The sequence below is a fragment of the Hevea brasiliensis genome, chromosome 13, assembly GCF_030052815.1.
Source record: "Hevea brasiliensis isolate MT/VB/25A 57/8 chromosome 13, ASM3005281v1, whole genome shotgun sequence".
In the NCBI taxonomy this organism is placed as follows: Eukaryota; Viridiplantae; Streptophyta; class Magnoliopsida; order Malpighiales; family Euphorbiaceae; genus Hevea; species Hevea brasiliensis.
The window spans coordinates 10978498-11265027 of NC_079505.1; the positions used below are offsets into that span (position 1 = coordinate 10978498).

Genomic DNA, 286530 nt, shown 5'->3' on the forward strand with positions numbered 1-286530 from the left:
AAAACTTTTAGTCTTTTATGACACAAAATGGCATTCTCCATCAATCCTCTTGTGTCGATACACCATCCCAAAATAGTGTCACTGAAAGAAAAAATCGACATCTTCTTGAGGCAATTAAAGATCTCTTTTTCTAAATGAAGGTCCCTAAATACTTTTGGGCTAATGCTATCTTTATAACATGTTTCCTAATCAATCATACGCTATCTTCTATTCTTGATTAGGATATTCCTTATACTATTTTGTTTTCGTCTAAATCTGTTTCTTATTGAATCTTATATTTTTGTTATACTGGTTTTGTGCGTGATGTCCTTACACAAGTTACCAAATTAGATCTAAAATCTCTAAAGTGTGTCTTTCTTAGATATTTTTAGCTCCAAAAACGATACAGGTGTTTTTATATAACTCTTAATCATTATATAGTGTTTGCAAATGTTACTTTTTTTTTCGTCTATTTCATTCTTTCCATAAATTTCAGCGTATGAAAATCAAAGAAATGAGGAAAATCTCTTAATATACATTATCCAACCAATGTCTCCCCAGTCTTCAACTCCTTCTGCTCCAACAATTGTTCGACCTTCTGTTATTCATGTTTACTTCAGGAGATTGGAGACCCCTGACTCAAATCGCCCACCAGCTTCTTAATCAACAAATCCCATTCCCACCACTGATCATGAGTCTGACTTAGATCTTCCCTTTGCTCTTTGCAAAGGTAACCATACATGCATTTACCCTATTTCCTCTTTGTTTCTTGTGATCATTTATCTTCTTCTTAGTAATTTGTTAGCCCTTTAGATTCTATTTCTATACCTAGAACTGTTATAAATGCATTAACACATCTTGATTGGTGTGCTGCTATGAAAAAAGAAATAGAAGCTTTAAATAATAATGGTATATGGGAACTAGTGCCTTTGCCCTCTGGAAAAAAAGGTTATTTGTTGCAAATGGGTGTATACAGTGAAGGTGAATCTTGATGGCTCTGTTGCTAGATTAAAAGCTCGTTTTGTAGTTAAAGGATATGCTCAGGCATATGGGGTTGATTATTCTAATACTTTTTCTCCTATAGCTAAACTTGCTTCTGTTGGGATGTTTATTTCTTTAGCAGCTACATATGATTGGCCCTCGCACTAGTTAGACAACAAGAATGATTCTCTTCATGGTGATCTTCAGGAAGAAGTGTATATAAAGCAACCTCCAGGATTTGTTGCTCAAGGGGAGTTAAGTAAAGTTTGTAGGCTTCAAAGTCTCTTTATGGCCTAAAACAAAATCCTTAGGCTTGGTTTGGAAAATTCAGTGAAGTGATATAGGATCATTCAATTTTCTATAAATACTCGAAAGCTAGTTTAATTTTGCTAATAGTTTATGTGGATGATAATGTTATCACAAGAAGTGATTTTGCAGGTATTTTATCTTTTAAATCCTTCCTTCAAACCAAATTTCAAACAAAAGACCTGGGCTTATTAAGGTACTTCTTAAGTATTAAAGTTATGAGAAGTAAGAAAGATAATCTCTTGACTCAAAGAAAGTATGTTCTTTATTATCTATTAGCAAAGATAAAAAAGTTAGGTGCTAAGCCTTGCAGTGCACCAATAATTCCAAATTTGCAACTCACTGCAAAGGGATGAATTATTTGAAGATACAGGAAAATACAAGAGACTAGAGGGCAAATTAAACCATCTTAGAGTAACTTATCCTAATATTACATACTCATCAGTGTGGTAAATCAATTTATGTCTTCATTTGCTGTTGCTCATTGGAAAGCTTTGGGACAAATCTTTTGTTATTTAAAGGGAACTCCAGGACGAGGCTTGTTATATAGTAATCATGCCCATTTGAATATTAAATGTTTTTCAGACGTAGACTGGGTAGAATCTAAGACTGATAGGAGGTTAACTTTATGTCTTTATAGAAGGTAATTTGCTATCTTAGTGGAGTGAAGCAGAGTGTAGCCTCTCAATCTAATGCTAAATCAGAATATAGAGCTATGACACAATCAATGTGAGAAATAATATGGATGCTTCAATTATTAGATGAAGTGGGTCTTGAGGTCTCCCTGCCTACATAATTATGGTGTTATAATCAAATGGCTCTCCATATTACTTCTAATCCTGTGTTTCATGAACAAACCAAACATATTGAGATTGATTGTCATTTTGTTCATAAAAAGATTCAATAGAAGATTATCTCAACAGGAAATGTCAAAACTAGAAATCAGTTAAGAGATATATTTATAAAAACTTGGAATGGAGCTTGAGTTAACTACAAGTTGGGCATGATTAACATCTATACTCTAACTTGAGGGGGAGTGTTAGAGAATGTTGATACCTTGTAAATTCCTGTATAGGAGGTTTCCTAGTTAAATAAGGATTAGGATTCGTACTTAGTCAAGAGTCCTAATTAGCATAGTAGAAGTTGTATATATACATATCAATGTATAGTTTCTTGTAGATTAATGAAACCAATTCATTCAAGATTTCTGCAGTTAAGTTCTGAAGTAAAACAATATAGCAAATCATAGTTTGATAGTATCAATATTTTTTACCCATTTAAATGTTAACAAACCAACCATTATATCATATGTTCCACTAGCAAATTTGAAATTTTAATAACAATGGTAGAAGGAGCCAATTTAAATGCATATCCCAAAACATGTATATCATTTTCTTAAAATATTTTACTTGTCATGATACACAGTTATGGTAAGATGGCCAACAATTTCAACAAACTAGGTGATGCCAAATTATATGGAAAAGTAGTTTTTTTCTTTATAAGAAAAAAGATTTTTATAAAAAGCCAGAGAACTAGCAAAAGAAAAACAACAAGGAAACAATAGAACAAAAACAAACAGAAGAAGAACAGAGATTCTACTAAAAAAAAAATAACAAAGATACTAACTAGGAGCTAAAAGTGAAAGTCGAAAGAAATAACACTTCTTGAGAACTAAGAAACCAAGCTCTGCCCAGCCTAAAAAAGAGAAGGAAAATAAGAGACTACTTTAAGAGAGATAGAAACTACCATAAGCAATCAAGAACCAAAAAAACGAAGCCAAAACTTGATCCCGAAAGAGCCTCTACTGGTTAATGCCTTGTGTTATGGAAAGTCAATCACTATATTATTTCTCTGTATATTATGTATTCTGTATTCCTATTTAGGATTTCTTCCTAATTAGTAGAACACAATTATAGGAATCAATTGTATATATATACCCATGTACAGATTAATTAAAATTAAGGAGAATAATCTCTTTCTATATGGTATCAGAGCAGGTCATCTATCTAGGGTGACTATTTGTTCTCACCACCCAGCTCAAGAGAGACCTTGGCCGCCGACCGGCCGTTTCAACTCCGATCAACATCGCCGGCGTCACCTCAACCCCCTCGTTCCACCACTGTGTGCTGTTGCCAGATCCAGTACACTATTAAAGGACTTCAGAGGTTTGGCTCCCAGATCCTATTTCGATATTTATTTGATTTGTGATTTTGAGTTATTTTGCTGCTGTAAGCTCTTTGGATTAGCGTTTCTGTTAGTTTTCTTTGTCTCAACAAATAACAGACAATAAGAATGTTATTTCTGATGTGATTCTGGTGATGACTAAGATCACGGAACACAAACTTAATGGTTTGAATTACCTAGAGTGGAGTAAGACTGTTAGGGTCTATTTGCGTAGCATTGATAAGGATGATCACCTTACTAAAGATCCACCTACTGATGATACACGACAAACTTGGCTAAGGGGAGGATGCTCGGTTGTTTTTGCAGCTTCGGAACTCGATTCACATTGAGGTAATTAGTTTAATTAATCACTGTGAATTTGTTAAAGAATTGATGGATTACTTAGATTTTCTGTATTTTGGTAAAGGGAATATCTCCCGTATTTATGATGTTTGTAAGGCATTCTACCATGCTGAGAAAGAGGATAAGTCTTTCACGGCTTATTTTATAGATTTTAAACGAGTATATGAGGAACTTAATGTATTGTTGCTTTTTAGTCATGATATGAAAGTTCAGCAGGCCCAACAGGAGCAACTGGCTGTTATGAGTTTTCTTGCAGGCCTTCCTTCAGAGTATGAGACTGCTAAATATCAGATTTTCTCCAGTTCTGAGATTTCCTCTTTGCATGAAACGTTCACACGGGTCCTTCGTACAGAGAGTACCCAATCTTCACAGCTTGCTAGTAGTGCTCTTATTAGCCGTAATCTAAATGGACAACAGGGTAATAGAAGATGAAGTAGAGGAGGAATTATAGGCAACAGAAGTAATCAGCGTAATGGAGAAGCTAGTTCTAATCAAGACTCAAGAGGAGTCATTTGTTATTATTGCCATGAGCCTGGCTATACAAAATATAATTGTCCGCAACTTTAGAGGAAAAATCAGCGATCACAGATGACAAATATGGCAGCAGAGGATTCTACAATATCTTCCTCTGAGAAAACTGTTTTGGTATCTGCAGAGGATTTTGCACAGTTTTTCGAAGATCGTGCATCTCTAAAGCCTACAGGTTCCCCTCACATGCGATCGAGTCGTAAATCCACTGCATGCCTTGTGTCTTCCTCATCCAAATGGGTTATTGATTCTGGTGCGGCAGATCACATAACAGGTAATTCTAGTCTTCTATCTGCTTTTCAGTCTAATCTCACTTCCTCTACTGTTACTTTAGCTGATGGTTCTACTTCTTGTGTCATGGGTTCTGGAACTGCGAACCCGACTTCGTTAATTTCTTTGTCATCTGTTTTGTGTTTACCAAAATTTTCTTTTAATTTACTTTCTGTTAGTAAACTTACTCGTACCTTAAATTGTTCTGTTTCATTTTTTCCTGACCAGTGTTTGTTTCAGGATCTAACGACGAAGCAGATTATTGGTAGAGGACGTGAGTCAGGTGGTCTCTACATTCTGGAAAATCATGTATCGCGGTCGCTTGTTTGCTCCAGTACCTTAACACCTCTTGAAGCTCATTGTAGATTGGGCCATCCTTCTTTGTCTACCATGAAGAAGCTGTGTCCTCGATTTGATCTTTATCGATCTTAGAATGTGAGTCGTGTTAGTTTGCAAAACATCATCGTTTGCCTTCTGTATCTAGAGTCAATAAACGGGCTTCATCCCCTTTTGAGTTAGTTCATTCTGATGTTTGGGGTCCTTGTTCTATTACTTCTAAAACTGGATTTCATTATTTTGTTACTTTTGTTGATGATTACTCTCGTGTTACCTGATTATATTTAATGAAGAATCGTTCTGAGTTGTTTTCTATCTTTTATACCTTTTGTAATGAAATCAAAACCCAATTTAATATTTCTGTGCGCATATTAAGAAGTGACAATGCCAAAAAATACTTTTCAGCACAATTTCAGTCTTATATGACACAAAATGGCATTCTTCATCAGTCTTCCTATGTGGATACCCCATCCCAAAATGGCGTGGTCGAAAGAAAAAATCGGCATCTTCTTGAGTTAACTCGTGCTCTTCTTTTTCAGATGAAAGTTCCTAAACACTCTTGGGTGGATGCAATTTCTACGGCATGTTTTTTTATCAATCATATGCCGTCTTCTGTCCTTAATGGAGACATTTTTTATACTGTTTTGTTTCCTACAAAATCTTTGTTCCCTGTTGAACCCCGTATTTTTTGTTGCACCTGTTTTGTGCGTGATGTTCGTCCACAGGTTACTAAATTGAATCCAAAGTCTCTTAAATGTGTCTTTCTTGGATACTCCCGGCTCCAAAAAGGGTACCGATGTTTCTCTCCTACTCTCAATCATTATCTTATTTCTGCAGATGTCACATTTTTTGAGTCCACTCTAATTTTTTCCTCAATCATCTGTGCATGAGAGTCAAGGGGAGGAGGATGATCTCTTAATATATATTGTCCAACCAATGTCTAGTCCTCTCCCACAGCCTGTTCCTTCTATCTCTAGACCTACTTAACCTCTCGTTGTTCATGTTTATTCCAGGATATTGGAGATTCCTGACTTAGATCCTTCACCAGCTACTTCGTTGGGAGATCCTGTACCTCATACTGATCATGATTCTGATCTAGACTTACCTATTGCTCTTCGTAAAGATAAACGTTCATGTACTTACCCTATCTCTTCTTTTATTTCTTATAATCAATTGTCTTCTTGTTCTCGGTGTTTTGTTACTTCTTTAGACTCTGCTCCTATCCCTAATATTGTTGGTGAGGCACTGTCTCATCCTGGCTGGTGTGCTGCTATGAAAGAGGAAATAGAGGCTTCAGATGCTAATGGTACATAGGAACTGTTGCCTTTGCCCACTGGTAAGAAAGCTATTGGTTGCAAATGGATATTTACAGTAAAGGTAAATTCTGATAGTTCTGTGGCTAGGTTAAAAGCACGCCTTGTAGTAAAAGGATATGCTCAGACATATGGGGTTGATTACTCTGACACTTTTTCTCCTGTAGCTAAACTCACTTCTGTTCGCTTGTTTATCTCTTTAGCAGCTACATATGATTGGCCCCTGCACCAATTGGATATCAAGAATGCTTTCCTTCATGGTGATCTTCAGGAGAAGGTGTATATGGAGCAACCACCTGGGTTTGTTGCTTAGGGGGAGTTGGGTAAAGTTTGTAGACTTCGGAAGTCTCTTTATGGCTTGAAACAAAGTCCTAGGGCCTGGTTTGGGAGATTCAGTGAAGCAGTACAGGAATTTGGTATGCAAAAGAATAAGTGTGATCACTCAGTATTTTATAAGCAATTTGAGGCTGGTCTAATTCTCCTGGTAGTCTATGTGGATGACATTGTCATCACTGAGAGTGACTCTGCAGGTATTTCATCTCTTAAAACCTTCCTCCAAACCCAGTTTCAGACCAAAGACTTGGGATTGTTAAAGTATTTCTTGGGTATTGAAGTTATGAGAAGTAAGAAGGATATTTTCTTATCTCAAAGAAAATATGTCCTCGATCTATTGACAGAGACAGGAAAATTAGGTGCTAAGCCTTGTAATACACCAATAACTCCAAATTTACAACTGTTAGCAGGGGATAGTGAGTTGTTTGAAGATCCAGAGAGATACAGTCACTCGTCCTGACATTGCTTATGCTGTTAGTATGGTAAGTCAGTTTATGTCTTCCCCAACTGTTGCTCATTGGGAAGCCTTGGGACAAATCTTGTGTTATCTGAAGGGCGCTCCAGGAAGAGGTTTGTTATATGGTAATCATGGGCATTTGAATGTTGAATGATTTTCAGATGCCGATTGGGCTGGATCTAAGGTTGACAGGATGTCAATTACTGGATATTGCGTTTTTGTTGAAGGAAATTTGGCGTCTTGGAGAAGCAAGAAGCAGAGTGTAGTTTCTCAATCTAGTACTAAATCCGAATACAGAGCCATGGCACAATCAGTATGTGAGGTAATGTGGATACTTCAATTACTAGATGAGACAGGTTTTTAGACCTCCCTGCCTGCGAAATTGTGATGTGATAATCAAGCTGCTCTCTATATTGCTTCTAATCCGGTGTTTCATGAGCGGACCAAACATATTGAGATTGATTGTCACTTTCTTCATGAAAAGATTCAACAACAGATCATCTCAACAGGACACATCAAAACTGGAGAGCAGTTAGGAGATATTTTCACAAAAGCTCTGAATGAAGCTAGGATAGACTACATTTGTAACAAGTTGGGCATGATTAACATCTATGCTCCAACTTGAGGGGGAGTGTTATGGAAAGTCAATCACTATATTATTTCTCTGTATATTCTGTATTCTGTATTCCTATTTAGGATTTCTTCCTAATTAGTAGAACACAATTATAGGAATCAGTTGTATATATATACCCATGTACATATTAATTGAAATTAAGAAGAATCAACTCTTTCTACACCTTGAAATAGATTCATGTCATCCTTAATTTGATTTAAGAAGTATAGCGCCACCACCTCATCAAGTTTGGAGAAAACCAGGCCTAATTTCTTGCCAACAATGACTATTTACCATGCTTCCTACTCTGGGTCAAGGCAAATATCCAATGAATTTTGCAAGTAAAGCTAGTTTTTGTGGAACTTATTCATCCTTTCAATTCGCTATAAGATGGTCTCAGGATTTTTTTGTACCTTTTTTCTTCCCACCTCAAAAGAGCTTAGGGAAAAAAATTGAATAAATCCAAAAGAAGTAAGCTCCCACGTCTTTACTTAAGAAGGCGAGACAGCTTCAACTTGTTGCTAAGGTTAACAGGAGACTTGCTTAGAGGAATAGAAAAGGATAATAGCTAAATGATTATGGGTCGAATGACAAAATGGGTTGTTGCCTGAGGGTTATGGATCAACTTCTAGAGCAACGCCCACTTTTAGCTCAAGCCAAGGAGTGATGCATGCCTCCTTTTCTAGTTCAAACAACGCTGGATTCAAAGGAGGGCAAAGCCCAAAAAAAGCAATTGTTTAATCATGAAGAACCAAAAAAAATATCTCCTATATATTTACATTGATAAGAGAAATTATAAGAGCTACAAGTGAACAAAACACCTCATTAACATTGACTAGGGTATCGAGCTTCACCATAAGCTGGTAATGTCATCAAGCAAAGGGGAAGTGAAGGTTGTGCTCCCGTTAAGGCTCAATTGAAGCTAAAGCCAAGCTTGTACATTTTTCTTATTAATGTCATATTTAGTTAGAAACGATACATTTTGTCTTGACAGGTGTCCATGTTGGCCCGAGGGTGGATTATTGGTGTAAACTCTAAACCTGGAGAGAAATTGCCCATGTCCAAATGTCCAAGCAAATCCCTAGTATGATGCTGAGCATATACCTTCCCGATGACTTCCTTTTTAACTTGATAGTTGGCAGCTTCTAGAAACACTTTTCCAAATAATGTACCTATAAACTACAACAAAATCAAACTAGCTTAGGGACACAAAGAAACGACTCAAGGATGAAATAAACTAACATTAAGAAGTCCATCTCTTACCAATTGATAAAATCCTAACTATGCAAACATTCCACCACCCTACGAAGAGAAAGGAGAAAAAGAAGAGAAACTAAAGGGGGAATCCATATCATTTTTAAGGATTAAAAAGAAAATCTAGTAATTAAGTTGGTATATATGAATACCTTCAAAATCATTGACTGAACCTCTGTTGGCCTAAGTTTTAGAGTAGCAAGGGCTAGTCCCTTCCACTGCCTGCCTAGGCATAATTTCCATCCTACCTTGATCATTACATCCCTTAGAATTAGATAAATCCCAGAGGCCTGGAAAAGTACTTGATTCTTCACTATATGAAGGAAGTAGCAATTTTGGTCACTATAAATCATTACAAATAAAGAAATGTAATTTCTTTATCAACATGTAAATTATATTTCTTAGAAATTATGACCCTTTAAATCTTAAAATATTATATCAAATGGCCACCAATAGCGACGGCTAATACCTAAGCATCCATGTAAGAAGGGAAATATAAAAGATCAACTAAATCACCTTTGGAATTCTAACAAGAAGCTAGAACTCCAAAAAAGTCTTATGGCCTTGTTTAATTATGGGAAACATGCTCTATTTTATGCAAATAAATACTTCCACAGTAGCTGACAATGACAAAAACCATATCTTAATTTCTTATGCAAATAAGAACTTATCTTCATGTTTTTTCTAACATTCATTTTTTTTCCTAATTATTGCCCTCGTGCATTATTTTTCAATAATCAATTTTAAATTTTTTTTATGGATCTCACTTCATCTCCCACCCAATGGTTATTATAATACAATGTCATAAAATTTACATATGCTTCAACAATTCTCATGCAAGAATTTAGTGAAGTGATAAGCAATAATAAGTAAAAGTACCTTGAATAATCTTGAACTAGATGAAGGAAAATTTCAGCTTCTAGGTCTTCAGTTGACAATTTTCTAAAACAAGAAATGTTTAACTTTTTCCTAACAGCAAGCAACACATTTCTATATGAAGGCTATTATGAATCAAGTGGCATTACCAGATAAGGACAACAGTCCAGAAGAACTCAATGTCTACTATAGAAGAAAAAGAAAGGATGGGACAGATAACTCCAACAAAAAGATCAGATAAGGATAACTTCAAGGAAGGAGCAATCTGCTGATTAAAGAGGATTAACTTCAGTTTGTTAGGGATAATGTTAGTTGGGTTATAAATGTAACAGGGGATAAGGGAAATGGGTGTGTTTTGTATTCTGAAATTCTGTCATGTTGCCTGGGAAAGCAGAAGCATTAGTTTGCTGCATTGGGATATTTTCTTATTCTGTTCTTGATTGCTTCATTTGTTAGTTCCTTTATCGTTCTTGAGCGAATTTGATTGTCATTTGTTCTCATTTAAGAAGTGAATAATAAAAGTCCATATTTCCTTTCTTTCTCATTTGTGTGCTTAATAAATTCCTAACTCTATCAAAGGCCAAAGGCCTACCCCTACCATAAGACATAGAAACACAGTTTAAATGTAATACTCTATTTGTAGTCAGGATGCAATATAAATTTTGGTGCAACTATAAATATGCCCTTTTGTGACTTGAGATCATGGGTTTAGAAGCTACCTGTGAACTATTTGAACTCGACTTGCAAGATAATCAAACTAAAGTCCATTGTAATCAAGTCAAGCTTAAGCTCTAGTAGCTAAAACAAACTTGAGCTTAGTTGATTATTTCAATTACTCAACTGAAAGAGGCTCAAGAGCCTACCCAAGTACCTAAATTTTTATATGTGAAATTTAAATGATATAACCCAAGCCGACTCAAGTTTGTTCAAGCTTCAACCCAAGATCAATCAAAAACTTACTTAAGCCTGTTATTACTGACTAAGTGAAGCTTAAGCACCCTGAGTACACATCAAATTCAGTTTAAATATGAAAAATAAAAATCAATCTAGTTCACTATAAGTTTTGAGATACAAATTGAGTTAATATAGTGCACCATATCATTGGCTTGACTTGAGTAAAAGTCCCTACCGTTCAATCACAAATATAGCCTCCTTGTAATAAAAGGAAAAGGTCATATGTCAAACCAACCCAAAGTTACCAATGCATAAGTGACACACACTCTTTTTATACTAGCACATAAATTCATTAATTGGGAATTTCCATTCAATTGTTTTTCAATCAGCAATCTAAATGGTGGTGTATGACTTATTGAATCAAAGAAGTTGGCTAACTCATAGAACTAATAGTAGATGAATATTTGGAACTCATGATATTATCTATCAATGCCCATGAAAATTCAAGTTCAAATACCTTATCGTCGACCTGGCATCAGCAGCAAGGAATAGGAATCGGGACTCCAGAGCTTCTATAAAAGCTTCCTGCTCTGCCCCGTCTTCTTCGATTATGGCATAATAAATGCCCACTCCCCTCCCCGCAATGGATTTTAGCAAAGGACTAAAGTAACTCAACATCTTCAAAACCAGGGAAAGAAAAGTTTCATTTCTTAAATTGTTCATGGAAAATTTTCAAGAAAGACAAAATAAAATCCGAGTATGAGCTCCAAATCAAGGCCTGGGACCAAATAGAATTCGCTCGAGCTCACACAATTAGGAGTCAGCAGCGAGTTCAAGCACTGGCCGGAGATCAGGATCAAATGTACCTGCAACTCCAGATTATAAAACGGATTTATAGATTATAAAACGGATTTATAGGTTCGTGTATCAGTGAAAAGCCAAACACTGAGGGCGAGAGGGGAGAGGGGTTTCCCCCTGCCCTTTTCCTAACATACAGCCGTGATAACAGCTGATAAGCCCTATACTCCTATCCCCAAGGTAGCTAAGAATCTGCAAGACATCAACATGTATGCAAAATCTCCAAATGATTCAGCAACTCATCCCCAAAACCAGGTACAATCAGTCTGAGCTTCGCCAATCATCTGTTTGTTGATAGGTTTGAATGAGCTTTTGCTGGTATTTTATTAATTATTTTCTAAAATTCTTATTAATTTCCCTAAATATTTATTAAAAAAATTAAATAAATGATGTAAATTTTTATTCTTTTATTAATTAATAACTCCTCAAATTTTTTTTTATATATCGATCTTTAATCATTTATAATTTATATATTATTATTTAAATTTAAATATTAAAATTATTTAATTACCATTAAATATGTATATAAATTTAATTAAAAATTAATTATTTAAATTTTTTATATTTACAAAATAAAATTATTCAGTTTCTAAAAAATTTAAAATTATTTTCTATTTTTATTTTATTCTTTCTCTCTTTATATAGGTAAATATTTTTTTTTTGTTTCATTTTGATTTCTCTCCTTTATTTTATTTAAAATAAAAATATATTTTATCATAGATAAAATTTATGATCTTAATTATTATATAAATTTTTTATTGATCAATTTAAATATATATTTATATATTTTATATTTATTTTATTAATCTTTTATTTTTTATTTATGTTTAATTATAGTAATTACTTTTTTAATTTTATATTGGGGTTTATATTTATATTTATTTTTTAACTTTGTATCAATGAACTTTATATAAGAATTTAACAAAATATTTAGATTCTGTTTTTTTTTTATTTTTCAAATGTATAATTTTACAATAATTATATTTATTTATAACAATTTTGTTATAATTTTTTGAATTATATTATTTTTATTTATTTTATATTTTATACACTTTATATGTATATGTATGTAAATAATTTTATTTATATATTATGATTATTCAGGCCTTTCAATAGAAATTTTTCGGCTCCGTTCGGGGGCTTTTGATCCAATGGTCATCCAGCCGAGCAGCCTACTTGACATTACCATTGCATAGGCTATTATGAAAAATATTTTAAAATTAATATTAAATATTTTAATTATAAAATTATTACAATAATAAAATAATTTTTTTAACTTTTTTAATAATAATTAAAATCATATTTTTTTTAATAATATAATTTTTAATTAAATCCAAATACCAAGTATTATCATTTATTTGACTTAAAAGACAATATTTTCAAATATTTAAGAACCTTTATTCAAATTACCCGACAATTAAACCCTTTCAATCTCTTTTTCTTAAATGCCTATATTTTATAAATGAAAAGAGAAATTATAAAAAAAAATTTGAATTTTTAAAATTTTTACAACTCTAACTTAAATTAATTGTTTTTCTCCATTGTTGTAAAGCGTTCAATTGTTGGAGTTTGATGGGTGTTCATAAATGAGTAATTGGATGTCTTTCTATGATTTTCCATGTCATGTTAAAGATGCAAGATTCACCCACAGTGGCTCGGGTTGGGATTATTCCTTCGAGCATTTGGTCTTCGCACAATTACTTGTTATGGCAGCAAAAGTTTTAGGTCCTCAGGAGATTGTTTCCTTTGCTCTCAATTATCTAAAGGAATGAGATAGAATTAAACAGGTCAGTGATCCATTCTCTATAGCTTTATCTAAATTGAGCTCTCCTATAAAATGGTCTAAACCGATCGAGGGAAGGTTCAAATGCTATGTGGATGTGGCTCTCTTTTTGACACAATTTAAAGCAAGTTTCGATGCTATTCTTTGTGATAGTCATGGGATGTTTATTGTTACTATTAGTGGGCATAGACTTTTTTGTGTTTCTCCTCATTTGGCTGTGGTCATTAGCCTTCGAGAAGCTCTTTCCTGTAGGGGTGAGCAGATTTCGATTCAAATTAAAAAATTGAATCGAACCGAATCAATTCAGTTTAATTAGTTTTGTTGGATTTTATGTTATAAAAATTTCAGTTTGGTTCGATTTTAAAGAGAAAAAATCAATTAAATCGAATCAAATAATAATTTTATATATTCAAATCGAACCAAATCGAATCGAATCGATTTTTGAATTAATTTATTTTTATGGAGAATATATGAATTATATTTAATTATGTATATATAAATTGTTTAATTTCATTGATTAGTGGTTATTAGGTTCAAACCAATGTCAAAATTAGACCAAATAACTTAAAAAGTAAGTATAAATTAAAAAAATAATAAAAAATCAAACCGATCGATTTGAACCGAATCGAACTGAAATATAGCGATTTCGGTTCGATTTGATTTTTTTTATCAATTTTGGTTCGTTTCAGTTTCTAAAATATATAATTCAATTTTCATAATTTAATTTGATTCAGTTCGATTCGATTTGAACCGAATGCTCACTCCTACTTTCCTGGTTGCTAGATCATAATATGACTTAAGTTGATGATGAGGTTAACTCGAAATTGATGCTATTTACTATGGTTTTAGAGGAAGTGGAATTTGAAAGCATCAGTCTGGACTGCAAAAGTTCTTTTATAACAAGGAGTGTCCTTTTCTCTTAGTTGAATTAGCAGGCGTGTCAATAAAGCGGCTCATGCTATTGCTCGAAATGCTTTGTTGTTTAATCGCCATCTTCTTTTTAATCGACTCTTGTATTTGTTTCATCTAAAAGGATTCTTCTGAATAAATTTCTTCTGTCTTAAAAAAAAACGTTAAATCTGTTTCTTGAATTTGATAATCAATGATAATTAAATTTAAAATAGAAAAATTAAAATAATTTTATTCAAAATTCAACAAAATTATATCAATGTAGTTCACATTCGAGTACGCGACTAACTAAAGACTAATTGAAAAATTTTTCTCCCAAATTTGTCAAAAAAAGCTAAATTTTGGCCTCTTTATTTGTCTATTATTTATCATTTGCCATTTGCAACAGGGGTGAGCATTCGGTTCAAACTGAATCGAACCAAATCAAATCGAATTAAATTATAAAAAATCAAATCGTAAATTTTAGAAACCGAACCGAACCGAAATGGATAAAAAATCGAATCGAGTCATCGAACCGTTCTATTTCGGTTCGATTCAATTTAAACCGATCGGTTTGATTTTTGATTAGTTTTTTAATTTATACTTGATTTTCAAGTTATTTGGTCTAATTTTAACTTTGGTTTGAACATAATAACCATTAATCAATGAAATTAAACAATTAATATATATATAATTAAATATAATTCATAAATTTTTCATAAAAATAAATTAATTCAAAAATTGATTCGGTTCGATTTAATTCGATTTGATTATATAAATTACTATTTGGTTCAGTTCGGTTTAATCGATTTTTTTCTCTTCAAAACTGAACCAAACCGAAATAACTGGAATTTTTATAATATAAAACCGAACCGAATCCATTGAATTTTAAAACCGAACCGATTGAATCAAATTGACTCGATTCAGTTTGGTTCAGTTTTTCGATTTAAACCGAATTCTGCTTAGCCCTAATTTGCAATCCCTTCTTAAAAAAAAAAAAATCATAACAATGACATGAAATGAATTCAATTAAAAATTAAAATAAAAATTCATAGTCAATTATTTTTCTCTTAAAGTCTTATCTGAAAATTAAAAATCAAGATCAACAAGTTTAATAATATTCGATCATTCCAATAATAAAATATTTAAAAAGAAATTTTTTTTTGAAAAATATTTTAATTTTTCAAATATAAGAACTTATTACTCTTGTAAAATTTCAAGAACTGAATAATAATTACTTGAAGATAATAATACAATTTAATATTAATAATTTAGATTTCTCACTTATTTTTCATGTGTTGGATGTAATTTGGACTAAGTTGACCTATTTTACTAAAAAGAGGGGGTAAATTTATCAAAGTATTCTTTTTTATTTATTTTTTTCTTCTCAATTTATAAATAAAGAATAAATTATAATTAAGTATTTAAGCTTTAATAAAATCCGCATGTTAATTTTTAATGTAAATTTAGTAATGATTTAATTTTTAAATTTTATTTTCATTAATAATTTGATTCTCACATTTTTATTTCTACTGATAAATTGGCATTAAAAAATTCACTGACCACAAAGATTAATTTATTAATAAAAATAAAATATAAAGACAAAATTATTAATAAAATAAAATTTAAAAGATAAAATTATTATTAACCTTACATCGATGTTTAATTTGTGAGCATGTCTAAAAATTAGTAAAATTATAGGCCTTCTGAACTTATATAGAACGTGCTCAACATAAATTGAAATTATAGTAAAAATTAGTAAAAATTTTATTAAAATTATTTTTATAGAACGTCTTAAAAAAAAACCGGCCTAAGATAAATTATTTACCGGTTCAAAGTCATCGTCCCCTTACCTTGACAAAAAGGCTATGCACCGTTGGATTAAACTAAAACTAAGATTACACAAATATCGAGGCAATTCTTGTGCACATTCAACGTACAATATCATAGCTTAGTTGTTATTATTATTATTATTATTATTATTATTATTATTATTATTATTACAAAGCTCTTAGCTCCCGTGTGCCATGCCGGGCATGAGAGAAACTGCAGGCCGAAATTGATTTAAAAAATAGAAAAGAAGGGAAACCGAAATGCAAATTCGAAGTATTTTGTTGGTATTATACTTTATGTTACTGATGATTTCCTTTTGATATGGCTATGGAATCTACACTCTTACGAAACTCTCTTCTTCTTCTTCCTTCCCACACTCAGAATCTCTTCAGTTTTGCTCCATTTTCGATCTGTAAGTATCTCTTTTGATGCAATGCATGTCCTTTTTTTTATTCAATCAGCAGATTACAGGTGTGCGATTCATTCAGTGTTTGGTGTTGCTTTCTTTAGTTTTTATTTTATTGGTGCTAAATTATTTAGGGTTTTTGCGTTACGGTTGTGGATCTTCACATCTTTTTGGATTTGATTAGTGTTTGGAAGCGTCTCTAGGGTTTTTCTTTTTGGTGGTGGGAAAATGTTGCAAATGTGATTAACTGTGATTTTGAATTTTGGGTATTATAACGTATCAATGCTTCTCTCTCTATGTATCTGTGGGGGAGAGAAAGGAATGAGGATGTGGCTTTCAATTTTTTTTTTTTTTTTATTCTCTTGCCTTCTGCTCTTTTTTCTGTTTTTATCTCCTTAGGTTTTGGGGTATGCTTTTTTATCATAGCTAATGTTCGTTTTGTGAAGAGAGAATTTGAAGTTGGTAGTTTATTTGGGTTTGCCCTTTTCTATTAATGGGTGAATTGAACGAGGATTTTTGTTGTTAAGTATTTGCTTTGATCCTGTTTGTCAGACAATAAAGAAATGCTGTATTTGGCATATGGCGGAATGTGAAAGTTGGATATTAACTTTCAAACTTTGATAATTCCCATTATTCAGGACCCTAGAAAATACAAAATTTTGGTGGCTAAAGCACAACTTATCTAGAAAAACAAGCCTATGTGGTTGTTGCATAACCTTGCTCATAGCTGCATTTCTTAGAAAAGGAGTTTATCATTATCAGTCCAAATCTCTCGTTCTCACAATTATCCAAAAAAAGAAAAACAAAAAGGAGATAAGAAAATTCAATTACAGCATTTGCTTGAGCCTACTATTTCCTTTTCTTAATAATTATTATTCTTTTTGTTGTTTTTTTGAGCTTTATTAACTAAACTTTCCTTTCATTGCTTTTCCTTATTCTTTCAGGCTTGGTTAATTATTCTTCCTAGCATTTGCTAGTAGATCTGTAGCAGTTGATTATGGCAGACACAAGTTCAGTAGATGTGATTCTGGACTTTCTGCGAAGAAATGGCTTCACCAGAGCTGAGGCAGCATTATGCAGTGAGCTTAGTAAGCGCCCTGATTTGAATGGATTTCTTAAAAAACTTACCCTTGAAGACAAGGAATTGGGAAAGGTGTTGGATGAGGAGAATGGGAGCAAACATGTAACTGATAATCAGGTGCTTGGTTCTCAAAATAGCTTTGAAGTTTCTAATGAACTTATTATTAAAGAAATAGAGTGTGGAACAAGTGGAAATGGTTCTGAAAGCAAATGGAGAAAATCTGCTTTGGTTGGAGAGTGGAGTGGTAAGCCTAATGAAGCAATTGGCACAATTGATTCTGAGGATGGTGTCCTTGATTTATATTCGTGGAACCTTAATGCTCGCATTGGTCATTCTTCTGAACCTTACCAAAATGATGGTGGTCCCACTGATAACTGCTCTAGTAGAGCAATTGCAAAATCTGGAGAAGAGGTTGTCTTCTCTGGTGAAAAGAGGGGTTTGTGGCCTGGAAGCACAAGTACTATTAATGCTAAAGCAGAATCCAAGTATGAAAGAATTCTGACTAGTGAATCAAAGGAACCTGATCAGCAACTTAAGACTCCTGTTGCATACTCTGTAGAAAACACGTGGTGTAGAAGTGAGGACACTAGCACTGCAACAACATGGAAAGATTGTCCTGTCAAGACTGTTTTTCCTTTTCCCAAGGGGAATGTATCAACCAGTTATGATGTCAATGCTAGTTTGGACAAAAGAGAAGAAAAGAAGAAAACAGACATAGGTGATGTTAGGGTGGCAATCAAAGAGCAGGTGGATGAGGTTGGAAGAGCTTTATACTTTGGGAAGTCTCAGGGGAGTACAGAGCAAAAGAATTTAAGTGGCTTAAGTTTTTCTCTTGCATCTGATAATCCAAAGGAAGAATTCCCAAGGCTTCCACCTGTTAAACTCAAGTCAGAAGACAAACCATTGAACATTAATTGGCAGGAACAGTTTGAGCGTGATGGGCCAGTTGTGAAGCACAGCAGTACTGATAATACTTTCCTTATTGGGTCATATCTCGATGTTCCTGTTGGACAAGAAATCAACTCTTCAGGTTAGCTCTTAAGATGAATATTTTTTATGCGACACCTAAGCTCATATAATTTTTGGTTTTCTAATGGGATGACAATGTTTGTTACATTTATATTTTCATCCTCTGACTGTAATATTTAATTAATTTGTTTTTATTAAGATTTAATATAACTGTAGATCATAATCATTGATTCAGAAGTAGAAAAGGGAAAAATGTAGAAGAAATAATTAGTCAACCATCTTGATTCAAATTCTATTTATCATAAAACTATTAGCTAATTCCAGCTTTTTAAGATGTTGATTCATGTTAGTTTCAGGGGATTATTACCTGGTTTAGTTTGTTTCTTCATCAGTGAGGTATGCTATTCTAGTTTCAGAGGATAGCTACCTGGTTGACTATTGAGATTAAGACCGTAGTGTTTATGGTAGTCTTGTGTTTATATCCTGTCTTGAAATGTAGAAACTGGCATTTGACTTTGAGACATTAGATAAAGAGGAAATAATTTCTTTTACAGCCAAAGAAGTTTTAGAGGTTCATATTCTATCATACAATGACAAACTTTTTCCTGGTTGTTTCCTTCATGCTTATTCTAAAAAGCATAGTTTGAACTTTGAGCAATTGGAAAAACGTGTCCTTCTCCTTCACTACAATTTACTCTTCCCATGACAGAGAAGAAGGGGATATATGTTTATTTTCCCCCAATAGAATGCTAATAGTTGCATTATCATTTTGTTGCTCATAAGCATATGGATGCAATATGGCTTTCATGTTGTAAATTAAAATTTTTTGTCTTTTCTATAGAAATTAAGATTGCATTGGAGTTGCATGACCACTTCCCTTGCTTATTTTTTAGGCTAATGAGCAGAAAATTCACAACCCTAGGTCTAATGTTCAATTATGGCTAATATCTTTATTAATTGTATGTGTGTACTTAAAATTTGTGCCAATTACATGGCCTAGGGACTAGGGAGGGTCTGCTAATGCTTTTAGATTTGTTGATGTGAGTCATGTGACACATATTTTGATCCTAAAAAAAGTAGTCTTTTGATGTGGCATTTGAATGACAAGAAATTCCAATGGCCAACTTTTGTTGTCTGTTGAGTGTTCATTGGAGTAAAATGAATTTTAAATGTTGTTTAAGTAGTATTGAAGTTGTTGATGTTACATGGAGGTCTTAGCTCTACCTTGCCTTTTGTTTTTCTTCTAGAATAATCATAAGCATTTTCAAAATTCAGAAAAACTATGCAAGAGGGTGCTAGTGAACAATTGGAAAAAGCTCTATCCCTCTTATGGAAAGTGGAAATAGAAGCAAATTAGTTTCAATGGATTTTTCCTTGCGATCTATTTTACTGACATGATTTATCACTAGATGTAAGTGGGGTTTAGTTTAAGGTTGAACTTTGAGAAGGTTTATGATTAGTTGTGCTAAGGTTTTATGGTAAAAAGATATGGATAAAATGGAGTGCACTTATCTCCAAATTTTGAACTTAGCCAGTATGAAGCTACATAATAGGACCTAGTTTTTCCCATTTAGCAATTCAATGACACATGAGGTGTAGCAGCTAGTTTAGGGTTATTAATGCTTAACCATCCATGCATTTTGTTATTATTAGAGCCTAAAACTTGGTTTGATGACTTGAGTTGGGTAAAGTGATCCTTCATCTCCTTGTTGTTGATATTCTTGATCGAGTGATTGATAGGGATGTTTTGATTGCATGATTCAAGATACAAGAGTGGGGTCTGATGAAACTATTGCTGTCTCACCTACAATTTATTAGGGACTTCATTTTCTTCTTTCCTTATAGTGTGGCTAGTTTTGTCAATGTCGTATATAACTTGCATATTGTTGAGGAAGTGTCTAGTTTAAGAATTATTCAATCATCGTAAAAGTAGCTTTGTATTTGCATTTAGATGTTGTTCAAGGTTGACATCCTTAGTAGGTCGTAGTTTAGGTTTGAATTCTTTCTTTGTTTTTTTTTTTTTTAAGTTGAAAATATCATAGGTAGGAGAGTAGTACAACATGACCTAGAAGCATTACACATTTCTGAGGATTTAACCCAAAATCGTTTAGAGTGGAGAAAGCGAATCTATATAACCGACCCCAAATTTTTGGGATGAAGGCTTAGTTGAGTTGAGTTTAGTTGAATTGAAAATATCATAGGTGAACCTCAGGCACAAGGCACGCTAGCCCAATGGTCTATGTCTCGGAGCCTCAAAGGTGGGTGATATCACTGAGGCTTGCGCCTACTAGCAAAGTTGCAAGGCCCAAAAATGGCACGCCTCATAAACCATCACTTCCTGCGAGCCTTCTCATGCCTAAAGACCACCACCACTAGACTCGGAATGCCCCCATCTATCTGAATTCGATATCGATGCGCTAGGACGTCTTTGGAATTTACATTTTTGTCACTTGAATCTTGTTGAAACACCACTATCGAGGTCGCCTGCTAGCAGTCTTTTTTATGAAATTCGAAGAGAGTGTTGGGCATATTATACCTTTATTCATTTTTAATATAGGCTTGTATAAGTGATTATGTTGCTTTATTCATCAAAATGATTATCTAATTCAATGTTGCAACCCAACTATATGTATTTTGCCCTTTCATTTCATACATTTCCCATGTGGGATTCCAAATACTTTCCATTTTCAAGGTTCACACAGCTTAAGTATCTCTCTGCTCCTACCCTTGGCTGCTACTGCTGCTGCGTTTTGCTCTCTCTCTCTCTCTCTCTCTCTCTCTTTTTATTTTTGGGAATTTTTGACCTTGTTTTAGTCTTGGCTGCCGTTGCTTTTTTGAATTTTGATCCCATTCTAGTCTTGAATTTCTACACTGTCATGATTTGAAAAAGGAGATTAAAGACTTTGGTTGGGTATACTTGTCATGATTTGTCATATTGGTTTGGAAAAAAAATGTTAGGGTTCTTGACCGACTGGGTTTTTCTGTGTTTGTGGGGCTTTGGTTGTGCCAGTCAGATTGCACGGCTTTATTGTGTTATTTTCTTTCTTTCTTGTATTTATTTATTTATTGCTTGGGCAGGCAGGAAATTCCTCGTTCACCTAATTAGATGATTCAGCAAGGAATTCAAGAAAATTCACATTCAAATACTCAAGAGACTTAGGATTATGTTTCAGTTTTAATTTAGAACTTATTGTGGAAATTATAGAGTACTTTTTAATACTTTTAGAGTTTTACTTATGTGTCTTTTTTAATATATCAGCTACTGGTTCTTTATTTAAGTCACATGGATATTTTTGTAATTTTAGAATTGTTGGAAAGTTATCAAGATTTCTGTAGGAGTTTTTACTTAGTGTCCTTGTTGGTTAAGGGTACTTTTTGGAAGTCCAGATCCTTAGATGTTCAGGATTACTTTTTGAGTTTATAAATGCATATGTTTGTAATGTTGTTTCTAAGTTTTTGATCAATACAATTTCCAGCAGTCGTACTTCAAGTTGTGTGATGCAATTCAATCCCGGGCATGATGCCTACGAAACCTTGGGTGGTGCCTTAGGAAGTTTAGGTGTGAAGTCTAAACCTTTTATTTTACTGTCTATAGGCGACAGTTCTCCTTTTCTTGTTTAATCTCGCTTTTAAAGTCCATCATTTCACAAACTCTAATTGTTCCAACTAAATTCTGACTCATCCTAGCCTTCAAGTAAGTCCGAAATTTAGCTCTAATCTTCCAATTTCTGGTGTTCAGAATTATGACTATAAAAATCTGATACAATGTCTCAAAAACCAAGAGCAGATCTAAGAATTACGTGCATGGATTTCTGGACATCATGGAATGGATGTGATACAATTAGATGAGCCTCATCATCAACAAAAGAGTTAGCAACCATAAGAGCCTGTGCAACAAGATGATGAGCTAGAAAAAGAGCTGAACAAGCTGGAATTGCCGTCTCAACATCAAAACTTTCATCCCAGATTTGTATGAAAAGGAGATTGAGCATCAATGCAAAGAATTCTTTGTCAAGAATGCCATTGAATGAAAAATAGAAGGGACAAGGAGTTTGGCTTCGTACTTCAAGTTGCTGATATTGAATAAGAAGAGAAGAATAGAAAAAAGAAGACAATTGGAGAATTTTAGAGCTTGATTATTCCCTTCAAGCTGATTGGGGTATAGATAATTGTGTACAAGAAACTAAAAAGGAAGAAATAAATGTTGTTTGAGTTGGGAAATTCCATCATGATCATTTCTTGTGATGACAATATCGTCAACATAGACCATCAAATAAATGCATTTGCCATGACCATCATGTCGGAAAAATACTAAATGATCGGTTTCACTCCGAGTTATTCCACAACACTAAACTGACCAAACCATGCTCTCAGAGACTGCTTAAGACCATATAGAGACCTTTTAAGATGACATACCAAGTTAGACTCCCCTTGAGCAACAAATCCTGGTGGTTGATTCATGTATACTTTTTCAACTAGTTTGCCATGCAAGAAAGCATTCTTAACCAGTGTTGGATGGTAGCTAAGGAAATGAGTAGACGAACAGATGCAATCTTGGCTACTGTAGAGAAGGTATCATTGTAATCTAGCCCATATATTTGTGTGCCCTTCAGTAACTAACCGAGCTTTAAGCTTGTCAATTTTCCCATCAGGTCTCCCCTTAACTGTATAAACCCATCTACATCCAATGGTAGATTATCCCTATGGTAGTGGCACAAAATCCCAAGTTTCATCATTATAAAGAGCAGTCATCTCCTCAACCATTGTAGCAAACCACTCTGGATGGTCCCATGCTTCTCTAATAGTCTTTGGGATAAGTAAATTAGACACATTGGAGATAAAAGCATAGTAATAGGGAGACAAACGGTGATAACTAAAAAAATTATAAATTGGATGAGGATTACGAGATGATCTAATGCCTTTTCAAATGGCAATAGGAGGAGTGGCTGTTTCTATTGGTGGCATGACCGGTGTTGGTATGGTGGCACGGGAGATGAATCACCAGGAACTGCTTCTATACCTGTATCATATGGAGGAATATTAGGGATATTAGCAGGAGGATAAGGACGATGAGAGTAGACTTGGAGAGGAGGTGGGTTGACTCGAGGTGGTGGAATGGTAGGAACTGGCAAGACATTAGGACTGAAATTTCTGTTTGCTGTGTTGGATGAAAAGTAAGGAGACGTTTCAAAGAAGGTTACATCTGCTGAGACAAAATATCTGTTTGTAGTTGGATCACAGCATTTATATCCTTTTTGAAGACGAGAATATCTTAAAAAGACACACTTTACTGATTTAGGTTGGAGTTTGTCTTTACCAAGAGTGTGATCATGAATAAAACATACACATCCAAGCACACGCAGAGTCAATTGATGGGAATTCTGGTCTAGAAATAAGACTGAATGAGGACTTTGATGCTGCAAAATGGGCATTCTGTTAATCAAATAACAAGCAGTAAGAATAACATCCCTCCAAAAACGTAGGGGAACATTATGGTGTATGAGTAAGGTTCAGATAGTTTCAATGGGATGCCTATTTTTCTGTTTGGCGACCCATTTTGTTGAGGGATATAAGCATAGGAAGTTTGATGAGAAATGCCCTGAGAAGACAAGAAATGAGTAAAGGGAGAAGAGAGATATTCTCTTGCATTGTCACTGTGTAAAACTTTTATTGAAACACCAAATTGATTACGAATTTCAGCACAAAAATTTTGAAAGATAGAGAATAATTAAGAGTGATTTTTTAATAAAAATAACCAAGTGGAACAAGAATAATCATCAATAAAAATGACAAAATAATGAAATCGCAGTTGAACTAACACAACTTAGACCTCAAATGTCTGAATGAATAATGTCAAATATAGAGGTAGCCCTACTATTGACTCGCTTGGGAAAGGAAGCACGAGGTTGTTTCTCAAGTTGACATGACTCACATTCTAAAGAAGACAAAGTAGAAAAACTAAGAACTATTTTTTGTAACTTGCCAAGACTTGGATGACCCAAATGATTGAATAAGATTAGGATAAGTAGTGGAAGCAAAAGCAGCTAGAGGATTTTGAGTAGAGAGATGGTACAGTCCTTGTGACTTATGTTCTGCTCTAATCATTTTCCCTGAACCCCGGTCCTACACAACAACAGAGTTAACAGTAAAGGTGATAGAATAATTAAGGTTTTTAGTTAACTTACTAATGGAAATTAAGTTATATGGATATTCAGGGGCGAATAAAATCATAGTTAAGGGAATAGAAGGAAGAAGATTTACTTCTCCTATTCCTTTAACTACTGTTTGTGAGCCATCAACTAAGGTGACTTTGGGTAGTATGGAAGTAGAAATAAGAGTGGGGAAAAGATTGTTATTATCAGATATATGATCAGAGGCACCGGAGTTTAGGATCCATGAACCAGTGGATGAAGACTTAGTTAGATAAGCAAAGGAATTACCAGAGTGAGACATGTTGGCTGAAGGAGACTGTTGCCTAGCTGTTTGATACTGTAGATATTCCTCATAGTCTGCTCTAGTTAAGGTGACTGCATTAGCTGCACTATCCTTTGCATCAGGTAATGAAAGCAAACCATTACCACTAGATTGGACTATATGTGCAGTTGATTGAACACCATTGTTAGACTGATTAGCATGTGGTGGTCGACCATGGAGTGCCAACAGGTATCACGAGTGTGACCACCTTTATCAAAGTAGGTGCAATGAGGTCTCCTTCCTTTGCCTTTTCGATAGCCTCCCTGTCCTTGTTGATTTCCATGATGCACTGCCAATATTGACGACTCAGTTTCTGTTGGGTTATTCTTACTCAAAGAGATGCGAAGAAGTCTAAGCAGATACATTCTTCAAAGTAAGAATAACTAACCTAGTCAATATTTGGTCTCTCATAGAACCAAGATCAGAACGAAGTCTAATCAATGTCAAAACTATAAAAAAATTTGTCCCGCTGTTGTTCAGTAACGCTATCAGTAAAGGGCATGAGAGAATTACATTCATCTTTTAGTGTTTAAACTTGTCCCAAATAACTGGCCATATCCTGATGATTTTGTTGTAAATGGACTATGTTTGATACAACCTTATAGATACGTTGCACATCATTAGTATATAATGTTTTGGCCTTAGTCCAGACATTGCAACAGGTTTTATAGGAGTAAAAAGGAGTGAGTAATTTGGGGTCTAATGAGTGCCATAAGAGACTACATTCTTTGAGCATCAATTTTAGTCCAACTTGTACATTCTGTTAGAGGAATATTAGTGACATTTTTACTTAGATGGTCATCATATCCCTTCCCCATGAACCATAACTTTAGTGAAACAGCCCAAGACACATAATTGTTACTTCCTTTTAACTTAACAGTTGTTATAGTTGAAGAGCCAGAAATAGAAGAGAAAAAAGGTTTGAATGCACCTGTGCCTGATGAATCTGCTTTGTCAGACATGTTGAATAGACCACAAAGATAAAAATAACTATTGAAAAAAAATCACAGGCCAGTGAACAAGGAAAACCAAATTACTGCTTCCCCTTTAGAAGTGAGAAGACGAAGGACCCAGAAGAGGTGCTAGTACAGGGATGAGTCGCCGGCTTCTAGCGAGGTGGCTAGAGTTGTTTTCGGCGAGAAATGTGGTCAGAGCTGTCGTCACGCGCCGGTGCGTGTAGCGAGCTTGAAGAACCTTTGAGGCACGTGGGAGTCACTGGCCGATCGGGGGGCGGCAAGGCCTTCTAGAGGGGTGGTGAGGTTCACTGCTTCCAAGAACTTGTCACACTTGAATAACAGTTCCCGTTTCCTACAAGGACTGAGCACGAGAAAGAAGAGCAGGCCTTTTTCCTTTTTAAAGGCTCTAATACCATATTAAATAAGAAGAGAAGAATAGAAAAAAGAAGACAATTGGAGAATTGTAGAACTTGATTATTCCCTTCAAGCTGATTGGGGTATATATACTTGTGTACAAGAAACTAAAAAGGAAGAAATAAATATTATAGCTCTTAATTACAGCCATAATTACTATACAATATTCTAACCCTGATTATGCACATAATCACTACAAATCTGGTCTGTAATCACTACAAATCTGGTCTATAATCATTACAAATCTAGCAAGTATCTCAACAGCCGAAAATGATAGATTTGGGTTCCTTGTAGTTGATGTTCTAGGACTTTATTATTCCAACTAAGTTCGTTAACAAATCCACAGGCAGCTTTCAAGAAATTGTCATTTTTGTTATTCATGCTTTTCAAAACTGGAGGTTGAGTTTTCGCCAACCAGGGAGAATGATGCAGCAAAGGAATTTAAGAAAATTTATATTCAAATATTTGAGAGGCTTAAGAATAGTTTTAACGTGGAGTTAATTGGGCAAATTATAGGGTACTTTCTAGTTCTCTAGAGTTTTACTTGTATATATATATATATATTACCTGCTGGTCCTTTATTTAAGTCACAGGGATGTTTTTGTAACTTTTGAATTGTCAGAATTTGAGATTTCTGTGGGAGTCTTTGTTATGCGTGGGTTACTTTTTGGGAGTCCGAAATTCTAGATGTTTGCTACTTCTAATTTCAACCTGTTGAAAATTTTCAGAATTATTGGTCAAATTTATAACACACTGAATGAGCAGCTATTATTTCAATGAACATAAAATACTCCATAATGTTATAGACCAACTATCTGAACTCTTTGGGTACTCCTTTTCTTGAGTTATTTGTTTCTCTGCATTAGGTAGCTTCTTTGCCTTTAATTTCTTGTTTTGTTTGTGAGCCATTTGCTGTTACTCTCTTTTTATTTGATATTCCTTTTAAGTTTTGGCTGATGTTTTATCTTCGGATTGACGAGTTAGGAGGAAAAAGGATTGCTGGAGGCAGCTGGCTCTCTGTGAGTCAAGGAATTGCTGAGGATACATCAGATTTAGTTTCTGGTTTTGCAACTGTTGGTGATGGACTAAGTGAATCAATTGACTATCCAAATGAATATTGGGATTCTGATGAATATGATGATGATGATGATGTTGGATACATGAGACAACCGATTGAGGACGAGGCCTGGTTTCTGGCCCATGAGATTGATTACCCAAGTGACAATGAAAAGGGAGCAGGACATGGGAGTGTCCCAGACCCGCAGGAAAGAGGTCCGAACAAAGATGAAGATGATGATCAATCTTTTGCTGAGGAGGATTCTTACTTTTCTGGTGAGCAGTATTTTCAATCAAAAACTGTTGAACCAATTACAGCTTCAGATGATCCTATAGGGTTGTCAACTGAAATGTATAGGACTCATGAGAATGATTTGATAGCTCAATATGATGGACAGTTAATGGATGAAGAAGAGCTAAATTTAATGCGTGCAGAACCTGTCTGGCAGGGATTTGTCACTCAGACGAATGAGCTTATCATGCTTGGGGATGGGAAAGCCCTGAATGACTGTGGAAGACCACGGCTAGATGATACTTGTGTGGATGATGATCAACATGGTTCAGTTAGATCAATTGGTGTGGGTATCAACAGTGATGCGGCTGATTTTGGCAGTGAAGTACGGGAAAGTTTGGTTGGAGGCAGTAGTGAAGGGGATATAGAGTACTTTCATGAGCATGATGCTGGAATTGGTGGATCGAGACCCTCTCATCATGAATCAGACAAGAAATATGTAGATAGACATAACAAGGATAAAAAGAGAATCAGTAAACAAGATTCCAATACATATGTGGCTGGGAATGACAAAGTTGCATCTTCCCAAGTGAAAGATCATAGAGATGGGGGATTTTCATTTCTCCCACCATTGAGGGATGGGCAATTAGGGCAGGGACGACCTGGTAAATCTTTATGGTCGAACGACAGTAAAACGATTATTGGTGCTGAAACTGATGACCGCATGAATGCTTCAACCGGGACAGATGATATGCTTGCTGCATGGAGGCAGAAAAGCAGTGATTCTTCAACTGTCAAAAGTTCTAGGGATGAGAATAATGTCAATGCTGTCAGATCTGCAGCTTCTTCTCCCTCATCACTTTCAAATTATGGTTATGCAGAACAAGAGCATGCCAAAAAAGAAGAGGATGAGGAAATTGGCTTTGCAAGAGAAGAGGATCCTGGGGCATCACTTGAGGATGAAGAGGCTGCTGCTGTGCAAGAGCAAGTAAGGCAAATTAAGGCTCAGGAGGAGGAATTTGAGACTTTTAACCTCAAGATTGTGCATAGAAAAAACAGGCATGTTCTCCTTTGATGAATATTTTAATTATAAAATTAATCTCTGTGGTTGTTTACTGGTCGATTGCACATCATGGCCTGAGGTTCTGCCAGTTATGTCACTGCGAATTTTGATTAGATAATTCTGCATGGAAAACTATGGCTTTTATTTTTTCATAGTCCTGTGAAATATTCAGCCCACCCTTGCCTTCCATCTTCCTTTGGTTTTAGTCACATGCACCAGGCATATCTTTAAAATCTTAAGCCATTAATGTGCATGCAATGGGTGCTGGACCTGTTCATCCTAGTTTCTATAATTATATAATTGGAACTCTTTGATTATCTAGGTTGTGTTTGTATAGGCAATTTGAAATCCAAGGATTTGAATGTGAGTTTTTTGTTCAAATTGTGTAAAAAATATCGGAACCTGTAAAGGAGGGAAAAAACACTTTTCAACCAAATTGCTTAGTGAAATTAAAGTGATACCTCTTTCCTATGCTTTTCAAATTCATCCTCAAATAAGTATGCATTCACATTCTTAAAGCTAAATTTCATTTAATCTTTTCACCAAAGAAATCCCATGTCTTTAGAAATCATTTAGGTTGTGTTTTGAATTTGGATAGATATGCATTTGAAATGAAAGGATTTGAAGTTTTGAACTTGATATGTTGTTTTTCTTCATTTGTTTTTATGTCCATTCATTTGTTAAACAAGCTTAAAATTTATGTTCAAACTTGTTCAATTAATTTCATAAATGAACACAAATGAGCTTTTACTGAACTCCTTTACAAGTTCACCATGTGCAGTAGTTTTCTTACAACTCTATCTTGTTTTCTTTATTACAATTAAGGATTGGGGATATGGGGAAAGTGTTAACCTTGGGAGGATTTCTTGAACCAGTGAGCATAACCTTCCTTTTAATGTGCATACATTCAAATAGTATATATTATATGTATGTAGTTTGTATTTATGTAACTTGTCTGTAAGGCAGCATTTGTTGTCCTTTTTGTTTAAAATGTAGCAGTCAACCACTGAAAAAAGTTTAAAATGAAATTCCTCTACCTTTAATGTAGTGTAACATTGTCCAAATCACTGAGGGGAGCACAATGAAGTAGGCCAACTTTCTTTAGTAATTCATACAAAGTGGAATGTGAGGTCAGTAGAAACATTGGACTGAAAATTTGTCAAGGAAAACTGAAAGAATGGACAAAGGATCCAAGGAAATATGGAGGAAGAAAAAATAAATAGGACTTCTGATTCAGTCTTTTTTATTTTGCAATGAATTCCTTCCATTGGATGGATCAAACATTACTATGCCTACGAAGTTTCAATTTGTAAATTTGAGGTTACTTCTTTCTTCAACATCTTTAAAAGATTACAAATCTAAGGGCAACATAAGAAATTAGTTTAGTTGATGAAGAAGTTCTCTTGGAAAAACTATTTAAGTAGGATGCTGCTCCTTGTTTTGTTTACTCTACTTTTGGTAGCAAATAATGGATGTATTTTGGATATAATTTAATTGGGTAGTAGTTTTCATGCCTTGCCTTTATCCTTAATTATTGGAATTTGGAATTACTCACTGTGAAATCAAGTATAATGAAGCACGAAAAAAGTTTTAAGGACAAGAATCATGGGACTCTAAGTCACAATACTTTTGAGATCCCTTGATTCCTTAATTTCCCTTATCAAGAAATTCTTGCATGATATAATTTATTGGAAAGAGGGAAAAGAAAACCTAAGCTGTAATTTCCTCTGTGAGTTTGTGGAGTTGTGGTTCTCTGCACAGACTGATCTTCTATGAATCTGTTGTTATGGTAACATTCTATTTGTTAGAAATCTGAACTGTAGTGTAACTTTAGCCTTGTTTGATAGGCTGGATGAATTGATGATAGGACAAGTTTTATTATCACTAATGTCCCCTGAAACTGGATATATACACATTGATTCTATTCATCTTTACCAGATTTATTCTCAAGAGAACTAATAAATTCTCTTAAAAAATAAACAATCTTTCTTCCTATTACAACTCTATCTACCACTCTATCTGCCTTGTGAGCTCTTTTCAGTGGCATTATGCTGATCCTTTGGCCCCGCAGATTGGTATAGTCCTGCTTCATTTATTTTATGAAATTGGCTTGCTGAAAATGTGACCTCTGGTTCTTACACCCAAAATATTCTAGTTCAATTGTGAACCAAATGCTCATGTAGAGGCTATCTCGTTATATAGAGAAATAAAACTAAATTTGCCAAATAACGCAAGTAACATATAAAATTACTTTCAACTTTTGTATTCCTTGAATGCCTAAAAGAGGATAGAAGCTATTAATAATTCCTTTTCTTCAAGAAAGGTTGGGTGCATTGAGTGGTTAAAAAATATATTTGTAAGGTTGATGTAGACGTATTCTATAAGTGGCTTGTAGACAAATGTGATGAAAAGCCCCTATAATTCCTTCTAATCAGTGTTGTCCTTCCATTGTGTCTGGAATATGCTGAAAAATTTGCATACCCATTTATTTTCTTCGGTCAATTTGTCATACCAAATGTCAAGCAAGCTGCTCATTTCAAACTCTTCATTTCATTGATTTTATCATTTCTTCCGTGATTCTACCAGACTTCACCTGAACTCTTCCTTCTGTTGCTCAGAACTGGCTTTGAAGAGGACAAGAACTTCCATGTTGTTTTGAATTCTGTAATAGCTGGGCGTTATCATGTTACTGAGTATCTTGGATCAGCTGCTTTCAGTAAGGCTGTACAAGCACATGACCTCCATACAGGCATTGATGTCTGTATTAAAATTATAAAAAACAACAAGGACTTCTTTGATCAGAGTCTTGACGAGATAAAGCTTCTAAAGTATGTCAACAAGCATGATCCTGCTGACAAGTACCACATTCTCAGATTGTATGATTACTTCTATTACCGAGTAAGTGGATGCACGCATTCTTTCTGATTTGCTTAAAATGTTTTGATATTTTGCCATAATAGACACAGTGTTCTAGCTAAGCTGGATCAGCTTTGGTTTTTATGTGACCTTCATAGGTAATAGGTTTCATAATAGACTTTATTGGATCTTATACTATTAATTACGATAGGTCACAGGTTTCACACGTGATAAATGATCAATTATAGCTATAGAAACTTCAAATTCTTGCTAGTTTCAACTTAGTCTTCTCTATCTCTAATGTTGTTATTTGATCACTTCATCTTTTATTTCTTGTGTGGCCCTTTTTCCCTTGGCAGCAGGGGGGTTGCATTTGGTATAATGTAGAGATTATCATAATTTATAAGTCACCTACTTTCATCATCATCACATCATCATTATTTTATTTTCACTTTATGCATGGTACTTGATTGTGTAAGCCTTGGAAGCCACTAGTTTTTGGCACCTAATAACATAATCACTAAAATAGTTTAAACAATTTCCATTCACCAATATATAGGACACGTATACTCTGGCATAATTGGAAAAGTAAATACTGAAATGCTGTGGCTTATGTTAGGTGGTGAAGGAGTCAGCACTTGTATTTTAGCAGTTTTACAAGATGTCCATGCTGTGGATGTCATCACTTCCATCAAAACATTATGTATCGTACTAGTGAGGAGAGTCATATGGGAAGTGTATTTCACTTTTTTCTTTTCAACTGAAATTTAGTAAAGGTAAATGCAAAGATTGCAAATTATCTTTAAAGATCAAATGTGTAATTTTAATAATTCAAACATTAGGCATTTAAGAGAATCACTTTTAAGGTAGGGTTTTATGAAGGAATTCTTCAAGGTGATGATAGTGTAGTGCATTATGTCGTTTAATAAGTTTGGCCATAGTTACCTGGAAAGTAGTATGGATGCAGAAGGACAAGATATGCCTCTTAGCTTATTATATGGTCATGGGACTAGGCTTATTTGATTTGCTATTCTGAATCATGGAGGTTTTTTCTTTTTATTTTTCAATGCATGCTACATTTTTACCTAGTAACAATTCTTTATTTGCAGGAGCATTTGTTAATTGTATGTGAACTTCTCAAGGCAAACTTGTACGAGTTCCATAAGTTCAATAGAGAATCAGGAGGAGAGGTTTACTTTACAATGCCAAGATTGCAGGTTTATAGTGTGCCATTTTCTTCATAAGAGTGCTCATTTTTTTTTTCACTTTCTTTAGTATAGTCATCTTTTACATTCTTCTTTGCAGTCTATTACCATTCAGTGTTTGGAGGCACTTCAGTTTGTGCATGGGCTTGGCCTTATACACTGTGATTTAAAGCCTGAGAATATATTGGTGAAAAGCTATAGTAGATGTGAGGTGAAAGTAATTGATCTTGGGAGTAGCTGTTTTGAGACAGATCATCTGTGCTCCTATGTTCAATCCAGATCCTATCGTGCACCAGAAGTCATCTTGGGGCTTCCATATGATAAAAAGATAGATATCTGGTCACTTGGCTGCATCTTGGCCGAACTTTGCACTGGAAATGTAAGTTTTATCAATTAGGCTTTTAAATGGTTAGCTTATCTTAATTTTGTCTTATTGAGTGAAAGGAAGATCATAGATGCCAGCGGGATGCGGTATTATTTGTTTGTTCTCCATTCATGTGCTTTATCCATTTTATTATTCGTTTCCTTTATTCTTTTTATTTTTTATTTTAAATTTTTTTTTCATACATTTGGTTTGCTTCTTGGAAGATAGGGGTGGTCAGCATATACGGGGGAGAGATATGTAGTTTTGTTTACTTTTTGGGTAGATTTAGAAATGCAAAAATTAGATTTCAATAAAATGATATTTTTCTAGTCATTGAGATTGCATTGTACTTATAAATCGGGTAAATTACATAGATGGTACATCAACTTAGGAGTATGTAACAGCAAGTACTTAAACTTCAATTTGTAACATAAAACCCTCTAATATTTAATTTAAGTAATATAAAACCCCTTGTGATATTCAGTAGCCAGTTTCTAAGTTATTTTTACTGAAATGACACTCGTTATATACTTATATTAAAATTTATATTATATTTTCTCTGTTAGTTTGGCACTTATCGGAAAAATAAAAAATTAATTCCGTTCTCTATTTAGCAACAATTCTAATGATTCAAGTTGCACAAATCAATGCTTCAATAACTCAGATCTGTTTTTCTAAAACTATCAATCCATGAAGATATAATTTTTCAATTTGATAAATATAATATCAGCATAAATAACCTAGATCCAACTATTGAAAGTCACCAGGGGAGTTTATGTTACTAAAATTAAAGATCAGGGAGTTTATGTTAAAAATTGAAGTTTAGGTACTTTACTGTTACATACCCTTAAGTTAAGGTACCATTTATATAATTTGTAACATAAATTATCGGGGCAATAGTTTGTAAGAAATAAAATTGTTTGCAATCTCTTCGTTTCTTTCTTTTGCTAAAATAGTAAATGTTATAACTAAATTATCCTTATTGTTATAACCCCCTTGTGATCTTTTTCTTTTTTTTTTTTCAATGGAATCTTTTTATTGGCAACTGTGATTGCGGTCCTCTACTTCCTTTTGGTTTTATTTCTTCTCCAAGCATCCTCCCTCATTACCTCAAATCATGTGTTTAGGGTTTCCTGATTAGTCAATATCAAAAGCTTCTTCTTCGTTCAATGTTGCTGATTTTATTTGAAAATTTGATGTGGAAAATACAATAAAACTGTCCAAGATTAAAGAATTTAAAACAAAAGAATAGGAAAGTTGAAAGATGATCAAAACATAAGGGAAGAAGGGGACAATGGTAGTCAGAAAGATGGTTGGTAGAAACCTGACTATGAGAGCTCAGATCTGTAAAACTCTCATGCACTTTTTTCAAATATGCCACATCCGGAGGTTTAACAAGGTCTCTGTCAACACAAGTAAACTCTGTTCACACTCATTGCTATTGGTGGAGAAAGAAGAATGCCTCTTGGCTGGTGATGGCATCGTAGATTAGGAGTGTGCAATGGATCGGTTTGGTTCTGAACCGAATTGAATTGGATTAACTGAAAAACTAAAATCTAAAATTATGGGAACTGAATGCAGATGAATCAAACTAAACAAAAAATTTTCGGCTCAGTTCATCGGTTTTGGCTAGTATCTCCCTCAACAAACAAACACAAGGTGGAAAACGAAATATAAAAATTAAATGGCTTCTTAGCCATCAACCCAAACACATCAAACCACTTCAATATTTGAATCATTCAAATAGACATCCAATAACCAAATTCTACATTAAAAAACAACAATCAACAATAGAAAATTTTCAATAAAACTAGAATTTCAATGGAAAACGACAAACACAAATCTTCAAATTCAATACCTAGATTTCAGTCAACAACAACAGATTTCAAATAACGAATTTCAATATGCTCACCCCTTTTCAACACTCAACACCCAGCAAAATCCCAAAGAATCCCAAAGCAAAATGATAGAGGGCACTATGGCAGAGTAAAAAATAGGGCTTTTATACCTAGGTGGAAAAACGAGGTATTATTTGTATAAAATTTAGGTCAGTTTGGTTATTTTTTTAATATTTTTACCAATTAACAAAACCAAAAACGAATTTTTTTTTTAATGAAAACTGAAACTGAAATGATAAACGGAACTGAAAAATCGTATTAGATTGGTTCGATTTGGTATTTTGGTTAAAACCAAAATCTGCTCACCCTTACCTTAGATAGGTTATTGTTTTATTGATGCATGTCGCTTTGCTGTAGTGTTGCTGGTTTGGTGTTGTGTTCATTTTTCTTGGTTGTTTTGTAATGGCAATTAGTACCTTTTGATTTAATAGTTATTAATGAACATAACTTATAATGGAATTATAATTTCTGAATGCCTGACATGTAAATATGGACAAACTTCAAAGACTGGAATGTTTTATGAATGACATCTGATTTTATTCTGTAAATTGCTAGGACTCATCATACAGAATTTTAATATTGTAAGATGTAAGGAACTGTGGAAATGAAAGTGGTTTATGTGTAATTGGAACTCAATTGTTAGAGAACTACACCTTGCTTTTCACAGAGTTTGGAGTAAGAGCGTTATAGTGCTTTTATGCAACAAAATCAGGGTTTTTAGATTCTTGGTACTTTGAATATGTTAAGGCTCTTTGCATGCAAGATTACACGGTCATATTTTCTTCTAATTTCAGTTTATAGACAAGAGAGACAAGTTTGTAAGTTTAGAACACCATTGAAATTCACTGATTGTTTTGTTTAGGTTTACTACTTTCTTTAATCATTTTAATTTTTGGCGAGGTCTGGTGATGGAATTGATGATTTGTGGAATCTTCCACTTCATCTTGTATTCTTAAGATTCTCAGTATCCAATCCATACCTAATATTTGGCACTTAACTTTTAGCTAGTGATTCATGAAACAATGGGTCTAGGGATTAAGAAAAGTTAGAGGAATAAAAGATAATATTAGGTACACACTCATAATTAAGGACAATTTACACATACATTATAATCTTAATTACATATAAACATGTATAATTTTATTGAAATTAGATAATACATCTTAAAAATCATAAAACAACGCATGTATAAAATAGGTTCTGTGATTCAAATTTGGATTAGTACGTTTCAGTAGGCTTCTGGATGAAGAATCAGAACTGAACCAAAATAGTAAATATAATTTCGGTTTGGTTCCTATATTAATGGTTTGTTTTCAGTTCTGAATTGGTTCAGTACAGTTGTTTGGTTTGGTTCGAGCACCTGTGAACTGTGCACACTGCATACCCCTATTACCAACAACAAATGGTTGATGGTGAGAGCATCTAGTATTTGTAAAAAACTTAAGAAGAAAAAAAAAATTAATGAGAGGTTAAAAGTTACGAAGGTAATAATTACTCCTTGTTAATCTCGTATCAAACACCCTTTAAAATGAAAATCAAAATGTTAGAGAATGCCCCTTAAATCGCCAAAAGATAAAATTTAGATTAAAACAGATCTTATATTTCTTTTTTGTTTGCTGCTTCATCAAGCCTCTTACATTGAAACGGTGATGCTTTTTTCTAAATTTGTGTTGTCTCTATGGAATTATCTTCTTAACTGTGGAAAATGGATTTTGCTAAATATATTAGAGAATTTTTCTTTTACCTGAATAATTTTGCATATCACTTGAAGTACATGATACGGAACATTCTGCAGTTAGGTTACGTTTATGTGACCCCTGTGTAGATTGACTTAAATAAAACTTCTGTTTTAGGTACTCTTCCAAAATGATTCACCAGCAACGTTACTGGCACGAGTTATTGGAATCATGGGTCCTATTAATCAAGTTATGCTGGCTAAAGGACGAGACACCTACAAGTATTTTACCAAAAATCACATGCTTTATGAGAGGAATCAGGTAACAGTTTTATAATCTAATTTTTTTAATTTTACTTTTCAACTGTTTATATTTTTTTCCCATATCTTGTTCAATATTAGCAAACTAGTATCTGTTATGCTGCTGTTAGTTATGCTTCCCTCTCTCTCTTGTCCTAAGTTGTTATGGACGTGTTACTCATGAGTCATGACCAAAACACAAGTTTGGATGCTGGTGTCTGATACAGAGACTTAAAATTTAACAATGGACTGTCCTTTTTGTGGTTTCCTTCAAATGTTTTTTTAATTTGTTGAGATGGAAGAAACCATTTTGGATGTTCGTGCAAATACATGTTATTTGCTCATTAATATTTATATTTGCGGGGCAGCTTAAAATTACACCAGGTATAAAACTTGTTTGTTTGATGCTATTCATAATTTTGTTGAATAATTCAGGTTTACCCAATTGCCATTAGGGTTGTTCATATTTTGGGTTTAAATGAAATAACAAAATTGAATCAACCCGATTTGGTTATTTGGTTTGGTTTACAGTTTTAGGAAATTTGGTCTATTCAGTTCTTTTTTTCTCGTGGCAAAAAAAAAAAAATGTTAAACCTGAAGCCAAATAATTTATTTCTGATAAAAACTTTAAAATATAATTAACATTTGCAAGAGAGGCTTTGGGAGGTTTTAACCTTGGCTTATTGGGCTTGTTGGGTTTTGATTAAAATATATTTTTATTAATATTTTTTTAATATTAGTTATAATAAATGAACATTTTAAAATTTTTTTAGGTGAAAGTACAGTTCTTTTTTTTTTTTTGAGATGATGAGACAAAGAATGATACTAGCTACAAGGACAAGAAAAAAATAAATATTAAAAGTTATAATTTATTTTTATAAATATAATTTTGAGTTTGAGGAGATTTAAAAAAAAAATAAAAATAAAAAAGGGACTGAAAACTGAACCAGTTTGGTTTGGTTCTTAGTTTGTTCAGTTTGGTTCTTGTATTTCTTTTTATTCAGACTAAACACCTCTCATCACCATTAAAGTAGTATGGTGCTCTATGCTTGGAATTTTGAATCTGGAATTGAGTGGCAGTGGCAGTTGTAATGCATTGGATGCATGATCATACCATATATGTGGCTGTATTTAAACAAAATTAAATTTTATTATTTTGCTATGACATACTGAGTGTGCTGAAAGAAGTGGCATGCTCAATGATTGTGATTTGTGAGTGAAAGGAAGCCTTGTGCTTTTCTATACATGTTATTTAATACTCTTTTTTTTTTTGGGTCCATATATGTTGAGGTGTACAAGTTTTTCTTCAAATTCTGGTTGATAATGTGATTAATTCATGTTTGTTTTTTATTGCCTCTATTCTTCAGGACACCAATAGACTGGAATACTTGATACCAAAAAAGACATCTTTAAGGCACCGATTGCCAATGGGGGATCAAGGTTTCATCGATTTTGTAGCCTATTTGCTTGAAGTAAATCCAAAGAAGCGCCCTTCTGCATCAGAGGCTCTAAAGCATCCATGGCTGTCATACCCTTATGAACCAATATCGGCTTGAACTGATAGAGGATTCTCTTGGGGGAGACGGCTTGCTGCAGGTGCCTTTGTGCTTAGTTTGGGTGGTCTTGTTGAAGGAAGGAGCAACTGATACAGGTCTATTTAAAGTGATCTTTGAAGTCTTTTGGCTCCTTGATGGACCTGCATGCATTCAAAGGTGTGTTTGGTGTTGGTGAATCACTTTTTTCCATCTGTTTAACCAAGTTGTATCTTAAACTGCCATAATTAATTAAGCATGTAATTTTGCACGTACTCTATTCTTAGGGTTTTGTTTCTCCGCTTTGTTTTATCCGGTGGAAGGAAAAATCTTGAATGATATCTTGTTGTACATGAATGTGTGACAATTCTTTTAGGTTATTTAATTAGTAATAGCATATGGAAATAGTTGCTGATTCGATACCCTTATTTGTGAGCCTGGAAGAGAGACATTACTGGGTTTATTTCATCTTTATACATTGATTTTTGAGGGGTTTAAGATGTTTGAGAGTATTTGAAAACATTATCAATTTGACGTTAATATTTTCTGCAATGGGCTTCAAACCAATTGAAGTGTATTCCAACTCTCGTTGTTCTCTTTTAAAATTGCCAAATGGATGGTTAAATTGAAATCATGAAATTTCATAAATGTATTAATGCTCAGAGTTGCACTTAGCGTTTAGTCAGTTTGATTTCGAATCAACATGAATTGTGTTATTTTTTTTTTTTTATTATTATTTTTTTGATATAACTGACTTTGATAAGAATCTAATCTCAAGATTTAGAAAAAAAAACTTTAATATTATTGAGCTAAAGGTTATTAGTAAGAATAAAAAAGAGCTCATTAATTATAAAAATTATGTTAAACTGTAATTAAAGATAAAATTAAATTGAAAATTTTTTATTCGTTTGATTTTCAATTGAAACTATTTTAAGTATGGTTCATATTTGTGGAACTGCAATGGTTTCTTTTAGAAAAGAAAAGAGCTTTTGGATTTGATTCTTTGACTTTTGGACTTTCACAGGCAAACTTCTCTTTTTGGATTTAAAGATAAGTTTCCCCACTCACATGGTTTGTTTCTTCATCTATCACTATTCCACTTTGAGAGACACAAATTTCAATTTCTATCTAAGCCTTGTGGGTGTCAAGATTCCTAAATTAAAGAGGACCCCATCTTCTGAATTTATGATTAGGGTTTGTTGGCCCCCAACTTTTCTCATTAATTATATATATATATATATATATGTATAGCTTCTATCTTTGAGTTCCACAAAATAAGAAGAACATAAAAATGATAGCATGCAAATCCCTACTCTTTAGATCATTCTTTGCAAAGCATTTGTGTTTGTTTTTATTTACTTTAGTAAATTGCAGCTTTGTTATCTTTTATTCTTTTTGGAGTGCTACATTTTTACCATTTCTTTTTGGTCATTTTTTTTTTGTTTGTTTTACTTTCCAATTCACATCCCTTGAGATCACAAAAGCTCTATGTTTTTGCTCCACTAAGTAACACAAACTAAAACCTTCTATCTTTACCCAATATTTTCATTTAATTCACCTCATCATCATAAGATTGAGATCATTTACAAATGATTATTAAATGCAATTTTCTTTTTTTTTTTCTATAAAAAGGCATAGTGCTTATGATTTATTTTATTATTATTATTTTCATAATATATTATTACCATAGGAGGGATAGGACTCCACTTCTAGAAACCAAACATAGAAAATGAAGCTCTGACTAAAGTGTGAACAACCATAAAATTTGACAATACAATTCACAATTGACTCAATTAACCTAAAATTATCCTTTCAAAAAAAACCCTATAATTATTTTTAAAAAATTAATATTTTGACTCAAAATATTCAATCACCCAACTAATCTGAATTTCATTTTATTTTTTTTATAATGATTTGATAAATAAATTAAATCAATTATCAATACAAAATAATTTAAATTCACTCAATTTGACTCAATTTCTATATCATCTCTATATATTCACATGATAATTGAATAAATTCTCCAATAAAGTCTACATAAAATATTTAAAAAAGGGTCATTGAAACTTCACATTGATAAATATTTGTAGGTAATAAAATTTTAATTTATTAAAATCCAATAAGTATTTGAATAATTTTACAGAATTTTCAAGCTTTATAACACTTAGAGTGAAGGTGCATGAAGTGTTGGATTAGCATATCAAAATAATTCTTTAGAGATGTTTGTCTTTCATATGAGATGATCCACTACCTTAGTTGAAGGTGATGGGGGGGCACATGGAAACTAAAAAGGCCATCTTCCCAGAAAAGTTTAGAACATTACAGCCACAAAGCTCAAGAGAAAAGGGATAAAAAGAAGTGAGAAAAGTAAAGCAGAAACAACCCACGCTCCTTGTCTGACTAGATATATAATTGCACTTTTATTTCTATATATTTTCTTTCTTTTTTTTTTTTATTTTTTGTTTAATTTTCCCCATCTTCAATAATATTCATCTCCAGCCATTGAGTTTCTAAATTAATTGTAAGCTCTTTCAACAAAACAACAAAATCAAACATGACCCCAAACAGAAGCTTCTGTTAGATACTATATGTGTCTATGCACCACCTCATGTATATGGACCTTTATTTCATTCACAAAACCTGATACCTTATTTATATATATATATTGAGAGAAGAGGCTAAACTGTTATTTTGATTAAAAAAATTAATATTCATCTAAAATTAACTAAAATTAAATCAATAAGCTTTAGTAAATTGATATTTGATTCATCTTAATTTGAATAAGCTAGATTTTAAGTTTGCGTTCTAATAAAATTAAATAAATGAAATAAAATCGAAGCTTTATTGAACAGAAATGTCAAACATTTTTACTAATTAGTAATTATATCCAAATGTTCTAATTTTGGATCATATATTCTAAACTTTAAGAATGGAACAATTATAGCTAAAATCTCAAAATCAATGGGGGAGATTTTGAATTTTGTCCACCTAAAGTAATAGTTGATAAAAAAAAAAAAAAAAAAGAAGAACCATAAAACATTTTATAGTAAATGCATTTTATTGTAGCGATTAACAAAATGAATTCTAAGATTGAAAGATTTGAATACAATTATTCCAATTTTAAAGATTGAAAAGATGTATGGTCTAAAATTAGAATATTTGAATATAATTGTCAATTAACAAATTCAATTGGGAAATCAAAATCATTAATGAAGATTGAAGGTTGAATTGATAGGATTTTTTTTTTAATGAAAGAATTGATAGAACTTAATTTAAGAATTGATTAATTAGTGTGTTTATTGAGATTGATATGTTATAATTAGTCGATATATAGAAAAGTTTAAAATGTATATATGGCCACAAACATAGGGACATCCAACACCCCACACCTTTGTGAATTGGAGTACTTGAATCCCATCCCATGCATATATATATATATATGGTAAACAAGATGTGGTTGTCTTGTGCATAGAGATCTCTTATATTTGTCTATGCGTTTGATAATTAGATGACAACAACAAAGAAAAAGATTTTACCATCTTCATCTCATCATAGCCACCACCTTTACACATTTGGCTTCAATCACTAAATCCATACAAAACATATCATTCTCTCTCACCCACAATTAATCATTAAGCTCTTGGAGGGCCCTTTTCGACAAGACAAATTAACCTATCAATGTTATGCAATTCCTTAATTTGTTTTTCAAGTCTTAAATAACGTCAAATTATTATATATATATATATATATATATATATATATATATATATATATATATATATATATATATATATATATATATGTATGTATGTATTCCTTTTCCATCTATCTCTTCTTTATACTTTCAACCTCATTCCTTATTTGTACATGGTGGATACCTCCTCCTTTTCATCATTTATCACCATCAAAGATCCATATGAACACTAACCAATCTAACACCCCTACTTTTATCTAAGACAATTAAAAAAAAAAAAAAATTTGGAGTGGATGATTTTAGAAGCATTCAAAACTTACCTAGTTTAACTAGAAGATGATTAGATGTAGCTACTATTACACTTCTACATAATGAATAATGAATATAAAACAGTCGTCATATATGTTTAAACTGTAGTTATAAGTTAGTGAGAACGATTTGAGAATTGCTACATTTGTTTCTGTTGTGGTATTATAAAGTAGTAGTTTGATTACGTTTTCACAATGAACAAAAATCACTACCTTAAATAGGTATAAATTATTATTATTGTAATAATTTTATTAACATTTTTTTTTAATTTTTGACATAATTATTATAAAATCTTGAAAGGGTAATTGGAAAAAAGGAACTTTTTAATTAAAAAAAGTGTTAGTCTAAAATGTTGTTTTAAAAACAAAAGTTTAGTTATAAATTTTTAATTTCAAACATTTTAAATATATTTGATTTTATATTAATTTTATTATTTTTTATTAATATATTTAAAAAGATATTTTTTTAATAATAACTCTAACAGTAATATCAATTTTTTTTTTTCATCTCACTTGAAAATTAGAAAAAAAAAAACACCATTTTGGGTTGGAATTTTTTTTGAGTTGGGCTCTTGCCTTCAAACTTTTAAAAATGGACTTTGGGCCTTGAGAGACTCTTCAGAGCTAATGAAACAAAAAATTCCGGGAAATTACATAATTCCCTACAGTCTCATATATTTTCACTTAAATGGATGGAAAATTAAAAATTATTCTTTTAAAAATAAAAAATAATAATAATTTTTAAATAATGAAATATATTTATATATTTATCTTGTAAAATTTATATTTGTATATTTTTTAAAAATAAATTGTACAGTTCTAATTTTTAAAATTACAGATCACTTGAAAAATAGACTTAATTTCAATATATAAAAATTAGTCCGAAAATAATCTTTAGAAAATTTCAGAAATATAAAAGAAAAACCACAATTTAATGAGAGGTCTTCTTTCTTAATTATTTACACTCTGTTGAGAGCACTCTAAACTCATTTATTTTGAATATATTAGACTGATGTAAATAATATATCTTTAAAATTTCTCAAAAAAAATGATTTAATCTCAATACATGAAAGTTAGTCTAAAATACTCTTCATCATATTTACCAATATATATATATATATATATATATATATATATATATATATATATATATATATATATATATATATATATATATATATATATATATATATATATATATGCATTTCATACAAGAATCATATCCTAAGTTGAATGTGAACTCAAGTAATTAAATGAGTGCATGATAAGATTTTTATTATTGAATATGCAAGTAGAACATATTTTATATAAGATTTTTACAGCAAAAATGTGCCGCGTAATTTAGAAATTGATGGTTTTCTGTTTCAAATGTCGGTTTCAAAATTGTTGCTAATCGGTTTCTGATACATTTAACTCGTTCTGCTCAGTTTCTATTTCAAAAGCCATTTTAAATTACAAACCGACTTAAATCCGTTTCTAAATTTGGTTTCTGTACTGATATTTTCTTGTACTGTTTTATATAAATGTTAGTTGTATACCTAAACTTAATGCAGCCAGGCAAGCATTTTTGAAGTTAATGTCTTAGCATATAATCACAATAAGTTGTCTTACATTGATTTGAGATTAAGTATTTGAGTTATATATAAGATTTAGGCAAACTTCCTCCCTTTGAGCTAACTTTTGAGGTAAAGTTAAGTCCAGTCAATTTTCTCTACAATAAGAGTAAAATAAATCGCTTCTCTAAATCCAATCTATACTATTTATCCACCAATATTATATTTCTTTTTTCAATCTCTAGGTTAATTGTTTAATTGAATTAATGAGTTCAATGGAATTGAAAATTTTCTTGCAATGGAATTGACAATTCTAGAAGTTTTGAAAGGTGAAGTTAGCTTACATATGCATGAACATAAGCGTTATTATACAAATAGGTTAAGTAAGAGAAAGAGAGGATGGAAATTATGACAAAGAAAAGGCAAAGCTGCTAATCATCAACTTTTGTATATATATTTTATTGTGTTGAGGAATGGGGAGATGATGGGAGTTGGATTCTCAAACACATGCAGCATCTCAAGTGAATGTCCTTTGCAATTATCTTCTCCAAATGTTTTCCATCATCCACAATATCTAATCTTACTTTACATTCAACATCAAACTACTATTCTATTCCATATTTTATAACAAAAATTAAATTAATTATTAAATTAGTTTATTCTATTTCATATTATTAAATTAATCGTACTCTTAGGGTCTAATATGTGAAAGAGCCCTCCACACATAGTCTGCAGTCAAATAGTCTTATGGGCTAATTCTTTAGAATCCCACATCAAATATGGAAGATGTATGTGTGTGACTTATGTGAAATTTCGTGTTTTAGTAAAATTATCATAATTCTGCTAAGCAGTATATTCTGTCTCTAAATTGAGTGTGTGCGTCTTTTTATATCAAAAATAAAAAATTTTAAAAGCGTACTCTCTTATTCGTTTATATTAATTTAATATATTTAATATAAATAATTTTAAATTATAATTAATTAATGGATCTAGCTATAAAACTTATAAAGGAAGATCTTTCTTTTGATTTTTTGTGGGTGTGGTTGTGATATTGCTTACTTGGAATTAGGTTTCTTTATAATTAATCCACATATTATATACATAAAGCCTAAAAGGAAGGAAGGGAGAGGTGAATGAAATTATGGGATTGGTAGGTCCTTTTTGTGATGGGTCCCACTCTTTTTCAGACCGGCAGCCACCAAACAAGAGTAGGCCGGCCTTACTCCTGGTCTCGTTAGATTCTTTTGTCACTTTGAGAAATAATACCCTGCTTTTCTGTTCGTTCATCTTACTGTGCACCGCATGATCTCTCCGTCAACGTTTAGGAATTTCCTACTGTTGATTTTGAATCAATTGTGAGTAAATAATGCTGGCCGTAATAGATCCTTACTATGGGCCAAGAGCAGAAGTACAAAAGGCCCAGACCAGACCAGGTATATCCTCCACACGGCCACGTGTCATGCAATAATTCCTCCACGCTGCTTCCATATTTTTATTATTTTTATAATTTTTATTTTTTTTATTATAAATCACCTGAAATAGTAGAAGGATTGGAATTTACAGAAAGTATCTGCAATATTAGCAACACACTAATCACTTCGATTCTGCATTGGTTATGGATGAGATGTGTGATTATGATAAAATTATCATTATTTTATTAAAAAATATATTTCTTTTCTAAATTTTTGTGTGCATGTTTATCTTTAATAAAAAAAATAATAATTTATATTATTTTAAAATATATTAATTAAAGGTATTTTATGTTTTTAATATCAAATAAAATTAAAAATTCTATTACTTTTTATATAATTTAATTTATTTCAAAATAATAATAATAATAATAATAATAATAATAATAATAATAATATCACTGCTCTTTTTTATCTATCGCACTTAGATTTTAAATGGTGATTAAAAAAATAATTAGATAATTTTATTTTTATAAAAATACTTATTATATTATTTAGTAGAAATAAATGATAAAATTAAAAAAAAATTAACACTCTTTAATTTTTTAGATTGATAGATAATTTTGAAAAAAAAAAATCAAATGTGACAGATGGAAGTAATAATTACTGAGAGATTTTAACCCTAAATTAGAATATATATAAATACATGTTATTAGTTAATTACATTAACTATTAATTTTGATATATAAAAAATTTAATGAAAATAACTATAAATAAAATCTTATAAAATTTTTTACAAGAATTAAGCAAATAATTTGATAGCATCACTCTTATAAAAAAATATTAATAATCGATTAAAGTGTTCTTACAATATCATTAGAATGTAGAAAGATATTAACAAGAAAGAAAAGCATAGGGAATAATAATAAATAAAAATAAAATTTTAAAAAAATAATATTTTCTTAATTTTTAAAATAATAAATTAAAAAATTTTTCAAAATCATTTATTATCATAAAAACTATATTTTTTTTAGTAGGATAACAAAATCTATATTTGTTTCCCTTTGATGGGAAATTAAAATCTTTGTTTCAATTTGACTAATGTACCATGAGGATATGACTTGTCATCCAGAACATGACCTTTATAAAAAGCTGCTTCAGAGGCTATAATTAATAAAATTTACTGTGCAGTCATGAGATAAAAGAAAAAAGGGGACAGTTTGGTCCATTGAAACCATTGATGAATCCTTTCCTTTTTTTCAGCCTAGAATATATAAATTGCTTTTATATTGACCATTTAATTAATAATTAACACATTATTTATAATTATGATAATTATTGTTTACAAATATAATAAATTTTATTTAAAATAGTAATTTGTTAATTTTTATTAAATAAATATATAAATTAAATTATACATTAGTAGCATAGAAGCCATGGAAATGGTGATAAAAATGGGAAGCATACGTGTATTTGGAGAGCAGGGCTGTATTCATTCATGCAAAAGAGAAGAAAAGAAAAGAAAATTACAGTGAGAGCCATGAATTATGGATGTTTTGTTTCTTTCTGGGTTTTTTTTTTAATTTTTTTTTTTATTTTCATTCTGGCCCATATATTTCTGGTTGTGGGATCAAGTTTCGATCAATGTGATTGGGTCTCTCTCTTTCTCTCTCTGTGTCTCATCATCCTTTCCTATGAAGAAGTTTATTAAGGAGCCTCTACAAACAATACCTGATGAAGATGAGTATCGCAACTAAGAAAGATGGAAAGCTGATGAAAAGGCTGCTCAAAGTTTAAAGTCTATAATAAAGCTGTTAACCGAAAGAAAGAAAGAAAGAAAGAAAATAGCTTTTTTCCTTCTACTTCTTTATCTTCTCTCTTATTTATCCCCACACATATCTTTAATTTCCCTCACTAGTTTTTATACTGCTACATCCAAGATCAGCTGTTGCACGAACAAAGATTCGCTTTGCTTTGCTTCTCTTCTCTTCTCTCTTCTTGGGCTTGTATTATTATAGAGAAATAGAGGAATAGAGGATCATATATCTTGCAAGATACACATCCCATATACGAATTACCCATGCTAGCCAGTAACCCTTCCTCATCACTTCCTTTTTCTTCTTCTGATCCTTTTTCTTGCTTAGAAACTTCAACTAACAATAATAAGAGGAAAAGAAGACCAGCAGGAACTCCAGGTTTGTTTTCTTGCTTTCTTTATATTAATTCTTGTTTTTTCTTATTTTCTGTTTGTAATTCTTGATTCCATGTAGATCCAGATGCTGAGGTGGTCTCTCTATCTCCCAAAACATTATTGGAATCTGATCGTTATGTGTGTGAGATCTGCAACCAGGGTTTTCAGAGAGATCAAAACCTGCAGATGCATAGGCGGAGGCATAAGGTCCCTTGGAAGTTACTCAAGAGAGAGACTCCGGTGGTGAAGAAGAGAGTTTTCGTTTGCCCTGAGCCTAGTTGCTTGCACCATGATCCATGCCATGCCCTTGGCGATCTTGTTGGGATAAAGAAACATTTCAGAAGAAAACACAGCAACCACAAACAATGGGTCTGTGAAAAATGTTCTAAAGGTTATGCTGTTCAATCTGATTATAAAGCTCATCTCAAAACCTGTGGCACCAGGGGCCATTCTTGCGATTGCGGCCGCGTTTTCTCAAGGTTTGTTCTTCATCCATCACATCTTCACCAACAATATTAATTTACAATAGATCTCATCATAACCCTACTCTTTTTCTTAATGATCCTTGGTTTTTTACTGATTGATCCTTAATCCAGTTTTTAATTAACTACTGTTCATTGACAGTTGCTGAACACGGTTCCCAAAAATCAGTTGCAGTCGTTTCTTTTTTCCCTCTTTGTTTCAAATTCTTTCCACTGTCCAAAGCCCAAAACAGTTCCTCATTTATGATTTCTTTTATATAATTATAAAAAAAAATAAGACAATCTCATCTCATTGTTTTTTCTCTAAATGATTGGCTTCAATTTGTTAATTAATATTATATACATATATGTACATGTATCTTCTACTATTTCAATCCCATTCAGTCGCATTCATGAATGATTATAATTATTTATGTATATTTGTGCTTTTCTTTTTTTATTAAATGTGTTTATGGCTTGATCCACCTTATTACTTTGCTTCTAAACCATCTATTCATCAAGGACACCCAGATAATATAGCTATTTTAAGTAAATACTTGCTCAGGTATAAAGGCATTAATTGGATCATTTTCAGTTATTCTTCTAATAATGTAATTGAATTGATTCATTGGTTTGTGTTTTGCTCTCTTTATGATGTTGCAGAGTTGAGAGTTTTATAGAGCATCAAGACACTTGCAATATGGAACGTTTACGACCTGAATCGCAGTCACTACAGCCTGCATGCTTGTCTAGAACAGCTTCAAGCCCAAGCCCCTCTACAGATACCAATTTCAGCACAGCTCCTTGGCCTCCTTTAGTAATACCAAGGAAAACAAGTGATGCCATGTTCTTGAGCCCTACTGCAGATAAAAAAGATTACAATTTGGAACTCCAGCTTTCAAGCACATCAAATCCCATTGAAGTCTCAGTTTCTCCTAAGAGAGATGATAATCATTCCACCCAGTTGCAGCTCTCAATTGGGTCAAGTGATTTCAGTGAGAAAAACGATTCAAATATCACTTGTACAACTAAAGATGCAAGTAAACTTTCCCCACGAGAAAGCAATAATAATAGCGAAAAAGCTGAATTGCCAGCCTCGAGGGTTAAAGAAGAAGCATGGGAGCAGCTAAGGTTGGCCATGGCAGAGAAAGCTTATGCTGAAGAGGCAAGACAACGAGCGAAAAGGCAGATTGAAATGGCGGAACAAGAATTTGCCAATGCCAAGAGAATTAGGCAACAAGCTCAAGCTGAGTTAGACAAGGCACAAGCTCTAAGAGTGCATGCAACGAAGCAAATCAATTCAACCATTCTCCAAATCACTTGCCATGCTTGTAAACAGCAATTTCAAACGAGAACACCTCCAGATGAGAACTCTTGGGTTTTGAGTTACATGTCCTCAGCAATAACAGAAGGTGAAGTAGAGAATGATAATGGAATTAATCTAGCAAAGACTGCAGCTTATAACCTACCCATAAATTAATCCTTCTACCTATATAGCTACTTCTGTTTTGATTATATACATATATATATATATATATATATATATATATATATATATATATATATATATATATATATGATATTAAGATCATTATTTTGTTTATGATCTATCTCTTGCTATACCACGTATAAGTAGGTGTTGATTGGCAGGATTTGGTATGGAAGCTTTGAGCAAGTGTTATTTTTTGGTTAATTTGGTTAATGAAAGTTGTTCTGGCACTTATTAATCTATGAAAAAAATAATGTATGAATGAATGTTGTATTTTTAGTAGAAGAATGGGAGAGTGGGATTCAAAGCTGGGTCTACCAAGTAACTAATCTGCCATCAGCCATTGACTAGCTAAGCTCTATTTAATAAAAAAAAAATTAACACTAATTTTAAATAATATATTAATTATAAATTAAATTGGTGTATACCGTGGGAGACGTAGATAGGTAAATATTTTCATGTTGGTTAGGTTTTAGTACATTGTGAAACTATTTCATTGAATAAGGTCAGAAACAATGATAACTCTTATCCCTAAACTTTTGGTAGTTTTGGATTTTCTGCTTGGAGTATATGCATATGAATAAGCCGAGGTCAGAAAATGAAGGTGACCCCTCTCTACAGCATTAAACAACACTGCTGACCAATATTTAAATTATCAATAGGATGCAAAAGAATACCACCAGAGTCCTTTTTATCTCTATTATATATATATAAATTTAAATCTGTGAAAAGGCCATGTTTTTCAGTGCCATAGTTGCAAGGGTTAATGCCGGACTCACTGGTCCCTTTCAGTCTCCAAAAACAAACTACATTCACCAATTTTTCCTTTCATTTTCTTTTGTGTTTTCTTCATAGTAATCTTTCTCTCTCTGCATAAGAATCAGAGCCATAGATGGGGAAAGGGCGGGGGGTGGAGATGGGACCAGTGGGGTGCAGAGGAAGCAGCATCTTTCCATTTATGCAGACACCATTCAAAGCTTTCTTTTTTGAATTTATTTTCTTGAGCTGGAAATGAAATTTGTTGAGTGTGGTTTCTGTGGTCTGTCTTTCTTTCTTGACTTAAAACCCAAACCAAAAGGTAAAGGTGATTCCTATGTGAACTTTTCAAACCAAGGGGGTCCTTTCTTTTTCTCTCTTTTTCCCCCCTCTTGAAGCAAGTGCTTCTCTTCCTCATCAATGATACAGGTAACTGTTAATTAACCTCTTCTCTCTATTGAATCTAAGTGTTGAAGAGGCATGGTATGTATTATCATTTTCATGCAAAGATTGCACCATCAGTGATGTTTATTGCCATTTTAATACAATAACTGCATTCCCCGTGCGTGGATGATTGTGGGTGATGACCTTTTCCTTCACTCTTGGCATTCCCAACTCCACAACTTGAATCCTGTTGAGGGACGATGGTCATTAGGGTATATATTTGTAGGGACATACACACTATTTCATCATGATTCATGAATTGTAGCGCATTTAGCATCAACCTTGCAATCTAAATATCATTAAAGTGGGAATCCATTTTCACCCCAAAAAGAAAAGAAAAAGAAAGCCTCATTTTTTTGTCATCTTGTGTGTCCTTCAATCCAATGTGGAGAACAATGTTTTGGTTTTTGGTATGAGAATCTTATCTCCATTCACACTAACCAACAAAATCATGCTAATTGGCATTTTCTTAACTTATGTATTACTCTTTAAATAAAAGAATTAAGCTATAACAAAATCGTTATACATATAATCATAATATTTACGACGATATAACGATTTTATTATAATAATTAATTATAATGGATTTAATATGAATTTCATGGTTAAAATTTATTTATTATACATACAATAATTGTATTAAATAATTTAGAGATTTTGGCATTTTAACTTGTAAGGAAGTTGGTTTAGTTTGAGGTGTTTTGCTATGAGATTTATATTTGTTCTTAATTGGGTATTGGTTGGGAAACCATTAATCACCAACTCTAAATGGGCTTGAAACAGACCCAAAGTAGACAAGTCTTTAAGCCCCAAGATTTCAGATATAACACCTGAAAGTAATGGCCATTTTGCTCCAACCCACAACCCAATAATAATTCAAGACAAGTAACCCCAAAAGCCTGTAGAGATGGCAATTCTCGAACTCAATCCACATGTTCTGCACCTGATGAATTTTGTTTTCGTTTTGATTATAATTTTAATTCAATTTTGATAATTTTAATTTGATTTAATTTTAATTAAATTTAATGTTAATTTTTAAATTTTTTTAACATTAATTAATTATTCTCAACTCATAATTACTATTTATCGTACTTCATTTGGATTTTTATTTATAGTAGGGAAAATCTAAAAAATAGTTCATATATAGTCAGCTAAGGTTTAACTTAGTGATCAAGAAATCGCTCACTCTGGGCAATGCCAGATACGAGCTCCCCCCACCCCCAAGTAGGGGTGAGTATTCGGTTCAAACCGAACAGAACCGAATCGAATCGAATTAAATTATAAAAATCGAACTGTAAATTTTAAAAATCGAACCGAACTGAAATGGGTGAAAAATTGAATCGATCAGAACCGTTCTATTTTGGTTCTGTTCGGTTTAAATAGATCGGTTTGATTTTTGATTATTTTTTAATTTAGACTTGATTTTCAAGTTATTTGGTTTAATTTTAACTTTAGTTTGAACCTAATAACCATTAATCAATGAAATTAAACAATTAATATATATAATTAAATATAATTCATAAATTTTCTATAAAAATAAATTAATTCAAAAATTGATTTTGTTTGATTTAGTTCGATTTACCTATATAAATTATTATTCGGATTGGTTCGGTTTAACTGATTTTTTCTCTTCAAAACCGAACCGAACTGAAATAACAGAAATTTTTATAATGTAAAACCGAACCGAACCGATTGAATTTTAAAATCAAATCGATTGAACCGAATTAACTTGATTTGATTTAATTTTTCAATTTGAACCGAATTCTGCTCAGCCTTACCCTCAAATGTACATCTAACAAAAAAAAACCTAACACTAGTCCTTCGCTACAATTTTAGGTCTTACAGTACGTACACAATAGAATATTAATGTGCATGAACCAGTGGCAGAGCTGCAGAAAGCCATAATATAATTATCAATTAAGTAGAAAATACTTTAAAATATATAAAAATATTGGATGAAAGTCAATTAAACTTTTTCTTATAAATATAATTATTTTATTAATAAAATTTAAAAAATTATGAATAATCTAAATAAAATTATATTAAATAAAATATTTAATTTAACGATTATTAAATACATCAGATTATAAGAGGAATCAATGCCTTAATTAGCAGGAATTAATGGTGGGCTGTAGAATCTATGATGTCTGATTGTGCAAGCAGGTACATTGACTAGAATTGATTTTCCAACCAAGCTTTGTCTATAAGAGCATTCATTTTTATCTATTTACATGTGTTTGGATAAAAAAATCTTACTCTGTCTGTTGGTTTCCTGTTGAAGAGAAGCATGCATATCCAGATCATCACATTTAACAATTAATTAACACCCACCATGCATTAATTCCCATGATTCATCATGTTAAGATAGAATAATTAATTATAATATTATGTAATTCTTACCATCAAGATGAGGTTTAGATGCATGAAACTACTGCATGCCCTAGATATATTTATTTCAAGAGACCTTAATATGTACTCATGTTGATATGTACATGCACACACAATGGCTCTATTTAAGAGGCCTATTAAATTGGAAAGTATTTCATAAAAATATTGATTTGGTCTCTTACTTTTTAATTTTAAAAAATATATTATTTAGTTTCTTTATTTTTAATTTATTATATTGTTTAGTTTTTTTTATCAATTTTTCTTTTAGTTAATAATTTTAATGCTAGTAAACTACTATTTAATCACTATATTTAATTAGTTAATCTCCGTATTTTGAAAAACACATTTATTAATTTTTATAATTTGATTTTATTAACTTTTTAGTCTCTTTAATTATTTTTTATACCCAAATTATTCTAACTATTTTCCTCTTATTTCACCCGCAACTTTCTCCCCCTTATTCTCTCTTTATTGTTCATCTTTTGATAAAAAAAATGGTATATACACACAAAAATGGTTCAATTTAATATGTTTATTAAATTAGGAAATATTTCATAAAAATAATTATTTGGTCCCTTACTCCCTTTACCTTAAAAAGTACATTATTTAATTCCTTTATTTTTAATTTATTGTATTGTTTAATTTTTTTCACCAATTTTTATTATAGTTAATGATTTTAGTGTCCGTTAAATTAATATTTAGTTTCTCTATTTAATTAGTTAATCCCATATTTTGAAAAACATATTATTTTATTAACCTTTTTAGTATCTCCCGTAACATTTTATACCCAAATTACCCTAACCCTATTTCTTTTATTTCTTTCTTTTCATATATTTTTTCTCTCTATACGCACAACATTCTTTCTGTTTTTCATCTTTTGATAGAAAATGGTATAGGTTGTCTATGTAATAAGTTCTCTTGGATCTCCAAATAATCAAAATAATAATCCAGAAAAAAAATTTTTTTCTAATAGGAAAACACAAAAATAATGCTTAGGAAATTGAATGAAAATATTTAAACAATTTATAAAAAAAAATTACAAATTCATATTTAGTCTCTACACAACAAAAATTTTCATTTTTATTTGAGAATATATTTTCAGAATATTGTGTTTTTCATAATACAATAACCTACTAATTAGTTTCACTAAAGTATAGGACTAAATAGTTTTTCGAAATAGAGACTAACTAATTAGTTTCACTAAAATAAATGGATTAAATACTAATTTGACTAGCATTAAAATTCATTGACTAACATAAAATTTAATGAAGAGATTAAAGAGTTTATAGGATGCAAAATATAAAGATTAAATAATATATTTTTTAATTAAATTTAATAATTAATTTTTATTTATTTATTTCAAGATATTAATATGTACTTGTGTTGATAGATATATATACACATTGACTCTATTTAATGTGTCTATTAAATTAGAAAGTATTTCATAAAAATAGTTATTTGGTCTCTTACTCTTTTTATTTTAAAAAATATATTATTTAGTTTTTTTATTTTTAATTTATTATATTGTTTAGTTTTTTTAATCAATTTTTCTTTTAGTCAATAATTTTAATGCTAGCAAACTACTACTTAATTACTCTATTTAATTAGTTGATCTCCGTATTTTGAAAAACACATTAATTAGTCTTTATAATTTCATTTTATTAACTTTTTAATCTCTCTAATTATTTTTCATACCCAAATTATTCTAACTATTTAGCTCTTATTTTTCTCTTCTTATGTTTTTTTCTCTCTGCATCCGCAACTTTCTCCCCCTTATTCTCTCTTTATTTTTCATCTTTTGATAGAAAATGGTATATACACACACAATGGCTCAATTTAATATGTCTATTAAATTAGGAAGTATTTCATAAAAATATATTATTTTATTAACCTTTTAGTCTCTTCCATAACTTTTCATACCCAAACTACCTTAACCCTATTCCTCTTATTTCTCTCTTTTCATTTTTCTTTCTCTCTATACACACAACATTCTCCCCTTATTCACTTTGTTTTTCATCTTTTGATAGAAAATAGTATAGGTTGTCTGCGCATAGATGTTAATAAGTTCTCCTAGATTTCCAAATAATCAAGATAATAATTTAGAAAAATTTTGTTTCTAATAGAAAAACACAAAAATAATGCTTAGGAAATTGAATGAAAATACTTAAATAATTTATTAAAAAAAATTACAAATTCATATTAATTTAGTCTCCATGCAACAAAAATTTCATTATCATCCAGAAATATATTTTCAGAATATTGTGTTTTTCACAGTATTGAAACCTACTAATTAATTTGACTAAAGTATATGACTAAATAGTTTTTCGAAATAAAGACTAACTAATTAGTTTCACTAAAATAAAGGGATTAAAATTTGACTAGCATTAAAATCTATTGACTAATAGAAAATTTAATGAAGAGATTAAAGAGTTTATAGGAAGAAAAATACAAAGACTAAATAATCTATTTTTTAAAATATGGAGATGAAATAGTAAATTTCATTAAAATGTAAAGACTAAATAGTAAACTCTATTAAGTTTATGTATTATGGATATGAATAAGTAGAAAAAATTTTTATATATTATGTCATGAAATCATTTCATTTTAATATTTCTAATATGAATTAGGAGGATAGTTAAAAAACCATAAAACTCAAATATTAATTTGAAACTGAACATTCATCTAATAAAGAAAAATAATGAATTGGTTTAATTAATGATTTCATTGTATAAAATTTTAAAATTTAAGTTTCAACACGTTTGATCATTAAATTATTAATTTATCTTAAAACTACATATGAAATACATTAAAAAAATTAAAAAAATGTGTATAACTAGAAATGATATGAACATAGTCACATGCATGAGCAATAAGGAAAGGTTAATGTGAGTCATAATAGAAAGGCAAAGGAGGTTAGGTTCATGAATTGAGAGTTGGATGTATGAGTTGACTAAAGAAATTGATGGAAGAATGGGAGACAAACATATATATTAACAACTGTCTTTAACAGAAATCTGTTTATCATGTTCATCATCGCTACACCTTCAAACTTCTAGCTATTTCAATTCATTCTTCCTTGTCTGAACCTTTGCTAAGCTACCTGTCATACTCTCCCTATCATCATATAATTATGCTTATTGAATTCGAGATCTCACATTCTATAGAAGACTCCAACGTAATTTTTTAATGTCAAGTATGTTACAATAAGTTTCATAGGTTAAATACATATACAGTCACTGGACTATATTCACCGCTGCAATTATGAAAACTTATCTTAATTAAACAATTAGGGAGAATATTAAATTGATTTATGGAAATGGAAGTCAATTTGGTTCTCTTAATAAGTTGAGAGGCTATCAAAAGCTTGATCATCAGGACCAATGAAGGAATTAAGAAGAAAATAAAGAACTCAAAGAAGAAAAGATGGAAAGAAATATGAGACAAGAAAGAAAACGTGTATTTTATCAGTAAATGAAACATTCATATCTTTTTTAAAAAAATGTGCAGAAGAATTAAAATGTCTGGACTAAAATTGTAGCAAAAGGCTATATGATCTCTTCAGATAAACAAGTTAGTAAGTATCATCTTGTGGGAAAATGACAGAACAACTTTTGGAGGAACAGATCGCTGAATTCAAGGAGACTGAAAGCAATGAGATTGCTTGGACAGAATCCCACTGAATCTGAATTGCAAGATCGATTTCACAGAGTTCTTGAATTTGATGGATAAGAAAATGAAGGTCTCTTTCTGCTTTTCTTTTTCTTGGTTCTTGTGCTCTTTGAGTTTTTAATTTTCATGGTGATAGATATCATATTTTTTTAGTGTTTCTGTTGATGGGTATTACTCCTAATGATAATGCCTCTGCTTACTTTTGATTTTCTGCCTTGCAACTCTCACTCTTGTATGCTGTGGTTATCTTTGTTCTGTCATTCAACAAACAACACTGATATATGATACATATGATAGATATGGAGTTGCATTGAATGGCTTTATTTCTGCTGCAGAGATATTTAAAAACCACATCATTTTTCAAGTCACAAAACCTATTGGAAAGCTAATAATTGAAATACAATTCCCTCCTGTTGTTGATATTTTACTGCCCATTGTTTAAGATTTATGCCTGGATTCTGCAGCTTTGGCATGTAATGACAAATCTTGGAGAGACGTTGTCAGATGAAGAAGTGGATGAGATGGTCCGAGAAGCAGATATTGATGGTGAAGGTGATGGACAGGTAAATTAGGAGGAGTTTTTTAGGATGATGCTGGCTAAGTAAATTGCTTCTTAATTCCTTAGCTGGAATGTAATTAGCTGATGAGTTATCAGTGGAAGCAGCTAGTGGTTAAACTCTGCCTACAGGATACCTAATAACAGAAGGGCCGCGCGTTGGGAAGCTAATCATATTCTTCTCTCACCATGAAAATGAAAATGAATAATTTTAAAATAGGCAGATGGAGAAACTCAGTGAAACCCTCCACTCCTTCTACCTTAAAGACCTTAAAGCAAAATCTAATCAGACAACTCAATCATGTTTGGTTTTATGCGCATATTTTCTTTTTATTTCTTTTCAATCTTTATAATCTGAGACATTGGATGTCAGTTTCAGGCTGGTACTTATGCTTTTCTGGTGGTTTATCAATGATGATGGGAATCACCTCTCTAATCTGTCCAAATAAAAAAGAGAGATATTGGGGTGCAATCGAGCCTAGTCGAATCAATACTATATACCGCTGGGAACGCAATTTTGATTAGAAAATTGAAGGTCTGAAACTTGATCTGAAGTCTGAACTCAAAGTGGATCAAATTTTATTTTCTTATACTCAAGCTTCCTTTGATAGAATATTAAAAATACTCAAATTTAACCTAATTTTCATTAAAAATAAATACTCTATCACTGAGTTTGACGTAGAGCAACTCACTACTTGGGTTGCTCAAGTTTGAGCTAAAATCAATCAAAATTGCGTCAAATTTAATATTCATAATTAAGTTGATTGATTAGCTAATCATCATGAATTTGATATTTGACAGAAGAAGATTTTAGCTATGAAAATAACTTAGAAAATTTAATACTAAAAGTTAGCATTTGATCACACCATACATTAGCTTCTCATCACTACGTTTTCAACTATCTAAAGTCTTATTTCATACACAAATAGCAACTAAGCAACCCAGTAGAGTATTTCTTTTGCTGATATTAAGCTAATAATTCAATGTTCTAATGTAAAATGTTTAGTCAGTTGCAGGTGGAATTTTGGAGACTGAAACAATATCAACACTCTAATGCCTAATGCTTAAAATTTGCTTTCATTGACAATGTATTTGAATGAAGTGAAGAAATATTTTATAAAGTAAGTTAATAAAAGGTAAAGTAGGAAAACCTTCCTAAATCACTAATTTGGTAAATTAAAAAAGTAAAGATTAAAACTTTACCTCTTTTAAAAAATCTTGTATTATTGTTGAAATTATTGTTAAAAACAATAGTTTATTAAATATATTAATAAGAGGATATTAAAAATTAAATAACATTTAAAACTAATTTCAAACCCATGAAATAACATTAATTATTAGATATTTCATATATATAGTTTATATTAATCATGCAAATTTCGTACCATTATGCAATAAATTCATTCCTTATCAAGATAAAGAGAATATTTATAGTGATATTTATTGAAAAAATTGAATTTTGCAATTTTTTTAATTTTATCATTTTTTATTTTATCAATTTAGTTCATAAGTTAATGATTTAGTTTTTAATTCTATATCTAATATAAGATCAGACGTATATCTCTGAAAATTTTAAATTGAAATCAGTAACCCATAAATTAGATTAAAGAAACTAAAAATATAGAATAAAATTATAAAAAAAAATACATTAATAAGAGAGAGAATAAAGAAAAAGAAGCAAAAATGGAAAAAGAAATCCTATCTCTTACTGAGTGGTAAGGGAAGAAGCATTCCCAGTAGAAGCAGCAGAAGAAGAAGATGAAGAATTCTTATGATTATGCATCCATACTTTGAAAACCTGTCTACTAATTCCAACTCCTCTACAGAATCTCTCTACCTCATCTTCTTCATCTTTCCTCTGCAACTTCCAACCTAACTTCTCTGCAAATCCCAACATCTTCTCTTTCTGTTCTGCAGTAAACTTTGTCCTGAATCTCTTTGTCTTTCCGCTACTTCTCTCTCCCGGCAGCCTCCTACCCACATCCACGTATTCCATCATTTCCATAACGGTGGAGTCAGGGCGGCTGCTGCTGCTGCTGTATGTTACTTTGCGGTGAAAATTCCGGTGACAGCCGCACGCAGCGCATTGGAGGGTGGAAGGAGAGGCTTGGTCAAGTGTGAACTCTCCACATCCATCTGTGGCATAGCTTCCCAGGCTTGCTGCATGATTTCTCAGGCATTCTTTGTATACTTCATTTGTGTTCTGATCACCACCTTCCATCTCTCTCTCTCTCTCTCTCTCTCTCTCTCTCTGCTACTATTATACTGTTTAATATATAATGATAGTTTTGTTACAGACAGCACTAAGATATATAATGAACATATTGAAATTATGTAATTAAAAAATTAAAATTATATGAAGGGTAGGGTAGATGGCAGTAAAATGTTGGGAAAATAAAGGGTATGACAGGAAAGATACTTAGATTGTCTTGGTTCATGAATGCAAACACCAAAGTACAGAGTTATGAGTAATAACAGGAATAGATTTAATTTATATATATATATATATATATATATATATTTCTTAAATCTAATTTATTATAAATTAAAATATAAGATATGCATAAAAATTTATTTATTAAATATAAAAATTAAGATATAATCAATTGGATTTAAATAAAAATTATATATATATGAGTTGAATAATTTTGTATTAGTCATGAAAAAAATTTTTCGATTAAAATTGGATTAAATTGATTTTAATCGATTCAGTTTAATTTAAATTTAAATTAATTTTTTATAAAAATTTTAATTAAAATGAAATAAATTAAATCAGATGAGAACTGATTTAAAATTAAATTGAAATTAAAATCAAAATTAAAATTGAAAGGAATCCTTCGATCCGGCTCAAATCTGAACTCTTCGGACCAAAATCACGGGTTCAAATCCGGTTTCAGTGTAGAACCAAACCGTGCTAATATTTAATTGATATTAACGTGTCTACAAAGTGTGTTTTGATAAAATAGCATTTTAAATATGATAGGAATTTTTTTAAAAAATTTTTTATAAAAATATTAAATTTAATTTAAATTCATTTTTAATGTTTTTTATTAAAATATTTATAAATATAAAATTTAAAAAAATTGAAGAAGATAATGAACAAAATTTATTTAATATTAAAATTATTATTTTAATGTTTTATTATTAAAAAATAGAAAAAAATAATATTTTATTAGTAATAAATTATATTTTATTAAAATTTCATTTGTTTTACTGTTTTGAAAAGAAAAAAAATATTTTTTTAAAAAAATTGCTTAATTTTTAAATTATTTTTTAAAAAAATTTATTTTTTTATTAATAAATATTTTCTATTAATTTATTTTTCTAAATACTGTAAACACAAAAAATACAAAACATTTTCACGAAACAAATAATCTACGTGAATATTTATTTAATTTTAATTAAAAAATATAAAAATTTATTTATTTAATTTTTTTTTTAAATACAGGAACTTATTTGAATTTTTTTTTCCAATGATAGTAACGTCATGGCAAACATGATGGGCTTCAACTTGATTGTATTATTATATTTATAAACCAAATATAAGATTTAAAAATAAATAAATAAATAAATAAAGTGTAAGCTTGATGATGGGCCCCCTAACCAGTAAGGGGTTCTTCCAATAATTCACCTCGGGAATTTCATAATATTGCCACCACTCCCATTTTCTACTTTTGTTTTTTTTTTTTTTTATAAATAATAATTTAATATCTAAAATTTAGTTAAATTTATCATTTTGTCTTTATAATTATAAAATTAAATAATTTAATTTTAAACATTTTAATAATTTATAAATTTATCCCATATCATTAAAATTTTAATTAAATTACTATTAATTTTAATAAAAATATCAAAATATTTTTAATTTTATTTTTAATAGAAAAAAATTTAGTCCCTAAAATTTTATTTTTTTAATACTATAATTCTAGAGATTTGATTAAATTTATAACTTAGGCTATATTTATTTCACGAAAAATATTTTTTTGAAAAATATTTTTTATATTTTTTGATATTTGGAGACACTTAGAAAAATTAGTTAACGAAAAATATTTTCTCAATAAAAAAAATTAAGTCATTTTTAAGAAAAATGACTTTTATTTTTTTTAAAAATAAGTTATTTTTTATTTTTAAAACTTTGAAAATCTTATTAAAATATAGACACACTTATACATATATAAAATAAATAAATATTATTAATTTAATATTACAACTAAATAACAAAAAATATTTTTTCAAAAAATATTTTATACAAATTATTTTTCATGAAACAAATGAAATCTTAATTCCTATAATTTTAAAATTAAATAATTTAATCATTAAAATTTTAATAAAATTTATCATTAAATCGAGTCTTAATTTCAACATGATAAAAAGTTGTTCCCATTAGATATCATTCAAACCAAAAATTATATAGTTAGGTAATATATGGACTAATATTACTAAATTTGTGAAAAAAAAAATAGAAGGGATTATTAGAATCCGAATTTTTACATAACTACTAATCTATTAATGTTGTAACTATTTAAGTTATTTATGCATGAATTTGGGTTAAGTATAGATTAGTTGAAAAGAAAAAGGGTAAAATATAATTTAGTTATGAGATTTAGTTAAATTTATAATTTGTTTCTGTAGTTTTAAAATTAAGTAATTTAATCATTATATTTTAATAAATTTATAAGTTAATTTTGGCTTAGAATTACCGTTAATTCTGTATTAAATTTAGTAAAAAATATCAAAATATCTTTAACTTTATTTTTAATTTAAAAATAATTTACTCTTTAAAATTTAATTTTATTAAAAATTTGCCTCTAGATTTATATTTTATTTATTTTTTCTTTTTTATATATAACAATATAATATATGAAAATATTAAAAAATTGATATATATATATATATATATATTAAAATAATAATAATATAAATAAAATTTTACAAAATTATAAGAGTTTATTTGTAAATAGTTATGACATTTAAAGATTAATTTGTAAAATATTTGAATATCTTTTAATTTGTCAAAATTTTCAAAGACCTTAAAATAATCAATCCATATTTTTAATAATTATAATTTAAATTTAAAATTTTTAATTCAATAGAAGCCACATTTTAAAAATATAAGAATTAAATTATTAATAAAACAAAATCTTAGGGAATTAAATTATTAATAAAAAAATCTTAAGGACTTAATTATTAATAAAATAAAATCTCATGCACTAAATTATTTTCAAATTAAAAATAAATTTAAAGCATTTTAATTAATTTTGCTAAAATTAACTATAATTTAACTGAAATTCTAATTATAGATTTTTTAAGAGATTAGTAGTCTAATCATCTACAAATTAGGATTCTAATAATTAATCTCTATTTATTTACATATATATTTAGTAATTTTAGCCCATATATCACCTCCATTACCAATAAAAATTTAGGTGTTCCATATATTGCTTAACTATATTTGTTGGCTTGAATCATATCTAATAATGTTGATAACTTTAAAATTAATGAATAGAAAGATTCAAATTAATGATAAATATAAATCATTTTTTATGTTAATTTTGCCCTTGAAAAATCAAATATAAATCATTTTCTATATGGAAAAGCAGAGGTGGTGATGACAAACACAAATATGGACAAAGGAAGGAAGATAGGAAGGAATGAGGAGAGGGGGTAGGGAAAAGGGAGGCGTATTTATTATGTGTGTCGGGATATTGTCCTTTTGGCTTTTGTTTCCTTTAGTGGATTTAGTCTTTCCGTTCTGACACTCCCACTATAATATCACTCACATGCTCACTAGTTGCTACCACACTACAAGCCTCACCCCCTCAAATATCTAACACCACTAGCCCCTAGCCTCTACCAGTCAGACATATGCTAACTTCCATCTGACACTCTCTTTGAATAAAGATGATTAATGGAAGAGAAAGGATGTGAACGATTATAATTGTGTTGAAAAAGAGTCAATTAATTAGGTAAATAAGATAATGTCTGAGAAGAGTTGCAGGAATTATTACATGTACAAAAATAACCTTTCTTACACCCTAAATTAAGATATATTAAAAAAAAAAGTTAAAATTTGAAAAGTACAAAAAAGTTAACTTGACATCTAAAATGACATTTTTTTTATTTAAAATAATTTTAACTTTTCATTTATAAATAAATATTATCTTTATATTTATTTTATCTATCATATCTAATTTAATATTTTAAATATATTAATAATAAAAAATCATACAATATAATATAATATTATACGAATCCAAACAGGGGATAAAAGTCAGAAGAGTAGTTTCAAAGGACAGCACACAGAAAGAGTACCTCACACTTCGTAGTTTTAAGTACTACACATTTTTGCTAGATTGAAGGTGATAATAAAATAAATTAACCAAAAAAAATGGGTAATAATATATTTATAAAATTAGAATAAGGAAATTAAATATCTTTTAATTGAACAAAAAGTAATTTTGTCAAAATTTTTTTGTTCTTTCTCTAGCATGATCACAACCCTAAATTTATTGTGATTAATTTATAATTATAATATGATTATAAATAATGGATAGATTTTCAACATAAACCCATTGCAACACACAGACTAGGCTGTGAAAAGGCACACACAAAAACTCTAGGTGACAGTTTTTTAACCCCAACAACAACTGAAGCTTGGCCTAACAAGTTCTTAAATCCATTGAGATCCATCAGAGACCAACCGAAGCCAGTATTACAACCAAGATTTTGAAACACGAAATTTGAAGATTTCATTGTTCTTTGAAATTTACATTTTCCATAGAAATTTCAAAAATGAAACTTGCTCTCTCAACTTTGCACAAAATTTGCATATGCGGGAAGCCCAAGCTAGACAAACAGATTCCAATCATCACAAAAAAATTAGCTTCGTTATACCTGCAGCAGCCAAATCGAACCGTGAATTGCGAAGAGAATTAGATGCATCAGCTTATGAAGGCTCGACTTTGTTCTTGATGGCTAAAGCTGCTGCTCTGTACCATGAAGCTGCAGCCATAGCTCCAGGATCTGGAACTGAAGCAAGGATCTCTGTAGAGACATAGGTAGAGCGACCAGCCTGCATACACTATTTCATCAGATCCCCTAATATATGCAATACAATACACAAATGTGGAAGTTACATAGCAACAAGATAGCAAAATCACAGAGCAGCTGAAATATATGCTAAATCTGAGCACCAAGCACGCATAGAAGGCTAGGTAGAACAAAACACTTGGAAAAGGGAGACTTAAGGAGTGGATATAGGGTTTGGCTAAGCCAAAGCAGGGTTAAAATGTTTTCATTTTACTGTTACTACTATTTTTATTGCATATCAGTTAAATCTTTGCGGAGAGATTATGTTTTACTATCAACCCAATTCATCCCCCTCTTGCATTAATTGGTGAACCAACAGACTAGTCAAGAAAGATTTCGTAATGCTGGACTTTGCAAAAGTTGTAGCACTGAAACTGAATAAAATTCAGTAAATCATCCATGTAGCCACAACTAGATTAGGCTTAACACTCAACCAAATGGAGCATCTAATTCATACAATTATGAATTAAATAATTATAAATATATAGAGAAAAGTTCAAAAGGCACCGCATGGCTTAACGCTTAAAAGCTCAAGGGACATGAAATTTTTGCGTCATTTTAGTACCATGATGTTTCATCTATTGTCATTTTAAAACCATTTTGATTAACTCCATTAATTTTATGTTTATGTAATATTATCATATAAAATAAAATGAGAAATTGATAAATTTGTAATATTTCTAATAAGAAGTACTATTTTCTGTATGTTCTATAATTCTAAATGGTGTTTAATCTTAAAAAAAACTGTTAATGTGGCAATAATATGATGTGATGTGGCCATTCATGATACATATGTATAATGCACAAATATATTTACTATTTTATGACACATGCGCATCATAAAAGAAAAAAAAAAAACCTAATGAATCACTCAAATCTTGTTTACCCATCAACCTTAAACTTTCAACTCTTTCATTTGTTAGATAAATTAGACTCTGTGAACAAAATGTTTTCTTTACTTTAGTGAATGACCCTTTATTTGTCCTCCCTCCTTTGCAATCAATTTTTCCTCCAGGAGAAAAAAAAATAACAAAAATCAATTTTCGTAGTGGAGAAGGATGGAGGGAAAGGGGATGAGTTTCACCTTCACACCCCCCTACATCATTTTAACGCTTATAAGAATTATCACATTTGTTTTCTTAATTGCATAAGGGCTCAGAGAATTCAAGAATATTATTTCCGACTTCATTTTATGCCATGAAAACCAGAGGTGCAATTAACTAAACCCATTGTTGCTCAGTATCAACTTTGGATTGTGTCCTTTTGCATCCAAAATGGGTAGTGGAGGATACATAAAGGTAAAATATCCATGTAAATACCATCATCAGCCAGAAGCTACCTTGCATTATTCTTTTTGCATCCAGAAATGATAAGGGAAGTGCATGTCATTTGAATATCAAAATAAAATAAAAAAGAATATCACCTGTGCCTGCATGTGCCTGGTTGATTCAGCTCCAGCCAACGCTGCTTCAGATGAGAGAATAAAAGCAGTGATAGGATCATCCCCAGCAGTTAACCTCTGCTTTTTAAAGTAGATAAATTAGTATCAGAGTATAAAGCCACAAATGTGGAAACAAAAGACAATCACTCTTGCTACCAACCTCCTGAAGAACTGATGACGCTGGAATAAGTGCATCTAACAAAGTGCGATAGCCAGCACTAGCCCCACCGTACTTACTGACTGCAGCAATCGAAGCTTCAAGAACATCAGCCCCTGGTTCAAGAGAGTGCTTAAGGTCAAAGGCACATTTACTGGAAAATCATCACGTTTGGAACAAAATATTACATTGTTTTGATGTCACAACTGATTGTGAGTTTGCTTTCAACTGTGCATGAGCTGCCTTGCAAAATATATTGTATCTGTTCCAAAGAGTAAAATAAAGAGATTGATTAACTACAACTAACTGATAAAAGCAATTAAAAAAAAGAGTAACGACAAATCTCAGTCAAGTGTAGAGACAAAGCAAGTAAAATACATAATCCCACTCGTTCCTCCCATAACTCTTCTAATAGATGATCCAATTTCATTTACTGTTTCCGCAGCATCATTCAGGGGATAACTAGGAACAGAAGAAAGTGACTCAGGTGAGACAATGGAAATAGAAAACTAGACTTCAGAAAATTTAGAGAAAAAAAATAGAAGAAAAGATTTATTTAATTTTTGTGAGACACTACAGACACTGTATTATTGAAATATTCATCCTTGGTTTGGAAAGTAATTTATGAAGCATCTTTTCTTCTGCAATCATGTGCAGGAGAATCAATCGAGTATATTAGTTTGAACAATCAAGTAAAAACAAATGACAGAATAAGAATCACATGATGTTGCCCAAAATGAATAAAAAATAGTATTGTTTAATTTATCCTATATTTTCTAACAAATTTAAACCTTGGTAAAGCAATCTACCCTGATAAAGCAACAAAAATCCTCTGAATATAGAGAACTTACTACTTTTTCATGTCCTCTAGAATTGCTGTTGCACCTCTATCCATCTGCAAAAGTAGGTAAATCAGCAGTAGATCACAGGCAAGTGATTATCATAGAATCAAGAATGAATTCAAGGACAGACACACCGTTGAACCACAGTCACCATCGCCTACTTTGCTATCCCATTCATTTAAACTGTCTCTAAGATCAATAATCGCATTTGCTGCTGCCTCAATAGCCAGCTCAAGAATTTGTCCCTGTTCACTTAACTGTAGCGGCCGACCCATTGACTAATAAAAAACAAAAACGGAGAGTCAGGTTTGTCAATGCAGTCTTGCAATAATTGCTAAAACCCCCTTGAGGTTTGACCTAATATACGATTTCATCCAATTATTTGAAGAACTATTATAAACCAAAAACAAAAGATTTTTGAGGGACTAAGTCAGGATTAAAATGCAATCAAACTTTAAAATTTCAGGAACTAAATTGGAATCAAACCTTAAATAGTAAGGACAAAATATAGAAAAACTCAAAAGTATTGTAACTCAAAGACTAAGGTGTTGCATCATTAACAAACTAAAGGACCAAAGAGCCCAATTTTGAGACAATAGAGACAAAAAATAGATTAGGTCAACCTCAAGAAGTGTTAGTAAATTTTCCTAATTTTAACTAGCATAGTTTTACATTATGCAAAAGATGATGAGTATCTATTTTTAAATGTCATTACTATTCATTGTCTCATCATAAGTAGGGCCATTCTGCGGCAAAATTTTGCATAAGAAAGATCATCCAGCATAAGATCTTGTCTCCAGGAATCTATCAAACAGCCACTGACATCTACTTTGGAGGAAAAACTTCTTGCTGCCCTCTTTTAACCGTATAATAGCGTATTTAATACAACTCTGCCACAGAATAATTATATATGTAGCGTGAGCAACAACATATGTGGTGCCCCTTGATAATAAAAAAGGAATCCAAATGATCACTTTGTTAGTGTCGGGGAAGGGTCATCCACCCACACAGCATCCCCCTGCTTTTTGGAGAGACATTGTTTTCGTGACTCAAACCCATGAGCTCCCAATCACAAATCAACAACCTTGCGATTTTGCCAAGCCTTGCTTGTAAATACAATTCATTTTTTAGACGTGAAATGTAAGATAATTACTTATATGTCATTGTCACGTTGAAACGTTCAGGTTACATTCCTTTGGAGATGTGTGGCCCATGTTCATTCTCATGATCTCATCCAGCATTCTGCTTATTCTTTTTTGCTCTTAATAGTTATCCCTCAAAATTACTCTTTCATCCAAAAGTCATCAAATGATTTGTGTATTGATATAACATATACAAGATGTCAAACCCACCTATATTGAGACATCCATAAATAATACATTTTCAGAAAAGCTGTAATCTTCAACTCCTATCAAATTCCATCAGCTAAAAGTTATCAGTGGGCATAACAACCCTCATCATCAACTTATTTCCCACTTCCCATGGATCAAAGCAATATATTATTGCTTGAAACTAGATGATGATGGTGATGATGATAATGACTAAAGAATTTGAAAAACATATTTCCATTTGAAATTGAAAAATATCAATAATATAATCCTTCAATTCCTCTTTGTTCCTACATAAATTTAAGGGGAACTCTGCTGAAATAACTTAATTGGGAGGGTATCTCAATTCAAAATTAGCCTAAAATGGATGGATCCAAGAGTAAGTTCTTGCGCTTTCAGACATACAACTATATTCATGTTGGGTTATTTTAACCAACCTTGTATTCCTGTGTTACAAATTACTTTTACCATCCTCAATGGATTCTCCTATCAAATTAAGCTTGAAATCTACCCTAACACAAACTCTATCAAAATTTTATGGCATAATAATGCAGTGTAACAAATGAGTCATCAGCAATTCATCTGATACACTGATAGGGGAATGCATAAATTTCCAATTTTTCAATTTCACAACTTCAATATAATATATTACCTTTCCCAGTGTTTTTCATTAAAACTAGCATTGGATATACTTAAAAAGGCCTATCACATTGTATTTTGCAATTGGCACTCTTCTACATTCATAATTTGAGATAAAAAAGACACCTTTCACACATTCATGATGCCATTGTTACTCAAAGCAAAACTCAGAATGGTCCGGACATGCAGAAGGACCTGGATATTTAAAGCTAAACAATAAAGTATATAGCAATTTTTATTTTTAACCAGCAGGCAAGCACATCAAGTATTCTTAACTTCTAACAAATATTAACATTAAAAAAAAAAAAAAAAAAAAAAAAAAACTGTTCTGCATACATGAACAGATAGCAACACTATAAAATTGATGTACCACTGAGCTTCAGCTCCAGATGTACCAAGATTTGAGGTTTCAATTTCCCATTCAAAAATATCTTAATAGCACATCAAACCATGAAATTAGTTTTGTATACAACTAACAATAGAATAACCACAAAATCAGGGACATTAGTAGGTAATTTCTCTTGGCATATGAAAAATACCAAATCACAGATCAAGATAAGCAATAATGTATATGAAAAATACCTCATCACTCTTCGTTAAATGATTCAAGGGCAGTGGAATGGGTATCTTGGCAGGTGGTCGATTACCTGCAAATAAAGATAACTCTGAAATCAACAGCAATCACATAGCTTCTAAGGACTTCTTTGTTTGGCATTCTAAAAACTAATATATTATATTGAAAGGGTGATTTCTTTTTTCACTAGAAGAAAATAGATCAACATGGCTTACAGCATTGACAGATGATCATAGAAATCAATCTTAAGACCATAAACAAAATTTAGTATATTGCATAGAACCAATGTTCTGACACATCACAGACCGTCAACTCCAGCAGGCCAGAATGGAGCCTTAGTTGCAGCATCCAAACGATGCAAAATTGCTTCATCTGCCTTCATTATGGAAATTGAAAATCCTGAGAATAAAAGAACCCAAAGAGGTTAACAACTGCACTGTTCAGAAATAGAATGATATTTACACTAACATCAGACCTGCCATATCAAGAGAAGTCATAAATGACCCAGTATACACTCTATCAACAGCCAGTCCATGCTCCAGCTGCAACTGAGGGACTGCTTTTCCAGCTGCAATCATCAGCTCCATTACAGGAGTGGCACCAAGTCTGCAGTTAAAAGGAAAACAAAAGGGTCAACAATCAACCATTTACTCAGAACAACACCCAGATCATACACACAATTGGTTTAGAAACTGATAACAAAAATATCAGTGATTAATGACTAACAAGTTAAGAGTTTCGAATACTTAAAACATCCTCAAAAGAAAAAACCAAACCAAAATTAGGATGATTGATTCCATACATTATTTCAGTCCCCATAACCAAACAAGGTAGATTCCAATATGAAGCACAAAAGGAAAATACTTGAACATACCCATTGACCATGAGCACCACTCGATTACCACGTGTTATTGGAACATAGTTAGTTTCCTGCAACATTAAATGAAACAGAAAACAGACTATCAAATTATATTGTCAGCTGAATATTTTAGTATCTGAAGTTTGTATTCTATATGGGAGTAAGGAAGCTGATTACTGAAAAACCTTTCATAAGAGAAAGCATCATTCCACATAAAATAATACACACAAAGTTAATGATCAAGAAGACCTTTGCAAGAAAACACATATTTGTGCATACATGGAAATAGCGGTTTTGAAAAAAATATCTCAGAAATGTTGCAAAGACCTTTAGCATGCGTGGGATCAACTCAGATAGTGGCACATATTATCATTGACATTATAGTTATTAAAGGCACAAGAGACAAGATGCACTAAGGCACAAAGGGATCCTCAAGCCTTCAGTGCAAGCACAAACCTAATAGAGCTCAAGCATACAAAAATAAAATTTACAAGAAAAATTTCAAAATTAAGATTAAAAATTCATAACAACATTAAGATATTAGCACTGTTTAACCAAACTGATCAAAGTTAGCAATATTCAATTCTTCATAGCATCAATCTAAAAAAAAAAAAAATCTAACCATTAGGGGAAAAATAAAAAACAAATATAGACTTGAACAAAAATATTAACTTTTTTTAATCACTGCTTGAGATAACACTTTGAGAACTCTTATTTGTTTAATTCACTTCCCAATCCCACCTTTTTACAAACCCAAATCATTCACCTAAATTTCTACTTATTCTACTTTAAATAACCCAAAAACCAGCCTCTTATTCAGTCCTGCAAGCTGTCTGACGTCAATATGCCACTCCCACAAATTTATAGCTAAAAAGCATATCTATAAAAGGACTGCATTTCACAAAGATAACACCAATTAGCTATTATATTTCTCCTTATGGAAGATTGTCAATGGTTAAGATCCTACCATGTTGCTTCCAAGCAAAGAAAGATGCCTTTATTAGAACATCTAAATTGCATGGAAATTCCCTACATCACTCATCCCTCTTTTCAATACCATATGCCTTCTTTGAGTCATCATTATAATAGCTTGTGCGTCTCTCTCACATGAGATAAAAATCTAGATGAGGTTTTCATTCTAGTGAAAGAACCATGAGGAGACAAAATAATATAAAGAGAAACCATCATTGATAAAAATCTATAATCTATGATCATTGATAAAAATCTATAATCATTTACTTTAGCATTTTATCTTTATGACAATTTCAATATGATAAAATCATTGTTTAGAAATAAAAGAAGGATTCTCCAGTTGTCATGTATGAATTAAATACAATAAATTTTTGCTTTTCATTTTTCCCCCCTTCAGTTAATAACATGAACCTTATAGATAAATTTTAGAGGCTCAACTTTCAAGACATACCGGTGACAAGATCTGCTTAAGAACATGTGAAACAACAACCTCAACAGGCTGAAGGTCAGCCACAACAGCACCAGGTTCACCATGCTAGGAGGGCAGGACAAAACAAACAAATATTCAGATTTCGTTCATAAATGTCTATGTAGAAATTGAAATATCAGAACTGAATAGAAGCATTAAGCAGCCAAAAACAATAGTTAGCTACTAAATGAACTACATAACAATAAAAAGACTCAATTTAAAATACTCAACATATAATTTCTCTTTAATTTCTTTTCCATTTTATGACAAGATTGATAAAAAGAGTTCGACAGATAAATTTATATTTACCTCACTGAAAATTACAACAATTCAATGATATAAAGTGCACTTTGATTTTAGGAAATAGTGTCTCACTGAAAATTACTCACAATTCCAAGACCAAGTTCCATCTTTCCTGGACCCAAACGATCTGACGTAACCTGACCAGGCAGGGTGCAAACTGACAATGCAACACCCATTGTTCCAACCATTTCAGATGCACGTTTTGCTTCTGCAGCAACCTCATCAAGAGAAAGTCCAGCAGCAGCAGCAGCTCCAGCAACCTGTCTTTCACAAAGAGGAAAGAAGTTACGGGTAAGCATTTATTGTAATTAAACATTAATCAAAATTTAATTGTATAAAAAAAAGGTCTTTGTCAAACTCATCAAGTTCCTGAAGAATTAAATTGGTCATCCTAGAGCATAGCAAGCAAATAAGTAACCTAGAATTAAAAATAAAAAAAGCCTTTGCTAACAACTACATAATATGACTTGTAATTAGTTCACTTCTGTGAGTGCTGCCTGATTAACAATTTGGTTTTCCAAAATAAAGCCTAACTGCAAGGTTAAAGAAGCTTATATCCTTAATGCATAAGATGTTACAAGTTTATCACATAATTCATTCCTTTAAGCATACATGAATACAAGACAGTAAACTGGTAACCAAATGAACGCAATATTGAAGGACAATTTGACAGTAAAAGTTGTGATCATGTTAATACCTGCTGAAAATGGTAAGATAAGTAATCTAAAAACAATATTTTCAGAATAGAAACAGAAAAAACATAGGAAAGAGAATATGAAAAACTGTATCTTGTGTGAGTAAAATAAATTCCATGCCACCAATCTCTTAGTTGAGCCTGTGTGTGGGGACAGAGATTACCTTATGAACTAGAATGGTCCCTGCCAGACCTCGCCGGCCAGCTACGCCGTGAGATGGAGGTAAAGCACAATCATCTCCAACAATTACAGTCTGCAAAAGCAAAAGGTGACTTTACTTTGATTCTAATTCCACTAGCAATGAGTCCATTCAATGAAAGAAAATAAAGTTTGAACAATAATGCACCTCTACTTTATAACCTTCAGATTTTGCTTGCTCTGCAGCCAAACCAAAATTTAAGCGATCACCAGTATAATTCTGTCAACGCCCAGATTACAACACCATGAATCCAAAAAAAACTGCATGAACTAGCTTTAATTAAAGTATTAAGCAGTTCACAGAAAGGCAAAATCGTTGTTCTACACTTTATTTTCCTAGTCAAGTTTTGTTTGTTTCCTTTCTCCAAAAAGGAGCCACCATTTTCACGCCCAATATCTTTTAAATTTAATAAGAAAGCTGAGTCAGAAAAAGAATACCGTGACAATCAATAGACATCCCTTGGGACCAGTCACAGCTCGAATACCCTAAAGTTGAATTAAGTTAGAGCAAAGTCACCAAGACAAGAAAGATATACATACTTGATAGAACCATGCACATATCTTGTGAAACGAAAAATAAAATAAGGAAATTATACCGCAAGAATTGAATCAACTTGTGGAGAAGCAAAAACTTCTCCACAAATAGCAGCTGTGAGCATCCCTTCTCCAACAAATCCAGCCTGTGCAGGTTCATGTCCACTACCTCCACCTGTAGCACAAAACAGATCAATATGACGAGGACTATGCAAAACCAAATCTAATTTCAGAAATGAACCAGATTGTTTTATTCACATTATGTTAAGACCAAACAATCTGCACTTATCAAATACCCATGAATTTTGAGTCAATTAATACACAATCAGGTCTGAATGCCGGTTCCTTCTATAATGGAATAAGGGGAGGGGATAACAAAACACTAGTCCATCATCAGAAAACAGGTTCACATCTATAACAAAAACATTTTCTTTTTTTAATTTCACCCATACCTCCAGATTGTTCACCTCAAGTTTATCACCAGGAAAAAAAAAAATCTATTTGTAGTACTGTTTCCATTCTGTACTTCTCTCATTTTTTTCTTTTTTTTTTAATTTTAACTGTGTTTTTCTTTTTACATATTCTGCTTGTAATTGACAGAGTTCATTTCCCAAGCCATATATCAAATTTTATATACCCAAATGCATACACATGCATATATGTATGTGTGCAAATATATGGATAGGGATAATAACAGTGAGAGCCCAAACTTTTTGGTGGTTTTCTATTGAAGTCCCTTTTTTTTTTTTTTTTTCTTTATGTGGGGGTGTGTGTGTGCGCACGTACCTGAACAGAAAAAAAAAAATACAATCAAGTGGCCTTGTACTTTTCCAAAAATTAGAAGTGCCAACATAGAATAAAATAATATAAAATGTCTTTACTTGCCAAATTTCTGGACATATGGATTATTTTATTACAAAAAAATTTTTTGAAAAATAGGTGCCCTCATATGCCAAATCCACCTCTTCCCTTCTATTCTCCCCAACATTTCCTCTTTCTCTTGCTCTCCCTCTATCTTTCTATTTGGAGCCAAACATTATGTTTGGGAGTTTTAGTTGGATAGGAAAAGAAAGGATAGTCTCCAATTCATGGAATAGGCAAAGATATAAGGAATTAAACAATTATTCATGTAAGGATGTTTCAAGGGGTAGGTAATATTTTTAAATATTAAGGGTAAAATAGTCTTATTTAATTTCTTTTTTTTAATACTGAGGGGGAAATAACTCTTATTCCCTCAAATTTTATGAAAAGCAAAGTGGAGTTTGACAATCAAAATTTCATTATCACTATAAATAAAGATCAATAAAAGAAACTAAAAAAAAATTGAATAACCAAGGCTCAAATGAAAGCTAGATTTAAATATACACTTAAAAGAGAGTATATATTTTGAGAAGAATATACACTAAGATTTTCAATGTTTCTGAAATACCTTGATTCTTAATAAGCTACATAGTTTGAGTGAGTTGCGTGCCTTCATGTTTGTAACAAATATCACACAACCTTTTCTTTATTTTCAAAAAATTAGAATACAAAAGGCCCCTCAACACAACATACACACCAACTTCATGGACTAACACTCCAACCCAATAATGTAAACCTTCCAATCCATTACTATTTCTGGAACAATGAAAAACACCATTATGATCGATGTACATAACTAAAATTAGCACCCTTCATTTGACAGAAATTACAACATTATGTAACTGCAACTTATCAAATAAAATTTTCTCATAATCCAAAAATTATGACAATTTTCACCATTGCATATTTAAATCACAAGTCAGAGCATCAGGAAAAGGAAAAAGGATTCAAACGTTGAGTTTTGTGGCAAGCCATATAGGTTCAAAATTCCAATGCTGGAAAAGAAATGGTGTTCAAATGTTTTGCAGCGTCATAAACCTGATATAATTGCAACCTTGTCATATGTATCACTCGAAACATCAGCACGTAAAACAACCTTGACCTGTATCTCTCCATCAAAAAAAAAAAAGTCATTAACTTATTTAGATCTTGTGCACAAAAGACCCTTACTGTTAAATAAATTATTTAGCAGCAGTCAATCACCTCAGGAAAACCATCCAAGTACTGCAGGCCAGGATATGTTTCAGCTAGACCTTCAATGTACTCAGTTACCACATCTGCAATCAGGAGTTATGACAACAAAACAAAATGCTTCAACAATGTTTTATCCTCGCTACAAAAGATAAACGATAAAAGATAAAAGTACACCCTGGTTATTACCATTTCTACACTAGGGATATAACCTATTCCTATTTTGCTATAACTTACCATGGCAGCTATGCAGTACTATTTACTGATAAAAGGAGATGTGCTTACACTGGAAACCAGAACAACGCCCTAGCTGTCAGTATAGAGCATAGAATATTATCACAAAGGAATTTCATTCATTGCTATATTCCCCTCTTCCAAAGAAAAAAAAGCCAGAAAATAACCATGAAAAGTATGATTGGAGGACACTAAGACCCACTCCAGTCTCGCACATATTCAGGAAGTGATAATACCCCCAATTTTTTTTTTGGTCAAAAAATTTCCTGGATTTTTCATTTAATGAACCCTATAATACCAAGGAAGAATGCTGAAATAGTCAAAACCTTTGATTGAATTCATGCAATTTCTCTTTGTTTTCAGAATATCTGTGATGAAAAATTGCATGCAGTCACAGGAGATTATAAAAGCATCCATGCGCATTAGGACATAAAATCTCAAGCACCAATGGCAATCTTTGATCAATATAGGCTAGAAGGTACATAAATTAATAATCAACCAGACACCAAAATGGTACAAGCTTTATTAACATGCTTATTATAAGATACTTAAATGAGCCGTATTAGATACTTTACATCAAATATGGCACCGACTCGATTGGAGAAGAAATGTTAGGCAAATGAATAATCAACTGAATCAGAGCTTTCAATTAACATCAAATATGGCACCGAAGACATAAGTAAAAAGGAGAAATTCTACTTTCCAGGAAACCAAACAAACTGACGAATATAACCATAAAAACCAAAGTAAAGGAAAAAAAAAATGTGTAAGAAAATGCGAACCATTTGGGTTATTGATCAGTTTCTTCTCTTGAAAAGCCATGAAAACAACGTAGCTTCAGCGATCGAAGAGGGCGAAGAAGGAGCAGAAACTTCTGCAGTTGCGAATTTTCATGAAACCCAGATTTGGTTGATTCTGGTAATTTGAATTGCAGAGAAACACTGGAGTAAGAGAGCTCTTTGTCTCTCTCCTCTGTCGATAGAGAAATATTTCCTTGTTAGCGACTTTGCAAGTTTGCGTTAACTGCTACTTTGTTTTGTCCGGACAAGAAATGTTTTACAAAATGACGAGAAATTCCTCGCTTTTTTCACTAATTTACTTCTCATGTGGATCACTTTAGAGCCCAATCCAGGCCCAAACATTGATTTCCTAGACTTTTATTTTTAATATCAATTTTGAATAAATGCCTCTTTCCTCATCTCCTATTAGAGGAAAATTACAAAAAAAAAGTGCTTTGATTTTCCCAATGTTTGGGTGGAGTAATTGATAAATATAACTATTAATAGCATTTAGTATGAGATTAATAATAAATATTTATTATTTTTATTAATATTATTTAAATATTTAAGATATATTCGATAATATTAATTCTTTTAATAATTATTAATTATTTTAATAGCCGTCAATTATTTTATTAACTATTAGTTATTAGATATTAGCCGTTAGTAATTAATAGTTTATATAACTATTAAAATAGAAGTGTTTGATAAAAATAGCGGTTAAATATAAAAATAGTGATAAAATCTTATTGACCTCAGTTAAAACGTTCTCTCAATCTCTAAAATTAGGAGAGATAGCTTTTCATGAACCACTCTCTCAATCTGTAAAAGTTAGTACAAATAATATATCATCAAATAGTATAAATAAAAGAAGCAGTGCTTTAACTCTAGTCAAAGTACTAAATGCTACCTTAAAAATTATTATCGACTATAGTCTTAAAAAATAATAAATTAACTTTCCACCTCATTAATATTTATACTTTTTTATAATTAAATGTTAACTTGAGTTTAGATTAATAATTACGCTTTCTTAAAATTTAAAACTTATAAGAATAATATTTAACCCTTAATTTTTTAACTTTCTATCAAGCACATCCTTAAATTTTTTTAAAAGTTGTTTAAAGCTATAACTGAAGATTGAAATTTTCAATTGTCAGTTTTTAGTTTAATGACAATTGCTAATTGTCAATATTTAATCACTTATTGTCAATAACTGATTGCAACCTTTATATATATATATTTTATAGTTATGCTATCTTCAAATATTGACTTCATTTTAATTGACTTATACAGAGTGGTAAATTTTAATCCAACTCTTTAATTTGATTTAAATTTATTCAATCTAAAGTGACTTGTAATCCATTTTAGAGCTATGCATGGTTTTTTAGGAAATCAAATCGAATTAAAAAATCAAATCGAATTGACTGGAATCGTATTAAATCGTTATTTTTTTAATACTTTGATTCAGTTCTTATTTTTCATTAAAAATCAAACCGAAATCATACCATATACATATTTTTTCTATTTTTGTTAGATATATTATATACTTCCAATATAATTATATATGTATATATAATTATAAACTAAATACAGCTTAATATTATATTTTATTTCTCTCTATATATTTTTAATAATTTTAATTATAAATATATTAAATTATCTTATAATTCTTAATTATAAATGTACTATTATATCATATGTATGTTAATTCTTAATTATATTTGTGTCTTATATCTAAATATTATATAATTAATAAATAGTTAAATTATATATTATATGATATACTTATACTATTATATTATATTATATATTTAGTCATAAATTATATATGCACCTTATAGTTAAATATTATATAATTTAGAATATGCTAATAATCTAAAACTTAAATATTAATTAAGTATGACTTTTTAAGGAAATAATTACATAAAATTATTTTAAGAACTGAGAATCAAACGGCAATGGTGCCAAACCGAATCAGAACCGAAAATCGCACCGAACTGGAACCAAAACAATGAAGAATCGAACTAAAATTATACCAAAATTTTGATTCAATTCTGATTCCGAGGCAGACCCTGAAATGAACTGAAACCATACAACCCGAATTCATTTTAATCAATACAAAATTTAAAATCATATAAATTCAATTAAACTGTAAAATTAGGGATCAACTCAATGATTTGTGTGATTTGATTTAAAGTCCGATCAATTTGAATTATATTTCGAAAATTAAGTAAAAATATAATTATTTTTTAAAGAAAATTTATTTTAATCCAAAATGATTGGCAACTTAAAATTCAAATTTCTTTAAAAACCAATGAAATAACTTATAATTTAGAAAAAAATAATTCTAATCTAAATCCACTCAATCTAATCATTTGACACCTCTCTAACTTTAACATTTACCTCAATAATTTTAACTTAAATTTTCTCCCATTGAAAAAAAAAAAATATATATATATATATATATATATATATATATATATATATATATATATATATATATATATATATATTTTGCAATACTAATTGAAACATGCATCACTCTACTTGGCAATTTAATCAAACATTGTTTCCCTAAAAAAAATTAATAGTGAAAATCAAATACCTCTCTCCTTATCTCCTACTAGATAGTTTTTTTTTAGTTTAAAAAATATATTTTATAATTTAAAACATTCTTAATAGACAAAATTTTCTTTTTTCCTTAAAAAAAAATTCATTTTTGTAATTTTTTTGTTAGTTATAAAACATACACACACAGATTAATGATGGAAATAAATCACTATTAAAATTATGGCAATTTTAATAGAGTCATTATTCCTATATAACCTACACTCGCACATAGTCCACAACCGATGTGAAATCTCAAAGGACCAGTCCTCTAGCAGATGAGTTTGTTTCAGTTTTTTCGCTATAGACTCATGTACATTGACTCTCTCCTTGACTTTTTATCTTTTTTTTTTTTTGTCAAAGATAGAATACACATATATATGGATTAGTAACGAGAGTAGACCACCGTTAAAATCATGACAATTTTAACAGAGTTTTTGTTCCTATTAGAGGTGGATGGTTCCGATTCAGTTCGAGGTTTGCCTAGGAACAAGAACCAAACTGAAATTTTGATAAGTTCCTATTCGGTTCTTCATTATTTCAATTATAAATTGATACAATTCTTAGTTCTTCAATTCTGATTCAATTTGATACAATTTCAGTTCAGTTTTCGATTCTTAAAATAATTTTATATAATATGTCATATAATATATTTTTTAGCTATTTTTAAATTATGTAATCTTTAATTATGGTGTATAGATAATTTAAAATTAAATACATTATATAATATAATAGTATAAATATAGTATATAATATATATTTTAATTATTTATTAATTATGTAATATTTAATTATAAGATATAAATATAATTAAGAATTAACATATATATATATAAAATATAATAGTACATTTATAATTGAAAATTATAAGGTAATTAATATATTTATAACTAAAATTATTAAAAAATATAGAGAAATGAAATATAATATTAGATTGTATTTAGTTCATAATTATATATACAAATGTAAATATATATAATTATATTGAAAGTATATTATATATCTAAAAAATATTAAAAAATATATGCATTAATTTAGTTTTTGGCTCGATTCCTATTTATTACTGTTTTGGTTCGATTCTTAATGAAGAACTAGAACTGAATTAAAATATTAAAAAATTTTCATTTTGATACTGCCATTACAAGAAATTAAAAAAATAGCTACTAAATTTACCGACTAAATATAATAATATTTAGTCGATAATTTTAGTTACCGACTAATTACCAACTAACTTTGAAATGAACAATAATTAATTATCGCTATCAATTACCGACTAATTTATTTTTTGTCAGTAATTATCTACTAAATATATAGTCGATAATATGAAAAATATAGTCAGTAATTTTATCGCCGAACCTTAACGTAGGAAGGGAGTTAGCTACTTTTTGCCAATTAAAATTAAGTCAATAATTACCTACTAAAATAATAGTCGGTAATATGCAAATGTTAGTCTGTAATTTTATCGTCGAACCTTATTTTAGAAAGGGAGTTAGCTAATTTTTATCGACAGATATTTAGTTGATAATTACCTACTGAGGATATAGTCGGTAATATATAAAATTTAATCAGTAATTTTGTCATCAAACTTTATAGTGAAATGAAAGTTAACTATTAATTACCTACTAGATGTTAGTCGGTAATTACCTACTAAAACTATAGTTGCTAATGTGTAAATTTTAGTCGGCAATTACCTAGGTATTATATAGTCGATACTATGTAAAAATTTAATCAGTAAAGAAAGGAATTACCTATTATTTACTAACTTAAATTTAGTCAATAATTTTTAACTAAATATTTAATATTACTAATTATAATTTATTTAATCAATTTGAGTTCAGTATCCTATTTATTATATAACCTACATTTATACACGCTTTACATGAGAAATTCAAAGGACCCATTTTTATCAATTTAGTATTCTATAATGGCACTATCATATAATCATTTAATCCTTTAGTGAAATGCTGTCGTGACAATATAGGGTTTATACGTAAAATATTGTCACATCAACATTCCGTTAACAAATTAAAAATAGTGCAGTGCAATGGTCTAAATCATATATCGTACCAATTTAATAAAAATAAAAATTTTATCCTTTAAATGATAATACCTTAAACAAAATGATACATTTTTTAATTTTTTTAATACAATAACTTATTTTTGTAATACATAATATCTTACATCTATACTTTTATCCTTATTTAAAAATTAAAATTTTATAAAAATTTAATTCAATTAATTTTCATATTTAAAAAATCTAACATGCGAAATAATTTAATTTTTGTAACTTAAAAAATATATTTTAAAAGAAATATAAATCATACCAAAAATAACATGATTGTACGAGAATTGAACTAAATTTTTATTCTTGTAATATATATTTTTTTCAAATGAAACCTTATAAAAAATTTCAATATACTAAATAAAGAAAACAAATCAAGAAACGACACAACACTCCCCTTCCTGTAGGATGAGAATTGGGAAGGTTTTTCAATTAATGAACAAATTTTGTTGAAACCAAAAAGGATGGAGCTCAAGAATACTCAATTATTAACAAAATGGGCACATTATAAATGTAAAAAGAGAACATTTATACTATTATACTACCTCTAATGAATGTGTTAAAGAAGAGAATAGGATGCATTATTGAGATATAAAGAGTAATTAGGTGCTAATGCCCTATATATAATCCTAATCAATATTGTATTTTTTTTTAGTTATTGATAGGAGAGAGTTGTGGATATGACATAAACGTACTAAATGGACAAAAGTTGTTGGAGGATTGGAAGGGAATATTTGACTTGAGAGGTCCAATTTTTACAAGTGCTTGTGGATTGGAGGTTTGCTATGCCCACCCTATCACTATGAAAGCAAACAAAACCCCCTTACATTCATTTCTCTGGGTCCCTCTTATTAATCAACATGGCATTCAGTTATATATATATATATATATATATATATATATATATATATATATATATATATATATATATATCTTTGTGTGTGAACGAGCGAGCATTTATTTATTTTTATTGTAGTTTGAATTTGAGACCTAGTAATCTTAGAGATGATACAATATCATTGAACTCAATGATAAATGTAGCTTTATAATAAAGAGTCAATTGACTTTTTTTTTTTTGTTAAAAAATTTTTTTATATATGTGTATATTTATCTAAGTTAATTAGTTATAAATTCAATTATTAAATTTTTTTTATGAAATCCAAAATAAAAAAATATAATAACATTTTTCAACTGACGTAATGTAATTTTATCAAGGGTTAATATCAATTGATAAATGACTTTAGCTAGAGAGATGTATTTGACAGCATTAATTCTTGATAATTTTCAAGATATTAGATCTTATTGACTACCATAGTAAGATATTAATATTATATTTTTAACAATATTTTATTATTTAATTTTTATATATTAACCCTAAATATACTTTTTTTAATTTGTCTCTGGCTGAACTATAATTCATTGACATATTAAGGGTTTATTTAATAATATTGTAAAATACACCTCTATAAATATATTTATTGAAAATATAAAAAATTAAATTAATGTTAAATTTAATATATTTTAATCATAAAATTTTAAAGCAGCTATAAAAGATTTTTTTAACGGTATCTAAAATTAAATAATAATTTAAAAAAGCTACTTTTTTAATTTTTAAACCTCAAAAGTCTTTTTTTTATGATTTTTTTGTTATGTCCTATATAATATTAATTATAATTTCTTCTATTTATTGATAAATTTTTTTATTATATCACAATCAATACAAGTATAAGTCAAATAAATTTTACAATATTACATAATTTTTTTAAGATTCATATTTTTTCAAACAAATAATTGAATTTACTATAATGCTCATAATAATGATGCATGCCAAATTTCAAATAATTCAGATATATAATATTGGATTATCTATATTCTTAAGTATAATTGAGAGTAATTAAGTTATTATATCACATAAGATAAATTTATTTAATTTATATTTGATTAATTTAAATTTAATAATTATTTTATTTTAATAATATAATTTGCTATATATTTTATTTTATTTTATATTTTCATAATTATATTATAAAATTTTAATAGCAATATAATTATAATTTTATTTCAAATTTAATAAATAAATAAGTTGATTAACATTTTTTTTATTATTCTTTAAATTATATGACATATATCAATAAAAGGATAAACAAAATAACAAAAACACACATGCCACTTAGCGATTTTTGAAATGTCACTATTAAAATTCTTGTATTTTACCAATAAGAAATGTTTTTAAAAATATATATATTTAAACTTTCTAAATAATTTTTTAGTGAATAATTGTATATATAATTTTCTAAAAAATAATCATTCTTTTTTCTAATGTAATTAAAATTTTAATTAAAATATAATTGATTTTAGGGATATACAATATAAAGTTTGAATTTGTAAACAAAAGAAAATTTTAAAATTATTAAAAAATTGTTATGTGACACCTCTTTTAATCTTTATTTCCAAAAATTTATATATAAAAATTAGCTTATCAGATTAAATATATTAATTTTTATCTAAATATTTTTAAATTTCAACTATTAAAATCTTATCTCAATTATTAAAATATAAAATTATCCTATGTGGCACACTCTTATTAAACTTCATATATATATATATATGTATGTGTGTGTGTTTGTGTGCCTTTTATTTTGATGTTATTTGAACAATTTTGCTTATGATATGCTAAACTGATTGAAATTCTTCTAACAAAAGTTCATTAAAATTGATATCTTATTAATGAAACTTATAAAATTGAATGCATATGATAATGATATAGTTAAAGAACATAAAATTTAAGACAAGACCATGCTTAGAGCATATTTGAATATTTAATGAATATTTAGTTTCTTAGGAAGTATATTCATAAGATAATTAAAATACATAAAATTTGATATCTCTCTTTAATCTCTGAATAATTTATGACCCTATTGATACAAGACAATACATATGGTGTGTGATATTCTTGATTGTTCTTGCATTATTGTTGTAATCTCTTTTTGTCTATGTTATATATGGCATAAAATATACTCATTTCACATTGATTTGATGCATTCAAAATTTTTAAATAATTTTAAAATATTGTTTAATGAAATTAAACTCTAATTGACAAAGAAAATAATTTTTATTCTTATTTTGGATTACCTTCATAAATATATACACTCATTTGAATGACATATGTCTTAACAAATTCCATTGGAAAATACTTGTCTAGACATAATTTATCATTACCTAATATATAAACATGTGGATCTCATCTATTTTATATGTGAGTTTCACTATACATATTGTATTTTAAATATATGATGATCGAGTTTATGCAAGAATTTCACTTCAAATTTCTTATGACATGGTAATTTTTAACTGAATATATGAATCAGATCATACTTATGAGTTGATGCGCTAGGATTATATAATAATTTCCCTCTATATACATACATTGGTGTAAATGTTAATCTATAAACTCACTCTGACTTTGTAAAATTTGTGCTATGTTTGGAAAAGGGTGAAAATGGAAGGAGGATATGTCATTTTCTCTTAATTAAAAGAGAGGATAAATTAGAGGGAGAGAAAATATGAGAAGAAAAATGTTGAATTCATGTGGGGCTCAGCAAACTCTTTCTTTCTAATTTAAAGTGAAAATAGGTGAAAGTGATTAAGATGATTAACTTACTGTTATTATTAATTATTATTATTGAGAAAAGTGAAAATTTCATCTCTTTTCATTTCATTCTCTCCTCGTCTCTTCCCAAACAGGAGGAGAGAAAATCACTTTCTATCAACTCACTTTCTTTCCCCTCTTAGGTTATTATTATTTTTTTCAAACAAAATCGCAAGGGAATTAAAAAGAAGGTGAAAAGAAAAGAAAAAAGAAAAAAAATTCCAAAACGTTTGCAGTTTTGCTTGTATATGAATATAGAGAAAAGGAAAACAGAGATAAAAGAGAGAGAGAAGCTTTGTTGAAGTGTCGTTTTCTTATATATACTCTCGAGGTATAGTAGGAAACACAGACCATCCCTAAAATTTTTCACTTTCTTTCTCTCCCCATTCCCTTCCCAATTCATTCTTCTTGCACTACCACACATCTTCTCTCTCTCTCTCTCTCTCTCCCCCTTCTCTTTCACACAGTTTCTTTTCTTTTCTTTTCTTTCTTTTTTTGTGGTTTTCTTTTCCAAATCATATCTGTACTTGAAGAGAAATAAATTTAGTTGTGGATTCTCTATATTGAGAAAAAAACGATCGCAGCTGCTTCAACCCCATTTCTTTGGGAATAAAAATGTCCCATAAAGGAGGAATTTTTCATAACCAATCTTTGAATCAGATTCCAGACCTCTCACTGCACATAAGCCTTCCAAATAGAACTCCTTCTTCAATATGCACTGGTACAAATGATGCTGATGATTCAACTTTTGATGTTTGGCGCAAAGATGATGCCCTGAAATCACACAAAGACAGTTCAATGAAAGTTGGGTCTGAACCAGATGAAACCATCTGCCTTTCTTTAGCGGCAAATCCTGCGCCTACTATAGCTTTAGAAGTAGAAAGCCCTTGGAGAAGAATAAGCTACGCTGGAGGTGGCGGCGGCAGCCAAGCCGATCAAGCAAGGCAAAGAAATTTTCTTCTTCAAAGTGCTAACGGTGGCTCTATGAGTCAAATAAATCATGGGATCTCAGGCTTCAAACCCTTAAAAGGGATTCCAGTTTACAATAGCTGGAACATCAATTCTGGAGAGATGGATCCCAGATTTTGCTTTAACCAAATACCTTATTCATCATCTTGCACTCCTTACCCATGTTCTTCTCCAGGTGATACCTGCAGTTCTTTTCCGGATTATAGAATGGGGACATCATCAGTTCGACCACAGTATCAATATGGGGGTGGAGTTGGAGGTGCGGAGGTTTATGGAAGTGGGATGATTAGATCAAGATTTATACCAAAGCAACAAAACAAGAGGAACATGAGAGCACCAAGAATGCGATGGACGAGCTCTCTCCATGCTCGTTTTGTTCATGCTGTGGAGCTCCTTGGGGGCCATGAAAGTACTGGATTAAATCTCTCTTCAATCACTGCTACACATGTTAATTAGTTTTTTTCAGAAGCTAGTTTCTATTGGGTTGGGGGTTTAAAAAATCCTTCTTTTAATCAGAGATTGTAACGTTTACTTTATAGGAGCTACACCCAAGTCAGTTTTAGAGCTGATGGATGTCAAGGATCTAACACTAGCGCATGTCAAAAGCCATTTACAGGTCTGGCCTGAGCTCTGAACATATTATAAAATTTTCAGCCTTTTTAATTAAACACAGCACAACCCTTTGTTTCTTTATCTCTCTCTTCTGTGCTGCGGTGGAGACTTTGGGCATGAAAACGGGCACGAAAGCCGATGAGTGCAGTGAATGAATGAACAGTTGAGTGTTCTGTTTGTGATACAGGACAAGTTCTACTTTTTTAGGGAGAGAAAGAGAAAGAAAAGAGAAAAAGTAGCCATCATTTCTCAATAATAGAAGCAATTACTAACCTTACCAAACATCAACCTCGTGGTTAATAAACAAACCAAGAAAAATCCGGAAAGAGAAGCATCTGATTTGATTTCTTGACTGTTTCTTAATTTCTCTATTTTTTAATTTAAAAATTAAATAAATACTATGCATATTATTTTAATTAGCCATGGGTCTCCTTGTTTTCTATTCATTTTCTTTGTCTCTTTTGCCTTGCAGATGTATAGAACTGTTAAAAGCACTGACAAACCTGCAGCTTCCTCAGGTAATATGTCTTTTTTTTTTCATTTTCACCTAATTAATTCCCTGTTTTCTGCTGCCCATTTGAAAATTTGAAGATTCTCTCGTCCTGTGTTACCCTAATTAATAGAGTTCAATGCATCTATCATAACCCATTAATCAATTAATTAATTATTAATATATGCAATATTTTTATGTTCATGGATCATATACAATATATACATATATATGCTCCATTGATCATCAGATGGATCCGGTGATGAAGATTTCTTGTCTGTAACAACTCCCGTTAATCTAAATGCTAACCACAAAGCATCTTCATGTGTGTCTCTACAACATGATAATGGGTACACTACTTCCTCAACTCCATGGAGCAACTCTTCCAGGTAAATTGACTCTCTCTCACTCAAATACTGTACATTAATTGATTCTGTTTGTAGTTTTTCCATTTTTAATTCTGGGAGCAACATATATATCAATGGAACCAAAAGACAAATGATCACGTATATTAATTTAGTTTGTGTATAGAATAACTGAATGTATGGTAATGGGTGTGAATATTGCATTGCTTTTCTGCGTATGAAGATTTGAGGGTTTTTGGTACAAGAGGCATTAGTTTCTTTCTCCCATGCATGGCTGACTTTAACTAGCCTAGGAAATCTATATATCACGTCCTCCTTTCCCATTTCTTTTCTTAAAAACTAAAAAGAGCTTTCTTTGTCACAGCTTTTACTTTTCATTTGCTTTCTTTCTTTCTTTCTTTCTTTTTCTTGCTTTTTCTTCTGCTTTCATTCAGATTACCTACATGCTTATGCATCATTTAGCTTTCCTTAGCTTTGCATCAGAAATCTACCAACTCATCATGTAATACTATATATACATTCAACTAAAGCAAACACGATACACTTTTTAACTCTTTTTTCCCTTTATTTTCTTAACCATATGCATTTTCTTGGCCATATCTTTAATTAATATAATCTGCATAAATTTAATTGCACACATTGGTCTTCTCATGTTTTTGCTTTTGATTATGCAATGGTGGCATCACATTGGCTGGTTCTAGGGTTATGAACTCATTATTTAGCTCCAGCTATAACCCTATATCTTCAGGCCAATCTTCTTTCTTTCTTTCTTATGAGATCTTCCCAACTCTATTATTCACCAAATATTAGGTAAATTTAGCATACAAAGTGCTTGTTTGGTATTGCCACTAGACTGTTGTTGAAAAAAAAAATTTAATTAAATAATATTAAAAAATTAGTTTAAAATTAAATTTAAGTATTTTAATTATAAAAATTCTAAAACAACTAAACATGTTAAAGTTAATTTCTTCTAACCATCTGTGCAAAAAGAAAAAGAAAAAGAAAATAAGTTAAACCCATTATTTAGTTCTTGAGCTTTTCCTTTTTTTTTTGTTGAACCCTTAAATCGATGTACATTTTGTACTGAATTCCTAACCTTATATATTTCATCCTGCGATGCCCTTATTTTAAAGGACATACAATGAAAAACATTAATATTCATCCTACAATGTCAGAGAGAGAGTGAGGAGACAAATGGATTCACCCTAGAAATTAGAAATACTAGTGAACATTATTGAGTAGTGTAGAGTTTGAGTAAGTATATATATGGGCTACCCTTCATTGGGTATCCCTAATACAATAGGTCTAAAACTTTAAAATGTTCATACAAAATGCTAGTATGCATACCAAAATTTCTCTCATTCCTTGAAAAAAATTCCCACGAAAATATTAAATCTGACTCCAATACTGCTTCATTATGAAGATGCAAATGCTGCTGCTAATGAGTCGGTCATTCAAATTCCCTCAAGAAACCCACAAAGCTTGTTGAAGAATTTGGTTTCCTTTTCAACTTTTATATGTTTTTTCATGTGTTCTCCCAGATGATGGAGATTATTTGACCTTTTTTTTTCATTTACAAAGCTTTTAGTTTCTAGGATAAATTATTTAATTTTAGTTGAATTATATGCAAAAATTAGTGTAGATTATAACTTTCTTTTGTTAAGGATAAATAGAAATGGACGTTGAGAATGCTAAGTGGAAAATAAATCTCCTTTTTGGAAACATATATGGAGAAATTGAGGAGGAAGAAATTTTAGAAAATCAAAATTCCATTGTTAGCATTGATATAAATGAGACAAGATTTATTAAAAAATGCAAGACGTCTTATCTAAAATATGATATGTTGATTTTATTAATTGAGTGTATAAGCACCGAGTATAGATAAAATTTTTTCTGATATAAAATATATTTTCTTTTTTCCATTTATCTGATTAAATTATTATGAGTTGAAGGTTTGACACAATTAAAATTAGGTTAAATTGTAAAATTTATTAGTCATTTTAAAAACATAAAATAAAAATTGAAAACAACAATGCTAAACTAAAATGCATGCAGCATGATATGCATAAGACAATTAATAAAATATATTTTTACTTTTTTTAAAAAAAATTTTAAAGAAAAATTTATTAATATTTCAAATTTTGACTTGATTTATTATGAGATAAACATGTAATGATATTTCTAATTAAATTGGTTTTTAAAATTAAATAGTCTTTTTTTTTTAATTTCACTAAATTTTAGCCCTTTTATTAAAATATCATACTTAAATTTTTAAAGTTTTATTTTGAATAATATTTTAGTTCTTAAATTTTTAAGTAAAACTATTTTTTCATTCCTAAACAGTTAAAAGATAAGAAACCAAGTTTTAGTCTAAAAAAAAAATTATCAAGATATATTCCTAATTAATTTCTCAATATATATTGGGAAAAATTTGAGCACTCTATGTAGACCTTTTACCATATATACTTCTACCAAAAAACAAAGTTTAATGAAAATATGAACATAAAATATTTTGTTTCATTTAAATTATACTTTTGTACTACATTAGATTGAAGTGAAAATTAAATAGTAAAAACTAGGTATCATATTTAAGGTTATATTCATAATAATCTTGTTAATTAAATAATTAAATAATTTCCATATTAAAAAAAATTATAATAAAGTTATATTAATCTTATTAGAAAATTTTCATTTGTGAACTAAGCATAACAATTTTTCATTATTTATATTTTTTCACCAAATACTTAATATTTTCTCTATTAATACCCAGATTATATATGAAAAAAGAATTTCAACTTTCATATATAATCTTTAGATGAGTTAATTATAACTGTTGATTATAGTGAATACTACCTTAATAAATGGTCATGATAAATTTATTGTATATGCACCAAATTTTTTTACCATATTATTATTCTTTCTTATTATCTTTTCTTTTCTTTTTCCTTGCAAAATCCTCAAATCCTAGGTAGCAATTCAAAGTGAATCTATGATTCAATGTGCATCCTTTTGCTTTTTTGGTTTCATTATTCTACGTATTTGTCTCTTGTTCCTGGGAGAGGTTTATTATTAAAAAATTAGTTTAAAAATTTATTTAATTATTTTCAATTTTTTATAATTAAAATATATTAAATTTAATTATAAATTAATTTTAAATATCCCCTAATTAATATATTTAAACATTTTTTTTTCTCAATGACAACAATAATATTATACAAACCCTAAAAAAGTCTCCAACTCATGTAATACAATTCAAGAAATGGTTGGGTTAATAATTTAACAATCAAATATTTGTCTCATAACTTGGAAAAACAGAAATTCATAGCCTAAAATTGTTTTCTTCCTTTAAAAGATTTGTATAGTAGCAAAAAGCCAAAAAAAAAAAAAAGTGAAGTGATGAATCAACTAAAATTCCCACTTTTTGAAAAGCAAAAAGCAAAAAAATTTAATCAATGTTAACCTAAATTGATTGAAATATCAAATCTTAACCATATGATCTTTTGCTTTAAAATAAATCTTAGTGCATCATTGAGTACAGTAGTAAAACTTATTGTTTTCTCAAGGGGAGAACTCAGGTTTGATCCTCGGAGAATATATTGTTGGAAGTGACGACCATAAACTCGAAAGGATTAATTTTTTGTGAACGGTAAAACTGAACATAGAGGAAACCCTGATGTACCAAAAAAAAATCTAAATGAATTTAATACCAAGCTTTTATGATACAATCTATTCACTAAATGAGTTATCTTATTGGTATTTCTAGGAACATACACAAATGAATAAGAGCTCAGAAAAACTCAAGACGATAGATATTTTCATCTTCAACAAATAATGAATTACTCCACAAATGTTTATATAAAAGAGTATATAATTTTAGAAGAAAATTTTGAAACTTTTGGATTTACTTTCCACCTGAGAATCTAGAACATCCTTCTGCTTAAAAACTCTATCACTGCGTGCTTTCCATATTGCCTAGCTGGAAATCATAGCAAAATTTTCTTGGAAATCAACACCTTCTTGGCAAGAAATACGAAGCCACCACATTCAGTGACTGAAGTAGAGCACTAGGGCATGTAACAGGCAGGTGGAAATATTTTCCTCTTTTATCAAAATGGAAGCAAAACATAGAACTATCTTCTTCTTCTCTTCTAACCTCTGGTGTTTTACAGGTTTCTGCGATCACTTGTGAACCAAGAAAAAAAGAATCATATTTCAATAATTGCATTAGTCCAACATATCAAACTTGTAAAACCATCAAGTTACTATATTTTTGTAATATTCTAATTAAACCCCACATATAACTCTTTAAGTACATAATTTCTGAAACAAAGCATCATATCCCAATGCTGGCTTTAACTAGAACCCTTCAAAAGCAAGCTCTAGCATGCTGTTTCCTACCATTAAATCATTATATAGTAAGTAGGATCTGTAGAAATGCCAGTGCAAAAGGATGATATGATCTTTTTTGCTATCTTAAGCTTTTCAAACTTAACTTATTTTGATATACAACTTACTTTTTAAGATTCGTTTGGCGTTGCTGTTGAGTTGTTATTGAAAAAAAACACTACCTTACACATATTATTATTTGGTGCAACAGAAAGTTGATAAGAAATTGAAGAAGAGATAGTAACTGATTATTATTTGGGATTTTTTGCAGCAGAGAAAGATGGCTGCATAGCGGTTCAAGGAATCTGGAAGGGCTTAGACGACCAGAAAACCTATCATCTCAACAAGCATCCGAAAACCAATTCGAGGTGAGTAAAACCAATCAACCATATATTTCACTAATTCATCTTAATTAATTACCTGTATGCATTTGCTCCTAGCCTACAGTAGATACCGTAAGTAAACTAATCCCATCCAGCCAAAACATAACTAGTTACATAATTATCTTAATTTTAGGTTTAGTTTTTTTTTTCTTTTTTTTGCATTAATGGATTAAATACTTATATCGAGATTTGCGTAGAATCAATTAAAATGTATATAATAAATGTATAAATATAAAATAATATAATTATTTGATCTAATAATTATTAAATTCATTCTTATATTAAGTCGAGCCTATAATAATAGACTTTTATTTTATATATTTTTATGTTGCTTTTGATGTCTAAGGGAAAGATTAGTATTACACATGAGATTAACAAAATCTGTTACATTTTATGTGCAGGAAAGTGATTTAGCTCAATCAAGAACCTTTAGATTACTCTGTAATCAATTACTTGAGACTCCAAGTTTGGAGTTTTCCTTAGGAAGACCAGATTGGCAAAGCAAAAGCTAGCTTTTCCACCTATGATGCATCCTATTTTACTTTTACTTTTTACTTTTTTTTTATTTTCTTTGTTTAGCAAGAAAATATATATAGATGAAACATACAAGTATTTTAAGGGCGTAGAAAGCTGTAATGTTGTAATGATAAGAAGAAGGGAAAAAAAAGAGAGCTTATGTTGTATCAGTTCCATCTGCACCAATGAAAGAAAAAAGGGTTATGTTCTATCACTTCAATGAATGTGTGTGTGTGTATATATATATATGTATGTTTGTTTGTCATTTAGATATATAATGTAATGATGAAGCAAAAAGTAGAACAAAAGAAAGAATCACTTTAAATGGTGGATTATATATACGGGCTAAACTATTATCTTTTATCTTTTTCTTTTTATAACTGTTCTGTTGTTTCTTTCTTTGCTTGTTCAGTTGCAGCACTTGGGAATCCTTTTTTATTTTATTATTTATGAAAATATTTGATAAAATTTTAAAAATAAACTAAACTATTAACAATTTAAAATTATAACTACAAAATTAAAAATTTAATTAAAATTTTTTTACCATTAATTAATTTTTTTTCTCTTTGATTAATAGTTTATAGTTACTCGCTAAAAATTAACTAGAACTATTCGGCAAATAAATCCATCCTAAGTGATTGTTATCTCACATCAGTTTGAAATAAGGACTTTGTACTAAATATAAGACTTGGCAAACTGACTCAGTTGAGTTAGTTTTTGGTGTAGATTTAGGCCCACCTATTTTTTCTACATATGTATTTGCGTGCAAATATTAGCTCTAGATATTCATATCTGGATGTGAGGCTTGAGCTAACTTTTAAAGTGGAGTTAGGTCTAGTCAATTTTCTTTACATGATTCAGGCCTTATTCAACAATAGTTTAACTTAAAACACTGCCTCTCTTATTGAGGCAGCGTTTTAACTAAAATCAATAATATTATATTACTATTTTTATATTTAACAGCTAATCTAACAGTTATTTTTATTAAACACTTCTGCTTTTAATAAGGAAGTGATTGAAAGTTGGTTTAGTGTTATTATTGAAATTGTTGTCAAAAAAATTAACTCTTTAAATAATTAATAGCTACTAAAACAGCTGACAGCTACTAGAATAACTAATATTGCCAAACAAGATTTTAATATTTATCTCCCAATATATTCTTTTTAATAAGGAAGTGATTGAAAGTTAGTTTAGCGTTATTATTAAAATTGTTGTTAAAAAAATTAACTCTTTAAATATGTTAAGTAAAGATATTAAAAATTAATTTAAAGTTAAATTTAATATATTTTAGTTATAAAAACTCAAACAATTAAGTGGATTCTTGATTGCTTTTAAAATTTCAAATATTATTTTTAATATTGGATAATAAAAATTACAATTGATGCCAAATTGTTAAAAAAAAAAAATCTCTTTTTGGGTATTAGAGTGTGAAAGCTTGACTTTAAGAGTTGTTTTGAGTGAATAATTAGTTGATGGGAATTGTTGATATGCAATTGAGATAAAGCAAAGCAAATAGCTTTAAAGACATGGAGAATATTTGGGTTTTAAACTTTCACCTTGGAAATCACAAATCTCTTGAAGAATAAAGTTGGTAATTGCATGTAATTGGCCAATTCCACATCATTTCATAGCTTTTCTTTTAGTGCTTGATTGATTATTCCAGATTTGCTTAATTATATATTTATATATATTGATGTGACTTCAATGGTGTGTTGTGTTTATGGGGTGCATATTATGTCCCACTCACTAATCCTTCGAGTTCAAATTCAAAAGAGTCTGCAACTCTTTCTAATCTTTTTCATATCTTTATATTTAACTTTTACCTTCTTTGGAACCCTAAAGTCTTCAGTCAAGACTCTTTCATACTTCAATCATTCTGTAATAGTTTCATCCACTAAGCGATATGTTCCTCTGTTAATATCCACCATGCATTATTTTACTCAATTAATAATTCATTTTTTTAATATTAATTAAAAAAATTATTAATTGAGCAATGGACAATGAACAATCTGAAATCGGACACAATAAAAAAGTTACTCACCTAACTATATTAGCGATACTCATATCACTTTTGAGAAATAAGGATTCTGAATTATATGTTAGGATTAGAATCTCATTCGTATGAGAACTCAACCAACAAAGTAGATTCCTAATTTTATTCAATTACAGACTCCTAATTCTACTTAATTGCATACTCCTAATTCTAATAGGAATCTATATCAAAACCCTATATAAAGACCATTAGGTATACACATTATTCAGTTTTATCCTATTTATTGCACAATCCAATTCTCATCACTAATTTAAGTGTTAGAGTGGGACCGAGCAACATCAATTATTTAATAATTCAATATTATCTTATCTCGTATGTAATCTAAGCTAAGCATCTGCTACTAAAACTAAGACTACTTATCCACATATATATATATATATACACACACACCATATGAGAAGAGTCACTACCATGAAAGATCAAGCCTCTGCATAACACTTTCCCTCTATTAGAAGTGAGCAAACGATTGATTTAGTTCTAAAAAAATAAATAAATAAATAAATAAAATTTTTAAAATATAAAAATCAAACAAAGTGAAAATATTAAAATTTGTAAATTCTAAATCGAACATATCGAATTATTCATAGTTATTAAATTCAGATCAAATTGGTCGATTGAACTGATAAATTAGACCCCAAATTACACAAACGGTTTCAAATTATATGAATCGGTTAACTCAATGGTTGGACCGAATCAGTGTGACCCATACAATTCAACAAATGAATGGAAGAAAAAGTTTTTTTTTCCTCTTTATCCTTAGCAAGCAGAATTGGATTCAAAATCTCATAAAAGGTCTTTAAAGTAAAAAATAATGGAACTAATTTGAAAGTTATATATTTATTATTCAAAATATATCTCTTATTTTATAATAATATACTCCTTCTGTCTCACAAAAATAAGCTTACTTTCTTTTTTTTTTTTATCATTCCAAATTCCAGGTCACTTATAGTAGTTTACACATTAACTCACTAATATGTCTCTATTTAATATGCATTAAAAAAGTAAAATTTATTAATTTCAAGAATAATTTAGTAATACGAAAAATTTAATTTTTACTACATCAATACGAGCGAAAGGTGTATTAAGGAAAAACTAAATAAAATTTATTGGTTTAACTATATTAATTATATTTTCTTAATTTATGTGAAAATAGAAATAAGCATATTTTTACAGGACTGGGGAGTAATAAATTTTATAAATAGGATGTTTTTTTTAATATATATTTAAAGTTTTATAAAAAAAGATAATTGCACATTTATACAAATTTGTTTATGCATTATATGACTTGAATGTTTTTATATTAGATTTAACAAAATTATAAAATTAAACTTATGTAAATTAACTTAATAAATGTTAAATTTAAATTTAATCAATTGTATATATTTATTTATATAATTATATTAACAAGTGTTATAATTAATTTTAATTAATTTATATATATTTAATTAATTTTTAATGATCCATTGATAGAATCATTTACTCACTAATTGAATCATTAACCCACTAACCAAATCCTTTATCAAGTTAACCTCCAAATCGGATTTAATGACACCAGAATTACCCAACAAATCAAAGCAAATTTCCGAAGTAATCGGTTTAATATTCTGGTTCAAATCAAAATTCTCACCCCAACTTTCACAGAAAGATTTCACCTTTAACAATAGACCCCAATCAAAGGGGGAGCCAATCCCAAAAATCAAGGAAAGCTAAGAAGATGTTGACTCAGATATATTTATGCATTCATTGAACATTATGCTAAAAGAAAAATTATTGCCTAGATCAAGACCTCGTCCACCATGGACCCAAAATACAAATACATAGATTCATATATTTAATAGGTAGATTCACTATACATCGTGTGTTTTGAGTCAATGATGAATCAGATTTAGACAAAAAAATCCATACTATTGAAACCCACGTCCTCTTCTGCACTTCAATGAAAAATAAATTTATATCACAACCATACAAATACATTAGGACCATAATGTCTACAGCAATCTTGAGAAAACTACTAACCCCAAACTTAATAATATTTAGACACACAACTCTCATGTTTCAGCTATTGATTGGGGCCCAAAAGGGCAAGAAGGAAAGCTCGATAATGGCCTGATGTTTCTGAATGAACTGCATCATTCAATGTCTTTTTGTACTTCTTCAGGTATTCAGCTTTTATATATTGCATATCAATCTCAGTTCTTGTCACAACCACCGTTATCAATGTGGTGTCATCAGTACCTAGACCTTTCATTGCCTTGCGCAGCACCTGCAAAATTTCATGAATTTATATACACAATGCAGCAATCTTATTGAAAAATATTATGATGTCGACAATGAAACTCCATTGGAAATCTTCTTCTCTGTGTATTTGAAGCATCTGATTTTTGAGTCGACTATTTTCAAACGTTACACCTAAAGTTTTCTCTGCTACAGTTGCTCGAAATGAAGAGGGACAAATGTTATATAAGTGAAAATCCTGTTGTCTTGCACATCATTCTTGTCTACCACATTAAACCAAGTCTTGAATATGTTGGTATTACTTAATATTACTTAATATTCCTTCTAACCTCACATGTTGTACAAAAGTATGCTTTTAATGGTCAGCAAATGCAGATGATAGAACAGAAAGTTGAGGTTGAACTTAGAAATGTAAGAATAAATACCTTTGCAAAGTACTTTGCAGGATTCTCTGAGCATTGCAAAATTGTCAATAGAGCATGTTTGAAATGTCCCGAGGTTTCACCCTTTACAGCCTAATAAAAATTCCATTTAACTTTTGCATCACAAAAAAAATTTCAAGAATGAAAAGAGACAGGAGGATGTGAAGAGAGCATACCTTTTTCAGAGAGTTACCATACATGTTATGATAAGCAGAATTTACAGCAGCCAAATGTGCAGCACTTCGTTCACTAAATATGCGGATGAAAGTCTTTTCATCAGTTCCCAATTTCTTCTCTCCTGCTTTATAAAGAGCCTTTGCATCATTCTGAGCCATCTGATTATCAAATTCCCGGCCTTCATAGCGAGGTACACTCACATATGCAAGCAAGAGCTGAATCAAGTATTTTTACAAAAATATACAGCAAAATTCAATGTCTTTCCATGAACAAGAGCAAACAAAAAAGAAACATGCAAAAAAATTAGACGGCTAGAGAAAGAGTAAATTTAAAATAGGAAAATCAGTTTCATAAGAACATGAGATAAAAGGCATTATCTTACAAGGATTAGTATAAAATCACTAAGAAGATCTGCACTTCGAGGAATGAATATCCTCAATCACAAAAATAGAAAATATAGAGTAGATTGCCTGTCCAATTATTCTTTCCATGGTGCAACCAATGGACATTTCATATCTTGCCTTCTGCTATAAATAAAAGTTACTGAAATTCCAAATTAATTATTTTGTCTCCGATAACCATTGCAACAAACACTTTTCATAGATGAAACATCATACCAAACACGGAATAGGAAGCAAAAAAAAGCATTCACAAGCAAAATGAAGCTGGTACTAGCAAATAACCCTAAGTCAAACAGCTGTTATTACAATTATAAAGTTATACCAATATCAAATAAAGAACTAGAAGGTCAAATTGGGACAACAGAATATATGATTAATTCCCAAAAGTTTACCATAAGATATGTATTACAAACCATTGCTTTAGAGCAACAAAAGAAAACAAAACTATCATTTGAAAATACAAGCTAAATATGGCGAATTAAAATGTTGCCCAAAACAGAGCAACTAAAAAGGCTAAGCTCAAAAGCTTTGGAGGCAAAACTGACTAATATGAAAATAGAGAAAGAATTTACCTGTTTATGATCCCCAGAGGCATGTGATTCAATATCATGCTCAAGGTGCACCCCAAATTTTGCATGGTAATGTTGTTTAAATGTCTGTATCTGAGATGGGGTGCGCGAACAAATTACTTCAGTGGCAGCTTCAAGATTTAATGTGTCCGAACTTAATCCCTGCTTCACGATTATTGCATCACGCCCAGGTGGATCATGCATCCAAAGCAGAACTGCTGTCTGAAATACAACAAAATAAATATTGTTATGAAAAGTCAATCACTATATTATTTCTCTGTATATTTTGTATTCTGTATTCCTGTTTAGGATTTCTTATTTAGGATTTATTCCTAATTAGTAGAACACAATTATAGGAATCAATTGTATATATATACCCATGTACAAATTAATTAAAATTAAGGAGAATCATCTCTTTCTACATGGTATCAGAGCAGGTCATATATCTAGGGTGACTATTTGTTCTCACCACAACTCAGGAGAGACCTTGGCCGCCGACCGGCCGTTTCGACTCCGATCAACATCGCCAGCGTCGCCTCAACCCCCTCATTCCACCACTGTGTGCTGTTGCCTGATCCAGTATATCATTAAAGGACTTCTGAGGTTTGGCTCTCAGATCCTATTTCGGTATTTGCTTGATTTGTGATTTTGGGTTATTTTGTTGCTGTAAGCACTTTGGATTAGTGTTTCGGTTAGTTTTCTTTGTCTCAACAAATGGCAGACAATAAGAATGTTATTTTTGATGTGATTCCGGTGATGACTAAGATCACGGAACACAAACTTAATGGTTCGAATTACCTGGAGTGGAGTAAGACTGTTAGTGTCTATTTGCGTGGCATTGATAAGGATGATCACCTTACTAAAGATCCACCTACAGATGATACACGACAAACTTGGCTAAGGGAGGATGCTCGGTTGTTTTTGCAGTTTTAGAACTCGATTCACAGTGAGGTAATTAGTTTAATTAATCACTGTGAAATTGTTAAGGAATTGATGGATTACTTAGATTTTCTGTATTCTGGTAAAGGGAATATCTCCCATATTTATGATGTTTGCAAGGCATTCTACAGTGCTGAGAAAGAGGATAAGTCTCTCACGGCTTATTTTATGGATTTTAAACGGGTATATGAGGAACTTAATGTATTGTTGCCTTTTAATCCTGCCCAACGGGAGCAACTGGCTGTTATGAGTTTTCTTGCAGGCCTTTCTTCAAAGTATGAGACTGCTAATTTTCATATTCTCTCCAATTCTGAGATTTCCTCTTTGCATGAAACGTTCACGCGGGTCCTTCGTACAAAGAGTACCCAATCTGCGTAGTCTGCCAGTAGTGCTCTTATTAGCCGTAATCCAAATGGACAACAAGGTAATAGAAGAGGAAGTAGAGGAGGAATTACAGACAACAGAAATAATCAGCGTAATGGAGAGGCTAGTTCTAATCAGGACTCAAGATGAGTCATTTGTTATTATTGCCATGAGCCTGGCCATACAAAATATAATTATCCGCAACTTCCAAGGAAAAATTAGCGATCACAGATGGCAAAAATGGCAGCAGAGGATTCTACAGTATCTTCCTCTGAGAAAACTATTTTGGTATCTGCAAAGGATTTTGCACAGTTTTCCCAGTATCAAGTATCTCTAAAGCCTACCAGTTGCCCTGTCACTGCGATCGCTGAGTCAGGTAAATCTACTATATGCCTTGTGTCTTCTTCATCCAAATGGGTTATTGATTCTAGTGCGACAGATCACATAACAGGTAATTCTAATCTTCTATCTGTTTTTCAGTCTAATCTCACTTCCTCCTCTACTATTACTTTAGCTGATGATTCTACTTCTTGTGTCATAGGTTCTGCAACTGCGAACCCGACTTCGTCAATTTCTTTGTCATCTATTTTGTGTCTATCAAAATTCTCTTTTAATCTACTTTCTGTTAGTAAACTTACTCGTATCTTAAATTATTCTGTTTCCTTTTTTTCTGATCAGTGTTTATTTCAAGATCTTACGAAGAAGTAGATTATTGGTAGAGGACGTGAGTCAAGTGGTCTTTACATTTTGGAAAATCATGTACCACGGTCGCTTGTTTGCTCCAGTACCTTAACACCTCTTGAAGCTCATTGTAGATTGGGCCATCCTTCTTTGACTACCATGAAGAAGCTATGTCCTCAGTTTCAGTCTTTATCAATACTAGAATGTGAGTCGTGTCAGTTTGCAAAACATCATCATTTGCCTTCTGTGTCTAGAGTCAATAAACGGGTTTCATCCCCTTTTGAGTTAGTTCATTCTGATGTTTGGGGTCCTTGTTCAGTTACTTCTAAAACTGGATTTCGTTATTTTGTTACTTTTATTGATGATCACTCTCGTGTTACCTGATTATATTTAATGAAGAATCGTTCTGAGTTGTTTTCTATCTTTTGTGCCTTTTGTAATGAAATCAAAACTCAATTTAATATTTATGTGCGCATATTAAGAAGTAACAATGCCAAAGAATACTTTTCAGCATAATTTCACTCTTATATGACACAAAATGGCATTCTTCATCAATCTTCCTGTGTGGATACCCCATCCCAAAATGGCGTGGCCGAAAGAAAAAATCCGCATCTTCTTGAGGTAACTCGTGCTCTTCTTTTCAGATGAAAGTTCCTAAACACTTTTGGGTGGATGCAGTTTCTACGGCATGTTTCTTGATCAATCGTATGCCGTCTTCTGTCCTTAATGGGGATATTCCTTATACTGCTTTGTTTTCTACAAAATCTTTATTCCCTGTTAAACCTCGTATTTTTTGTTGTACCTATTTTGTGTATGATATTCGTCCATAGGTTACTAAATTGAATCTAAAGTCTCTCAAATGTGTCTTCCTTGGGTACTTCCGGCTGCAAAAAGGGTACCGCTGTTTCTCTTCTACTCTTAATCGTTATTTTGTTTCTGCAGATGTCACATTTTTTGAGTCCACTCCATTTTTTTCTCAATCATCTGTGTATGAGAGTCAGGGGGAGGAGGATGATCTCTTAATATATACTGTCTAACCAATGTCTAGTCCTCTTCCACAGCCTGTTCCTTCTGTCTCCAGATCTACTCGACCTCCCGTTGTTCATGTTTATTCCAGGAGATTGGAGATTCCTGACTCAGATCCTCCACTAGCTACTTCATTGGGAGATTCTATACCTCATACTGATCATGATTCTGATCTAGACTTACCCATTGCTCTTCGTAAAGGTAAACGTTCATGTACTTACCCTATCTCTTCTTTTGTTTCTTATAATCAATTGTCTTCTTGTTCTCGGTGTTTTATTACTTTTTTAGACTCTGTTCCTATCCCTAATACTATTGGTGAGGTACTGTCTCATCCTGGCTGGTGTGCTGCTATGAAAGAGGAAATGGAGGCTTTAGATGCTAATGGTACATGGGAACTGTTGCCTTTGCCCACTGGTAAGAAAGCTATTGATTGCAAATGGGTATTTACAGTAAAGGTAAATCCTGATGATTCTGTGACTAGGTTAAAAGCACGCCTTGTAACAAAAGGATATTCTCAGACATATAGGATTGATTACTCTGACACTTTTTCTCTTGTAGCTAAATTTACTTCTATTCACTTGTTTATCTCTTTAGCAGCTACATATGATTGGCCCCTGCACCAATTGGATATCAAGAATGCTTTCCTTCATGGTGATCTTCAGGAGGAGGTGTATATGGAGCAACCACCTGGGTTTATTGCTCAGGGGGAGTTGGGTAAATTTTATAGGCTTCTGAAGTCTCTTTACGGCTTGAAACAAAGTCCTAGGACCTGGTTTGGGAGATTCAGTGAAGCAATACAGGAATTTGGTATGCAAAAGAGTAAGTGTGATCACTCAGTATTTTATAGGCAATCTGAGACGGGTCTAATTTAATTCTCCTGGTAGTCTATGTGGATGACATTGTCATCACTGGGAATGACACTGCAGGTATTTTATCTCTTAAAACCTTACTCCAAACCTAGTTTCAGACCAAAGACTTGGGATTGTTAAAGTATTTCTTGGGTATTGAAGTTATGAGAAGTAAGAAGGGTATTTTCTTGTCTCAAAGAAAATATGTCCTCAATTTATTAACAGAGACAGGAAAATTAGGTACTAAGCCTTGTAGTGCACCAATGACTCTAAATTTACAATTGTTAGCTGGGGATAGTGAGTTGTTTGAAGATCCAGAGAGATATAGGAGATTGGTAGGAAAATTGAACTACCTTACAGTCATTCGTCCTGACATTGCTTATGCCGTTAGTGTGGTAAGTCAATTTATGTCTTTCCCAACTGTTGCTCATTAGAAAGCCTTGGGACAAATCTTGTGTTATCTGAAGGGCACTCCAGGAAGAGGTTTGTTATATGGTAATCATGAGCATTTGAATGTTGAATGTTTTTCATATGTTGACTGGGCTGGATCTAAGGTTGACAAGAGGTCAACTACTGGATATTGCATTTTTGTTGGAGGAAATTTGGTGTCTTAGAGAAACAAGAAGCAGAGTATAGTTTCTCGATCTAGTGCTGAATCCGAATACAGAGCCATGGCAATATCAGTATGTAAGGTAATGTGGATACTTCAATTACTAGATGAGACAGGTTTTAAGACCTCCTTGCCTGCGAAATTGTGGTGTGATAATCAAGCTGCTCTCCATATTGCTTCTAATCCGGTGTTTCATGAGCGGACCAAACATATTGAGATTGATTGTCACTTTGTTCGTGAAAAGATTCAACAACAGATCATCTCAACATGACACATCAAAACTGGAGAGCAGTTAGGAGATATTTTCACAAAGGCTCTGAATGGAGCTAGGATTAACTACATTTGTAACAAGTTGGGCATGATTAATATCTATACTCCAACTTGAGGGGGAGTGTTATGGAAAGTCAATCACTATATTATTTCTCTATATATTCTGTATTCTGTATTCCTATTTAGGATTTCTTATTTAGGATTTCTTCCTAATTAGTAGAACACAATTATAGGAATCAATTGTATATATATACCCATGTACAGATTAATTGAAATTAAGGAGAATCATCTCTTTCTACAAATATGAAATGAAAATAAGAAGTGAAAAAAATAAAACCACTATTTTGATAATTTTGAACAAGATGCTGACCTTGATTCTCCATTGCTTGAAATAGAAACTACAAGGTCATGTTATAGTAACTTAAAATATTTGAAGGGTGAAAACTACATAATACCAAAATTATTGAAAACCATTCCTAAGGATGCAGAATATTGGTACCTCCAATTTGCCACTAAGCTCTGAAGACAAACGCTTAAGAAGGTCCCCAGAGTACATAGTCTTGTACTCCTGTTGAATGAGCATACGTTGTGTTGAATCTCGATGAGCCAATATATTAATCACTGCAGAAGTGTCGCATCCAAATCCTGGGTAAAAGAAGATGTTTTAAGGAAAGAATAATTCTGCAACTGGAAATTTTCCATCAAATATAAGGGGCTATAAAACTTGATTTATCATTATGATCAACAAATTCTACGAGAAAAATAGATGGTGCACTGCCCTGTGATCACATGAAAAGAAGGTTCAACATAGTGGCTGCAATAATATATATTCTTTCAAGCATAGTGACCTTGCAATAAAATATGTTTCTGCTAAAGACTCTTAACCTATTAAACTTGAAAGGAAAGCTGCCTCTTTTCTTGGCAAAGCACATTGAGCATGGAGATGGCATTCTTGAACAAGCATCTAGAACATTTAACTCGACAAACCTGGTTTCCTTTTTGGAGGGAGATAATTAATATGAAAGGAAATATGATTAATACACAAATTTGCCTCTATACTTTATCACCTGACCCTCATTTCCTTTACCAGAAACTATTATGCCCCCAACCTTCTAGTTTTGTAAACAATACATCCTTAAGCAGTCATAAATTGGTGCTGTACATCAGCATGCTAACGTTACAATAAAGTATGATAGGTAAAGCATTTTTAATTTGGCATTGCAGGAACTTTACATATCTCTCTCTCTCTCTCCCCAAAATTTAGTACAAATTAAGGGAGCAATAAATGAAACCAAAACATTATCATTGCCATAAGAAATCTGTAAGCAAAATCTCCAGCCTAAATAACCAAATGAGAAAAATTAGGAGTTCATTGCTTACAAGAATCAAAGGTGAGGTGAATAATAGGTCCAAAAAACAGTATAAGGGGCAATAGGCTTTTCATGTAATTTCAAGAACAAATTCATGTATTAAGCCAAAGGAAATACCCAATTTGGAACGTAATATGAAAGCCATAAATCTAAAACAAGAAAAGGGACATATTGGCCAAGGGGAAAGTGTCCTTGGTAGTCAGGGATTTCCTTTCTATATAGTAAATATGTTACTTAATATGAAATATTTTTATTTAGGGATTTAGAGTTTATTAGTTATATATAATTTAAAATCTTTTAGTCTCTATGCTTGCTTATGTAACCTTGTTATTTTCTTTGCCTTTTTGAGTGGTTAATTTATGAGAATTTGAGGTAACTTTGTGAGAACATTGTTGGGGATGTGTGTGTGTGTGGGCTCAAAACTTCGTCCTACAGGTACAGAGCCTGAGGCACTGTTCACAGCCAAAAACCTCTATTTTTTCTTCGTGTAATCTAGCCATAAACTCATCCCTCCACTACATCAACACAATCCCAAACTTCTACATATCCTCCCTACTTTTCACTCACTAATTTAGCCTCTCCAAACCATCCTACATCTCAGTTTCCATTTTCCAGTGACTGCTGAAAATTTTTCAGCAACCTTGTCTTATAACTCCAACTCATGGAATCGCCAACTTTTGCACTTACAAAATCATTCAGTCCAATTCCAACTTAATTTATAATGCAATGGAATCTTAATTTTCTAGTTCTCAACACTAAATCCTCAATTTTCAGAAAAAATAAACCACAACAAAACTAATTTTCAAAAACCTGAAAGGTTTTCAACTGGAAAATCCTACACATACAACAACAGACTGCAATATTACAAATAAGTAATTAAAGAGATGGGGTTTCCCTGTTTGATTGTTTAGCTCAGAATCGTAAAACAATAAATATCAGAAGTATAAAAATAGAAACAACATCTTCTTGCGTTAATTGCCATATCCAAAAATAAAGAAAGGAAATTTATTAAAAATCGAAAAGGGTTACCCTTGAAAGCTCGGTAGAGTTGAATGGCATCATCTCTAGGTGAAGTAAGCGCCGGAGGAACGTTTAAAGTAGCCATTTTTAAGTTTTCCGGAGTTCCAAATCTGCCTTTCAGTTTTAGAAGATTTGGATCTGTTTACATATAATCATTGTCTATCTAACTTTCAGGCTTTTATTTAATAAGAGCAGTTGGCCAACCACCATGATTGGATAAGTCAATTACAATTTAGTCCCTCTAACGGTCAAGTCCGACAACTGTCGAGGCTCGGTCCGTCGCCGTTTAATGGGGGGAACTGGGACGAAAATCTCTCTTTGGTCCCGACGAGGGGGTTTGGTCTGCACCAAACGTTACACTATTTAAAATTTTAAACTGAAAGAAGATGCTGATTTTTTTTGTCCACGTGTGATGCATTGGAATTAGCTGTGAAACGATAAGGGTGAGGTGTTGGTCTCTGCTTTTAATACGAAGCTTCATTTGTTTGAACTTTGCACTTGTTTGGATGCCGGGAAACAGGGAGAAAATAAAATAGAAAAAAAAAAAAAAGATTAGTATTTTAATTTTTTTATTTGAAAATAAAAAAAAATAAAAAGAGGGAGGAAAATAATTTTTATTTTTTTATTTTTTTTTTTAATTTAAAAAAATTAATAAAATATGTAATTATATATAAAATTATGATATTATTCTTTTTTAAAGTTTTTTTTAAATATATAAGATAAAATTATAAATTTATCATATTTTTTTTATTTTTTTTCTCTTTCTATTTAAATAAAAACAAAAAAATAATAAAAATAAAATATTTTTTATTTTTCACTCCTTATTTTCCTTTCCCTAAAAGATTTCTCAACAGAGTATTGAAGTCAAGATTGCTGAGAGTTTAGCTGCATTTTAGGGTAATTATTATACTTTATTACTTAATTTTATGAGTATTCTTATGAAAGTTATTAAATTTTAATTTTTTTTATAAAATTTATTAAATTTTAATTTAATTTCATAAAAATCACTATAATTGAAAATTAAAAGTTTTTAGCTTAACCCATTGACTTATCGACTATTTTATAAATAAAATTACCTAATTAGTAGTTGTTAGTGCAGAAAAAACAAAGAAAGATAATGAATTTAACGGTAAAAGAGATAGCTAGATGTGTTTTATACATCTTATTTTCTTTTAAAAAAATTAATAAAATAAAATAATTTTATTTATAAAATAGTTGACAGGTCAACAAGTTAACTCGAAAACCAATAATTTTTTATCACAATAACTTTTATGAAATCAAATAAAGTTTAATAGATTTTATGAAAGAAATTAAAGTTCAGTAACTTTTATGAAATACTTATAAAATTAAGTAATCACGTGTGATATTTATCTTGTATTTTATTATCTGAGTGTTGGATTAGATTATGGCTTCCACCATATTTATTATAATGGAATCGAATTTCCATTTGCTGATTAAAGCACTTAACTGAAAATTTTAGTCCCTGAATCCTTGTTAGGGTTGTTTTCGACTAAATTTTATTGGAATATATTGTAATATATATTAAATTAAATTTAAAAAATAATATTTATATAGAATTCAAGTTTTTGAACTCCTTGAATTTTTAATAAATATAACACTCAATTATCATAATTACATTACAATAATTCTCTTTTATTTTTTTTTTGAAATCTTTGCATTATAGTTTTATTGTCAATCTTTCTAATGTAATTCACCAAATAATCATTTAAAAGCTAATCTCTCATTTAGCCATGCACGAAGTGAAATCTTTATGATATTCATTACAGAAAAATTCCTTTCCATGTCGATATAGCAATTGATAAGATCAATGATAACTTGCCAACCAAATATGCTAAGGAAGAAAATAATATACTTTCTTTGCACCAACCATTCTTAACAAGACCTTCGATTCATAAAATTCTAGAAAATTTTTTTGTCCACACACATTAATGACAAATTTCTCAAAATGAAATTTAAGTTTAACTAAATCAATAAATAAAATCAAATTAAATTGATTTTATTTTTTTTTAATTATTTTAATTCAATTCAATTTAATTTATATCAAGAGAACAGATTATATCTAATTTTATCTCAAAAGCTAGTTTAACAGTAAAAGATTTGCTCAGATCTTATATATAGCATAAGATTCTTATCTCAAACCAATGTAACGCAACACATCTCCCTTACGCCCAAGCACAAATATTTCGAGCATAAGCAAATATATTTATGGGTGACCTAATAATTGAAATAGAGTAACTCAACCTCTAAAATTAACTCAAATGGAGCAGATCTATATATAGTGTAAGTCTTTATCCTAAACTAATGTGAAAAATGATTCATTTCCTAATATGATTAGATGAATCAAGAGCCGGTATATTGTCTTATCCCACCTCGGTTTAGCTCTCTATACCAGTATGATAATTAAATATTATCTTTGCTTAGGAATGCAATGAAAGGAGGCGGTGGGTTATCTAATAATTCGTCTCGCTAAGTGCCACCTAGGGTTAGATGGTAAATTCCTTCCTATGGGTTTGGATTAAGTCGATGACGTCAACCGGTATCTCTAAATCTTGAACCTCAGAAGACTATGATCATCGTACTCAGATAATCCTATTTTTTATAATTAAGAAAAAAGCTGGTGCATGTTTCTTCATCTAGCATAAGGTTTTGAAAAAACAAAGGTGGTCATTGATTTCAAACCGTTTAGATCTCAAATCCAAGACTCAGTATCATCTTGAAGCCTCTGGATAAAATTTTTGCTCCAACAACTATGAAGATATTAAAGAAGCTTGTGAGGAACATGAACATGAACATATTTAATTAGTAGAGCTCTTAATTTACACTCTATTTAAAAGGAGATTTTATAAAAATAATAGAAAATTTTTAAAATTATGAATTTGTATTTAAAAGAATAATTAATTTTTAAAAGTAGGATTTTTAAACATTTTTGAAAATCTCCATTTTTAATCCTTAAAAAAAATTATCTCTTTAAAATATCTAAATATATTTCAAAATCATCACTTCAATTTCTCGCACAAATATAGATTCACTTATATTTTATCTAATTAAAAAAACTTAATAAATATAATTAAATTGTAAATTTTATTTAATATTTTGTTTAGGCACTCGAAAACGAAAAATATTTTTCTAATTAAAAGAAAATAAAATTATTTTTTTTAAATAATTTTTTAATTTTTTAAATTTTAATAATTTTACTAAAATATAAAAATACTTATATATATATATATATATATATGTATCATTAACAAAATAATTATTATTTAAATAATGAAAAATATTATATATATATATAAATTATTTTATTTAATATAAATAGAATTTTTAAATTATTATATTTTTTAAAATATATATAAACAAGGGTATATTAATAAATTAATATTTTTAAAATATATATATATATATATATATTTATGGAGAGTATAAAATAAAATAAAATTAAAAAAACATGGGAGAATACAATCAACTTTCAAGTGGCAAGATTCTATGGGTTAAAGAACCTAAGATGGACACGTGTTAGGAGGAGGTTGATTGAAGCGAAGCAAGTCGCCGCATATATAGAAAAACCTTTTTTTTTAAATTAAAATATAAACGGGTGGACACGTGTCACTTTGTGAGTGATAGAGTGATTGCAAAAGATGACGACAACGTTCGCGAATCTTATAGACTAGACGTGCAATTCTATGAGTTTCTTTCTCTATTATTTCGTCACTGCTTATCTTTTTTTTTTCTCTTGGTTACATCATTAATTATTCTGAATTTTTTTTTATTTTTTAAAAATTAAAGATTGCTTAATTTGTTGTAGAAAAAAATATGTTTACTAACACGTGGAGGAAATAAATAAAATAAAATAATTAAATTTTTTTTATGAAAATAAAAGAAATAAAGGGAAATAATTATATTTTTATTTAGAAAGAGAAAAGAAAATATTATATAAACATAATTCTCTACATTTTCGTATGAAAATTAAAAATATAAAAGATAAATAAGTAATTTTCAATTTAATAATAAATTTTCATTTATTCTTAAAAAAGACACTATAAGAGTGTATTTTTATTTTTGTATTTTTTATATAAAAATTATTTTATCATATTAAATATTTTTAAATTTTTATTATTAAAATATTATCTTAGAGATAGAATTAATTATCTAAAATTCTATTTACTACAATTTTTAAAAATTTTTAAAATTTTAAATTTACAATTTCAGATATTATAGAATTTCACTTATATTATATTATATATATATATATATATATATATTAATTTTAAATATTTATTAGTTAATAGCATTAATCTCATTTGTTTCCTCTCTAAAATAAAGAGAATTGTTATAAAAAGAAAATTGATTTTATTTCCTTTTCTCTTATAATTTTTTTTATTTAAATAAGAAAAAATTCGATCAATACTTTATTTCTGTACCAGTTGACGCTGATTATGTTTTTTCTAATATTTCAACCTTTTCATTTTAATTTTAATGTAATTTAAAAATTCTCTTTTAATTATGGTTATAAAAAATATTTAATTTTTAAAAATTTAATAATAAAATTTATTAATTTTAATTTTAAATTAATTTTAATTATATTTTAAATAATATATTTAATAATAATATCGACTAAATTACAAATATTTCAAATGGAAAGTATTTAAATTAAAAAAATGAAATTATTAAATAAATAAGAACTAATTAATACTTATATCAGAAGTTTATAGAATGAGTTTATATTTATCCTAAAAAATTTAATTTTAACAAAAAATAACTAAAAATAATTTTATCATAAAAAAAAGCTAAAAATAATATTAAGATTTTTGTGTTATTGATTTTTTTTATTTTTGGAGAACATAGTTATTGAAATTTGAAAGAATGAAAAAATATAAAACTATATAAAAAAAAATACAAAAGTCCAAATCCAATTGCTAAATTCAATAATGCATTTGTTGAAGGAATAAACTCAATAATATTAATTAATTAATTAATTAATTATTATGAAGGAAAGGAAAAAAAAAAATTGAAAATCCAGATATAGATTTGCCTATATTAGCAGAATTTCTCTTCGTTTCTCCTTCCAAGTAAAAATAGCAGAAACTCCGTAACCATATCTTCTGGTAGGACAAGCAATTTTCAGTTTGGGAGAGAAGACGCCTAAAGAAAACGATAACAAATCAATTTTTTTTTTTTGCTTTTCTGGGTTGTGGGTTCTATCATTTGAAGTTTCTCTGTTTATGATTTGTTCTACAGGAAGAACGATTGTAACACCAAGGGAAACTATCACTCCAATCTATAAGAACCCATCTCATTTCTCTCATTTTAATCCAATTCTCACCCCAAAACCATACCCTTTTCTTCTTCTCACAAGAATTTCACTCTTACACCTCAAAACTTCATTGATTCTTGCTAGAAAACCACCACCAGCACTACCGCCATCTTCATTCCTGGCAATGGAACAGTCTGGAGCTTCCTCGTCCGTGATGCTAACGTCCGGTGCCAGCGGGAGGATTAATGCGTTGTTTTCGGTACGAGCGTTAAAGAGTTTTTTAATACTGATAAACGCCGTCGTTCTGTTTCTGCTGCTCCCTTTCCGTGGCCGGAGACGGACAGTGCCCATTAATTTATCGACGGAGAAGCCTAAAGATTTTGAGAAGCTTCAGGAGTGTGGGACCCAGCGGAAGATGGTGCGGGTCCCAGCGACGATCGTGCCTTGGAAGAGTAGCGCATCATCTGGTGGTGGTGGTGGAGTGGCGGTGGATCAGGAGGTCGCGGCCAGGAGAGCCCTAGCAATCCGCCGGGTGTTACAGGATGATGACCCCAATTCGTTGAGGGAGTTTTCGCTGTTTGTTACCCCCAGAGGAGACACCATTTTTACCCAGTTGTGGACACCTGTTTCTGTCAGAATCAGGTAATTCTTGCCTAATATTTTAATTTTATTTTTTGATATAATATATGTTCATCAATTCTTCTTATAGATTTTCTTTATTTTGTGTGCTAATTATTATCACTAATCAGCCTTTAATATTTGATGACTTGATTTTTTTGTGTTTGATTATCTCCCAAAAGTTTATTTAATAGGGAAAATGGGTTAAATGAAATTTTAATATTGGAAAATGGAAATTTTTAAAATATTAATTCTTTGTTAGCTAGTTTTCAGAAACAAAATCAGGGTTCTTGAATCCTGCAATAGTCTTACTTCTCACTTGTCACTTTTACTATATGGATAAAAGGGTTTCTGTGGCTATTCTCTCATTAAAATGAACACATATACCTTTTTCTTGTTTACTTGAAGTGGTTTGGCTATGCATGGCATCATTTGGACATGGCATTTTCTTTCACTCTGGTTCAAGGATGGTTCAGATAGTTTATCTGCTTATTCTTCTTGTTCATACTGCTTGTTAATTTGAATATTACAATTCTTGGTGGTTCATTCTTAAAATCTGAAGTAGTTTGTCTTCACTTTGAATGTTGAAGCAACTACGCTAATAGATGCCTTTCCTACGGCCCTAATTGCTTAGAAGACATATTCTTTCATGTACAGCATCATTTACTATGGCCTGTTGTTTGAAACTGTGTACTCTCATATCCCTAAGGAATAATATCTTCTTTGAACAAATGGAATAATATCTTCTTTGCTAATTGGTGTAATAATTCCCTGTGCTCGGATCATATCCAATCCAATGGATTGTGAAACCAAAATAAAACTATTGCTATCTTTCCATGGCTGTTTCTCAATATCTATTTCACCTGGTCCCCTCCCTTATCTCATGTGCATAATGGTGCAGTGGTTTGTGAAATACTAGACAGACTGTTTTGTCATACTCTGCTATTGTATGTATATGTCCAAGACTGTCTTGTGTTATTTCTGACATACTAATCAGTTGGCACACAATTCTAAAATGTGATTAGCAGATACTTCAAGTAACACTCTATTGGCATGAATAAAAATTTTAAAAATAACTCTGATAAATAGATCCGCTCATATCAGTCTTGTTCAATAAGGAGGGCAAACGAGATTGTCATGGGCAGAGTGTCGGGTTTCATTTCATTATTGCTGTCTGCAATTCGGCTGATTTGAGACCATGATGAATTAAATTTCAACTTTGTTGGAAAAAAGATTTGAGGACTTCTGAATATTTAGATTATATTGACCTAACTTTTGAAAGGCTAACATTAAAGATTTGGATCAATAATTTAATCATTCACCTTTTAAAGAGGAACATGAACGTAAAAAGTGAAATGAGATGAATTTTTATCTTATGAAAATACATTCTCAATTATTTTCTTTTTAATTTCACAGTGATTATCAATTACTAGGAGGCCTGTTATCTGATGTCTAATTATTTTCAAATTAGTATACTTCTAATTTCTATAATGTATCCCTCAAATTTTAGTCCTTTCGAATTGATAGATATCCATCTTTCTCCCTTCCTTCATGTTTTGACTTTATGACGTTCTTTTGACTTGTATTGTCAGTGATTCTAATGTTACTATGCATCTTTGCAGGGGACTGGTGGTTCTTATGCATGGCCTAAATGAACACAGGTTCGTGATTTGCAACTAATTGTGCTCAGTAGTTATGTTCAAATGATCTGTAGTTTGATGATTTGCTCACAGTTCCATTATTTACAACAGTAGCAGATACAGTAATTTTGCAAAGCAGCTGAATGCTGAGGGGTTTAAGGTTTATGCAATGGATTGGATTGGTAAGGTTAACGCTATTTGAAATCTATCATGATTCTTTTTCATAATGAGCCAAACTAATCTCTCTGCACTTACTTGAAAATGTTGTCTTGAACTTTCACAATCATTGTTCCAGTCATTATGTTGTTTCAAATTTCCATGACTTTTCTATTTAGTCACATTTATTAGTTCTATAACCGGGATTAGAAGTGAATGCAGATGATACTGCATTCCTATTCTGCTCTTAATAATCCTATAGGTGTCCTTATCTGTTTGATTGACAATTTAACCAGAAAATGATAGAAGTGGGCTGCAGTTGTGACCAGATGCCTGGAAACATATCCTACAGTGATCTTGTTAGTGGGAATACTAACGTAGTAAGTATTTATTGATGGGCGTTCTTCCAATAAAAAAAAAAATATCAGTGCCATTGTTAAATGTAAGGAAAGCAATGGCCTTATCATTCCCTTTTATTTGTCCTCATGCTACTACCATAATCTCAAACTTAAGATAAGTTCCTCAGATGGCAGGAATGGTGATTCTGCTTCTGTTAAGGTTCAGGAGTCATATTCATTTGTTGGGTAAAGAGGAAAAAACAAAAACAAACAATAGACAAAGGGGAGGAGGTGCGGGAAGAGAAAAGTTGACTTATTTAATCCTAACATTCTCTGACATATCCATGCAAAGACAAACACATGTATGGACACAATTTGAAATAAATATTTCTCACTAAGGTGAGTTGTAACCAATGCAGCTCTGAAATCTTTGATGGTAACATCTTTGAAACGATGGGGTTTATGTTCCTGAATTGCGAAGTGCATCCTATTCATATTTAAGGTTGAATTTTTTTTGATGAATATTAATTTGAGTTCACAAACTTGTTATGTGGTAAAACAGCAAGAACAAGCTCCTCAGATGTAGAAAATCTCAGGAACAATTTCAAATTTCAATGCTTTTTCAGTGGCCAGCACAAATATGCTAACATGAGCATTACACTTGCTTTGTGTTTTCACATGCATTATCATGATAGTTTGTCAAGGCTAGTATTTCTTAATTTTAAGTAACATAGAGCAAAGGACTGAAAAGGACTGAATACACTTTATTTTTTTTTTCCTTTTAAAAAATTTCATCTAAACCATATTCAATGGTTAGGATAGAATCTAAGCTCTAAGAATAAGCTGATGATGATGATAATAGTTATTAAAAAATGTTGCTGTAAACGTTATGTAATCCATGCATTCATGCTTTTGGCTTTTTAAGTGTTTTGTGATCTAGAGATCACTGTTCTTCAACGATGCATCTATATTTGGATGTTGCAGGTTGAGATGTACATTGGTGCGAAAAAAGTAACTTGTGAAGCTTCTCTTGATAAGTAAGCATGTTATTTGCATGTATTGTGTCTGACCTTCCTTATCTAAAATTGCAAAGGGAGGATGCATGATTTGAAAATAAGAGAAGGCCTCCTTGAATGTTTTCCCATTTTATGAGCTAGAAAGAGAAGATTTAGGTGTGACAGATTGTATATGTTTCCCCCTCATTGATAGATTTCTATTTGGTAATTTTAGTTTCTCTTGCCCCATTCTCTCTCTGGAGTCATTATTTTAAGAATAGACCTGAAAACTGAACCTTCTCTAGGTGCATCCTTACATGGGCTTTCAGTTTGGAGACCATCTAGCGTTTCTTATACCAGTGAAGTTATATTTTTACAACTGATTAGCTTCTGATCCTGAAAATAGCTTATGGAATATTACATTTCTCCAGTAGTCTTAAGTTCTATGCTTTCATTTTCTTTATGTTCACATGTTATGTTCTACTTTCCTTCTTCCAACAAAACGAGATTCCTTTGGTCATTTTTATGCTTTCCTCCCTCTTTCTCTGTCGTATTTGCTTGAGCTACTTATTTGACATCTTCCAGTTATGTAGTTCCAATTTCTGATTATCTTATGTACACATTTTCTTCTGTTGTTTCTTCTTTCATAACAGGACACGGTGGGAGTGATGGCCTTCATGCATATGTTCCTTCTCTCGATTATGCTGTCAGTGATTTGGTATGTTTTTGAGTTCATTTATAAGCTAAAGATAAGATTTTTTTTTGTTTAATGAGCCTAAGTGTATTCATCTTTTCTGTTCAACTTTGGATAGAAATCTTTTCTCGATAAAGTTTTAGGAGACAATCCTGGGCTTCCATGTTTTTGCTTTGGACACTCAACAGGAGCAGCCATTGTTCTGAAGGTAAGGCTGGAAGATAGTTATAAGTTCCTCTGCAATAATTTGAGTTTCTATTCTCGTTATGTTACATAGAATCAAATTGTTATCTTCACTTCTATTACATGAGCAATTGCAGGCGGTGCTGGATCCAAAAGTAGAAGCCCGTGTAGCTGGTGTAGTACTGACTTCCCCTGCAGTAGGAGTTCAGCCATCCCATCCTATTTTTGTGGTAAGAATCCTCTGCCTTTGTAAATCCCTTCATATCTTGCCTTTAAAACCATAAGGTTATAAAGGAATGAGATGTGCTTCTTTTTTTTTTTTTTGCTTTCTTTCTTTTTTAAAGTGCCAAAATATGTATGCTGATTAAGATGCAATTGGTGAGCAGGATCTTCTGTAAATTTATTATTTCCTTATTTTGTCCACCCCAGGTACTGGCCCCAATTTTCTCAGTTTTATTGCCAAGGTTGCAACTTAGTGCTGCAAACAAGAAGGGCACGCTAGTTTCTCGTGATCCAGAGGCGCTAATAGCCAAGTATTCAGACCCATTAGTGTACACTGGATCCATTAGGGTAAGAACTGGGTATGAAATTCTGCGAATTACAACTTACTTGCAGCAAAATCTGAGCAGAATGAGAGTACCCTTTCTAGTTCTGCATGGTACTGCTGACACCGTAACTGACCCAGAAGCTTCACAAAAACTTTATGATGAAGCATCCTCAACTGACAAAACCATAAAATTATTTGAAGGATTCTTACATGATCTCCTATTTGAACCAGAAGGACAAGATATCATGAATGACATAATTGAATGGTTGAGTTGTAGGTTATAAGGTTTGGTAGTGCAACAAAAGAAGTTATTGGATATTTAGCCAAGAACTAGAAGATCCTAAAAGCCATCAGCATCTTTAGGGATTTGCTGCTTGAATGAAGCTTTCCTATTAAGTAGACCAGAACTTGTGCTGCTGAATAAGATTCATCATTTTTATGTTGAAACCTGAACCATGTTGCTTTTTGATTGATTGTAATGCTATTTGAGTATCAAGCATTCAAGTCAACTGCCTTTGCTTTTGCTCTCTCTGAACTCTGATTGTAGTAAACTAAGAAGCAGAAATATGAGAAACTAGCTAAATGTCCGTGCTTTGCACCTTGCTATTGATCATATATATATATGGATTAAACTTTTTTACTTTGCTTTCTAGCTGAGTCAGAGATGATGAACTAGAACAACAAATTCTTCTTTACTTAAAAAGCGTGAATCAAACATAAATCTTCATCATCAAATCCAGTTGCTTCTAAGATCAACATCATTATCCATTTCTTGAGGTTCCTTCTGGCTGATTGGGATGCATAGCACATAAAAGCTTCACCTCCACCTCCACCTCCACAACAAGAGACTTATTGGAGGCTAGACCCACTCACTCCCAATAGTTTCTTGAACCAATAATTATTGGGTCCTGCACACCTAATAATTTTTTTGAACAAAGGTGACGAAAGTAAGTCTTATAAATATAAAAGTGGATCTAAAAATAAATAAAAGTTATCAAACACATATAATACCAATTAAAAAGTTCTAAATATAGATTTTAATAAAAAGGATTCAAGATGTATAAATAATAATAAATTGAGAGTTTAGTAAAAAAAAAATTTTTAAAAATTGAAAGGGTTTTTTTTTTTTTTTTTTTTTTTGGTGTGGGGGGGCGGGGGGGGGGGTGGAGGGACTTGAAGAATAGAAAATTCTAAAATAAGCACATATTTGTTTACATTGAGAATATTAGATCAAATTAATACAGTGTTAGTGTTATTAATGTTTTGCCTAGCTTGATTTGATCCATTGATTAAAAATATATCACTTATTTAATAAGTATTAAGAGAGTATATAGCTTAATTTATGAAAATCAACTCATAAACATTTAGTCCTTATAAATTAATTTGAGTTTTTATAAACATTTAAAATTTTAAGCAGATACATATTCGATAAAGCATTTATAAATAACTGATAAACAGTTTATGTGTTTAGTAAAAAAATAGTTTAGAAGTAAATTTATTATTAAATAAATAAATAAATATTAAATGAGATTTATGAAGAAATTTTAAAATTAAATAAACATAATATATTTGAGTCAAAAAAAGAGCTTTTAATGAAAGTATTATTTTAAATATTGTTAAAAAAATTATTTTATTATTTCAGAATTTTTACAATTAAAACATATAAATTTAATTTTAAATTAATTTTAACTAACATATTTCAAACAGATTGAAAATATGGATAAGAATTTTTGGTAAAATGGAGAGGATAATATTAAAAGAGTGAAGGGATTTAATTACTTGATCTAAAGTGAAGGACAATATTAAAAGAGATGATGTTAAAATAACCGAATATCCTGTAGAATCGCATCTCAAACATTCGTGTGACAGGCATATTCGCATATCCCTTCCTCCCACTGTGGGGAATGTGTCCCCATTCTTTCACTTGCTCTGTCTGTCTGTCTGTCATTTGATTTCTCATTCCCATGCATTCTCTTCTCTTCTTTCAAAGCTTTTCTTTCTTATCATTACATTATATAAACACATGTCTAGTTAGTCTCTTCATGCCACAGCAGCCATGGCAGCCCTCTTTATCAGCAACTCATTTGTGCTCACATGCTGCCTTGTAATTTTAACCTCTATGCTCTTCTCCTCATATGCTGAGCTTCTACGATTTCAACACCCTCCAAAATCTCCTCATGGGTCTCTTAGCTTTTTGGTCCTTGGTGATTGGGGTAGACGAGGTGCTTTCAACCAGTCTCTTGTTGCTCTTCAGGTTCTTCCTTCTTTTATATATGTCTCTGCTTGAAACAAGAATTCAAGAACTTACAGATCATAATTTCGATACCATTTTGATTTATAATGATTTTTTTGTTTTGGTTAATAGATGGGAAGGATTGGAGAGAAGCTGGACATAGATTTTGTAGTATCAACAGGGGATAATTTCTATGAAAATGGATTGAAAAGTGAACAAGACCATGCATTTCAAGAATCTTTTACTAAAATCTACACTGCTAAAAGCCTCCAGAAGCAGTGGTACAGCGGCAAGTTCCAAAACTAAAGCTACTTATTATTTATTGAATATATATTTTAATTATCTTTTCTTAAAGAATGTATATATTTGTATTGATTATTGCAGTTCTGGGTAACCATGATTATAGAGGCAATGCAGAAGCACAATTGAGTCCTCACCTTAGAAACCTTGATAGCAGATGGCTTTGTTTAAGATCTTTCATTGTAGATGCTGGTTGGTTTCTTCTTCAATTTAAATTCATATGCATTTTCTCTTCTTTTAATCTTTATTTAAAAAATAATCTTGCAGATGATGTATTAAACCTTAGCATTCAATTATTAGTTCAATGATCAACTTTTGAAGTATTATCTTAAACTCGGTCGATCATGCATCCAAAAGGGACATCGAATTTCTGTAAATACTAACTAAAATTATTCTTGGGTTGAATAGAATTGGCTGAAATATTCTTTGTGGACACCACTCCTTTTGTCGATGTCTACTTCAGTGATGGAGAGGGCCATAGTTACGACTGGAAGGGCATCCCCTCTCGCAAGTCTTACATTGCAAATCTAATAAAGGTATTTATTTTTTTTGTTTATTTATTTTTACTAATCTGAATTCTTCATGATCTCAATTGCTCTGAACTTCTGAACAAATGAAATTTTATGTAATTTTTTTTTTTCTGAATGATAAAGGATCTAGAATTGGCATTGAGGGAATCATATGCCAAATGGAAGATCGTTATTGGTCATCATGCAATCAGAAGCATTGGACATCATGGGGACACCCAAGAACTCGTAGATAAGCTTCTTCCAGTACTCATGGCCAACAATGTTGATTTTTACATGAATGGACATGACCATTGCCTTGAACATATCAGTGACACAAAGAGGTACCTTATTTAAAAACAAATTCATCCCAATTGCATAATTATAAACAAGAGCAAAAGTTCTTATTTTTAATTCTAAGATGATTTTGATACCATGGCAGTCCAATACAATTTCTGACAAGTGGAGCGGGGTCTAAAGCTTGGAGGGGAGACCTTAAAGAATTGAACAGAGAAGGTCTAAAATTTTTCTACGATGGCCAAGGTTTTATGTCAGTGCAGTTGACTCAAACTGAAGCAGAGATTGCATTCTATGATGTTTTTGGTAATATTTTGCATAGATGGACCACAACCAAGTTGCTTTACCAATCGCTATAAGAATTTAGAGCTAGAAGACATTGTAACCCAATTTGTGTTAATGGGGGATTAGATATTAGACAAAATACAAGACATCATTTTCTCATACATTTTTAAAGCATGATTACCCCCCCAAAAAAAATTGTAGATTTTATTAGGAAAAGTAGTTTGAAGGTTGTATTTTATTTTGTAGAATTAGGGTATTTATTATAATTATTATCATTAATTAAGGAATGTTAATCTTTTATAATTTTATCATTATCTAATTATTTTTAAATGGATCCATTTAATGATTGTGCCATTTATAATAATAATGATTGATAAATGAAAACAAATAAAAAAATTCAATTGAACTTCTTACTCATAAGAAAATTTAATCTCATGTTTAAAATGTGGCTTACAAATATCTCTAATCATAATTAAATAGGAAAAATGCACATGCAATTGCTAAAAGAAACTAGCTAATACAATTAATTATGATAATGAGCAATAATCATAAATCATAAAAAAATAATGATGTGGATCAACGAGGTTGGCATGAGTGGTAAAGGATAATGTATCTTTTAAGCAAAATCGAGTGCTTGATTATTATGAATGGAGAAAATTCTCGTTATGAGTGTTTTATCCCCATAATTGGTCTCCGATGGGAGTAAAACTAGGCCTAATCCAATGAGTTAGGAGATATCAGTGGTTTAATAAAAAAAAAAAAAAAAAAAACAATGATGTGGATGATACAGAATAGCATTTATTATAGCAAGAAACATCTAAGAAAAATTCTGAAAAAACAAGTCTTGTTCCACCAATAATCCAAGTGACAATAACAATATATGACAAGGGAAAATTCTGTTAATTGGGCTAATGCATAAGATGGCTATACCTTCACTAGAGCTCTTTTGATCTCTTAGCTTGTGGTTCTTTGTCCAAGCAGCCTCTTCCACTGGAATAATTAGAGCCATCTTCACGGCTTCGCTTAATGAAGGCACCACCACTCACTCCTGAATTCTCATCTTCAGGACTGATAATTATTTGGCTGGAGTCTAGCACCTCTTCCTCGTATACTACATGGAGCCCAAATTTCTTCACATACAAGGCTGTACCATGTATACTGAACCTAACCTCAATGTGACTAGCTGTCCTGATTGTATCCTGGGAAACTGTATCAAATAACTTATTGCGAGACAAATAGAAAAGCCAAGTGTGATCTGATTCAAGATAGTGCACCATTGATAAACAACGACTATCAAGTTCATGCTTCCAAGTATTGTTCATGATTTTAATAAAACATGCAAGATCTAGATCATAGAAGCAAGATGAATCTCGATCTTTAATTAAAAAGACGGCAAAAACAGCAAATCCCATCCACTTGCAATCAACCCACCCTGGTGGCAGTTGTATAGTTGCAGAAGAGCAGTAATCATTAGAAAGCCACAAGCTTTGATGGCTGAACCACTCTGGAATTTCATTTCCAGGAACAACAACATCAAATCCAGGTTTTAAATTATATTCCCGGGGTACCATAGCAGAACTTTGATCTTCTCTATGAGAGAAAGAGAGACACCCCTTCTGGTATTTTCTTAGCATTGTAAACACAAAGCTGTTGTGGGTTTGATTCCCACCCAACTTAAAGCAATTAGAAAGATTTAATCGCAAAGATTGCAAACTGCATAGGTCTAAAATTTCCAATGAAGTGCATGCTTGTGCTGTTACGAAATTCAAGTTTGATGGAAGTTTTTGCAATGATTGAAGCATCTTGCAATCATCCAAATGGAGTTGTTCGAGCTTAGGAAATGCATTGATACTTGCAGGTAAGGTGTGGAAATTGTTTCCATCCAGATTTAATGACAATAATGAGGGTAAGGAGCTGAAATTGTTAGGGACTATTTGTTCCTGCAGACCACAATAACTAAGATCTAACCATATTAGAGAGCTAAAACCCATCAAATTTGAGCCTTTAACTGGCAAGAAAGATAAGAGGGACCTCTCAGTTTCAGGCAGTTGTCTTTGACATCCTCTGAGCGATAGCATCTTAAGATTCTTGAAGAGTGAGAGAGAAGCAGATGGCTGCTTTATTGCAGTTCCACTTAAATCAAGCTCCTCCAAACTTTCCAAACGTTCCAATTCCTCCATCATGTAGTCAAGTCTCAAACAACCAGAGAGATTTAAAATTTTAAGGGTTTTTAAGCCATATAGACTGCTCGGAACACTTTCAAGCATTTTACAGTCTTTCAAGTTCAATAAAACTAGTCCATCAAGAATCCCAATGGATTGGTCAATCTCATGCAGTTCTGTACAACCTTCAAGAATAAGCTCCTCAAGATTTGGAGCCCCTCTAAAGTCTGGTGTCTTGACAAGACTTTGGGAGTGACTGAGTTGCAGGATTTTCAACTTGTTAAATTGCTGCACGTTAAAGATGATAACAGATACTATAGGTTTAGCCATTGTGAACTAAAACTCTTCTTCAAAATAAATAAATTATAACTTTTATACCTTTACACCCTTCCAAAGTTGTTTAGCCTTGCTGTAGCACATATTAATTTCAACAAGTTCCTTGGATTGGAAGGTTTTTGGGAATTTTTTGAAAGGATATCCATGCCATTCTAGAAATCGCAAGTCATTAGAAAGATATTCAAGACCCTCTGAGAAGTTCACATTATGAAATATCAGCAATCTGAGTTTGTTCAGCTTCACGAAAGCTTTAGAACTCAAAGATGCCCGTTTTGGTCGTTGCAAGTCTAGGACAATGCCTTCAACATCTTCTGTTCCCTAAACAATTAGGCAGACAAGCTTAAAGTGATACAGCAAGCGATTTAATCCACTAAATCCAATATATTTTTTTTTTAAAATAGAAAAATAAAGGGGAAAGTACCGAATTTCTTGTGCAGACATGAAAGATGTCCTGATAAAGCCACAGCCTACTACGTTTTCCAGGTTCTTTTGGGGACTCTTGTCGAACAATTTTCCAACCCATTTCTTGTAGCAAATCATGCATCAATAACCTTCGACCAACAATTCTTATAAGAGATTTATCAATTAGAACTCTTATTCCAATATCGGGGTAAAAATGACAACCATCCATTATCTTTATTACAAGATCTTTGTTCTTTCCTTTGAAGAAACATGCTATATCTAGGAATATTTGTTTTTCTGTATCCTCTAATCCATCAAAACTTATTTTAAGTGTATCCAAAATTTTTTTTTCGGGATTTTCTTTCATCTTGTCTAATGCAGCTCTCCATTCATCCAAAGTTTTACCAAACAAGAAGGAACCCAAAACTTCAAGGGCTAATGGAAGGCCACTGGCATAATGCACCACATTAGATGATAACTTCTCATATTCTTCTGGAGGCTGGTAATTTTGGAAGGCTCTTAAACTTAGAAGTTGAAGAGCTTCAGTATTATCTAGTCCTTTAGCCTTGTATATTTTATCCACTCCATGACTAATAAGCAAATGCTCATCTCTAGTAGTAACAAGAATTCTACTCCCTGAACCAAACCAATCAATTTTTCCAGCTAGTTTTTGCAATTGGTTTAGTTGATCCAAATCATCCATAACAATCAACACCCTTTTGAACCGTAGCTTGCTTCTTATCATGTCCATTCCATTATACACATTCCATAATTTAACCTTTTTCTCCTTAAGAATTTCAGAAAGAAGCTGTTCTTGTAAAGAAACCAGGCCAACTTTCGATGAAACTTCCCTAACATTGGCAAGAAAGGCCGAGCCCTCAAACTGATAAGACAGAGAATTGTAAAAAGTTCTTGCAATGGTTGTCTTTCCTATTCCTCCCATTCCACAAATTCCTACCATGCGAACATCCTGTACTCCTATATCCATATATGAGCTCAACTCCTCCAAACGAGAATCCATTCCCACTAAGATGGATTTTGGGTTTGATGGACAAGAAGGAAAAGATGACATGGCTTCTTAACAAGAAACAGGAAAAATATATACTTTTGAAAATTTTCTATCTTGTGTTTCTTGTCAACCAAACAGATCGAGAAGAGCTAATTCAGTAAAAGGGAAGAAGCCCATGAAAGTATTGCCAAAAGGTTATCTACAAGTCGAATTACATACACAAAAAGAAATCTGAGAAGGTGAAGAAACAATTGACACAAGAACAAAACAAGGTTTAACAAAACTAAAAAGAAACTGAAACTTCTTGATTTGAGTCACTCAATTGTGCATTAGATGGAATTAAATATAATTAACAGTAATCAATACCTGAAGAAAAGAATCTGGAAAACACCTCAAAAAAATGGAGTCCTAAGAAAAGAATCTCTTGTTTGGTCTTCCCCGGAGAGTAGAGTAGTTCTGAGTTCATCATCTGTTTTTTAATTGACAAGTGGATTCTCTTTCCGCATGATCAGCCAATCATGAACTGCCACTGTTACCATATGCATTTTCCTATCATTTTAATTTTGACATTAATTTTCCCTAACTTGTTTTGTTCAGGTGATAGTCAATATTTTTTTTTAATTTTTTAAAGAAAACTCTTGATCGCAAATCGATTTGGAATAAATTTGAAATTAGTTTGAGTTAATGATTTAAGAGCTTATATTTGAGTCGGGTCAACTACAGGGATCGATTTCGGCCTCCTATTTCTAAGTCCTAAACTGAATAGATCAAAATCTGCGATTTAATTTGTTAATTTTGATTCAATTCATTTTTTTTAAATAGTGGCTCTTCAAGGGGTCACATAGACTAAATTATTTTTAAACTGAAAATGGAACCATTAAAAATTAAAATCCGAGCCAGAATTATCGAAAAAAAAAATTGAAAATCAAAATCAATTGAAACCGAATTGGTCCGATCTAATTTTAATTCATTCTTTTTCCAGGACCTGAAGCGGCGGATTTCCGTAGCGGTCAGCTTAGTTTCATCAATAAAGAAGAACTAAAATTAATTAAACTTACAATCATTGAGATTTTATGCGTATGTAAAGAATAGTAATGAAAGATAGTAAAACGAATTTCATATAGCCATCTCCGTTTCACCATGCAAACTAAAACAAGAAATTACATTAACAAAACTATGAACAAAAATATCAGTACAATTACTAGGATGTTATCACCGAATTTAGTAATTTACTCTCACTTATGACATTTAAATTCCGTTAGTTGTACCTCTTGACACAAATTTGCTTTAACAGGAATCCAGGCAAGAATTCCTCAGTTCATAACAAAATGGTACCTTGAATCCACATAGCTCTCAACATCCCAGAGGAATGAACCAAAAGTCACAGCCTCCAAAACAAGTCTCCTCAAACCACCAAAGCTGATCTTCACAAGTTCATCCTTGGAAGAGTCAATGGTCCCTTGAGGAGTTATCACAATTTCTGGTCTTCCAAACAAGGCCTCTGTGTGCTTCTCAATGATGCTAATTGCCTCTTTGGATCTTATTGTTGCATGTCTCTGAAGTGTCTCTCCATCAAAGGACATCACATAACTTCGCAGTCGAGAGGACTTTATGCTATGACCAAATCCCCCTGGACTGATACTACCGGCCCAGGCTTCTGGGTGGGAAGACACAGCTTGAAAGGCATCCTCTCCGCGACTAGATTTCATATCTTGTTGAACATTACTACCTCCCTCATCCACTACGTTAGGAAGGATTTTCATTGTCTTCTCAAGCTGAAACCTCTGATCAACACGCTTGAGGAAGTATCCATACATCACAGATGCTGCATACACCTGTCCAGCCCTTAGTTTGCTTATCTGTGCTACTGTAGTTGAATCTGCTGCCCTGTTTCCCAAAATGAGAGCTAGATGGTTCTGAATCATCTCATATGCTTCAGGAGAGTGAAGTTGCTTGAGCTTCTCGTCTTGGCTTGGCCACTTATCCACACGGTCAGATGGGTCAGCAGAAGAGGGGGCTATTGTGGGTATCAAAGAAACATTAGCATCCATAAATTTCTGCACAACCAACGCATACAAAATCTCTTCTAAAGCTTTTCTCCTTTCATTGGCCTTCACCTCGGCAATTCTCCTAAAAGTATCAAAAACCCATCATTAGATTCTCAGCATGAAACCTATCAAAAACTTCTTTATCTCTGCAAACTGCAATTTATGCAACTTACCTGTACAATACTAAATCAGTGCCAGGCTCTTCCTTCTCTTTATCTGCATCACGGTCAGTTTGGAACTGCTCTAGCTGTTTCTCAACTGCTGCTGGTACAAGATGTGGATGAGTAATCAAGATTTGAGATAAGAACTGCCCTATAGGGGACTCGAACTGAAGCGGTGCTATTGGAGCTAGTGACCCAGAAGAATCTGAAGGCGGTGACGATGATGACGCTCTTACTATTGCAGATATCCCCCTTCCAAAACCCACTCTTCTATGCCCCGATTTTCCATATGAAACTAAGGAACAATGCTGAAATCCATCGAAAAATCAAAAGAAAATAGGTATCAAGCACCTTCTGAGCATAAAACATCTACCTTTTCCAAAATCTACAACTACGGTAATTGATATGAAATTCCAACTTCCCCACATAAGTATAGAGTCAAAATTTTCACAAAAGATAAAGGCTTTATAACTGAAAAGCATAAACATAAGAGACAGCATTCAAAGGGGCAAAATCAAATTTACTCAGAAAATTGGAAGACCCTAAACCCAATTAGGAAAAAAAAAAAAACATAGTGGTACCTTATTAGTTGGGAAGTCATATTTGATAGAAAAACGCACAAAATGGGGGCCATTGGCAGCGAGAAACACCGATCCCCCAACAGAAGTTGCAGGTCTATGAATCCTAAACGAAGATCCAACAACAGCCGCGGCTGCTGCAGCTGCTTCCATCTTCAGTTCTCTGCAAACACCAGCGCCCAAACAAGAAAAAGAAAGGATTTTTCGATTTTTAATAGACAAATCAATAAAATGAACCAGAAATTAAGATGAAACGGTTAGGGATGGAGAGAGACTTTTGAGAAGAGAGATGAAATACGCCCCTCTTTCTGATTAGCTTTGCACTTGTGTGGTATGAGATCAACAGCCCCTCCAATTTCAGTTAACTACGCTTTTGCCACTGCTGTTTGCCGTCCAAACCTTTTTTTTTTTTGAGAAATCCAAAGCTTAATCTCATTGCTCGTAGAGTGTAGAATTTTAGCTTATCCTTTTTTTTTTTTTTTTTTGCATACCCAAGAAAGTATCCTAAGCCTTTACACATTTTGCTCATGCTCAGATTTAAGATATAAATAAATAAATATATATATATATATATATTAAATTAAAAAATTATATTTATCATACGTTTATTATAAAAATATTAAAATAATAAAATATTTATAATTTATTTTTAATAAAAACGTATTTTTTTTCATCCCTCTCTGATAATTGTCCCTCATTTGTAAGGCAATAATTAGAAAAACTATTAAGAAATAGATTTTTAAAAAAAAAAAAAATCTACTATGAAATAAAAACAAAATTTTGCTTAAAATCTGACAATTTCTTTTATACTTAGGATATTTCCTTTCTTAGAAGGCAAACTCAATAAATAATAAAAAATGCAAAATCCTCATAAGAAATTATTAAATATATTTAGCCCATATATATTATTTTTTATAATAACGTGAAACTCATTTTTATATTTTAAGAAAATTTATTTTTTTATGAAAAAGAAAATATTATTTTTATTTATCCAAAATATTCTAGAGGTAAATAATATATAAATTCAATGCTTATCGGAAGTTTATGAAATCTCAATCTTATCTTTTATATTCTTTTCGATTTAATTATGTAATTTTTCAGATTTGAATTAAGAATGATATTCAAATAAAATTCTTTCAATAATGATAACTATAAGATTTAAACTCTTGATTTTATAAGTAAAATAAAATTTTAATCTAACCATTTGTTGATCTCAGCTTAGATAACCAATTAATTCTATTATTGTTTTCAATGTCAAGCAAGGTTTTTTTTTTCTTAGATAAATGGAAATTAATTCAAAAGAAGCTGAGGCTAACATTAGAAATTATGATTAAGGTTAATTACCAAAGCAAAATCTCGATTGCCTGATTCTGGAAATGTGCAAGGTTGATGCCAATTGAAAACTGGGAATGTGATGATCACGAATAAGGTCTCAAATGAAGGAGTTGAGTGTCATTGACCTTGCTTTCACCCATTTACAGAATGATTGGAATGGTCAATTGTAATTTTACTGCGCCTTTGTCTTTCTCTTTCGTTTTCCTCAGCTACTACTCGCCGTTTTGCCGTGGTTTGGGGCTCACCGTTGTCACTTGAATGTGCTGGTGTTGGTTGGTGCTGGTGTGGTCATGGTGGCGCTGGTAGATGAAGGAAGGGGGAGGATTTTGCTTCCCCTCCCCCTCCCCTGTTTTTTGTTTTTTTTTTTTTTCTTTGATGTCAATTCCTAAATTTCTTCAAAATAACATTATGCATATTTTCTTGAGATTAAGAGTATATTTGGTTTAATTTATAATAATTAGCTTATAGTTCTTATAAACATTTAAAATTTTAAGTAATTATGTGTTTTGATTAAAATGCTTATGAGTGACTGATAAATAATTAATAAATTTCGTTAAAAATAGCTTATGACTATATTTATTTTTAAAATAATTAAAATGGATATTAAACAATATCTATAGTAAAATTTTAAAAATTAAACAAAAATAATATAGTAAAACACTTAATTGAATTAGCTTACAAGCACATAAAAGAACAGGTCTCTTGAATTTATTTATTTTTTTAATTTATAAATTCAAAAATTATTATAAGTAAATAAATTAGCTCATTTGTAGAGTTTATAAATTGGTATAATCAATTTATAAGTTAAGACAAATACCCTCTAAGTAAAGAAAAATTGAGATTAAGTTTCGGTACTAAGTAAATCAAATGGTTTTGAATTTTGATGAATTTATAAGACCATAATAAAATATAAAAATCTCTATTTGTGATTTAAATTTGTCAACATATACAATTGAAAAATTCATCAATTTTATGCATAAAAGATTGTTAAATTAAACAAACAAAATTATGAATACAAATTATTATTCTGATGAGACTTTATGCAAGATCTATTAACAATTAAAAAAAAACAAAAAGAAAAAAAAAGAATCAATACAAATTGTCAAGAGCTTTGATTTTAGGAGTTAATGAAAATTGAAGAAACATAAATTTCTCACCATCATTGAATTTATCCAATTGGCTTGAAAATGTGTAAAGAAAGACTGATAATTCTTATTGCCTTGCTCAATATTCTCTTGCAGTTTGGCAAGATTTATGAAGTCCTGTATGTAAATGGAGAAGAAAGAATAATATTAGAAACAATAACATGAAATCCTGTATTTAATTGTTTTAGAGTTTTTTTTTTTTAACAAAAGCAAGAGAGGGGAAGTCGAATATGAATATCTTATGTTCAACATGTATGCAACTATCACTGGAATGAAATTGCCATCTCTCTATGTATATATTGTGTAGCAAATATATTGGAATACCTGCATTTTTGTGGAGCTCTCCAAGAAAATGAAGAAAATGGTATTAAATTGGGAGGGGTCAACATGTATCTTCTCCAATCTTCAAGCACCATCTTAAGATCATGAACTTTAGTTTCCAAACCAAAACAACAATTTGCATGCATTGTGCAAACCAAGTTGAAATCTTTGCTTGGTTCACAAAACCCACCAAAATAAGCTGTATCCAGAAACCTCATTTGCATTCCAAGTTTGTCAATTAATGGATCATATTTGATCTTGTTCAACACATCTTGATCATGAAGTCCTGGAAACTTTTGTCTTGATGAGTACCAAAACTTGTAAAATTCAATCGTTCCTCCATTAGATTTCACATAGTTGAATCCACCATTTGGACTATTATTTCTATCAGATGGGTTTCCATAATAATTGTCACAAGCTATCTGGAAATCTGCATCTTCATAGAAGTGTGGAAATGGATCTCGAAGCCACATTATATCAGCATCCTAGTGAACGAAATACACTTCTTGATCAAAAAATTTCATGAGTTTGCAAACTGGGATTTACAAGAGAACAAGAGTTTACCGTGAAAACAAAGTTGTAACCCATCTGCAGAACAGTACCTAAGAAATGAATTCTTCTCCACATCATCTCCAGGTAATTTGGGGTCATGAAGTAAGCCTCACTTGAAAAATTGAGTCCTTTAGTTTCAAGTGCAAAACAGTGTGGATGAATTGCTAAGCAACGAGTATGTGCCTTCTGATCAAGTGATACTATTATCAAATGCTTCAGAAGCTTCTCTGTGCTGTTTCCAATTTTAAAACTCTCCAAGAATAGATCAATTATAGATCCTGGCTCTGCCCATGCTTCATTTAGAGTTGTTATTATCACTGTTTTATTTGCCATTGATGCTGCTTTTACAACTCTCTCCAATTCTGAACCATAATTCCCCTGCAAATCATTGTCAAATCAACACAACAAATTATATTATTTAATCCTTATATTTTAATAAAATTATCTATTTAATCCTTTTATTTTTATCTGTTAGCTGTTTAGTCCTTTTCATGAACGTTACTGTCATTTACTTGTGATTATGATATTATCTCATGACAATTACAGGGCAAACAATAATTCACTCTAGCAATTAATTGTATTCATTGGAAAAAAAATAGCCATAATTAATGGTGTGACATTGTTATGACATTTCTAATTCAAGGATAGGATTGGACCACAAAAAAAGAATCGCCTTTAATTTTTTTTTTTGACTCTAGTCGCCCCACGAGGCCCGCTCTGGCGACTTGACTAAATGTTGGATGGGATGGACACCTCTAGCCTAGAGACTTAATGAGAAGTAGATCCCTAATCCCCAAGAGATAGATCAGATCAAAAAAAGAAAACTAAAATAAGAAAATTTTTCAAGATCAATAAAGATGCTAACAATAGATCTTTTTATATTGACATTTCTAAGTCTATCTTATTCTCTCTACTTTCATCTTTCAATTTTTTATATTGACTTAAGCATTAAAAACTAATTACTCGGTGTTCTTCATTGTTTAACAAATCTACATTCGTGGAGATTCTTGAGGCATCATTAATTTTAAGTGAAAATTAAATAATTAAAATATATAAATATATATATGTTAATAATTGGCCTATGAGCATCAACAATCTTTAATAATATTGAATTAGACATTGATTATAAGTTGCACCAATGTATCTATTATATTACATGTTTTGCAAAAATAATTGGTATCCTTCTCTCATTTCTTTAATTGAAATATTGGGAGAATTGTGGTTTAATTATAGATATTGTTTTAAAAAAAAATCAGTTTTAAAAAGATATTTAATTATTTTATATAATTTAATTTAAAATTCAATTTTAATAGTTTTAATTAATAATTTTAAGGAAATATTTTTTTAATAGCAATTCAAATAGTAATATTTTTTTTCTTATAATTGTAAAATTTATTTTCTGAAAATTTAAATTGATATATTTTGAATTATTTTCCTTTTATTAGAAATTAAGTTTTCAATAACTTCTCCTAATAAAGGCCGGCCAAAGCTATGGACTTCACTCTTTAATTTCTTTTGAGATAAATATGAAAAATAAATTTTAAATATAGCATAATAAATTCCCCAGATGGAACTCATTTTATAATATTTTAGAGAAATTTCCAGGTAATTTTCTAATTATTTTATTTATTTTATTTATTTAAATTAAAGAATAAGACATCTCTTGTTAGCCTATTATAAATAAATGTGACTAATCATTCACTAATGACATGGTAAAACGCCATTGCTGCCGGCGTCAAACCAGCTCAGTGAATTTAATTAAACTTATTTGCTCCTTTTACTTGTATTTTAATTAAATGACTAATTAATAAGTTTAATAAGTAAAATTAAAAGTCAATAACCTTTAATTAATTACTTTATTAAAAAAATTAAGGAGTTTTATATATATATATATATATATATATATATATATATATATATATTCATAATGTCATGATTTTATACCTAACACATAGAAAAGAAAATAAAAAATGTTTCAAAGGAAATTAATCTAGAAGAAAAGGAAGACTAAATGTTATTAAATCAGAAAATAAAATTATGGTATTTTAATTAATAAAAATAATTATATTATAAAATTAATATATTTAATTTACAAAAGAGAGAAAGAAACGTGAAGGATTCATATACGTATACGTAGACTAGATGAACCAATTAATAAGAGAGAAATAATGGATATGGCAGAGGAAGGTCTCACCTGGGGAGAGATGGCGTGATTAGACATGGCAAGTGAAGAAGAAGAAGAGAAGGAATTGGTGAGAAGGAGTGGAAGATGAAAGAATGAAGATTGCTTGTACAAAACCAGGCATGAAACTGAAACTCCAACTAAAAACAGAAATACGATTCTGTGAATGAGATGGTTGCCTGCGATTGATGAACTTGGCGGCTTATTATTATTATTGTTATCGTCACCAGAGCAGACGACGACGTTGATGCTGCCCATGTCTCCTCCTCCTCCTCCTCCTGCGCTGCTGATATCTCCTCTGTCTCTTTGTTTCTCCAAAACCCTTCTCTTTATAAAACGAAACTTCTCATCAAGTCAACTGTTCCTCTCTCTCTCTCTCTCTCTCTCTCTCTCTCTCTATTGATTATATTGCCATTGATTATGACGATAATCAGAGAAGATCAGTCGAAGACTACACCAGGACTTTATGATCTATATATATATATATATATATATATATATATATATATATATATGTGGTGAAGATTGATTTCATCTAACTTGCCATTCATTATTTCTAATATTTATAATTATATTTTTTATTATTTAATTTAATTTTAAAATTTATATATATCTAAAATTTTTAAGACTTACAATTTAATTATTTATATAATGTGAGAGTTTATATAAATTTAAAATTCTTAATTTTATTTGTATTTAAATTCTAAATAATTAAATTTTTATTATAATATAATTTAAAATAAAATTTTTTAAAAATACTTTTATAATTTATATTATTTATAAAAATATAAATGTAATTTATTTATATAAATCATTTTTTTAATGAATCTTAATAGATTTCTAACCCTATCTTCTAATTATTTATTTAAAAAATATTTTAATATAATTATATTTGAATTTATGTAAAATAATAAAAATAAATTAATTTATCAGCTATACATATAATTATTTTATTAATGTTTTTAAAGTTTTCCTTTACCCTTTGTTTGGGAAGGAGTTTTATAAAGTAATTGAAGGGTTTTTCAATATTTAAAAACCTTAAATTTTTATTTGATACGATAAAAGGTTTTTTAAAGTATAATTTTTTGAGATTTTTAAAAGTCTGTAAAAATTTTCATTTTTTAACTCACCAAATTGATAGGTTAACAAAATTTTCTCTTTAAAACCTTCAAATACTTTAAAAAATCTTTTTTTTTTCTCTCAAATACTAAAAAATTATGAATCTTTAAAAATCATAAAAAAAATCTTACTTTGAAAAATTTACTTTATAGAACATTGTTTTACTATACCCTTCCCAAAGGGAGGGTTAATTTAATTTTTTATAAATTTATGAAAAAAATATTTCATATAAAATAAATTTATATTTTATTAATTATAGATATATTTTTAAAATTTTTAATTATTGTAATAATATATAAGTTAGTTTTAATTAAAATTAAATTTATAAATCCTATGTAAATATTGCTACATTTATCGATAAGCTTTTTATATATTTATATACATAAATGTGTGTGATATATATATATATTTATTTGTTTATTTTTTATTAATTATAGATATATTTCTAAAATTCTTAATTATTGTAATAATATATAAGTTAGTTTTAATTAAAATTGAATTTATAAATCCTATGTAAATATTGCTACATTTATCGATAAGCTTTTTATATATTTATATACATACATGTGTGTGATATATATATATATATATATATATATATATATGCAACAACAGAAAAATATTATAAAAAGTTCATATTTGTTGATTTATAAAAATTTTAATTAGTATGTGATATATAATAAATTATATGAATAAAATTTTTTTAAATAATATATAATTATGTATAAAGCATATAAAATAAATTATATATATGAAAAAAAATATTTAAAGATATATACATTTATATATATTATTTAAAAAATTAATAATTAACGTAATATGTAAGCCTTGATTTCAATTGTAAAATTAATATAATTAATATGATGATTAAAATTTATAATACTAATTTTTTTTATTTTAAAATGATATATTATTAAAAGTTTAAAAATGTTAATATTTGTACATATAAGAAAATAAAATTATTTTTTTTATTTTAAATATTATAATTTTATTCTAACTTGGCAAATAATAAATATGTGTAAAAATAATTACAAATCATACTTTAAATATAGAATTATTATTTAAATTTAATAAATTTATATTTAAATATAAACACAAATTAATAATTTGATTTAAAAAGAGTCCATTTTTTATATGAATATAATTATTACATTATTATTTATTTGGATTAACAACTTTCTTTATTGATATTTTATATTTACTTTTAAAAAGATAATTATAAAAAATTAATGTAAAATATGTTATAAAGTAGTTTGAAAAAGTATTTTACTGTAAATCGAATAATTATTTATATATTTTTAATTATAATCATTCTATTAAAAATAATATTATACTATGTCAGTATTTTTTATTCTATTAGTATTGATTTTTTATTTTTAATATAATATGAAAATTTTAATTATTAATTTATTATGTATAAATAATTTATTAGTATTAATATAAATGTCAATCTTATTTTAAAATATTTTCTACATATCATAAGAAAATATATAATTATGTAAAATATTATATATCAAATAAAAATTAATAATATTGAAATTTATTGATATAAGTATGTATAATTAATTTTATTAAATAAAATTAAAAAATTGAATAAAAAATAACTATAAATAAAAAAATAAAACTATATCAAATTAAATTTATTTTATTATTATATGTATATACTCTTAAATAGTATTAAAAAAAATTAAATTTTTCATATTAATTATATATATTCTATAAAATTTATATAATGCTATAATCTAATCAATCTTTATAAATTCAATACCTCAAAATATATAAAAAAACAAATATTTAAATTTATATATTTATAAAACACTTATAATTATAAAATTATATTATAATAATAAATTTTTTATAATAAATTTTATTTTTTTAATTTTTTATTTTTATTGATATATATTTTTTTATTAACTTAATCGATAAATACAAAAGATGAGCAATGCATATTTAAATAAATACAGAGAATAAGGCTATTTTAATGTTGGTTCTTTTTCTAAAAAGGTTATTCGATCACATCGCACATCAAGGACAGTTTTGTCTTTAGAAAATTATCATGGGCACAGTTTAGTCGGCAAAATCTATTATTTGGTTTTGTGTTTTTAAGATTAAATAATTTAATTTATGAGATTTGAAAAAATTTATAATTTAATTTATTTATATATTTTTTTATCTAATTTATTATTAATTATAATTAATAATTAACATATTATTAACTCTAAATATTTTATAATTTTAAAAATTTAACCCTAAAATTTTGTGCTATAAACAAAATAATTTAAATTAATAGACTATTTTGCTTATAACATTTTGCCAAACCCAAGGAATATAGGTATTAAATTCAAATTGAACCAATTAGTTGAATTAGTGAATTAGTGAATCAACTCTCAAATTGATTCGGGATTATAATTGAATAAAATAAGAAAGTGATTTGATGTGATACGGTTTACTCGGTGGTTGAACCAATGTACCAGTGTGATCTGATTGACCAGATCGATTCAATTATTTAAATAATTTTTTTTTATTTTTGGTACAAAAAAATAAATTGAAAGTCTCGTAAAAATCTTTAAAATCAAAATTAATTAAGCTAACTTGGTATTTATGTGTTTTTTATTTCAATATATTTCACTTTTAATATATACTTAATATTTCATAAATATTAAAAAGAGTTATATAAAATTTTAAAAAATAATATTAAAATTTATTAAATATAACTTAATAAATGTTAAATTTTATTTTAAATAGTAAAAATTTAATCAATTATATTTATTTATATTAATAGGTGTTATATTTAATTAATTTTAATTAATTTCTATATTTAACTAATTTTTAGTCTCACTGGTTGAATCATTGACCTACTAATTAAATCACTGATCCATTCACCGGATCAACTTTCGAGCCAGGTTTAATAACACTGCTCTGAAAACAAATAGCTTGATTTTGAAAATAAATGGAATAAGTTATAAATTTTATCAAATTTTATGTGCTAAATTGTAATTTATTCAATTATTATTTTTAGAAAACAAACTAGCTGATTTATTTTTAAAAATATGTTATTTTAGCCATGTATTTCTATTTTATTTATTATTTAATTCCTCTAAAGTTTATATTAGTCATAGCATTCAAAAGAGAAAGAAATTATCATTATAGAGACTAAATATTTCAAAGTATAAAAAATAAATAAAATATATAATTATATTTTTCAAATTATAGAATCGAATAAAATTGAAATTAATACTTAAAATAATCGAATGAACCAATTCAAGAGTAAATAAAAAAAATATAAATTAACTAATTTATTTTTTATAATGGAAGATCAAATGATTAATTTTTTTTTTCTTTTAATTTTTACTAATATTTTTTGTCGTGTTCAAATTAATTTCATTTATTTTAGCTTTGTAACTATAATTAAATTTTTTTTTAATTTCTTTTAACACTAGGAGTGTGCGAATGGTCATTTCGGTTTTGAACCGAATCGATAAAACTGAAAACTAAAAATAAAAAATTTTAAAAACCGAATCAAACCGATAAATATCTATTCGATTCGGTTTAAACTGATCAAATCGATAAATATCTGTTCGATTTTAAATTTTGTAAAATTTCAAAATATTAAATCTCAATAATAAAAATATTAAAAAAACTTAGAAATCAAAAATAAAAAATCTTAGAGTTTCCTTGATATATATATATATTAGTAATTTCGGTTCGGCTCGAATTTTTTTATTTTTTATAAAAATAATCGAACCGAATCGATTAACCGAAATTATCAAATTTATAAACTGAATCAAATCGATTGAATTTAAAAACTGAATTAATTAAATTAAATTAACTCAATTCGATTTAATTTTTCGATTTAAATCAAAACGCGCTCTCCCCTATTTAATACGATAAATTATATATGTAAGTTCTCAATCACTAAAGCCACCATTGAAAGTTATTTTGGTAAGTGCCGTTTGGTTTAAGGAAACTTTTGTCTGTATCTAGATAATTACTTGATTTATCTAATTAATTAATAAAAAATTATTATATTATAATTATATTTGTAAAGTTTCAAATTTAAATTTTAATTTTTATTAAATAAATTTTTTATAAAGAAATCTTTTCTTTCCTTCCTTTTAATTTATTTTATTTTTAATTTTTTAAAATTTGTATATATAAATTTATATATATATATATATATAGTACTGTCACGTAGCATTCTTTTTCATATTATTGTCATATGGTATTGTCTATTGTATTATCACATAGCATTCTCCATTTAATTTTCTTTTACCCTTCTTTTAATTACATAACAAAATTTTGATATTTAAAATGATAAAAACAATAATATGCAATATTTCTATTATATTACCATATATTTATTATTTTTATTTTGAAATCTTCATTAAAGGATAAAAAATTAATAAAAAATATAAAATAATATTTAATTAATAAAAAATAAATATATAAAAAAGTATATTTTAAGCAATGTTCCTATTATATTACTATATTTTTATTATAAAATATTCATTAAAAAATTTGAGAGACAAAATATTAATAAAATATATTAAATAATATTTAATTAATAAAAATAAATAAAATATAAAATATAAAATAATTAATAAAAAATTAAAATATTATTTATTTTTCATATATTAAAATTAAAAAAATATAAATTAAAATTATTTATATATTAAAATTATTAATAATCATGTGCATTAATGAAAAATCATTAGTGCAACATGCTTTACAAATATGTAATTTATTTTGTCATACTTAGAAAGTGAAAAGCATTTTTATTATATAAAGTAAGAGTAATAAATTTAATTAAAATTTCAGATTTAAGTAAATAACAAAATCTTTAATATATTAAAAATATACTTTTATAATAAAAATATAGATTGCATTATGTGAATAGAAGTTAGAAAATGATAAATGACTATAAATTTATATAAATTATGCATTAAGCTAAGATAAAAAAAAAATGTAATTCAATTATGCTTGAATTTTATAAAATGTAAATGACAAAGAATTGAATTGCTTTTATGGTGAGATCTCTCATTCCCACATTAATCTGATTCTATTTTAGCCAATTAGTTAAGGTAGAGATAGGTTATGGTTTGATTTGAAATTAAATTAATTTAATTTGATGATAAAATTAGCTGAAATCACTTCAATTGATTGAAATTATAACTAAATTAGTCATTTTTCCTGTGCAATGCATGAATTATTTATTTATTTTAATAATATATATATATATTTTTTATACTTTTCATTTTCATAATTAAATTATAAAATTTTATTAATGATAAAATTTTTGTTTTAGTATAATTTTATCTTAAATGTTAACAAAATAAATAAATAAGTTTATTTATAAATTATTTAGCCCTTTTATTTTAAAAAAACTAACTAATTGATCTATTCATTTTGAAAAATATATTATTTTAGTAATGTATTTCTATTCCGTTTATTTTTTAATCCCTCCATCTAATTTAAATAAAGTTTATGTTAGTCAATGTATTCAAACGAGAAAGAAATTACCATCCGCTAAATATTTCAAAGTTTGGAAAATTAAATAAATTATATAATTATGTTTTTCAAATTACAAAATTAAATGAAATTTAAGTTAACACCTAAAATAACCAGAGGAATTAATTAAAGAGTATATATATATATATATATATATATAAACTAACTAATCTAATTTTTTTATAGTAGAAATTAAATAATTAATTTTATTAGAATAAAGAGATTAAATAATAATTTTTTTTAAACTTTTTTACTAATATTGTGTGTTGTGTTGAAATTAATTTCTTATGTTTTACCTTTCCTAATTATAATTTATTTTATTTTATTTCTTCTAATACAACAAATTATATACGTTCTCAATCACTATTTGATGATTTTGATAAAAGCTTTGTTTAATATTATAGCTAGAAATACACAAATAAAGTAATCACTAATCAAAATCCAAAGCCAACATTGAAAGTTATTCACAACATATATATAAATTTTATTAGAAAATATCATTATTTTGCTAATTGCCATTTGGTTTAAAGAAACTTTAGTCAGAAAAAAGTTTCTAACAGGAAAGTTTTATTAATGAAGAATTGAAATTAAAAAAAGGACATACGATTTTAAACATAAGAGTTTGATATGAAACCATGACTTTAGCCGGAATCGCGATTCTGTAACAGAGAGATTTTAGTGCATGTACCTATGATCAAAGGTTCATAAATTGGAGAATTAATTCAGAACTAATTGGGTAATCATAGCACATAAAACTAGATGTCAACTATGATTTATGAGAACTTGGATGAAAAAGAAATTTCATTTGAGTTTGGAATGATTTCAATAATATTAAAGAGTTAATATTATTCTAATTATCAATTAATAATAAACCTAGTAAGTTATACACATAATAACTAATTGATCAAAGTAATAGTTAATTTAATTAATTAATTAAATGATATAATTAATTAATTGAATTAATAAATTTAGTTTGCAATAAGATTACAGAGTCCTTAATATGACTTGAAATTAAATTTATTTATAAAAGTATTCAAGTTAATATTTAAAGTGTTAAATATAAACTTAACCAAATATGGCATAAAGGACGGAATCAAATTTTGACAATTTTGACTTTTTAAAATTTGACTTTTTGACTTGGTCAAAATATGCTTACATGGCATAAAGTATTCTTGCATGGCATGAGTTTGACTTGGTAAAAAATGCAGGCTTATGGCTAATTAATTAGTATTAAGAATATTAATTAATTAAGTTTAGTTTTATTAATCAAGATTAAGGAATGACATGTGAACTAATGAAATATTGAAAGCTCATTTAAAAGGTTGAATGAGGTTTGGACATGTGTCATCTTGATTTTTGATTAAAAGAAATTAAATTAAATATAAAAGAAGGAAGAAGACAAATTTGGTTGTTTCCTCCATGAAAAGAGAACATATTTCTCTCTTCTTCCTTTCTTAATTCAAGATGTTTAAATATTAAACACTTGAATTAGAAGCTTGAGAAAAAGTTTCTCATTACTTCCATCTAAGAAAACTCTAAGAAAATTTTTATCCTATCTTGGCCGCCCCACTTAGAAAAAAAAAGTGAGGAGTTCTGGCTTGGACATGGTGCTTTAATTGTGAGGCTTGTGTGGACAAGTTAGAGAGTTAATAACTAGTGGCCTAACTCTATGAATTTGATGTATAAATTTAATTCTGTGCTTTTAAGATGAGTTAATCTCCAAAACCCTAACTTGGTAGTTTTGGAAATTTTGTTTCTTTTTAACAACTAGAGATTGTTAGCAGTTAATTTGGACCTATTCTAAGTGTTTTGCAATAATATAGAAGGTTTATATGATTTGCATGAAACTTTGGGTTTGAAAAAATTTTCAAATTGCTAAATTAGCACCTATGAGTGAATTGTTTCGACTTTGGTGCATTTTTCTTTCAACTTTTATTTTTATCTACACTATAACTTGATTTATATAATTAATTAACAAAAAATTATCACATTATATTCAAATTTGTGAGATTTTAATTTAAATTTCAATTAAATTAAATATTTTTTTATAAAAGTTTTGACAAATTTCTTTAGTAATTACTCAACTTTATTAATTATTTCATTTCAATCATTATAGTTTAATTTGTTTAATAAAATCACTCATTTTTATTTTTTTATTTACTGGCAGTCTCTCAAACTAAATTTTAATAGAATCTGTGATGAAACTCCTTTATAGCATGTCTTACTTGGCTTTACATCATAAAAAGTTTTACCTCATTGCCATATCAGATTAAAAAATAAAAAGAAAGAAGTAATTTTTTTTCCTTATCAATGCTACTTATTACATTTACTAATTTTTATTTTTAGATTAAAAAATAAAATAAGAAATATTGTAATTTGACCCGGTAAAGATATATATATTTTGTAATAATTTAAAGCCGCGTAAAACATATCATATAGAAGTTTTATTGAAAATTTATTAAATTATAATTTCAGTAATTGCTAATGAATTAAAAATAAAAGATGAGTAATTTTATTAAAATAGAGTAAAATATAATAATTAAATGAAACAATTAGCAAAATTGAGAGACTACGGTTAAAATTTATCCTAAAAAAATTTGTATGCAAGATTGTAGAGAAATCTTTTCTTTCCTTCAATGTATTAATTACCTTTTAATTTATTTTATTTTTAGTTTTTTAAAATTTATTCTTCATTTTTATCATAGAGCAAAATCATTAATACCACATGCTTTACAAATATGCAATTATTTTGCCATACCTAGAAAGTGAAAAATATTTTTATTATATACAGTAATAAGTAATAAATTTAATTAAAATTTCAGATTTTAGTAAATAATAAAATCTTTCATATATTAAAAATAAACTTTTATAAATAAAAATAAAAATAAAAATAAATAGATTGCATTATGTGAACAAAATTTAGAAAATGATAAATTAATATAAATTTATATAAATTATGCAATAAGCTAAGATACAAAATGTGGAATTCAATTATGCTTGAATTTTATAAAATGTGCATGACAAAGAATTGAATTGCTTTTATGGTGAGGTCTCTCATTCCCATATTAATCTAATTCTATTTTAGCTAATGAGTTAAGAGCGCTGTTTTAGTAATTTTCAGCTGTTTTATTAATTATTAGCAATTAAATATTAATTATTAGTAGTTATTTCTTTATATAATAATTCAAAATAAAAGTATTTAGTACAAATAGCTGTTAGATTTACTATTAAATATTATTTTATTGATTATAATTAAAATATTAAATATTATTTTAAAAATTATTATCGAATATAGTCAAAATAAAGATAATTATGATTTGATTTGAAATTAGATTAATTTAATTTGAAAATAAAATTAAGGTGAAATTATTTAAATTGATTGAACTTATAATTAAACTAGTATTTTTTTTTCACAATGTACGAATTATTTATTTATTTTAATAATATATATATATATATATATATTTTATATTTTCATAATGAAATTATAAAATTTTATTAATGATAAATTTTTTATTTAATTCTAATTTTATTTTAAGTGTTAATAAAATAAATAATAAGTTGATTAATAAATTATTTTTTTTAAATTAATTGATATATACAAATAAAATGATAAATAAAGGTAAAAAAATACATGATAGTTTTTGAAATATTATTTTTAAAAATGTTTAAACTTTAAATATAATAAATTTGTTTAAAAACAAAATTTTAAATTTTTAAATAATATTTTACTGCATAAATATTTATATTAATATAATTTTTTTAAAAATACTCATCTTTTTATAAAATATCAAAAATTTTAATACAAAAAATGATTTTAGAAATATATGATATGATGAGAATAATTTAATAACGTCTGAAATTATAAAGTTAAAGATTTTAATGATTAAAATTTAAAATTATTTAAATAAAAAATTCTTTAATATAATAAGTTAGTTTTTATATATTTAAAAATATAAAAATAAATATTATAAAAAAAATTATGTTACATGAAAATTTTTACACGCTCTTTTAAATTATATGACACATTCTCTTTAAGCCTTTATATATATATTTATATATATATATATATATATATATATATATATATATATATATATTAATTTTTTCTGTTTTTGAAATTGGCAGTGAAATTAAACGACAATCATAATTGGAGAGCCCTTAGTCCGGCCCGGTCACCGCCAAACATTGCCGGCCCAAAGTTAAAAACGTCAACTCTTGGGGAATTACAATTCATTGCTATTTCTGATATTAAAAAATTTCACTCTTTCTGCTGATTTTGTCGCTCATTTTTTCCCGAGAAAGTTACATCTTCTTCTCCAGCCAGGTAAATATGTAATATCTGGGTCTGGGTTTTCCTTTTTCCTTCCTGGGTTTACTCTTTTCAGTATCCCCAGGAAGATTTCTTTGTTAAAATGTTGGCTCTGAGGCAAATACGGAGAGCTTGTGCTGTATAGGAAGTTATTCTATCAATTGGGTTTTCTTTTCTTTGGTTTTGTCGTCTTTTTTTGGACTGTGGAGTGCTTCAAGGAGATCAATTACTTGTGAGTTGCAATATTGCATTAACATATTTGAGCTTTCACACAGCCCTTGTAAAGCTCCATTCTCTCTTTTTGTGCTGAAGGATGAAATTCCGCTATGCCATGGTGTGTTCGTCGAATCAGAATCGAAGCATGGAGGCTCACTCCCTGCTCAAGAGGCAAGGCTTTGATGCGTCCTCCTATGGAACAGGGGCTCATGTTAAGCTCCCGGGACCCTCCCTCAGAGAGCCAAATGTCTATGACTTTGGAACCCCTTACAAACAAATGTTCGATGATCTCAGGCGGAAAGACCCTGACCTGTATGCTCTTTTTATTTTTTGCCAAGAAAATTTGGGAAAGGAAAAGTATCAGAAAAGAAAATTTGTTCTTTTTTCTTGGCAAAGAAAACTAGAATTTGTTTGCATGTGCTTTTTCGTAAATAAGTTGCAAGGAACATTTCCTTAGGAAATTGGATTTATAGAATAATTCCTAAAATAAATTTATGTAATAAAAGTTTAAGTAGTTTGAATTTTTTATTCTCTGTTTAGTTGGGGGATTGAAAAAAAGAAGAAGAAGAAGACAATGATGATGAAACCAGAGAAGAAATTTTCAGTTTTATTACTGCTTTGATTTCTTAAAACTAAAGAAATTAAGTCAAATTAGCTATTGTTATGTTATCAAAATGGAAGAACTCATATTATGATATCAATCATTCTTTTTTATTACAAAAAGTGCAGTTACAAGCGTAATGGCATATTGCCGATGCTTAAAAGGAATTCATCTGTCAAATTGGCACCTCAACGTTGGCAAGAGAATGCTTCTGATGGTTCATTTGATGTGGTGTTCACTTTTGAAGAAAAGGTTTTCGATATGGTTGTTGAGGGTAATGACTTCGACCCTTTCCATTTCATTGCTTTTGTCATCTTCATTCTGTTTTGATTCCAATGGGCTATGCACATATTAAGATGACTTATTTTAGCTTGTATGCAATTGCTGTTGGACGGGTCATGGAAGTCCTTTGTGTAATTAAGTATAGCAGTGGAATGGTTTTCAGTGGTCTTGGAGATAGAGTCCCTAGGGTACAAGATAAGAAAATCATGATAATAAGAAAGATGGGATTGATTTGCAAGCTTGCCACGGTGGGCTGCTGGAGGATTGGCTGAGTCTAAAGGAGCTTCTTGTGAGCTGACAGCTGAGGAACTCTAGTCAGCTTTCTATCACTTTATCCAACCTCTGATGATCCTCCTGTTGGCAAATCATTGAATTATAGGACTGATGGTCTCTACTTTAATTGAATAAGGTCTCATTTTTCTGGCTTCGCCAATGAAATAAGGTAGTTGAATAGAGTGAGATATCTAGATGGTGTCCCATGGGTGAATGTAAGTGTGAGTGTGTGACTCCTACTACTTTAAATGTGAACCCTTCAAAAGCCTCTAAGCTTGCATTCAGTCCTCTCTCAGTTGATGGTGGAAAAAAAAGGTAACTGGCACACCCCTTGATGAGGTAATTCACTTAATGTCCAAGTCTTCCAGTGGATACATCTATGTCCGTATGTTCTTGAAAGTTTAGGACCCTTGCCCTATTGCTTTTTTGCTAGTCTATGTTGAGCTTTGCCAAATCATCTCATTTGCCCTTTTTACAACTTACCTAAAACTGAAACTTGACAAGTGGAATCCCGAAACTGTCACAATTCAAGATTGCATATGTGGAATATTTTGAGAGTTATAAGTATTTTCATTTTTATCGGAATTGGTTGCATTTGAATTTCCTTTCATAGCATGTAAGCTACATCTTTCAGTTGGAAAGTTATCGCATAGAAATTGTTTATGTCAACCTGGTTTGTTGACTTGTGGGAACTGGGAAGAATTTGGTTTGGTTCTTATGCACTGTAATTGCATAAAGACTCATGCATTTTGTTTGTTAAGTCTGAACATTTAGTTCAACATGCAATGTAAAGTTTGATGATTGGTAGGGGGGTAAACATTTGGTTTGAATCTCAATTACTAAATTGACTGGATAAATTTCAGTTAATATGGTTAGGCTTGGTTTTTCCACCTTTAAAAACTGAAAGAGCAGAAATATAGCTAGATATACTTTTAACTTTTAGTTTGGTTAAATTGGTTTTGGTTCAGTTTGGTTATTAAGCTATTTTAGCTTTAGAATTTTGAACAAATCAAACAAATTATCATAACTGAATTAAATCAAACCAATTGGACCTGGATCTTTTGTCACTTGCCTATAAAAGTACATGAAAAAAAAAAAAAGACTTGAGGAGATCTTTTGATATTATAGAGGGTGTGTTTGACCCTTTTAGCAGTTCTACAGATGATCATTTAATCATTGTTGTAAAAATGTGCAGATCTCCATAGTAGGGATCAAGCTTTTATGAGAAGCGTGCTGGTGATTAACTTGGAAGTAAAAGATAACCATGAGGAGGCAGCCATTGGCGCTCAACTTGCTTTAGATCTGTGCCAAATGGTAAGATTACTTCAGCCTTGTAATATCTTTTGCCACCTTTTTTATTATTTTATGGATTTTGGATTTATAATTTGTATTTACAGATCGAAGCTTCTGACTCATGGGAGGATTCAATTGATGAGATTATAGCTGCATTTGAGACAAAACACAGACGGAAGCTTTTGTATAGCATCTCATTCTATTGAAGATAACACTTGCATATCTATGATTGACAAACTTTATATTAGGGTGGCTTCTTTTTTTTTTTTTTTTCCCTTTAGATGTAAAAAGTTATACAACGTTGTTCTAAAATAATTTAAAGAATTTTGCTTCATTCTTTTTGTTGGGTTTATTGAGGTGAAATACAGAAATCAATATCTGGGAATTTGGATATTGTACAGTGCTATGATTCTCCACTGTGGATGTTCCTTGACAACTTTAAATACATAGGATGAAGGTTCTAAAAGTGGCTTAATATGATGTTCCTGGGCGTCATTTCCTTGCCAACCCCAACCTCAATTGTCTTCAAAAACGCAAGAATCAAAGATAGGACCTTTTGGCTCTCTCTCTTCGATTCTTCAGTTTTTCTACGATGGTAGAAGTCGGGGTTGGTTATAAAATGACCATGTTAGGCTGGTTAGAAAATGACCTTACCGTTCTGGAACACCAGAATCTGGCTGGAGGAGTAGAGAGAGAGAAATATATATATATTACTCCTACTATTTTTATGTAAGATGATTATGAGTTTTATAAAAAAATTAATTAACAGTTTTTTTAATAAATAATTAAAATTATATATGTCTGTTAATTATTAATTTATTATTTCATATCAAATGTTAATATGAAAAAAAAAAAGAAATCACTGGTGAAATTAAACTCTCATTTGAGAGAGCCTATTCGTCTGCAATGCATTGTTAACTTCATTGTATGCTAACTTGCAAAGACAAACACAATCTATTGTATGCTTACTTCCAAAGACAAATCCAATCTACCAATTTTTCATATTTATCCTTTTGCAATTGGTTGCTATGCTAAATTATGTGTTTGTTGTAAAACAATTTGATTGACAAATAATTTGAATATGGGCGTGTAAGATATTAAGTATATTAATTATAAGATTGAATTTTCTAACTTCTAAATCAAATGATTATGAGAATCAGTTATATTGAATGTAGTTTTACTGTAACGTGAGTGTGAAAGATAACTGAAATTGAAAAATAAGACTGTATTAATTACTGAAAAAATTACAAGACTTTAAAAAAAAAGTAAAATGTAACTATTTGAAAATTAAAAATTATTTGAAATTGACAACAAATATAAATAATAAATTGACCACTGGAGTCTTAGATTGAATGAACTGCTGGAGTTATTGATTATTTATAACTCTTCTTACATGTAGCACTTATGAAAGTTACTTTCATAACTGCTTTTACCCATTATCTAATAACCATTGTTATATTTATCTTTTAACCACCCATAATTATCTATAAATTTATATTCAAATCTTCAATTAATTAAATCAATCAAATAAAATTAATTAAATTAATTTAAAAAAATAATTTAATTAATCTTAAATTAAAAAAAAAATAATTATTTTAATGCAAACACTATCAAAAACAGGCGAATCATTACTAGGGCATGGAAAATAATACTTTACAAAATCTCTAGAATTGAAATTAATTGGATTGTAATTAGGGTTAATAATTACAAAATTATTAAATTATAATTATAAGTTTTGCTTAATAATTTACTTGAAAGCCTGGCCTACTGAGGGAGGTTGCAACTTGTAAGTCTTCTCTTCCTCCTCCCTGAGTTATAACTTTTTCAAAATTTATTTTTCTTGTCCATTATATATTTAAAGTTTTAAATATATTTTATTATATATTAAAAAATAATCAAGTAAAATTTTAAAAATTAGTTTTAAAATAATAAACATAACTTAACATATATATTTTTTAATTTTAGAAAAAATTATCATTTAATATCTCTATTTTAATAAAACTAATTATTTAATTCTTTTATTTTAAAAAAATATTCTTTATTCCTTATATTTTTATTCTATTTACTCTTTAATCCCTTTTATCATTTTCAACATTAATTTAAATTTCATTCTATACTTATAATTTAAAAAATATAATATATAATCTTTCTATTTTTTAAATTTTAAATTATTTAATCTAAAAAAAAAATCTATCTCACCTTTAAATATATAGATTAATGTAAACTTAACTTAAATAGGTAGAGAAATTAAAAAATAGATAAAATAAAAAATATATGAATTAAGTAATATATTTTTTTAAATAAATAAATTTGAGAAAATCATTCAACTTAAATTGATAGCTAAATAATATTCTAAATATCCAAACTTGATTAAAATTTATCTTCGACTACTAATGCTTTATGAGATGAAATTCAAATTTTTTGATTCTATTTTTTATTGCTATAATTTTTTTTATAGATTGTATAGTAGTATTTTTCAGAGTTTAATAGTAATCGGTAATCCTCTTCATCAATGTAGGGTAATGATTATTCTGATCACTCTAAATTGTAGATGAGTGTATCATTTTCTTTTTCATTGGGAAATAAAAAAAATATTCAAATCTTATTATTATTATTCAAAAAATACTTAAATTTGTTTAATTTTATATATTTTAATTAATATATATAAATATTTTTATTAATAATTTATATTTTAAAAATTTATTAATTTTATAAAATATTTAAATTTTATTTATTCAAAATATAATATATATAATAATTTATAAATATTAAATATAAAATATATATTTAATTTATTAAGTAATAATATTCAAAATCTATACTTCAATATTATCCTTCAAACTTAAATCGTTCTCAAATGTCGTAATACGTTACTTAAATTCATCTTATTAAAATCCAATTGAATTTAATATTCGTGGTCCGTTGCCATCCACTCCCACTGATCTTAAAAAGCAACCTATCAGGTCAAGTCTAACGGAATTCTGCGTTCTAACGGAATCATCTGCTCCTCAATCGTCATCCCCGTTAATAACTGACGTCTTCCGTTACGAAAACATAAACACCGTCGAGCTCCTGCCAACTCTCCTTGTTGACAATATTATTTTATTAACATTATATTTTTTTTCCCATTCAATTTTCCCTGATTTTCTCACTAACCAAACGACTGCTTGGAAACTGGAAATGGCAACTGCTGCTGAGGCAGAAGAAGATAACACATGGGAGGAAGCATTGAGAAAGATGTTACCTGCAGGTGCACCATTACCAGATGAAGACCACCTCGATTACTCCATCGCCGTCGAATATGAAGGCCCTCCGGTTTCTTACCAAGTCCCTCGTGTTGATCCACTGAATCTCGATTCCCTTTCCATTCGCTCTTCTTCTCTAGCTTCTGTCGCTGACGACAAGGATCTTTCTAATTCTGTTCCCGTTGCTGCTCCGATCACTGGTGCTAAGATTGCCAAATTCAGTCGTTTTAGGAATGGAGCTGCAAATGTTTTGATTAAAGAATCAACTAGTTCGAGACCGCAGATTGAAAGAGATGTAAATGGAGAAAACGAGGAACAAGGAGAATTGGAGCGAGTTGGTAATGGAAGAGAGGGAGAGGAAGACGAAGCGTTGTTTGTTAGAAATGAGGGAAAGCGTGTGAATGTAGTGAAATTTAATACTCCTAGAGATTCGGAAACGGAGGATGATGGATATTCATCGGCGCAATCCAGTGCTGCTGCTGATGCTTTGGGTCCAACTTCGGTGGTTCGAAAAGAGTCTAGGAAGAGAGGAGTTTGCAGTAGATGTGGGAAAAGGAATAGGTTGAAGGAGAGAGAGGCATGCTTGGTGTGTGATGCGAGGTACTGTAGCAATTGCTTGCTTAAGGCCATGGGATCGATGCCTGAAGGGAGGAAGTGTGTTAGTTGCATTGGGCATCCCATAGATGAAGTAAAAAGGTCTAGTTTGGGTAAGTGTTCAAGGATTTTGTCCAAAGTGTGCAGTCCATTGGAGGTTATGCAGATTATGAAGGCGGAGAAGGAGTGCGGAGCCAATCAGTTGAGACCTGAGCAGTTAATTGTGAATGGGAGGCCACTCAGGCAAGAGGAGTTGGCTGAGGCTTTAGGGTGTCCTATCCCACCACTGAATTTGAAACCTGGAAAGTATTGGTATGATAAGGATTCAGGGCTATGGGGAAAGGTGAAAAGAAGAGTTTTTTTTTTTTTTTTTTTTTTTTTTTTTTTTTTTTTTATAAAAGAAAGAAAGAAAGAAAGATTTCCTTGTTCAGAAATTATTTTGTTGTATATATGTTAATAATTTATGTGTTCGATTTCAGGAGGGAGAGAAACCTGATAGGATAATTAGTTCCAAGCTTAATGTTGGTGGTAAGCTTCCGCTGGATGCTAGCAATGGAAACACAAAGGTTTACATAAATGGCCGTGAAATTACCAAGATTGAACTCAAAGTGTTGAAGGTATTTTGGTTTCTTTTTCCATGCATATCATTCAGTGATGATTATCCTTCAATTAATGTTGTATGACAGTAATTTTTCCTAATGGATAATTGGACACCTCAATTCTCTTTATTTGGAGAAAGTATTAAAGCGAGGCTGTTGTTTGGGGGGGGGGGGTGGGTTGTATGGGGGTGGGGTGGGGTGTGGGCTGTACGGATTTGGCAAGATCCCCAATCCCACATTTGTTCCTGTCCTCTTTCTTTATTGAAGCATTATTCAAGGGTTTTGGTGCTTTATTTGTGATCTATTTCACTTGCTTACGTGATGCAAATAGATTTTTTTAGGATGTTCTAGTTTTCATTTATTTTCAAAGAAATTGATTGTTTAACGTTTTTAAATTCAATATCCTTGCACTTCTTCTTTGAATGATAGCTCTGTATTTTGTTGGTCATTTGTTACTTTGTTTGTTTGTTATAGTTTGGTTGAGATCAGGGCCTCAGGATTATTAATTTTTTTCAATTTCGCAACCATTTCAGCTGGCCAAGGTACAATGCCCTCGAGATACACATTTTTGGGTGTATGATGATGGATCTTATGAAGAAGAAGGCCAAAATAAGATAAAAGGAAAAATATGGGGAAAGGTTCTCCCGTAATCTTTAGATAATATCTTTCTTTATTATATTTAAGTATGAAATGAAATTTATACAGTTGGCATTTGATTTCTGGTAGGCAGGCATCGACTCGTTTCCTTTGCTCGTTGTTTTCGCTGCCCGTGCCACCTGGGAATCTTTTTGTGCCAAAAGATCCAAGATCCTTTTCAGGTAGGTTGGTGCCCGAGTATTTGGAACAGGGAAGGGTCCAGAAACTTCTGTTGTTGGGGTTGGAAGGATCTGGAACCAGTACCATCTTCAAGCAGGTGTGCTCAGTTCTCAGCTTTTTTTTACTTACATTTCACAGATGTCACAAGCATTTATTCAATTTTATTTTTTTTTATTTGCTGTCATTATATGGTAAATATGGTAATTTTTTATGTCTGAAATTTTCCCTGATTGCTTTATGATGCTGAGAATCTGTTTCTTTTGCCTGCTTGAGGTTTCAGGCCAGTTCCATTGTAATTTGCATTAGCTCCTAAATGTATTGATGGAGGATGGCTATTGATAAACTTTTAACCCGGGTTTTAAATATATGTATCGGCCGATTTGTATTAAGAATTTAGGGAAATAATCTGATTTTTGTTGATACACTATCTGTGAGGCGGAAGTAAAAATGCTTTGGTACTAATGCGGAACTGGGTAAAACAGCCTCTTCAAATGTGATGTTAATTTCATATCAGTGAAAATAGCCATTTCAAAAAGGCAAAAACTTTACCAGTTGCAGGCTACCACTGACAGGTCTTCTACTTTTCTCACTTACCCAACTTTAAACAACTCCCGTCTTCTTCCTCTTCTTCAAACTCCTTCAAATTTTTTCTGGTCTTCTTGGGAATATTAGATGTTGAATAAGATTAACAATTCAACATTGAATCTTCCATTTGTTTTTCCTGATCCTCAAGATTTCAAGCTTGTGTGGTGGTTTTGAAGTTATCCGGCCAGTTGATTGCTCTCCTTCCATTGCTTCTCTTGTTGTGTACATGGTCACCTTCTACCCATGACTATATATGGGAAGAGAAATGTGGCTTTTTTTGGCTTAAGAAAACTTTGTTCTCTCCTTTAACATCAACCATAATTATTATTTAATATATGGCTTTATTTTTTTTTTCTTGTAATTTTCTTTAAAGTTAATGTGCTTGTGTTATTTTTTATGCTATCAGTGGTTATACAAGTAAAATTTTCTCTCATATTGTTTTGATTGAAATGTTTAAATCTTAATCATCTTGGTGTTACCATCAGCTCTTTTATGCAAGTCATGTTATATTATGAAATAAAATGTTCCTTTAGGTGTTATGGACCTAATATCTGCCTTATTTATTTAATTCTTGGTTTACTGTTAATTTAAGGCATTTTGTATCGGTTTGAAAAGATTCACAGTTGTGTTGGCCAATCAAATCTAATTCTACAACACTGTTTCCAATTACGATACTGATTCTGATTTCGTTGTTTAAAACCCTGCTTTGAACAATTTGCGCGGTATTGATGCTACAATTGCTTGGGTTAATTGTATTAACTGACATGTCCTTCAATTAACAGTTGGAAATTGGAATGTGTTTTCCCATTGATGGTCTGTCTTATGTATGTACTTGCTTCGTTAGTAAATCAGCTTAATTGAATAATCTTTATTTCGGGAAAAAATGGTGGATTAATAGCATTATTATTATTTTGCATGACAAAAATCATTTTACTTCTTTTATTGTCTATCCATGTTGCTGTAATGACTAGTGTATATTTCTTCATCCTAATTGACAGGCAAAGTTTTTATATGGGAACAAGTTCACCCCAGAAGAGTTGCAGAACATCAAGCTTATGATTCAAAGTAACATGTATAAATATCTTAGCATATTACTTGAAGGACGGGAGAGGTTTGAAGAGGAAGCTTTGATGGAAAAGATAACTACTGCACTGAATGCTGAAGAATCTGCTTCAGGTTTCAACACTATTTCTTTCACCCTATTCCAAAGTAACATGTATAAATATCTTAGCGTATTTTTTTTTCTCTCATTTTAAATATAACTAAAGATTTATTATCTCTTTTCTATTTCCATTAAAGAGTTCTTATGCATTAAGCTTCCTCTCCCTTTTCTCCACATGGACTCAACAAAGACAAAGACCAAGGGTCGTTAGTTGCCAAATCATTTTGCAAAGAAACCATCAAACTTACTAAGCATTTCTCTCTTTTCATCTATCCTTTTTTTTTTAGTGCTAATCAAAATTCAACATAGCACAAAGAAACTTTCTCATTGCAACTCTAAGTTGAAGAATATGCTAAAAAAAGAGGCAACATCACCTGCTATTTGTGGTCATCTTGATAAGCATCCTCTAAACTAAGTTTCACCGTCTCTTCCTAAGTATGCATGTTCATTTCATAGTAACACTGGTTCACTTTAGTTGTGAACAATCCTCTTTAGATATGCCTACCTGGCATTTGGTTGATGTTTGCTATATTTCTTTGAAATGATTTGGTATAGCTGGAATTGCTTAGTGGATTTGTTTCATTTCTAATTCTTTGACTCTTTGTGACAATAATTCAAAGAAACTTCTCTAGCTTGCTCCTTAATCTTGTTGCCTGACTTATTTTTCACTTTGAGCATTATTCAGCTAAACTTTTCCCTTTGAAGGGTGTGATATTTAACCTTAATTTCCTGTTTAACATGGGACTAGTTGGATTGCAACTGTTTCCTTTTCGTTTTTGTTTTAGTCCTGCATTTTAGGGAGAGCCATAATTTCCACAAAGATATAAAAATGTGCTTAACATGTAAGTAGAAGCAGTTTTGCCTGTGGGCTTGAGCCTTGAGTAAGCCTTAATAATTTTTTGCATGCAATGATTTCAGGTGAAACAGAAGTTGAAGCAAATCAACACTGTATCTACTCAATCAACCAAAGGTCCAAGCATTTTTCTGACTGGTTACTGGATATTATGGCTACGGGAGACTTGGATGCCTTTTTTCCTGCTGCAACAAGAGAGTATGCTCCTATTGTTGATGAGGTCTGGAAAGATCCTGCCATTCAGGAGACATACAAGAGAAGGGAGGAATTGCATCTTCCTGATGTTGCCAAATATTTTCTAGATCAGGTACGCCTTGTACGGTTTTATTTTTAGCATGTCCTACCACTAAGTGCTTATAATTCCATCAATATGGTTCTTCTCATTTTTCATTAATTAATTATCTGCTTAGCTTGACATACAGATTTCATTTTCTGGGCTATTTTGTCATATTCCTGGAATTTTGAAATGTAGATATACTAATTATGGTTAGATGATGGGACATTTGCTATATCGTTTAAGGCTCACAATCATAGCTCTTTAAATCATTTCTGATGAGATCTATTTTTCCCCATCCTGTATGTGATATCCCTAAATGTGAACCTCAAGTGAGCAACAGAGCATTTATTTTCATCAAATGATTTCTTTTAACCTTTTCTTCATTTATGCCATCAATGATACTTATAGAGATGCTTTGTAAAGAAATTAGTACAGTTAAAGTCCCTCTGTTCGTATAGATATGTATAACTGAACATCTATACTAGAAACTTTAAGCATATGCCTATTGTCCATTCCCATTGCTTTAGGACTTTAATGCTGTGATTTACACTAACTCTTAGTGCAGTACTTTAAAGTGGTGAGGCATCACAACACCCAGCATGAGAAAGCTACTGGACCTGCAGATCTGTAACAAGATTAAAGAAATCTGCAGGAATAGCATATCATTGGAGTAGGCCTCCAGAATTTAATGTCTGGTTATTTGTGGTAGTTTCATGAGCTTGAATTCAGCTTGGAGATTGTATCGCGAGCTAACAAGTCAATCTAGCACAAGCCATGTAATGTAGAATGGGAAGATGAAGAAACTAATACAACTTAGGAATTATATTCTATGTAAAATTAGGAAATTAGCATTTCATTTATTTAGAAAGTCTATTACTACTACTGCTACTATTATTATTATTATTATTATTATTATTATAACTGAATTTCTATACTAGAAACTTTAAGCATAATTGTACTTTCCCATTGCTTTAGGACTTTAATGCTGTGATTTACACTGACTCTTAGTGCAGTGCATTAAAGTGGTGAGGCATCACAATATCCAGCATGAGAAAGCTACTGGACCTGCAGATCTGTAATGAGATTAAAGGAATCTGCAGGAATAACATATCATTGAAATAGGCCTCCAGAATTTAATTTGTCTAGTTATTTGTGGTAGTTTCATGAGGTTGAATTCAGCTTGGAGACTGTATGACAAGCTAACAAGTCAATCCTGCACAAGCCATGTAATGTAGAATAGGAAGATGAAGAAACTAATACAATTTATGAATTATATTCCTTATAAAATTAGGAAATTAGAATTGATTTATGTAGAACGTCTATTACTATTATTATTAAATTAAGAATTATTTTAATTAGGAAGTTTAATTAATTTTGTATTTCTAATTAGAGTTGAATTGGGATTTCTATTCCTAATTTGATTACCCTTTGTTTGGAAGGAATTTTTTAAAGTAATGTGAGGTTTTTTAAGGTTTGAAAACCTTGAGCTTGTGTTTGGGAGGGTAGAATGTTTTTTAAAGTATGGTTTTTGGAGGTTTTTCAAAAACCTCCATTTTCCAACCCACCAAATTGGTGGATTGATAATATTTTCTTTTTAAAACCACCAAAAGTCCAAATAGTTTAAAAAAATTTCCTTTCCTCCCAAATCTAAAAAATTATGAAGGTTTGAAAGTCATGAAAAACCTTACTTTAAAAAAACTTACTTTGTAAAACCTTATTTTACTCTACCTGCTCTCAAACAGAGGCTTAGGTTTGTAAACTTTATAAATAGAGCTAGTTTTCTATTATATAGTAGTTTTGAGTATGATTATTAATTGAGAATAATACAATTGAAAATTAGTTCTCTTTTTCCCAAGGATTTGTTCCTTGTTCTTCCTTGTTCTATATCAATTTGGTATCAGAGCCTAACTCAACTAAACTCAACTAAGCCTTTATCCCAAAAATTTGGGGCCAGCTATATGGATTCGCTTTCTCCACTCTAAGCGATTTTGGGTTAAATTCTCAGAAATGTGTAATGCTTCTAGGTCATGTTGTACTACTCTCCTCCAAGTCAATTTAGGTCTATCCTTTTTTTTCTTTCTATCTAACCTAATGTGCTCTATTTGTCTAACTGGAGCCTCCGTATGTCTACGCTTCACATGACCAAACCACGTCAATCTCCCTTCTCTCAACTTATCCTCAATTGGCACTACTCCTACCTTTTCTCTAATACTCTCATTACGGACTTTATCTGGTTTAGTATGGTCACTCATCCACCTTAACATTCTCATCTTTGCAACTCTTATCTTAGACGCATATGACTCCTTCAGTGCCCAACACTCACTACTATATAACATGGCTGGTCGTATGGCTGTATGGTAAAATTTTCCTTTCAACTTATTGGGAATCTTGAGATCACATAAAACTCCCGTGGCACGTCTCCACTTCAACCATCCGGCTTTAATCCTATGACTAACATCCTCCTCACATCCCCCATCTACTTGAAGGACTGAGCCGAGATATTTAAAGTGATTACTTTGGGACAGTATCACTCCGTCCAAACTAACTCCTTCCCTATCACCAGTTTGGCCTTCACTGCACTTGCAATGCATGTATTTTGTTTTCGTTCTACTTAACTTAAAGTCCTTTGACTCTAGAGTACTTCTCTAAAGCTCTAGCTTTCTATTGACTCCTTCTTGCGTCTCATCTATCAGAACAATATCATCCACAAACATCATGCACCAAGGAATACTCTCTTATATGTGTTTTGTCAATTCATCCAAAACTAATGTAAAAGGGTGAGGCCTTATAGCTGATTCTTGGTGTAATCCAACTGAGATCTGAAAATCTCTTGTGTCCCCTCCCACTGTGTGCACAATAGTAGTTGCTCCTTCATACATATCTTTCAACACTTGTATGTACCTAATAGATACTTTCTTTTGTTCTAACACTTTCCATAAGACATCTCTTGAAACACTATCATAAGCCTTCTCCAAATCAATAAAAACCATGTGTAGATCTTTCTTCACGTCTCTATATTTCTCCATCAAGCTTTTAATGAGAAAGATCGCTTTCATAGTTGAACGACCGGGCATGAAGCCAAATTAATTGAGAGAGATAGAAGTATCATGACGTAGTCGATGCTCCACAACTCTCTCCCACAATTTCATAGTGTGGCTCATGAGTTTAATTCCCCTATAGTTTGAGCAACTCTGTGTGTCTCCCTTATTTTTAAAAATAGTTACTAAAATACTCCTCCTCTATTCATCAGGCATTTTTTTTTTAGTTTAGAATCTTATTATATAATTTAGTTAATCATGCCACTCCCATATCTCCCAAACACTTCCACACTTCAATTGGTATTCCATCGGGTCCACAGGCTTTACCCACTTTCATTTTCTTAAGTACTTCCTTTACTTCTAAAGATCTCATCCTTCTAGTATAATTCACATTCTTTTTTATTGTTCTATAGTCTATATTCACGCTATTACCATTTTGACTATTATTAAAGAGATTATTAAAATAATTTCTCCATCTTTCTTTAAGATCCTCATTTTTCACCAACACTTTTCCTTCTTTATCCTTGTAAAACCCCACCTCCCTTGTGCCATTAAAATTTTCCTTTATTTTTTGACCCAATTTTTCTACCATAGCTTACTGTTTATTGTTAAAAAAAAAGTAGACTTGTCACCAGTAGACTCACCGGCTTGTGGTGAATCCGGAGATACCAGTCCGGTCGCCTGAGGTGGTTCGACGGCGGCAGACCCCCAACCTAAGATTCCGGAAACCAGAATCTTCTCGGAGAAGGAGATTTGTTCAGGTCAAATCCAAACCGACTCAAGATCCAATCGTAAACCCACAGAATTCAATGTTTGTCACTTCTTAGCACCTTGCCTTCTTCCGATCACTTGGTGGCCGTTGTCAGATTGGTCATCCAATGCTCCTGAAGCCCAAAACTTCCGGGTCAGATCCTATTGGACCAAGCTTCTCCTGCTTGCACCAGATTTCTGCCATGTCAACAAAAGTTGACAGTGAAGTTTGAATTTTTTATGGAGGTATGTTTCCTTAATTTGAAATCATGTTGAAGACTTGTATCGAAAGACTGCAAGATGAGGTTGATTATTATCTGACTGTCCTTGAAGAAAAATATTATGATATTGGATTTTATAAGGGTCAGTTACTATCTATATGTCATTGGATAGATAATTATAGTTGTAGACATGATCGTGATATGTGTTCTTATTTTCATGGTAAATATCGAGAAGTTAAAACAAATTTTGCCAGATAAGGAAAGGGACTGTGAAAGTTTTACAACAATTCTTATTAGTCAAGGAAAGAGAATTGGAAGAATGCAGGGAAGAATTTGTGAGTTCAACCTTAGTAGACATGAACGCAATGCTTGATAAGATGTCAGCAACCATGTAGAAACTTAAAATTGTAAAGCAAGTAAAGAAGCTTGAGGTTGAAGATGAACAAGAAGAATTCAAAGAGTAGTTTGAAGATGAAGACGAGGAACAAAAAGAGCAAGTTGAAGATTCTAAGCTTGGAGACTCTGAGATTGAAGGATCCCAAGATTTGAGCCTTGAAATTGTTGAAGAGCTGAATTTAGCAAGAAGTTACTCAAGCCATTGAGACTTCAATGGAGATTGAAGAAAATCCAAACACAGAGATTTTGATGGAAATTGATAAAATTCAAGTTAATCAAGTTTTGGAGACTTTGATAGAAATCGAAAACAATCAAGACATGGAGTCAACGAAAATCGAAGATCCTATAGAGTTAAAAGCCTTTCAACTATTGTCCTAATTAATTTTATCTTTCCTAATGTCTCTAGGAATACAAAAGAAAGCACAAACTTCTTCAAGTTGATTTTGTTGCTATCGTCTAAGAAGGTGATATTGTATGTTCTCCTCACTTGGTTTCTGATTCTCCCGCGCTTCAAGACTCGAGTACAAGTTTTTCGCAACTAGGGGAGAATAATGCAGAATGGGAAAATGAAGATACTAATGCAATTTAAGAATTATATTTCATGTAAAATTAGGAAATTAGCATTTCATTTATTTACGAAGTCTATTACTATTATTGTTATATTTAAGAATTATTTTGTTTAGGAAGATTAATTAATTTGGTATTCCCAATTAGAGTTGAATTAGGATTTCTATTCCTAATTTGATTAGGGCTGTAAGCTCTATAATGGAGCTAGTTTTCTATTATTTTAGTCATTTTAAGTATGATTATTAATTGAGAATGATACAATTGAAAAATAGTTTTCTTTTTCTTCAAGATTTGTTCGTTGTTCTTCTTTGTTCTACATCATCATGTGACTAAGATTACTTGATATCCTGTGGATAACCTGGCTGTTTGCTCCTTTAAGCTGCAAAATGAAAAAACTATTCCAGACTTGACATTGGATTTCTGGTAGGCCTATAAATCTGCCCGTAGCAAATGCAGCCTATGAAATCTTTCACTCTTTAATTGCTATGATTTTGTTATGGGATTCTAAGAGGCCAGTTGATGAGGTATACAACTAAAAGCTTTTTGGTGCATAGGACATATATTAAAGGCATGCAAAAACATGTAACATATTAGGGATTACAACACCATTGATGTGGCTGTATACTGTTATTCCCAGACAATGATGTACTTGAGGCATGTTAAGTAGTTCAATTTCTGTTTCTTGATAGTAAACAATATAATTCCCATGTATTATGTGGCATGGTGTGGCAAACAGTGTGTCTCTTACCATCTGGCCTGGATTTTTGCTGTAACTGCTTTGAAAACTCAGTAATTTACTTTTGGCTGATCTGCTTTTACTTATTGTTATTCTAATAATATATGTTAGCATGAAATGCATTCTCTATCACAAACAGATTGGGCAAATTTTGGTAAAGGGAAAGTAGCATTTTGACTTGTTTTTGTTCAAGTGATGAGTTATTCATCCAATTCAAACTCCCATATATTGATGGATATTGGCTATCATTTCATGCAGGCTGTTGAAATATCAAGCAATGAATATGAACCTTCAGAAAAGGACATTTTATTTGCTGAAGGAGTCACCAAGAGTAATGGCCTTGCCTTCATGGAATTCTCATTTGATGATCGAAGCCCCATGTCTGAGATATATAACGAGGAATCTGAATGTCTGCCTCCCATGGCCAAGTAAGGTCTTCGTTTTGTTTAAAATCTAGTTTTTACCTAATAATTGCTGTTGGTAGTAGATTTCCAAGTGTTTATTGTGGAATTTCCTATTGCCTCAGGTACCAATTAATTCGAATAAATTCCAAAGGATTGCATGATGGTTGCAAATGGCTGGAAATGTTTGAAGATGTGAGAGCAGTTATCTTCTGTGTTGCATTGAGTGACTATGATCAAATTTGGGCTCATGGTTCGGGTCCTCATTGTAATAAAATGTTGGCTAGTAGAGACATGTTTGAGAGTTTGGTGAGGCACCCTTGTTTTAGAGACACCCCTTTCGTGCTTTTTCTGAACAAATATGATGTATTTGAGGACAAGATCAACCAGGTTCCTTTGTCCACCTGTGAGTGGTTTGCAGACTTTAGCCCTTTGAAGGCCCATAACAATAGTCAGACTCTGGCTCACCAAGCATACTACTATGTGGCTGTGAAATTCAAGGAGCTATATTCTTTAATCAGCGGATGTAAGTTGTTTGTGTGGCAGACCAGAGCCCGGGAGCGTACCTCAGTTGATGAGGCATTCAAGTACGCAAGGGAAGTCCTCAAGTGGGATGAAGAGAAGGATGATAACATGTATGGAATCACTGGGGATGATTCATTTTACAGTACAGAAATGAGCTCCAATCCTTATATAAGGCAAGAGTAACCAGGTAAATCCTTTCTGCACTGGCAAGCCAACATTATGATGAAGTGGGAGACTGATTGGAAATTTGATGGATTGTGGTAATATGAAAGAGAGAAATTGAGATGATTTATAGCTTTGTCAGGGGTCATGCTGCTGTGTGCTGTGTGGTCTTGTTGGTTAGAATAGGGATTGATTTATAAATAAACTGAATCTAATTTGAGGGTTTCTTTGTTTTCTCATTTTATTTTTGGGGGTTGAGGGAATTTATCCATCTGTATAGCTTTAGCTTACTCTGTTCACCATAATAAAACCAGCTTTTGTAATCATTTTATTGTTTAGATTTCCTGTAGATTTTCGGGAGATTACCTTCATTGTTAGACACTGCTCTTTGTTAGCTTGCCAACTCTTCAGAAATACAACAATTTCGCTTTTATTTTTGTTATTTTGAATTGATTTTTTTTCCCTAGTGTCTGAAGTTCTATTATTGTCCTTGGAGATATTAATTCAATGCCATGCTCAGACAGCAAAGTTGGGATTCATTCCATATGGAGGGATTTATGGGATAGCAAATGAGCTTTAGCTTAGTAATATTGGAGTTACTTTCACGAATCAGGACTGCGAGATCTGAGTTTGATGCTCGGAGCCAGTAAAAAGGGGAAAAACACCATATCTACATATGAACACGGTCTGGTTTTGGGTTGAAATGGAAGTCAAATCATTAATAGTTGGGATTTAGGCCGTGAAGAAAGTGGTTAATGAAGGCAACAGTATTTGAGCAATTGGTGGCCGAAAATGCTGATTTCCATTTGTTTACTTTGATTAATATTTAATTTCTATTATTTCCAAGTTCTAAGATATGCCAATCTAAACCCATATTTTAATTCAATGTGGATGGAGTAGGTTAGGCATATGCCATTTTCGCCTTCAATTTTTATTTTATTTTTTTAATATTATGACTTTGAATTACTTTTAAAAATTAATTTATTACATTTTAAAATAATAACTTTACTAAAATAATATTATTAATAAGTTTTACTTACTTAGTACTAATAAAGTATTGACGTAGTCAACGCCCCAAAACTATTAAACACTTTTCTTTTCTTTTTTTTAAGGTAAATAGATGGTGGATCTATTTAATAATATTATAATAATTATTAAAAAAATATTATTTAAAAATTTTAAAATTTAATATATTTTAATCATAGCAATTTTAAAACTAATTTTTAAGTTTCTGTTTAAAGTTTAAGGAGTAATTTTTTAGATGTATTTAGTATATATGTATTATTTTTTATAATCACGTATGAACTCACACTTTATATTATAAGGAAAACTCACTTTTCTACGAAAAAGAGTACTACTTTTAAAATTTTATTTGATACAATCGTTGTATATATAATAATTTAATTATAATTATTAATTATAGTGAAATTTACGTTAGATTTATCACAATCAATAATTATAATAAAATTATTATACATATATTAATTTTATTGTATAATTTTTTTTATTTTTATATGCATTGGGAATATCTCTATTTAATATTGATATTACAATCACACACATATATATATATATATATTAAAAGTATCATTATTTTAAATATAATTGAAAAAAATAATTTAAAAGTTTTATGATTAAATTATATTAAATTTAAATAAATATATAAAGAGTTTGAAATGGGTGGTTTAGTCTCCCAACCATAATTAATTTTCAAAACCATTAATGGGTTGAAAAGTAGAGGCAAAAAACTAAAGGAGGGCCATCAGTATCACTTGGCTTTAATATAACACAGAAGCAAAGCAGAGGACAAAATTCAATTTGAACATTTCCTAGACACTCTTTTGAACATTTTTTGTTTTCTTAAACACTCTTTTGACGCTGTACTATCTATCCGTAACCTTTCAAACGTTCAAACATTCAATTTTTCTATGTGAACGTTTCTCATTCAAATTTCTTTTTCGTTCTTTCTTTCTGTGTCATCTGCTGTGCTCCTTGCTTGTAAATTTGAATGCCGAGTCACATGGGAGAACCCCTCAAAGCCGTCACCATCTCTCTCTTTCTTTCTTTCTTTCTAGCATATATAAGCAGATATATCATTCCCTCTCCAATCCTTACAAATCAACCCCGTCTCTTTTTCTTTTCTGAAATTCAATCGCTAGCTGCTTTTCTTTCTTGTACATGATGGTTTTTGGCTATTGGAGAAGAAAACGTAACTCTTCCAATGATGCTTGCAAGAAGAAGAAGCTACCCACTTCCAAGATGGAGGAGCTGCTCATTCCCAACCATTTTCTTTGCCCCATTTCTCTTGATCTTATGAAAGATCCTGTCACTTTGTCTTCTGGTTTCACTTATGATCGATCAAACATTGAGGCCTGGCTTCAGGCAGGGAATTTCACTTGCCCTGTTACTAATCAGATACTCACTAGTTTTGATCTCATCCCCAATCATAATATCAGGAAAATGATTCAAGATTGGTGCGTCGAGAATCGCAACTTTGGTATCCAACGTATCCCAACACCTAAAGTTCCTGTCTCCCCTACTCAGGTGTCTGAAGTTCTTTCAAATCTTGCTGCTTCAACTAGGAGTTTGGATCTATACGAATGCCTGGATTTGGCGCATAAAATCAAGAAATGGGGCAATGAGAGTGAGCGTAATAGGCGTTGCATTGTGGATAATGGAGCAACCGCAGTGTTAGCTTCAACATTTGATGCATTTGCTACAAATTCTTTCGAAAGAAATGCTAATGTTTTGGAGGAAATATTGTCTATCCTGAATTGGATGTTTCCATTCGATGTGGAATCGCAAATACATTTAGGCTCGCACAATTCTTTACGTTGCATGTTGTGGTTCTTGGAATGCAGAGATCTTTCATCCAAGCAGAACTCCATTACTGCGTTGATAGAGCTTCTTTCTTCAGATCAAAAGCATGCAGAAGCACTGGCAACCATTGAAGGCGTCAATGAAATTCTATTTAGGTTCATTAAAGACCCAATTTGCCCTAAAATCACCAAAGCTTCTTTAATGGTTATATTTTATCTACTTTCACATCCTTCTTCAAGTGAGAATATCAAATCAGCATTGGTGGAGATGGGTATGGTTTCTTTACTGATAGAAATCATTATCGACTCAGAAAACAGCACATGTGAGAGAGCTTTAGGTGTTTTTGATAAGCTTTGTGATTGTGAAGAAGGGAGAGAAGAGGCATACAGTAATGCCCTAACATGGCCAGTGCTGGTGAAGAAAATCCTGAGGGCATCAGAAGCGGCAACAGACTATTCGGTTTCATCCATTTGGAAGCTTAACAAATATGGAAGAAAAGAGAGAGTTTTGGTTGAGGTTCTTCAAGTTGGTGCTTTTCAAAAACTAGTGTTATTGTTGCAGCTTGGCTGCGTTGATGAGACGAAGGAGAAAGCAACTGAGCTTTTGAAACAAATGAATCCTTATAGGAATGGCTTGGAATGCACTGAGTCCGTTGATTTCAAGAACCTTAAACGATCATTTTGAAGAGCTTCAAAGATTTTGCAATTTTTTAATATTTACTTTTCTCCTTGTAATTAAGGATTCTTGAGAAATTATTCTATGTATATGACAACCTTTTTCATTGTAATAATCATTGATCTACATTCACGTGGATTCTATCATAATTCTATTAATCAACTTATTAACTTATTTTAAAATTTAAAGTTAAATAATATATATATATATATATATATATATATATATATATATATATATATATATATATATATATATATATAGCCTGTATGAAACGAAGAAGTGGTCCATATGAAAGCTGGACGGATGAATTTCATGGGAATTATAAAAAATATAAATATGATTATTGACTGACTGACTGACTGAATGCATGCTTTGCCTCGTTCAAAATCGCATTAAAGAGGTCAAAAGTCTTTGTTTTGAATTCTTTGCCCATACACGTCAGCTCATTTCCATCCAATCAATGTTTAGGTGAAGTCAACTGCTTTTATTCTATTCTGTTCTTTTAAAAATTAAGGTTGTCTTTTTTTTTTTTTAATTTTATAAATTACTATCAGGCATCTGTATTTTATTAAAATTAATTATTTATTCTCTATTTTTTTTAAATTTAATTAAAATATCTCTGTATTTTGTAAAATTAAATTTTTTAGTCTTTTTATTAAATTTATCTCTAAAAAAGTTAATCGACTTGTTTGAGCAATAGGAGTGTATAGTTTTAATTTAATTTAAAGTTTATTTAAAATTCAGAATTAAATTAAAATTTTAATACGATTTCAATACATTTCTTTAATATTTTAGTTTTGATTTAATATAATTATCAATTTTTACAATAATTTTATATAATTATTTTTAAAAAAAAATTATATTTAAATTAATATTTAAATTTTAAAGTGGACACCCTCTTGCCAAGGTCTTTTATCATTGCCACAATGGGACTGGCAACTGCTAGGTGGAGTCACCTTGGCTTGAATCAGCTCTGTAGCACAACTGTCATCATCTCCACTAATTAAGGAATTTTTTTATATATATATAATTGGTCTCAAATTCAAAATCTTAAAATCTTAATATTATTTTAATATTAAAATTTAATTGAAGGTCAAATTTAATATATTTTAATTAATAATTAAATTATTTATTAAATAAATATAATTTATAATTTAATATATATATTAAATATGAAAATTGTTGTTCCATACTCCATAGCTTGAATTCATGGCATAAATCTGGAGACAGTTGGAGCCAATTTTATGGGGTCCACAAGAAGTCATGATTATTTGGGCAAAAGAAATTAGGGGGCAGGGTAGGCCATGTTATTAATTATGTGCCAATTTGCATTGCAGCTGCCTCTATTCTTTCCCATTAGCATACTCACATGTCTTTTTCTTTTTTTTTTTTCTGAAATTAATTTCAAGAAAATACGTACGCACATGATATTGAGAAGATTTACTATACACACTTATACTTTCAGGCAATTGTTAATTAAAAGACAATTATGTAAACGCTTATATACCACACAAACATGTTACTTGAGCGATGTGAGATCCAAGACCAAAAGCAAGAATACCACGAAAGCAGTCACCTATCCACATAACAATTGTGTTTCCCTTTTTTTTGAAATTAATTCCAAAAAAATGCACACACACAGTATATAAAAGATTTATGTGCATATTTATACCTCCAGATAATTACTAACTAGAAGACAGTTATACATGCGTTTATATACCAAACACTTACACCTCCATGTCTTTTTCCTTTTGTTTAGTGAATTCTTCATTCACGTTTACACCTTGCTTGCTTTGCATACGCAAATTTCAATTTTATAGTATATTTAAATAATTTTATTTTATATTTGTTTATTAAAATGCCTTTCATACTTTTTTATTGGTCAGCACAAAAAGGTTTAATTTTAGTAGAGTTAATATATTATTTATCTTAATACTTTTTATTAAATATTAAATTTATATTATGTAATTAATTTTTTTTTATAAATTAATACTAACAAACTAACATTAAATTAAATATAAATATAGTTTTACTATATTATAGAAGCATTACACATTTTATGGGGATTTAACCCAAAATTATTTATTTAGAGTGGAAAAAGCGAATCCATATAACCGACCCTAAATTTTTGAGATAAAAACTTAGTTGAGTTGAATTGAATTGTATAATTTTACTCTATTAGCTAATATATTAAAAATATGTTCTTTTAATATTTTGATCCAGTTATGATATTTTACTAAAAATAAAACTAAAATTGTATTAAAATCAAACTGAAATCATATTGAATCAAAATCAAACTGAGAATTAAGTTTATACATATATTGTTCTATATTTTTTTAGATGTATTATATATTTTTAATATAATTATATATATTTATATATGTATATATAATTATGAATTAAATACAATATAATATTATATTTTATTTTTCTATAATTTCTTAATAATTTTAGTTATAAATATATTAAATTATCTTATAATTCATAATTATATTTGTATCTTATAGCTAAATATTATATAATTAATAAATAATTAAAATATATATTATATATTTATATTATTATATTATATAATATGTTTAATCCTAAATATATCTTATATTTAAAAATTATACAATTTAAAAATAGCTAAAAGATATATTATATGATATATTATGTATTAATAATCCAATTCAAAACTTAAATGCTAATTCAAATATGACATCTTAAGAAAATAATTATATAAAATTGTTTTAAAATAAGGGAACTGAATCAAAACCAATCAAACTGACCAAGAATTGAAAATGTCAAGAATCGAACCGAATTAAAGTTGAAATAATAAAAAATCAAACCAAAATCATATTGAAATTTTAATTTGGTTGGTTCAGTCTTGATTCCCAGAAAGACCCTAAACTGAACCAAAACACAACTGCATACCCATAATATGAAACGATGTTATTCAAGTAATTTTTTTCTTTTTCTTTTTAATTGACTTTTATTGTAATTCAAACTCTATACATCACAATCCTAAAAATAACTCTAATATTGCTGAACTAAAGTTCATTGATTAAGATTTCTTTATGCTATTTGATGAAAGGAAACAACATTGATAAAATTTCAATTTGGTTGTATATTTTTTATAATCAAAATTGAATTGAATTAAAATAAAAAAAAAATTATACAAAATGAAAACAGAATTAAAATGATAAAAAATTATAAAAATAAAAAACCAAACCAAATTAATTTTCTTAATAAACATAATTGAATTTTCAAATTAAAGTAGTTCAATCTGATATTTTAATTTAAACTGAATAGTGCTCACTCCTAATTGCATTGCACCAAAACATTAATGATACAATTTCACCTGCATTACAATCACTCCATGGCCAACATCCCACCTGCAGGGTCCTGTCTTAGAGCTTAATATGATTCAAATGATGAGGTAATCATAATGCCAAAAAAACACAGGTGGATTTTGTGTAAGTTATTGCGAAGTTAACAATGAAAACCACTCCTAAATAGAAAGGGCCGGGTTCCTAACCGGCTACACTCATCCTGTATTTTCATATATAACAGAAAGCAGAAGCTCAAGTCTAAGAGCTAAAGAAAACCATGCAACAAGCACAAGAGATGCACTTGCAAATGCATGAAATTCACAAATCATAACAACAAAGTCTCTGGAAGTGAAACAAGTTTCCCACATAAGGTAAAGCACTACTTTTTCGTGCACCTAATTATGAGGTGGGGACAAACAAGAATAAACTACTGTTTCTTGTACCTCTTCTCCACCTCCTCCAAACTTTGAATTTCTTTGTAATATTTGCAAATGCGATAGATACACCTGCATCCATGTACAATTGCTCATTATACATGAGATAAAGCAAGTTTAGAAACTTATATATGTAAGGCTGGTGGCCAGATACCAGTAGAGCAAGCAAGCTGAAGCACATAAAATCACATTCCTTTGAGCTTTGTAGATCTGCACAGAAGCCCAATTAATCAAGACAACAATATAATTTAGTACCTTGCAAATAAATTTAATTAAAAAGATGCATTCTCCAATATCATGTAATCTCACGAGATGGAGCTTAAATCGCCGAAATTCAGTATCCCATGATATTACCCACAAATATGCATTCTCCATCAACACAGACCCTAATGCAATGGAACTCAAATGGCTGACAATTGGACTCTTCCATCAAAACTTAAAACAAAAATTATGAAACATGCTATTTAATAAACTTACCACTGCATGGTTTAAAAATATAAATTGATCTATGAGAAAGTTCCACAAAGGGATTGCCAGGTGCGGGCACAAAGAATTAAGGGAGAAGATGAATAAAACAAAACCAAAATCCATTGTGTATCCAGCTTCAAATTATAAATGTTACAGCTTCAATTTTCCATTCAAGGATTTCCACTCATAACAAAGAGAACCATCACACAACCGCTAATTCAAAAATGCTAATTTTATTAAGCACATGTATCATATCTGATAAAAATTACGAAAACAGCTAAATATTCTTTCAAGAAAAATTAGGAATCACTTGCATTACCAAGAAAATGTTTATCCGGCTCAGTATTCAGTCAGAAAACTTAATTAAACTCCATGTAATATGCATTTGATTTAAACACATGCTTTTGTCCAAGTATTTATGTGAAAGCGTGTGTGCGTGTGTGCACGTGTGCGTGCCTGGGAATTTATGCATTTAAATAAAGCCAATGCTCTCTAAAAGTGTGTGTGTTGTTCTTCACTATGCCTATGTAGCACTTTAAAACTTGAAAACATCTTCAGACATTATCTTATTAAGAGAGACGACAAATTTACAAGACATAATGTACTAGACATCGAAAGAAACTTCATAAAGTTAAAATGGGCTAATTGATACAGGCAATGAAGAATTCACAAATTCATTTCTTCTAAAACCAGTAGAAACATCAACAACAAGAGTATTTTAAATAAGCTTTACATGATAGTTACCATTACATAATTACAATCATTAAGACCAAGAAAGCCCTTGAATACTGAAGTTCCATAGTGTTATATAGGTAAATGAATATAAAACTTCACAAAAATGAGGATCCACACATGCACTATATTTTCTCTCTCTGAGTAGCAACTACTTGATTAGAGGATTTCTTAGATTGGTTTTATCATCCAAGAATGTAGACCATCCACTTCCATATCCCAAGGTCCATAGTGAACCCATGGCTTTAAATCGCAGTTGCAAGTAACAGAAATACGCCTGTAACGGCCGTAACGTAATAGTAACGGCCTGTCACTACGCAAATTTTTTTGAAAAAATTGCAAAGTTCATGAAATCCATACACATTCAAAGATATAATTAAAACTAAAATATACAACTACATAATAAGTATAAATATATCAAATAAAGATTAAATTCATTATTTTTATACATCATTAATATTAATGAATTTAAAAAAAAAACCAAGTAGATGGTAAATAATCTAACCTTATTACCACCAATACGAGTGTCTAGGAGGTACTAATTTACACATAATTTAATGCAATTATGCATTACCCAAAAATGATTTGTGCAGTTTGTATTAATTTACACATAAATATATCCATTAAATTTTTTTATATTATTTTCTAATTATTTATGTATTTACCTAAAAATGATTAAAAAGGTTCTTAGAATTAGAAAAAAATAAACAATAACTCACTTTTGATGCTTTTGAACTCAAAACTTTGTAGAGGATTGAAGTTAAAGGCCTTCACTTCAGTAGATTTGATTGTGGATGTGGAGGAAAAAAAAAAGAGAGAGAATGTTGAGTTTGAGAATTAAGAGAAAATGGCTGAGACTTAAGACTTGAGAGAAAGTTGAGACTTAGAGTATTTGAGTGACAGCAAATGGCTAGTGAAAACTTACAAAAAAAAAGAGAGAAAAAGAAGGAATATATGCCATTTGACATAATAATTGAATAAGCCAAAGAAGAAAGAATCCCTCTACAGCAGATCAGTTTTACTTTCATGTGAATGGAGCTAGCCATGGAAGTGAAGTAGATGTGAAATAAAACTGGAAATGCAGAGTTGGTCAGGTAACAATGTTATGTAATGGTGGATAACGATTGTAATGGCTGTGGCAACTATAATTTTAAAAACTTGTTATTTAACGGTATAATGGTCACGACAGCCCAAAAAAACCTGTAAACAACGGTTTTTTGAAACCACGAGCAAACCTCATTTTTAGCAATCATAGTTTCTTTTACATTCATCTTTATCCTAGTTTTCCAACTCCTCAAAGACAAAATATTTAGATATTTATGATGCTAAATAAATTTTTATATTAACATTGTTTTGTAATATAAATGAAAATAGAAAAGATCCTTAAATTTGTCATGAATTTCTTATGATAATAAGTTAAAAGCCAATGTAGAAAAGAAAGTGGAGGTAAAACAAAATAAAGGCACAACTACACAAGTGAGGGAGTAATAAATTGAAAGGCAAAAAATGAACATAAAATTGAGTTGGAAAAATGGGTGGATATGCTAAGTAGCATCAAAATGAGTTAGGCTAATCTTAAGTTCTTAACACAATTAATAATTTACTAGCCAATGGATAACTATCTGAAAATAATGGAAATTGAGATGGTTTCAACATGTGCACTGTAGGGTAGCAAACATACAGGTACAAAAGTTAGAGCACTCTGGAGACAAGAAATTGCAAAATAGGGCTAGGATGACATGGGTAAGTAATGAGAGATTTAGTTGCCTAAATCTTTTAAAAGAGGTAATCTTAAACTGGGTGGAAGGAGAAAAAGGGTCTATAAATCTAACTGACTAATATGACGTCAAGGCTTAATTGAGCTGTATTACTTCAAATTAGGCAAAAACGCACATGCCATTTTTATTAATAGGTTTAAATGGACAGCCACATATAGCCCCACCCAATACATTCAAGAATAAGTTAAATTATATTAATTCATTTATGAACAATTAAATTATCTATATTATTTTTCAAAAAAAAAATCTATATTATCTGAATGATTCATAAACATTTATAATGAATGGATTTGGGTGGGTCATTTGGTATGTCATTTTTGCTCATTCAAAGATATAATTATGGAGGCAATAATCAATCTTTACCCTTCATCGGCAAACCATCTGACAGACAGTAACATAATGAACCTGGAATAGTTTGTTGCCAAGCATCCTTCAACCTTTGCAATTATGTCCACGTCATAATGCAATAAAAACTCAAAGCACTCTACGCTTTCACTATCCCATTTAAAACTATGAGAATGAAAAAAACCATAATCACTCATTAATAATATTTCAAGCATCCTAAAACACATAAATGAACCCCCAAAAGTTTCATCCCCAGAATTATACACACAAATGTACAAATCTTGGCCCTTTGTCTATGGTTAATGCAAAGAATAAACAAAATGCTGCTAATAGGTTCTTCCCTGGGATTAAGAATAACATTCCTAGAAAGTATTGCAGTTGGTGCCACAAAACACTAGAGAAAAAAAAGGGTCAAAAGCATAAAACATAGAATTCAAAATTTAGATCATTTTCCTCTTCCATACAGTATCTAACTCTGCTAGAACCCTCCTTTCTGTAATATTGTCATTTGTCAAAGAAACTTGAGATCCAAAATTCAAAATTACATCGCACATTCACTTTGCACTTCTTTCTTGGTATACGTCTCTTCCTTAATGATACAATCTCTGAACTTTAAGAAAACATTAGAACACTATTTTATTATCTTTGCTAGGATCCAGCAGCATTAAGCTTGAAGTAGAAGACATTTTCCTATCATCTCAATTAGTTAGTCTAGTCATGCGAAAGTATCATTGCTATTGAACTGAAAATCAAAGAACAGGGACCTTACCACCAAACAATCACACAATTTAAGCTTAATCGAAAGCAAAATTCGACCTTCACATTCCTCATCAAAATCTTCTATAAATTAAAGTAAGAAGCGAAAAAAATTACCGATTTCTCGTAACGATCCCTCTCAGCAGCAGTGCAGATCTCAGAAGTGCACATCAAGCGATGCTCATTCTTCCAATAGATATCTGTACACAATAACAAAACCAAAACCCCAAATTATGACAACTCCATTTCTATATCCCACAACCAAAAATTCCAAATCCCATTTTACAAGTCACTAATGCTCATCGTGATCATCAGCCAAAAACTCAAATGAAGCAAAACCCATATTTTTCTAAAAAACATATAAAAAGAAGAGAATAGAATCCAGAAGTAGGAAAGAGGAAAACCGAGGAGCTGGAAGCCAGCGAAAGGAACGATGAAGAGAGCAGGTTGGAGAAGGAGAGAGACGAGAGAGACTAATCGATACTTCAAAAGCTTCGGCGATGGAATAGTTAAGACCGCCGCAAGAACCGCCTCCACTGCGACGACGTAAGTGAGTATCATCCACTGCAACGCCATTTGAGACTCTTTTTTAATTCTGTTTTCTCTTCCCTTTTCTCTGTGGCTTTGTATGTGAATGGAATTTGACTATTTTCTGTTATTCTTTCCTTTCCAACGAAGGCTTTTACTCTTTTCTTTTTATATATACAAACATTGTTATTTAATCCGTGAAATTAATTATTTAATTTTTATATTTTAAAAAATATATTATTTACTCACTATATATTTTCCTTGTATTAAATTAATCCTTTCATTAATTTTTTTATTAATAATAGTTATTAAATTATTATTTATCTCTTTTATTTTAATAAAAATAATTAATTAGTCCTTGTAATCACTATAATTTAACTCTATTAATTATTTTATCACATAATTATTTTTTATATTTAAATTATCATAATTATCTCATCTTTATTTCTTTTATTAACCTTTATTTTTCTCGTCAATTAATTAGTTTCACTGAAATATAAAAATTAAATAATAATATTTTTTAAAATATAGAAATCAACTAAAAGAGATTAAATAACAATTTAAATAGCTAATTCAACTCAACTCAACTCAACTAAGCCTTTATCCCAAAAATTTGGGGTCGGCTATATGGATTCACTTTTTTCACTCTGAACGATTTTGGGTTAAATCCTCAGAAATGTGTAATACTTCTAAGTCATGTTGTACTACTCTCCTCCAAGTCAATTTAGGTCTACCCCTTTTTTTTCTTTCTATCCTCTAACCTAATGTGTTCTACTTGTCTAACTGGAGCCTCCGTATGTTTACGCTTTACATGACCAAACCACCTTAATCTCCCTTCTCTCAACTTATCTTCAATTGGCACCACTCCTACCTTTTCTCTAATACTTTCATTACGGACTTTATCTAGTCTAGTATGGCCACTCATCCACCTTAACATTCTCATCTCTGCAACTCTTAACTTAGATGCATACGACTCTTTCAGTGCCCAACACTCACTACCATATAACATAGCCGGTCGTATGGCTGTACGGTAAAATTTTCCTTTTAATTTATTGGGAATCTTACGATCACATAAAACTCCCATGGCACGTCTCCACTTCAACCATCCGGCTTTAATCCTATGACTAACATCCTCCTCACATCCCCCATCTACTTGAAGGACTGAGCATAGATATTTAAAGTAATTACTTTGAAACAGTACCACTCCATTCAAACTAACTCCTTCCCTATCACCAGTTTGGCCTTCACTGAACTTGCAATGCATGTATTCTGTCTTCGTTCTACTTAACTTAAAACCCTTTGACTCTAGAGTACTTCTCCAAAGTTCTAGCTTCCTATTGACTCCTTCTCGTATCTCATCTATCAGAACAATATCATCCGTAAACATCATGCACCAAGGAATACTCTCTTGTATATGTTTCGTCAGTTCATCTAAAACTAATGTAAAAAGGTAAGGGCTTATGGCTGATCCTTGGTGTAATTCAATTGAGATCGGAAAATCTCTTGTGTCTCCTCCCACTGTGTGCACAATAGTAGTTGCTCCTTTATACATATCTTTCAATACTTGTATGTACCTAATAGATACCCTCTTTTGTTCTAACACATTCCATAAGACCTCTCTTGGAACACTATCATAAGCCTTCTCCAAATCAATAAAAACTATGTGTAGATCTTTCTTCACATCTCTATATTTCTCCATCAAGCTTCTAATGAGAAAGATCGCTTCCATAGTTGAACGACCGAGCATGAAACCAAATTGATTGAGAGAGATAGAAGTATCATGACATAGTCGATGCTCCACAACTCTCTCCCACAACTTCATAGTATGGCTCATGAGTTTAATTCCTCTATAGTTTGAGCAACTCTGTATGTCTCCCTTATTTTTAAAAATAGGTACTAAAATACTCTTCCTCCATTCATCAGGCATTTTCTTTGAGTTTAGAATCTTATTAAATAATTTAGTTAACCATGCCACTCCCATATCTCCCAAATACTTCCACACTTCAATTGGTATTTCATCGGGTCCACAGGCTTTACCCACTTTCATTCTCTTAAGTGCTTTCTTTACTTCTAAAGATTTAATCATTCTAGTATAATTTACATTCTTTTCTATTGTTCTATAATCTATATTCACGCTATTTCCATTTTGACTATTATTAAAAAGATCATTAAAATAATTTCTCCATCTTTCTTTAATGTCCTCATCTTTCACCAACACTTTTCCTTCTTTATCCTTAATGCACCTAACTTGATTGAGATCTTGACATTTCCTTTCTCTACTCCTTGCTAATCTATAAATATCTTTCTCCCCTTCTTTAGTTCCAAGTTTCTCATATAACTTTTCAAAGGCCTGTGCCCTTGCTTGACTAACTGTCTTTTTCGCCTCTTTTTTTGCTATCTTGTACTGTTCATATGCCTCATTATTATCACATTTAGGTAATTTCTTATACCATTCCCTTTTTCTCTTCACTGCCTTTTGTACTTTCTCATTCCACCACCATCTCTCTTTTGAGGGTGGTCCATGTCCTTTAGACTCTCCAAGTACTTTTCTAGCTACTTCTCTAATCTTTGATGCCATCTGTATCCACATATCATTGGCCTCCATATCTAGCTTCCATACTTTGGACTCGAGAAGCTCATTTTTGAACTTCACTTGCTTTACTCTTTTGAACTCCCACCACTTTGTTCGAGCTACACTATTTCTTCTGACCTTACTTGAATTGTTCCTAAACTTGAAATCCAAGACCACCAACCTATGTTGACTTGTTAAAGCCTCTCCTGGAATGACCTTGCAATCCTTGCATAGAGCTCTATTTGTCTTCCTGGTTAAGAGGAAGTTGATTTGGCTTCTATGTTGCCCACTTTTGAAAGTCACTAAATGTGACTCTTTTTATAAAGTAGGTATTTGCTAGTATTAGGTCGTATGCCATAGCAAAATCCAGGATGCTTTTTCCCTCCTCATTTCGACTGCCAAAACCAAAACCTCCATGAACATTCTCATAACCTTGCCTATCAGTTCCTACATGTCCATTCAAATCTCCACCAATGAAAATATTCTCTTCATTCGGTATGCTTTGCATTAAATCATCCATATCTTCCCAAAACCTTTGTTTACTCTCACTGTCTAGTCCTATTTGTGGGGCATAAGCACTAACTATATTTATTGTTTCTCCTTCTAGTACTAGCTTTATTAGTATAATTCTATCTCCTACTCTTTTCACAGCTACTACTGCGTCTTTTAATATTCTGTCTATGATTATACCCACTCCGTTCTTGTTTCTCTCCTTTTCGGTAAACCACAGTTTGTACCCTGAATTACCCACTTCCTTACTTTTCTCTCCTACCCATTTAGTCTCCTGAATGCAAGCAATATTCACCCTTCTCCTTTCCAAGGTATCCACAAGCTCCATTAATTTTCCTGTAAGTGATCCAACATTCCAAGTACCAACCCTAATCCTCCTCCTATCCTGCTCCTTCCTAATTGGTCTCCTTCTATGATATCTTCTATTGTTTTCTATGTCTATCTTGTGTTCTGTTCCACTATTTGTTCTACTATCTGTCCTATGGAGTAACTTCTTTACCCACACCCGTCCATGATGTGGGAACCCTTGCTTACTTAACACCACACTCGGGCGTCGGCATGGCGCGTCGCTTTCAGTGAACGCCCTACACCCTTGCATATTTATCACTACACCCGGGCTCCGATGTAGCGCGTCGTTAGTAGAGGACGCCCCAACGTTTATATCTTTTGAATCCATATCATAGGGTGTGACGAAATTTTTACGCTGGTTGTCATCTACCACAACCCTCCTCCTTCATCCGGGCTTGGGACCGGCTAAGTGCAAACTACTTAGGCGGAGTTAACAATTTAAATAGTATAATAACAAAAAAAATTTAATGAGTAAATATTTAACAAAAATAAAATAAATAAACTAAATAATTTATTTTCAAAATATATAAATTATCCTATTTTTGCCACTTGTATTAAGCTAAAATAATTAATATTTAAATTTTATATTTTAATAAATAAATTAAAACGTCCTCTAAACTTTAATTTTGTCATATATTATCATCATTCCTTTCCTTTTTCAACTTTTACTATTAATAAAAAAATAAAATTATCTTAATAATCCGTAAATTAATTATTATTTCATTTTAATTTTTCTATTATTTCACTTTTGTTCCTCATTTAATTACCTTTAGACCATTAACAAATTACTCAATTAAAAAAAAATAAATAAAGATACTAGAATATAAACACAATTAAACCTTACATATGTTTAAATCTATTTTCCAAAAAAAAGTATTAATGATAATATAATACAAAAACTAAAAAAAAAGTAATTTATTGTTATATTTATATCATACATTTTTTTATTTTCTAAATTTAATTTATGAAGTTTTTGTTTAATTAAATCTAATATAGTTAAAGCATGTATAATTATTGAAATAACACACCCATATCTATAAATATTTTTTAGGTTAATACATAATTTATATTTCAATTTTTAAGTGTGTGGAGTTATAATGAGTAAATTGACTGTGAATATGGTTTCATTCAAAAATTTAAAAAAAAAAATGTTTATATTATAACCTCATCAAAGGCTTATCCAATAATCAAAACAAAGTTGTAATGCAATACATTGGACATACTTGTCAGCCTCCACTGGATTTTAATGGAGGATTATCAATTATGCTATGATTCACTGACCAAAAATAGCTTCTGGTCATCATTAATCATGTTCACGTCAACAATTTTACCACCATTTTCAGACAAAATGCAACTACTCGTGCAATTCAGTTGCTCCATTGCAGCCTTAATGAGCTCTTCCATGGTTTCAGGAACCCACAAAACCACTCCCTGTCTTCTCTTCTCTATTGGATCCCAAGGGTGGAATGGATACACTGTGCATCTCCTTCGTTGCCTTTTAGCTGCTGCTAGAAAATAAGATGTTTTGAGGTATTAGTAGAGAAACCATTTCAAGCATAAAAATCAGACCACCTTTTAGCAAATATATGTTTATAACTGGAATAACGTTTTGTATTTTTGACATTAGGCATGGCCGGCCACTGTCTGGTTTTGGCCTGAAACCGGACTGGTCTAATCCGGGACCGAAACCGGACTGGTCTAATCCGCTTGACAGAAACCATTTTTGAACCAGAACAAAACCAGCCAAAATTTAAATTTAAAAAAATAAATAGAATGTTAGATTTGATCAAAACTAGACCGAACCTGAACCGATCCAGACTGAACCAGAACAACAATACTTGTATATAATCAGGTATAGTCAGGATGATATCATCGGTGATTATTGAAGAACCATTGACTGAGAATTGTTTCTCATTCCTACACTAAATTAGGGGTTTTCTGTTTAAACAATTCCATTTCTTGATAAACTATATGTTGCTATTTTCTTCTTAAGCTTTTATTATGCTTCATAAACTAAATATTGAACTGATTAATGAATAGTCTGGCACCTTTTGGGTGCAACAAACTGTATCGTAGATGTATTCCAGCAATAATTAGGATCAAATGAAAGACAATACATGAAATTACAATAGTACCTTGTTTCTGTCCATGACAATCAGAGAACTCAGAGATCTGAGAAGTTCTTGCAATCTCAAACAACCTAATGAAGTTCTTATTGCCACCTAGACGGGCTTCATCAAGCGGCGTATTCCCCCATCTGTGAACAATGGACAAATTGGTTACAAGAGAAGGAAACCCATACGGTTGAAAAACAGAGAAGTGCAAGTGCATGACTCTGTGCTGATAATATAATATTGCTTTCTTAACTTTATTACAAAGCCATTGCATGCACCTACACTACAATATTGTTTCCTTTGCGATTTTCATTTTTTCTTACAGGCCTTTACTTTAGAAGAATTGTCATAATATTGTGAGTGTCCAAGGAAGCTTAAAAAACAGGGGGGAAAAATTCCTACAAGTGGATAAACTTTGTCAATCCAAAATTCGGATAGATTGCATAATTGATAAGTAAACTTTCAATATGTAATCTGATACAAGAATTTTAGACAGCTCAAATAAACATTTCTATAACCTCTAAAAAATAGAATAAAAAAAATTCACTTATGCAGGTCTGACGAGCAAATTCAAATGCAGTAAGGGCAGAATACACCTCGACCTCCCAATAAAAGGTTCTGCTATCTACTCGTATCTGGATTTTTCTTCCAGTCCACCACAGACCGAGACACAAGCATGTGAGACTCACATGCAAGATAAGTGGGTCCCACAATGCATTTACTCTCTTGGTCCATGGTGGACCATCTACGCAAAAATTGCCACATATCTTACCTTCCATCTATCTTTGATCAGTAAGTTCATTTTCTACTTCATCCTCACAGAAAAATCTTAAAAATGAAAAATGTGGAAAAAATACAGACAAATTAGAATAACGATCATATTGAAAAGAAAAGAAAAACACATGGGAAGTTTTACGTGCTTCTTTGATATGCCTACATCCAAAGAGAGCCACCTGCATTTATCACTATCATTTATCACCATGAAGGATAAATTATAGTGATAAATGCAGGTGGCTCTCTTTGGATGTAGGCATATCAAAGAAGCAAGTAAAACTTCCCATGTGTTTTTCTTTTCTTTTCAATATGATCGTTATTCTATTTATACAGTTGCCCAAGTTCTTCTAAAAGTAGGAATAGGAGAAACTCGATATTACAAAAATATCCCCCATAATCTGCCTTAGGCTACCTCTACTGTACAGTACCCCAGAGGGCAACGATCCTTTCCGTGATTAACATAACCAGAGAAAGATGTTTTACGTGTTTACCCATTTCTTGGAATACCTATTTTTGAATATAAGGTGGTCAATGCAACAATGACCTTGCCAAATTCTTATCCCAGGAAATTGAAAAGGTAATAATGATGATGAAGCATGTACATATATATATATATAGAGAGAGAGAGAGAGAGAGAAAGAGAGAGAGAGAGAGAGAGAGAGAGAGAGATGTGAGTCCTGCCACGTAATAATAATGCTGATCTTCAGGTCCCTAACCACCTCTACATCAATGGTCATAGATTTTTATCATAAGAAACGTTCTGCTAGCAAGGGCAAAATGCTTCCTTTTGAATCAAAAGCCAAATTTAATTTAGATTGTACCTATCCTTTGAGAAAACACTAGCTCCTGCTTCTAGAAGTAACTTTGCCATTGGATACAACCCTTCTGAAGCAGCTATGTGAAGTGGTGTTCTGCTATCAAAATTTTTGGCATTTGGATTCATTCCATTGGCCAAAGCTCTTTTCAAGAGACCCAAATCCCTTCTTGCAACTGTCATACAGAGAAAATCAGCAGCGTCGTCAATTTCCAGTGTTGCCCCGGCTCTAACTAGTGCAGATCCTACTTCATCATGCCCACCCTTGACAGCTTCAAGCAAGGGAGTGTTTCCAAACTTATCTGACAAGCAGAAATTAAATAAAATTTGTCAATAGCTTTGTTTATGAGAAAAGATTTCAACAGAGAGCATGTGGATAATCCAAGAAGATCCAAGCAGTAACAAATCATATATGAAGATTACCTGAAATGTTGACATCCACTCCTTGCTCAATAAGGAAAAGTGTTATATCTTCATATCCTTTAGTAGCAGCAATGTGCTGTAGAAAGTGAAATGATTTTAGGCATGCTATACAAGAATTAATTTTATATCTTGTAGGGGGGAAATTCTAAAGCAGCTAAACCCAATCTGGGGAAACTGCAATGACATTGAGCTTTAGATTAATTACTTAGTGTTCTAACAATTTATTGCCATGATGTTATTTTATCCACACATCAATATTCTTTGCATCACAACACATAAGAGCTCTCAGCTCCACCTGAAAATAAAGATCAGATCTAACAAAATTCGTCTCTGGCAAACTTCAAAGGTTAAACTTGCTAATTTACAATTACAAATGATCGTTGAGCTCTATATCATATCATTATAATTCAAGAAAGTCAAAAGAAAGGATTCTGTTGGATTTTTTCTGGCTCCACAGACGGTCACAAATTGGCTTACAAAGAAGTAGAAATAAAAAGGATAAAAAAGGTATGGGGACAATTAGAAAAGCAAGTACATAAAAGAGACGCCGTTATGAAGAGCACGAGAAGAAAACGAAGAATTTCCTCTGTTGCTATTCAATATATATATATATATATATATATATATATATATATATATATAGTTTTGTTTTGTTTTGTTTTGAATCTGGAGTTTTTTTTTTTTTTTTTTTTTAAATATGGAGTTCATGTAAAGTGAAACTTTTCAACATTACAAGACTTAGAACTCCTATTCTACAGTAAGATTATTTTTTCATAGGCTGCAATTTATTAGCTACCATAAATATATAAAAATAGTATTTTATACACATTTCAGTTGTCTTTAGTATGGAACATATGCATCTAACTTAGATGAAGCATGCAAGTATTCTATACTCGTTAACATGGGCTTATGGATGTAGAAATTTGAGAAAGATTATCGAGTAGAAATTTCTACATTAATTCTCCAAGGCAGTATATTCAGACCTGTCAGAAAAGGAATACTCATGCTATCCTGCCGGTTGACTTAGTTGACTGTTTAATTTCCCTGGATTACTTCATAGGCCATTTACATTTTCACTTAAATTGTATATGCTGTAATTGTTCTCTTATCATTAAACACTGAAGATGAATATGATTATGATGTGAAATTCCTTTTAGACAGGAAGTTTAGATGTGCTGGTTATGCATTGACAGTGGGGCTCTTTTGGCCATAGAGAATCATTAAATGGGTATTCATATCTTTATACAAGACTTCAATACTTTACCAGTTATAGTCCCTCTCTTCTTTAAGTATTCTTTCCTTAAATTTAGTTGAGCTTGGTTTTGTAGGACACTAATGATTAGCTTAGCTAAAAATCATACCAGAGGTGATCTTCCATCATAATCTGTCTTATTAGGATCTGCTCCAGCTCCAATCAAACGTTTCAACCGATAAAAATCTCCATCATATGCAGCCCAGTTCAACCTTGTAGCAAGAACTGATTCAGACTTTTCAATGTAAAGGGTGATATCCGACTCCAATAAGTCATTCCGTAGATTGGAGTCCTTTCCCTGTCAGTTGAAAGGTTGGCAAAATGAAGACTTATCCAGTCCATAATTTATAGCCAGAGAGTATGATTACTAAGTGTTTATTTAACTCTGCGCCCCCCACCCTACCTCCTTTTCCCCCTTTCTCTCTCTTCCAATAAAGAGAGATGGTGGTCCATCAGCTAAAAGACAAAAAGTAGGCATGCTCACTAATTATAAACAACCATTTTTACGTACTGATTGCCAAAAGGATGCAGGAGATAATGCTATCAAGAGAAAGTTACCTCAAGGAGGTTGTTCAAGATAATTCGTCCATCAAAGAAGTATATCTCAAGGATCTCTGTAAATGATTGCTTATCAAGTCGCAAGACCCTGCAAAGTTCCCTAGCTCGAACTGTATATGGCTGAGGAGTGTTGCAAAGAAAAGAAATTTCACCAAATGAACTATATGTTTGCAGACACATGGGAACAGTTTCATCATTTCCTCCTTTTCCCACTTCCTCCTGGACAAACAATCAAGCATATGTGGATGCCAAATACACGCACATACGCATACATGATCAGTGCAAACATATAAAGCATAATAAACATAAAAGCATATTATGAAAAATATTAAAGATGCAAAAGCCTTCCAAAATAAGTCAAGATGTAGCAAACAAATCTATGAAATATGTATAGTTCTTTACTCCTCAAATAATTTTGCAGCAGTTTGATTATCATTAAATCATTCAGAAAAATCTGTTTGATTATATTTTCTCAATCCTTATGATTATTTCCAATGGCCTATATTATCAAAGAATTTGGTACAACATATTTGCTAGTATGAAGCATGGAAGGTCAAATGCATTCGAAAAAAAAAAAGGTCATATTAACTCACACAGACACTAAGAAATTAAATGCCAATATGCCATACATTCAACAGCTTACTAATTATAATTTATTCAGGTTAGAATTTAATTACTTATTGTAGGCATAATTAAATTATAAGCTGAATACCATGGAGTATGGACAGTCAAATGAGATTACAAAATTCATTTTTAAGAAAATATAGTAACAGAAAAGATGAATGCCATTCAATCCAAATTAAAGGCACACTTTATATCTACATTAAAATGAATTAGTTAAGGAAAGTAGAATACATTGATTATGCTTTGAAACATACCACTGCAGCATAAATATAAGGCTAGAAGATGAACTATTACCATGACCAATTCACCATGACAGACAAAATAAAGTTGATCCACCACATGGCCCTGTTCTATAATCACTTCTCCTGGGAGAAAAAATTCCTCATGCACCTTTATTGCCTGGTAAACCAGAAGAATAGTCAATAGACGAAAAACTTTTTCCAACACTTGCACAGAGGGCACTCTTTTAACATCATGTCATCAATTCCCAATATAAATTGAAGATGATGAATTAAAGTGTCAAAGATAATGGTAGCAATGAACTTGAAGAAAGGAGATGTTATAGATGCATATTTGTGGGCAAGACTTGATCCACAAGAGAATCCAATCAATGGTGAGAAGAATGGCAATAAATAAATTAGCATCAAAAGTGGCTTCAGCAGCAACAACTAATTAGCAGAAATAAATATCCTAATTAAGATATTACTCTAATTGTCATTATCTTATATTATGACCTTAAATGTTGATTTCCAATAATAGAGAATTCCATATGAAATCACGTAATAATCTCTTTATAAGAAAATTAGATTATGAATAAAATATCAAGCAAAATTATCTCAATTGTTCTATGAGGTTTGAGACTCTTTCTTAATGAGTCTTAAGGTTTTGGGCTCTCTCTGAAAAGTCCTACTTTTATGTCACCATAGGTCCATCAAGAAACTCCGCCTAAGCAGTTTGCGCTTAGCCGGTCCCAAGCCCGGATAAAGGAGGAGGGTTGCGGTAGGTGACAACCAGCGTAAAAATTTCGTCACACCCTATGATATGGATTCAAATGATATAAACGTTGGGGCGTCTTCTACTAACGATGCTCTACATCGGAGCCCGGGTGTAGTGAGAAATGTGGAAGGGTGTAGGGCGTTCACCGAAAGCGACGCGCCATGCCGGCGCCCGGGTGTGGTGTTAAGTGAGCAAGGGTTCCCACATCATGGACGGGTGTGGGTAAAGAAGTTAGTCCATAGGACAGATAGTAGAATAAATAGTAGAACAGAACACAAGATAGACATAGAAAAAATTAGAAGATATCATAGAAGGAGATCAATTGGGAAAGAGCAGGATAGGAGGAGGATCAGGGTTAGTACTTGGAATGTTGGATCACTTACAGGAAAATTAATGGAGCTTGTGGATACCTTAGAAAGGAGAAGGGTGAATATTGCTTGCATTCAGGAGACTAAATGGGTAGGAGAGAAAAGTAAGGAAGTGGGTAATTCAGGGTACAAACTGTGGTTTACCGGAAATGAGAGAAACAAGAACGGAGTGGGCATAATCATAGACAGGACATTGAAAGACGCAGTAATAGCTGTGAAAAGAGTAGGAGACAGAATTATATTAGTAAAGCTAGTACTAGAAGGAGAAACAATAAATATAGTTAGTGCTTATGCCCCACAAATAGGACTAGACAATAAGAGTAAACAAAGGTTTTGGGAAGATATGGATGATTTAATGCAAAGCATACCGAATGAAGAGAATATTTTCATTGGTGGAGATTTGAATGGGCATGTAGGAAGTGATAGACAAGGTTATGAGAATGTTCACGGAGGTTTTGGTTTTGGCAGTCGAAATGAGGAGGGAAAAAGCATCATGAATTTTGCTATAGCATACGACCTAATACTAGCAAATACCTACTTTATAAAAAGAAAGTCACATTTAGTGACTTTCAAAAGTGGGCAACATAGAAGCCAAATCGACTTCCTCTTAACTAGGAAGACAAATAGAGCTCTATGCAAGGATTGCAAGGTCATTCCAGGAGAGGCTTTAACAAGTCAACATCGGTTGGTGGTCTTAGATGTCAAGTTTAGGAACAATTCAAGTAAGGTCAGAAGAAATAGTGTAGCTCGAACAAAGTGGTGGGAGTTCAAAGGAGTAAAGCAAGGGAAGTTCAAAAATGAGCTTCTCGAGTCCGAAGTATGGAAGCTGGATATGGAGGCTAATGATATGTGGATACAGATGGCATCAAAGATTAGACAAGTAGCTAGAAAAGTACTTGGAGAGTCTAAAGGACAGGGACCACCCTCAAAAGAGAGATGGTGGTGGAATGAGGAAGTACAAAAGGCAGTGAAGAGAAAAAGGGAATGGTATAAGAAATTACCTAAATGTTATAATAATGAGGCATATGAACAATACAAGATAGCAAAGAAAGAGGCAAAAAAGGCAGTTAGTCAAGCAAGAGCACAGGCCTTTGAAAAGTTATATGAGAAACTTGGAACTAAAGAAGGGGAGAAAGATATTTATAGATTAGCAAGGAGGAGAGAAAGGAAATGTCAAGATCTCAATCAAGTTAGGTGCATTAAGGATAAAGAAGGAAAAGTGTTGGTGAAAGATGAGGACATTAAAGAAAGATGGAGAAATTATTTTAATGATCTCTTTAATAATAGTCAAAATGGTCATAGCGTGAATATAGATTATAGAACAACAGAAAAGAATGCGAATTATACTAGAAGGATTATATCTTTAGAAGTAAAGGAAGCACTTAAGAGAATGAAAGTGGGTAAAGCCTATGGACCCGATGAAATACCAATTGAAGTGTGGAAGTATTTGGGAGATATGGGAGTGGCATGGTTAACTACATTATTTAATAAGATTCTAAACTCAAAGAAAATGCCTGATGAATGGAGGAAGAGTATTTTAATACCTATTTTTAAAAATAAGAGAGACATACAAAGTTGCTCAAACTATAGGGGAATTAAACTCATGAGCCATACTATGAAGTTGTGGGAGAGAGTTGTGGAGCATCGACTACGTCATGATACTTCTATCTCTCTCAATCAATTTGGTTTCATGCCCGGTTGTTCAACTATGGAAGCGATCTTTCTCATTAGAAGCTTGATGGAGAAATATAGAGATGTAAAGAAAGATCTACACATGGTTTTTATTGATTTGGAGAAGGCTTATGATAGTGTTCCAAGAGAGGTATTATGGAATGTGTTAGAACAAAAGAGGGTATCTATTAGGTACATACAAGTATTGAAAGATATGTATGAAGGAGCAACTACTATTGTGCGCACAGTGGGAGGGGACACAAGAGATTTTCCGATCTCAATTGGATTACATCAAGGATCAGCCATAAGCCCTTACCTTTTTACATTAGTTTTAGATGAACTGAAGAAACATATACAAGAGAGTATTCCTTGGTGCATGATGTTTGCAGATGATATTGTTCTGATAGATGAGACACAAGAATGAGTCAATAGAAAGCTAGAACTTTGGAGAAGTAGTCTAGAGTCAAAGGGTTTTAAGTTAAGTAGAACGAAGACAGAATACATGCATTGCAAGTTCAGTGAAGGCCAAACTAGTGATAGGGAAGGAGTTAGTTTGAATGGAGTGATGCTGCCCCAAAATAATCACTTTAAATATCTAGGCTCAGTCCTTCAAGTAGATGGGGGATGTGAGGAGGATGTTAGTCATAGGATTAAAGCCGGATGGTTGAAGTGGAGAAGTGCCACGGGAGTTTTATCTGATCGTAAGATTCCCAATAAATTGAAAGGAAAATTTTACCGTACAGCCATACGACCGGCTATGTTATATGGTAGTGAGTGTTGGGCACTGAAAGAGTCGTATGCATCTAAGATAAGAGTTGCAGAGATGAGAATGTTAAAGTGGATGAGTGGCCATACTAGACTAGATAAAGTCCGTAATGAGAGTATTAGAGAAAAGGTAGAAGTGGTGCCAATTGAAGATAAGTTGAGAGAAGGGAGATTGAGGTGGTTTGGTCATGTAAAGCGTAGACATACGGAGGCTCCAGTTAGACAAGTAGAGCACATTAGGTTAGAGGATAGAAAGAAAAAAAGGGGTAGACCTAAATTGACTTGGAGTAGAGTAGTACAACATGACCTAGAAGCATTACACATTTCTGAGGATTTAACCCAAAATCGTTCAGAGTGGAGAAAGCGAATCCATATAGCCGACCCCAAATTTTTGGGATAAAGGCTTAGTTGAGTTGAGTTGAGTATAGGTCCATCAAGAGGGAGAAACCACAAAAATGGAAAGGCTGCAGGTTCTGAAGAAGACTTCGTAGTTCATCGCCGCGTGACTCAATCCTTGACTCGTGAATATAATTGGAGATTGTTAAGAAGGCATGTTTTTGTAGTATTAAGATAATGAAAGGAATTGTAACAGGAGAAAGATACTTAAAACATTAGTTCTTCATGTCAAAAATATGAAATGTTTACCGAAAGAAATGTTTTTGTAGTATTAAGATAATGAAAGGAATTGTAACAGGAGAAAGATACTTAAAACAGTAGTTAAAGATAGTTAAAACAGTAGTTCTTCATGTGAAAAATATGAAATATGTACCAAAAGAATCAAGTTCACCTGTACATGTGCAAATATCTGTAAGTGTCATACTGTGCTGTAACCACAAATGTGTTTGGACTTCAGAGAAATTAAACAAGTGAAACTGAAGTCGCTTAGAAGCAATAATGTTGTTAAAGAAAAGTTCTGCCATATGACATAAACTAGAGGTGGTCAAAAACATTGTTAATTGGTGAAGTGGAAGATGGATTGAAGCCTTCAAGTTCACAAAAAAAGTATTGATGAACCAATAGGTTATTGCATAATGCCCGTAATCAATACCACATTTTAGATTTGCCAATACTCTAAGCTTTATCAAGAACACATTTTTCCACAAATATTTAAAAACCACATCACAATTATATAATGCACATTACAAATTTATAATACCCTTAATGTCTTCAATTGGATGTTTCTGGAATTTAAAGTAGAGGATAAAAACTCCCCCGATTGTTTTCTAGAAGGCAGAGGTTTTCATGCACCCTATGCTATGATCTTTTAATAAAATCAATCTAGATAAGTATTTATTCAAAGTTAAATATGAACTAAATACATTTTAGTTAAATATTAGGAGAGAAACCATTTAGTTAGTACCATGATGATGGATGAAGTATAAAAATAAAATTTTCCAACCAACATGGATACTAAATCTGATGACCATTCAGACCTTTAAAATAAATACTCACAATTGATAGCTGATCAAGTCTCATATGCAAATTTTCCTCTAGAAACCAAGCAACACAAAGAGCAAAGCTTAAACATTTGAAATTAAAAATCTTTTTGCACATCTAATGAAATGGCTTACAATCTGTGTAATGAAACCCAAAGAGCACCCGTTGAAAAGAGGAACTTCTTTAATATATGGTTCATACAACTTCTGTGAGATCTGCAAAGAAAATTTAAGTTTTATTAGACGGCAACCAAATATTATCTCCATAATGAAGTAGGAAACGTCAACTAATCGAAAGAATAAAACAGGATGTACCAATTAAAGAGGAAAGAAATTACTGCAGGCTGATGAATACAGTACACCAATCCAACCATCTAAAAAGTCACTGTATGAATTATTTATTTTTGCATCGATTGAATTATGGCTATATCATGGATCATCTTCCTATAAAGTACCTCATCAGTTCAATACTAATAAAACTGAGGAATTTCTAAGTGTTTTGTGGTGGATCACTGCTTGACAAAAAAAAAGTAAGAAAGGTCACAGTACAATTGATACAAAATGCAGCAAAGAATTAAGAAGAATAAGTTGACAACAAAGCAGAGGAAACAGAGTAAGTAAATGACATTCATGCCTTCATCCTAAAAGTAAATAGTCAAATTTTAAGAGTAAAAATCCCAGATAATAAGTTTATGCTGGTATTTATAGACTACTGGAACTATTCCTAGTTCAACAAAAATATTTACCACTCCACTTTTCCTAAATGCTTAAAACCCTATTTTACCACATCATTCTCCTCTAGTTAGAGAAAACTTGACCTCATGCTTTATAATACCTTAAAGCACACACAAACATGAAATATTGGAAGTTGGAACAAACTTGACTTTGTCTTCAGGAGAAGAGGATAATACCACACAACTTCCAATTTAGATGGAGATATATTGGGGTTCATGAAATCAATAACTGGAATAAATCACACATCATTCTCATAATTAACTTCGACTAATTCATATTGAATGCTATACTTGACTTGCTCTTTGTTCCTTTCTCCTGTACATACTCAAAGATTTTTCTTTTTTTTTTCTTTTTGAGAATGGCTTCCTCAAGTTTACCGAGCTCATTATTGCATCTCTACAATTTAAAGCCACACTTACAAAATTTAGATGTCAAGATGACCAATTCTTTAGAAAAAAAATTGACATTAAGGAATGGAGATAAGAGAGTTTGCACAGATAGAGGAAAGCATCAAGGCAAAACAGGGACCAGATTAGAAGTCCTGGGCTCTTGAAAAATGGCTAATTCAACATGTTATTACTAAAGACAGTGACCAATAACTTCCACAATGTCCCTTTCGCTCCCTCAAATATAGATAAGTTTGTCTGGCAAAACATTAAAGGATTTGCTAACATAAAATACAGAGCAACTCAATGCAGAAAAGAACAAGAAACAATAATGCAGTCTCAAGTTCTACACAACAATTTCTCTCTGCTTGGAAACTGAGGTACATTAGGCATTATCAATACCTTTGCGCGTATAGAAGCTGGAATATCCTGAAGAACAGCAGCTTCAGTATAGCTGCGATCAAATTGCAATCTCAGATGGCCCTTGATCTCATTGCTTATGCCCTTTCCAAGATTGTTTCTATTCATATATTTGATGAGTTCAGCCATTTTATCTCTAAACTTTTCAGTCTTTGATCCTTTTACAATTAATGCAGTCATGTTACCAAGCAGATAAGCACCAAGAATCATGTCAAAAGATACATAAATCATGACAAATATCATTTCCCTGACATTGACTGCATGTATTTCTCCATAGCCTGCAGCAGAAAGCACACAATTATTACACCTAGGATCATTGACAATAGCCCAGTCTCATATTACAATGGAACAGTCATAATCACCATTTCATAAATAGCATTCAATAATAATGTCAGTGAAAAACATTAGATGCCACAGAACACAATAAAGCAGAAATTATTTGTAAATCGCAACAAAAAACACAAGAAAATACATTGGTTTTTGCACAGTGGACAGATTATAAATCAGACTAAACCTGAAGTTGTTTATAAGTTAGAGGGAAAAAAAAAAGGAAAAAAGAAAAAAAGGGACAAATAAACCTCTAAACCTAAGAAAACGTGTGCTTGACACCAAAATTATAAAAGAGTATTGTGCAACAAAGGAAGTTTGGTCAAATGAAAATTGAACCATTTATTTTAGTAAGATGGATTTGCAAACTTGAGAATCTTAAATTCAATGTGTGTTTCCAATAATACTGTTTGTAGTAAGCAGCGCAATCTAATAAACAATAAACTAATTTGCTTATCATTTTCGGTAAGTCAATGAAATTCATTGACCTTTGTTTACAACTTTTGAGCTTTCAATAGGCACCATCTTATATTGAACAATCCAAAGAAAACATGAAGAAAATACTTGAAAATGAATGTTAGAAATTCAATGCATATTGCTATTTGTTAATTACTTGTCTCTATGTGAAAAATCAACAAAATAAGATTCATGGTTCAGAATGCATGACCGTATATATTATAAGACATCATAAAAAGGGTGACCCAGTGCACGAAGTATCGCACACTTGTGGGCTCTGGGGAGGGTTGATGTACACAGCCTTACCTCTGCTGTGCAAAGAGATTGTTTTTGTGTCTCAAACCCATGACCTCCAGGTCACAAGCGGAATAACTTTACCATTACACCATAACCACCCTCATATTATAAGATACCATAGTGTTGGATAATTTCATTCAAGAGATAAATAAAAATGAAAGTCAAGAAATGAAAGTGATCATTGTTTGACCATTCATTGTGAGTTCTACTAGACAGCAACAAATGAAACTGAACCAGTAAAATTTACCAACAGTTGCCATGGTAACAATGGCAAAATAGAGCGATGTTATATAAAGCTTCCAAAGATCAACGTCTCTGAAGTGTGAATAGTGATAGTCACCCATCTGTAGACTTCCTATCCATGTGTAACCTTCCTCAGAGGGAGGCAAGGTAGTAGCAAGATAGTAAAATATGCAGGCAGCTGTATGTGTGCAATATAGTTCAACAACAAGAAGTTTCACAATTCTCGTAAAAAGGTAATTGATCCTGATATCTTTCTCCAACCTCCCAAAAAACTCTGTCACTCTGCGGGCCCGGCTTAGCCTAATCCATAACATGTACCTAGCTGCCTCTTTTTTCCCACAAGCCTGATTAATGCAGATAGCTTCAGATCCACAGAAAAGTGCTAAGCTTGCAGATTATACTCAATAAAAATTAACTGTCATAAAAGAAGTAAAGGTGAAATTTAAAGTAATTCATAACATATAAACATTGAATTGAGATGCCTTCCAACTTGTTATTTAGCAAATGATCACAAAACCCATTCAAAGGGAAAACAATGCAGGCTATCTAGTTAAAAATTAGAAGATAATAACAGACTATTTAAATGTTTAGATTTCCTATGCATCTTCTTGTAAAAAGTGATAATCAAATAAATGTTTTTTAATAAAAAAAAATGCATCATAGGACTAGGGCTGAGCAAAATTCGGTTCAAACCAAAAAATCGAACCAAACCAAGTCAATTCGGTTCAATCGGTTCGGTTTTAAAATTCAATCGGTTCGGTTCGGTTTTACATTATAAAAATTTTGGTTATTTATGTTCGGTTCGGTTTTGAAAAGAAAAAAATCGGTTAAACCGAACCGAATAGTAATTTATATATTCAAATCGAACCAAATCGAACCGAATCGATTTTTGAATTGATTTATTTTTATGAGAAATTTATGAATTATATTTAATTTTATATATATTAATTGTTTAATTTTATTGATTAATGGTTATTAAGTTCAAACCAAAGTCAAAATTAGACCAAATAACTTAAAAATCAAGTATAAATTAAAAAATAATCAAAAATCAAAACCAATCAGTTTAAACAGAACCGAACCGAACCGAAATAGAGCGGTTAGGTTCGATTCGGTTTTCACCCATTTCGGTTCGATTTAATTTCTAAAATTTAAAATTTGGTTTTTATAATTTAATTCGGTTCGTTCGGTTCGAACCGAATGCTCGCCCCTACATAGGACTCATCAATCACGATCACGTAGCATGTATTGTCCCCAAAGAACTATTTCTTTTAAATCTTTCTTTGATAGTCTAACTGGTTAGTTAGGAGTGCAATAATTCAAATTCTCATTTCCTGTTGTCTGCATGTTCAAAAACATTTTCATATGTATGTCCCTATTTCAAGGTCCCATAGTGCAAAGCTATAAATCGACATGAGTGCTTCAGTGGGCAGGTAATCGCCAATTAAAAATTTGATGCTGAAGGACTACCAATAGTCCCAAAACCACAAGTTTGTGAATAGTTAATAATTTGATTCATTCAATAAATTCTCTACTCTCTAGCACTTCCCTCAGGTGTAGGCCCAAGCATTCCTTCTTAAGTTTTATGACCACAAGAAAATTTTGGGAAAGATAGAAGACCATGGCTGCAATTTCCCCTTTATATTTCTAATGATTTATCCCCTACCTTTCCCTTATCTGGCCTTTACCTTCTAACCAATAAGGAGAAAGCATTTTATTCTCCCTCCCCTTGTTTTTCCTTTTATGCTTTATCCAAACAACTACAGAGGAGGATAACCTTCTTGAAGTCACTTCCCTTTGCCACTCATCCTCTCTACCTCCCCTCTTTTGCTTCCTCCCTTCATCTTTCCTTCAAAATAACGAATTAGGAGAAAAAAAATTTAAATTCAACTTTATTCTATTTGATCCCATTTTCATGCATGGAAATCTATTAAGTGCTAGAACCCATTTCTTGTGGAGATACAAAAGAAGGATTCTGCAAGAATTAGAAAATAAAACCAAAATCAGCAAGAACTAATTCATTTATCATAAAATAATGGGGTACAGTTGAAATGTCAAAAACTTATATTTACAACAATTATCTCCCATCATATAGGGTAATATAGTCAACCATGCACTTCCAATTCAGTTTTCATTTAATATAGTCAACCATGCACTTCCATTTCAGCTTTCATTTATTCCAAATAATACACTTCAATTGAATTCCATCATTTTAAAACTTATTAGGAAAATGTAAATTGGATTAAACTTTATTAATAGAACTTCTAACCCATTACTTATATTCCAAATTGGTTAATAAAAGATCAACTAAACTTGAAAATTGATTTAAAATCATGGATGAGAATGCAACTTGCAATCATTTGCTTTATTCTCCAACAACAAAATACTAAGAAGAGGAAGGGGGAGGTAAAATTATAAAATCACCTTGTAGATAGCATCCCAGGGAAGACAACCCAAAAGATCAATCAAAAACCGAGATTTCAAATACCTGAAATACAGAAAATAGCGATAATTCTGCTTCAGAAGAGACCTAGAACAAAACAATTAAAAAGGAAAAAAGAAAATAGCGAACCTAATGGCAATGAGATTTCGATTGTAGACCAAGCGACGGGACTGAGTGTCGCGATAGGCAACAAAGAAACGAACGACAATGTCAATGAGAAAAGCTATCTGACCAGCAATGTCGAGAAGGAAAAGGTTCTCTGGGAGACCTCTGAAGAATCCAAACTCCAAAGGAGTGAAGAAAGATGAATAAATCGCCCATATGAGTATGAAATGCGTCCATACCGTGTACCACCTGCAAATGCAACATCATTAACCCAGTTCCCTTTATATACCCAAAACCCACCTACTGTAATTTTCTCAATCTCTTCTCTTCGCGCCATAACCATCACCCGTCCCTTGGCAGGTACAGGCTAATTTACACAGTAATAATAAATTATAACTTTTTTTTTTTCTCAATTTGAGCAATTTAATCTTAAAATTTTATTTTATTAATAAAATAATCTCTATAACATAATTTTATTTTTTAATATAAGAATTTGAAAATATAGATTTTATATTGTTAAAATATAAACCTTAATATTCCTAAATTAATTTCCTTAGCATTTGCTATGCTTAAATATTTAAATTTTGATTTAATTAAATAATAAAATAAACATTTTTAACTTGTATTCTTTTAGTTAAAATTAAATTAAAAAATATCTTTTTAATAACAATTCAAATATATATATATATATATATATATATATATATAATTTTTAATTATTGTAAAGATATTTTCAGATTAATTTTTGGCACATCAAGATTAATGACCTTTTCAGATAATAGTACTGAAAAATAGTATTGAATTGAAGTGATGGAGAGGATGATAAGAAACCCAGAAATGAATGATGTTAATAAGGCCAAAAGCAGGTTACCAGTGATCAGGGCGAATGATAAAGCCATGGTGAGAAGCTGAAGGTGCTGTGGTGCTGCTTCCAACAATATCTCCTCCATTTCCTCTAAGCGGCTCGTTTATCATAAGCAATCCAAGAAGCCTTTTCCATTGCGGCTTATTGTTGCTTTTCTCCTCCACAAACTCTTCCTCTTCCGATTCACTGTCTTTTCTCTCTCGCTGCCTCTGCATCATCATCATCATCTCTCTCAAGTCTCAACCAACAGTAGATTTGCACAGTGAACAATAATGCAAGTTTGAGAGTAGTATTAAGAAAGAAACTGAAGCATTAGAGTCTTTTTGACAATGGATTTGATGGGAAAGGGTGATTTTCATCTTTTGGTTCATATTCCCTTTCTTTTTTTTTCTTGACAACTAAGTTTTGGAATTTTTCTACTGTATCAAATATTTTGGCTGGCAAGGAGAATCTCTCTGTCTGCCTGTCCATGTAACAGTGTTATGGCAACCATGAGAAGCTGAAAAGGCACTAATAAGTAGACCAGCCATGGTCCGAGCCGGCCTGATTCCTAGAAATGAGGACTCAGGAGGCGAGCCGAACACTCTTTGGAGAAGACATTGTTAAAAACAAACAATTCTGTCATTGCCAAGCCACATTAGTCCGTTTGTAAAGAAATGGTTCTTTTTATAAAAAAATAGAATATGATCCAAATCTCTCTCAAGATATAATAGAATATGAGAAAAATTTCCACCCAGAAACAGTGTTTTCATCATGATTTGATGGAAAGATAAGCTTTGGATGCAAATGTCAATTTCAAATGAATTAGGAACTATCAAAATAATTGCTCATGTGAATATTATTATCACAAGGGAGAAAGGGGAGGATGGTTAATATCTTATTCTCTTTTCTTCAAATGATAAAAATTATCATTGGACAAGGTAAATGGATCAGAGAGAGGAGCTCTGCCTTCTCTATAAAAACCTCTTATTTTCCCCCGTTTTTTCTCATTTTTTTTTCCTCTTTTGATCTTTTATTTGTATTTTTATGGTGGTAATATTTTTCTTCTTTTTTTTGTTATCTTTTTTTTTTTTTATAAATTCCATATACATGTTACTCAACAAGGTGCAAATCTTTTCGTTCAATACAATATTTATATCTAGAAGTTATCTAGTGGATCTTGTAAAAAAAACTATAGAATAAAACAGTGAACAGTGCAGTCCACTGTTTGGCCAATTTAAATACTCTGTTGACACTATTAAGAGGGTATTTGATTTATCTGTTGGGTGCAGCTGATAAATACACAAACAAGTAAATTATAATGTTTGGCAAGCTTAAAAAAATAGAGCTGACAGCTGATGGGCAACTGATATGATACCCATCAGCTGCAGTTTGTATCAGCTCTATTTTTAGAGCTATTTCTCATTAGCTGATAGCTGATTTGATTTTATTTTTTATTTTGATTATATTATCCTTTTTTATTTAACTTGAAAACTAATATTATTAATATTTTTATTTTTTTATTTATAATTTTAATATTTTAATTAACGTATTTCAACTTTGTTAAAATATTTTTTATTAATAACATAAAATATAAAATATATATTTATATCTAAAAACTTAAAATTAATTATAAATTTTTCTATTAACAATAATAATTATTTTATTATTTTATCTATATTTTAAAATTATTTAATTATCTTAAAAAATAATTATTTTCTTATTTCAATAATAAAATAAATGATATAATATAAAAGGTTAATAATTATATATTTATTTAAATAATATAATATATTAATTTAATAATTATATATTTAATTTAATAATAAAATAAATAATATAATGTAATAAATTTATAATTTTATATTTATTTAAATAATAAAATAAATTATATGATATATACCCTTATTAGTCATTTCACGTATCAACAGCAATAACTAAATATAATTTTACCAAATACTTAACATAAAACAGCTATCAGTTATCAGCTATCAACTAACTGTAACAGCTATCAGCTAACAGCTATCAGTTGTATTCAACGGTTAAACCAAACAGGTCCTAAATCTTTTAAATTCTTTATATTATTTTTAATATAAATAATTAATTAGTTTATTTACTCAAAAATATAATATGTTGATTTGTATTTCTTCTTTATACTCGATTTCTAATCGATGAAATAATTTTTTTCATTTATATTAAAAAAAAAAAGGTGAAGATGGTTAAGGATGTAAATGAATACATCAAATTATTTGTTAGCAACTTAAATTTGATTTGTGAAAAATGGAGTTGAGGAGTTTTAATAATGACTCAAGCTACAATACTCGATTCGATTAACTTGCAAGCTTTTAATTTGTTATGAAATTATTTTTTTTATATTTTTTTTTCTTGGGCTGCTGGTGAGTTCTTCACTGGTGGCAACCCTTAAATCGATTTTCTTTTTTTTATTGTTTTTTATTTTTATTAATAAACTCTGTGTCATTTTGGAATAAATTTGAATTTCTCTTCTTAGATTTATGTATTTTAAAAACAAATCTGAAATTTTATTCCTTGGGATTCTGTTTCTCTCCATTATTGAGAATTTGTTTTTTCTTTTCTCTAGGGTTTTTTTTTTTAATTTTTTTAAATATTTGAATGAATTATTTTACAATTTAAAATATAGCATGAATCATTGATTTTTTTTTGTTGGAAACTCGAGCATGGGTGATATTCTTCTATCAATTGAGTCTGATAGTATAAGTTCCAAAAAAAGCAATACTACAAAATATTTTTTTGATCGTCCAAAATAAAAAAAGACTAGTTATTAGCTACAAGATTATTTTACTATATTCAAATTATCTTTGAACAGACTATTTTAATTATTTATATTTATATTTCTCTTAAAAAAATATTATGTTATACTCATCTTATTATTTTTATTAATGAATTACCAAATTTTATCTAAAAAAAATTTATTATGTAATTTAAAAAAAAAATGTTATATCTATATTATATTTAAGGAAAAATGGTGTAAAAAAAAACTTTGCACTTTTTATAAATACATTCCAAATTAAATATTTTTATAATTATATCCTATATTTTGACTCACACATCAATTACTAATGTCAACCATTAGTCACTAACAAAAATCACCACATAAAGTTATCATATTAGACTAAGTGCCTATTAGGCATTGTTATTGAAACTGTTATTAAAAAATAATATAAAATTAAATTTAATAAATTTTAATTATAAAAATATTAAAATAATAAAATAATTTTTTAAATATTTTTTTAATAATATATAAAATAATATTTTTATTCAGAAAAATAATTTTAATCCTCTTAATACAACATCAAACAGGCACAAATACTTGAGACTAAAGGTAAGGTGCAATTGGTTTGTGAGTCAAAATATAAGGCATAATTATAAAAACTTTTAATTCATTTTAAAGTTATTATTTTATATATTTCTTAGCCCACGAAAGCCTAAGATATTTTTTAATTTATCAAAATTAAATAAATTTTAAATTAAATTAAAAATCTAAATATCTTGATATTTAATTTTAAAAACTCATAAAAATTAACAAAAAAAAAAAATCAACTTAAAAGATATTTTTTCTCTCTCCTTACACATTGGCTACACAACCACTACCAGAGAGGTGGATGGCATAGCCGCCACCAGTGACAATACCTTGCTGTCGGGGAGCTTGGAAGTAGCCTCAGTGTGATTATAATAATTGATATGGTAAGATTGACGTGAAATTTATTATAATTAATTATTATAAAAAATTTTATATATACTAATTTAATTGAATAATAAAATATATTACAGCTAATCCGAAATGGTTACCATTTGCTCTCTTTAAACAACTCTTAATTTTTTCTCTAATAATAATAATAATAATAATAATAATAATAATGAAACTATTAATAAATTGTAATGGAAATAAATCAATTGCCATAAAACTATGGAAAAATATTTTTTTTTTAAAAAGAAAAATTGAACTTTGCACTTTACCATTATACCCCAAATTTTACAATAACACACCGTTAATGGCAACTTTAGTTGGTGTCTAACGGCCGACACTAATAGTAAGGTACAATTAATCCGTGAGTCAAAATATAAAATGTAATTATGAAAATTTTTACTTTAAGTGTAATTGTAAAAAAAAAAATAGTAAAGTTTATGAATTTTTTTACCATTCATCTTATATTTAAAAAATAAAATTATAATATTTAACTTTCTAATCTAAATATATATGATAAAATATCCCCTCGACGTTAAATTTAAATTTATTGAAATTTTAATTTAATAATAATAATAATAATAATAATAATAATAATAATAATAGAACAGTTCAGACAAGTCAAGCTCGACTATTTTGAATATCTAATAAGTCGATCTCAAGTATGAAAAATAAAGCTTAATTTAAAACTCTATTTATTTTTTAAAAAATATTTTTTCACGTTTTTTTAGATTTGAACCATTCAAAAAAATTAGTAAATTAAAAATATTTTCTTGATTAAATAAAAAATTAAATTATTTAAAAAATAATTTTATTTTTTTAATAGAGAAAATTATTTTTTATTTTTTAAAATTTGATAATTTTATTAAAATATAAAAATACTTATATATTATATATATATATATAATAATAAATATATACTATTAATTTAATATTATAATCAAGTAATAAAAAATATTTTTATGAAAAATATTTTTCATAAAAAATATTTTTTATATATAAGTTATTTTTTATAAAACAAGCAGAGCTTAATTGAGTTAAATTTTTCAAATTATGAATTTTTTATTTGAATTGAATTCAAACTTGACACTCCTTTGAATAGTCATTGGTTTTCCTTTTCATTACTTCAAAAATTAAAAAAAAAATTGAAATAAACAAAATTCAACATTTGATCTTTCAACTATTATGTATGATCTCTAATCTTAATATAAATTTAATTTTTTTATGAATTTAAAATATAAATATATAATTTTTATTTATTTAATATATAAATTTTATTATATATAATGTGTCTCGAGTCTATAGTAAACTGTATTTGAGTAAGAATTTTCATGATAGTAGTATTTATATTAAATGAAATTGTAAGGGATGAGATTTTGCAAGACTTGAATGCATGACAACTACAAAGGAGACTTGGGCTTCTGTTTGAAGGAATTAGATTTTGTTGGTCTTCTATTGTTTCATGGGCTTGTGTTGTCAAACCATGTTGGACTTGTGCTATGGCACTACCTTGAAAGTACCAGCCATGGCTGACATCTTTTAAACAATAATAATAATAATAATAATAATAATTTTATTTTCAATTTAATTTTTAAAATTTTATTTTATTTAATTGATATTTAAATTCAAAATTTTACATTTAGAGATTAAATAAAAAAATAATAATTAATTAATTAATTAATCAAATAACATAAAATATAATAATTTAGTAATAATAAAATAATAAATTTGAGATTTTTAATCAGATTTTATTGGCAACAAAACAAGGGATTGAGTTGTTCCCTTCCCATATTCATGCATCAACCATGTAGAAATGATGTGTGATTGGCAATTTTTTGATGACATAATTGCTAGAGTCATCAATGGTTATCAATTCATATAGTGCTTTGAATGAATTGAAGCTGTCAAGAAACATCTCACCTGATAGTGATCTAACCATTAACTGTGTTTCATATTTTATCAAATCCATTCACTATTGTTTGTCAATTTGATTCTCCCACCCTTTTTTCTTCTTCCCACTTGTGATTTGCCCAACCCAGATTTGGACCCATCTCCACATGGTACATTGAATCTTCTTGTCACCTTTTTTTTTTCCAAAAAAACAAAAATCATAATTTTTTAAAAAATATTTTTTCAAGTTTAAAAATTTAAAAATTATAGCATAATTTGATCATAATTATTATATATTTTTGGAAATTTAAAATTTATAGCATAATTTTAGTTATAAAAAAGTAATAATTTTGTATTTAAAAAATACTTACATAATATTTGTTATAAAAAAAATGAAAACAACTATTTTTTTTTTAATTTTAGTTAAATTTAAAAAAAAAAAATTTAATATTTTTTATTTAAAAAAAATATCTCACAATATTATTATTATATTAAGGATCAATAATGCAAATATTTAATTAAAATGAGGTGTGAGGTAATTAAGTGATTGGCAAGGAAAGGGTCCACTTTTGAAGAATTCAAGTTGCACATATATTACCTTGTTCATATGATCATAAAAGACAGAGAAAAGAAAGTGACATCTCATATCAATTATCAAAGTTTGCAAGTTGGATGTGGAAGCTGCCAAGAACCAACTAACCATTCATAAATTATAATAATCAAATAATTTTTTTTTTTTTTACAATAATCAAATCATTTGATTTCATATAGTACACAACACATGCTTGAAACCTATCCTATTATGCTTTTCTAAAATCACATTAAAGCCAAAATTGTTTATAACAATTTTATTGAAAAAAACTCTAAAATGATTATAATTGTTGAAAATTTATTAAGCTATATGCATGCTTTTATCTACAATTATTTCCTTATAGATATGTTCAGTTCAAATCGAATTAATTTATTAAAACTGAAGTAATCGAATTATTATATTTTAGAAATTAAAATTTAATCGAAATGTATAAAAATCTAATTGAATTGAATCATCTTAATTTAATTTGATTTGAATTGATCAATTTTTGGGTTTGAATTAGTTTTTTTATTTAGGCTATATTTGTTTTACGAAAAATATTTTATTGTAAAATATTTTTTGTATTTTTTGGCGTTTGAGACAAATAAAAAAATTAATCAACGAAAAATATTTTCCTAGTTAAAGGAAAAATTAATTCATTTTTATAAAAAATGAGGAAGTTATTTTCCGTTTTATAAATTTTGATAATCTTATTAAAATGTGAATACACTTGTATAAAAATGAAATAAATAAATATTATTAATTTAACATTAAAATCAAACAATATAAAATATTTTCCATGAAAATTTTTTTTTTTGAAAATATTTTCATATATAAGTTATTTTTCATAAAACAAACGGAGTCTTAGACTTGATTTTTAAGTTATCTGGTTTAGTTTGTACCTTAATTTGAACTTAATAATCATTAATTAATAAAATTAAATAATTTGTATATATAAAAATATATATAATACATAAATTTTCTAAAAAATAAAGTAATTTAAAATTAAGAAAGTAATTCGGTTCAATTAAATTTAATCAATTTTATTTTCTAAAATTGAATCAAACTAAAATAATTAAATTCTTAAAATTTAAAATCAAATCAAACCAAATCAAACTGAATCACCTCAAAAGTTAAACTAAATTATTAAATTATGACGATTTAATTTATTTAATTTAAATCGAGTAGTTTTTATTTCTACTAATATTTAATAATTAATAATTATTAAAATAATTTTTAATTATTAAAATAATTAATATTATTAAATAACGCTTTAAATACCTTTGAAAATAAATAAATTTAAATGATGAGAAATCAATTAAACTTTAATTTGATTTAAATATTATTAAGTTTAAGCTTAAATTTATTTTAAATTAGATTATATTATTTAAATTTATTATATAAATCAGATAATACCTCAACATAATCTAATTTAGTGAATTTAGTAAAAAATCGAAGAAAGGGAAATTTGATTATCTCTTCTTATCAGCAGATTCAGGGCTACAAAGAGATCCAGAAGAATAAGAGAATATACAAAATAAGAAAAAAAAATTAATTAACAAAAAAAAGGAAAAATCCGAATCCGGCAGATTATATACAAAACTCAACCGCGAATACAATCGGGTTTTGGACTCCGATGACCGGTTCATTTATCGGATGTCGGATCTTTACAAAGAAATGGGTGTGACAGTAGCTGCTCTACCGTCCACCTCTTACTAGATTCCTTCTGTAAGCAACACTCGACAAAGTTCCGAAACTTCTCCGACGCATCCTCCGGCAAGGTAGGCGGGTCGCCAAAGCAGATAGCGCACATCAGAGTCGCCCAATCCGGTCTCTGACCTGGTGTGAGAAGTGGGAAATGACCCAAATAAAGCTCCAACAAGGTGAGACCCAAACTCCAAATATCAGCTGCATAGCCATTATAATTTCCTCCATAAGTGTCAGGATCGAAGCGCTCAGGGCTCATATAAGCACAAGTACCCACATAGGAATTGCAAGCATCTAGAGTTCGGTACATGATTTTGCTTACACCAAAATCTGCAATCTTCACTTCCATCCCATCTTTCACCAACAAATTTGATGGTTTAATGTCTCTATGGATGATTTTATGGCTGTGCAAGTAGTTTAGCCCATTAAGAACCTGACGAGCTACATGAGCAAGTTTAGCTTCCGAGAAAGTACCATGTTTTTGTAGAAGCGTATCAAGCGTACCCAAATCCATATACTCCATTAAAATCGCTATATCACCATTGGGTTTCTCATAGATTCCATGGCAGTGAACGATATAAGGAGAATCAGTACGCCGGAGGATTTCCATTTCACGGAAGACTTGACGGCGGACGAGGGAATCATCGGTGTCAGCATGGACAACTTTAAGGGCATAAACTTGGGAAGTCTTCTTATGACGTACTTTATAGACAGTACCACCATTACCGTGGCCTAAAACTTGGAGCTTTTCGAGATCATTACAAGAGATCATAGAGAAGGCGGTGGTGTTGGTAGAAGTGGTGATACTTGGAGGGAGTGGCAACGGAAAGCGAGGGCGGCGCTCGGAGAGTTCGGGAAGAGGGAGGCGGAGGTTGAGTTGGCGGCGCTCGCGGACTACGGCCATAGGCAGGTGGAGGAGGAGGAGAGGAAGAGAGGAGTGAGCTTCTTGAAAGGAGGAGGAGGGAGATTATTTATAGAAGGTGGAAAGGAAAAAGCACGTGGTGGAGCGGATAGGAAGAAGCATGCTAGAAGGTTAGTCTATTGGATCTTTTGAGATTTAAAAAAAAAATCAATTTTTTTATTAATTAATAATTATCTCAAGCATTTTTAAATAAGTCTGAGAGTGCTCATTAAGTAAGTCTGAGAGTGCCCAAAAGACTTTCTTAATTAATTTATGAGCAAATTTTTAATTAATTTATGAATAAATTTTCATATTTCAAGTGAAAAACCAATAGTTCCCTTATAATTGAGTTCCAAACTTGAATTTAAGTCAATAGCACGTGACTTACATATCAATGTCAAGCTAACCGAAAATTAAAATTAATATTAATTAATGGGCTCAACGGCCATGAGTTTAGGCTAATATTGTCACGACTCAATCTATGGGCCGGACCGACACTAGGACCTGGGCTAGCTTAAAGCCCCCGAGGCCCGTAGTAAGCTTAACTATTCCTCAAATCCATAACTAGGCCTACAATTTAAGTCCAATATACACATAAAATAATTTAAATTACACTGTTAAAATTATATTTCGGGCCAACTTAGCCCATAAATTATCAGAAACAAAAATTAGGGGAGTCCAGCTCAACCCTGTTACCTCATTTGTAACCATTTAAAACTCATAAATTTTTTTCTTTTCATTTATTAATATAAAAACTTGAATTCATACAGTCCCTGACAAGCTTAATGCTACTACTAGCACATGCGGAGTCCTAAATTACAAATTTAGAGAATAATAATACAATTAAATAATCGACGTTTAACCTGCAAGGAAGAAAACAGGTTGCTCTGTAAAATAACTCCTCCTGTGGCCTGAAAAAATATTGAACAGGAGTGAGCGTTCGACTCAGAGAGTAAAATATCAATTTTAACCATAATCTCTATAACTATCTAAAACTAATGCACCCTGTAGAGTGAAATGCAACATCAACAACATTTTCACATCATAACATCAAAAAGGTAATTTGGAGCACTCACGCACCCTGTAATATCAATCATAATATATGGGAGCTGATCCCCTATACAACTCTCTTAAATCCAACCTGGTGCCAGCGAAGAACTCAAACCGGACTTTCGCTTAATAAACCAAATCGGGGGTCCCAGCGAAGAACTCAAGCCGTGACTACCCGTCCTATCCATAGTCCACACCACATCACACGCACGCCAACGCACGCACACTGCTCCAAATTACCACAACAACATCCATGGCACTTTAACAGTTATGAATGCAACATAAATCGTGCCTAGAGTTTAACTACATAAATATATGCATATAAGTGATGCATGGGCATGCTTGAACATATAATAATATCGAAATTACAATTAAAATTAATATTTTACTCACAGTACACCGATGACTATTGTGGCTGCTGGATGCAAAAAAATAGCTGCCTTCGATCACCTAATAATTAAATTATAAATTTATTAGTACTAAGTTAAGACAAAACTCTAAAGAGACAATAGATAGCCTAATTCATGCCGGAAATTCGGCAGAGTTTTTCCTATACCTGGAACCTACCCAACCTACAAAAATGCTCAAATAACACTTCTAAATTCTCAATTTCCACAACCACATCTCATCAATATCTCATGGACCCTCCTGGGCCCTCCAAATCAGACAATACTCAAAATCTCAAAAATTACGTTTTAGTCCCTATAATTGACATTTTTCAAAAATCCATTTAAACAAGCTCTAAAAATTCTAAAATTTTGCCCCGCGGTCCTTAATAATATTATAAGGCTATTGCAAAAGGAATTATAATTTTTTGATCATCTACGAATATTTTATGAATTTTATTCTAAGTCGATATTAGCCGAAAATGAGCGACTTGGAGTTCAGGTTTACCTGTGCCAATTCTGACACCTGAAACGCGTCTAGAACGTCTGAAAATGCTAGGATTGACTGTAATATTGACCACGTTCTGAGACGGACTGCCGGGCAGTCGGATCTGACTGAAAATGCGGTCCTGGCGCCGGTGAGCCATTCTCGATCCGATCGCACCTAAATAAAGTCCAAATTTTGTTAATAATTATCCTAAAATTATTTTTAAATTTTCGGAATCGAAAAAGTTCGAAAATCTCACCAACCGATCTGGACCGTCCGATTATTGCCCTTTTCAAACGGTGTCCGATCGGAGCGGGACCAGTCCTATCTCGAAGATCTCGTCATCCTGAGTCCATCGGTGGCCTCGGATTTCCGATCCAACGGTCGGATCGCCGGAAAAGTGATCGGAAACCGAGAAACCCATATGATTTTCTTCCAACTTTCCCTCGCCGGTTCTCTTTCCTCCGGCCACCAAACGGGGTGCCACTGGTCTCATCTGAAAGTTCATCATCTTGGGAGTCCGTGACACTTGGAATCACCGGAAATGGCCGCCGGAGTCGGCCGGGGCGACGCCGCAAAGTCGGGCCCCTGCTGCGCGCTCTCCCTCTCTCCTCTCTTTCCTCTCTCCTTCTCTCTTCTCACGCTTCCTCGCTCTGCCGCCGTCTGGTGGTTGCTCCGACACAGGGGGAGGCCGACGATACCTCGCCGGCACTAATGCTGGCCGGCCGGACGAAAAAAGGGAGGGAGAAAGTGAGGGGGAGAGTGGAGTCGGGGAGAGAGAAATGGGGTGGGGGAGTGCTGCATTTTTTTTTTAAGTTTCTGCAGTTTTTTTTTTTTTTTTTTTTTTATATATATATATATGGGTTGTTACATTCTTCCCCCCTTAAGAAAAATTCGTCCTCGAATTTTCGAAGAAACAAGAGATATGGAAAAGAAGATTATCGGAACAAGTGCAATCATTACTCCTCCAGCTATGCAGAGATTGGTAAAACATTTATTCTTCAAACTCTTCGTATATTATATATGATATTTTACCGCTCTCTAATTCTACTATAGTATCCTATTTGTCATCATCTCTTTCTAGAGATGCTCTTATCTCTTGGCTATTCACTGACCATTCTTCTGACATCTCAGGTATTCATTATAACTCTATTACTCTCGACTTGATCTCTGATAACTTTAATTAACTTTGGCGCTTACCTCACTTTTATTACGCCCTAACGTGTCTCTTAGTGACTTCAGTCCTCATCCCTTTGTTTCAATAATCTCTGTTTTCCCAAAACATGACTTATGTTCCTTATCTTAAGGCATCCTATGAGTAGCTTTCCTGTAACACCTAATCTAGGCATCTTGTTCGAGATCTTTACTCTTCTTATGACCTCAGTGGTCAATACCTATAAATCTTCTCACTCCCATGATACTTCAAAATTTTTAATCTCTTTTTTGTCATTACTAAGGTACTTAGACTAACCTCTATCCATCTTATGTAACTAGTCAGGTGGAGTCTCCTCCAAGGGCCAAGTGTATCATTTATCAATATTGAAAAGTGAACTGGGTCTCTCCTTCTAGGTAACAAAAGTGTTTATATTCCCTGACAACTCAATCCATGCGACTTTATCAATTCTCACTCCTCCTCTAGAATGAGAATATCTAGTCTTTTTCCTAAAGCTTCTTAGTACGTGGCCTACTTCTGACACATTGGCACTCAGATCGAGGCTCTACTAATCCTTTAATCTATCATCTCATAATAACTTGTTTTAAACATCTCTTAGTGTGTTCCTAGCATACCTATTCCTACTTATCCTCCTCATTATAACTAGCTATACTGTGCTTTCTTCCTATCCTTTGGATCTCATCCACTTCCTTTTCCTATTTCTGCTATTGTTGATATCCTTTCAACCTACTGTACTTATTCCTCAATCTTAATCCTATTTCACCCTTACACCTTTTTCCTTCAAGGATGTTCCTCCCATCATCAACTTTAACTTTCATCTTATTTCTGAGTCTTATCTTGATTATTACTCCAGGAATTCTAACCTTACGATTTACTCCTACCAGCACATTCTTCACCTTATGTAACACTTGTAGTTAACCATAGAAATTTCTTTTTGTATCCCCTTTTTTCAACTTAACTATCAGAACATTATCATTCCCTACCAGCCTTAGTAGGAAATTGCTTATCCTGGATGGATATGAGCCTCAGAAACTATAAGTTCCATCCGAACTAACACAACTATGGAAAATGTGTGCCATGCCTTATTTCTAAACAAGATACTTCACATGTTCATTCTCCTTAATATAATCACATATACTGCCCATAGCTTTCCAAACTTTAGCCTCATCTTTTCCTATTAGCAACAATCTCATTCGGTGTAACTCATTCACAATTAGTATTCTCTCTAGCTCATAATTTAAAATAGTCACAAGCCTTAGTAGCTAACTCAATTTGACTCCTGTTATTACTCTGATCGTCCTTTCATACTTAACACTGGGTATGCACTTACAGTCATTCTCATATCACGAAATTGTATATGAATTGGTGCCTACCAAACTCTCAAATAACTAGGTTTCCTTGACTCAGTCTCTGTTTCTTATATAACCTTCTAGAACCAAAAGCACAAGCTAAACTTGAAAAGAAAGAAAAATATCCTCTTATATTCAACTACGCCCGATTGTCCATATAATAACATTTAACCTATGTTTCTTAGTCTTTCTCTTCAAATTTCATCATCTCCCAGCACAATTGTGCTCTACCCATAATGCATCATCTGCATGAACCCTTTACCGTACCATTGTCCTTCCTAATATAATATTTTATAATTTATTAACTTTACTTATACTCGACCTATGATTCATATCTATCATCATTTATATTGTGCCCTTAATTTTTGTTGATTCCTAAAAGAATTCTCTCACTAATAAATTCTTCCAACACTAATTCCACCCTTATCTATGGTCATTAATTTGATCTTTGAACTTTCTAGTGATTTATAACCACCTAGACTTGTCACTTCTCGTTCTACCCCTACTGTTGTTCTGTCATTATTGCTTCACTGCAAAGTGATTCTGTTGGTCACACTAAAAATGCTTGCCTGACATTCATAATGAACCTCTAACTACCTTCTCACTATCTCAAAAGTCTAACCTAAAGCCTCTGTGTCATTGTCTATCATTCTTTTCCTCTCATCATACCTTTTTGATCCCTTAGATTAACTTTTATTCAACTTACTACTTAATAACTTCTTTGTCTCTGCCTAATTAGATAGTCCGCAATACCCTCGCACACTTCTAGCTTTTACTCATTATTATTGTATTCCTCGCTTAATCTTCTTGATACTGTTAACAAGTTCAAAGAATCTTGTCCCATTGCTATTCACTTCACCTTAGGAATAGGGAATAGATAAAATATGATCCAATCATGTAACTCCAAGCTCTATATTTTAGCCCCTGTCACAATCTCAACTACATCATGCTATGAGTATCACATTACTAGATTCTATACCTCCATCACTATTCTCACTAATATGGTCCCATTTCGGTTTCTTCATCCTTGTCATTCACTTTGCCAATAATAACACTTAGCCTACCCTATATCTTAACTTTGTTCCTTTTGTTACGCGCCCTTCAGGTTGTCCTTTTATTTATTTCCTTTGTCTTGCCCAACATAGAACTTGACTATTATATCCCTGGTTCCATTCTTCTTCCTAACATGACAACTGTACTTGCTAACTATATCTTTCAGAGTCTTTATCGCGTTATCATATGTCTGTGCTACACAGATTTGGTCTTTTGACCACTCTAGCTAGTATTTCCACTGGCATTTAGATTATATTGCATCTGCAATCAATTGTCCAAACTTTCATTCTGCACTTTCTCTATCCATTGGCCTTCTATGATTTATCTTTGCTAATTTATTACTCTTAATACTATTATAATTAGATTATACTATTGTTTTAAACAATATGAAGTTAGAAAGGAACTCAGGAAATTACAGTCATACCTTCATTGTATGATCTCTATTCTTATCCTTTAGCTTACATGATATCCTTACTACCTCGAAAACTGATTCTGCAGTAATTTTATTTATTTGCTATTATTATTATTATTTTTATTATTATTATTTTCCATGTTTACTCAATTAGCCAAAACTTAAGATTCCGGGCACCCAAACCCATCATCCAATTCAAAGGATTTACATCCATCGTAATCTAATTATATATGATTCCTATAATGGAACTTGCATCATCTGCAAGATACTCGAGCCAACTACTTTCTACCACACTTTACAGTCCCATCTGGTGCACTATTTTGTTCGTCACCATTATTAATAATAACCTTCGATCCCTTCTAAAAAGATAGGACTATACCCTAACTTACTGCAACAAAGGTACTACATTTACCACCTTGCCCAAACCATGTTTAATTAATGACTCTCCTATCATATCATAACTCTGCGAATTATCAATTTATAGTTTTGACTTTCCCTAGGTAGTAGGGTTGTACTTTACACCTTGCTGATACACAAAGGGTATACTATTCTCACGAAGTTCTAAGCAAAATGTTTATCGTACTACAAAAATGATCCAAAATTCCATACTGAAGACTAGATGATCTCACTCTATAAGTGTCACGTTTACTTTGCAACTAATCCGAAACCTCTGGTCTAATGGCAACTCTTAATGCAGCTCTAGCTCATGCTAGGGTAACTGAGTCACTAACTCTAGTTATCACCCAACTGTGACCTTTCAATATTCTAACTCTAGACCCCTAACTAGGAGTTTCCAACTCCTCTGCAGATATAAAACTCTGTTCTGGCATAACTGTACCAAAACAGAAGCCATCCGCAAACACCCTCATTATGGAGCACCACGGGGATGCACGCAACTCTACACAATAATCTCATGTTTGCATCAGAATCTGCAGCTTACAGAGCAGACATCGAGAACATTGTATAGTTACTACGATACGTCCCGACAGACTAGGTCTCCCAATTTCTTATCTCTCTTGAATCTTCTATTATCAAAAACTTATTCTGACTGGGTCATCCACTGATGACTGCCAGCAATGGTATCCTCATCTTTATCTAGGGCAACTGTATTTTCAAGACTCACCTTTATGTACTCGTGCCTTGCACGAAATGGGCACACCATTTAAACCCATACTGATAAAAATATAGTATTTATTGGAGTACGTGTTTCCATGGTAGACCTCAATAAGTTTGCTAAATCTATTTCATGTTTCTATGTACTCCACGAAAATCAAGACACTAACTGAGGTACTCTTATATTTCCTGAGGTATAACGCAGAATCTAGAAACAAGGAATCACAGAAAAAGACGAAACAGAATCCTATACTCCGCATGTAACATCCTAACAAGACTCCTTTTACACTCCCAATTATATTATTTCCCATGAATCTAGAGCCTAAGCTCTGATACCACATTTGTCAGGATCCAACCTATGGGCCGGACCAAGACTAGGACTGGCCTTAAAGCCCCCGAGGCCCGTAGTAAGCCTAACTATTCCTCAAATCCATAACCAGGCCCACAATTTAAGCCCAATATGCACATAAAATAATTTAAATTACACTGTTAAAATTATATTTCGGGCCAACTTAGCCCAGAAATTATCAGAAACAAAAATTCGGGGAGCCCAGCTCAACTCTGTTACCTCATTTATAACCATTTAAAACTCATAAATTTTTTTCTTTTCATTTATTAATACAAAAACTTGAATTCATACAGTCCCTGACAGGCTTAATGCTACTACTAGCACATGCGGAGTCCTAAATTACAAATTTAGAGAATAATAATACAATTAAATAATCGACGTTAAACCTGCGAGGAAGAAAATAGGTTGCTTTGTAAAATAACTCCTCCTGTGGCCTGGAAAAATATTGAACAGGAGTGAGCGTTCGACTCAGAGAGTAAAATATCAATTTTAACCATAATCTCTATAACTATCTAAAACTAATGCACCCTGTAGAGTGAAATGCAACATCAACAACATTTTCACATCATAACATCAAAAAGGTAATTTGGAGCACTCACGCACCCTATAATATCAATCATAATATATGGAGCCGATCCTATACGACTCTCTTAAATCCAACTCGTGCCGTGAAGAACTCAAGCCGGACTTTCGCTTAATAAACCAAATCGGGGGTCCCAGCGAAGAACTCAAGCCGTGACTACCCCCCGAAGGATCGGGTCCCAGCGAAGAACTCAAGCCGTGACTACCCGTCCTATCCATAGTCCACACCGCATCACACGCACGCCAACGCACGCACACTGCTCCAAATTACCACAACAACATCCATGGCACTTTAACAGTTATGAATGCAACATAAATCGTGCCTAGAGTTTAACTACATAAATATATGCATATAAGTGATGCATGGGCATGCTTGAACATATAATAATATCGAAATTACAATTAAAATTAATATTTTACTCACAGTACACCGATGACTATTGTGGCTGCTGGATGCAGAAAAATAGCTGCCTTCGATCACCTAATAATTAAATTATAAATTTATTAGTACTAAGTTAAGACAAAACTCTAAAGAGGCAATAGATAGCCTAATTCATGCTGGAAATTCGACAGAGTTTCCCCTATACCTGGGACCTACCCAACCTGCAAAAAGGCTCAAATAACACTTCTAAATTCTCAATTTTCACAACCACATCTCATCAATATCTCATGGCCCCTCCTGGGCCCTCCAAATCAGACAATACTCAAAATCTCAAAAATTACGTTTTAGTCCCTATAATTGACATTTTTCAAAAATCCATTTAAACAAGCTCTAAAAATTCTAAAATTTTGCCCCGCGGTCCTTAATAATATTATAAGGCTATTGCAAAAGGAATTATAATTTTTCGATCATCCACGAATATTTTATGAATTTTATTCTAAGTCGATATTAGCCGAAAATGAGCGACTTGGAGTTCGGGTTTACCTGTATCAATTCTGACACCTGGAACGCGTCAAGAACGTCTGAAAATGCTAGGATTGACTGTAATATTGACCACGTTCTGAGACGGGCTGCCGGGCAGCCGGATCTGACTGAAAATGCAGTCCTGGCGTCGGTGAGCCATCCTCGATCCGATCGCACCTAAATAAAGTCTAAATTTTGTTAATAATTATCCTAAAATTATTTTTAAATTTTGGGAATCGAAAAAGTTCGAAAATCTCACCAACCGACCGACTGGCCCGACATCGCCCTTTTCAAACGGTGTCCGATCGGAGCGGGACCAGTCCTATCTCGAAGATCTCGTCATCCTGAGTCCATCGGTGGCCTCGGATTTCCGATCCGACGGTCGGATCGCTGGAAAAGTGATCGGAAACCGAGAAACCCATATGATTTTCTTCCAACTTTCCCTCGCCGGTTCTCTTTCCTCCGGCCACCAAACGGGGTGCCACTGGTCTCATCTGAAAGTTCATCATCTTGGGAGTCCGTGACACTTGGAATCATCGAAAATGGCCGCCGGAGTCGGCCGGGGCGACGCCGCGAAGTGGGGCCCCTACTACGCGCTCTCCCTCTCTCCTCTCTTTCCTCTCTCCTTCTCTCTCTTCTGCCGCTCGCTCGGTCTTTGCCGCTGTCAGTGGTTGCTCCGACACAGGGGGAGGCCGACGGTACCTCGCCGACACTAATGCTGGCCGGCCGGACGAGAAAAGGGAGGGAGAAAGTGAGGGGGAGAGTGGAGTCGGGGAGAGAGAAATGGGGTGGGGGAGTGCTGCATTTTTTTTTTTAAGTTTCTGCAGTTTTTTTTTTTATATATATGGGTTGTTACAAATATAAAAATGAATTTAATAATTTTTAAATTAAATATTTATATTTGTATACTTGTGTGTACTCTCGAAAGAAAAAAGTAAATTTTAAAGGGTGAGACTTGATTTCTGGTGTGATCTAATGATTTAATGAGGTCTGCGAGTTAGTAGACGTGCCCATTAATGCTGAGCCTTTGGACTTCCACATCGTTTGTAGATATGTGTGTGTGTGGGTTCATAAGCGTTAACAAAGCTCCTCCTAGTCTGTAATTACCTAGGTGTAAGTATTAGGACAATAAGTCTTATGTTCCTGTGAGTGCGTGTGTTCTCGAAATAAAAAAATTAAATATTCATATTAACATTTACATGTAATTAATTAAAATAGACATTTAATTAAAATAATAATAGTATTAATTTTATACTAATTATTGTTTCATATTAATTTAAAATAAGGTATTAAAATATTTATATTATATATAAAAATTAAATAAATCTTATCCTTTAAGTTAATTTTTGGAGTGATTTATTTTCTCAACATAGTATTATAATCTATCTTACTTCAATATATCATTCTCGAATTATTTATGTCTGAGTGTGAAAAAATGTGTTATCCTACATTAATTTAGCAGAAAGTGCTTATATTATATATAAGATTAAAGTAAATTTTCTCCTCTTAAGCTAATTTTTAAGGTAAAATTATACATAATTCATTTTATTTAACACAAATGTCAATATAAATATTTAATAAAACATTACTAATTTTTTCTTATAAAAATTTAAATTTATAATAGTTGCACCCTATTTTAAATTGTAAGCATATTGAACTATGTGCAGCATCACAAGACTAAGTTGCTCATGAGCACAGCTCCTACGTCACATGATAAGTATCATTTGTATAAAGTGTAGAAGATAAGATGAATCTTAACCAAATCCAAAGCAAGACAAAAGCAATGCTTTATCTCTATATTTAAAATGGTTTGGTGAGTGGACAAAGAATCCACTGTACAAAAGAAGCAGCCATCAACATACAGGACAAGCAACACGTGGAATTTTATTTTATTTTATTTTTTCTTAAAAATAGACATACATAATTTAAAGATAGGACACATCTTTAATAAAATCATGATAATTTTATTAAGATATGTTAATCTATATAAATTACGTGCACACACATATCAATTATCGATGTGGGATCTCAAAGACTCAGCTTTACCAGGAGACTTATGCTAGTTGAACCACACTCATACAGATCAATTCACCCTTCTTGATTTTAAGATTTTTTTTTTAAAGTAGATACATACACATATACATACACATATATAAAATTGAGAGGATTTTATATTATATTTTAAAATTAAAATATTATAATATTATAACTATATAAGTTTAAAAGTAATTGATAAAATTTATCTATATATTTAAGTAATTATTTCTACACAACAATTTTAATAATATTATTAAAAAACTGTTAAAATATTTTTTTAAAAAATATAAATTAAATAGTCATTTATTTTGGATATTTTAGCATATGCTTCCAATCCTAAGCCATCCAACATAAAATAGTCATTTATATTGCCACCCATACCAATTTTTTTTAATGATTATCTCTAAATTTTATTAAAAAAAAATTCTCATAACACTCTAAATTTTTAAAATATTTCATAATACACTTTAATTTCTATAAACATTTAATGATACACTTTAATTTCTATAAAAATAAAATTAAAATATTTTTTTAATCTTAGTCAACATATTATGTTAATGCGATTAAAATTTATATTCAATTTTAAAAATATTTTAATTTCACTTTATAAAATATGATATATCATAAAATATTTTAAAAATTTAAGATATTATAATTTTTTTTCAATAAAATTTAAATGTGTAATATGAAATAGTATATTTAATTTTTTTAATCCTAAAAATATAAAATAAAAATAAAATTATTTGTCCCTATATTATTGTTATTTTGGGTACCAAAGGGGTTGGCTTTTCTTTCATGTGTTGAGTCAAATTGACTCTTTGGGTGAAGTTTCTTTGCCGTTTCACGTTTGCAGGAATTCAAAACCGACGGAATTTTAAATTCTATTAAGCTCTGTAATTAATTTAATAGTATTATAGAGAGTGGGTGCCAAACGGCGGCTATTCGTGCGGACGACGTAATAAATTACGTGAATCTGGTCGCTTCCTATAACATAATTACGTACACATCAACTCCTTTATAAAATTAAATAATAGCACGTTGCATTCACAATTTTATTTTTTCCAATATGGGGTCTACCATAACTTGTTCTTTAGTATGAAAAGTACACAAATTTTGCTTCTTTGCCTTTTAACTTGTTTATGAGGACTTTTGACAAACAATTGGAAATTTAAATCGTATCAGATATTGAGTAGGGATGGTAATTTTAGATATGATTCGTGAATTTGATATGAACATAATATAAAATTATAAGATTTGAGTTAAATTTATTTATGTTTATGTTTAATTTGTATCGATTCACTTATGACATAAGTATAATAGTATTGTATTACAGGTTAATCAGTTAATTTAAATTGATGTATTTATGACATAGTTTAATATTCGTGTAATGTATTGATTTATGATTCATTAATTTATTTGACCTATTATATCCCATAAACTCACTTATATAGCGTGTTAAATGGGTTAAGTCATGTCAAACCATGTTAAATGAGTCGTGTCATTTTGAATACACTTAATATAATTTAATATTAATCGTATTGTATCATATAACTCATATAATAGAAGAGTCATCTTCGTGTTTAAATTTTTAACGCTATTTATTAATCGTGTCGTATTCGTGTCGATCTTAATTATATTTATGTCGCGTATTGATACAACATGAATATGACCGTCAACATGAATTGTCACCCCTAATATTGAATATATTAATTAAAATGTGATTCTAATTATATTATTTGATTGAAAGTAAATATAATAATTATAAATTAAAATTATAATAGAAATTGGAATAGATAATACTTCTTGAAGATAACTGCTGGAGCCTCAGATTAATTGGAGTATTAGAAATTGGAGCCTTTGGATTGTTCAGGACTAGCCACAATCCATGTTTCTCTTCTGGCGTTTGCTGCATATCCTCACTTCCTCTAGGTTTGAAAGTGTTGAGCAGGGAAGTCTTTTGTTTTGAGTGGGGCGCTTATGCACTCCCTTTTGTTGTTGATGATTTTCTCTCCTGCATGTTGTCAGTTTCAAGCTGCCTTGCAGATTTCTGCAACAATGAAGCAAAGGAGGATTCCGCGTCGACTACTGCTGAAGGTGGATGAAGGCCAATGAAGTATAAGAAATACCAATTCTTTGCTCAAAGACAACATAACTGGAGCTCCCAAATCGTAAAGCCAATTGATCCAAAAATTAAACTGCTAAAACCCACAAATCATAGAACTTTCAAATGAAAATCCAGAGAAGCACTTTAAGTCCACAATAACGTTAAATGATTAGAGCTAGGTTGCTTGAACTTTTCCTAATAAGTCTGGTATCCAGAACAACTTAAATCCAGCCTTGGTGCTCAAACATTTTGAGTTGTCACTTAAGAGGGCAATTCTTGGGCTTGTATTGTAGCCCATATGAACTTCACTAGCAAGAAAACCTTCATTATCCAGTCCACTATACCACCAGTTAAAGCTGATTTTATTTAAAAAATAAAAAATATTTAGAATTTAAATAGTATAAAATATTTAAAATTTTATTTTAGCTAACTTCTTATTTTATTTTAATTATTAGCTATAAAAAAATATTTAAAATTTTAAAAAATATATTTATTTAAAAACTTAGATAAGGCCTAATTAAGTTAAAATTTCATTTTAATGTATTATTGAATAAAAAATTTAATTATTAGTATTAGATAATGTTTGATTTAATAGTTTTATTTTATTAATTATTAATATTAAATTAGAAAACAATAAAAGTTTCAAGAGAATGTCCATTTTCATTCATATTTTTTATCATCCATTCAATGATGGGCAAATGATATTAATGTTCAAAATTTAATATAATTTAATTTGTATTTAACATAATTAAATGAAAATTAACAAAGTTTTAGTATGATTTTAAAAATTAAAATATAGAAAAATAAATATTAAACTATATTATTAAAATAAATAAAAAATATGGTGTAATGCAAAGGTAATAGGACTAGTTTTTGTATTAAATCAAAACCTTACATCTTGAGTTTCAGTTAAATATGTCCAAATTTTAACATTATTAAAATATTATAAAATAACTTTTGTGGGTTCAATTTAATTTTTTTTAATAGTGTCAAAAAAATTAAAATTTTTAACTATTTAGGCAAGTCCTTGCTTAGGAGGAAAGAAATAGAAAATTTTTCACTTTATTTAGGCCGGTCCTTGCAGGAAATAGGGAATCCCCATCCTATTACTATCATAATCCGTATATGATTACGCTTGCCCAAGGGTTCGGTTCAAACTGATTTCAAATCGGAATCAGCAATTTAGGAATTGGTTAGGAGGTGAATTAGAATCAGATCGGTTGGTAAGGTTCTGGTCTATTCTAATTTTTAGCTAGTTTTGATTTGGTTTAGGTTTTGATTTTTTACATTTTTTAATTTCGGTTTGAAAATGATTTGGTTTATGTGGTGCCTTTTATAATTGCTATTTTTTTTTTCTTTTTAAATCTAAAGTGATAAGTAAAAAAATAGTTATAATAATAAATCTAAATTTTATATCTAAAACATTTAATTTTATATAATTTAATTATAATTTTTAAAATTAAATAATTTTTTCTAAAATTTAAAAATTAATTTGAGAATTTTGACTTTTACATATTTGGATAGACGTGTAGCATGTCACGTCACATTTTTTTTTTATTTTTCTTATTTAATTCATCTCTCCCCCTCAAAAGAGTAGGATTCCTATCAAGTGAGTTTGATTGCAAGAGAGAGAAAGAATGAGAGAGAGAGAGAGTGGTGAGAGAGGGAGGGAGGGAGAAAATATAACATGACATGTTACATTGCAATTCAGTTGTAAAACATCAAAATCTCTAAATTAATTTTTAAATTTTGATTTAAAAATTTTTAATTTTGAAAATTATAATTAAATTATTCAAAATTAAAAGTTTTAAATATAGTAAAAAAAATTAATTTTTATGAAATATGTTAATATTTATATGTTATTTTATAATTAATTTATATTTTTTTGACATTTATAATTATTTTATCATTATATATACAAATTTACATAAAATTACAAATGATAGCTAATAATTTATGCCCTTGAAATGTGATGTTGCCATGATCTTTGAAATCCAATTTTGGTGCCACGTAAGCCTGCAAAACAAGGGGATGTGAGGTTGATGGCCTTCTGGCCAGCTATTTCGACGTTCAAGTTAGAATTTGTAGATAGAGAATGTAGATGAAAATTAGAAAGGAATTGAATAGTAAATTTAATAGAATTTTCGTGCTTGATTAATGACAGTTTCTAATATTTATAAGTTTAAGCAAAATAGCCGTTATAGCTATCTGCTATAATCTTGGAAGTTGGGTTGATATCCCGCAATTATCTCCTATAAATCAGGACTTAATCTTAACTTGATAATGTTGTTATTCGGTATATGTAATACTCGGCTTGACGAGTGAGCATTAACACCTTTTCTTTTATTGACTTGTTATTGTTCGGTCCAAGGGTAGACTGACCTGTCCTTCGCTCGGCTCAATCCTATTCGGTTTAGATGGTTGAGCAGTCTCTTGCATAGTTTCACCCTTTGGTCGAGCGTTGACACATTGATTGCCACGTTAGATCTTTTGATCCAAGCATTGACTATTTGACTTGGATTTAGGCGAGTAATATCATTAGCCCCTCTTCCAATGATTAGGAATCTTTAGGTTAGCGTGCTACTGTCTGTCCTGTTGTCTTCGTGTAGAGCGTCCTTGTCACGCATGATCTTTCCATGATTCGTGAATAACTATTGGGTGCGCCTTTCATGCTATGTCGCTTCGATAAGGACTGCTATCATTATTTTTTACTCGAAATAGTGGAAAGACATTTTGGCGGCGGTTTGAATTTCAAAATGTCATTTATTGCCCTCTTTTCCTCCTATATAAACCACCTTACCTTCTTGTCACTTACTTCCGTTTGCGTTTCTTTTTGTAATACTCCATTGTCTTTTTGCATTTTCAGCAATCTCCACTATTTTGAAGGTAGTCTTTGATTCTTTCTTGTTTTTCTTTCTTTATCTCCCATATTTCTTGAAAATGAGCTAGGATAGAGGTTTTAGCATGACACTTTAGTCCTCGGTGTTGATAGCCAAGCCAAGACTCAAGTACCCGACAACTGTTTTCTAACATCGGTAGCAAAAATGGCTAGGGCAATCCCCCAGAGGTCCCTAGACCAACAGTAGTGGCTACCACTAGAACCAAAAAGGCAACAGTTAAAGTGATAAGGGCCTTAAATGGGGGAACAACCACTACTGCACTGAGCAATACTGTTTGGGCCATTGAGACCATATCTTGCCTTAACATCTGGGACCTCTATCGCCTCAGCAAAACTTATGGAATTAACAAGGATAGGTTTCGCATATTCCTAGCTGGAAGAAGAGGGCGGGCGGACATAACTTTCTTTCGCCCGGTTAAGGTAGCAGTCTATGAGGAGCAACTAAAGGCAGGCTTAAGGCTTCTGCTCAATCATCTCAACATTGAAGTCTTACGATACTTTCAATTGTCAATCCCTTAAATGCATCCGAACTCATGGAAAATTGCTTTTAGCCTTTAGAGCTTTATGTCACACTAAAAGGATACACGCTTCTGCTCGGGTCTTTACAACGTTCTTCCAAATGAATACAAGGGAAACTAAAGAACATTGGCACTTCCATGCCCAAAAGGGGATGGGTTTGTTCGCCTATCTACCTTCGTCCTTAAATAAGTGAAAAGACAGGTTCTTCCTCATCGAAAACACAGTCAACGAACACTGGGGTGGTATCCAGGCAAGCTAGAACTATTTTGTTGATAAGAGGGCAGGCAAACTAAGGCTTGATTCGGAGAAAAAATGCATGGTGAAGGGGATCAAAGCCCTTATGTGTCATGATAAAATTTCAATCGGGGCTTTGATCTAGGTCGAAGTTAAGTGGTGGGAGGCAACACATATCACTAGGGATCCTGTTGCTACCGATCCTTATAATAACTTCTCAATCAAGGGTAAAAACTTGAAACTTTATCCTTTTGATTAATTCATTTACTGAGATTGTTTTGCTTTTGTAGATATGACGAGTTGAGCCAAAAACATTAAATAACTCATTCGGATGAAAAAGAGGCTAGGAGAACTCCACCTGCTGATGATGACACTCCACTAACACTAAAAATGATCAAAATTGTAACACCCCTGACTTCCCTAAACTCCTACGAATAGCATCAAGAGGCTTTAGAGCCTCGCATCAAGCATGAGGCCCCAACTACTGAGACAATTCCTTATCCTCCTCCCCAATAGCTTCAATAAACGGAAGAGCAACTGCTATCAAGTGAGTCGGTTGTGGACAACTTAAAGCTTGCAAACTGGTTTGCTAAATGATACACATTTTTGCTCTACCATGCTTGGCTAGAGGGCAAGCATGATGATGACCTAGCCCTGCACTCAATGACCCTCCAAATGGAGCAGTTGGCTTGTACTCAAATCTTGAGAGAAAGGAATTGAGCATTGCATGGACATGTTGGCACTCAAGAGATCGAGCTGACATTGCTAGTAGAGGTTGTGGCTGCTTTAGATAAGAGGGCTCAAGATCTCAAGCGTGAGCTTTAGCAATTGAAAGAAAAATTTACTGCCCATGAGGGTGATCTTGCTACTGCTCAAGCCATAAGATTGTGTAGGCTAAACTGAACAAGAAGACGATAATGTAGGTCAAGCTTAACAAAAATGTAGAGGAGCTAGAGAAGGACCTTGCCACCACCAATGATCAGTTGAGCCAAAAGCGTTACCCAGGGGATGACTTCTCCTAGGTTGAGGATTTAGGTGGTGGTGAGGGTGAGGCTGTAGGAGAAAATGTTGACGATGTCAACTCACCTAAGCAGAGGGGTACAGATAATGTGTAGGCCCCTTTGCTCGATAATCTTTGTATCTTCTTTCATTATTAATGAACAGTACTTTCCTTTCTTTATGTTTTGAAAGTTACAATGTACCATAGCTCGGAATAACTGAATACAGAATTGAAACTTGTTAGTAATAAGAGCTTAGACCCACAAGCTGAGTAAAAATGTAATGATAATAACAATAAATTCTTGGACCCACAGACCGAGTAGAGAATGTAACAATAATAATGAATTAACTTCTGCAAGTGATAAATGATTAGACCCACAGAATGACGCGCCACTAAAGAAAACACCAGTAATTGCTTGGTGTTTCTGCATCAACAAGCGTTAAAAGCTATGTATAAAAGTAATTTTTACTCGAAACCATAATCAGTGATGAATCTTGGGTGATGTATATGAGTTGTAATGTAATATTCGCCATTTTTCAATGTAGGAATATCTGTCTTTGACGAAATATTCTGATAAAAATTAAAACTTCACTGACAAGAGAGTGGTGGTAAGATGTAAAAATATGTTCATGTATGTGTATTTGAGATGTTTAAAATGTATTTAAAAATGAAAAAAATGTTTTAAATGTTTTATCTTCTAAAAGTTTTTAAGTGTTTGTTTTGGGTAGAACGAATTTTGGCAGCCGAAGGATAGACTTTTAGTAGCTAAAGTCTTCTTTGTAGTTTAAATGCCCATTTGGATAGAGTGGACTCTGACATGCTTTCGGCGGCTAAAAGTCTCTCGACTATCAAGGGTATAAAAGACCAAAACTCGTTTTTTCTGCCCAAAACACTTAGATTTTTCTTCTTCTTCTTCCTCTTTCTCTCTCTCTCTCTCTCTCTCTCATAATACAAAGAGCTCTTTGAAGAGATTTCCTTGAGTTTTTAAAGATTTGGAGGTAGATTCTTCCATTTAAAAGTTTGGAAGAGTAGATTCAAGTTATGAGATTTTAATTCTCTCACCTCCAAGCTCCATAAAAAGAGGTAACTTCTTTTTTTTCTTGATCTAATGGGTAGATCTAAGAAAGTTGAGGAGCGATTAGGTTTCTATAACTTTAATTTCATGAAAAGTTACTTTTAAGATGAGTTTTGGGAAATTTATGTATGTTAGGGTTAGAGTTTTATGATTTATGTTGATATTGTATGTCCTTATTGTTAGTTTAGCCATGTTTAAGTGTTTTGGGCCTTAAATGGCCAGTTTCCCTTGATGGATTTACAGAAATCCTTACATATTTTATGTTAGGTTTGAGGAAAACCTAGGATTTGAGTTTTTGATTAATGTATATTGGTATCAAGTATATGTGTTTGGTTTGAGTTTTGAAACTTTAGAGTGAGTTTGGGTATTGATGGGAGAAGGATTTTGCAAGTTTTCAACTTGAAATTTTAGAAATTCCCAGGTTCGGCTGCTAAAAACTGAAGATTCAGCAATTAAAGTATGCAATTTTTTGGAAAATATGAAAAATTTTTAGGTTCGACAGTCGAAGTCCAAGACTTCGGTAGCTGCAGTCAGCACTAGACAAAAAGGTGCCATCCGAAGTTTGAGACTTCGACAGCCGAAGTAGATTTTGCCTGACTTTTTTCTCCCTTCTTTTCTAAGTTTTCAAAATATGATTTCATGGTTTTTAAGGGCCTAGAATAAAATGTTTATTATGTGTATAGGGTTTAAAGTTTTGTATAACTTTCTAGGATTCGATTTTATAAGATCAAACTTGAGGAACTTGAAAAGTTCAGGATTTGAGGATAGCCACCATTCGAGATAGGAGATTGATAGCTACAAGAGGTGAGTAACTCTAACCTTAATAAAATGTAAACTTTTTAAATTTAATTTATGATCAACCTCATGCATTATATCATATATATTTGGGATATATGTATCTAGAACACGAAGATGTTGCATAATTGTATAATTATTGTTAGTGCATTGATGGATGATGGATGACCCACTGACTCATTTCATGTTTATGACTATATTATTATGTATATTATGGATCCATAAGTAAATCCCATAGGGAGATCTTTATGATGCCCCATCAGAGGAGATCAATAAGTTACCCCGAATACAAGACACATGCCATGTTTTAAGCGAAAGTCCTAAGGAGCCTTTGTATGAGTCGGACACATTGGATTTGGGGAGTTACTGGTGACACGCCCATACTACGTGAAATATTTATGATATAAAAACTCATATGAATGATGCATTGCATATGTATGAATTAAATGACATGATTAATGTTAGTTAATTTACCCACTGAGCTTATGTAAGCTTACCACTTTTCCCCAACACTTTTTCCCAACACTTTTCCCCAACCCTCAGATGCAGGGTTGCAGGATTATAAGAGTTATTTGAAGAGAGAGCATCAGGGTAGCTTTAGCTTTTTTCTTTATGTATGGTGTATGGGTAAATAGACATATAAAATGTGAATGAATAGTATTGTGTTGGTAATTAAAGAAAATTTGAGTCATGTAATATTTTTAAGTATGATGATGTATATATTATGTTAATCCTTTTTGGAGTACATATATTGAACTGTAACACTTTAGAACTTATGTATATTAAGATTTAAATTATGAATCATTTTAATATTAAAAATATTTATGTATGAATGAAAAGATTAAAGTGTAATGATTTGAAATATGCTTTGATGGCAAGATATAGGAATATGTGTATATTTTACTAATTTTAATCTTACTACAAAATTCAATTCTAGTAGTCTTAAACTAATTCGATCCGTAACGTTAATAATGAGACCTAACTTGATTCGTTAAACGTAATGTTAATATGAAATTTCACTCGGTATAGAATGTGACAAATCAATGACAAACCGTTTCTAAATATGACGCGTTTCTCAGATATTTACCGTGATTTCCTTTCATTTGTTCAAGCAATTAGATCATAACCCAAGTAGTTTGTTTGTCATAATTTTCAGTAATCTTACTGTCGGGCGGGCAGACTTTTTAGTTTATTTTAACCTGGCGAGCTATGTGATTCGATTATTTGGCATGGGACTGTGGCCGGGCTAAGCAATAATAAAAAAATGGGTTTATAAAATGAATCCATGCTGGATACATGCAATACCAATAATGCTAAATAGAATATTCAAAGCCTATAAATCTTGTCAAATCAGCCAAACACCTCAAGACGCAATCGATTCCTCTGAATCCACGTTCTCTCATTTTTTTACCATTTTCAACTCAGATTCATCTTCCATTCCCTTCTCCTTCTCTATCCAGCTTGAGATTTTCAGATTCAATCACTGATCTTTTGATCCATATTCACATGGCTTCTCTCAGTTTCCCTCATGTCAGAGGCTCCAACTCCTTTTCTCCCATCAAGACTCTCCCCACTTCTTTAACAACTCAACGTCTCAGAACCAGAGTTGGGTTCTTGAGGGTCGTGGCTGATGCTGATGCTAATGCTAAACACCCTCTGGGAGAGCCTGATTTGAGTGTTACCGTTAATGGGTTGCACTTGCCAAACCCGTTTGTTATCGGCTCCGGTCCACCGGGCACCAACTATACGGTGATGAAGCGTGCCTTTGACGAGGGCTGGGGTGCTGTAATTGCCAAAACTGTGAGTGTTCTCTCCTTTTTATGGCTTTTATAAATTACATCGAAGATATAATCACTTCCCTCGCAAATTAACTAACTTTGTTCATCGTACTGAGTTACTGTAGCCAATAGAGCTCTTCATGTACTGTAGGAAAAGTATATGGACGGAGATTTTGTGCTTGGACTGTTTCTCTTGTTTTGAATTGTAACGTGATGCTGAAAATTTTATTTTCTATGAATAGTTATATTTGCAACAATCAAGATTGTCCAGAAAATTTGGGTGTCCTATTCTTGACATTTCAATGAAGTGCCGCGTATCTTTGTTTCTAATCTTTTTTCTTTTTTGGAGAAGTGTTTCTTTGTAATTATACTTCTTTGATGTTGAAATTTTGTCCTTGATCCCAATTTGTTAGGTGTCATTAGATGCAGCAAAAGTAATAAATGTAACTCCTAGATATGCCCGGCTACGAGCAGGTGCAAATGGCTCAGCCAAGGGGCAGATAATTGGGTGGGAGAATATAGAACTCATAAGTGACCGCCCTCTTGAAACTATGCTGAAAGAATTTAAGCAATTAAAAGAAGAATATCCAGATAGGATTCTCATTGCTTCTATTATGGAGGAGTATGACAAAGCTGCTTGGGAGGAACTTATTGATCGAGTGGAGCAAACGGGAATTGTAAGCTATAGTAATGACCTGATTTTCTGTGTTTATGACATTTTTTATATAGATGCTTTATGTAACCTGAAATTGCCGAAATTGTTTCTTAGGATGCCATTGAAATCAATTTCTCATGCCCTCATGGTATGCCTGAACGCAAAATGGGTGCTGCAGTTGGGCAAGACTGTGCACTTTTGGAAGAGGTTGGTGGATGGATTAATGCAAAAGCTACAGTTCCAGTTTGGGCAAAAATGACTCCGAACATCACAGACATAACACAGGTCATTTCATATTTATTTTTTTTGATCACTGGTTGCATGCTTAGATTTGATTTCAATATTCATAGACTGGTACAACGGTAGCATTTACGTGTTCCAAGCAATCTGCAGTTCACATCTAAGCGGGATGTGCACTTTACTTTACATATATGCTAGTAATTTATGAGTTTTTAATTATAATCTCGACTTTGCTATTGTTTAGCTTGGTCATTTCATTTCTATGTTCCATCATGCTGTGTACACTGTGCTTACTGTCCATCCAAAGTTCAAACAAGCAAACATGTTGCATGACCAATGCATTCTTGTCATTGATGCAAGCATTAAGATGCAATGTGAATGGCTGGTAATGAGTAATGCATGCATTTTCTATAGCTGTGCAATTGAAATAGAAGTTGTGGGCTATTATATCCATTTTCTTGACGCATACTAATGTAAGTGTTGCTCAAGATTCGGAGACTAGAGTGAAAAATTGGAAGACTGTTGACATTTCAAAAGTTAAATAGAAACACAGAGATGTCTTAAGATTCAGAGAGTGAAGAATTGGAAGATTGTTGACATTTCAAAAATTAAATACAAATTAGTGCAGAGATGTATGCACATGTTAATTAGAATGATGTATAATTTTGTAATCGATTTGAACTTAAAACCCTATTATTTACCTAATATTTACTTTTGGGTATGATTTTGCCACCTCTTGGGGGAGCCACTTTTTTTAATCATATTCTTAATGATTCCGGTTCAATCTAGTACTAGAATCTGTCAGGATAAAGGGAGATCAAGGTTGAAGCCTGCGGGAGGCTGATGTAACTTGTCCTATTCAAAAAGATACTCCTTCTATCTACTGCCAAAATCTGTCTGGATCAGGAGAGATCTATATTTAGATAGGGGTCAAGGGTCTCTAGGTCATTTGTTAATTCTGTTTCTGAATCAACTCAACGCTGTTGAAGCTCGTAGCTGTTTGTATAATTTGTACTTGAATTTATGATTATAGAAAAGAAACTCATTTCTTAAAAGTCTTTGCAAAATAAAAATTCTATCCCTCTCAAATACGAAAAATGGAGTATTTAGGACTCATGCTTCACTTATGTTTACCTTGAAAACACTTTGATGGTAAATAACAGAACAGAATACTCATATTAATCTGGTTGTCTTCTTGCCTCGCTATCTCTTGTTTATTTTTCTCTCACACTTCCTTTCCATGTGAATTAAAATATGCTAGGTACATACTATGCGTGCATTATTTTGTAGGTTGAATTTGTACACGAGTAATTCAATTTTTCTTTGTTGTATAGCCAGCAAGGGTGGCACTAAGCTCAGGATGTGAGGGGGTATCTGCCATTAACACCATCATGAGTGTAATGGGAATCAGTTTGAAAACCTTACGGCCAGAGCCTTGTGTTGAGGGGTTTGCATTCTGAAAAGCAAAAAACAGTTCCAAGTTAACAATTAGTCTGTCATAAAATTTATGTACTTTAATTTTGCTGACAGATACTCAACTCCTGGGGGTTATTCTTCCAAAGCAGTCCATCCTATTGCACTTGGAAAAGTGATGGCCATTGCCAAGATGATGAAGTCAGAATTTAATGATGAGCAATACTCACTTTCTGGTATTGGAGGTGTTGAAACAGGTGGTGATGCTGCTGAGTTTATTCTTCTTGGAGCAAATACAGTTCAGGTACAATGTTTGTGTTGCGTTGTTATATCATGCTATCTTATTTTATTCATTTGTAACTTTTAGACATTGGCTGTCTATTGAACTGTGCTTATATAAGGTCTTGACTTTTAGGGCCTGTTTATTTGTGGAAAAAATAATTTTTTATTTTCTGTTTTTCACTAATTCTTTCAACACTTTATTTTTGTTTCTTTTCCACAATTAAAACATGGAATATCACGAGTAGGTTCTTCAATGTATGAATGATAATACCAATGTTTATCACAAGCAAAAAAGCATGAAAAATCAATCATTCATTCATTTCCATTAATCTGAGTTCTTCTAAAATGTGGCTCAACTTATGTTAATAAGAAACTTTGCAATATCCTAACGTTAACATTGTTTTGGGAGTGGGTGAGGGATGGGAAAGGAAGGGGTAAAGAAGGAGGTTAACCTTAATAGCTTGTTTGGTGGGAATGGAATGGTAAATTGTTAATACTGTCAAATGCTTACACTGGGAAGATGAAATTACTTCCCCTTTCCCTTGTTCCTTCCCAAACAGGAGAAGATTAAAAACTAACTTTCCCTTCCCTTCTCCTTCCCTTCTTTACTTTAACAAGTTGGTGGAGTGTCTACGCATTGAGAAGTGGATTCAAGTAGTCAGGGAGAGTACGGGAAGTAATAAACCTAAAATGGAGCAAGATTGAATGGTAAAAAATGTTTTAATACCAAAGCTGAAATGGAAGACAGTGACAATCCCAATTAGTGTGGAATTGAAATTTAGATTAGTAGCTATGTCTCTCTCCCTTATTATTCTGTTATTTTATTTATTTATTTATTTATTTTTGCCAAAGATAATATTCATTGCTTACCCTATAAGGGTAGAGAAGAGGATACAAACATCTTTTTAAGAAGTCTCATGCAATGATTTGACATTGCTGTGAAAACACTACTATGTTTTTGTAATCTTTTCATGCTCAATTTAGAAGCTTGCTATGATCTAATATGTAAATTTTAGGATTATTTTTTAATATTTTCTAAACTCCAGTGTGCAAAATTGTTTGCTGCTCATTAATAATTGTTATTTTTAGTAATATGACCATGACTTACTATAGCTGTCAGTGCACAAATAAAGGGAAAATACTTTACATGATATTACTTGGGCATATGTGTCTGAATCAAGCTATTGATTAATTGAAACCTTCAAGATGAGGTTTGTTGGCTACTGGTAGTTAAATTCTAATTCTGTGCGCTAAGTGATTCATTTAAGGCTGCTAGATTTTTCTCTTTTCAATCTTTCTCCTGAATAAAAGAAGAAATATTAAGTTCTGAAGTTACTAAACTGCCACAAGCATGTTGTATATTTTTTAAGTACTTAGTTTTGAAAATTTTACATTATTACAATAAAATTTATTACCACCTTTCAAATTCTCAGTAGTATGTGTAAGCATTTAAGGGCATGTTCGGTACAATGTAATTGAATGTGATGAATGAACTGAATTTTAAGTTCGCTGTCTATTAAATTTTTATTTGATTACGTTTAATTTTTCCTACCAATCATGAACTAACATCTTTAATTTTTTTTTTATTGTAGGTCTGCACTGGGGTTATGATGCATGGATATGGTCTTGTGAAGAAACTTTGTGATGAACTGAAGGATTTTATGAAAATGCACAATTTCTTATCCATTGGAGAGTTCAGAGGGTATGCATTTTATTGGAGAGATCTAACTGAGGCTGTTGTTACAATGTTAGACGTTTATTGCATTGTATTTTCTGAAATTTCCTGTTATGATTATGATGGTTTCTCAGGGCATCTCTGGAGTATTTTACGACTCACATGGATTTGGTACGACGGCAGCAAGAAGCAATTCAACTGAGAAAAGCTGTCAAAAAAGGTTTGCAGTCTGATAAAGATTGGACAGGAGATGGTTTTGTGAACGAGTCTGAAAGCATGGTTTCTAACTAAATTGCCCAAGTACAGTAAGCGTTATCTCTTGTATGATTAAAATAAGTTGGGATATTTTACTTAATTTTCTGTTGATAGTTCATCTTGAGCTTGTTCTTACTTTGAATTGTATCGAATTTGGGAACAGCAATAACTTTTCTGATGCTTGTCCTTTTAGTTGATGTAAAGCAAAAATCTTTCTGCCACATTAAAATGGAACACATTCTCTCTTTATTTAATACAGGTATTTGGTCAAAATGAGACTGTTAAATCCGATAGTGTGGCCATCTAATTCTTTATGGTCACCTTTCTTCTTTTCCTGGCTTGGATTTAAATCTTGGTTGAGATTGTGGTGTGTCTGATTTAGATTTAAATCTAGTGCTTGCCCCTATGCTGAACTATATATTTACCTTCACTGTCATAAAACTGAAAGTAAAGAAAGCAAGTGAAAAATAGCATTTATGAAGAAAGGTTTTATACTTGAATTTATGATGACAAGGATTCTGTTGCATGAATTTCATCAAAAATCAACTCTGCATTTTGTTCATTCTTGGGTCCATCATGTATTAGTCATGCTTCCTCCTGCACAAAAATTTCCAGATGCAGCATTTAGTATCATAAGATTAAAACATAGATTTGCAAAAGGTAGCTTCTGGCAGAATTAGGAGATAGAGAAGAAGAGATGAAATGAATTACAGGTTACTCACCTGATGTCTGATGAAGTGGTGGAAGGCTCATCAGAAGTTTCAGTATACGTTGTAGTGAGCTCCCTAAGTTGCAGATGCATGCTATTGATGAAAGCTATTGTTTCATGCTGAGGTTCCTCCATTGCTTCTTTCAGCTTGCTTAAAGCTAAGCAATATGCTTCCTGCATGCCCATTCAGTTTTACTTAAATCAGCTGTTTCTGCTTATCTATATTCAATATTTCCCTAGAAATAATTTCTAAAATTGTAATTATTTATAAACTATATTATTACAATTTAAATTGTGATGAAAATTATTCATATTAATAATCAATTAAAATTACATGAAAATAAAATAGAAAATTATAAAACCGATTATTAAATTTTAATTTTTCAATTCTTGATTTTATTTATATTTAATTCTTAGTTCAGATGAAATATGAGAATAAAAGTGAATATATATATATATATATCAAGTCTTAAAAGGTTAAAGATTTTTAATTTTCTTGAAAACATTTTTAGTTGAATTTTAAAATATAAAAAATGTGCTAAATCCTAAATTTTTGACACTAAAATAAGATTGAGCAATTTTTGTAGCCTATCCTTAAACTTTACTCTATGTTTCACTTCTATTCCTTAACTTTAATTTATTATTACAAAATTTCTAAACTTTAATTTTATTTCACAAAAAATCTCTTTAACTTGCAATATTAAATTTTCATATTAAAAATTTCTTCCAAGCTATAGTATGACATATATAAATATATTTTTAATACTTTCTAATGAAGGTAAATATCTCTCCTTTTCAGAAAGTAAATTGTTAGTGATGGCATTGGTATTTTTGTAATAAATTTATATCATTATTGAAATATATTATAATAAGTTAAAGTGATTTTTGTGAAATAAAATTAAAGTTTAAAATTTTTTTAATAATAAATTAAAATTAAGAGACGAAAGTATAATACAAAACAAAATTTAGGTACCAATTATAAAAATTACTTAACAAAACCCGATGGAATTACTTATTAGCAGTGCTCTATACAATCTTTCCTTTTCTCTTTTGACACTAAAGAAAATGTGTATTGTCTTTTTCAAACAAATCCTTTTTTCCAACAGAGATCTGATTAAAGTAAGTGATGCTGATATCAATACCATTTTTAGCTTAGCTACATGTTGACTAGACCCATTGCTCTCTCTCTCTCTCTCTCTCTCTCTCTCTCTCTCTTTTCTTTCTAACGGAGGAGGAAGTGAGGACTATAACCTAGAAGAGCTTTTAATCAGAGTTACCATGAAGTGATCTAGCTCTGGCTGACTTAGAGAGCTTGAACTGATATTTCTACCAGCAGCTACCTTCTGCTTCATGCTATGGCATTGGTCTGCTTCATCTATGCTAACAACCTGAAAAAAAAAAAGATATTGTAAATCATCAAAATAGTACTAATTCAATGGCAGTCATTTCTGAAAATTTATGATAATGAACTTGAATAGAAGCCTAGCTAGGAGATGGATCTGGCCATGGAGGGTGTATACATATATATATATATATGTATAGAAGGCTAAAAACCCAAGAAATTATCAAATGATAGATGATTTCATATACATTAATAATGTACGTAAAAGTAATAAAGACCTCAACTTGATGTGGTAATTGCATAGGGCTCACTCTAGTCTTGACAAAACCAAAAGAGAGAGAGAGAGAGAGAGAGAGAGAGAGAGAGACCTTCAAACAGTCCATATGAGTCTGAACCAAGAGTCCATACAAAGGATGGCTAGAGATTCTCTTCTTGAGAGCCTCAGCTTCTTCCTCTTCTTTTTCCTTACTACTAGTAGCAGCAGCAGTAGTAGTACAGCTCCTCTTACTCTCCATTTGCTCCAAATAGTAGTATTGAAACCTTCAAATTTGGTGCAATAACTGTAGTCTACTTTTGCCATATTTGCTCATATATAAGAAAGATCACTAGCATCAAAGCCACTCCCATATGTTGGATTGACCCATGCATGCAAAATTAGATGGTATCAGTCAGAGAACTCTCATTGAAGAGTTTGGCCTTTTTTCCTTCACCTCTTTGTGTCTTTTTACATTGATGAAAGTTACAGTTCAGGGGGTTTCTCGAATAATGGGAACCTAAGGCTTTGCTCGTACAATTTCTTTCTGTGTAGCCACTGCTTGCTTCGTCTTTATCTTTCCTTTTCCACTGCTCATTCTTCCACTTTTTCTTCCAGAAAATCCAAATTCGTTACTGTTTTTGTGTAATGCTGATTCGTCTTTTTTATCTGTGTATTATTTCCAACTGTTTATTTCTTCTACAGTTCTAATGCTTGTACTACTACCAAATATTTTGGTCCTTTTGAAAGTGAATTATCGAATTGGAATTGACTGTTTAGATTCATTAATTTAGGAGGACTGAGATTATGCTGTAAAATCTCTCCATTCTTATTCAGTCTAATTTTAGATCTTATTCAACAATATTATAATAACAGTTAAGTGTTTTAATAGCGATTAAATGTTAGACATTAACCGTTAATAATTGATTGTTTATGTAGTTGGATTATCCTTTTATGTTTATGTAGTGGGCTTGATGTTGTTAATTATCCTTCGGTAATCTCCCATTTGCCCCATACAATTTTCTACAATTCATGGGAAAGGTCTCTTGAAAGCTGTTAAATATCAGGTGTTCTTTGGTGCAAACCAAAATGGTGGTGGCTACTTAGAGGTAGAGGAGGAGAAAGTTGTGGGACTAAGGTTCCTATATGATCTTTGAAGGTTGGCTCCATCCCTTGCATATCATGTGCATTGTCTCTTCAACCTAATGGTAAAATCCAAGCCATTTGTTGGTACGATACACATGGCCTCTTGATCAGAGTTTTGCCATGCTCTTTGGCAAAAATATGCTATGCTAATACTGGACCTTTGTCGCTGACCATTTCAGATTAATGATAACTTTTTTTTTTGTGTGTGTTTTCTTCTCTCCCTGATGTGGGACCGCCTTTCTTCCAAGTTCCAACACTTCTTTCAAAGTGTAACTCTGCTTCGCCTACCGAGGTTTACTTACCCATCCATGAATTTAGACTTAAGAGATTTTTTTCCCTCATAAGATAAAAAAAAATATATAAATATAAATAATTAAAATATTTTGTGCAAAGATAATCTGGATATAGTAGAATAATTTTTTGAGTAATAACTATTTTTTTTAGATAAACAAACAATTTTATTTACAATATTGTATTTTCAGATTTTGTTACCTCTGTGAAGATATTAAATTACCAAATGTCAATTGAGAAATATGACAAGTTGCCAAACTCTATTGATAGAAAATCATTACCTATACTTGAATTTTCAATTAATAAAAAAAAAATCAATAATCCATGTATTTGTAATTGTCAAATAATCCATTCAAATATTAAAAATAATAAAACAGAACTCCGTTAAGCGAGAAAAACAAAACCCAATAATAGAGAGAAAACAAGACCCCAATATTGGAGAGAAAACTTGAGGAGAGGAACTTAGATATGTTCCAAACAAACACAGATCCGAGACTTTATAAGCCAAAAAAAAAAAAACCTAATAAGGAGAAAAGATCTAAGGGTAACCACAAATGAATTCTTACTGGTGGTGGTCGCCTAAAAAAAAGATCTAAAAGAAAAAAAGAAGACAGAGGGAGAAGAGAGACAGATATTACATTTAAATGTAGATGTCTTTTAATATATTTTACTCACGATTTGAGTATTTTTATAATTTAATTTTTATTATTTAAAAAAAAATTTAAAAAATATAAATCATTATTTTTTATTTTAATTTAGTCAATAAAAGATAATTTTTTAAGTTTTTAATTATGATCTTATTAAATTATTTATTTATTTAGATCAATAAATAAATATAAATATTTTAAACTTCTACTAAAAAATTTATTTTGAAGCATAAGAATTTATAAAAAATATATTCACTTTCAATCTATATCCCCAATTAAAATTTAAAATTTTAGAGATCCTCGGCCAACCCCTTTAAGTCATTGCCTAAACTGGGCATATCCACTTTTACTCGCATCTCATTCATTGTTTCTTAATAGAAGCTAAATAAAAAATTGATGACGAAAAAGTTTTCCTTGTCGGGAAAAGATCTCATAATGCTTCTCACTATTTCTTAGCAAAACCTAAATGCTTTGGATCTCCAATGACAAACCTTGAAAATCTAACCATCCATTAAGTTTATCAAAAGATGTAACCAAAACTAAATTAAAAAGTCTTAACAATGTCGGCTCAGACTTAGTTTAGTGATTAAGACATCCCTCATGAGCAATATTCTTGATTCAACCTCCCAATAAAAATGTACTTCTGACCAAAAAAAAAAAAAATTCTTAACAATGATTGTGCAAATCTCTATCTTTGGCATCAATTTTGAGTGTGGATAGGGAGCAGATTCAAGGTGAGTTCATGCTGAGGCTTCTAAAGTCCTAATTTCAGGAAAATTCTTCCGTTTTCTGTCGCAAGAAAGTGAAAAGATATCACTTAAATTTAGTTTGTTTTTATAAAAAATAATTTATATATAAAAAGTATTTTTCATAAAAATATTTTTTATTATTTAATTATAATGTTAAACTAACGATATGTATTTATATTCTACATAATAAATAATTTTATATTTTAATAAAATTATCAAAATTTAAAAAATATCTCATTCTTTTAAAAAGAAAATTTATTTTTTTATTAATTTTTTCTTTAATTAGAAAAATATTTTCTACAGTCTTAATCTTCGTTTCAATTACCATTGTCAAGGGTAATTATTATCAACTACAAGCCCCTTTGGTGTCTATAAAAGCAATCCAAGCTTCATGGCTAATTGTTATAACCCATTCTTGAATTTTATTTTGTATTTCACTCTACCTCTTAATTTCAAGTTGTTATCAAAAATTTTATAAACTTTAATTTTATTTAAAAATTTTTTAATAATAAATTAAAATTAAAGGTTATAAGTAAAATACAAGATAAAATTCAAGTATGAATCATAAAAATTACTAAATTGAAAGGCGAGTTTAACAAATTTTTCCATAGTTAAAGTGGGATAAATAATACTAATAGTTATTAAAATAATTAACGAATTTTATCGTGGATATAAAAGATCAATTTATTATAAATAGATTATTTCAATTTCTAATTGAAAAAAATTTCAGGCAGCTGTTCAATAAAAAGTAATCAATATTTTTTATTATTTTATTAGGCTAATTTCAAACCATCTGAGGCTTACAAAGCCAAGAAATAGTAATTTGCTCCTAAAATTTTTAGCTGGTTAGAAGAGAGTAAAGAACTATAAATTGACCTTGTGGTTCAAAATTGTTTGAATCAAATACAAAATACCCACAATAAATTTCCTTTCATCAATTGATTATAATTTGTTAATTAAATTTAAATAAAATTAAAATTTAATAACTATAATAAATTGCCACTACAAGAAAGGTTAGATTTAATAGCAACAATTTTTATTGTCAAATGTATAAAATTTATTGCAACAATATATGAATTATTGCATGTTATTAATATAAAATTATGACCATAGATATCTACAAAATTATGGTTGCTGCAAAAAAAAAAAAAAATTATTGACAGTAACAATTATTACTGTAAAATTTTTTTTAATTATAATAATAATTAATGTCATTTTTTTTTACGTAACATTAATAATAATTGTTCATATTATTGCTATATGTTAGTTTTATAGATAGTAAAATTAATGTTGGTGTAAAACTTTTACTGCTAATTCTAATATTTTTTGTAGTATGATCTTTTATAATCCTAATAAATTTTAGATGATTTAGTGATTTTTTTAATAAAAAAGCAGGGGAGTGAAGATTCGAACTTGACGTTTAACCATTAAATTAAATCAGACTACCAATGCACACAATAAACAAATTTCCACATTGTGTTCTAAGTTTTTTTTTTTTCTTCAATTAATTTGGTTTAAATGAAGTTTTGAACTCAAACTTCACAATGGAATCAAAACTCATTTATTGTCCTAAGATTTTTAGCTCATATGATTGTTGAATAAGGTTTTACTTTCTAGCAGCGAACCAGTCTGCAGGATCTATGCAGCATTTTTTTCTTTAACTCGTAATCATAATCTTACACCCCTGCAAACAACTCAAGTTTTTACTAAGCCAAAGCTCATTAGTTCAATGCAAACGGCTCTGGCATTAATCATCTCTATAGAAAGTGTGTGCCTTCCACAAACTTAAATACAAACACATCAAACGTAGGATCTACTATAACAGAGGATCAAAAATTTACCAAGCTTCCTTATTTTATTTTTTTAACTTCTCCAATGCATACAGTTTATATAGTGTAGACCATGCCAACCTTCAGAAGAGCAGCATGAGGTATGTTCAGTGCCACAGGAGGTTCTCTACAGTTTTTATCAAGAAAAACATAGGTCATGATCAAGAATTTCTTGATGAAATTTAAATCATCGCGGAATTCTAAATGCGACTGGCCTAAGAAATATGCAGTACCACTTTCCCTGGAATTAATCAGTTCCTGTAGCTCCTCCCTTGCAGATACCTGCATTTTAGAAGTATTCTCAGGTAAGATAAATCTTACCTTTTTTCTGCATACAGGACCAACTTTCTCAATCATATCACTGGCTGCACCTATGTAAGTTTCAGCATTTGCCATGTTTGCAGGACCCAAATTAATGGTGGTGTTGTAATGTAAAGGAATCAAAGCATTTCCATCTGGTGATGGATTCCCAACAATCATCATTCTTCCTTCAGAAGAAATCAGGGACTCGGAATCATTTTCTTCTAATGAAATGAATTCTCCTATTGAACGAATAATCTGCTCCTCAAAATCATCTGTGTCCCTGACTTGATCACAGTACCCATATCTCACAATGCACCTATAGATTTTGTGGTCTTTGGCACCAACCCTGCCTACAAGATACCTCTCACTTGGAAGCACATATGGGATCGGTAACAACTTGAAAGATACAAAAATCAACACTTGATGAAATGCAGGAAGGTTTGTAATGAAATGTGAGAAGAAAGCTGGGATTCCTGACACTATATCAGTGTAGATTAAACCAATTCCAGGTACTCTAGAAACTCCAAGTCCTGGGCTTAAATCTGTGAGCCATTCGGTAGGCACCTTGTTTTGTAAATCAAACTCATATTTCTTCTTAGTTCCATAATGCCATGCGAACATGACTGTGAAGGTCACTGCTGAAAGGACAAGTAGATACCAACCTCCTTCGTGCAAACTCAGCATACATGCTGATACATACACAGCCTCAATAAACCCAAAAAACAATAAAAAACATCCTGATAGGAACAAGGTCTTCTCCCAATGCAAAGCAATCACAAGAGACATCAAACAAGTAGTAACTACCATTCCAGAAACAATTGCCAGACCTGCAAAGATTTAATCAGTACAAGCTAGTAAGCTACTTTAAACATGACATAATTCACAGTATAGTTGTATTGCTTCTAATTCAACAGTTTTCAAAGTATCACAGATACTTTAGATGTTGTAATTGAATATAAAAGAAGCTAACGACAAAATGTTGCCTCCCCATAGGAATAGCCCTATCCTAATCGTGATCCAAACCCATCTTGAAAAGATAAAGACAGGAAAGCATACCTACTGAACTTGCAATTCTGTGCAAGTCACGGAAACCAATAGTGACAGTAAGGCTGAGGACCATCAGTAACCAATTGACATCTGGAATGTAAACCTGCCCACGACGGTTATCTGATGTATGTATAACTTTTACTCTAGGGAAACAACCAAGTGCTAGGCACTGGTTTATGATGGAGAAGCTGGCTGTTATTGTTGCCTGGCTTCCAATAACTGAAGCCAGCAGAGATAAGAATAAGAAGACATGACCAAGACGTTCTGGATTGCCATTTTTCCATGAGTTAGGATTCAAAATCCCAGGAGACATAGCCAATAAACCAAATTGAAAGCAATGAAACAACTTACCAGGAATAGATCTACTAAGATGATTAAAATCTTCAGAAGCATTCAAGTTTTTGGAGATATATGCAGCTTGACCAGCATAGCAAAAAACTAGAAGTGGATAAATCAAGCAGCTAAATGTTATCTGCAGAAAAGTCACATTGAAAAGTTAACTATATATCTAGATTTTCACATTGTATATTTCAGCAACAAATGCGAGCTCTTTCATTACCTGGATCGATTTCTTTGAGAAATGACCCAAATCTGCAAACATTGCTTCTGATCCTGTAAGGGAAAAGAGATTATTAAAATTATGCCAATATGGAATGCAACAAGCACTTTAGTCCATGTTAACTGACCTGCGACACAAAGAAGAATGCTACCTAAGGACCTCCAACTCTTGTCAATATTTCTTACAAATTTGTACATATATACTGGAGAGATTGCAACAAGGATTTTAGAGTTGAAATGGAATATGTTATATATGCCCACTCCACCGATAAATATGAGCCATATTGTGACAACTGGAGCAAAAATAAACCCAATTTTACGAGTCCCGTAGTGCTGAAGCATGAAAAGGCATACCAGAACAGCACATGCAAAAGCAACCGGTACATCTGAAAATAAAAATAAAAAGAAGGGCAATATTATAAAAAAAATACAACAAAATATAATGCCATGAACACAAATTTAAATGTAGTTTAGTAAACTGTTCATTGTCAAAATAAAATATAGTTTACTAAATTATTCCCATTCCTCACAAGAAGTTCTTGCAAAAGTAATGAACAGGTCTCAGTAGATCCTATCCAGCAAGTTTTTCACTGAATTGGGCAGCATTGAGCTTTTAAAGTAGCTAAGAAGCAAGAACAAGATCTGGGTATCTGAAGACTTCAAAGGATGTTCTATCCTCAAATAACATAATATGTCCAGCTATAAGTTGACCAAGTGATCAACAAGTTCAACAAAAAAGTCAAATTCCAAGAATCATGGCTAAGAATCAACTCTGATACTTAAGATTACAGCATCACCTTACATTGACTTGCTCCTTAATCTATGATTTCTATAAAAAAGCCCCTTCAAATTAGTATCCAGTTAGTGCAGGAAGAGTAAAGGGTTCATTTTAGAACAAAAGGCAGGAAATTGAAGGTTGATACATCTAGTAACAGCAAAGTTGCAAAAACGTAGCTCAGGTGGGAATAGGATAGCAAAATCAACACATTTATGTACTTTCATCTTATGAATTTGAAGCCCTAGGTAGGTATCACTTTGTTGTCAATACATATCATCCAACCACAGAAATTGTATGGGCATACAATGATTCTATACCAAGAAGATTACATGGACCAGCACATGGACTATATAGTTTTACAAGTTAATTTGGTCCAAAGACAGGGCAATTAATGTCTCCAATTCAACATCTTTAACGTGTTGCTGTCAGCTAAAGCCATGACTAACAAGAGAATGGAGAGTTTCCCCATTTAAAGGTACCAGTAGCCCTTAAAAGCAGGATATATTCTTTATTTCAGAGAAGAAACTTAAAAGATCATGTTAAAAACTGTTGATCTCTACACATCTGCCAACACTTCTATAATCAGTCAGACAGTCACAAATTTTCATTAGTCCAATAGGGGAACATTCTAAAAGCAGAAATTTTAGTCCTCAATGTCCCAAGGGAGTAAAGGTTTGTAGTTTGCCTTGCTTGTTTCATCTTTGTTTCATCTCTTTCCCAGTTTGAATGTTGAGCAGTGAAGTCTTAGTAGGAAACGAGCATTGAATTGTGTTGGCACAAAGGTCAAAATTAATTGAGAAAAGTACGAATTTCATGGATATATTTGAGCAATGGAAAATAAAGAACATCAAAGAACCATGCATAAAGATTGAAATTCAAGAAGGCATAGAAAGAAAACGAAAAGTAGTGTGTGAAAAATATCCAAACCACAGGAATCTTACATCTTTCAATGGCATCTGATATGGATTGCTGTCTCATTGGTGAAGATGAATCTGGAGAAAACCACAGGTTATAAGTAAAATTATGAAATGATATTGAACAGAAGGCCGTTATACGACATGAAAAGGTATTTATCATCTTTATATGTTAAATCTCATAGCTTGCTCTTACACTTAATTTTTGACAATGCTCGTTGAAGACCTGAGGAAGCTGATAATACTGGTAATCATCAAAATAGTTATGTCAGTAGAGAAAGAGGGAAGAAGAAAAATAAAGTAAATGTCAATCAATTTATCAACACTGAAAAAAATATATACAATTTTGATAAAGAATCTTGAACCTGAAATGGATGGGGTAAGCACTGCATCACCAATTATCAGACAAGCTCCGGACAGTGCTAAAAAGAGCATCACATAGTGACTACTTTTATATTTTTCGATAGCCCTTCTGGCCCTTGATTCAGCCTTGATCCTGAGAGGGCTTCCCCTTTCATGATGCATGATCTCCTTGGTGCTTCTATCATCTGGAAGCAGACCCACTTTAGCATGCCTGCATAATAATGAGTATAAAGCAAAAGTACCACCTGCAAGTTGTTGAAGTAAGCCACTCTATTACAATCCTTTTAAAATGATCCTTTTGAGTTTAACTAACAGTTATTAGTGGTCATTACCCTCCCCATTGTCATCGGCCCTCAGTACTATGAAGGCGTACTTAAGTAAAGAAATGATAGTCAGAGTCCAGAAAATAAAGGAGAAGTATTCAAATGCAGTTCCATCTGAATGGAAATCTTCAGTTGGGATTGTCCCAAAGACATATAAAGGGGCAGTACTCAGGCGACCATAAACCACTCCAATGCTTTGATATGACAGAATGAGTGTGTGCTTCCACGTCTCCTTCTGTTCATTATCACATCAGAAATGCAGATGACATTATCAAAACCATGGACAAAGTTCTGCAGCTGCGCTGCTTTAGTAGTCTTCTTATTTCTTAAAATATTTAGTTGAAATTGGTGCACAGAGAAAGAATCCTTCTGTGAAGGATTAGATCCCCAGTCTCCGGTCTTAATTTGAAGAGATTTATCAAAAGAACTACATTACACCAACCCCATCACATCTACATATCCTCCACATGGAAACTTATGGTTATATCATGCACCCTAGATAGGGTTCTCAAAATCAATGATTAAAAGAAATTTAGCCATTAAGCTCGACATTGTAGTATCTTGACCATTCAGTAGTGTGAAGAGATAGAAAGAGCTTTTAAGCACTTTCATCTCTTGTATCCAACAAATCAAATGGTCAGAATCCCAAATCATGTCAATTTGCTGAGCCTGGATTATCAGTTTAATTAACCACAAAAATTTTCCTGCAAAAGAAGCAGGCTTGTTTTCCCATGTTTTTGTTTCATATTACAAGAAAGTTGCTTCAACAAGTTTGCCAAAATAATTCTTTAACAAGAGAGGAATCACACACCCACATGATGATGATGATGATGATGATTTTAATACTCAAACATGATGGAGAACAAGCTGATTACATTTGAACACAAAACAAAAAAGAAATGCTACAGCGGCAGGAAATAGTGGAACACATGCATATGTATGCAAGCTGAAACATTCACTGCAACACAGAATTTGCCACCCAATAAAGCATGGAATTTACCTTAATTCTACTGGAGTACGTATCAGGACTACCTGCAGGATCCATTTTCGTGAAGAAAATGGAAAATTATGATAAGGACATGAAAAGACGTGTCAAGCAGAAACAAGACAGAGAAGGGGAAACGTTAGCGATGGAAACAATGCAACGTGAAACGTTGTAAACTAGGGGGAAGATCTAGCAGAGTTCAGGAAACAGTTAACCATATCTTTAACTGATTTATGAGTTTTCTATTTAAAAGGCTGATGAAACTTGAGGAGGAAAGCCGGACTGACAGAGATGGCTTGAATTTTAGAATTATTTTATATAATTTTACATCATAAAACAGGGATATCACATGGCTGGCTTCTACGTTCAGGAAAATCCGCTGCACATGCCACGTAATTAAGGGATATCACTTTGACCTTTATTTTCTCTAATAATAATAATAATAATAATAATAATAATTTTCATCAATGAATATAGACAGAAATAGAGAATGAAAGATTGTAGTTTCATGAAAAGTTTTGAAACCTAAAGGATTACAAATTTCATTTTTTCTGATAAAATATATCAAAATCCTCTTTCTGATTGAAGGGAGCAGCTAAATTATAATGCAACATTTCTATCATCCAACAGATAATAATCAAGCTGGATTGGACACATTTGAGGAATTATGTTCATATTATGTTTTAACAAGATGTAAATTAAAAAAATAAAGAAAAAAAAAATTCATTGTTCAAATGTGCAATTATGTGATTAACCCTAATAAGTTCAACTTTAGAGTATAAAAATTCTTTTAATACAGCAGATGTACACGTACGTCCTAAAGGTTAGGCTTTTATTAATAATAATAATAATAATAATAATAATAATAATAATATGGGGAGAAACCACAAAAAACTCGAATTAAATGGGTGCTGTAACCATTTGAAAAGATCAGAAAAAAGGAAGGAAATGGTTGAATTAAAAAAAGAAAAAAGAAAAAAAAAGAGTAATATAGGTGCAGACCAAATGCAAACCCTGTCTTGTCCAGATTTCAATATCCTATTAACCTATTATATATTCTAAGTGTCATAAGCTTTCTCCCAATCATCCACAACTTCAGACAACTCTACTTGACTTGAAATTCCTCCAAGCCGCTCAGGTGAACTGAAAATCCTTGAATTTGATTCTATTCCTAAGTTAGATGCACGTTTAGCAGGATCTTCAGTCCGAATAGATGTGGTAGATGCCTTGGAAATCGATTCAGAATCCAAGGCACTCCATCTATTAATCGTAGCAGCAATAGGAGCTTCTTTTCCCTTCCAAGCGGAAGCCTGCACATCCACAGATCCGTGACACCACTCTTCGCTGCCCCATGAATCTTCCCTCCAACCATGCTCTGGAACCACAGCCTTTTTCCCTGGCTTGAAAGCTGCAGCTGCTCCTCCTCCTTTGGTATTCCCTGACACTCCCCAAGGATTAGAAACTGGTGCTGCTGATGCACCAACACTTTGAAGAACCACAACTGCCCCATGGTATACTGATCCATGATCCAATCTTCTCATAGCAGTTGCTGCACGAGCAGGATCGTTAAATACAGCCAGCGCATTCTTATCGTTCAACCAAACTAGCTCACATTCCCCACCAAATCTGAGAACTAATGAACTTATATCTGCCTCCCTTGGCAAATCTGGAAAAGAAACAACAAGCCTGGGATCCATGTCTACTAGAGGATCAAATGCAGGTGGATGGGGAGCAGTTAAAGTGGTGGTACCCTTAACCCCAATCACACGTGATGGGGACTTGGATTTTGGCGTAACATGTACCACAATGAAACGTTTTGGCTCCCAACCAGCAGCATAAACAGCAAGCTTCCACCGATCAGCTATCAACATAACTGCATCTCTCTTATCCTTCAGCATAGGGCAGAAAACATGAAGCTTGAGACCATTTATCGATCCTCTGTTCTTTCCAAGTACCAAGTACTTGCATCTCTCCTCCACTGCAAGCACCCACCTTGGATCACGTCTGTAGAGGTCTGAAAGCAGCTCGGTCACAGCAGAATTCTCCCCAAAATGAAGAGCTTCCAAGTTTGGGGGTGTGATGTCAAAAGCATCAGCAAGAACCCTTCTGCGTTCCAACTTAGCACATTCATCATCACACACAAGCTTCCTCTGGCCAAGTGGAATTTTCTTACCAGTTGATTCCGCTGGTTGAAGTGGTACAGGCAACTTTTGGACAATGGATGCTTCAAAAACGGTATCAGCATTAAAACCACTGTTGCTCCCTCCAGCATCACAAGGAACAGGTGCTGTTATCCTGCCACAGGAGCAAGTAATTGTAACAGGGAACTCACATCTCACATCAGGACAAGAAGCAGAAGGATGACAAAGTGCAGTGCAAGTATGTCTGCAATCTCTCCTAGGAGCACCACATGTCTGCCCACAAGAAGCTCTTGAACCTGCTTCAGTTACTGACGAAGTATCACAAGGTGGTGGATGACAAGTTCTGCCACATGCATGCAGACCACACCGCCTGGTTTTACCACAGAGTTTGTTACATCTGATATCTTTTGAACCGCAAGGTATGTTCCCAAGAACTACATGCCCACCAACACACTCCTTTGCAATAGGGACTGAACAAGGTGGGCAGTCTCCAAAGTGGCAGCTATGAGAAGCTGAATGGCCACAAGGCTGAGGAACTGAACATGGGAGTTGACATGAAGGGGGAGGTGTGCCACAAGGCAAAGGAGGAGGGATTGAAGTTCTTCCACATGCACAGCTCAAATCAGTGAATATCGTCTCTAGGCAAGGCGGACAATGGCCACTATGACACAATGATTCACAAGAATGCTGTCCACATCTCAACTTCTTGCCACAAGCCATTTGACAAAAATGTGGATCCCAATCACCAGAGAGAAGATTGTGAGGGTTGGAAAGAGGACAGCACCTTTCACTACAGCGGTGCCTCCCACAATTTTTCTTTCGACCACAAGGTTTCTCGCATGTGAATTTTTCATTCTCTGCAATTGTTTTGAAGCACTCCACAGTTCGAGAGGTTGATCCACATCGGCATTTTTGGGTGACAAGAACCAGACATGGTGGACAATCCCCAGCATGGCAGATCTCCTTACAGTGGTGTATTCCACAAGGAAGGGGTTTGCCACATATTTGCGTACAATTTGGAATTGGATCCAAACAACTCTTTCTTTCCACCTGTAAACTCGTTTTCCCACAATAGCATGACTCCACCCTGCCTGGCATCAAGTCACAATCCCCACAAGGGCCTGGATGGCAAGTTTCGCCACATTCATGATTTCCACAACACAACATCTTTTTGCATGTCAAGTTGCAAGAAAAAACACCATCTTCAGCTTTCACCTCGCCTTTTACAGCGATGTCTCCACAGAGGATAGTCTCCACTTTTTTCCTGCAAAAACATGAAGCATAGACTAGAACCTGACAAGGATCACAAGGACCCACATGGCATATCTTCTCACATTGGTGACGCCCACATTCAAGAAGCTTATCACAATGTTGACCACAAGTAAGAACAGACATCCGGTCAGAGCATCTAGTTGTGATTAGTTTCTTCCCGCAAGGACACACCCGTGGTGGAGCAAATGCTTTACAGGGAGGGCATGGACCTGGGTGGCATTGCAAAACACAAACATGAGGACAAAGATCATCCTTGCTCTCACCAGCACCTGGAACTCTCCTCTCAAGCGGCTTTCCACATGGTTCACCACAGGAATGCGGGGTTAAATACAAATCAGAAGGGGGCTCAGTCCTCTTCATACAAAAACAGACATATCGAATCTCCTTCAACGATGTGAGCTGCACAGACTGACAACCTGGGCATCGCCAATTAAAGCCCTGACTCTTCTCAGCTGACAAATCAATAGATGTTGGAGCACGAGCCCATTTCTTGATGCAATTCAAATGAAAAATAGAATAACAGCTTGGGCAAGACCAAATAGAAGCTGACCTCTGCACCATATCATAACAGATCATACACTCAACAGTACCCCTCACAAGTTTATCCCTAATTTCTTGCACAAGCTGGGGCAAATTGGGGTCTTTCAAGTCCTCAACCTCCTGAGTCTGGCTCGTGTCCTTCTCTTTCTCCCTATCTCTCCTGTGATTAGTAGGCCAAGGCTTGCGACTCCTAGAGGCGTTGCCATTGCCACTATGCCTAGGATTGGGTGGAGCAGTGGTATGATTGAAGCGTACACTGCCAATTCCATTCGGTGTTGAATCGAATCTTGAAGGCGGGTTCACAACAGCAGTAGGGCCGGATCCTCTTGGAACCCACGTTTGGCGAGCATATTGGTTGGGGAATCTACTAGTCCTATCCCTTTGATCATTTCGGGATGGAAAGCTCATACTCTGACAAGAAAGATGACTACAACTCGTATCCTCCACCGCTGAATGATCCAAAGAAAAACCCACAAGAAAATGAAAAACACAAAAAAAAAAAAAAACCCAAATGCAATTCGATTCAAACTGTACCCAAAATTTAAAGAAACGAATAAATCAAACACAACATTTGAAAAATAAAATCATTAACATTAAATCTGATGTTTAATAAAAAAGAATCATCAAAATTTTCATTTCCATTGCACCTCAACTAAATAAAATTATCTAAAACCTAATCGGCTCTGAAAAATACCCCTCGATTACGATCTTATATTGAATTCACAAGAATGTCAACAAAGAATAAGCCAAAAAAAGAAAAGAAAAGGGTGAAAATACCTGATGAGCAAGAAACTTTGATCCAAGTAATACGCAGCTCTGTCTCTGCAAGTTTTTCTCTTTTATTCCTGATTTACTACTCAAGTTTCCGATTTGTTTGGAGATATATAAGAAGGAAGAGAGGGTAGGTTTTCCCTCTGGGGTTTGGAAGAACTCTCGTGGTTTACTGGTCAGGGAAAGAGGCCAAGAGGCTTGGTGGCTTGGCGGCTTGGCGTGGGCTCAAAGGTTACATTTTTTTTTTAATTTTAATTATTAATATTATTTAAACAGGTACACGCGGTCACTGTGTGGCATTTCTGCACCTGTATGCGTGGTGCGCACTCACGCGCCTTGAGAACCTCACATCCGCCGTCGGCGTATCCAAGCGACGATTTGATCTTGCTTCGTGAAAATGACTTTTTAATATTTTTTTAAAAAATAATTTTTTTATTTTTTAATATTTAAAATAATTAAAAAATATTTTTTTAATTACAGTTATTTTTTATTTTTTTAAAAATTTTTTTTTTATTTTTTAAATTTTAATAATTTTATTAAAATATAAATATATTTATATATACATAAAATAAATACATAATCATTAATTTAACATTACAATAAAATAATAAAAAATATTTTTATATTTTTTAAAATTATTTTTTATGAAAAATATTTTTTATATATAAATTATTTTTTTTTAAATAAATAAAATTTAGGAGATTATTTTATTTGTGGTGGAGAATATTTTATTTGTAATTGAATTTAAGCCCTTGCTAAAAAAAATAATAAGTAAATTTTAATTTAATTTTAAATTTTAATAAAATTTATAATTTAATTTATATATTTTTAAAGTTAAATAATTTAAGTAAGTTTCGACCTAATATCTATCGGTAGAATTTTATTAAATTATCATTAATTTTAATAAAAATAATAAAAATGTTATTATCTTTAATTTTAATATTAAAATAATTGTCTCTAATATTTTATTTCTTAATAACTTAATTTGTGAGGTTTTATTTTATTAATAATTTAATCATTATATTTTTAAAATGTAAGTCTATTAAATTAAAAAAATTAAATTTAAATTATTAAAATATGAGTTAACTATTTTAAGGTACTTAAAAATTTTAATTAATTATAAAATTATCTATATATTTTATAAATTGATCTTAAATATTATAATTATTTATAAATAAACCTTTAAAATTTTATAAAATTTTATTTATGTCATTATTATTTTAATGATTTGTAAATAATTATATATATTTATCAATTTACAATATTTTCATATATATATATATATATATATAAATTATTATTAAAATAAAATTTTAAGAATTAAATTATTTTTAAATTTAAAATAAAGTTAAAAATATTTAAATATTTTTATTAAATTTAATAAAAATTAAACGATAATTATAACAGTATGAAATAACTTATATATTTATTAAAATATTAATTAATTTTAAAATTATAAAAATTAAATTATAAATTTAATTAAATTTTAAAAATTAAATTATAAAAAATAAAATTTTAATAATTAAATTATTTTCATAATAAAAATATGACATTTTAATATTTATAAACTATTGACAGGTTTTAATTTGTAGAATAAATCTTTAAAAAAAAAAAAAGAAGCCCTAAATAAATCATTGGATTTGACCAGTTTTAGCCTCTATCAAATATCATTTAAGTCAATTCAATGATTAAAATTTTTTTTATTTTGTATTTTTTAAGAAATATCAATTCAAATTAAATCATTCAATTTGATTATAGAGATAAGTTTATAGAGTTAATTATTATTTTTATTTATCATTCAAATTTTTTTTATGTATAATTAAAAAAAATAAATTATTTAAATTATAATAAAACTTTTTACAATTTATTAAATTATTTTTTTATCTTATTTAATTATAGAGAGCGAATAATTAATAGTAAGATAAATTATAAAAAATTATAAAATTATTATACTTAATAAAAATAAAAATAAAATTAAAAAAAATAATTAATATACATTCATTTTCTCAGAATGATGGGAATAAATTATTGATAATACAAACTTTCATTTACAAGTACCTTAACTATTTGTAAAATTGTAAGAAAGCTTAGAGAGAATTTTTGGCCTCTTGCCAAGAAATCCACAGAGTCAAATTCTTGTAATTATAGAAAAATATATTCATCAGAATTGATGGAGCACATAGAAAAGTGAATAGAACTAGAGATGAAAATGGAAAGGATATTGCAAAAACCATTTAATTTGAATTTAAAATTTATTATCAATTTATTTTAAATTTAATTATTATTATTTGAATTTATTTAATTTTATATATTTTAATTAATAATTTATATAAAAATTGTTTTTATTAATAATTTATATTTTAAAATTTTAATAATTTTATACGATATTTAAATTCTATTTTATATAAAATAAAATTTATAAATATTATTATAAAATATATATTTTATATTTAATTAAGTATTTATATAAACGAATGTGAATAAATATACTCAACATGCAAAACTCAAAATTAAACCCAAACCAATATATATATATATATATTAAAGCTGAAGTATACACATGAGAGTATAAATAAATGCCTTTAAATAATTAACTTAAAAATATTTCATTTGTCAGTTAATTGTTATTATCTTTTATTAATTTGTATAAATCAACCGACAAAAAATCATTTGGCAAAAACTTTTAATTAATAGATATGCTACGTGATAAAAGATATTGATTAATTGATATACAAATAAGAATATAAATATAATGATTATTTAAAATTACTTAAAATTTTTAAAATTTAAATTAAAAAAAAAAGATATTGAGATATGATTATGCTTTTTTTTATTTGAAAAAAAAAATATATATATATGAATTAATTAAAAAATATAAATAATCTATCATTTATTAAATTTCAAATTTTAAAATTTAAAATAAATTAATTTCTCACTTTGGTTGGATATTAAATACAGTGCCTATTAAAATCTCTATTTTTTTCGCACACTGATTTTGATAATTTAATTATTTTTTATATAATTATATTTTTATTTTTTTTTCAAAATCTTGATACTTATATTTAATAAATTGTTTGTCAAAGTATGCATAAGTATATATTACTTCTAAAAAATATGTTTCTATAAAATATTAGAGTTTGAAATCATTTAATGTCTAAAAAATATAAAGATCATTGCTAGCTTCTATTCACAATTTAAAAATTATATATTAATCAACTTATTTATTTATTTACACTTAAAATAAAATTATAATTAATTGAAAATTTAATCATTAATAAAATTTTATAATATAATTATAAAAATCTAAAATATAAAAATATATACAAATTTATATTATAAAAAATAATAAATAATTCATACAATGCATAAATAAAATGATTAATTATTTTTCAAACTTAATGACTCAAATCCATCATACCCATTATATTAGGGATAAATTATTGGTACAATTATAACAATTTTAATAGAATATTTCTATTAAAGAGGCAACTGTAGAGCATACGTATCTCTGATTATAAGAGTATGATACACATTCAAAGGTTTTCGGAGAGAAGGAGAAGAGTTTAGAAAGCCATAGAAGAGAACTTCAGAGGATATTATTAAAAGGGAACTAAGTCTGATTACAACTGAAGAGAGCAACTCCTTATATAGGCGAGGAGGCTCTTGACATTACAGGCAACCGGTTATAAACTGGCTACCGACACTCTTAAAGCAATATAAATAAAGACAAATACACATTATTACATTATTGACAAACTTTTGCTTTTATCATGGGGTGGTGGACAGATTGAGGGTGTCAAAGTCAGAGTCATCTGAGTCGATTCCAAAAAAGTCCTTTGGCCACTGTTGGTGAACAGGAGATGGTGGGTCCGCACTCTGAATGGCATCTCGTGACTCTGTGTCCATTGGATCCTGAGAATCTTGCCACATGGGATGGGTCCAGTCAATAGGCTCATCAGTGAGGGATCGGATGGGACCGAGTGATGTACAACTCACATGGGGAGGCACTAGACAAAAATAACTATTGATTTCACAAAGGTACTCAGCTAGTTGTCTTCTCAAGGGTCCCATGGCATCTTTGTCAATAATTGATCCCTCGTAGGTCCTCCATTCGTATTCAGTATTCTGGGTCCAGAGGAGTCCATCGGGCCTTCTAGAGAAAGGCCTGTGAAAAATGAACAAGGTTCTGATGTTGGGCTGAGTAGCGATGGGCCTGTCTTCTATTCCATGGGTGTCTATGATGCGCTTCAGGCTGTAGCGCCATGCTGAAATGGGCTTGAACCATTCTAGAAATCTGGACAGGAGAGTCCTGTTAGTATTGTTCATAACATACCGTCTGAGGCCATGAGGGGGAATTCCAGTCCTGTGGAATAGAGTGTAACCATGCACCAGAGGAGCCATAGTTCTTCTAGGATGAGTTCTCTGCCAGGTTGGATACTGAAACAGGTGAGGAAAGGGTTATCAGGGATAAAGACAGTCGAGGAGGGGAGTAATCCCCTTAGGGTGTTTCTTGCACTCAGGTAGTGAAACAGGTGGTCCCTTGCGAACTTAGCCATTTTTGACAGCTGGCAAGTGTGGGCGGCCACATGCGGGATAAACTTCCTGATGTAATTGATAATACCAAGGAACTGTTGTATTTGTTTTACTGTCAAGTCCTTATCAGGAAACTTCAGTAATTCTTCTGCAATGTGAGGTCCCGGTTGGTATTTTCCATCCTTGAATTTCATTCCAAGGAAGTCGATGTCAGTTTGGGCCAGTGAGCTCTTCTTTTCTGATAGCATAATTCCATAGGAATCCACCAGTTGTTGGAATGTGGAGAGGAGTGTCCTATGGGCCGTAACATCTTTGGAGAAGAGAAGGATATCGTCTATGTAGATAAGAGCACTGTGTAGTATGGGCTCAAATATCCTTGTCATGGCCTTTTGGAAAACTGATGGGGCCGTCTTAAGGCCGAATGGAAGGATCCCATTGGTATTGGGCCGTAGGAATGCGTATGCGCCTTGGGCCTATCAGATGGGTTAATACCCAATTGCCAAAAACCAGCTTTGAGATCAAACTTTGAGAAGATATGGGCTTCGTGCAGTTGAGTGAACAAGGCCTCAGGCTTTGGTAACGGGAATTTGTCATCTTGAAGGAAGTGGTTGAGGGGCTTGTAGTCAATGACAAGCCGTTTCTTTCCTCTTAATCGCTCAGATCTTTTTTCAACATAAAAGGCACCGGCAGCCCACCGGGAAGATGTGGGTTCTATGAGACCTTGCCGAGGAGTCGCTTGCACTCTTCTTGGGCTAGAGCCAAGTCTGTAGGGTTCATCCCCGGGTGTGATGCCTTTGTCGGATTGATATCTTCATTAAGCTTGAACGGAAGATTGACAAAGAAATCTGGATTCTGCCACAGGGGGTGGCGATGATGAAAATGTGCATGGGAATCAGCGCAGGACCGCAAGAGCAGCTCCTTGTGTTCTTGGAACTCAGCTGAGGCATCAGCCAGAGAATATAACCTTGGGACAGAAGTAAATGGCTGAAAGCTCCTCTTATATTTCAATCCTGTGGGGAGGATCTTCAAATGCTTCGCCTGTTGGTACAAGTCAAAGCCTATCAATAGATCCTTGTCAGGAAGATCTGACCCGATGACCCTAGTCCAAAGGATACAAGTGGGGAAGAACTGGATTCCAATTGGGTGCTTAGTGATAAGGCTAGTTTTGAAAACATTTCCATCTGCAGCCTTAAAGTATTCTTCATGAGGGACCCAGTATTCTGAGGGTAAGATGGCTGGGTTCATCATGCTTTTGTGAGCCCCAGGTATCGTGAAGCCAATGACACTAATGGGCCGCTCATACTTCATCGGGAAGAATATGGATCGGGACTAAAGGAATTGGAATAGTGTCTGGGCCATAGGTGGATTGGGAGGATTGGATATGTTGGGCTAGGTAAGACGGGTAATGGGCTTCAGTATCTGAACTGGATTCTTCTGAAGTGAATGAGTAATCTTCTTCTGATCCAGTGTCTACTCCAAGGGCAAAGATCAGATCTTCATCGTGCTCATCCTGCTCAGAGAACAAGGATTCAACATCATCATGTTCCGTGGAGATGTGAGAAGCTCGTCAGATGTCAGAATGTACTTAATCGCCTTATTAGGGTTTTTTGGGCAGTTCTTGGCATAATGACCTCGATTGCCACAGATATAACACCTTTCAGACTTCTTTGTCTTGCATTAACAATTCTTTTCCTTGCATTTAATGGCAAGGTGAGACTTCGCATACATTCTTCAAAGCTTTCATTGTCAATGATATCTTTGAATAGTTTCATTGTTCGCACATTTTTATCCGCAAGCGCAGTCATTTGATGGATTTCCTATGGTGATAGCATTCATTGCTCTTCCGTAGCAACAATACTTCTATGGAGTTCGTTGCAATGCTTCGTAGAGAGGCAATATAGGTATGCCGAGGTTGACATCATTGTAGCCATTAAGCGTATAATAACGTTGAGTCATACGCTGGTAGTGTTTCTCAATGTCCGATCTTTTAAAGAACAAAGGCGCATATCAAAGAACTCTTGTCTTAATCGCTTGTCAGATAAGGATGCATCTCCGTAAATTCAAAGAAAGAGAGCGTTGATTGCTTGTAAGGGAGTCAGGTGGCAAAATTGAGCTTTCTGATATTCTCCAATGGAGGAAAACCAGTCTTGTAATGTGCCAACAGTTCGAGAGATGAATTCTCTGAGTATAGCATGGGAGTCAGCACCTTCCCGGAGCATTTGGACATCAAGCCAAGCTTTAAATTCTGCAAGACGGTCTCTCCATCTTGATGGGGGAACATCATCCAAGGTGAACCATGGGCCTGAACTGGGCCTGGCCTGTTGTGGAGCGCCTGGTAGCCCAAAGTCTAGAATTGGTTCATCATCAGGGATCTCAACATGGGGGTCTTGAGGAGGCCCTGTAGGGCCTGTAGTGCCACTGGTAGAATCTGTGGTTGGTGAAGGACTGCTTGGGAGGTCGTGGTCGAGGATCAGCCATGAGCAGTGTTGTGATATCCATTCGTCCGTCCTCACTATCATCAGACGAGTCTTCAGAAGAATCTTCTTCTGGTTCTGGCTCAGAGGGTATGGACACCATATGCTGTGGAGGAGGATCATGATACATTTTGTCCTTCCCTTTATCAATCTTCCTTTTTGAAGGATGGGATTCTTCTGAGGAAGATGGACTCTTTTGCTCATACCTGGCAGGTGTTGGAGTAGGTTTGAACAAAGGAGATGGGTGATATGTTGGAGGTGGTTCATATGAATAGTTAAAAGGTCCAAAAGGGGAGTAAGCAGGTTCAGGTGTAGGAAGGAAAGGGTTAGGAGTTGTTTGGGCAGTGAAAGGGCTGAATGGGCTGAAAGAGACTGGAGCTTCTGTGGGCTTGTGCAAGTCTGCTTCAACTTGGGCTAATTGTTTCTTCAGCCTTCTTATTTCCTGTTCCTTTTGATTGAATTCTACACCAAATCTCCGTTGCTGGATCAAAGCCTTCAGATCTCTATCAAGCTGGGTAATTCTGCTTTGGAGATCCTTATACATGTTTTGGGCAAAAGCAGTGAAGGAGTCAATCTTTTGATCAACATGCTGAGTCCTGGTGAGGACCTGGTCAATCTTGGAATCAATACGCTGTAGCGTCTTATTCTGGACAGCAGCATTCTTGGTTTGCCAGTTTAAAACTTCTTCAGCTTGAGTGATCGGGGTTGTCTGACTTTCACTATCAACCTTAGTTGAGTGAATGAAAGGTCTGGTGGAGATCTTGGTCTGCTGGTCGGTCTGTTGTGCTAATGGAGGAAAATCTGCTTCATAGGAGGCAGGTGAGAACATCATACAAGGTTGTACTAGGGGAAGTGCAGGAGGAGAAGAAACTGGTTTAAGAGGGGGTAGTTTCTTTCCTTCCTTTCTGATGATCTCAAGGGCAAGCTCATAGATAGGAAGAGGCTTCTTCTGTTTGGTTTCCTCATGGATACCAATCCATGGGCTACTATCTGGATAGTCTCTGCTGAGAACTTGTTGTGGCTTGCAAGAGGCTCTTCTTGTTTGTTTGGTGAGCTTCCTCCAATTTTTATCGCATGAGAGGATGGTCATATTCATTTTCCCAGTAATTGTCTTGACAATCACAATCTTCATCGCATGCTCCAGAACCTGGGAGATCCCAGGGGCAGTGACCATCTATTTTCTGAGGATAGATGTAATGATTGTCTGGTGTTACTGCTCCAATGGGATAGTAGTCTTGCTCCTTTTCTAATGACTGGACCATCATGGTCTGGAATACAGGCAAAGAGCCTGTAGAATGCCGAGGAGGTTGAAACGTGGTCTGCACCGTTCCATCAGGGTTTCTCCTGAAAGAAGACTCAGTGATCTGGATTGGCTGAGAGGTTGAATGAAGCCTTTCGTAATTGGTTAACCAATCCTTTGGAATGAGCTGTTCAAGCTCATTTCTAGGCAGTTGCCTAGGTATCTGGACAATTGTTGGGGTGGTTTGATGACGCCCAATACAAGCAGAGCATCATTGGAGACAGATGGCTGTGAAAGATCTACAGCATGATCTTGCAATCTGTAGATAATTTGATGGTGTAAGGTGGCCATCATCGAAGAGGTTACCTGAGCAGCGCCAGTGAGTTGAACCTGAACTTTAAGGGCAGTGCTAAGATGTGGATCTCTCAGCGAGAGATTATAGTTTGGGAAGAATGTCAACACCACACTCCCAGCATGCAAAGTGGTGAGGCAGGTTCCTATAACCGCATGTTCATACTGCAAGAATCGTGTATCAAGGAGAGACACTCTAGCTGTAACTGGAAGACCTCGTCTCCCATGTAGACTGAGGATAAGTCGTACAGCTCCAAAGTGAAGATGAGAAAACCCTTCTTGTCTCCATCTGGGGATGAGCTGCGGAGGGATTTCTAACGTCACATATTGTTCAGCAGATGAACTCTGGAGAGAGCATTGGTCCATTCTGGAGGCCTGAACATATTCTTTTGACAAAGATCTTCTGGATGAAATGAGAGACCTGATAGATCTGGTTAAAGATCCAGATCGTCTATAGATGTTGTATGGACTGAGAAGAGGAAGGAGAGATTCTCCAATCTGAGCATCTTCAGGTAAAGTGGATATTTCTATGAGATTATCAATTCTGGAGGATAGTGTTCTCCGAAGTGGTGAAGAGAAAGAAAGAGAAGAAGTAAGGTTAACAATCTCCGAGGGAGAAGGGGTTTGGAGATGAGTTTCAGAAACAGGGTTAGGTGTTTGACAAGCCATATTTGGTACGTGGCGTTGTGGCCAGAGATCGCTCTACCTTCTAAGAAGGAGTTAAGCAGTTACTGGTTTCCAGCCGATATACCAAGGTAAGAGAAGATGGCAGAAAACAGTGATACAGAAATTAAGAGAAATACAAGAGTTTGAAGATTTCTCCCCTACTTACCAATGAAGTATGTATAATACAAACATAACCAGGCTCTGATACCACTTAGCCCGAAAAGGATATCCTGCCCGGGTAGCGCACCAAATTCCTCATAAGCTCTCAGTCTCCATGGGCCGCGCACGGCCAGGGCCCAAGCCCACCACGACTCCACTTGCGCAGACTCTGGGTTCGCCAGGCCCACTCTTAGCGCAGAGCTGTTTTTTACGCAGGGGCGAGACTCGAACCCGAGACCCTCGGAACGTTACGAGGCTCTGATGGTCACTGCCCCTGGGATCTCCCAGGTTCTGGAGCATGCGATGAAGATTGTGATTGTCAAGACAATTACTGGGAAAATGAATATGACCATCCTCTGTCTGATAAAAATTGGAGGAAGCTCACCAAACAAACAAGAAGAGCCTCTTGCAAGCCACAACAAGTTCTCAGCAGAGACTATCCAGATAGTAGCCCATGGATTGGTATCCATGAGGAAACCAAACAGAAGAAGCCTCTTCCTATCTATGAGCTTGCCCTTGAGATCATCAGAAAGGAAGGAAAGAAACTACCCCCTCTTAAACCAGTTTCTTCTCCTCCTCCTGCACTTCCCCTAGTACAACCTTGTATGATGTTCTCACCTGCCTCCTATGAAGCAGATTTTCCTCCATTAGCACAACAGACCGACCAGCAGACCAAGATCTCCACCAGACCTTTCATTCACTCAACTAAGGTTGATAGTGAAGGTCAGACAACCCCGATCACTCAAGCTGAAGAAGTTTTAAACTGGCAAACCAAGAATGCTGCTGTCCAGAATAAGACGCTACAGCGTATTGATTCCAAGATTGACCAGGTCCTCACCAGGACTCAGCATGTTGATCAAAAGATTGACTCCTTCACTGCTTTTGCCCAAAACATGTATAAGGATCTCCAAAGCAGAATTACCCAGCTTGATAGAGATCTGAAGGCTTTGATCCAGCAACGGAGATTTGGTGTAGAATTCAATCAAAAGGAACAGGAAATAAGAAGGCTGAAGAAACAATTAGCCCAAGTTGAAGCAGACTTGCACAAGCCACTGAAGCTCAGTCTCTTTCAGCCCATTCACTCTTCTCGCCCAAACAACTCCTAATCCTTTCCTTCCTACACCTGAACCTGCTTACTCCCCTTTTGGACCTTTTAACTATTCATATGAACCACCTCCAACATATCACCCATCTCCTTTGTTCAAACCTACTCCAACACCTGCCAGGTATGAGCAAAAGAGTCCATCTTCCTCAGAAGAATCCCATCCTTCAAAAAGGAAGATTGATAAAGGGAAGGACAAAATGTATCATGATCCTCCTCCACAGCATATGGTGTCCATACCCTCTGAGCCAGAACCAGAAGAAGATTCTTCTGAAGACTCGTCTGATGATAGTGAGGACGGACGAATGGATATCACAACACTGCTCATGGCTGATCCTCAGCCAACAGCCTCCCAAACAGGTCCTTCACCAACTACAGATTCTACTAGTGGCACTACAGGCCCTACAGGACCTCCTCAAGACCCCCATGTTGAGATCCCTGATGATGAACCAATTCTAGACTTTGGGCTACCAGGCGCTCCACAACAGGCCAGGCCCAGTTCAGGCCCATGGTTCACCTTGGATGATGTTCCCCCATCAAGATGGAGAGACCGTCTTGCAGAATTTAAAGCTTGGCTTGATGTCCAAATGCTCCGGGAAGGTGCTGACTCCCATGCTATACTCAGAGAATTCATCTCTCGAACTGTTGGCACATTACAAGACTGGTTTTCCTCCATTGGAGAATATCAGAAAGCTCAATTTTGCCACCTGACTCCCTTACAAGCAATCAACGCTCTCTTTGCTGAATTTCTGGGAGATGCATCCTTATACAGCAAGCAGTTAAGACAAGAGTTCTTTGATATGCGCTGCTGTTCTTTGAAAAGATCAGACATTGAGAAACACTACCAGCGTATGACTCAACGTTATTATCTGCTTAATGGTTACAATGATGTCAACCTCCGGCATACCTATATTGCCTCCCTACCAGAAGCATTGCAACCAGAACTCCATAGAAGTATTGCTGCTACCAGAAGAGCAATGAATGCTATCACCATAGGGGAAATCCATCAAATGACTCTGGCTTGTCTGGATAAAATGTGCGAACAACAGAAACTATTCAAAGATATCATTGACAACAGCAAAGCTTTGAAGAATGTATGCCAGAAGTCTCACCTTGCCATTAAATGCAAGGAAAAGAATTGTGAATGCAAGACAAAGAAGTCTGAAAGGTGTTATATCTGTGGCAATCGAGGTCATTATGCCAAGAACTGCCCAAAAAACCCTAATAAGGCGCTTAAGTCACATAAAGACATACAGCAGGCTTCTCACATCTCCCTGGAACATGATGATGTTGAATCCCTGTTCTCTGAACAGGATGAGCCTGATGAAGATACAGTCTTTGCCCTTGGAGTAGACACTGGATCAGAAGAAGATTACTCATTCACTTCAGAAGAATCCAGTTCAGATACTGAAGCCCATTACCCGTCTTACCTGGCCCAACATATCCAATCCTCCCAATCCACCTATGGCCCAGACACTATTCCAATTCCTTTAGTCCCGATCCATATTCTTCCCAGTAAGTATGAACGGCCCATTAGTGTCATTGGCTTCCTGGATACCGGGGCTCACAAAAGCATGATGAACCCAGCCATCTTACCCTCAGAATACTGGGTCCCTCATGAAGAATACTTTAAGGCTGCAGATGGAAATGTTTTCAAAACTAGCCTTATCACTAAGCACCCAATTGGAATCCAGTTCTTCCCCACTTGTATCCTTTGGACTAGGGTCATCGGGTCGGATCTTCCTGACAAGGATCTATTGATAGGCTTTGACTTGTACCAACAGGCGAAGCATTTGAAGATCCTCCCCACAGGATTGAAATATAAGAGGAGCTTTCAGCCATTTACTTCTGTCCCAAGGTTATATTCTCTGGCTGATGCCTCAGCTGAGTTCCAAGAACACAAGGAGCTGCTCTTGCGGTCCTGTGCTGATTCCCATGCACATTTTCATCATCGCCACCCCCTGTGGCAGAATCCAGATTTCTTTGTCAATCTTCCGTTCAAGCTTAATGAAGATATCAATCCGACAAAGGCATCACACCCGGGGATGAACCCTACAGACTTGGCTCTAGCCCAAGAAGAGTGCAAACGACTCCTCCAAAGAAGGTCTCATAGAACCCACATCTTCTCAGTGGGCCTGCCAGGCCTTTTATGTTGAAAAAAGATCTGAGCGATTAAGAGGAAAGAAACGGCTTGTCATTGACTACAAGCCCCTCAACCACTTCCTTCAAGATGACAAATTCCCGTTACCAAAGCCTGAGGCCTTGTTCACTCAACTGCACGAAGCCCATATCTTCTCAAAGTTTGATCTCAAAGCTGGTTTTTGGCAATTGGGTATTAACCCCTCTGATAGGCCCAAGATCGCTTACGCATTCCTACGCCCAATACCAATGGACATTCCTTACATTCGGCCTTAAGACGGCCCCATCAGTTTTTCAAAAGGCCATGACAAGGATATTTGAGCCCATACTACACAGTGCTCTTATCTACATAGACGATATCCTTCTCTTCTCCAAAGATGTTACGGCCCATAGGACACTCCTCTCCACATTCCAACAACTGGTGGATTCCTATGGAATTATGCTATCAGAAAAGAAGAGCTCACTGGCCCAAACTGACATCGACTTCCTTGGAATGAAATTCAAGGATGGAAAATACCAACCGGGACCTCACATTGCGTAAGAATTCAAGTTTCTGGTAAGGACTTGTGATAAAACAAATACAACAGTTCCTTGGTATTATCAATTACATCAGGAAGTTTATCCCGCATGTGGCCGCCCACACTTGCCAGCTGTCAAAAATGGCTAAGTTCGCAAGGGACCACCTGTTTCACTACCTGAGTGCAAGAAACACCCTAAGGGGATTACTCCCCTCCTCGACTGTCTTTATCCCTGATAACCCTTTCCTCACTGTTTGAAGATCCAACCCGCAGAGAACTCATCCTAGAAGAACTATGGCTCCTCCGGTGCATGGTTACACTCTATTCCACAGATCGAATTCCTCATGGCCTCAGACGGTATGTTATGAACAATACTAACAGGACTCTCCTGTCCAGATTTCTAGAATGGTTCAAGCCCATTTCAGCATGGCGCTACAGCCTGAAGCGCATCATAGACACCCATGGAATAGAAGACAGGCCCATCGCTACTCAGCCCAACATCAGAACCTTGTTCATTTTTCATAGGCCTTTCTCTAGAAGGCCCGATGGACTCCTCTGGACCCAGAATACTGAATACGAATGGAGGACCTACGAGGGATCAATTATTGACAAAGATGCCATGGGACCCTTGAAAAGACAACTAGCTGAGTACCTTTGTGAAATCAATAGTTATTTTTGTCTAGTGCCTCCCCATGTGAGTTGTACATCACTCGGTCCCATCCGATCCCTCACTGATGAGCCTATTGACTGGACCCATCCCATGTGGCAAGATTCTCAGGATCCAATAGACACAGAGTCACGAGATGCCATTCAGAGTGCGGACCCACCATCTCCTGTTCACCAACAGTGGCCAAAGGACTTTTTTGGAATCGACTCTGATGACTCTGACTTTGACACCCTCAATCTGTCCACCACCCCATGATAAAAGCAAAAGTTTGTCAATAATGTAATAATGTGTATTTGTCTTTATTTATGTTGCTTTAAGAGTGTCGGTAGCCAGTTTCTAACCGGTTGCCTGTAATGTCAAGAGCCTCCTCGCCTATATAAGGAGTTGCTCTCTTCAGTTGTAATCAGACTTAGTTCCCTTTTAATAATATCCTCTGAAGTTCTCTTCTATGGCTTTCTAAACTCTTCTCCTTCTCTCCGAAAACCTTTGAATGTGTATCATACTCTTATAATCAGAGATACGTATGCTCTACACTTGCCTCTTTAAGAGGATCCTGTGTATCAGAAATATCTTTGTTTTGACATTAAGGTGCGACGGTCCCGTTATCACATGTGTAATGAACAAAAGGGCACAGCCAGAGAGTACCTATGGAGAGGGAAGAGGCATAGCATGAGTTCATTATATGTGTGGTAAGGGCTCCCGGCTTATCTTGGTATCAGAGCCTGGTTATGTTTGTATTATACATACTTCATTGGTAAGTAGGGGAGAAATCTTCAAACTCTTGTATTTCTCTTAATTTCTGTATCACTGTTTTCTGCCATCTTCTCTTACCTTGGTATATCGGCTGGAAACCAGTAACTGCTTAACTCCTTCTTAGAAGGTAGAGCGATCTCTGGCCACAACGCCACGTACCAAATATGGCTTGTCAAACACCTAACCCTGTTTCTGAAACTCATCTCCAAACCCCTTCTCCCTCGGAGATTGTTAACCTTACTTCTTCTCTTTCTTTCTCTTCACCACTTCGGAGAACACTATCCTCCAGAATTGATAATCTCATAGAAATATCCACTTTACCTGAAGATGCTCAGATTGGAGAATCTCTCCTTCCTCTTCTCAGTCCATACAACATCTATAGACGATCTGGATCTTTAACCAGATCTATCAGGTCTCTCATTTCATCCAGAAGATCTTTGTCAAAAGAATATGTTCGTGCCTCCGAATGGACCAATGCTCTCTCCGAGTTCATCTCACGAACAATATGTGACGTTAGAAATCCTCCGCAGCCTCATCCCCGCATGGAGACAAGAAGGGTTTTCATCTTCACTTTGGAGTCGCACGACTTATCCTCGCCTACATGGGAGACGAGGTCTTCCAGTTACAGCTAGAGTGTCTCTCCTTGATACACGATTCTTGCAGTATGAACATGCGGTTATAGGAACCTGCCTCACCACTTTGCATGCTGGGAGTGTGGTGTTGACATTCTTCCCAAACTATAATCTCTCGCTGAGAGATCCACATCTTAGCACTGCCCTTAAAGTTCAGTTCAACTCATCGGCGCCGCCAGTAACCTCTTCGATGATGGCCACCTTACACCATCAAATTATCTACAGATTGCAAGATCATGCTGTAGATCTTTCACAGCCATCTGTCTCCAATGATGCTCTGCTTGTATTGGCTGATACTGAAACCACCCCAACAATTGTCCAGATACCTAGGCAACTGCCTAGAAATGAGCTTGAACAGCTCATTCCAAAGGATTGGTTAACCAATTACGAAAGGCTTCATTCAACCTCTCAGCCAATCCAGATCACTGAGTCTTCTTTCAGGAGAAACCCTGATGGAACGGTGCAGACCACGTTTCAACCTCCTCGGCATTCTACTGTGCTCTTTGCTGTATTCCGCACTCATGATGGTCCAGCCATTAGAAAAGGAGCAAGACTACTATCCCATTGGAGCAGTAACACCAGACAATCATTACATCTATCCTCAGAAAATAGATGGTCACTGCCCCTGGGATCTCCCAGGTTCTGGAGGATAGTGTTCTCCGAAGTGGTGAAGAGAAAGAAAGAGAAGAAGTAAGGTTAACAATCTCCGAGGGAGAAGGGGTTTGGAGATGAGTTTCAGAAACATGGTTAGGTGTTTGACAAGCCATATTTGGTACGTGGCGTTGTGGCCAGAGATCGCTCTACCTTCTAAGAAGGAGTTAAGCAGTTACTGGTTTCCAGCCGATATACCAAGGTAAGAGAAGATGGCAGAAAACAGTGATACAGAAAATAAGAGAAATACAAGAGTTTGAAGATTTCTACAAAGTCTTGATTTAGATATTATTTATCATATTTTTCATCCGTCTCATTTAAATGGTGATCTATTATTTAGAATTTATTATCCGTCTCATTTAAATGGTGATCTATTATTTAGAATTTATTTGAATGTGGTGGGAGAAGGGTAAGTAATAAAAAGATAAAAAATGAATATAATAAAGAAGATTATAAAAAAAAATTCTAATTTTTTTTAAAAATGAATAAATAGAAAGATAGGAAAAGATAATATATATTTTTATATTTAAAAAAAAATAAAAAAATAAATTTAAAAAGTATAAATAAAAATACTCATAATTTTTAATTTATTCTTTCTTACGTCTCTTTTAATTTCTCTTTACCTTTATTTACCCTCCATCACCGTTAACCAAACATTCAAACAGACCAAGAGAACATCAATTTATCAATTTCTCTTGAAATTCGAATATTAATTTTCTTTATTTAACCAAAAAAAGGACAACCAATTATTATAATCTGTCTCCTATGTTATTAAATGGAAGGAAATCCTTGCCCATACAACCATAACAATCAAGGAAAAACTACTACACTGAAGATGAGGTTGAACAAAAGAGAGCAAAGGAAAATTGTCCAAGTTTCCCCTTCAGGAAAATCAACCAGAAAAGAATGTAGCTTCTCTCTCCCTTATGGTTTCCATAGAATAGTAGTCTCTGCAATCATGGACGTGACTACATAAGGATCCATATTGGAAGCAGGCCTTCTGTCCTCAAAATAGCCTTTCCCAGCTTTCTCTGTCTCCCTACCAACTCTAACTGAGGCTCCACGATTTGCCACACCCTGTCAATACAACATTGATTCTTGTCAAAAATCATATGCAGATCATTTAAATACAATTTCATCTCACTCTTCTTACCCATAAGAAGTTGTTAATGTCAGCTGTTTCATGTCGACCGGTCAAACGACGCTCATTGCCTTCCCCATATGCAGCTATATGCTCTCTGTGCCTTAATCCAAGCTTTTCAATGGCCTTTTTTATGACTTCATAACCGCCATCACTTCTCATGGATTTTGTGCTGAAATGAACATTAACAAGCTTCATTGGTTAATCTTCAACTTCCATTTACAAACTGCAATGCAAATGTAATCTTCAAGAGAAAATGGATATCTTTTACCTGTAGTTTGCGTGAGCACCAGCCCCATTCCAATCACCCTGGAAGGACAAAGCGTACAAACACAGATGAGCAAATGAAGAATTTGCAACACAAGAAAGCCTGGCAGAAACAACTAAGACCATAGAGATCTAACCTCGATTGGTTTAGGGTCGAAGGAAAGGACTACTCCAGCAATCTCTGTAATCCTCTGACATTGCACAAATCATAGCATAAGGAACACTCTCTAAATCTAAGATTTTGATAAGAAAAAGAAAAAACCAAGCATCAATTACCTCAAGAATATAACGAGCCACCCACAACTCATCTCCAGCAGAGATGCCAACAGCAGGGCCTACTTGGAATTCCCACTGTGTGACAAAAGTTGTTTTCCTTCTTTACAAAGAAAATAAAGCCATAACAATGATAAACAGAACTGGTTTCTAACATGGAGGATAAAAAGATAAAAGATCTAAGAACCTGGCCAGGCATCACTTCTCCATTGATGCCAGAAATGTTGATCCCAGCATAAAGACATGCCTTGTAATGAGAATTAACAATGTCACGGCCAAAGGCCTTATCAGCACCAACACCACAGTAGTAAGGGCCCTGTTTTAACCAAACAAACACTTCAATTTACTCACAGAAAACACAGAAAGGAGTATACTGAACAAGTTAATAATTATTAAAAATAATGATACCTGAGGTCCAGGATAACCACCAGCAGGCCACCCAATTGGCCATCTCACTTGTTTCTGCAATAAGGTGTACTCCTGTTCTATCCCATACCTGTATGTATAAATAAATATTAACACAATCCAAGCATTTTATATTAAAAAGAGAAGCACAAAAAGAGAGAAAAATGCCCATTTCTTTAAAAAAATGGGTTAAAAATAGTTGATACTTGAATAGAACTTGAAAAACCAGAAAGTACAGATACCAAGGTTCCTCAGCAACAACATCTGGATGGCTGAAAATTTTTGCAGCACTATGTCTCTTGTTTGTTGGAATTGGTTCTCCAGCTGGTGTATAAGCATCACACATCACCTATAAATTTAGAATTAATGAATTAACTAAAAATATATAATGTAGAAAAATAATAATAAATTGATTAAGAAATTATAATCCAAACTATTAAATAATAAGTGAAAGGGACTAACCAGAATGTTGTTGCCCCTCCTAAATGGGTCCCTGAATATTGCCTGGGGGCTATTTTCAAAGACACCAAATAAAAGATTGAATATAGTGAAAAGTGCCAACATACATAGAAGACAAGAGAGAGTGTATGTACTGTAAGATGACTTCACTGTCTTCTCCAGAGGCTTGGCCTGTGCTTGAACCGTCATAATTCCATTTTGGAAGCTTTTGAGGATCAGTAATTGCTCCATTAAGAGTCTGGAAGATTCATGTGAATCAAATTTCATCAAACTACTTCTTTAATAATCATTAATATCTGGATTTTTCTTAAAAGAAAAAAAAAAGAGATTACCCTAGCCTTGCTGCGAACATCCATACCAGATCCACCGATCCTACAAAATAGGCACGTAAAGATAAAGATTTTAAGATCATTATGGGAAATTCTTAAAACCTATTAAAAAAAGAAAAAGCAAAAAGTGAAAGTGTATAAAATAATACCCAAAACAAAGAAAAACAAGAAACTGATAAACAGCAGAAATGGCAATCCCAAGGCCGGAAAAAAGATAGTGGGATGGAAGAGAAAAGAGGAATTAAGGGTGTAAAGCTAACCATATATATTCTGCAATAATCTTCTCAGTTGTATCAGAGAGATTCAAGTTGACAAGATCTGATAGTAGAGACATCTTCCCAACAGGATCAATAGTAATAAAGCGGTAACCTTTGTTGCTTCTGTAATGTTCATAAGAGAGAGAGAGAGAGAGAGAGAGAGAGAGAAGTGAAGAAAAAAGAGGGAGGTGCTATATATTAGAAAGAATGAAAGATAAGAACATAGAGTTGTCAGATCACACGTACCTTTATGAACTTGAAGATAAACTATAGAAGGAAGAGTTGGAAATGGAAAGGAGTTTCATCATTTCCAAACTAGTCTTGCGGGATAGTAATTTTAGGTTTTTAATTTTTATTTAACTTAAATTAAATAAATTTTTATCATATTAATTTACATATTTTAATAAAAATTTTAATTATTATATTAATTTATATATTAATTTAATAATATTTGATAAAATTAATTTTTTTAAATGGATAAAATTAAAATAATTAACTAAAAAAATAAAATTAAGAGAAATTCAATAAACAAATATATATAATTTCTTTTTTTAGCAAATAATAATAATAATAATAATTCTTAAACTATTCACTCAATTTTATGATAATAAAAAATCTTTTTATAAATAACTAAATCAATTTATAATATTTTATTTTCACCTAATAAATTAAAAAATAAAAAAATACTATGAATTACTCTTATAAATCACAAATGATATATATATATATATATATATATATATATATATTAAAAATTAAATTTCAATTGCTTTTTTTTTAAATTTTAGATATTTTATATTTTTAAATAAAATTATTATTTAAACATTATCTAACAGTATTTTTCATTTTATTTTATATTTCAAAATAATAATTATAGATTTTAAGATAAAATTATTCAGTTAAACATTATTTAATAATATTATTTATAATTATAATTAAAAAAAAAAGATAATTAAAGTAAAATTTAGAATTATTATTTATTAATTATCCTAAATATCAATTAATGATAAAATCAAATATCAAATATTTGTTAAAAATTTTGAGTCCTTATATATTAAATTAAATTGAGCTCATTCATTAGAATTAAAATGGTATTCTGATCCTTCTAAAAAAAAGATCTTCTGATCAAAATTTAATGAATAAAAAATATTTCTAAATTCAGACTCTTTGATAGTGGAAATTGTCTAATGAATTCTTCATGAGTAGGATTCATATAAAGTACATCATGATTAATAATTAAAATAAAATTAGAGAGCCTATTTTCATAAGTTAATATACTAACTATGAGCACAACTAAAATAAAGAAGGGGCTAATTAAAATACTTTTAAAATATTAATTATTTATAAATAAAGTAAAAAAAAAATGGCAACCTTAATTTAAATTTGTTGTCATATTTACATTCTATATTTTCTTTCATATTTATTAATTAATTTTTAAAGAAAGCAAAATTTTTAAAATTTTTTTTATTTAAAATTAAAAAAAAACCTTTGCAACCGATAAAAAATTTTTTATACATTTATTCTTGATAAATTAATAATTCAGCAAAAAAAATTATACCTTTTTATTTAAATTATTACTATCGATTATTGTTAAATAATTTACTAAAATATGATATGATTATTCTCATTAAGAAAAAAAATTATTCACTCATTATTTTATATATAATTATTTTTTAATATTAATAATTATTCATGAGCAAATAATTTTTAAAATAATTCTTTAAAAAATAAAATTTATAAAGACATTAGATCATAAATAAACATTTAAATAAATATTACATAATTATCAATTACATGTTGGTTCAAGAAACTTTACACATTGATATTAATTTTTTCATAAATGTATGTAAGTTTGGGCACCGAGTAACTGGCGCATATATATATATATATATATATATATATAATGTTCAATTTAACTCATGTGCTTATTGGAGAAGTTCAATTTAACTTATTTTAACTTTTTATCTAAATTAGTTCATAAGTTTTAATTTAAGCTTAATTTATCCAAAAATTAAAATTTATAGTCTAAATTTCTTAATTTAAATAAAAAATCAAGAAGTTCAATTTCTTAATTTTGGAACAAAATTTATTGATTTCTTGATTTAAGCCAAAAAATTAAGAAGCTCAATTTATTGATTTTCTTGATTTTTAGGCTAAATTAAATTTAAATTGAAATTTCTGAACTAAATTGAACAAAAAGTTAAAAATGAACTAAATTGAATTTTCTCAATAAGTATAGGGATGTGGTTGAACTTTAATTATATATATATATATATATATATATATATATATATACACACAAAAAGCTAAAAATGAACTAAATTGAACTTACTTAATAAGTAATAGTTTTTTCTTTTATATTCCACGGGTATTCCAGCCCAATGGATTATGACTAATCCTGTTCGCATCAAGTTAGTCCACTAAGGGTTAAAACACTCCCAATGAGTATTTTCTTACTCGACTTCACTTAAAAGATAAGAGTGTCTAACTATTCATATGAAACACCCGTTAGTACCAGAACTAATGTTTTAAGGGGGTGTTATCAGAGAAAACCCTCCATTCTTGTTCTATATCCTTAATGGTTTAATGAGAAATCCTACTTAAAGCCACGATTAACATATTGATTAATGACTAGTTGAAGAAGCTGCTTTTTGAGCATGGACATTTCTTCCATGGTTTTATTTGCATTTTCAGAGCAAAATTGCACAAAATTCAAAACACTGCAAAGTATTAAGAGCATCACCACTAGCTTGTGAACTTTTTTCTTATTGTATGGGCTGCTAGAGATCCCCTCTTGTTCAAAGCCATTGTTCTCATCATGTACTCCTTCAAACTACATCGAGAAAAAGCTAAAGAAGCTCAATGTTACAGCGACTGGCTACTACAACTATATATCCTATAACTAGATTTGCTACGGCATCAATTTTCATTTACAAAGACTTATAAGTTGAATATATAAGTTAGAAAAAAAAAAAGCTTGGAGAGACTAACTTTTCATTTTAGTGTTTATAAATATTATGCTTATAAGTTAGTTTGAAAAAATATTTTATCATATTGTTTTCATTTAACTTTTAAAATTTAACCACAAATTTATTAATATTTTTTTAGTCATTTTAATAGTAAATATGCTAATAGACTATTTCTTACTAAATATATTAACATCTTATCAGTCATTTATATATAATTTAATTGAATACATAACTGCATAAAATTTTAAATACTTATAAATTTAAATTAACTTATAAACACTCCTGAGAGTAGTACTACAAACACTACGGGAAAAGCAGTTGTATGCCAAGTTGTCTAAGTGTGACTTCTGGTTGGATGAGATATCATTCCTTGGACACATTGTATCAGCAGATGGGATCAGGGTAGATCCTAAGAAGATTGAAGAAATAATTGAATGGAAGCCTCCCAGAAATGTAACAGAGGTCAAAAGCTTTTTGGGGTTAGCTGGATACTACAGGAGATTTGTGAAGGGATTCTCCCTTATTGCTGCCCCACTGACTAAGTTACCATATAAGAATGCAAAGTTTGACTGGAATGATAAATGTCAAATCAGTTTTGAGAAGCTGAAGGCTATGCTTACAGAAGCTCCAGTGTTGACACAGCCAGAGTCAGAGAAAGACTATGTGATCTACAATGATGCCTCTCACAATGGGCTTGGGTGTGTTCTGATGCAGGAAGGGAAAGTAGTTGTCTATGCTTCCAGACAGCTAAGGCCACATGAAAAGAACTACCCAACTCATGATCTAAAATTAGCGGCAATAATATTTGCATTGAAGATATAGAGGCATTACCTATATGGTGAGAAATGTTACATATATACGGATCACAAGAGTCTGAAGTATTTGCCAACCCAGAAGGAACTCAATCTGAGACAGAGGAGATGGATTGAATTCCTTAAAGATTATGATTGTGTGATCGACTACCATCCTGGGAAGGCAAATGTAGTGGCTGACGCATTTAGCAGGAAGTCCATAATGGCTTTGAGAGCACTGAATGCTCGGTTGTCTTTAGCACAGGATGGGATAATTTTGGCTGAGTTGCTTGTAAAGCCAAGCTTGTTATAGCAAATACAAGAAGCACAACTAAGAAATGAAAAGTTGCTAACTGTTATGGGCAGAACTCAAGAGGGGAAGGAGACTGATTATGAGTTGAACGGAGATGGGTGCCTGTATTATAAAGGCAGAATATGTGTATTAGGAGATAAGGAACTGAAGAAGAATATCTTGAAAGAGGTGCACAGTAGCTTCCATGCTATACACCTAGGAAGTACTAAGATGTACCAAGACCTGAAAACACATTATTGGTAGCCTGGAATGAAGAAAGGAGCAGAAGCATGAAAAACATAAGTTTAGATCATTGAATTCAAAAATTTTTCTTCTAGGGTCACATGTATAATGCAAGATTCATTTTTATCTATTTGATTTCAAAGATAAACAGCATATTAAACACTTTTAATATATTTTTGGATCTACATTTGCCATTTAAGATTTTGAAATTAACAGATTAATTCATTAGAACCCTAGATTAGATCAAGAACAAGTGCACTAACCTTTTGATGCACTGCAGTTGTGTTTGGCACCTTTGGGATGCGCCAAGGACACCAGATGTTGTCCCTCTAGCTTGTCCACACCAAGATAACCAATGGCAGGCCCTTGAACAGCTTCTCAAGCCTTTCCAATTAATTAGAAAATCAGGTTTTGCCTTTTGAGAGATTACAGATGTATACAGGACACTTGAAACAATTTCTAGTATTTTTAATTCAAGAGAATGTTGGCAATTCTCTTTGAATTGGTGAGAGATAAAGAAGAAGAGAGGAAGAGGACTCCTTGGGTGGTGGCACAAAAGAAATAAATAGCAGCTTGTATTTTTTCTTTTCATCATTTCCCTTATATAACTAGGTCACCACTTAAAACCCTTGCCACATGTCACTTTTTGATTGGCTCTTAGTTTAATTAACCCAATCACATTGTGCCAAGTGTCAAACTTAGATTTAATCTTGACTTTGATCATCTTACATGATTAAAAGATAATTGGCAAGCTCATGTGTAGTGTCATGTGTAACCATCTCATGGTGCCACATGTCACCCTGTGAAATGACCAAAATACCCTTGTGTCTTAATTTTGAGTTCTCAACCCAAAATAATTATTTCTCTTCTTCTAATCAATTTATATCATATATGAATTAATTAATTAATCTCTATTAATTAATTTCTCATAATTAAATACTTTAAATATAAATTTAACTTATACTATATATCCAATAACCTAGTTTTGGTTTCAAGCCATGCTAGGGACTTTGCAGTCTAATTGCAAACCAGCCCTATTTAATTAATCAATTAAACTTTTTAATTAATTAATTAAATCATATTTAACTTGGTGATTACTTGTGTATGTGTATGACTCACTAGGCTTATCACTAATTGGCAATGAGATATGATATTAACTCTTAATATCATCAAAACTCTTTCTTATCATAAATGATTTCTCTAAATCATTTTATACAGCTCATAGACTATGGTTAACACCTAGCATAACATGCCATAGCCACCCAATCAGTAATAAGGTTTACCTTAAATGAACCTATACTCATATGTTACCATGCACTAGAATCTCTCTGTTACAAAATTCCAATTCGAGCTGGAGTCATGGTTTATGTCAAACCCTATTTGCTATGAATATTATGTTCTTTTTTAATTCTAGTTCTTGATTAAAAGGATTTTCTCATCAGAAACTCTTTTCTGATTAAATCTATCTGTCCTAGCCAGGAACTGAAAACATCAAGAACAATTAAATAAACGTAGAATTTTATCCCTATTTACTTAGGGTAACAGATTCCATCTTGATCAACACCTACCTCCATATATAACTAGTAGGAGCCAACACATACCCATATACCCATACACAGTACAAGTATGAAAGCAGTATCAAACTCAAATCACCTATATACAAGATAACTGTGCTATCTCAGGTCTAAAGATTATATGCACTGATATGATTTATGACAATACATTGACAAGAGTAAACTCCATGTGCTTGTCATAAATGTCACTGGTTCGGCCTACTTATCATGTATAAGTGCATATCATGTTTGTTATATGGCATGAGACTCACCATTCCATCTTATTTATATCTCATATAAATACATTGGGAACTAACATGAATACAATCTTTCTAGATAAGCCATGCTTTGTGTGAAGTATCCTCAATTGTGCACTAATTTATGATACTTTGTGCTAGAAATATTGTCACTCATATTCTTAACAACTTAAGAATAGAATTTCTAACAAAATATCAATGGACCTTTTCTATTACATATAAATATATTATGTAAATGAAAAAGTGAAAATGTCTTTTATTAATAAAAACATGTACAAGATACATACTAAATGATATGCTCTAGGGCATACTACTAACAATCTCCCACTAGCACTAGAGCCATTCATTACAATATCTTAGACTCATCTTCTCAAGATGTTAGTCTAACTGTGCTTGTGACAAAGGCTTAGTGAATGGATCAGCTGGATTTTTAGCTGATGCTATTTTCTGCATGGCTACATCGCCTTGCCCAACTACCTCTCTGATAATGTGGTAGCGCCTTTCTATGTGTTCGAATTTATGGTGAGACCGGGGTTCCTAATATCCAAACAGCCTCTTTTGCAGCATCTTATGTAGCAAAATGTACTCAGCCTCTATAGTGGAATCAACAGTCGTACTCTGTTTGAAACTCTTCCAACTGACTGTACTTCTATTATAAATGAACACAAACCTAGAGGTAGACTTTCTATCATCGATATCTGATTGGAAATCAGAATCAATATAAACATCCAATTGCAAGTCACCATCTTCATAAATCAAGAATAAATCCTTAGTTCTTCTCAAGTACTCAAAGATATTCTTGATAACTATCCAGTGTTCCAAACCTGGATTGGATTGAAACCTACTAGTCAAACTAACAGCATATGCAATATCCGGCCTAGTACACATCATTGCATACATCAAACTTCTAATAGTCGAAGCATATGGAATCCTAGCCATTTTATGTCTTTCTTCAGGTGTCTTTGGAGACATCTCTTTAGAAAGGTGGATACCATGTCTCACTGGTAACAATCCTCTATTGGAATCAAGCATGTTAAACCTCTTTAACACCTTTTCCAAATATAGACTTTGGACTAAACTAATTATTCTTTTCGCTCTATCTCTATAGATGCGAATCCCAAGAATATAGGTTGCCTCTCCTAAGTCTTTCATAGAGAATGTATTTGACAGCCATACCTTTATAGTTATCAATATACCAGTGTCATTACCTATCAATAGAATATTATCCACATATAAGACAAGGAAAGTGATAGCACTATCACTAACTTTCTTATATACACATGGCCCATCCTCATTTTTTATAAAACCAAATGACTTAATAGCTTCATCAAAATAGATGTTCCATCTCCTCAAAGCTTGTTTTAACCCATAAATGGATCGCTTTAGCTTATGCACTTTGGAACTATCTTGGGATTCAAAACCCCTAGGTTGTTCCATGAAAATGTTTTCTTCAATGTATCCATTGAGAAAAGCTATTTTGACATCCATCTGCCAAATCTCATAATCATTGTATGCAGTTATTGCTAATAGAATCCTAATTGATTTAAACATGGAAACAGGCAAGAAAGTCTCCTCATAGTCGATTCCTTGCCTTTGGCGAAACTCTTTCGCTACTAGTCTTGCTTTATAGGTCTCTACCTTTCCATCAGAACCAATTTTCTTCTTGAAAACCCATTTGTTCCCTATAGGTACAATACCTTCAAGTGGGTCAATAAGATCCCAAACTTGATTCCTATATAAGGAATCAATCTCGGATTTCATAGCATCAATCCATTTTGAATAGTCTATATCTGATATAACTTCTTCATAGGTAAGTGGATCATCTCCATGATCTACTTCTTCATGAGTAGACAACTCTTGTTCTTCTTCATGAAGAAAACCATATCTCACTAGTAGGTGATATACCCTGGTTGATCTACGAGGAACAACTGTAGATGTTTCATTAATAGGTGTAGGCTGACTAGATGGATCTATATCCATCTGATCTATTGGTTGATCAGAATTCTCCAATTCTAACTCTAGTTGCCTTCCTTTGCCTCCTTCTTGAACAAACTATTATTCAAGAAATGTGGCATCTCTACTTATCACAACCTTTTTATGATGTAGGCAAATAAAAATAATATCCAAAACTATCTTTTGGATATCCAACAAATCGACCCTTTTCTGATCTGGTTTCCAATTTATCAGTGTTCAGCTTTTTGATATAAGCTGGACAACCCCAAATCTTAACATGCTTAAGACTTGGTTTTCTTCCATGCTATATCTCATAAGGTATGGAAGATACTGATTTTGATCGAATCCTATTCAGAATATACAAATTTGATTCTAATGCAAATCCCAAAAAGGAGATTGGCATATCAATATAGCTCATCATACTACGTACCATACATATCCAATAGGGTACGATTTCTCCTTTCAGATACACCATTCAGCTATGGTGTTCCTGGAGGAGTCAGCTAGGAAACAATACCATGCTCTCTTAAGTATTCATCAAATTCAGTACTCAAGTATTCACCTCCACGATCTGATCGAAGAGCTTCAATACTTTTTCCTGTTTGATTTTCTACTTCAGATTTAAATTCTTTGAACTTTTCAAAGGATTCATGTTTGTATTTCATCAAATACAAATACCCAAACCTTGATTTATCATCAGTAAAGGTAATAAAATAATGAAAACCACCTCTAGCCATTTCTTTAAATGGACCACAAACATCACTATGTATTAGCTCCAAAATATTTTCAGCTCTTAGTCCTTGTCCAATAAAGGGTGGTCTAGTCATTTTGCCTTGAAGGCAGGATTCACAAGTTTGAGTAGGTCCAAAACCTAATGAGAATAAAATCCTCATTTTCTCTAGCTTTGCAATCCTATCTTCTGCAATATGACCCAATCTTAAGTGTCAAATATATTTTGAACTTGAGTTGATTTTTACCATGGCATTGCATTCTTTTAGATTGCTTGCATTAGATTTGTATTTAACATTATTATCTAGATAATAAAGTCCATCATGCATATATTCCGAACCAACATATTTATTTCCAAAATAAATATTGCAAACATCATTTATGAACTGAAATTCATAACCATCTCTAGTCAAACTAAATATAGAAATGATGTTCTTAAAAGGCATCAGGTACATGCAAAACCTTATTTAAATACAAAACATGTCCACACATGTATAAAGATTTAGATCCTATGGCTAAGGCTTCAACAGTTGAGCCATTGCCAACCTAGAGTCTAATATCTCGTTACTGCAAGCTGGTATTACTTGCTATACTATGGGCAGTTCCTATTACTGTGCCTATCCTTCTGGCAATGGAAACATTTTTCCTTTGCCTCCATCAGCTTTGGACTTCCCTTTCTGTTTAGCTATCTTCTTGGAAGGACCAGGAATTTGAGGTTTCTTTTTCTTATTGCCCTTCTTCTTGTTGGACTTTCCAGCAAAAGAAGATGCAATCAAAGCTACCTCTTTTTCTTTATTGCCCGGCATATTCTTTTGGGTAATAACCAGCATGTTAATTAAACCAGCCAAGGTGTATTCCTGCTTAGTCATATGGAAATTTGTCACAAAATTTCCAAATGACGTAGAAAGGGACTAAAGGATCAAATCTGTTTGCAGTTGGAAATCCATGTTAAAGTCAAGATGTTCCAGCTGCTCAATCAGCCGAATCATCTTGTGGACATGATTCCCAACATTCTGTCCCTCAGACATCCTCATGCGGAATAGCTTTCTAGATATCTCATGCCTAGCATTCCTACTATGCTCACCATACAACTCTTGTAGGTGAAGGAGGATCTCACTCGCACTCTGCATGTTCTCGTGCTGCTTCTGTAACTCATTACTCATAGAAGCAAGCATGTAACACTTGGCTCTCATATTATGCTCCTTCCACTTGTCAAAAGTTTCATGTTCCTCTTGAGAGGCCTCTGAAGGTAAGGGACTAGGAACATTTGAGTCTAGAACATATCCTATATGTTCAAGGTTCAGGACAAGTTCCAAATTTCTTAGCCAATCAGATAGATTAGGTTCTGTCAACCTATTGCGATCAAGTATGCTTACAAGGATATTGGATGGTGGTGGTTATTGTATGCTCATTATTATCAGAAAATTAACTGTAGAATATAACCAGATTAATTAGTAAATGTATCATGTAATTAATCTAAATGATTATGGTCTTTTAATCAAATTGGTCCTCCCACTAACTTAGCGAATCCTACACTTCCAAAGTAGAAAATGGAAATCCTAATTGGATGGATTTCTAATGGGTGATTGAATTGTTATAATCCTATTGATCATCCTCAGGTACATCCATTACTGGAATTACAATAAACTATAAGTGAGCAACTCCTTGCCCATCACATCTCATGTGAGATTCAATCCTTTACCTAGCCCCTAATGCTCAAAATCTTAGGTACATCCATTATTGACTTATCTTGCATTAGTTAAGTTGATCCCATTGAGCCAGTAATTATGCAAATAATTTTAATGTCCTCAAGTACATCCAATATTGGCCATCAAACCATTTACATATTCATAACATCTCATGCTTAACAATTATTCTAAAGAAAATCTCTTAAATTAATTGCATCATATGCAAGTATTTCAAATTTCTTAAAACAATTGCCCTAATGGAGGGCCCATGTTATAATTACTATTAAGGTCTCACTTTGCACATTATCCAATTAGCATGCATATATCATATACTTGCATGCATTCTCATACATCTCATACATTCATGGATAATAAATAAATATGGTATGATCATGGACTTTCTAAGGGATTCAATTCTGAGCCACCAAGAATTGAATCAGGGCATTCCTAAGTGCATTTCATTTATTTATATTACAAGAGTTGCTGAAGGAGTACATAATCAATACTTGATCTTGAATTCCTCTCACTGGTCTCACCAATACTCTTGACCTCCTTGATCTTCTTGCAATCCAATTACATAGTAATCCTTGGCATACCAAGGTGAATTTACAAGAACTAAATAAATAAAATTACAACCCAAAAAATATTATAACCTTTATAATACATGCCCAAAATAAATTAAAATAAATTAATTAATTTACAACCCAAAGAAACATAAAAGAAATAAATCCAATCACATTGGTCTTTTATTGTCCATGATCATCTATCATGCATATCACTATTTAACAATTAAATAAAACATACATACTTAAATTAAATTGAATATCTCATATTCAACTTAAAAATCCAGATTTGAATATGATTTAAATAAATTTAAAAATTCATATTTGAATTACATTCAAATAAATTTAAAAATTCAGATTTGAATCACATTCAAACAAATTTAAAAATTCATATTTGAATAAAAATTTAATTGTGTGATTAGAACTCTAATTAAACAATTTAATTAGACATAAAATGGACCTTAGATCATACAATAATTGCACATTTAAAATCCATCAAACCTTGCGCACCACAATGGTGCCAAAACCATGCGCACCATGGTGTTCATCCTCATGCCGCCACCTTTGCTTTTGCAACCAGCAATGAATAATCATCTCATGATCAAATCACACAATTAAATCATATATTAAACAATCTAAATGGTAAATATAGTGGCTCTGATACCAATTGAAGGAGCGAAAGCATGAAAAACGTAAGTTTAAGTCATTGAATTCAAAAATATTTCTTCTAGGGTCACATGCATCATACAAGATTCATTTTTATCTATTTGATTTCAATGATAAACAGCATATTAAAACACTTTTAATATATTTTTGGATCTACATTTGCTATTTAAGATTTTAGAATTAACAGATTAATTCATTAGAACCCTAGATTAGATCAAGAATAAGTGCACTAACCTTTTGATGCATTGCAGTTGTGTTTGGCACCTTTGGGATGCACTTAGGACACCAGATGTTGTCCCTCTAGCTTGTCCACACTAAGATAACCAATGGCAGCCCCTTGAACAGCTTCTCAAGCCTTTCCAATTAATTAGAAAATCAGGTTTTGCCTTTTGAGAGATTACGGATGTATACAGGACACTAGAAACAATTTCTAGTATTTTTAATTCAAGAGAATGTTGGCAATTCTCTTTGAATTGGTGAGAGATAAAGAAGAAGAGAGGAAGAGGACTCCTTGGGTGGCGGCACAAAAGAAATAAACAGTAGCTTGTATTTTTCTTTTCATCCTTTCCCTTATATAGCTAGGTCACCACTTAAAACCCTTGCCACATGTCACCTTCTGATTGACTCTTAGTTTAATTGACCCAATCACATCGTGCCAAGTGTCAAACTTAGATTTAGTCTTGACTTTGATCATCTTACATGATTAAAAGACAATTGGCAAGCTCATGTGTAGTGCCATATGTCACCATCTCATGGTGCCACATGTCACCCTGTGAAATGACCAAAATACTCTTGTGTCTTAATTTTGAGTTCTCAACCCAAAATAATTATTTCTTTTCTTCTAATCAATTTATATCAAATATAAATTAATTAATTAATCTCTATTAATTAATTTATCATAATTAAATTCATATTTAAATACTTTAAATATAAATTTAACTTATATCATACATCTAATAACCTAGATTTGGTTTCAAGCCATGCTAGGGACTTTGCAATCTAATTGCAAATCAAACCTATTTAATTAATTAATTAAACTCTTTAATTAATTAATTAAATCATATTTAACTTGGTGATTACTTGTGTATGAGTGTGACTCACTAAGCTCATCACTAATTGGCAATGAGATATGATATCAACTCTTAATATTATCAGAACTCTTTCTTATCATAAATGATTTCTTTAAATCATTTTATGCAGCTCATAGACTATGGTTAACACCTAGCATAGCATGCCATAGCCGCTCAATCAGTAATAAGGTTTACCTTAAATGAACCTATAATCATATGTTACCATGCACTAGAATCTCTCTGTTACAAAATCTCAATTCGAGCTAGAGTCATAGTTTATATCAAACCCTATTTGCTATGAATATTATGTTCTCTTTTAATTCCAGTTCTTGATTAAAAGGATTTTCTCATCAGAAACTCTTTTCTGATTAAATCTATCTGTCCTGGCCAGGAACTTAAAACATCAAGAGCAATTAAATGAACATAGGATTTTATCCCTATTTACTTAGGGTAACAGATTCCATCTTGATCAACACCTACCTCCATATATAACTAGTAGGAGCCAACACATGCCCATATACCCATACACAGTACAAGTATGAAAGCAGTATCAAACTCAAACCACCTATATATAAGATAACTGTGCTATCTCAGGTCTAAAGATTATAAGCACTGATATGATTTATGACAATGCATTTACAAGAGTAAACTCCATGTGCTTGTCATAAATGTCACTGGTTAGGCCTACTTATCACGTATAAGTGCCTATCATATTTGTTATATGGCATGAGACTCACCATTCCATCTTATTTATATCTCGTATAAATACATTGGAAACTAACATGAATATAAACTTTCTGAATAAGTCATGTCCTGTGTGAAGTATCCTCGATTGTGAATCAATTTATGATACTTTATGCTAGAAATACTATAACTCATATTCTTAACAACTTAAGAATAGAATTTCTAACAAAATATCAATGGACCTTTTCTATTACACATAAATATATTATGTAAATGGAAAAGTGAAAATGCCTTTTATTAATAAAAACATGTGCAAGATACATACTAAATGATATGCTCTAGGGTATACTACTAACAAGAGATTGGTGATTTTGTGACCAGATGTTTAATATGCTAGCAAGTTAAGGCTGAGCATTAGGTTCCATCAGGGTTGTTGTAACCTATATCCATACCAGAGTGAAAATGGAACCGCATCACCATGGATTTTGTCACTGGACTACCATTGACACAGAGGAAGCATGATACTATATGGGTGATTGTGGATAAATTAACCAAATCAGCTCACTGCCTACTAGTTAGAGCCAACTACTCACTGGAGAGGTTAGCAAAGATTTACATTGATGAGATAGTCTGGCTACATGGAGTGCCAACATCGATCATATCTGATCGAGACCCGAGATTTACTTCGAGGTTTTGGAAGAGGCTACAGGAGTCTTTAGGCACTCAACTGTACTTTAGTACAGCTTTTCATCCACAGACGGATGGACAGTCAGAAAGAGTGATTCAGGTAACCCTTAGAACTTAATGAATTGCTGTAATTGTTAAAGCAATGATAATGATGACCTGACACTAATGACATGAATGATATGATATGATAGGTATTGGAAGATATGTTAAGAAGCTGCATCATTGATTTTGAAGAAAGTTGGGAGAAGTATCTTCCTTTGGTAGAATTTGCTTATAATAACTGCTACCAATCCAACATAAAAATGGCTCCATATGAAGCATTGTATGGGAGGAGATGCAGGACTCCCTTATATTGGACAGAAATGCGGGAAGAGAAAGTAGTGGGCCCAGACTTGGTGAGGTAGACTGAGGAAAAAGTGAAACTCATCAGAGACAATTTGAAAGTCACCTCAGACAGACAAAAATCATATGCCGACCTGAGGAGAAAGGATATAGAGTATGAGGTTGGCGATAAGGTGTTTCTTAAGGTATCATCTTGAAAGAAAGTGCTAAGATTTGGTAAGAATGGTAAGTTAAGTCCAAGGTTTATTAGTCCACACGATGTCATTGAACGTGTGGATCTAGTAGCCCACAAGCTAGCTTTACCCCCTGAGCTGAACAGGATTCACAATGTATTCCATGTGTCGATGGTTAAAAGATAAAGATCATATCCTTCACATGTCATTTCAACAGAGGAGATAATTATACAACTTGATTTGACATATGAAGAAGAACCAGTCAGAATCTTGACACGGGAAGTGAAAGAACTCAGAAACAAGAGGATCCCACTAGTGAAAGTCTTGTGGAGACACCACAACACAGAAGAAGCCACATGGGAGAGCGAGGAGATGATGAGGCGACAGTTCCCTCAGCTCTTCACATCAGGTAAATTTCGAGAACGAAATTTTTATTTAGAGGGGAAGAATTATAATGTCCTCACCGTAGGTAGTCCGTACATTCTACTGTTCCGACGACTAATGTCTGTTCGGATAGCTACTACACTTAAACTATAGTGAGGAGACATAAATGGATGGAACTAATGTTAATAAAATATCAAAAAAATTTAGAGAAAATAAAATAAAATTTAAAGAATTTATTAATTGGTACAAAAATAATAATAATAACCCAATGAGCACCACGAATGGCTTTTTGGTCATTTCACCCACAGAGGTGAATTTTGATCTAAAAGAAGAAGAAGAGAAAAGAAAAAGGAAAGAAATCAAAGAAAAAGAAGATAAAAAGGATATTGTGACATGTTAAAAATTTAAGAACAATAAATAAATAAATAAATAAATAAATAAATATATATATATATATATATATATAGACATAAGGGACAAAATCCACATACCACAAGTCATCTACTTACACCACTTCTTCTCTCTCCTTGAGCCAGCCACCATTATTACCCTCTCGCTCCATTTTCGCTTTCTTGAAGCTTGATTTCCCAAGCTTCCTCTCCATAAAACCTTTAGCCCTCTTCATTAAAAATTTAACCCACATCATAAGGAAGTCATTAATAGTAAAAAGAAGGGATAGAAGTGAAGTTGTCAAGTCACCAAGTGAGGTTAGTGCACTAAACTCCTAATCTTTCTTCTTTAAGCATGAAAATCATGCTAAACTAAGTGTAAATTTCATGAAATCAAAAAGAAATTTTGAGAAAAAGGGGCACTTGAATTTCGGCAGCCCTAAGAGGAGTATGAAATTGATGATTTTGTTGGTTTTAAATGGGTTAGGGAAGTGGATTAACAAGGTTAAAAGTGTTAGAATTTATTTACATAAGTGTATGTGGGATTTGGAAAAATTGAAATTAGGGTTTGCGTACATGGATTGGGAATTTTGTGAAATTGTTGGAATTTGACTTGGTTGAGATGAGATTGTTGCTTATAGAAGTGCTATGTATACAAATTGAAGTAAGGAAGTAGGAGGAGATTGAATATTTGAGAGTGCTTTTTCTGCAGGTTTGGGACTCAATGAGTCCAGCTTGAGTTTTGTGTCATAACTGATTTTGTGTTGCTCCAATTAGTATGAGGCTAATTGATGGTAAAACCAGACCCAAAAAACTCCATTTTTTATGAAGAAACTATACCCAAATTCTATCCAAAACTTGACCTAAACACTGTCTCAATCTGGATGACCCTGCACAAAACCCAGAAAATGACCAAATGAACAGCACGTATTCATTTGGTCATAGCTCCCTCTATACTAGTCCAAATGACCTAAATTTTATACCATTGGAAAGATTAGACATAGGGCTACAATTTTCATGAAGACCACTGAACCCAGAAATGCCTTAAACCAATCCAAATTGCTGGCCCAAGTTGGGTCACAAAACTGTCCAGAATTAGGTTGCCCAGAAATTGCTGGACATAAACTTACCCGACCAGTTTTGGAAAAATGGCCATAACTTGGTCTACAAGAACACAAAAATAATGAAACCAGTGGCAAAATATCCACAAGACACAGATATACAAAATTGGTATTTTGACCAAAACCCAGAAATCAAGAGAACTAGGTCAAATTATTAGAATAAGTCAATACATCAAAACCTGGAATCTGACCAAACTTTATTTGACCCCAGAACAGTCTTTTAGTCATATCTCCCACTAGAAAAATCCAATTGGGATGAGCCATAACTTTCTAGAAATCTAAGAAATAGGGCTACAACTTTTTTTTAGAAACCTTTCTCAAATTATGAATGTAAGGACCTCAAAAGTTGACCTGCAATCACTGACCTGAACTGAATTCTTGTTGGTATAGGGTACATGAATCCAGGTCAGTTAATTAGCCATAAATAATTCCAAAAAACTTGAAAAATTGTGATACAAATTTCTCAATGATCATAATACATAGGACAACAATTTCTATGAAGATCACCATGCCTAAAAGTGATTGCAACATGTTCCATTAATTAGGTAAATTTTAAGTCCAAAAGCTACCTAGTTAATGAACCAGAATCTGGAAATGAATTAGTTATGGTTATCTGACCATAACTTGAGTTCTAAAAATCAAATTGACATGATTCAAAAAGAAAAATAAAGATAAGACATAGAGGAACAACTTCCATGAAGGAAGTGTGGTCAAACAGTGGGTACAAACTAATCAAATGGATAGGTAAAAGTAAGACACAAAAACTAAACCTAAAGAAAGGTCCATGAGATAAATTATCTTATGGTAGGAATTTAACCCTAACAAGCCATTAAACACTAAACCACATGAAAGGAGTATGTGGGACCTATTTTCCTATAATAAAGTGACATGAACATTTCAAATAAATAAGTAATAATGTGTAATTGCTCATAGTATGCCTGGACTTATTTATTTAATCAATTGGTATACCAATTAGGAACTACAGATAGCAGTACTACTCATAAGAATAATCATTAACAGATAAAATCTGTCTGACGTGATTGTTCTACAGACTTTATGCCTGCCCGTTGGCCATTGTGCCTAATATTATATCTGGCTTAAATGTCTGCCCGCAGGCCTCATGCCTGACATGACTACTTATAAGCTAATTTTCATAAATTAAGCCATTTACCTTTTCTATTTTCTACAATATTATTTGCACCAATAGTTTTATTTTTGTTAATACAAATTAAATATTAATCTATTTGTGACTTTCTACTTATAAGTAGGTTTTATTGACTTACAAGTCAAACTAAACACTCTCTTAATGTCTCCAAATTTGAAAAGGTTTCTACTTTTCTCTCTTTACAATTTATTTCTTTCCTTTTTATGCCCTAGTTTCTTAGTTTTTATGAAGAATTTATGTTGATTTGTTATGGGTTTGTAAATTTTAGGCTTGAATCATTCCTATGATTTCTGGAGATGAGCAATTTAAGGGTCTCAGAGTCCAGAATCTTCAAGTGCATCTTTTTAATCTTTAATTAGAAGTCATATGTATGCACATATGTCACCTTTAACTTTACTGTTTTCATGCTCATTTCCACAAGACTCCTCTTCTTCTACTTTCCTTCCCTTCTTACAGCTCTCATGCTCTCCTTATGAAACTCCATTTCTTGCTCATTAAATCTTACTCCAACCACTTTTTCAGCTTAAAATCGGCCTAATTTGGATCTATAGCACCTCTAGCCTACTAATAGCATATGAATGGTACATAGCTCTATTACAGTTGGTCACCAGAGTATCATTTGATAAAACATCATCACCTACTTCTTAATGTGATGATTTTGCCCAGTTCCAAGAAACCCAGATTGTAATGAAGAAAGGAAAGAAAATAAGGGGAGTGGAGGAACACAAAGAGTACTAGAATCTTTTTTGCATCTTTCCCATTTTCTTGGGCTACTAGCGATGGTAATTGTTAATGATGGTGATTGATTTCCCTTATTGCTTTTGCTTGAGGCATCGTCATAAAACTTACCTTGGTGGTGACAGAGGCGACAACGATAAACTACTTATAAAATGTGCTGGGCATGGGGAAAGGAGAAAAGGAAAAGGGGTTTGCTTATGGAGAAGAAAGGAATGGAATAAGTGAACCAATGGAAAATTGATTTTAACACATCTGTGCCCCTATTTTTAAAAACAATTTATAGTAACCCATTCTTCTATAATCCAAAAAGCCATGCCTTCCCTAGCACACCCGAAATCCCCATTGACTTCTATACTTGACTTCCACCAGACTTATATTGCCTTGTTTATTCAACAATTAAACCAATTTCTTGATAAGCCAACATCTCTTCACATACAGGCAGCACATAGAATTCTTAGGTATCTTAAAGGCTCTCCTGGTCTGGCTTATTTTTTCCAACAGACACAGAACTTCAACTAAAGGTTCTTAGTGACTTGGATTGTATAGGTTGTATTGATACTAGAAAGTCAATCACAGGTTTTCTCATTTTTCTTGGCTCTTCCTTGATAAGTTGGAAAGCCAAGAAACAATCTACTGTGTCTTGATCTTCTTTAGAAGCTAAATATCGAGCCTTAGTTTCTAATACTTGTGAGGTTCAATGGATCTCTTACTTGCTCAGAGATTTGCACATTTGACTTCCTCAACCAACATTGTTGTTTTGTGATAATAAATCTGCTTTACAGATAGCTGCTAATCCTACCTTTCATGAGCGTACAAAACACTTTGAAATTGACTATCATATAGTGAGAGAGAAGGCACATGCTAGTTTAATAAAATTGCTGTCGCTTTCTTCTTCTACTCAGCTTGCAGATATCTGTACAAAACCACTTAGTGTTGTCTTTTCCTATTAACTTTTACACAAGCTGGGTATGAAGAATATATACTTCCCAACTTACGAGGGGTATTAGAGGATGTTATCAAACAGCAGAGTAAGAGAGTTATGGTTAAAGATGGTGTCAAAATCAGTTAGTTGTTGCAACTGATTAACACATGTACAAGCTAATTTGTTCAGGTCAAGATTAGTTGGACAGTTATTTTATTTCTTCTGTATATATGTATCAGATCAGACCATCTTTATATTAATTTAGCAAATTAATCCAATTCAGTTAAACTTCTCCCCTATTTTTCATTTCCTCATACAAACAGGCACTTTAGAGTTTCTGGCACAAGAGACACCTTTATGTCTTTCCTGTTCTTCCCTGCAGTTTGGTTGTCATTCTCTAAGAAGTCTTATGGCATAACTGGAATCTATTTTGCCTCAGAATTAGTTCCTGATGCAGTCTTTCCATATTAGGCTAATATTTTTACATGCTATTAAAAATAAATTAAAATGTATCTAAATTTATATTCCAAATCAAAACCTTACCGCTTTTACGATAACCTATGGAGTGAAAGATCATTAATATGCATAAAATTAATTAATCTGTATGACATTGAAAATAGGACGAAATCATAAATAAACTACTTCTAAAGGATGTCCAAGTTTAAAGGGTAGCTCAAAGAGTTAAAGTGGAGAACACGATTGGATTGGTTACTAATAAATAATGTGGAGGGAAGCAATGGGAGAAATATTCTGAAAGTTTTGCTAACAAGGTTGAACACAAAACTCTCCTATATCATATGTAGATTGAAAATTCTCAAGAATGTCCTTTGTGAAAAGAAAAATAAAAAACAAAGTAGAAAAGGCTTTTAAGTTGTGATCACCTTATTGACAGATAGACTTGGAGATGTTTTTACCTAAGATTTTCATGTAGCCTATTGCTGTCAAAAGTTCCATGTAATGAGCGAACAATCTAAGCGATAATGTAATTTATACTTATCCCATCATTTCCCAACATGGATAATCCTTAATCCAAACAAATCACCATGCCTTCAAATAATGAAAGCATAAAACTAGTTAAAAGGGTTTGTGAGTCTGTTAGTGGTTGTGTTATTTTTCTCTTGATCTTGAATTTGTGAAATGTAATCAAATTGTGTTAAGATTTGGTAAATAGGTGTTTGTGGGTTTGAAAGAATACCAAAAAAGATAACAGTTCTATCTCCCTAATCGTCAGTCAGCTCTTTCTCTAGTCTTCATCATCCCGTACATCTTCAAGATCAGCAGATCAAGAATCAGCTCCTTCTCCAGTTTCATCCAGTGCCATGTAAACGTTGTAGAATAGTTTCACACTTGAATCATAGCTCATGTAAATTAGAATAGTCAATTCGTTACTATTGCAAAATCCTTCTTTTGGATATTATAGTGTTGTGTGCCGCGGAAGCGTGTAAACTACAAAGAAACAAAGCAAACACACAAAACAACAATATTTACACGGTTCACCCTCTCAACATAGGGCTACATCTATGGGCATGCCATCTTCCACTATCAATAGTAATAAATCATCATTATAAGCTCAAAACTATACTACCCATAAACCCAATTACACCCAAGAGAAATCATACAATATCAAACTGCTTATAGTAAATATATTAGTTAGTCCCTCTCAGTCTTCTCTAGACATAACCTAATAAATTTACTATTACAACACTACACCACAAAGGGGGCCTTCAACTATATGGGCTAGAGCCCTCTCATCAATGGGTAAGAATCCCTTCCTCTTGAATTCTATGTCCTTTCTCCACCTTAGGCCGAAGCCTCTCTTCACTGCAATGGGCAAGTGCCCCTCATCAATGGGCAGAGTCAAATCCTCAGTAATTGGCAAGGCCCCTCTCTACAATGGGCGACAGCCTCACTCTATGAGCTTAAAGCCAAATAACCTTTTCCACCATTCTCTTATTTATAGTATTAATTCCCTCAATCCTAATCTGATTAGAAGTCTCACTCAATTTAGAAATAACACTAAAATGAGAGTTCTACTCTAAATAGGAAATATTCCTCTATCATATTGAGAAATATTTCTCCCACTCAAATTAGGAAAATGTTTCTCTAAATCCCACTAGGATTTTGAGTTATAATTCTAATAATCTCCACCTTGACTCAAAATCCATTAACCATTACACACCTCAAATTCTTAGGTATCATCAAATCATCAAATTTCCATGCTTGAGCTTGAACCCTTCAAATCTCCATTCTTCAATCTTCATCATGGGTGTAACTTACTTCATTCTTCAAAAAATCTTCGCGTCATCAACCATATTGATTTCTCATCAAGAGCTCCACCTAAATTTTATCTCTCCATCACCTTGAACTTGCATCACCATTGTTGCATGTGCAACTTTCCAATATTACAATAGCTCCACCTTCAACCAAACTCACCAAGATCATCCCCATACTCTGATACCAATTTGTTGCTCACCGCGGAAGCATGTAAACTATAAAAAAATGAAGCAGATACACAAAACACTAATTTTTATTTGGTTCACCCTCTCCACATAGATCTACGGGTATGCCATCTTCTACTATCAATAATAATAAATCATCAATTGCAAGCTCAGAACTATACTACCCATAAATCCAATTATACCCAAGAGAACACATACTACATAACTGCTCATAGTAAATATACTAGTTAGTCCCTCTCAGTCTCCTCTAGATATAACCCAATATATTTACCATTACAACACTACACCACAAAGGGTGCCTTCAACTATATGGGCAAGAGCCCTCTCACC

At 31.8% G+C, this 286530-nt stretch overlaps 21 protein-coding genes and 2 long non-coding RNA genes across 30 annotated transcripts; 11 read left to right on the top strand and 12 right to left on the bottom strand.

The window, feature by feature from the left end:
- Window positions 1-11643: 11643 nt before the first annotated feature.
- On the top strand, window positions 11644-13447 carry LOC131171812 (uncharacterized). Its single transcript, XR_009142459.1, has 2 exons — window positions 11644-11779; window positions 13157-13447. It is a non-coding gene; the product is annotated as an uncharacterized LOC131171812 (long non-coding RNA).
- A 2746-nt stretch (window positions 13448-16193) lies between these two features.
- Window positions 16194-38924, top strand: LOC131168792 (uncharacterized). Its single transcript, XM_058131779.1, has 8 exons — window positions 16194-16440; window positions 17379-18545; window positions 27313-28675; window positions 31298-31577; window positions 32645-32752; window positions 32841-33119; window positions 36856-36999; window positions 38345-38924. The coding sequence occupies exons 2-8, from the start codon at window positions 17432-17434 to the stop codon at window positions 38531-38533; spliced, it is 3477 nt and encodes a 1158-aa protein (XP_057987762.1). The 5' UTR covers window positions 16194-16440; window positions 17379-17431; the 3' UTR covers window positions 38534-38924.
- Window positions 38925-47077: 8153 nt separating this feature from the next.
- Window positions 47078-49846, top strand: LOC131171813 (zinc finger protein SHOOT GRAVITROPISM 5-like). Of its 2 annotated transcripts, none has more exons than XM_058131781.1 (3): window positions 47078-47668; window positions 47750-48143; window positions 48789-49846. In XM_058131781.1, the coding sequence occupies exons 1-3, from the start codon at window positions 47554-47556 to the stop codon at window positions 49603-49605; spliced, it is 1326 nt and encodes a 441-aa protein (XP_057987764.1). In that variant the 5' UTR covers window positions 47078-47553; the 3' UTR covers window positions 49606-49846. The 2 variants fall into 2 exon arrangements, with proteins under 2 accessions (XP_057987764.1, XP_057987763.1); XM_058131780.1 differs by having other exon boundaries at window positions 47081-47668; window positions 47744-48143.
- A 6922-nt stretch (window positions 49847-56768) lies between these two features.
- On the top strand, window positions 56769-57598 carry LOC110652245 (uncharacterized). Its single transcript, XR_002494396.2, has 2 exons — window positions 56769-56941; window positions 57336-57598. It is a non-coding gene; the product is annotated as an uncharacterized LOC110652245 (long non-coding RNA).
- Window positions 57599-58987: 1389 nt separating this feature from the next.
- On the bottom strand, window positions 58988-59917 carry LOC110652244 (zinc-finger homeodomain protein 10). Its single transcript, XM_021807802.2, has one exon. It carries the CDS (start codon window positions 59646-59648, stop codon window positions 59133-59135), a length of 516 nt encoding a protein of 171 aa, XP_021663494.2. The 5' UTR covers window positions 59649-59917; the 3' UTR covers window positions 58988-59132.
- A 4164-nt stretch (window positions 59918-64081) lies between these two features.
- Window positions 64082-76825, bottom strand: LOC110652248 (putative 3,4-dihydroxy-2-butanone kinase). 2 transcript variants are annotated; one of them, XM_021807805.2, is made up of 20 exons: window positions 76596-76825; window positions 75592-75665; window positions 75427-75490; window positions 73590-73702; window positions 73432-73479; window positions 73142-73213; window positions 72959-73048; window positions 72187-72360; window positions 71780-71863; window positions 70372-70427; window positions 69973-70103; window positions 69804-69896; window positions 69506-69570; window positions 67091-67234; window positions 66966-67009; window positions 66493-66576; window positions 66303-66376; window positions 66118-66230; window positions 65940-66035; window positions 64082-64499 (listed from the first exon to the last, which is right to left on the bottom strand). In XM_021807805.2, the coding sequence occupies exons 1-20, from the start codon at window positions 76633-76635 to the stop codon at window positions 64374-64376; spliced, it is 1785 nt and encodes a 594-aa protein (XP_021663497.1). In that variant the 5' UTR covers window positions 76636-76825; the 3' UTR covers window positions 64082-64373. The 2 variants fall into 2 exon arrangements, with proteins under 2 accessions (XP_021663497.1, XP_021663498.1); XM_021807806.2 differs by lacking the exon at window positions 76596-76825 and having other exon boundaries at window positions 75427-75498; window positions 75592-75649.
- Window positions 76826-85184: 8359 nt separating this feature from the next.
- Window positions 85185-92840, top strand: LOC110649939 (transcription repressor KAN1). Of its 2 annotated transcripts, none has more exons than XM_021804698.2 (6): window positions 85185-86288; window positions 86419-86495; window positions 86964-87009; window positions 87232-87370; window positions 92007-92100; window positions 92517-92840. In XM_021804698.2, exons 1-6 carry the CDS (start codon window positions 85526-85528, stop codon window positions 92625-92627), a joined length of 1230 nt encoding a protein of 409 aa, XP_021660390.1. In that variant the 5' UTR covers window positions 85185-85525; the 3' UTR covers window positions 92628-92840. The 2 variants fall into 2 exon arrangements, with proteins under 2 accessions (XP_021660390.1, XP_021660389.1); XM_021804697.2 differs by having other exon boundaries at window positions 85189-86288; window positions 92004-92100.
- Window positions 92841-96483: 3643 nt separating this feature from the next.
- On the bottom strand, window positions 96484-105942 carry LOC110652298 (annexin D5-like). The gene is made up of 6 exons (XM_058131782.1): window positions 105625-105942; window positions 103725-103870; window positions 98492-98710; window positions 97518-97733; window positions 97345-97434; window positions 96484-96947 (listed from the first exon to the last, which is right to left on the bottom strand). Exons 1-6 carry the CDS (start codon window positions 105698-105700, stop codon window positions 96744-96746), a joined length of 951 nt encoding a protein of 316 aa, XP_057987765.1. The 5' UTR covers window positions 105701-105942; the 3' UTR covers window positions 96484-96743.
- A 4734-nt stretch (window positions 105943-110676) lies between these two features.
- LOC110649937 (uncharacterized) lies at window positions 110677-116698 on the top strand. The gene is made up of 7 exons (XM_021804693.2): window positions 110677-111529; window positions 113128-113166; window positions 113257-113327; window positions 115288-115352; window positions 115447-115536; window positions 115649-115741; window positions 115941-116698. The coding sequence occupies exons 1-7, from the start codon at window positions 110856-110858 to the stop codon at window positions 116340-116342; spliced, it is 1434 nt and encodes a 477-aa protein (XP_021660385.2). The 5' UTR covers window positions 110677-110855; the 3' UTR covers window positions 116343-116698.
- A 1416-nt stretch (window positions 116699-118114) lies between these two features.
- On the top strand, window positions 118115-119982 carry LOC110649934 (purple acid phosphatase 17). The gene is made up of 6 exons (XM_021804690.2): window positions 118115-118312; window positions 118424-118580; window positions 118676-118783; window positions 119000-119127; window positions 119245-119441; window positions 119540-119982. The coding sequence occupies exons 1-6, from the start codon at window positions 118115-118117 to the stop codon at window positions 119751-119753; spliced, it is 1002 nt and encodes a 333-aa protein (XP_021660382.2). The 3' UTR covers window positions 119754-119982.
- On the bottom strand, window positions 118205-124160 carry LOC110649933 (disease resistance protein RUN1). 2 transcript variants are annotated; one of them, XM_058131783.1, is made up of 4 exons: window positions 122599-124160; window positions 122220-122495; window positions 120610-122129; window positions 118205-118337 (listed from the first exon to the last, which is right to left on the bottom strand). In XM_058131783.1, exons 1-3 carry the CDS (start codon window positions 123649-123651, stop codon window positions 120615-120617), a joined length of 2844 nt encoding a protein of 947 aa, XP_057987766.1. In that variant the 5' UTR covers window positions 123652-124160; the 3' UTR covers window positions 118205-118337; window positions 120610-120614. The 2 variants fall into 2 exon arrangements, with proteins under 2 accessions (XP_057987766.1, XP_021660380.2); XM_021804688.2 differs by lacking the exon at window positions 118205-118337 and having other exon boundaries at window positions 120462-122129; window positions 122599-123787; window positions 123955-124158.
- A 520-nt stretch (window positions 124161-124680) lies between these two features.
- Window positions 124681-126802, bottom strand: LOC110649938 (UV-B-induced protein At3g17800, chloroplastic). 2 transcript variants are annotated; one of them, XM_021804696.2, is made up of 4 exons: window positions 126651-126802; window positions 126379-126538; window positions 125810-126105; window positions 124681-125718 (listed from the first exon to the last, which is right to left on the bottom strand). In XM_021804696.2, exons 2-4 carry the CDS (start codon window positions 126526-126528, stop codon window positions 124902-124904), a joined length of 1263 nt encoding a protein of 420 aa, XP_021660388.2. In that variant the 5' UTR covers window positions 126529-126538; window positions 126651-126802; the 3' UTR covers window positions 124681-124901. The 2 variants fall into 2 exon arrangements, with proteins under 2 accessions (XP_021660388.2, XP_021660387.2); XM_021804695.2 differs by lacking the exon at window positions 126651-126802 and having other exon boundaries at window positions 126379-126644.
- A 1813-nt stretch (window positions 126803-128615) lies between these two features.
- Window positions 128616-132371, bottom strand: LOC110649935 (uncharacterized protein At4g15970). Its single transcript, XM_021804691.2, has 4 exons — window positions 131923-132371; window positions 129741-130106; window positions 129180-129661; window positions 128616-128972 (listed from the first exon to the last, which is right to left on the bottom strand). The coding sequence occupies exons 1-4, from the start codon at window positions 132166-132168 to the stop codon at window positions 128963-128965; spliced, it is 1104 nt and encodes a 367-aa protein (XP_021660383.2). The 5' UTR covers window positions 132169-132371; the 3' UTR covers window positions 128616-128962.
- Window positions 132372-142706: 10335 nt separating this feature from the next.
- On the top strand, window positions 142707-145918 carry LOC110651132 (uncharacterized). Of its 3 annotated transcripts, none has more exons than XM_021806360.2 (5): window positions 142707-142864; window positions 143162-143377; window positions 143795-143940; window positions 145417-145535; window positions 145619-145918. In XM_021806360.2, the coding sequence occupies exons 2-5, from the start codon at window positions 143163-143165 to the stop codon at window positions 145718-145720; spliced, it is 582 nt and encodes a 193-aa protein (XP_021662052.2). In that variant the 5' UTR covers window positions 142707-142864; window position 143162; the 3' UTR covers window positions 145721-145918. The 3 variants fall into 3 exon arrangements, with proteins under 3 accessions (XP_021662052.2, XP_021662053.2, XP_021662050.2); XM_021806361.2 differs by having other exon boundaries at window positions 142721-142872; XM_021806358.2 differs by having other exon boundaries at window positions 142731-143081.
- Window positions 145919-148591: 2673 nt separating this feature from the next.
- LOC110651134 (extra-large guanine nucleotide-binding protein 3) lies at window positions 148592-160883 on the top strand. Its single transcript, XM_021806365.2, has 8 exons — window positions 148592-149696; window positions 149833-149970; window positions 150486-150590; window positions 150683-150865; window positions 152352-152529; window positions 153434-153675; window positions 159612-159781; window positions 159880-160883. The coding sequence occupies exons 1-8, from the start codon at window positions 148695-148697 to the stop codon at window positions 160460-160462; spliced, it is 2601 nt and encodes an 866-aa protein (XP_021662057.2). The 5' UTR covers window positions 148592-148694; the 3' UTR covers window positions 160463-160883.
- A 1414-nt stretch (window positions 160884-162297) lies between these two features.
- On the top strand, window positions 162298-164025 carry LOC110651133 (U-box domain-containing protein 21). The gene has a single exon (XM_058131785.1). The coding sequence runs from the start codon at window positions 162620-162622 to the stop codon at window positions 163943-163945; it is 1326 nt and encodes a 441-aa protein (XP_057987768.1). The 5' UTR covers window positions 162298-162619; the 3' UTR covers window positions 163946-164025.
- A 3342-nt stretch (window positions 164026-167367) lies between these two features.
- On the bottom strand, window positions 167368-172448 carry LOC110651135 (uncharacterized). Its single transcript, XM_021806366.2, has 4 exons — window positions 172171-172448; window positions 171884-171966; window positions 167842-167897; window positions 167368-167759 (listed from the first exon to the last, which is right to left on the bottom strand). Exons 1-4 carry the CDS (start codon window positions 172340-172342, stop codon window positions 167681-167683), a joined length of 390 nt encoding a protein of 129 aa, XP_021662058.1. The 5' UTR covers window positions 172343-172448; the 3' UTR covers window positions 167368-167680.
- Window positions 172449-176859: 4411 nt separating this feature from the next.
- Window positions 176860-194482, bottom strand: LOC110651607 (potassium channel SKOR). Its single transcript, XM_021806981.2, has 13 exons — window positions 193800-194482; window positions 192953-193177; window positions 192805-192868; window positions 190388-190727; window positions 189043-189338; window positions 187655-187735; window positions 182578-182682; window positions 181660-181878; window positions 181211-181399; window positions 179850-179925; window positions 179434-179728; window positions 177860-177981; window positions 176860-177229 (listed from the first exon to the last, which is right to left on the bottom strand). Exons 1-13 carry the CDS (start codon window positions 194018-194020, stop codon window positions 176991-176993), a joined length of 2472 nt encoding a protein of 823 aa, XP_021662673.2. The 5' UTR covers window positions 194021-194482; the 3' UTR covers window positions 176860-176990.
- A 6929-nt stretch (window positions 194483-201411) lies between these two features.
- On the bottom strand, window positions 201412-202617 carry LOC110653223 (mitogen-activated protein kinase kinase 9). The gene has a single exon (XM_021808792.2). It carries the CDS (start codon window positions 202566-202568, stop codon window positions 201603-201605), a length of 966 nt encoding a protein of 321 aa, XP_021664484.2. The 5' UTR covers window positions 202569-202617; the 3' UTR covers window positions 201412-201602.
- Window positions 202618-223347: 20730 nt separating this feature from the next.
- Window positions 223348-228658, top strand: LOC110647320 (dihydropyrimidine dehydrogenase (NADP(+)), chloroplastic). The gene is made up of 7 exons (XM_021801087.2): window positions 223348-223887; window positions 224279-224542; window positions 224635-224805; window positions 226095-226207; window positions 226291-226477; window positions 228048-228157; window positions 228265-228658. Exons 1-7 carry the CDS (start codon window positions 223594-223596, stop codon window positions 228419-228421), a joined length of 1296 nt encoding a protein of 431 aa, XP_021656779.2. The 5' UTR covers window positions 223348-223593; the 3' UTR covers window positions 228422-228658.
- Window positions 228659-228858: 200 nt separating this feature from the next.
- On the bottom strand, window positions 228859-231212 carry LOC110647321 (homeobox protein knotted-1-like 2). The gene is made up of 4 exons (XM_021801089.2): window positions 230805-231212; window positions 230372-230482; window positions 229108-229268; window positions 228859-228982 (listed from the first exon to the last, which is right to left on the bottom strand). Exons 1-4 carry the CDS (start codon window positions 230949-230951, stop codon window positions 228967-228969), a joined length of 435 nt encoding a protein of 144 aa, XP_021656781.2. The 5' UTR covers window positions 230952-231212; the 3' UTR covers window positions 228859-228966.
- A 4146-nt stretch (window positions 231213-235358) lies between these two features.
- LOC110647318 (NF-X1-type zinc finger protein NFXL1) lies at window positions 235359-245552 on the bottom strand. Its single transcript, XM_058133020.1, has 11 exons — window positions 245353-245552; window positions 241684-245024; window positions 239647-239872; window positions 239317-239559; window positions 239148-239195; window positions 238979-239029; window positions 237388-237645; window positions 237261-237313; window positions 237053-237173; window positions 236711-236965; window positions 235359-236481 (listed from the first exon to the last, which is right to left on the bottom strand). The coding sequence occupies exons 2-11, from the start codon at window positions 244981-244983 to the stop codon at window positions 235409-235411; spliced, it is 5628 nt and encodes a 1875-aa protein (XP_057989003.1). The 5' UTR covers window positions 244984-245024; window positions 245353-245552; the 3' UTR covers window positions 235359-235408.
- A 16360-nt stretch (window positions 245553-261912) lies between these two features.
- On the bottom strand, window positions 261913-264524 carry LOC110645987 (glutamine synthetase nodule isozyme). The gene is made up of 12 exons (XM_021799274.2): window positions 264366-264524; window positions 264109-264148; window positions 263911-264014; window positions 263780-263828; window positions 263560-263666; window positions 263321-263408; window positions 263100-263228; window positions 262916-262990; window positions 262777-262830; window positions 262644-262681; window positions 262385-262544; window positions 261913-262308 (listed from the first exon to the last, which is right to left on the bottom strand). Exons 1-12 carry the CDS (start codon window positions 264437-264439, stop codon window positions 262156-262158), a joined length of 1071 nt encoding a protein of 356 aa, XP_021654966.2. The 5' UTR covers window positions 264440-264524; the 3' UTR covers window positions 261913-262155.
- Window positions 264525-286530: the final 22006 nt, after the last annotated feature.

What these genes read in the sequence shown, in the direction of transcription:
- LOC131168792 (XM_058131779.1), top strand. Translation starts at nt 17,432, where the DNA reads ATGGCAGACACAAGTTCAGTAGATGTGATTCTGGACTTTCTGCGAAGA. An exon ending in ATTGTGCATAGAAAAAACAG is followed by an intron (nt 28,676 to 31,297) that starts GCATGTTCTCCT and finishes TCTGTTGCTCAG; the next exon opens with AACTGGCTTTGAAGAGGACA. An exon ending in CCGAACTTTGCACTGGAAAT is followed by an intron (nt 33,120 to 36,855) that starts GTAAGTTTTATC and finishes CTTCTGTTTTAG; the next exon opens with GTACTCTTCCAAAATGATTC.
- LOC131171813 (XM_058131780.1), top strand. Translation starts at nt 47,554, where the DNA reads ATGCTAGCCAGTAACCCTTCCTCATCACTTCCTTTTTCTTCTTCTGAT. An exon ending in AAGACCAGCAGGAACTCCAG is followed by an intron (nt 47,669 to 47,743) that starts GTTTGTTTTCTT and finishes GATTCCATGTAG; the next exon opens with ATCCAGATGCTGAGGTGGTC. An exon ending in TGCGGCCGCGTTTTCTCAAG is followed by an intron (nt 48,144 to 48,788) that starts GTTTGTTCTTCA and finishes ATGATGTTGCAG; the next exon opens with AGTTGAGAGTTTTATAGAGC.
- LOC110652244 (XM_021807802.2), bottom strand. Translation starts at nt 59,648, where the DNA reads ATGGAAGGTGGTGATCAGAACACAAATGAAGTATACAAAGAATGCCTG.
- LOC110652248 (XM_021807805.2), bottom strand. Translation starts at nt 76,635, where the DNA reads ATGGCTTTTCAAGAGAAGAAACTGATCAATAACCCAAATG. An exon ending in ACTTGGATGGTTTTCCTGAG is followed by an intron (nt 75,491 to 75,591) that starts GTGATTGACTGC and finishes GGAGAGATACAG; the next exon opens with GTCAAGGTTGTTTTACGTGC. An exon ending in CTGGCCTGCTGGAGTTGACG is followed by an intron (nt 69,571 to 69,803) that starts GTCTGTGATGTG and finishes CTTTATTTGCAG; the next exon opens with GTAATCGACCACCTGCCAAG.
- LOC110649939 (XM_021804697.2), top strand. Translation starts at nt 85,526, where the DNA reads ATGTCCCATAAAGGAGGAATTTTTCATAACCAATCTTTGAATCAGATT. An exon ending in ATGTCAAAAGCCATTTACAG is followed by an intron (nt 86,496 to 86,963) that starts GTCTGGCCTGAG and finishes TTTGCCTTGCAG; the next exon opens with ATGTATAGAACTGTTAAAAG. An exon ending in CATCCGAAAACCAATTCGAG is followed by an intron (nt 92,101 to 92,516) that starts GTGAGTAAAACC and finishes TTTTATGTGCAG; the next exon opens with GAAAGTGATTTAGCTCAATC.
- LOC110652298 (XM_058131782.1), bottom strand. Translation starts at nt 105,700, where the DNA reads ATGGCTACTTTAAACGTTCCTCCGGCGCTTACTTCACCTAGAGATGAT. An exon ending in AGCTTAGTGGCAAATTGGAG is followed by an intron (nt 98,711 to 103,724) that starts GTACCAATATTC and finishes GTTGTATTTCAG; the next exon opens with ACAGCAGTTCTGCTTTGGAT. An exon ending in CCTCTGGGGATCATAAACAG is followed by an intron (nt 97,734 to 98,491) that starts GTAAATTCTTTC and finishes TACTTGATTCAG; the next exon opens with CTCTTGCTTGCATATGTGAG.
- LOC110649937 (XM_021804693.2), top strand. Translation starts at nt 110,856, where the DNA reads ATGATTTGTTCTACAGGAAGAACGATTGTAACACCAAGGGAAACTATC. An exon ending in CATGGCCTAAATGAACACAG is followed by an intron (nt 113,167 to 113,256) that starts GTTCGTGATTTG and finishes TATTTACAACAG; the next exon opens with TAGCAGATACAGTAATTTTG. An exon ending in ATTATGCTGTCAGTGATTTG is followed by an intron (nt 115,353 to 115,446) that starts GTATGTTTTTGA and finishes AACTTTGGATAG; the next exon opens with AAATCTTTTCTCGATAAAGT.
- LOC110649934 (XM_021804690.2), top strand. Translation starts at nt 118,115, where the DNA reads ATGGCAGCCCTCTTTATCAGCAACTCATTTGTGCTCACATGCTGCCTT. An exon ending in AGTCTCTTGTTGCTCTTCAG is followed by an intron (nt 118,313 to 118,423) that starts GTTCTTCCTTCT and finishes TTTGGTTAATAG; the next exon opens with ATGGGAAGGATTGGAGAGAA. An exon ending in CATATCAGTGACACAAAGAG is followed by an intron (nt 119,442 to 119,539) that starts GTACCTTATTTA and finishes ATACCATGGCAG; the next exon opens with TCCAATACAATTTCTGACAA.
- LOC110649933 (XM_058131783.1), bottom strand. Translation starts at nt 123,651, where the DNA reads ATGTCATCTTTTCCTTCTTGTCCATCAAACCCAAAATCCATCTTAGTG. An exon ending in ATGTCTGCACAAGAAATTCG is followed by an intron (nt 122,496 to 122,598) that starts GTACTTTCCCCT and finishes CTAATTGTTTAG; the next exon opens with GGAACAGAAGATGTTGAAGG. An exon ending in AACTTTGGAAGGGTGTAAAG is followed by an intron (nt 122,130 to 122,219) that starts GTATAAAAGTTA and finishes TTTAACGTGCAG; the next exon opens with CAATTTAACAAGTTGAAAAT.
- LOC110649938 (XM_021804696.2), bottom strand. Translation starts at nt 126,528, where the DNA reads ATGGAAGCAGCTGCAGCAGCCGCGGCTGTTGTTGGATCTTCGTTTAGG. An exon ending in ATGACTTCCCAACTAATAAG is followed by an intron (nt 126,106 to 126,378) that starts GTACCACTATGT and finishes GATGGATTTCAG; the next exon opens with CATTGTTCCTTAGTTTCATA. An exon ending in ACTGATTTAGTATTGTACAG is followed by an intron (nt 125,719 to 125,809) that starts GTAAGTTGCATA and finishes TGATACTTTTAG; the next exon opens with GAGAATTGCCGAGGTGAAGG.
- LOC110649935 (XM_021804691.2), bottom strand. Translation starts at nt 132,168, where the DNA reads ATGGGCAGCATCAACGTCGTCGTCTGCTCTGGTGACGATAACAATAAT. An exon ending in ATCACGCCATCTCTCCCCAG is followed by an intron (nt 130,107 to 131,922) that starts GTGAGACCTTCC and finishes AATGATTTGCAG; the next exon opens with GGGAATTATGGTTCAGAATT. An exon ending in GTTACAACTTTGTTTTCACG is followed by an intron (nt 129,662 to 129,740) that starts GTAAACTCTTGT and finishes TTCGTTCACTAG; the next exon opens with GATGCTGATATAATGTGGCT.
- LOC110651132 (XM_021806361.2), top strand. An exon ending in AGGCGGAAAGACCCTGACCT is followed by an intron (nt 143,378 to 143,794) that starts GTATGCTCTTTT and finishes CAAAAAGTGCAG; the next exon opens with TTACAAGCGTAATGGCATAT. An exon ending in CTTTAGATCTGTGCCAAATG is followed by an intron (nt 145,536 to 145,618) that starts GTAAGATTACTT and finishes TTGTATTTACAG; the next exon opens with ATCGAAGCTTCTGACTCATG.
- LOC110651134 (XM_021806365.2), top strand. Translation starts at nt 148,695, where the DNA reads ATGGCAACTGCTGCTGAGGCAGAAGAAGATAACACATGGGAGGAAGCA. An exon ending in ATTCAGGGCTATGGGGAAAG is followed by an intron (nt 149,697 to 149,832) that starts GTGAAAAGAAGA and finishes GTTCGATTTCAG; the next exon opens with GAGGGAGAGAAACCTGATAG. An exon ending in TGCTGAAGAATCTGCTTCAG is followed by an intron (nt 152,530 to 153,433) that starts GTTTCAACACTA and finishes CAATGATTTCAG; the next exon opens with GTGAAACAGAAGTTGAAGCA.
- LOC110651133 (XM_058131785.1), top strand. Translation starts at nt 162,620, where the DNA reads ATGATGGTTTTTGGCTATTGGAGAAGAAAACGTAACTCTTCCAATGAT.
- LOC110651135 (XM_021806366.2), bottom strand. Translation starts at nt 172,342, where the DNA reads ATGGCGTTGCAGTGGATGATACTCACTTACGTCGTCGCAGTGGAGGCG. An exon ending in CGCTGGCTTCCAGCTCCTCG is followed by an intron (nt 171,967 to 172,170) that starts GTTTTCCTCTTT and finishes TATTGTGTACAG; the next exon opens with ATATCTATTGGAAGAATGAG. An exon ending in TCAGCTTGCTTGCTCTACTG is followed by an intron (nt 167,760 to 167,841) that starts GTATCTGGCCAC and finishes ACATGGATGCAG; the next exon opens with GTGTATCTATCGCATTTGCA.
- LOC110651607 (XM_021806981.2), bottom strand. Translation starts at nt 194,020, where the DNA reads ATGATGATGATGATGCAGAGGCAGCGAGAGAGAAAAGACAGTGAATCG. An exon ending in GTCATGGTGAATTGGTCATG is followed by an intron (nt 181,879 to 182,577) that starts GTAATAGTTCAT and finishes TTGTTTGTCCAG; the next exon opens with GAGGAAGTGGGAAAAGGAGG. An exon ending in AGTGGATGTCAACATTTCAG is followed by an intron (nt 179,729 to 179,849) that starts GTAATCTTCATA and finishes TCTGCTTGTCAG; the next exon opens with ATAAGTTTGGAAACACTCCC.
- LOC110653223 (XM_021808792.2), bottom strand. Translation starts at nt 202,568, where the DNA reads ATGGCCGTAGTCCGCGAGCGCCGCCAACTCAACCTCCGCCTCCCTCTT.
- LOC110647320 (XM_021801087.2), top strand. Translation starts at nt 223,594, where the DNA reads ATGGCTTCTCTCAGTTTCCCTCATGTCAGAGGCTCCAACTCCTTTTCT. An exon ending in TTGGAGCAAATACAGTTCAG is followed by an intron (nt 226,478 to 228,047) that starts GTACAATGTTTG and finishes TTTTTATTGTAG; the next exon opens with GTCTGCACTGGGGTTATGAT. An exon ending in TCCATTGGAGAGTTCAGAGG is followed by an intron (nt 228,158 to 228,264) that starts GTATGCATTTTA and finishes ATGGTTTCTCAG; the next exon opens with GGCATCTCTGGAGTATTTTA.
- LOC110647321 (XM_021801089.2), bottom strand. Translation starts at nt 230,951, where the DNA reads ATGGAGAGTAAGAGGAGCTGTACTACTACTGCTGCTGCTACTAGTAGT. An exon ending in CTCATATGGACTGTTTGAAG is followed by an intron (nt 230,483 to 230,804) that starts GTCTCTCTCTCT and finishes TTTTTTTTTCAG; the next exon opens with GTTGTTAGCATAGATGAAGC. An exon ending in CAGAGCTAGATCACTTCATG is followed by an intron (nt 229,269 to 230,371) that starts GTAACTCTGATT and finishes ATGGGCATGCAG; the next exon opens with GAAGCATATTGCTTAGCTTT.
- LOC110647318 (XM_058133020.1), bottom strand. Translation starts at nt 244,983, where the DNA reads ATGAGCTTTCCATCCCGAAATGATCAAAGGGATAGGACTAGTAGATTC. An exon ending in AGCATTGTCAAAAATTAAGT is followed by an intron (nt 239,030 to 239,147) that starts GTAAGAGCAAGC and finishes GGTTTTCTCCAG; the next exon opens with ATTCATCTTCACCAATGAGA. An exon ending in TCTTAGTAGATCTATTCCTG is followed by an intron (nt 236,966 to 237,052) that starts GTAAGTTGTTTC and finishes ATGGCAATCCAG; the next exon opens with AACGTCTTGGTCATGTCTTC.
- LOC110645987 (XM_021799274.2), bottom strand. Translation starts at nt 264,439, where the DNA reads ATGTCTCTACTATCAGATCTTGTCAACTTGAATCTCTCTGATACAACT. An exon ending in GTGGTTATCCTGGACCTCAG is followed by an intron (nt 263,229 to 263,320) that starts GTATCATTATTT and finishes TGGTTAAAACAG; the next exon opens with GGCCCTTACTACTGTGGTGT. An exon ending in TGGCTCGTTATATTCTTGAG is followed by an intron (nt 262,831 to 262,915) that starts GTAATTGATGCT and finishes GTGCAATGTCAG; the next exon opens with AGGATTACAGAGATTGCTGG.